The 271,490-nt window shown below is 35.0% G+C and overlaps 36 protein-coding genes and 2 pseudogenes across 67 annotated transcripts; 16 read left to right on the top strand and 22 right to left on the bottom strand.

Moving 5' to 3' along the window:
- The first annotated feature begins 6,394 nt into the window (after positions 1 to 6,394).
- Positions 6,395 to 10,098, top strand: LOC111010175 (putative xyloglucan glycosyltransferase 5). Of its 2 annotated transcripts, none has more exons than XM_022283517.2 (5): positions 6,395 to 7,445; positions 7,830 to 8,144; positions 8,241 to 8,531; positions 8,727 to 8,840; positions 8,937 to 10,098. In XM_022283517.2, the coding sequence occupies exons 1-5, from the start codon at positions 6,717 to 6,719 to the stop codon at positions 9,579 to 9,581; spliced, it is 2,094 nt and encodes a 697-aa protein (XP_022139209.1). In that variant the 5' UTR covers positions 6,395 to 6,716; the 3' UTR covers positions 9,582 to 10,098. The 2 variants fall into 2 exon arrangements, with proteins under 2 accessions (XP_022139209.1, XP_022139217.1); XM_022283525.2 differs by having other exon boundaries at positions 6,398 to 7,445; positions 7,836 to 8,144.
- A 770-nt stretch (positions 10,099 to 10,868) lies between these two features.
- Positions 10,869 to 15,242, bottom strand: CNGC14 (cyclic nucleotide-gated channel 14). The gene is made up of 7 exons (XM_022286285.2): positions 14,592 to 15,242; positions 13,928 to 14,501; positions 13,202 to 13,414; positions 12,800 to 13,101; positions 12,603 to 12,714; positions 12,048 to 12,284; positions 10,869 to 11,782 (listed from the first exon to the last, which is right to left on the bottom strand). Exons 1-7 carry the CDS (start codon positions 14,618 to 14,620, stop codon positions 11,051 to 11,053), a joined length of 2,199 nt encoding a protein of 732 aa, XP_022141977.1. The 5' UTR covers positions 14,621 to 15,242; the 3' UTR covers positions 10,869 to 11,050.
- Positions 15,243 to 17,713: 2,471 nt separating this feature from the next.
- Positions 17,714 to 22,272, bottom strand: RSZ22A (RNA recognition motif and CCHC-type zinc finger domains containing protein). 2 transcript variants are annotated; one of them, XR_002600777.2, is made up of 7 exons: positions 22,114 to 22,272; positions 21,679 to 21,782; positions 20,708 to 20,796; positions 19,833 to 20,070; positions 19,559 to 19,672; positions 18,564 to 19,190; positions 17,714 to 18,126 (listed from the first exon to the last, which is right to left on the bottom strand). XR_002600777.2 is itself a non-coding variant. In XM_022277438.2 (6 exons), the coding sequence occupies exons 2-6, from the start codon at positions 21,765 to 21,767 to the stop codon at positions 19,154 to 19,156; spliced, it is 567 nt and encodes a 188-aa protein (XP_022133130.1). In that variant the 5' UTR covers positions 21,768 to 21,782; positions 22,114 to 22,272; the 3' UTR covers positions 17,714 to 19,153. The 2 variants fall into 2 exon arrangements, 1 of the variants encoding a protein (XP_022133130.1); XM_022277438.2 differs by having other exon boundaries at positions 17,714 to 19,190.
- A 3,431-nt stretch (positions 22,273 to 25,703) lies between these two features.
- On the top strand, positions 25,704 to 27,435 carry LOC148208029 (FAD-dependent oxidoreductase family protein). Its single transcript, XM_088119376.1, has one exon. The coding sequence runs from the start codon at positions 26,007 to 26,009 to the stop codon at positions 27,240 to 27,242; it is 1,236 nt and encodes a 411-aa protein (XP_087975502.1). The 5' UTR covers positions 25,704 to 26,006; the 3' UTR covers positions 27,243 to 27,435.
- Positions 27,436 to 27,993: 558 nt separating this feature from the next.
- On the bottom strand, positions 27,994 to 39,752 carry LOC111005948 (nucleoporin). 2 transcript variants are annotated; one of them, XM_088119506.1, is made up of 10 exons: positions 39,567 to 39,752; positions 39,068 to 39,200; positions 37,959 to 38,541; positions 31,874 to 37,827; positions 30,578 to 31,457; positions 29,837 to 30,483; positions 29,332 to 29,479; positions 29,151 to 29,232; positions 28,951 to 29,065; positions 27,994 to 28,486 (listed from the first exon to the last, which is right to left on the bottom strand). In XM_088119506.1, the coding sequence occupies exons 2-9, from the start codon at positions 39,116 to 39,118 to the stop codon at positions 28,963 to 28,965; spliced, it is 8,448 nt and encodes a 2,815-aa protein (XP_087975632.1). In that variant the 5' UTR covers positions 39,119 to 39,200; positions 39,567 to 39,752; the 3' UTR covers positions 27,994 to 28,486; positions 28,951 to 28,962. The 2 variants fall into 2 exon arrangements, with proteins under 2 accessions (XP_087975632.1, XP_087975633.1); XM_088119507.1 differs by lacking the exons at positions 39,068 to 39,200; positions 39,567 to 39,752 and having other exon boundaries at positions 37,963 to 38,104.
- A 9,694-nt stretch (positions 39,753 to 49,446) lies between these two features.
- On the top strand, positions 49,447 to 51,445 carry WRKY17 (WRKY DNA-binding protein 17). Its single transcript, XM_022286091.2, has 3 exons — positions 49,447 to 50,323; positions 50,789 to 50,914; positions 51,012 to 51,445. Exons 1-3 carry the CDS (start codon positions 49,572 to 49,574, stop codon positions 51,184 to 51,186), a joined length of 1,053 nt encoding a protein of 350 aa, XP_022141783.1. The 5' UTR covers positions 49,447 to 49,571; the 3' UTR covers positions 51,187 to 51,445.
- A 6,880-nt stretch (positions 51,446 to 58,325) lies between these two features.
- Positions 58,326 to 59,599, top strand: LOC111008707 (uncharacterized). Its single transcript, XM_022281514.2, has 2 exons — positions 58,326 to 58,867; positions 59,052 to 59,599. Exons 1-2 carry the CDS (start codon positions 58,545 to 58,547, stop codon positions 59,440 to 59,442), a joined length of 714 nt encoding a protein of 237 aa, XP_022137206.1. The 5' UTR covers positions 58,326 to 58,544; the 3' UTR covers positions 59,443 to 59,599.
- Positions 59,600 to 60,729: 1,130 nt separating this feature from the next.
- On the top strand, positions 60,730 to 67,859 carry LOC111010707 (pentatricopeptide (PPR) repeat-containing protein / CBS domain-containing protein). Of its 2 annotated transcripts, none has more exons than XM_088120273.1 (12): positions 60,730 to 61,025; positions 61,379 to 61,561; positions 61,755 to 61,887; positions 63,191 to 63,288; positions 63,442 to 63,603; positions 63,714 to 63,782; positions 64,535 to 64,670; positions 64,756 to 64,991; positions 65,390 to 65,467; positions 66,131 to 66,199; positions 66,549 to 66,725; positions 67,569 to 67,859. In XM_088120273.1, exons 1-12 carry the CDS (start codon positions 60,834 to 60,836, stop codon positions 67,818 to 67,820), a joined length of 1,785 nt encoding a protein of 594 aa, XP_087976399.1. In that variant the 5' UTR covers positions 60,730 to 60,833; the 3' UTR covers positions 67,821 to 67,859. The 2 variants fall into 2 exon arrangements, with proteins under 2 accessions (XP_087976399.1, XP_022139945.1); XM_022284253.2 differs by having other exon boundaries at positions 60,731 to 61,025; positions 64,759 to 64,991.
- Positions 67,860 to 69,740: 1,881 nt separating this feature from the next.
- LOC111008445 (uncharacterized) lies at positions 69,741 to 74,381 on the top strand. Of its 2 annotated transcripts, XM_022281162.2 has the most exons (7): positions 69,745 to 70,172; positions 71,018 to 71,107; positions 71,598 to 72,787; positions 72,885 to 72,935; positions 73,016 to 73,114; positions 73,341 to 73,505; positions 74,041 to 74,381. In XM_022281162.2, exons 3-7 carry the CDS (start codon positions 71,630 to 71,632, stop codon positions 74,182 to 74,184), a joined length of 1,617 nt encoding a protein of 538 aa, XP_022136854.1. In that variant the 5' UTR covers positions 69,745 to 70,172; positions 71,018 to 71,107; positions 71,598 to 71,629; the 3' UTR covers positions 74,185 to 74,381. The 2 variants fall into 2 exon arrangements, with proteins under 2 accessions (XP_087975822.1, XP_022136854.1); XM_088119696.1 differs by lacking the exon at positions 74,041 to 74,381 and having other exon boundaries at positions 69,741 to 70,172; positions 73,304 to 73,443.
- Positions 74,382 to 76,078: 1,697 nt separating this feature from the next.
- LOC111012883 (transcriptional regulator of RNA polII, SAGA, subunit) lies at positions 76,079 to 78,659 on the bottom strand. Its single transcript, XM_022287186.2, has 2 exons — positions 78,292 to 78,659; positions 76,079 to 78,005 (listed from the first exon to the last, which is right to left on the bottom strand). The coding sequence occupies exon 2, from the start codon at positions 77,823 to 77,825 to the stop codon at positions 76,569 to 76,571; it is 1,257 nt and encodes a 418-aa protein (XP_022142878.1). The 5' UTR covers positions 77,826 to 78,005; positions 78,292 to 78,659; the 3' UTR covers positions 76,079 to 76,568.
- Positions 78,660 to 84,832: 6,173 nt separating this feature from the next.
- On the top strand, positions 84,833 to 86,325 carry LOC111019293 (peroxidase 16). 2 transcript variants are annotated; one of them, XM_088119697.1, is made up of 4 exons: positions 84,833 to 85,072; positions 85,164 to 85,361; positions 85,435 to 85,627; positions 85,717 to 86,325. In XM_088119697.1, exons 1-4 carry the CDS (start codon positions 84,866 to 84,868, stop codon positions 86,121 to 86,123), a joined length of 1,005 nt encoding a protein of 334 aa, XP_087975823.1. In that variant the 5' UTR covers positions 84,833 to 84,865; the 3' UTR covers positions 86,124 to 86,325. The 2 variants fall into 2 exon arrangements, with proteins under 2 accessions (XP_087975823.1, XP_022151366.1); XM_022295674.2 differs by having other exon boundaries at positions 84,835 to 85,072; positions 85,462 to 85,627.
- Positions 86,326 to 86,952: 627 nt separating this feature from the next.
- Positions 86,953 to 92,622, bottom strand: LOC111005851 (plasma membrane ATPase 4). The gene is made up of 16 exons (XM_022277542.2): positions 92,482 to 92,622; positions 91,682 to 91,801; positions 91,313 to 91,549; positions 90,439 to 91,200; positions 90,214 to 90,336; positions 90,009 to 90,113; positions 89,776 to 89,920; positions 89,535 to 89,699; positions 89,126 to 89,364; positions 89,007 to 89,039; positions 88,832 to 88,913; positions 88,583 to 88,743; positions 88,299 to 88,472; positions 87,662 to 87,844; positions 87,391 to 87,572; positions 86,953 to 87,294 (listed from the first exon to the last, which is right to left on the bottom strand). Exons 1-16 carry the CDS (start codon positions 92,536 to 92,538, stop codon positions 87,198 to 87,200), a joined length of 2,865 nt encoding a protein of 954 aa, XP_022133234.1. The 5' UTR covers positions 92,539 to 92,622; the 3' UTR covers positions 86,953 to 87,197.
- A 2,452-nt stretch (positions 92,623 to 95,074) lies between these two features.
- Positions 95,075 to 101,991, bottom strand: LOC111010755 (flocculation protein). Of its 2 annotated transcripts, none has more exons than XM_022284292.2 (11): positions 101,648 to 101,991; positions 99,622 to 99,689; positions 99,020 to 99,126; positions 98,416 to 98,534; positions 98,112 to 98,254; positions 97,321 to 97,503; positions 96,675 to 96,945; positions 96,474 to 96,553; positions 96,084 to 96,117; positions 95,791 to 95,875; positions 95,075 to 95,709 (listed from the first exon to the last, which is right to left on the bottom strand). In XM_022284292.2, the coding sequence occupies exons 1-11, from the start codon at positions 101,901 to 101,903 to the stop codon at positions 95,370 to 95,372; spliced, it is 1,686 nt and encodes a 561-aa protein (XP_022139984.1). In that variant the 5' UTR covers positions 101,904 to 101,991; the 3' UTR covers positions 95,075 to 95,369. The 2 variants fall into 2 exon arrangements, with proteins under 2 accessions (XP_022139984.1, XP_022139992.1); XM_022284300.2 differs by having other exon boundaries at positions 98,416 to 98,531; positions 101,648 to 101,990.
- A 1,375-nt stretch (positions 101,992 to 103,366) lies between these two features.
- On the bottom strand, positions 103,367 to 106,089 carry LOC111008185 (rust resistance kinase Lr10). Of its 2 annotated transcripts, XM_022280811.2 has the most exons (4): positions 105,728 to 106,089; positions 105,067 to 105,389; positions 104,902 to 104,957; positions 103,367 to 104,750 (listed from the first exon to the last, which is right to left on the bottom strand). In XM_022280811.2, exons 2-4 carry the CDS (start codon positions 105,318 to 105,320, stop codon positions 103,489 to 103,491), a joined length of 1,572 nt encoding a protein of 523 aa, XP_022136503.1. In that variant the 5' UTR covers positions 105,321 to 105,389; positions 105,728 to 106,089; the 3' UTR covers positions 103,367 to 103,488. The 2 variants fall into 2 exon arrangements, with proteins under 2 accessions (XP_022136503.1, XP_022136485.1); XM_022280793.2 differs by having other exon boundaries at positions 105,067 to 106,089.
- A 1,214-nt stretch (positions 106,090 to 107,303) lies between these two features.
- On the bottom strand, positions 107,304 to 110,024 carry LOC111008202 (rust resistance kinase Lr10). 3 transcript variants are annotated; one of them, XM_022280834.2, is made up of 3 exons: positions 109,689 to 110,024; positions 109,459 to 109,526; positions 107,304 to 108,905 (listed from the first exon to the last, which is right to left on the bottom strand). In XM_022280834.2, the coding sequence occupies exon 3, from the start codon at positions 108,753 to 108,755 to the stop codon at positions 107,616 to 107,618; it is 1,140 nt and encodes a 379-aa protein (XP_022136526.2). In that variant the 5' UTR covers positions 108,756 to 108,905; positions 109,459 to 109,526; positions 109,689 to 110,024; the 3' UTR covers positions 107,304 to 107,615. The 3 variants fall into 3 exon arrangements, with proteins under 3 accessions (XP_022136526.2, XP_022136517.2, XP_087975664.1); XM_022280825.2 differs by having other exon boundaries at positions 107,304 to 108,898; XM_088119538.1 differs by lacking the exon at positions 109,689 to 110,024 and adding an exon at positions 109,039 to 109,159 and having other exon boundaries at positions 107,304 to 108,898; positions 109,459 to 109,478.
- A 1,607-nt stretch (positions 110,025 to 111,631) lies between these two features.
- Positions 111,632 to 114,407, bottom strand: LOC111011025 (rust resistance kinase Lr10-like; annotated as a pseudogene). The gene is made up of 3 exons (XR_015788836.1): positions 114,054 to 114,407; positions 113,829 to 113,896; positions 111,632 to 113,262 (listed from the first exon to the last, which is right to left on the bottom strand). The product of XR_015788836.1 is annotated as a rust resistance kinase Lr10-like (transcript).
- Positions 114,408 to 116,104: 1,697 nt separating this feature from the next.
- Positions 116,105 to 119,885, bottom strand: LOC111007065 (rust resistance kinase Lr10). The gene is given in 6 exon segments (XM_022279242.2): positions 116,105 to 116,582; positions 116,672 to 116,765; positions 116,767 to 118,006; positions 118,110 to 118,174; positions 119,472 to 119,622; positions 119,738 to 119,885. Coding segments are annotated over 5 exon segments (1,590 nt in total). The 5' UTR covers positions 119,817 to 119,885; the 3' UTR covers positions 116,105 to 116,582; positions 116,672 to 116,710.
- A 2,908-nt stretch (positions 119,886 to 122,793) lies between these two features.
- Positions 122,794 to 124,090, bottom strand: LOC111007961 (PR5-like receptor kinase; annotated as a pseudogene).
- A 968-nt stretch (positions 124,091 to 125,058) lies between these two features.
- LOC111011294 (Zinc finger protein 622) lies at positions 125,059 to 128,347 on the top strand. Its single transcript, XM_022285004.2, has 5 exons — positions 125,059 to 125,367; positions 126,297 to 126,875; positions 126,958 to 127,127; positions 127,232 to 127,450; positions 127,959 to 128,347. The coding sequence occupies exons 1-5, from the start codon at positions 125,263 to 125,265 to the stop codon at positions 128,116 to 128,118; spliced, it is 1,233 nt and encodes a 410-aa protein (XP_022140696.1). The 5' UTR covers positions 125,059 to 125,262; the 3' UTR covers positions 128,119 to 128,347.
- Positions 128,348 to 129,671: 1,324 nt separating this feature from the next.
- LOC111004793 (Translation elongation factor EF1A/initiation factor IF2gamma family protein) lies at positions 129,672 to 136,126 on the bottom strand. Of its 9 annotated transcripts, none has more exons than XM_022275985.2 (13): positions 136,018 to 136,126; positions 135,694 to 135,906; positions 135,478 to 135,581; positions 134,839 to 134,997; positions 134,314 to 134,538; positions 133,913 to 133,990; positions 132,199 to 132,710; positions 131,983 to 132,093; positions 131,427 to 131,914; positions 130,876 to 131,044; positions 130,348 to 130,587; positions 130,141 to 130,275; positions 129,672 to 130,047 (listed from the first exon to the last, which is right to left on the bottom strand). In XM_022275985.2, the coding sequence occupies exons 3-13, from the start codon at positions 135,575 to 135,577 to the stop codon at positions 129,916 to 129,918; spliced, it is 2,349 nt and encodes a 782-aa protein (XP_022131677.1). In that variant the 5' UTR covers positions 135,578 to 135,581; positions 135,694 to 135,906; positions 136,018 to 136,126; the 3' UTR covers positions 129,672 to 129,915. The 9 variants fall into 9 exon arrangements, with proteins under 9 accessions (XP_022131677.1, XP_022131681.1, XP_022131690.1 ...); XM_022275989.2 differs by having other exon boundaries at positions 132,199 to 132,668; XM_022275998.2 differs by having other exon boundaries at positions 134,404 to 134,538.
- Positions 136,127 to 137,352: 1,226 nt separating this feature from the next.
- Positions 137,353 to 142,130, top strand: RPA2 (replicon protein A2). The gene is made up of 10 exons (XM_022289447.2): positions 137,353 to 137,528; positions 137,923 to 138,033; positions 138,867 to 138,964; positions 139,055 to 139,096; positions 139,183 to 139,260; positions 140,489 to 140,567; positions 140,691 to 140,792; positions 140,885 to 140,964; positions 141,754 to 141,822; positions 141,929 to 142,130. Exons 1-10 carry the CDS (start codon positions 137,454 to 137,456, stop codon positions 142,005 to 142,007), a joined length of 813 nt encoding a protein of 270 aa, XP_022145139.1. The 5' UTR covers positions 137,353 to 137,453; the 3' UTR covers positions 142,008 to 142,130.
- Positions 142,131 to 143,677: 1,547 nt separating this feature from the next.
- Positions 143,678 to 144,347, bottom strand: LOC111010367 (flowering-promoting factor 1-like protein 1). Its single transcript, XM_022283744.2, has one exon. The coding sequence runs from the start codon at positions 144,211 to 144,213 to the stop codon at positions 143,863 to 143,865; it is 351 nt and encodes a 116-aa protein (XP_022139436.1). The 5' UTR covers positions 144,214 to 144,347; the 3' UTR covers positions 143,678 to 143,862.
- A 7,165-nt stretch (positions 144,348 to 151,512) lies between these two features.
- On the bottom strand, positions 151,513 to 152,820 carry LOC111009322 (fasciclin-like arabinogalactan protein 14). The gene has a single exon (XM_022282373.2). The coding sequence runs from the start codon at positions 152,568 to 152,570 to the stop codon at positions 151,746 to 151,748; it is 825 nt and encodes a 274-aa protein (XP_022138065.1). The 5' UTR covers positions 152,571 to 152,820; the 3' UTR covers positions 151,513 to 151,745.
- Positions 152,821 to 155,901: 3,081 nt separating this feature from the next.
- LOC111020414 (uncharacterized) lies at positions 155,902 to 157,884 on the bottom strand. Of its 2 annotated transcripts, none has more exons than XM_022297124.2 (3): positions 157,729 to 157,884; positions 157,305 to 157,470; positions 155,902 to 156,286 (listed from the first exon to the last, which is right to left on the bottom strand). In XM_022297124.2, exons 1-3 carry the CDS (start codon positions 157,780 to 157,782, stop codon positions 156,024 to 156,026), a joined length of 483 nt encoding a protein of 160 aa, XP_022152816.1. In that variant the 5' UTR covers positions 157,783 to 157,884; the 3' UTR covers positions 155,902 to 156,023. The 2 variants fall into 2 exon arrangements, with proteins under 2 accessions (XP_022152816.1, XP_087975535.1); XM_088119409.1 differs by lacking the exon at positions 157,729 to 157,884 and adding an exon at positions 157,639 to 157,710.
- A 694-nt stretch (positions 157,885 to 158,578) lies between these two features.
- Positions 158,579 to 161,714, top strand: LOC111026123 (methyltransferase). Of its 6 annotated transcripts, none has more exons than XM_088119351.1 (8): positions 158,579 to 158,702; positions 158,791 to 158,824; positions 159,120 to 159,262; positions 159,382 to 159,448; positions 159,925 to 160,002; positions 160,439 to 160,584; positions 160,929 to 160,993; positions 161,371 to 161,714. In XM_088119351.1, exons 1-7 carry the CDS (start codon positions 158,650 to 158,652, stop codon positions 160,966 to 160,968), a joined length of 561 nt encoding a protein of 186 aa, XP_087975477.1. In that variant the 5' UTR covers positions 158,579 to 158,649; the 3' UTR covers positions 160,969 to 160,993; positions 161,371 to 161,714. The 6 variants fall into 6 exon arrangements, 5 of the variants coding, with proteins under 5 accessions (XP_087975477.1, XP_022131336.1, XP_087975478.1 ...); XM_022275644.2 differs by having other exon boundaries at positions 158,596 to 158,710; positions 158,793 to 158,824; positions 159,391 to 159,448; XM_022304165.2 differs by having other exon boundaries at positions 158,598 to 158,710; positions 158,793 to 158,824.
- A 1,097-nt stretch (positions 161,715 to 162,811) lies between these two features.
- On the top strand, positions 162,812 to 167,548 carry CRY3 (cryptochrome 3). Its single transcript, XM_022287080.2, has 13 exons — positions 162,812 to 163,266; positions 163,658 to 163,797; positions 163,878 to 164,102; positions 164,208 to 164,333; positions 164,422 to 164,496; positions 164,625 to 164,741; positions 164,813 to 164,859; positions 165,120 to 165,196; positions 165,301 to 165,376; positions 165,517 to 165,586; positions 165,782 to 165,905; positions 166,443 to 166,492; positions 167,084 to 167,548. The coding sequence occupies exons 1-13, from the start codon at positions 162,831 to 162,833 to the stop codon at positions 167,294 to 167,296; spliced, it is 1,776 nt and encodes a 591-aa protein (XP_022142772.1). The 5' UTR covers positions 162,812 to 162,830; the 3' UTR covers positions 167,297 to 167,548.
- A 2,068-nt stretch (positions 167,549 to 169,616) lies between these two features.
- LOC111007554 (integral membrane metal-binding family protein (DUF2296)) lies at positions 169,617 to 175,029 on the top strand. Of its 2 annotated transcripts, XM_022279973.2 has the most exons (7): positions 169,617 to 169,918; positions 170,178 to 170,442; positions 170,976 to 171,120; positions 172,485 to 172,594; positions 173,783 to 174,209; positions 174,416 to 174,690; positions 174,827 to 175,029. In XM_022279973.2, exons 2-7 carry the CDS (start codon positions 170,191 to 170,193, stop codon positions 174,845 to 174,847), a joined length of 1,230 nt encoding a protein of 409 aa, XP_022135665.1. In that variant the 5' UTR covers positions 169,617 to 169,918; positions 170,178 to 170,190; the 3' UTR covers positions 174,848 to 175,029. The 2 variants fall into 2 exon arrangements, with proteins under 2 accessions (XP_022135665.1, XP_022135651.1); XM_022279959.2 differs by having other exon boundaries at positions 169,618 to 169,918; positions 174,416 to 175,029.
- A 2,025-nt stretch (positions 175,030 to 177,054) lies between these two features.
- LOC111023181 (guanine nucleotide-binding protein subunit gamma 2) lies at positions 177,055 to 178,034 on the bottom strand. The gene is made up of 4 exons (XM_022300584.2): positions 177,825 to 178,034; positions 177,675 to 177,727; positions 177,482 to 177,526; positions 177,055 to 177,387 (listed from the first exon to the last, which is right to left on the bottom strand). The coding sequence occupies exons 1-4, from the start codon at positions 178,032 to 178,034 to the stop codon at positions 177,306 to 177,308; spliced, it is 390 nt and encodes a 129-aa protein (XP_022156276.1). The 3' UTR covers positions 177,055 to 177,305.
- A 338-nt stretch (positions 178,035 to 178,372) lies between these two features.
- Positions 178,373 to 183,673, top strand: LOC111023099 (mraW methylase family protein). Its single transcript, XM_022300482.2, has 6 exons — positions 178,373 to 178,509; positions 180,264 to 180,862; positions 181,362 to 181,598; positions 182,288 to 182,356; positions 182,550 to 182,742; positions 183,216 to 183,673. The coding sequence occupies exons 2-6, from the start codon at positions 180,443 to 180,445 to the stop codon at positions 183,611 to 183,613; spliced, it is 1,317 nt and encodes a 438-aa protein (XP_022156174.1). The 5' UTR covers positions 178,373 to 178,509; positions 180,264 to 180,442; the 3' UTR covers positions 183,614 to 183,673.
- Positions 183,674 to 183,821: 148 nt separating this feature from the next.
- Positions 183,822 to 191,134, bottom strand: SKB1 (SHK1 binding protein 1). The gene is made up of 23 exons (XM_022300382.2): positions 190,847 to 191,134; positions 189,530 to 189,647; positions 189,302 to 189,411; positions 188,915 to 189,004; positions 188,752 to 188,817; positions 188,399 to 188,478; positions 188,234 to 188,309; positions 188,061 to 188,147; positions 187,765 to 187,849; positions 187,515 to 187,606; positions 187,345 to 187,380; positions 187,179 to 187,247; positions 186,222 to 186,290; positions 186,045 to 186,098; positions 185,896 to 185,970; positions 185,541 to 185,633; positions 185,344 to 185,447; positions 185,137 to 185,185; positions 184,963 to 185,049; positions 184,511 to 184,616; positions 184,307 to 184,394; positions 184,140 to 184,230; positions 183,822 to 184,073 (listed from the first exon to the last, which is right to left on the bottom strand). Exons 1-23 carry the CDS (start codon positions 190,982 to 190,984, stop codon positions 183,990 to 183,992), a joined length of 1,947 nt encoding a protein of 648 aa, XP_022156074.2. The 5' UTR covers positions 190,985 to 191,134; the 3' UTR covers positions 183,822 to 183,989.
- A 788-nt stretch (positions 191,135 to 191,922) lies between these two features.
- On the bottom strand, positions 191,923 to 194,255 carry LOC111013166 (uncharacterized). Its single transcript, XM_022287565.2, has 4 exons — positions 194,097 to 194,255; positions 193,379 to 193,500; positions 192,589 to 192,803; positions 191,923 to 192,435 (listed from the first exon to the last, which is right to left on the bottom strand). The coding sequence occupies exons 2-4, from the start codon at positions 193,466 to 193,468 to the stop codon at positions 192,171 to 192,173; spliced, it is 570 nt and encodes a 189-aa protein (XP_022143257.1). The 5' UTR covers positions 193,469 to 193,500; positions 194,097 to 194,255; the 3' UTR covers positions 191,923 to 192,170.
- A 2,562-nt stretch (positions 194,256 to 196,817) lies between these two features.
- Positions 196,818 to 199,239, bottom strand: LOC111013177 (uncharacterized). 2 transcript variants are annotated; one of them, XM_022287576.2, is made up of 4 exons: positions 199,088 to 199,239; positions 198,235 to 198,384; positions 197,404 to 197,618; positions 196,818 to 197,290 (listed from the first exon to the last, which is right to left on the bottom strand). In XM_022287576.2, the coding sequence occupies exons 2-4, from the start codon at positions 198,322 to 198,324 to the stop codon at positions 197,026 to 197,028; spliced, it is 570 nt and encodes a 189-aa protein (XP_022143268.1). In that variant the 5' UTR covers positions 198,325 to 198,384; positions 199,088 to 199,239; the 3' UTR covers positions 196,818 to 197,025. The 2 variants fall into 2 exon arrangements, with proteins under 2 accessions (XP_022143268.1, XP_087975677.1); XM_088119551.1 differs by having other exon boundaries at positions 198,235 to 198,352; positions 199,088 to 199,225.
- A 3,225-nt stretch (positions 199,240 to 202,464) lies between these two features.
- Positions 202,465 to 205,512, bottom strand: LOC111013196 (uncharacterized). The gene is made up of 4 exons (XM_022287599.2): positions 205,355 to 205,512; positions 204,402 to 204,519; positions 203,597 to 203,811; positions 202,465 to 202,920 (listed from the first exon to the last, which is right to left on the bottom strand). The coding sequence occupies exons 2-4, from the start codon at positions 204,489 to 204,491 to the stop codon at positions 202,656 to 202,658; spliced, it is 570 nt and encodes a 189-aa protein (XP_022143291.1). The 5' UTR covers positions 204,492 to 204,519; positions 205,355 to 205,512; the 3' UTR covers positions 202,465 to 202,655.
- Positions 205,513 to 208,395: 2,883 nt separating this feature from the next.
- LOC111013185 (O-Glycosyl hydrolases family 17 protein) lies at positions 208,396 to 211,151 on the top strand. The gene is made up of 2 exons (XM_022287587.2): positions 208,396 to 209,567; positions 209,803 to 211,151. Exons 1-2 carry the CDS (start codon positions 209,218 to 209,220, stop codon positions 210,920 to 210,922), a joined length of 1,470 nt encoding a protein of 489 aa, XP_022143279.1. The 5' UTR covers positions 208,396 to 209,217; the 3' UTR covers positions 210,923 to 211,151.
- Positions 211,152 to 212,210: 1,059 nt separating this feature from the next.
- DCAF1 (DDB1-CUL4 associated factor 1) lies at positions 212,211 to 223,352 on the top strand. 2 transcript variants are annotated; one of them, XM_022285929.2, is made up of 14 exons: positions 212,211 to 212,732; positions 214,274 to 214,352; positions 214,543 to 214,659; positions 214,752 to 214,930; positions 215,023 to 215,869; positions 215,973 to 216,070; positions 216,191 to 216,617; positions 216,724 to 217,326; positions 217,404 to 217,586; positions 217,711 to 218,244; positions 220,028 to 220,138; positions 220,446 to 220,567; positions 220,682 to 222,278; positions 222,507 to 223,352. In XM_022285929.2, exons 1-14 carry the CDS (start codon positions 212,461 to 212,463, stop codon positions 223,206 to 223,208), a joined length of 5,871 nt encoding a protein of 1,956 aa, XP_022141621.1. In that variant the 5' UTR covers positions 212,211 to 212,460; the 3' UTR covers positions 223,209 to 223,352. The 2 variants fall into 2 exon arrangements, with proteins under 2 accessions (XP_022141621.1, XP_022141613.1); XM_022285921.2 differs by having other exon boundaries at positions 217,711 to 218,250.
- An 882-nt stretch (positions 223,353 to 224,234) lies between these two features.
- On the bottom strand, positions 224,235 to 228,210 carry LOC111009525 (Class II aminoacyl-tRNA and biotin synthetases superfamily protein). Its single transcript, XM_022282621.2, has 9 exons — positions 227,437 to 228,210; positions 227,135 to 227,248; positions 226,355 to 226,645; positions 225,953 to 226,063; positions 225,719 to 225,772; positions 225,419 to 225,498; positions 225,221 to 225,336; positions 224,690 to 224,804; positions 224,235 to 224,547 (listed from the first exon to the last, which is right to left on the bottom strand). The coding sequence occupies exons 1-9, from the start codon at positions 228,049 to 228,051 to the stop codon at positions 224,421 to 224,423; spliced, it is 1,623 nt and encodes a 540-aa protein (XP_022138313.1). The 5' UTR covers positions 228,052 to 228,210; the 3' UTR covers positions 224,235 to 224,420.
- Positions 228,211 to 231,578: 3,368 nt separating this feature from the next.
- Positions 231,579 to 237,601, bottom strand: LOC111012575 (DDT domain-containing protein DDR4). Of its 2 annotated transcripts, none has more exons than XM_088119350.1 (12): positions 237,489 to 237,601; positions 237,143 to 237,368; positions 236,889 to 236,999; positions 236,100 to 236,186; positions 235,963 to 236,000; positions 235,793 to 235,874; positions 235,491 to 235,597; positions 235,232 to 235,391; positions 235,051 to 235,143; positions 234,799 to 234,922; positions 234,267 to 234,309; positions 231,579 to 232,319 (listed from the first exon to the last, which is right to left on the bottom strand). In XM_088119350.1, the coding sequence occupies exons 2-12, from the start codon at positions 237,326 to 237,328 to the stop codon at positions 231,848 to 231,850; spliced, it is 1,503 nt and encodes a 500-aa protein (XP_087975476.1). In that variant the 5' UTR covers positions 237,329 to 237,368; positions 237,489 to 237,601; the 3' UTR covers positions 231,579 to 231,847. The 2 variants fall into 2 exon arrangements, with proteins under 2 accessions (XP_087975476.1, XP_022142452.1); XM_022286760.2 differs by having other exon boundaries at positions 237,143 to 237,371; positions 237,489 to 237,589.
- A 1,680-nt stretch (positions 237,602 to 239,281) lies between these two features.
- Positions 239,282 to 271,179, top strand: LOC111005628 (zinc finger FYVE domain protein). Of its 3 annotated transcripts, none has more exons than XM_022277211.2 (36): positions 239,287 to 240,473; positions 240,664 to 240,808; positions 240,945 to 241,223; positions 241,335 to 241,502; positions 241,603 to 241,818; positions 242,033 to 242,127; positions 243,236 to 243,407; positions 243,793 to 244,217; positions 245,707 to 245,830; positions 246,775 to 246,870; positions 247,093 to 247,164; positions 247,907 to 248,044; positions 250,301 to 250,451; positions 250,549 to 250,916; positions 251,512 to 251,972; positions 252,131 to 252,475; positions 253,475 to 253,699; positions 254,751 to 254,841; positions 254,959 to 255,036; positions 255,176 to 255,466; positions 255,577 to 255,774; positions 255,940 to 256,428; positions 262,482 to 262,643; positions 262,819 to 263,148; positions 263,228 to 263,310; positions 263,456 to 263,560; positions 264,513 to 264,741; positions 264,986 to 265,351; positions 266,206 to 266,307; positions 266,698 to 266,841; positions 267,336 to 267,424; positions 268,640 to 268,722; positions 268,822 to 268,937; positions 269,064 to 269,149; positions 270,201 to 270,300; positions 270,643 to 271,179. In XM_022277211.2, the coding sequence occupies exons 1-36, from the start codon at positions 239,524 to 239,526 to the stop codon at positions 270,706 to 270,708; spliced, it is 7,638 nt and encodes a 2,545-aa protein (XP_022132903.2). In that variant the 5' UTR covers positions 239,287 to 239,523; the 3' UTR covers positions 270,709 to 271,179. The 3 variants fall into 3 exon arrangements, with proteins under 3 accessions (XP_087975816.1, XP_022132903.2, XP_087975815.1); XM_088119689.1 differs by having other exon boundaries at positions 252,128 to 252,475; XM_088119690.1 differs by lacking the exons at positions 267,336 to 267,424; positions 268,640 to 268,722; positions 268,822 to 268,937; ... (1 more) ...; positions 270,201 to 270,300; positions 270,643 to 271,179 and adding an exon at positions 267,066 to 267,328 and having other exon boundaries at positions 239,282 to 240,473; positions 252,128 to 252,475.
- Positions 271,180 to 271,490: the final 311 nt, after the last annotated feature.

Below are 271,490 nucleotides of genomic sequence, written 5' to 3'. Positions count from 1 at the left end.
TATATGTTGGCGTGACACTTCGTCCTATAGTTCATTAACACATGACAATCACAAAATTGCTTCCAACACAATGCAGGTCTTAAGTCATCAGCTCAACTTAATCGAAACTCACCTCAATTCGTGCACTAACGTGTCAACTCATTCGGAAACCTACATTTAATAGATGACAATTTATATATTTTGAAGGCTTCAAACCAAATTTTTTTATCTTTAATATAAGAGTCTATATCTAGTCACCTTCTTCCATGTGTTTTTTTTTTCCTTCTTAAAGAAACTTGTCATGTGTCCTCAGCACATGAACAAACTTGTCTATCAGCTTCAAATATTATGATTTTTCTTTTTCAAATACATTCCCTTTTTCAATCTCTCGTCTCTTTTTGATAATTGATTGGACGGGAGCGGCCTATAATAACAAATAATGATTTTAAATAAAGAAAAAATGGACTTTATAAATTTTGACAATTTGGAATTATATTCTAAAGAAGTTTTTGATTCTCACTTCTTAAATGAAGGATACCTTCCTTGAAATTCAAGAATTTATCTTCAAATTAATTGGGATTTACCAACTTTTTTTAATAATATTTTAAAGTAAGATTAAGTATTTTGAGTTAAAAAAAAAGATTAAGCATTGTGAGTTCCAAACAAAAGGTTATTTTTCCTTTTCTATAGTTTCAATATCGATGCATCCGCAACTTGTTTCGATAGGGGAAGTCGAGAATTAAGGATGATTCTATGAAAAATATTTAAGTGCTTAACAATTATGAGTCAACGTCTATCTTTTACTTACCATCATTATTATTCTTTTTTTGTGAGTGATCAACACAAAAATATGTATTGAGTAATAAACATCTTAAATATTGTTCCAAATCTATGTTTTATTCTGTCAATAACTTGCCAGAGATCTATATATATATATGTAGTTCGAGTTAGAGAAAATATAAAAGAAACCGTCCATTTAGTGATTTTGACAAATCTAGGCATGTTTTATACAAAACTATAACAACATCTCAAAAAACTTATTATATATAATATCTCGATATAACCGTGATAAAAAATGAGATAAAAATTAAAACAAGTGAACCAAAATTAGTAATTTAACCATACATAAATTAATTAAAACTACTAAAACCAAAATGGAATATAAACCATATACATATAATATAGGTAAATAACATAACTATTCCAAACAATTTTACGTTATTACTCTCAATCTCACAGATTTCATCTAAATTATATGTTGGTACACAACATCGAACCAAACGCACCTATACACTAACAATACAGCTAAAAATCAACGATAACTATACAAAAAAATAATAACTATTATTATTATAATAACAATAAACTACAATAAACATTAGAAATACAATGGGGAGACATAGATCCATAAAAAGCCTCTCATTGAGTATGTCCAGCTAAGAGTTGGGTGATAGTGTACCATCCAACATTATGTGCATGTCTTTCATCACATGTTCTCAAAAGTACACTGATCTCATATCTCACATACTACACTTTCTAGACAAAATTGCTCAAACCCAGCCCATTCACAGATAATATTTAACTTCATTAATTATTAATTAATGTCGTTTCATTTAATTTCGTGGAATTCTAACATAAGCTTAGTTCAGTGGTCAAGGCACCTAACTCCTTCCTTCGAGGTTGGAGGTTTGATTCTCCATCCCCGCAATTGCTGCTCTAGAAATACCGTTTCATGTAATACTCAAAAGAATAAGCTTTTTTTTACCCACCATAGCTTTGCTTAGATGTCGTAAGGTTGAATCAAGAATGTTCTTTTAAAATGTGGAATTTATAAGCTGTTAGGTCTATTTTTGTGTTGCTTTGTCTTATTATTTGTAGGGTACTACTTGTATATATAACAATCTAGCTTATGAGAATAACAAATGTAGCACACATTAAAAAAATTGCAGGTATGACACAATTTTGATATACCCACATAGAGGAGTAGTAGATGAATGAATAGACATCGTATCTGAATGAAAGAGATCTTGAGATCATGCATCATAGTTATGAAAGACTCGTTGATAGTAATTACCTATACCAACTAGATAGATATTTCTTTTGGTAGCTCAATCATATTGTTGATGCAAGATCGAGCCGAGGTACGGAAGGTGGTCTAGGGGTCAGCTGACTGCACTTAGACGATTTTCCAAGGTACCTGCAAAGAGGTATCCACCCCAACGCCCAAGTCAGTATTCTAGCCGAGCTCGACAGGTAAGCATCAGACATAATTTTTTCATACTTGGGCTCGTGGATGAATGGTGTATTTATAGCAGTAGCTGGAGTAGATGTACATCCCATCGGTAAATTTCACTGCTCGGACAGGGGCCCATCGAGCGACTGTCGATCCTTAACGGCGACCGGTCTGTCTCCTGTTCTGGAGGATGAGGCTTGGTGGTATCCTTATTCGTCAAAGTTGTTGAGGCTGATCTGCCAGGTCGGCCCTTCTAGTCTTGCTACATCCAAGTCGACTTTGCGCGATTAACCCCCAACACATATGATCGACTTCAAGGTTAAGCATGCTTGGTTAAGCTAATTTTAGATTGGCTTCAACTCTTCCTAGAATCTTACAGAAATGTTTGGGCCACCAGATGCTTGATCCGGATTCCGAATCCTAGACTTAAAAGGTAAGTATTTGAACTTCGAAAACCTTTTTAACTTGATATCTTCCCTTACCAATTTTGTAATTTTATATTCTAAGAAAAATAATATTAATGATAATTACTTTATTTTCAATCATATTTTAGAGTATTTAAAATTTTCATTTAAAGCTAACTTCAACATAGAATTAAAGTATATATCCTATCAAAATATCATAGGTTTGAATCACATCCCCACCTATTGTAATAAAAAAAATCATTTTAAATACCTTATTTTTATATTTTTATTAAAGGAAAAAAAAAGAAAGAAAGGGACCACCCTAAACAATAAATAAGTAAATAATAACGGTCCAACTGATAACAAGATGACCTTCAGGTCCAATGAATCATCTCAATTCTTAATTTCTAATAGACGGAGAAAAAATATTTAAAAAGAAAAACAATTGGATTAAATTAATTAAATCTTGTTGCGAATTACAAGACAGTGCTATAAAATAAAGAAAACAGTGGAAGGGGAGAGAGACTTAATTGATGCTCAATTGGTAAAGTTTGTTTAAAACTTCCAAATATGCCTGCCAGCTAAGCACATCCACATAATTAACTTTATCAACAATTAATTTCTAATTGTAAACCTCAATTAAAACAAAATTGTTATTTGCTTCTAAAAAGAGAAAAAAGAGATTTCTGCTCATCGTGACTCAATGGATTAAGACATCTATGTCTTATTAAAAGTTCATGAATTTGAATCTCCTAATAAGAAATAAAAGATGATAGATTCTTTTATAAGAAATAAAAGATGATAGATTTGGATGAAGTGTATTATATTATATGATTATAGGCTAAATATATAGCTAGTACCTCATATTTATTATTTATGGCAATTTTCAATATTATCCATTTTCAATATTATTATTTTAATTTCAGTTGTATTTTAATGTGTAATCTAATGTAAAAAAATATTACACTATGATATCATGAAATTAAAGATGGGATGATTGGTAATGTTAGTAGTTGTCTTTCTCTACTTAATCCGATTGTCTCTCACTATTTGTTTCGTGGCTTTCTTTTTCATTTAATCCCTCTATTTATAAAAAGTTATTTTATTCAAACAAAGACAGATAAAAATATGAGAATTTTAAGTCACGTATGAGTTTTTTAACTCAATAATTATAAAGATGATGAATCAAGTCAATTGATATTCGAGATGATAATGGGTTGAGCTGCCAAAATAATTCTAAACGAAAAATAAAAATGTAACCAAATCATTCCTAATTCTTCAAAAAAATAATAACAACAATAAAAATTTCATTTTTTTCACAGCACTAAAAGGACTAAAATACCCTTAAATAACTATGGTTGCTTCCGCCCCGGGAGTGAAACGCCGTTCCTGCCGACTGGGACTTAAAAGTCAAATTTAGTTTTGTACTTTTTCTTGACAAAGTTTTCTTACTATATTTAGCGTTTATAATTTACTAATTGAAATAATATTCCGTTAATTCCGTACGGTAAACAAAAACCAAAGGCTGAAAAGGGAAGAACGAGGGGGAGTCTTATCATTTTTATTTAGTGAAAATTGATAGCATTAATTTATTTCAATTTTGTCTGTTTAAATCTCTGTTTGAATAAGATTCAAATCCACAATGAGAGATATATGATGAGTTGGATTATGCTCAGTTGATAAATTTATTGTATTTTTTTCTATAAATTTTTAAAATATTTTTTTTGATAATAATAAATTCTCAAAATATTTATCTAAAATCTTTTGAAAAATGATAGGTTTGGTTCTAAATTTTTAAAACTATGTTTAATAGACTTTTTATTTTTTTTCCTATAAAATTTCAAAATATTTATCTTAAATCTTTTTGACAAATTATACATCTCATCGTAAAACTTTCAAAAGTATATTGAATAGACCTCTTAACTTTAAATAAGTTTCTAGACCATCTCTTTGAATTTAAAAAGTATCTAACGTGTCACTATATGATTATTTGGAATTTCAATTTTTTATTTAATAATGACTTATGAGACACTTTTTAAAGTTTAATATCTTATATCGATGTGTTTGGAAGGGCAAACTCTCCCACCCATACCGATATCTCCCAAGTTAGATCTACTTTGCAGGATCGATTGACTCTCACCTCTAGACGGCTGGTATAAAATCAACATTGATGCAACTTTGAACCACAACTTACTTGTCTGGTTGAGAGCAGTCATTAAAGATTGCAACAGACAAGTTTAGAGACTAATTAGATATTTTGAAAGTTGACTAACTTATCAAATGTAACCTTTGAAATTTATGAGTCAAACTTATCATTAAACCTCGTTTTATATTAAAAAATAATAAAATTGTACTTTAATGAAAAAATATTAGTTTAATTATTATTATTATTCTACCCATATATCTTTTTTTAATAAAACAACACGTTGGGTGAGAATTCGAATTTTACGACCTTGTAGTTGAATATAGTATCTTAGTTTGAACTACTTTCAGGTTGGCATATTATTCGATACTTTTAGTATTTTTTTTTATTTGATCTATAATCTTGAACTTTGAATTCCAAATAAGATAATAGGTTTCAAATCTGCAAATTGAAATAGGTTTATAGAAGTCTCACATATGATCATAGAAGGTAGATATAAAGTTTGATGAATTTCATCTCACGTGTGTAAGTAAATAATTTGAAGAAATAAATTAAATATTTTTTAGCAGTCTGACGTGGGTAAACAAATTAAATGATGCGCGGTGGGAGAGAGAGAGAGAAATCCAAATCGCCGCCATGATCCATCTCGACCGAGACACCCCTTTTTGACAGTTGGGTTCTTCACATTCCGTAAAATCCGAAAATTAGAGGAAAAAAAAATACTTCGCTCAACGTTAAATAATTGACAATTTTTATTAATTTTTATAAAATGTATTTTTTATTTCTCTCGCTTCATTATCAAATATTTAATAGGGTGAGTAAATCGAACTCACAGTCTTTTAATTATCAATTATTGTTGAACTATACTAACAAAATTGCTGGTTATTATTAAAGATCTAAGTATTTCTTGGAATTTAATTTTTTAATATTGATGGGCTCCAATACTCCACGTCATTTTATGTAGCATACAATAAATAAACGACGGTATAGGAAATTACACTAATATCCATTACAAAAGAAACAAGCTTGCGTAGAAAATTTGTACATTTAAAATGTAGACAAATTTTACTCGTCAAGGAAAAATTATAGTACTACTTGAGTAGTATAATATTAGTGGATTCTACGTCATTTTTAATATGACGATGTGACGTAGCAGTAAATGAAATGAGTATCCTACTAAAGTATTAAAATTTTCTCCCCATTATTATCCTATCTATGGCTACTATCCTCCCTATTTCAACTGGGCGAGTAAGTCGGGTCGGATTGGGTTGGGTTTTATATATACATGACACATCCTATTCTTCTGGTCAATTTTCATTCTCTTCTCCCCACTGTCGCATATTAATAATAAATTTATTGACATATTTTATGTAATTAGTTCTGTATCTTTGTTATCTTATCATAGTATATACATACTATACATTATATTATAAAAAGATAAAATGAATTTATAATTTCCATTTTGAAATCTGAAAATGCTAAAAACATCAAGGAAAAAAAAAGTTATTTTTTTACAATTTCTGCTATTTGAACCACAAAATTCACAAACGATTGAAAAAAAAGAAAAAGAAATCTACTGAATCATACGGTTTAATTTCTAGAGCTGTTTTGTGTTTGTGTTTGTGTTTGTATTACGTGACGAACAGAATACCCCACATGAAGCTTCAGATACCTTTCCTCATAATGTGGTTTTTTTGGCCATGTTGTATTCTATGAACCTCTCACTCTTCCCTTCTTATTCTTCTTCTTTTATGCGGCATTGATTCTCTGTTAATGGAATAGCCATCGATTGAAGTTTTTCTGAGGGTTCTTCTTCGCGGGGGATTCGATTTTGGAATGGGGGTTTCTTCTCCAAGGATCCTGGCCATGGAGCTTCGTCGTCGGCTGTAATTTTTTGTTTTATTTATTTTTGTTTAATCTTGGAGATTCAGTTTTGTTTGTGCTGCGTGATTAGAAAATGGCGCCTAGATTGGGGTTTTTGAGCTGGTGGGGGAAAGAGAAAGACCCCCAAAAGGGAACTCCGGTGGTGGTGACGATGGAGAAGCCCAACTTCTCCGTCGTGGAGATCGACGGCGCCGACGCCGCATTCCGGCCGGTGGAGAAAAGTAGAGGCAGGAATGCGAAACAAGTCACGTGGGTTCTTCTTCTCAGGGCCAATCGAGCTGTCGGTTGCATAACTTGGGTCGCTACAGTTCTCTGGGCATTGCTGGGGACAATCAAGAAGAGGCTGATCTACAGGCAAGGAGTCGCCATTGAAAGCGGGAAGTTGGGAGCAGGGAAGTTACTGTTTGGAGTTATTAGAGCTTTCTTAGTAACTTCCATGGTGATTCTTGCCTTTGAAATGCTTGCTTATTTCAAAGGGTGGCATTATTTTCAGAATTCCAATCTGCACATTCCTCAGGCTTCTGAGTTACAAGGATTTCTCCATTATCTCTATGTTACATGGTTAACTTGTAGAGCAGATTATGTTGCTCCACTTATTCAAACACTTTCTAAATTCTGCATTGTTCTGTTCCTTATCCAATCCTTGGATCGGATGATCCTTTGTTTTGGATGCCTATGGATAAAGTTCAGGAGGATTGAACCCAAGATTGAAGGGAATCCCTTCAAGTCTGATGATGTGGAGGGAGCCCGGGACAAGTATCCTATGGTTCTTATTCAAATTCCAATGTGCAACGAGCGAGAGGTATGCTGTTTTTCGATCTAACGAAAGGGTACTTCATAGTTGTTTAAGCTTTGGTTGATAACGATTTCGTTTTTAGTCTTTTGTTTTTAGAAACCATGCTTTCTTCTTCACAACTTCTTTAATATGTTTTTGACCTTTCTTTAAAATAGATTTAAATTATTACAAACTACTTTTTTAATTTTCAGAATCTAAGCCAGAAACATGTAGGTAGAAGTACCGTTGATAAGATTAATTTTGAAAAATAATTATAATACATGGTGTTATTTTGTTGAAGTCGGTTTTATAAGTTATATCTATATGTTTGAGTAACCATAATAACGAGCAGTTGTAGTTTCAAATAATATGATTTGATTCCAAATGCAACTGGTTTTCAACCATTTCAAGATGCAGGTTTATGAGCAGTCTATCTCTGCAGTCTGTCAGATTGATTGGCCAAAGGACCATTTATTGATTCAAGTTCTTGATGATTCTGATGATGAGAGCATCCAACAGTTAATTAAGGCAGAGGTTGCTGAATGGAGTCAAAAGGGTGTCAACATAATCTATCGCCATCGATTAATAAGAACCGGATACAAAGCCGGGAATCTCAAGTCTGCAATGAGTTGTGATTATGTTAGAGACTATGAGTTTGTTGCGATTTTTGATGCCGACTTTCAACCAAATCCAGATTTTCTTAAACTGACAGTCCCCCATTTCAAGGTGGAGACAACCGAAAACAGGATGCTTTTTTTTTTCCTTCTCTGTTCTGTCTTTGAAATGTTTGTTGATTTTCCTGCCCCTTCCGTCTTCTTGCAGGACAACCCGGAGCTAGGTTTGGTTCAAGCTAGATGGTCTTTTGTGAACAAGGACGAAAACTTGTTAACGCGTCTCCAAAACATTAACTTGTGTTTCCACTTTGAGGTGGAACAGCAGGTTAACAGCGTGTTCCTTAATTTCTTCGGCTTCAATGGCACTGCTGGTGTTTGGAGAATTAAAGCCCTCGAGGAGTCCGGAGGGTGGCTTGAAAGAACGACCGTAGAGGATATGGACATAGCTGTGAGAGCCCATCTTAATGGCTGGAAATTTACATTTCTTAACGACGTTAAGGTAATCGAATAGGTTGCTTCATTAGCTTGAAGAAACCATGATGTCAGCTTGATTTGTCTAAGTATCTATCCATCTTGTTAGATAACAAATTGAAGAATAACTTCAATGATCAAAAGCCAATCCGAATTAATATCGTTGAACATGCTTGTTTCCATTTAATCTAAACTTTCAAAACGTTTTGAATGTAAAACTCAGGTCCTTTGTGAAATTCCTGAGTCCTACGAAGCTTACAGGAAGCAGCAACATCGTTGGCATTCTGGTCCTATGCAACTATTCAGGTTGTGTCTTCCAGCAATCATAAGTTCTAAGGTATCATCTTATGTCCGGCTTCTGTTATTTTAACTATTAGTCGCCTCCTCGTTGCATCACACTGAAGAAAACAGCTCGAATCTTTCTGCAATGCAGGTATCAGTATGGAAAAAGGCAAATTTGATACTGTTGTTTTTTCTATTAAGGAAGCTCATCCTTCCCTTTTATTCCTTCACTTTGTTCTGCATAATTCTTCCCCTAACCATGTTTGTCCCAGAAGCCGAGCTTCCTATATGGGTCATCTGTTATGTGCCCGTTTTCATGTCGTTACTCAACATTCTTCCATCCCCAAAATCTGTTCCTTTTATCGTTCCCTACCTTTTATTTGAGAACACTATGTCCGTCACCAAATTCAACGCCATGGTATCTGGCTTATTCCAGTTGGGTAGCTCTTATGAATGGATTGTAACTAAAAAGGCTGGCAGGTCCTCCGAATCGGACTTACTGGCTGCTGCTGAAATGGACTCTAAGATAATGAATCAAGCACAGATCTATAGAGGCGCTTCCGAGAGTGAGCTCTCAGAGCTGAGCCACTTAAAGGAACCTAGAGGAGTAGCTGCATCACCTGTCAAAAAAGTTAACAAGATATATCGGAAAGAGTTGGCACTTGCGTTTCTTTTACTTTTAGCTTCAATTAGGAGTCTCTTGGCTGCACAAGGAGTTCATTTCTACTTCTTGATGTTCCAAGGTGTAACCTTCCTCCTTGTAGGTCTTGATCTAATTGGAGAGCAAATGAGCTGACTACACACAAAAATGAGAATCTATGATCAAGGTGGATAAACAACATTTTCTTGTGCTGTAGCAGCAAAGTTGTGTTTGTGCATTATATAGTCTGTCCCCCCAAGGGGAAACCCGACCGCGAGTTCAATAAAAAGATCGATATCAAAGTCTTCAAAAGAACACCTGCTTTTGGTGATCACCCCTCATCATACTCACCACCTTCATTCTTCCCTCATATACTCATAAAGCATATGTGATTTGTAATCATTCATAAGCTTCCTCAGCTGTTTAGTGTTTGTTATGCAAATAAGTTATTTATTATCCCACAGCCTCCATAATTCTTTCTTGGGTGTAGTTTTGGCTCTTCCAAGACTCTGTGGTCGTGCACAGGCAACCAAATCAAATGATCGGTTCGAATCAAGCCTGCCACCATCCGCCTTCATTGTAGCTTTCTGGTTTTCGTGACATGTAAGACGACTCAACTTCTCTGTAAATGTACTGTTTTATCCAATCTAATATATATCCTATTTTCTTCTTACTTCAATGATGTCCTTTTTTAATCTTCTGCAATTTACTTGTACTGTAATTCAAAGTGTAAAGGTAGTGTCGGCAGGCAAAGTTGATTAGAAGAAGGATGAATGTTTTGGGTGGCTAAGATTGTTGGTTCAGATGCCTTTTCAAACCTCATTAGAGGGCTACAGAAATTTTTTTGGTGGGGCCAGGATCTGGTGTGGGCATATGCTGATTTTTTTTTTTTATTTTATAAATAATTTTGTTTTTGATTGGGTTGATGTGGATAGTGCTTGGTACTGCTATTGCCACTGGTTGGTGGCATGATTAATGACAAATTTGCCCATTATTTTCTTGACTTGTCATGTATGGCCCTTTTTATTTAAAGATTTGTCTTAGCCTTCCTCACCTATATCTATGGATTTCTATGATTAGACATACTTAGTCATGACCCACGTCTCTTGCACGTTTTCAAGTTGGCAAGTTGGACACAAACTGAATTTTCAACCTGAAAAGGTTTCTCTCTCTCTAAGAGATGTGAGAAGCAAACCGTAATCTGGGGAAACTCTCTTATGGCGTATTCGAGAGTAGAGTGTCGTTTCAATATCGTAATAGCATTTTCAGCTACTTAAAAGAACACTTCTCGATTCTTTTTCACTTGTGGCACGAGGCCTTCTATGACGTAATGAATCAGTATTAGCAGAATATATTTCCTCTATCTGGTTTAGGTTTGATCGAGTGCAAAATACCCCTAACAAGTAATATTTTGTCTGTATTGTGCATGTTATGAATTCAGAATCAAATCAATCAAGACCTCTGGTAATTTACTTTTGAGTTCCAATATCAGAGATTCAGAATACAAAGAGTTAGTAATGAATGAATGAAAGGTAATAATAATGTACAAGTCAATTTCTTATTATGGTACAGTTGGAGCGTTTAGTTTCTAAGATGGATCTTGTCTTGAACTGGTTTATGACAAGTTAATCATCTGGTTCTTCTGAAAAGTCTGGCTCATCGGGCTTTCGCAGCTTCGATAATTCGACATCCTTCAGTTTTTGTGCTCCTCTGCGTGTGTTTGCAGCAAACCTTGAAGCCAATATTGTGACGCCAAGGTTTTGTTTTGCTTGAGAGTATTTGGAACGTGGAATGTTATGTTCTTCCTCTTCTTGTTCGGCTTCTTCGGCCGCTGGCTTCTTGGGAGTCAACGAGAAAGACTCCTGCATGCTGAGTGACTTTGCTATGACCCTCCTTTTGAAGCGACGCCATGCTGCCTGAATGAAGCAAGCAGCCCACGTTCTCCAGTGATACGAATAAAACCGAAAAGTATGTTGAAGCTTCTTGCTATGGAGACGTCGAAACTGGTTAGCGACAAATTTGAGATCCTCTGCCCGCAGGGCAAAGGCTTCAACTTCCGTGATTGCTCTAACTGTTCTAGTAGAAGATGGCAAGCTGATTGATGACTTTGGAAGCAGTGCCCAAGCAAGAAGCTCTTCCCCACAAAAATCCCCGGGTCTTAAGGTTATCGAATTGAAGAAACCCGACCGTCCTCCATCTGTTGTGGAGCTCTCAAGCATCCCTCGGATGATAAAAAGCATCTCAGTAACGGGATCTCCTTCACGAACAATGTAAGTACCTTGTGTACATAAAGACGATGCCAACCGCTCGCAGATCGCGTCAAGTAGCTGATCATCCATTTGTGCGAAAAATGGAACCTGGCATTTGGGAAATCAAGAAAGTTTGATTACAGAACTTTCAGACTTGTTGATGAGAAGGTTACCACAAGAAGAGTATCTTCAATGTTTTTGTACTGAAATATTAGTCAGAACAAGCTGGATGAGCCTAATTTCCAAGTGAAGTCACTTTATATGCCAGCTTTATTTAGGAAAAAGAGAGCAGTTAAAAGCAATTTTATTCTATAAACATATCTTCACAACAATTTTCAGTAGAGATACAAATAACAATAAGAACATCACTTACTCGTCGAACGAGATCGAGGCAGAGGTGACGCTGGATATCTCGACGAAGATCTGTTGGAAGGCCTTGTAAGATCGACTCTTCGTCAACTCCTCGTGTTGCAAGCCACTTATATTGAACAAATCTCCTCACACGTTCTTGCAAATCTTGAGGGAGCTGTCGGTGTTTCATCCATTCCTCGGTATCACGGCGCTTGACCCTGCACTCCTCCAATCTCACAGTGATGGATTGCAAATAGGTCTGCGCTATAACACAAGTTACATGTGTAGAAGCATGACAAAGATCACCATAAATTGATATCTTCACTTTTCAAATAATTGCCTTCCCAAATGATGGGAATTAGTCTAGCGAACGGCCATGAACTTAAGCATTGAACGTAAGATGAGTTTCGGTCTATCATTCAAAATTTGACAGTCCATTGTTGTTGTGATTGTGTTTACCATCAACTATGAGCAAAATACAGAAGCAAAGGAAAAAGAATTCAAGTATGCAAGAAGAATTTTCTACGTTGAACACAGTGATCGAAAAACGACGAGTGCAAAACACTTTCGAACGTACCTGCATATTTCCGATCAAATGCGCAAACAAGACCAAACCCATTATAGCAATGAGGATAGCAAATAAAGTTTCTCCAATGAAGGTGGTTGTGTCCAAACCCTGACCATATGAACTGGAAAATTCATAAATGAAACATGTTAAACTTGAGAGAGAGTATTCTGAGAAGCAAAGACAACGCGAGTTCTCAACAAATATACCTCAAGTTCTGCAAGCCCCACCATAGACAATAGAAATACTTCTGAAGGAACTTGGAGGATATGACATTTTTCGAGATCGCATCTGCAAATATCCCGTAATTGAAAACGTTTTCTTCATCTGGAGAACATTGGCTAAATACAGTAGTATTTAGTTCCCATATCCTGCGATCTACATAATCTAGAGTACCACAATCCAGATAGTCAAGAAGACATTTCACAGGACTTAATTCCCTCCTGCAGGTCAACTTCCAGCACATGGCATGGCGCTCCACCGACAGTAAGTACCACGCTGCTCCTAAGATCTATGTGAACAAAAAAAACTTTAAACAGGTTGCCTTCGAAGTATATTTGGAACGTAAAAAACGAGCAACAAGACGAAGGGAACTCGAATGTTGTACATACATGACTAGCTAGCATATACAATACAAGGTTATATGCAGCCCCTGCCCAAGCAGTCTTGGTGACAACACCAGTAGTTTTGATAATGTGGGAGCTTAATGGGAAAATGAGGTAGAATCTTGGAATATACTGAAGCAAGACTATCAACACAAGAGTATTGTTTGTATGGTCCGCATGAGAGCTTCTAATTGCTGGCATGATAAACCATATCATAATCTGTCAAGAAAGAAAGAAAGAAAATTCAACAAAAGGGTACCATCATCTTTGACCTCAGTTAAGATATATTTTGTTTTTCTCGATTTGATCCTTATTGTTTAAAAAGCTTCAATTCACCTTTTAACATCTTTCAATTATACTTTTTCCATTTATAAATGTTAAAATAGGAGAGACTAAATTGAAAGTTTTTAAATAACGGGGATTAATGTATAGAAAATATAGAAAAATATAGCATCAGATGAACCAGCTGCAGTACAGCTCACACACAAATCTGGGCCTACATGAAAGGAACTGCAAATCTCAAACTCAAAGCCAATCATATTGGGACAGACCGAAACAGAAGGCAAGAAAATTGATTGGTAACAGTCTCAAACAGGTGATTGTCCAAGAAATAAAGGAACCATTTACATAATTGACGGAAAATAGGTACACAGCTTTAAAGCAAAGTTTAAAACATGAAGAGTTTAGAAGAACAGGTGACAAACAAATGTGTGAATGTGTGTTGTTGAGTACCTGGGGAAGAGGCAGAGAAGCAATGAGATCTATAAAGAAATCCGACTTTAAGTAGCGTTTTGCAATCATCTTTGGATCAGTGACGAGTTCACCTTTTCCAAAAACTCTTGAAATTGGTGATACATAAGCCATCCGGAATTTCAAAACCATGTGAAACAGATAGAACACATCGGCAAAAGTGCGAAAAACAGTCACAACAATTCCCAAGTTGAAATCAGTTGTCATACAAGATGATCTGTGATGGTGAATCACTGATGGAAGGTAGAAGAACAGTGGATCAACGAAAAGAGCTGTCAGGCAAGAGAAGAGGAAAACCCTGTTCCATCTCAGTATGGTTTCACTTTCTGGGTTAAGAATCCTCTTAAAAAATGGCCCACTGCTTTCCACGAAAATCTTGGACCTCCCTAAATCTGGATTGCCGTAGTTAATTTTAGTTTTATCCCCAACCCCAGCGTCTAATTTCGCTAACGGCGCAGTCCCAACTTTGAACACTGGCAATGGAAGATGAATGCGCCTCTTCGGATCGTTTTTCTCCCATGGGAGCTCTAGATTCTGGTTCTCATCGGAGTAAAACCTAAAGAATCGAAAACCCATCAAACAAAATCGCGCACACAGCGTTGGAAAGGAAGAACGAGAGAAGAATCTTAAAAGAAGATTAGATTACCGCACGAATTTCCCTTTCTTCAACTCCATGATTGTTCGTTCGTTCTCTCAAATGCATTCAGCCATAGAAGTTAAACCGAACAAGGAGCGAATCACATCAGTAAACAAAGAAATGGGTAGTGGATTTTGGTAGTTATGGCTGTGGAAAATCTTCAAGAAGAAGCAAAGCGAGCAAAAAATGTCACCGCGCAGCGGCTTACCGAATAACGAAAAGATTCACGCAAAAACTTTTGTGAGAAAACAGAGAGGATCCCGCAATCGAGGGGCTCAAATGGAGGCGAGAATCGAGATAATTGAGGATTTGTCTTATGCGGTTGACTTCCCACTAACAGCTGGAAGAAGAAGAAGAAGAAGAAGAACACAGCTCAGATTTGGAATCATATAAAATATTCAGTCTCTCAACTTGAGAGTTAAAGAGCGCATTGGAAAACGTGATGAGCATATAGGAGGGTGGAAATGAAGAGTGTAATCAGAAATCAGAAGAGGAATTTTGATTGGGATGATTTGAAATTGGCAGCAACAATTTTGTTTATCGGATGATTTCTCTTCAAATGCCAACTGCCAAGACGAGTTGCGGGAAGAAGCCATGGATGGGACCCAGTTGGTGCAGTTGCAGGCGGGAAGAAAGGGGTTTTTTTTTCATTAAAATATTATTTTGGTCCATTTATTTTATTTTAATTATGATACCTTTAAAATATTTATTTTTAGGTTTCTGTCATTTGATGAAAATATTACAGTTACTTTAATTCATTTTAATCGTGGTACTTTTAAAATGTTCATTTTGGTGAATATGTGGTTCTTTTTTTGGGAAAAAATTTAACATAAAATTTTACACAGGATAGAAATACTTTAATATAAACTTGTTGTTATATTTCAAGTAATATATTGAATATAGTGTAGTTGTTGAAATTGTGATATAAAAATGAGATTAAAAATAAATTTATGGGACCAAAATGTTCACTTTTAAAAATTATAGAGATCAAAACAAACATTTTGAGACTAGAGGTAGGTACATAAATGAACCAAAACTAAAAATACAAAGACTAATAATTTTAGAAAGTGATATTTTTAATAAATGTTGAAACTTTCACTTTTATATTTAATAGGTTTTAAAAACTTTAGTTTTGTATCTAATAAATCATCATGAATTTAATATCTTTTAAAATTTACAGACTCTTTGGACACAAAGTTTAACGGCAACATTTCATTTTTAAGTTTAATAGGTTTATGAATTAAAAAAAAAAAGAAAAAAGAAAAAAAAGTAAACCCAATTAGATGAAAGATTGAAAACCTAAAAGGCTATTAAACATCTTTTAAAATTCAAACACTTGCCAAAGTTAAAAAACTGGACTTATAATTTAGCGATTTGTTGATTTTAGGGTTGTTTAAATTTCATTTGGATGCGGATTTTGAATTTTGCCCTATTTTAGTCTCCAATTTCAAAACCAATCTTGACCAGTTTAATCTCAATTGCATGCTAAGAAAATTCAAAAGAAGTTTCAAAACCCATAAGAAATATTATTGAAATCATTCTTTCACTCTTTTCACAAGTGGAAATGGATTAGTGATCGACCAAAAAACATCCAAGAAGTGGATTCTTCTCAACACCTTGCATTGAAAATTGTTTTAAATTATTCGAAATAAAAATTAATGTCACAACTTTGGCACATGACCGAAGTAGAACTTAACCAATTAATTACCATATAGATCGATTACGAGTTTAAACTATGTATAATTTCATTTTTTTTGTTGTTCAAATTCTCACGTCCCAATTTCTTATACTAAAAAAATGGAGAGTTCATCTTTAAACCGAAGTATTTTTCAATTCTACTTAAAGAAATGGCATACAAATAAACATTGATGACTTTTATTTAACGTAAAATTTATGTTTATATGTGAAATAGAAGTCTAAACCTTTCGTCTCAGACAAATTCCAACTGTCAAGTCATTTAATTACAAGAAGACTGGTATTCATAAACTGACAACCGACCAAATCCATACCATGATTTACAATGAACTGAAACAGGGCCCACTCGTAATTGTCACATTTAATTTAGGCCTAATATATGCTTATCCCTTGGTATTTTATAAACTGAATCTCTATTATTTAAAAATTTTCAATTTAATTTTAATATTTTTAAATTAATCCCTCATCATTAGTAAATGGTATAATTGACAATGATAGATTTATATAACAAACATAACACTTGGTGAATTTGCAGAATTTAAAGGAGAAAAAAAATCATCCAAAATCCTAAGAAATTGGTAAAAATTTTGAACTTTCATCTCTTGAACCTCTTTTTGTCTTCAAAATTTCTACCAATATACTACATACTTGCATTCTTACGTGGTGAGAGATTAGGTAGATAATGTTAAAACATAAGAAAATTTTAATTAAAACCTTATAAAAATTAGAGACTAAATATTTGAAACTAAAACATGTCTTTAAATCTCACGACTCTCTTTTTTCCCAATTATTTTCTTTGCTTTTCCAAAATTGAGTGATTATTTGAGTATATTCCGTCTACACTACATTACATACAACCACTCTAAAATTATCTATTTACTCGTTAAACATGCATGGATGGGACCCTGTTGTAGATTCTCGTAGGCGGAAACAATCATATGAGAAACCTCTAACTTATAAATGTTTCACCAAAAAAAAAAAAACTACATTTTTAATTTTTACAAATAATTTTTGTGAACATAATTTCCAAACTGCCCTCAAATCTTCCCAAAAACATCATCATTATGAGAAAAAACAAAAAGCAAGCGTTCTACTTCTACACATCACAATCTTCAAGTCATCTTTCTATCCAAGTAGTTTGCCGCAACAAAACACGTTCACTATTAATCATTCCACATGAAATCCACCAAGAGAAATAATTAAATTACCAACTCCATTAAGACTAAGACAGACAATAACTAGAACAACGTATTAAGCCAAAATCAATATCATAAGATGCACTCCTCACTTTCTCCCACTCGCTCTTATTTCCCTTCGAGTCCAAATATAATTTAAATTATAAATTTGGTCCCAAGTTGTAATCATTGCCAAACTTGGTCTCCCTTTGAAAATGCAATAAATGGAGTGCCTCAAAGGCTATCTCGTCGGAAGGAAAATTCAGTAAAGCCAACGTCCTCATAATTACCAATTCCAGCTATGGCTATCCAAATATTCTAACAAATCTATAAAAAGCAAATTACAATCTTCATTACATAGACCGTGAAAACAATTATATATAGCAGAAAGACTTGGCAGCCGCATGCTCTAGAAAATGGGAGGAGATTAGGCGGGCTCGACTTCAGATGCCGACCCCACAGAGGACTTATGTTCTCAACGAACTACCCAAGCAGATGGAAAGGACCGACCCAGATAATCTCTGCTAAGGATGCAGGACTTCTAAAGAATCGCGGGGAATGGGTAGTCGATATGTAATTCACATTCACCACCGCAAGAAAAAAGCACTTTCGAGACCGAAGAGAACTCCCACTAGCACTCAGTTTGAAGGAGTGGCGCATCTCGACACAATTCACTTAACAAGATATCGCCCAACCAAAGTAGTGCACAGCATGCATGGCAATCGACCCAACATACAAGTTATTCGTAACAAGGTAAAATAAAATTAAAACGTATAAACAAAAATTGATACAATATTTCAAAAGAAATAACCATTCATAAAATACTGACTCTCCTATGCCTAATCACCTCCACTTAAGTAGATGCAAAAATCCTAAACCACACGATCATATGCAAACTCCCTGATTCAGATGGATGATTAGTAACCAGAACTGACGATGGAGAAACAAATCAAATGGTAATAAATGGGATGGAAAAACAACGTCCTAGTATGAGAAAAAAATGCCAAGAGAAGAATGCTATGCAGCAAAATATGTTTTTTTTAAGAATGCATAAAAATGTTATTTTCTGCAAGAAACCGAACCCAAACTTCTGTAGAACAGTTTCATGTACCTGCCAGAAGCATTTGATGCCGTTCCTCAATCCTCAAGTTAATTAAAAAGGAATGGCCATAAACATTATGAGAGCGTGCAACACAACCGCAGAGATTCAATCAAATAGTAGCATCTACAGTTGTAGCCGGCTGGGACCTACAACCTTCCAAATTGAAGATCCCAGAGCTGGGCAGAGTAGAACGAAATCCCAGGATAGGGCAGAAGCAGAAAAGCAGTGAAGCAGAAGCAGAAGCAGACGACTAGAAGCAGAAAAGCAGTGAAGCAGAACGAGACGACACCTCAACAAGGAAAAAAAACATACACCTTTAGCAGTGCCCTTCAAGACATTTGCTTAATAACATTATCAAAATAAATATGAACTGATGATACTTAAGTATATAGATCCTACAACTATATTGAAGGGATAAATAAAAAACAATTCAAATTGAAGATAGAAAGGACTTATCCAAACTCAAAAGTAGAGGCTGAGGGCGTCGCCCGATTTTAAAAAGGTCCGTTATGAAGTCCAACCACTAAAAACACATAGAATCGGAGTAATCCTCTAAACATCCTGTGTTTAACTAAGCCAGGTTGAGAAGCCCGTTGTCCTCAGCTCCTGCTCCGACGTCGGTCCTTTACACCATTTCTGCACAAAAGTGAAACAGTGAACACAACCAAATATAATTATAATTAGTTGATACTTGGAAGTGAAATAATCTCTGGACAAGAATGCACAAACTAACAACAATCAGTGAATATGGAGGTCTTCCATTGGGGCAACCAAAGAAAAAAAAAACCCACAACACAGTAAAACAAACAAATTCCATATATCTAGCAAGGACTGGCACCAAAATGTGTACATCCAAGATATTAAAAGAATGGAAGGAAAGCAATAAATAGAACAAAAATGCCCAAGTAACAGCTCTTTCTATAGCTGTAGCAAGCAGACTAGGAAGCCACAGTCATGGACGAGAAATTAAATCTACCAAAGCAGGGTATATCAAAGAGCCTCACCCATTGGCATAAGGCAGCTCCTCTCTTCCACGGTATGGAGGAGATCTGCTATAGCTACGCCCACGAGGTGACAAGCTGCGGCGTCTTGGGGATCTTCCACGGGGACTATAACTCCTATAAAGAGACTAATGATGTCAAAACCCCAGAGCATATATAATACCAAAGGGGATCAAGAAATCCAAATGCAGACAACTGGGAGTAAAAACAAATGTGACAAATTATAAACCAAATATATACTAAATATAAATGCAACATTCAATCTCAATGTTCTGACCTGCGACCATAACTTGGACTCCGACGGTATCGAGGACTGCGGCTACGTCTTCTTCCTGCACCACCACCGCCGCCGCCGCCGCCGCCACGTAAACGACATTCACGAGCAAAATGCCCAGGCTCACCACACTCGTAGCATTTCAAATCAGAACCACCAGAACGACCACGACCCCCTCCGCCACGGCCACCGCCCCCACCTCTAGAATTGTGAGAAAGCTCAACTCTCCAGCCATTCTTTCCTGATTCAGAATTTACTATTCTTATTATGTACGAACTGCTATAAACCATAAATGCTAAAACATGACAATAGTTGAGTGACAATGCATGTAAAGAATAGTTTGATTGACATGAACTGTCAGTCAACAAGTGAATATAGTAAGGCATTGCTAAACAAGTTCAAACACAAATATCAAAAAGGCAAAGAACAAACCATCAACACATGACAGGATGAAAACTTGATTATATTCAATAGGCTGAAGGAAAAATGATCAGGAAAGCCATAGGAGATTCAACTCAGTGTAAATAGCAAGTAAAAGGGGTGCCTAATAAAATATTAAAGATGAAAAAATTGTTGCATATAAAATTGCATTGCATCAATGAATAAACCAATAATAGAGGACAAGATGGTTTGTGTGAAGGTGAAAAGGTATTATGGGCTTAAACTTAGTTTAATTATTCAAGATGCACATAAAGAATCAGATACTAAGAAGCTCTACACAAAAGCATTATTAAATATCATTGTTAAGGCCAAGAGATATGTATGAAAAAATGCACCAACGACTAAAAGTTAAAACAATGAAAACTGCATCCAAATACAGAACCTTTCACCAATAAAAAACAAAAGCAATATAAAAAGCAAAAAAAGCCCACACATACCATCTAATTCATGGATTGCATCCCTTGCATCTCTGGGGTCATCAAAATCTATGAAGGCATAACCTGGGGGCCTTCGTGCAACCCATACACTGAAACACAACATTCAAAAATTGAAAAACCAAATGATTAAAATAAACAAAATATGTATGAGTCAGTCTAACACCCAGACGGTAGGCTTTCCTTTTCCCTATGAACTGCTCAGTCCTCAAAGATCATCAGATTGCACGTCTGGGAGTGTCAGCAAACCATATAACATTTGGTTGCATAAAATGGTGGGAAAATCAAATATCCCTATAGATGACCAGAGTGCCATGCGGTTAAGAATCCATGAGACCGTGACCACTCAGTCACAATAATGAGACCGTGACCACTCAGTCAAAATTCAAATACAGGAGTATTAATTCCTAATCTTAAGTGTTTTGCAACCAAAAAGCAGATATAATGAAGGAAATCATGTCCAAGAGTAACCTGGAATAAAAAATGGAAGTCAAAGTTTTAACTCTAGGTGACTAACCAATCCATGAATATTAGTAGCTTGCATTGTAGGACCATGGTGTCAACACAAATCTCTCAAGAGTTATCAATGAGAATTCTTGTGATCTAATTTCATCTAAATGCATGGCCAAGGCAAAAAAGTTGGTAGTAAACAGATAAATCAGTAAATTTGACGATTAAAAGTTGGAAATTCTTGAAATCATAATGTTAATGGTGCGCCAAGCCTAGCAGTGTGGCTGGTAAGAATTTATATCAAGAATGAAGTGTTTGAATTTGTACATATTGCTATGAACCTGGGGTACATTTCAACAATTTAACCGGCTAATAAGTAGTATATCCCCTGGCAGACGGGATTAAACATAAATTGAATGAGTTTGCAATCCACTTCAGAACCCAACAGAGACAGAGTGCGCGAAGCAATTTTTTTTTTTTTTTAAAAAGGTAGCTCATGAGGCATGAAGTTAAATATACCGCACCTTCGAATAACTCCAAAAACACGAAATTCATCTTCAAGCTCGCGCTCAGAAACCCTTGGATCCAAGTTCCCAACATACACGCGAGACATCTTTTTTCGATAAACCTGTCAATCCCATAAAGAATCAGCCAAGTTACCGAAAAATAAGCGCACGAACAGGAACGTCGTGTCGCCCATTCATGAACAAAAATACAATACAATACAACAATTCGCATATTATACTCCTAAAAATCCTATAACTAAAAACATACAAATCGAACAGAAGTTCTACGAAATGTTCATCCTCGGACTAAATTACAGAAAATCGAGCATTGGCCTTAGGGTTAACAATCCAACATGCGGAATATGACCGGAGGCTTGATAAATAATCTTTCAAGGTGAGAATTCAGGAAGAAAGCATGAAAATCCAAAAGAAAACGAATTCGAGAAGACATACGAACAGATCGGAGCCGACGATGCAGGCACCGTAAAAACCCTAGCAGCCCGACGGGTTTCTCTCTCCAAGCTTCAGATATTTTGGTTTTCGCGTACTACGGATTGAATTATATATCCGGCAAATTTAGGTCGGACTCCTTGCAAATATTGAAATTAATAGATTACCCCAAAATTTCGACGTATTCTAATATTTAACCTCCCGTTCGTGGGCTTTTTTTTCTTTTATCTTTTTCTAAGCAAAAATCAATTTTTACTTGGAATTTTTTTTTTCATTCAATAGTATTTTTATCCGGAACTTGTCCCTTCGGGGTCGGGGACATCCGACAAAATACTTGCAACTTAAAAACGTGTATCGAATTTTATTAATTAATTTATATAATTATGTCATATCTACTTGAAAAGTTATATACAATTTTAGTTTCTAGTAAGTTTTCATTCAAACAAAATTTCATTTAAAGTTTTTGTTAAAATAATATTCTTTATGTGCCTTTGAGTTCTTTTTTCTTTTTTGAATGACTTTTATTACTGCTTTACTCTCATCTCTGTCTAAACTGCACTAATTTTTTAATAAAATATATTAGTTGAATAAGAAATTTAATTCATTATAATTTTATTAATAAAAAAATAAATGAATTTAATTCAAATTGCAAGTAACAAATTATTAATTCACTTATTGATACAAAAATTTGAAACGTAAACCGTAAGAGTTAAAGCTAAAATTGAAAAATGAATAAATTAGTTAAAATATACGTATCACAGTGTGAGACTCAGTTCTCAACCACAAAAAGTGGAGTCCCACCTTTTCAAAGGTACACTGTCTTTAAGCAACCTAACTAAGTTCGGCTTGATAAAGGTTCGAACTAAGTACTGACTTTAATTTTAGAGTGAACATAGTCGAACACCACATCAATACGATGTTCTGTTTGCAAGTTTGTCAACTCGTCCTGTCAATTCCAGTTTCAAACTACCGCATACTTGTTTCATAGCTTTCAACTGAGCGGCAGACCCGACACGACTGACAAATAAGTCTACGTTAATAGCTGGTTTAATTTCGCGATAAAAGAGCTCTGCCTCCTAAACATTTGGCGATCTCAGATGTGTGAATATAGACGATGGCTCATTATTTTAGCATCTTGTCCATGATTCTACATCAACAATTATTTTTAGAGCATTTATTATTTTATAGTTAAACAAAAAAAAGGCATTTATTTTGCAACGGACCTTAGAGATTCATTTATATAAACGAAACTCCAAGAAAACGAGCATTGGGCTGGGCTAATAGAACGAACACGGGCTTTGAACAGGCCCAAAGACCAATGAGTCGGGCGAGTAAATCATAATGGGCTGGGTCACAAGGCCCAATGTCTACAGATCTCCTCTCTGCTGTGGTTGGGCCAGACTCTAAGTTTGTTTCTATCAGCCCAAAACGTACTTTTTTTTTTTTGATAAAAAGCGTTGGCCAAATTGATTATATATTAATATAAATAAAATCATTTTTAATTATGTTAATTAGTAAAATTTGGACAATAATAGCTTTTGAGATTGGTTCCCAAAAAATTTGGCGCCCGTGCTAACAAACTTTTTGAATATTTCATTTTCAATCTGAATTTACCGAACACTTATTTATTTTCTATTGCATTTAATTTTTATAGAAGCACAGTTGAGATAAATTATTTTAACAATTGCAACAACTAAGTATTTGTCGGTACAATACAAACATTTATCTCGATGTATTTTTCTTTTTTTCTAGTGTAGCATGTGGGGATGGAGGATCGAACTCACAATCTCATGGTTGAAGGTATATGTCAATTACCTTGAGCTATATTTACTTTGGCACGTATTTCTATTCTTTGCATGATAGATTCAGTTCGAAGTTTTTTTATTTTTTATAATACAGCATGTGGAAGTAGGAATTCAAACTCCCAACTTCATTTTGGAAATAAATGTCAACTAGTGCTGAGTTGTGGGAGTGGGAATTCAAACTCTCGACTTCATAATAGGATATAAATGTCAATTAACGTTGAGGTAGACTCAGTCTAACCGATCCGAAGTTAAAGACACAAGCAAAAGAGAGAAAAAATAGTTTTGAATAAAATAAAGTGGTGCATGCATGGAACAATATATAAATTTTTGTAATTTAGCATATGACTTTCTTTTTATAAAGATTTTTGTCATTTATCTATTGCGTTATGCCAAAACAAATCAGTATTTACTTTGAACACGTGTACAATGTCGTCATCAATAAAGACATGAAATTTCAATTCTATGTAAACAGATGTAATATAGATTTCTTAAAGTTTAAAGATTGAAGGTTAAATAAACAACCATCAAAATACAGTGGCTAAATATGTTTAAATATAATTAGAACTGTAATTTTACTCTTATTTTTTAATAGTTTTAAGCAATTTACAATTTTTGTAGAAAATTATATCGTTTGATTACATTTAAAAGAAAATTAAAATAAAATGCGTGGTGCTCTAGGCCTCGAGATAAATTGATTTATGACATCTTATTTAATACAACATGATAAGGGTCATCAAAACGAACATAACTTAGCGGTAATTGACATATACCTTCAATTTTGAGGTTGTAAGTTCGGTCTGCCACCCCATAAGTATATAGTACACCATGTAATTTTTTTTAATTTCATACCAATTCTATCCAATATTTTTTAACAGTTTCACAAAAATTACTTATGGCTAATAGTTTTAGGTTCAATATTTTTTTATAATAACAAAAAATTATGATTTGTAGATATGGAAAATTTTCATTGAAATAACTAAATATAATTTTCGAAAGCCTAAATAATTTAAAGCTCTCTCTAAAAATAAAGAACATGCATATATTTCTTCCATTATTTACAAAGAAAAATGTAAATAACATTCACAAGTCACTGACCGAACCTGCATTCCAAATGCTCATTTTATAAATTATTGAAATATTTTTTTATTAATTTTTTATCCATTCATTTCAAAAAGCAACCGAGATCAATTCAATCACGACAAACAAAATCATTCTAACCATAATCATAGTGGAGTTGGTGTAACAAGAACCAACCAAGAGAGTGAACCAACCATTATAAATTATCTACAAAAAGACACATAATATAGTTTAAATTAAGGGTGCACAACCAAATTGAGAAAACCGACTAAACCAACAAATCGTACTGAACCGATTCAAAAAATCGATTTTGACGGATTTTACGTCCGGTTCGATTCTTCAAAATTTAGAGAGTTGAAAACCAAACTCCAAAATCGAACCGAACCGTATACAATATATAAAATATATATATTAAATAATAAATAAATGTATAATGACTTACCTGTAGCGCCTGACATGATGGGTGATAGCCCAGATTGGGAGCATGACAGGCTTTTGCTTTTATTAAAATATATTTTTTTTCGTAATACGAAATAATCAATACTTTAAAATTTTATTTTTCTATTTATTTCATTATTTTCCCTTTTACTTTTCAAATGACTAGAGTTTCCCTTTACTTCTCTGCTTCTTCTTTTAACATTAACATTTCGAATCTTCTTCTCTTCTTCTACCAAGTCTAATTCTTCTCTTCTCCTGCATCTTCTTTCTTTCTTAGTTCTGGACCGAATGGCACCATCGATTTCGGTTCGGTTCGATTTATAAAGTATTTCTTTTTTATTTCTTTACATTAAAAATTCGTTTGGGTTTCGGTTCGGCCGTGAACACTAATTTGTGAAAGAAGAAAAAAGGGAATTGAGAAAGGGCATTATCGTCATTTTATCCTAAACTCTGACAACTTCCAAGAAGCCTCTGGGTTTCAATTTTAAACTCCCTTCTGTTGGTATTGAGTATTGACCATAAACACATCGTTGCTCACGCGCCGGTTCCCCTCATCGTAAACTCCGACGGAGAGAAATGGAAGATTCCGTTAGTCAATTCGACGTCATCGTCGTCGGCGGCGGCGTAATGGGCAGTTCAACGGCGTACCATCTCGCGAAAAGAGGAAACAGAGTTGTGATTCTGGAGCAGTTCGATTTCCTCCACCACCGAGGGTCTTCCCACGGCGAGTCACGCACCATACGCGCCACCTACCCGGAGGACTACTACCACCGTCTGGTCATGGACTCCTACGACCTCTGGCGGGCCGCCGAGTTGGAAATCGGCTACCGGGTCTATTTTCCGGCGGAGCAGCTCGATTTCGGCCCATCGGACGACAAAAGTCTCGCTGCCGTCATCGACACCAGCCAGAAACTTTCGATTCCCCATCGGGTCCTCGACCACCGGCAACTAGCGGAGAAATACTCCGGCAGGGTGGCGATTCCGGCGGATTGGGTGGCGGTGTGGAGCAAGCACGGCGGCGTAATCAAGCCCACCAAGGCGGTGGCTATGTTCCAAACTTTGGCGTACAAAAACGGAGCCGTTTTGAAGGACAATTCAGAGGTGGTGGCAATAAAGAGGGATGAGGGTAGTGGAGGAATTGTTGTTTCCACAGCCAATGGGGAGAGATTTAGGGGAAAGAAATGTGTGGTGACGGTTGGAGCTTGGGCTGCAAAGTTAGTTAAATTAGTTGGTGGGATTGAATTGCCAATTCAGCCATTGGAGACTACTGTTTGCTACTGGCGGATCAAGGAGGGGGCCGAGGCCGAGTACGCCATCGGAGGGGATTTCCCGACGTTCGCCAGCTACGGCGACCCGTACATTTACGGGACGCCGTCGCTGGAGTTCCCAGGGCTGATGAAGGTAGCGGTGCACGGCGGGCATCCATGCGATCCCGACAAGCGGCCGTGGAGGGGCGGGGAGCGGCTACCGGTGGTAGCATTGAAGGAGTGGATTGAGGGGAGATTTGGGGGGGCAGTGGATTCAAGCAAGCCTGTGGCAACGCAGCTGTGTATGTACTCAATGACACCAGATGAGGACTTTGTGATTGATTTTTTGGGAGGGGAATTTGGCAAGGATGTGGTGATCGGCGGCGGGTTCTCGGGGCACGGGTTCAAAATGTCACCGGCGATCGGGAGAGTGCTGGCAGATCTTGCGGTGGACGGGACGGCGGAAAGGGTGGAGCTGAAGTATTTCAGGATAGCAAGGTTTGAGGAGAATCCAAAAGGGAATTTCAAGAGCTTTTTAGACCAAGTAAAAGCATCACCACTATAGCTCCTCTGATTCGTTTATGGGTTTCATGCTTATTCTCTCGTCTCTTCCATCGGTAATATGTTCATTTAGTTTTTGAATTTTGGTAATTATGTTTAATAATTTCAATTGCTTTGTTTAGTTTATGCTTCCTACTCATCTAAATTATGGTGTATGCTTCCTACTCATCTAAATTATGGTGTTCTTGCTGATTCAATATGCTTCATACTCATCTAAATTATGGTGTTCTTGCTAATTCAAGAATAGCTCAACAAATAATAAAAAAAAAATTGTATTTCTATTTTTATTTGCTCGGTAAGAATAAGATGTGTGGTTGAAGAGATAATTGATTAAAGCACCTATACTCTCTTTAGGTTCACAACAAAATATAAAGAAAATTATACGAAATGACATAAAATAAATATTTATCTATAAAAATAAATTTTTTTTTGTTAAAGGTCAAAGAAGTGATTTTTAGTATTTTTATAAAATTTTGAACTCAATACTATATGGAAAAATACATATTTTTTTTGTGCTTTTTTTTATTCATGTGACATGTATTAGATAACTGTTAATAGATTTGACTCAACATAACACACCGGCTTTGAAGCTAACATATCAAATCTCTTTCATGCCAAATCACTTGACATTTACGACTTTGTTACACAAAATCATTACTCAAAGCTCATGAATTTAACCGCAATTTTTAAAAATATTAAGAATTAAATAGATAACCACCCGACCAATGAGATATATATAAAATTAAAATAAAATGGGGAGCAGAAGATCTAAATTTTATATTCACAACCTGACGTACAAACTAAATTTGAGTACATGCAGATGCGATGATATATCTCAAAGTTGGAAACAAATAACAAGATGCAAAGTTTTCTATTCTAAAAGCTGGAGAGCCCTTTTACGGCTTTGTAGCAAAAATTTGTAACAAAAATTGCTGTGTCTCGTACAATCTGAGAGTAAGGTTGGTTTCTGAGTAAACAAAATGATGATCTATACTTTGAAATGGACAAAGATTTCTGTGATCCTTATTTGATGCGGCCAAGCAATCTGCGATTTGCAAGGAAAAAATTGGGGAAATCGCAATCGCTCGGTCGGGGATGAACGAAAGAAAAAATAAATCATCTGATCAGCTCACTCTAATGGTAGAAAAATAAAACATGTACAAACGAATGAGGAACCTAATGTCTATCCATATGATGGGGAACCAGTTATACCAACTCTTTCTTCTTTTCTTCCGGCGAATTATGGACCTGGAAAAATGAGAGGCAAGGGAAATTACAGATATTGCACGAATATGTTGCACGTGCACGGTGTTCGTGTAACAAAGTAGGATTGACATGCCTTGTAATGCTTATGGAGGATTAGAAGTGTTCTTTTTTTTTTTTTAAAGTTGGGCTAGATTTTGAAAATGTTTACAAAAACTATACAACAAAACAAAAGAACACACGAGTAAATTAATGTTTCCAAACTTAATTTTTAAAAAGAGAAAACAGAAATCGAAATAGTTATGCACCTTAAATATTCTCTTTTAAAAAATCATCCTCCAACTCGCCTATAGTGGACATGATATTAACCTAAAGTTAACAACGACCAATCAAGCAACATATGGACATAAAAAAGGAAAGGATATATATATATATAATAACCGATATATTTTCTCTAAAAAAAAACCCGATATATTAGCGAACAGCTGAAGAAAAGATGAATGACTAACCAATTTCACTGCTCAAACTACAAATGTGGCAACAAGTGCATGTAATATGGCCCAATAGATAATAATCCCCAGTCGTAAAGCAGGTTGTCGCATCAGCGCCCGATCACAAGAAACCCTAGAAAAATTATAAACAAAATCGTGCTTCAGACTTGTTCAGATCTAAATATTTAAGTGACTAAAAAGAATATGCATATGCATACCAAAGGCCATCAATCATGTCCGTCATACGTCTTGAAAATTTTGGAACAATTCTCGAAGAAGCTAACGACTTGAAACCATGCACTATAATGGAGAATCAAAGGAACGATAGTTTAGGCAATTAGATCACAAGTTCAAATTGAAAAGGAAGGAGATAATAATCACGCTAGTTTAGAATTTTACCTTTATCGTCATCTTCGTCCTCTAACCTATTACTACTGCTAGCAGGATCCATATCTATGGCAATCGCAACTTGATCGGTAGTATTGCCTTTGCGCAAGCTACGGACTTGAGGTGTAACAGAGGTACTGCTTGCTGCCCATTTGTTAATCTGCCAAAAGAGTACATAAGATACAACTTTTCACAATGTGCTTCAACAGAAAAAACAATGACAATAGTAACGTATGGAGTGAGTTAATTACTTCTGTTATTTCATAACGAATGAGGAAATGATAATTGAACAAAAAGCAACTTTAACATCACCATCCACATGCAAACTAAGCAAACATGAACATTTCATTTCATAGTTTAGTTAAGGGGAAAATGCGAATGGATGAACATGCAAGAGGCTATTTCACAAAAATCATGAAACATCAGAAATGGCAAGAAATTATGATCGAAAGTACAATCTATTATTATCAAAAGTATTTTATACTCAAAATACGAGAAGAACTACCAAAAACCTCACCAATGGTTCAGATTCAAAGATTTCAGGGGCGACACTGCTCGCTCTATTATTATCTCCAACATCTTCAAGCAAGTTTAATTGCAATTCCTTGCGTTTCAGTTCTTCTACTTTATTCTTTTCAGCCAGCAACATTTCATCCTTCCTCTGAGACTCTGCTTGGAGATCCTCAATTCCTTTTAAGATAGATGTAATCTTTTTCTTGAGTACTTCCTTGCATTCACGAACTTCATTTTCCTTGTCATCATGACCACTATGAGACAACCCCACCCGAGCTTCCATTGTGTCAAACCATGTTATGACCTCGTTGATATCCTCTGAGTTTCTGTTGCTTGTCTGGGTTGCAACAAGAGCATCATTGGTACATCTAGTTACCTCTTGTCTCAAAAACGATATTTCAGCATCCCGATCTTGCAACTGTGCTTGAAGTTTTTCAACCTCAGTTAAGAGACTTTCGGACAGATGATGAAGCTCGTCAAATTTCGTCACTGTTATTGAGAGTTTTTTCATGAGCTTCCCGCGAGAAGCTTCGATGCTCTCAAGTTCCTGATTCTTTTGCTTCAAGTCTCTTTCCAGATCCTCAATCTTTTTGGTCAAACCTTCCATCTGCAGCTCCTCCTCATCAAGCGCATGCATTAGGGCCTCAATTTCTGCAAACAATAAACATTAACCAAAGCCAGCCTAAGTATTTATAATCTCTGTGAACATTAGATATATGAAGGATTTAAGGACAATTTAACATACCCTGGTCTTTTGCTGCAAGCGAACCTGTGAGTAACCTGACCCTCTCCCTTAACTCATCCGAAATAGACAAACCATCTTGCATCTCCCTTAATCTCTGCTCCAGGACCTTCCTCTCGCTATCCATCTGTTCCGTTACTTTCTCCAACTCATATACCTGATCCTTTGAGGCTTGAAGATCAATTGAATATCTACTCGCAGTTGCTTCTGCTTCCTTAATTTGACCAACAAGCTCCATGCAAATCCTTTCCTTCTGGATGTCCTTTTCCTGAAGCTCTTTCTGCAAATTTGCTACTGAAACCTTCATTTCCTTTAGACTACCATCTAACATTTCAGCTTTAAAACCTATAAATTCCCTCACTGCCAACAACAACCTGTCAGCAATTTTCCGGACAGATTCCTCAGACAATAAATGAGTTTTTCCAGCGTGTGAAAGTTGATCAGGTGTAGTGGAGATAATTTCCATTCCCAAATTTCCACTGGTCAAATCATGTCCCATTAGTTCCCCTTTTCTTTCGTCAACTTCCTTAATAACAGATGTGCATGCTTCAAAAAGCATAGCAATGTTTCTACATAAGATATCACCTTCCATTTCTCTGTCTTTTGCAACTGATTCACTCTGTTGCACATCCCACTTTAATGCTTGAACCAATTCTTTCTGTGAATTAACTTCTCTATAAAGTACCCCCAGTATCTTAGATAGAGAGTCGGATTGTTTGTGGAATGACACAGAATGCCCATCTATCATTTCTTTCAGAGCACCAATTTCCTTCATCGATTCTTCTAGTTGGTGCACAAGACTATGTATTTCAGTTGCAACATTTTCATCCACATGAGCATTAGTGTAAAAGTTCGACCAGGAATCAAGAGAAAAAAATTTCCCCTAAAAGAAAAGCAACCCTCATTAATAAACCAAAATTGACGTTTTAAAAGTATTGAGACCATATTAGAATTTAAATCTTAATCATTATTATTACCATTCCAACTAAATTTATTTACTTATTTATTGTAAAAATTCCCATTAATTATTAGTTTTTATTTAACTAATATGTTTAATTAAGAAGTTGATACATTCTGGAAGAAAGAGACCAGAGACGATGGTTAGATGTTATGGAGCAAATTCAGAGAGTTTTCCTAATCTATGGGCTAAGGAGTTGAGAAAACTGGATTTAACAAACCCAAGTTTGGTTTATAGAACTATCAACCCAAATACCACACCTCAAAAACAGGAGCCAAGGTAAATGAGATAATAAAACAACTATTAAGGGGAGAAAAAGTAAATTTACAGAGGAACCGTACCTTGTCCTTCAGATCCCTAGATTTGAAGGCACCAGACACAATGGAATGAGAAAGATTGACATCAGCAGGACCATTAGGCTCAGTACATGACTGAATAGCAGCTTCCAGATTATAAAAAGCATCCAAATCCTTGGAGAAGGCATCAGCAAGTAAGCAATTGATCTCACGCATGGCCTCCTTTAATCGATCAAGGCCAGATTTTAATCCCATGAACTGAGAATATTGGATCTTTTTTTCCTTGGAGTGCAGAGTAGATAACTTTTCAAGTTCAGATAGAGCTTCAAGCTTGGAAGTCTCTGCTAAGTCCCTTTCCTTGGTCAATTCTGCAATCTCGTCGGAAGCTTTTGCTAGCTCTTCTTGGAAAGTGTCATTTCTTTCCTGAACTTCATTCAGTTCTGCAAGAAGTAACTCTGCTGCTCTTCTAGATTTCACCGACTCTTGTTCAGAAAAATACATAGCTTCACGCAGGTCAGAGCATAGTTTTCCAACTTGTTTCAGCTTCTCAATAGGGTCATTTTCGCTAACATCGACATTATCTTCAATGTGAACTAAAGTGTTGATAATTGAGCTCAATTTATGTTCTTTTTCCTGAAAATTCCTCTCTATTTCAGCCAACCGGTTCTTCAGAGACAGATTCTCTGATTCCAAGGCCTCTGCACGTCCTGAATAAACAGAGAAATCCTTAAAATTCTGCTCATAACTAGCAAGAGTATTTTCCTGAGACTTCATCTCAGATCTCAGATGTTTCAACTCAGTGGTCATCTCTTCAACAGCTTGTTTCAGACTATCTCGCTGTTGAATCAAAGACTTCCCCTTCCGAACAGCAACATTTAGCTTCTCTCTTATAGATGCTGACTTCTGCTCCTCCAGATTAAGCAGTTCCTGCAACTCATCCTTCTTTTTATCTGAACTTTCAACCTTTACAACTAGTGATTCATGCATCTCCATATATTGATCCCTCTCCTCTGTCACAACCATCAGTTGATGCCAGGCATCCTCCAGCTTCTCTCTTATAGACGCTGACTTCTGCTCCTCCAGATTAAGCAGTTCCTGCAACTCATCTTTCTTCTTATCTGAAATTTCAACCTTGACAATTAGTGATTCATGCATCTCCATAAATTGATCCCTCTCCTCTGTCACAACCATCAATTGATGCAGGGCATCCTCCAGCTTCTCTCTCATAGACGCTGACTTCTGCTCCTCCAGATTAAGCAGTTCCTGCAACTCATCCTTCTTTTTATCTGAACTTTCAACCTTGACAACTAATGATTCATGCATCTCCATATATTGATCCCTCTCCTCAGTCACAACCATTAATTGATGCAGGGCATCCTCCAGCTTCTCTCTCATAGACGCTGACTTCTGCTCCTCCAGATTAAGCAGTTCCTGCAACTCATCCTTCTTTTTATCTGAACTTCCAACCTTGACAACTAGTGATTCATGCATTTCCATATATTGATCCCTCTCCTCAGTCACAACCATTAATTGATTCAGGGCATCCTCCAGCTCTTTCTTGAGAATATTTATATCATTTTGCCAAGCATCATGCATATTTTTGCTTCTGGCAAGCATTTCTTCTTCAGTATCATGTCCATTGGTAGCCTTCCCAAGCACAGCTTTCCCTGATGAAGATGCTGTATAATTTTGAATTAGCTTCGTCACCATCAAGTCAAGAAATTCAATACTGCTACCAGAAACCAAATCATTCACATCCTCGTCTTGCAATGCATTACTTACCAAAGCCTCCAATTTCACTATTTTATGCTCTGTAGAAATTAAGTTCTCCTGCATATTGCTTAATTCATTTTGTAATACTATGATCCCAACTTCGTTCTCAAAATTTCCAAATGCTAGATTCTCATTATGGTGATAGATTATTTCCAACTTTTCAGAAAGTTTCTCTCTCTCCAGCACGAGTGAGTGGAGCTCTGCCTCAAGGTCAGAAATTTTCTTCTGTGAATCATCCAGATCTGCAGTTAACAGTCCACAATAGTTCTCTAAGTAATTGACCCTCTGATGGAGAGAATCCCTATCATGAAAAGCCTCTGAAAGGGATTTGTGTAACCATTCCATTTTATCTTCTGGCTCCATGGACCGCAACTGTGAAGGAATGTCAATCTTCTCTAGAAGCTCTTCCCATCGTTGCACTATGTTATTCCTTTCCATTAATGACTGTTCAAGCATTTCATTTTGTTCAGCTAACCCATAAAACCTTGTTTGCAGCTCCTCATATTTTCTTCTCAAATCATCCCCAACATTTGCATCCATCTGCACTTCATCTTTCCAGGCATCCATAATGACAAAATTAGCATCAGAGCCTGAACCTCCTGCGACAGAACTCCTCTGATCCCAATCGGTATGAGGTAAATTCTCACCAGTACTAGACTTGGCTAACCAATCAACCTTCTCAATGATGTCTCTTGAATGAAAATTCTCTGGCAAATCTAGTTCATCCAGAATCTCCTCTATCCTCTGAAGAACTGAATCTTTAAGAAGGAATGATTCTCTTAGTGCAGTAGCAGAATTTCGAATGTACGACAGCTCAGATTCCAGTGCTTCAACACGCTCACCTGCTTCTGAATAGGCTGTAAGTTTTGTTTCAGTCTCGTGCAGTCTAGTGTCTTTCATCTGTAACTCCTGCAAGCACCTCTCAAGTTCACTAGAAGTTTGTGCTAGTGACTGCTTGAGATTATCCCGTTGCACAATCAAACCTTTTCCCTTGGCAACAGCTATGCTTAGCTTCTCTCTGATTGCAGACACTCGCTGCTCTGATTGTTCTAGTTCATTAGCTTTATCCTTTAATACAGATCGTGAAGCTACTAAGGCTTCCTGTACCTGGCTCAAGCTTTCTTTCAGAATAACAATTTCACATTCATGATCAAGAATCAAGGTACTTAAGTCGTGCACACTTTCCTGCAATTCGGTCAATTTCATCATTAGGGATCCAGACTTTTCTCTAGATAAGCCTAATTGCAACTCAGTCTCCTTATATTTCTGTAAAAGCAGTGATACCATAGATTCCAAATATAAAGCAGGCATTTCAACATCCATCTCAGCATCATCCAGTAATAACACACTTTGAACATCTGTAATCAATTTTTTGATGCCAGGAGAATCAAGGCATCTCTTGCTAAAATCAACAAATCCTACATTCATGTGTTCCAAGTCTAAACGAAGTTTATTGTTTACAGACTCAAGTTGCAGTCTCTCAGTAATACAATCCTCCAGCAGCTTGATAAAGGCCTCAAAGCTGCTGTAATCTAAGGGATCGCCCAGCCCCTTGATTTGCATGTTCATGTCACTTCCACCAACAGATCCACAAGAAGCAATATAAAGTTTCTGCAACTCACTATATATCCTATGCAACATATCAACAGAGAATTCAGTCCTTCTGAACAAATTATCATATTTTTCATTTACTTCTTCATATAACATCCTAAAAGCTTCACGGTCGGCACCTGTAGCCTGAAGTCTCTCTCTCAGATCATCAATCATTTTTACAGCATCTATGACAGACGCAATAATGCAACTAGGCAGTTGGTCATTTGTGCAAAATTTGAGGGCTGCAGTATCAGATTTCCCCAATGATTCATCAAGCTTAGCAATTGACTCAGCAAGCTCCAATAAGAAAGACTGCAAGTCCTTCTCAAGTATCGTTGCCCTTGCAATTTCTCCCTCTCGCAACTTGTCTAACTGATTACATGTCGAAGAAACCATCTCATTTGAGCTTTGATGAAGATCACATAATTGACTCTGCAACTCAGTAAGTTTTAAATCATATCCACGTAATCTTTCAGCAAGCTCACAATTGGAAATTTTGTGGTACAAGCCTTGTTGCTTTAAGGACTCATTAAGATTCTCAAGTTCATAGATCTTCCCACCAGCATCATCCACGTGATGTTTTAAGTATTCAAATAAAACCCCAAGATCAATGTTGGCTATCACCAAATCATTACTATGGTTCTCCAGAGCTTCAAATTGATCCGTGAGTTTGTTCAATGTTGATATAGCAACTTTTTTATGATCACGCTCTCCCTTGAGCAAGACACTGGCATTTTCACTATCCACGACCACTTGATGAAGCAGTAATCCCAAATTGTCCACAAGCTCACTTGATAACTTATATGGATCTTCAGGTAACTGAATTTCAGACTCCACCTCATGTTCTTCATTTACCTTTGTCTCAAAGGCTTCAATCAGTTTTGAAACAGCAGGGGCAGCCACTTTACTACCTGACCTGCTAAAGGAGGCAGAATTGGACTGCAATCCTTTGATTTCCTTCTCGAGTTTCTGTAATACGAGATATGCTTCCTCTAAGTGTCGACCCAAGGTAATAAACTCAAAAGAATCGTCAAAAAGTTCCTGTTTCTTAATCTGGTAAGCATCATTTTCTTGGGACTTATTTACACGATGCCAGCCAGAATCTGCAGTTTCAGTCTGATTCCCATCTTCTATAGATCTCATTTGTTTAGGTAATATTTCACCACAAAGTTCTTCTGTTTTAGATTTCTGTATATCAAGACTGTTGCTAAGAAATATGTTTTCCTCAGTGAGTTTCTCCAGCCGCACTAATGCATCTCTAAGGTCATCCTCAAACCTTACACGTTCCCCATATTCAGCTGACAGTCTCTCATCAAGAACAAGCAGCTCAGATGCCATTTTCTCATTCTCATGAAACAAAAGGGTCTTATCTTCTTCAAGCTTTGTCCTATCCTCTGTTACCAGTGCAAGGTTCTTGATTAAGTTGGTAATTTCTTCTTGTTGAGTAGCTATCAAGTTTCTACAATTTTCAAGTTCAACTGACAATGTCCCATTCACCTGAAACAATTGCTCTCTTTCTTCTTCAAGCTTTGTCTTTCCCTCTGCTACTGAAGACAAACTCCCAATTAACTTGGAATTTTCATCCTCCAAAGCCACCTTCAAGCTCTTAAAGCTACTTAATTCTGATGATATCTTTTCATTCTCATTGATATACAACTCCTTTTCCTCGGCTAGTTTCATTTTATTTTCATTTTCAGAGGTGATGACACCATTTAATCTTTCATTCTCCTCTTCTAACGCTGTTACCAAATGCTTGCAGTCATCCAACTCCTTTGACAACCTGAACATATCTGCATGAAACTTTTCCAAGTTTTTCTCGGACTCAGTAGCTCGAGAAGAAAGATTTTCTATCTCAGCCTCTGCAGTTAGCAACTGATTTTTTAGCTCCTCCCTTGCACTTGAAACATCCCGAAGTTCAGATCTGCACTGTGAAAGTTCATCCACGAGGCTTTGATTCCTCTCAAGAATTTCATTAAGTGAGGTATTGACTAGAGACATATCATTGGTTAATTTACGATGCTGGTTATCAAGCTCCATTTGTAGTACATTTTGTTCAGAAATTTGCAAGTTAGAGATATCTTTTGAGAAACTTGTTACTATTAACTCTTCTTTCACCCTCTCCAGTAAATCAAGAAATTCACTCTCTTGTCCAAACGAATAAAAGGTCCCCGACTGTACTGCCAAATCCGTGGTCATATGCGCATTAGGGAAGATAGCATCAGCATCTCCCCCTTCAGAAATTTTCGCACTTGTTTGTGAAGGCCTTTCATGGCCCTCAGACTGTACTGCAAAATTATCTTCCGGCATGTATTGCACTTGATACATACTTGGATGCATCATATCTTCTGCATGAACTTGTCTTTCTTCTTTCCAATCATCTCTACTACTACTAGAACTACTCTGCATACCTAAATTTTCTCCCGGATTAGAAATTGAAAAGTCATTTGACACAGTTGCAAAACCAGATACAGATGCCACATCTACTGTAATAATCTCTTCCTCATCACAGTGTGTGTCTTTAAAAGTAGTCTCTGCTGCTGACTCGTACATGCCACCAGTCTGTAGTTGCTTGTCTTCTGCAAGCTGTGTTTCACAGACTTGATCAGATTGCATTGAAGCATCCTCCGTCATGCCTATCAATCAAGAAATAAGAATATATTCAACTTATAAAGAACTTTCACTTGGTTCCATCACCACAAAGTTTATCAGACAAATCATAACTAAAATACATTAGCAAATAAGTACCAAAGAATAAGAGGACAACCTACATCTTCCCTTGCTTGCAACAAAGACGCAGACCGTGCAGGCGATATTTCTTCTTCCCTACATCCACTCCACACTTCGACCATTCTTCCCTGCTCGTCCACAGAAGCAGAAGAAATTTGGGAAGAGGATTCAGTGGAAGACAAATTACAAAGGTGATTATTATTCACTTCAGCATCGATCAAAATGGAAGGTCCAGAGGACATAACTCCAGCAGCCTCAGCATTTTGGATCAGCCGATCACAGTCCTCCCTATACCCTACTTCCTCCACCGGAATCTCAGCCTCGTCAATTGCTGATGTTTCAGCTAAATCCATCTCTTGCTTAAGATAGACTGTTGAATGATCGATCTCAGCTGCCGAAGAATGTTCGGAAGGTGATGCTGAAGAGTCTACATTATCTGCATCACAATCAAAACTAGATGCAAGTACCCCATCAGTAGAATAACTCCCAGATGTGGGTTTAGCAGCAACATTTACAATCTCTGTATCTGCGTCCTGCTGTTCCAATTTACTTTTATTTTTAGACGAATTTCCTTGGCTGCCAGTGCCTTTATTATCCTTCTTCTTACGAAATTGCTGGAGCTGATAAATAGATGAAGTAAAGGAAGAGGAGAAAGATAATATTCAGTCTGTGCAGCCAAATGGTCTAAAATTCCACTGTTTAATATTAAAAAAATTTTGACATCCAATAATCTCCCAATCGATGGTCTTCACCAGTAAAATAGAAACTACTACCCAACCTTACAACAATTGATAAACATGGAACACAAATGAATCTCCCAGCTGAGAGACACAAGGAGGTACAAACCCAAGAAAGGAAAACTAAACATAATAAAAGAAATTGAGACTAGTCTTCGAAACATCGACAAACTCCATAGAATCAACTTTACCCTCTCAGCAAGAGAACCATAGAAAGAAAAGGCAACAAAATTATGTATTCCCACCTCAATATATATTAAACATTCAGATGAGGTTCAAGATTTTCTATGAAATTAGTAGTACGAATTTTTCAGGTTCATGAAATTATCGAACAACAAGAGTGAGATGTTTCTATATTTTCCAATAAACTTTTAATTTATTGTTTAAAAAGAAAGGATCACGAATTTACCTTCTTCCTGCCTGCGGCGAGCAGATCGGAACGGCTCTTGTTCTTGTCCATCCGATCCACTCCGTTTTTTGCACCCACACTTACTCAAATGATAATCACCAGTGGACGGTTCATCTTTTCCCAGGCGCAAATGCTACACGGAAATAATATTTCGCATCACAAACTCACAGTTCGTAAACGCCGCATTCGTGTTTGGACAACAATAAAACAAAGCAAAAAAAGGGAAAAAGAGGAGAAAACAAAACGAACTAGTCTTGGATGCTAAGTCTCACTTCAATTCAAACACAAAAAACAAACATGCTCCTAAGCTAAGCCTAATAATCAAACAACAGGTATTAAAAAACTATTCCAATAGTCTCGTATTCCGCTTTGCATGATGTTGTGCATTATTCCGACAAACGAAGCGGCATATGAGAGAGCAGAAGCTCCAATTCCATACAATTGAAGAGAAAAGTGCGACAATATTCAAAGAAAGTAAGGGGATGAAGGAGGAACAGACCTTGATTCGAGTTCGTGGACGATGAATTCGAAGTTGAAGTTGGGTTTGGTTTGAAGGAATCGTCGGCTCCGTCGCCTCACTCCTGTTGGTAATGCTTCCCTTTTTGCTTTCCAGATCTCACGCAAGCTTCGCTTTCGCTGGTGAAACGTAGAGACGAGACGATGGACCAAGAAATTTTAATGAGAAATGAAAATTAAATTTTAACAAAAGAAAATGGACACATATTTTCAGTTTGTTTCGCCCGTTTGGTATGTATGCGAACCGAGCTGCAATTGTTATTCGTTATGAACCGGACCCGGCCGTCTGTGCGAACCGGGTTTGTTTTTTCTAATGACAAACACGTGTCCATTTTGACAATTTTTTTTCCCCTCTCTTGTACAAATATTGACTTTAATCAGTATGAAACAATCAACATCTCAATTGATTTAAAGACATATTTCAAACTGTGTTATACATTAAAAAAATTGTTTGATTGATTCGGTTTTCATATTATTTTAAGCTTACATGATATTTTTTTGTTTGTTTTTCTTTTGTACAATTGTTACTAGTACTGATTTTTCTCAATATTTTTTAAAACTGATTTTGAGTCTATCTTATTTATTGCATAGGCTTTAAATATTATTTTATTTTTTATTCGTCAAAATTTTTTTTAGTTGAACAATGTATGGGTGAGAATTCGAATCTCCAACATTTTTATACATGATAGCTCATATATCCAACCCTATTTTCGTAGCCTATGGCTCAAAATAGTCTAAGTAAATATTTTATACCTTTTGGTTGTACTGCAGAGTTATGTTCGCTTTGGTCTTAAATACAACATTATTTTATCATATTAAACAGAATGACGCCCGTGGCACATCCACCATTTTTACTATATTTGTTATAATGATCTAACATGGTTACTTGAGAAGATATGCAGCTATTACATTTTTTTTTTGTGTATGAAAATAGCATTTTATTATTATTATAATTGGACTTGTCAGGCCCATAATCTGTTTGACAACAAAGTGGGCCGAGCCCGCAATGACGAAATCATTATTGTCCCAACCCGCTATAAATAACCGGCCCACTTAAGGACCTTGGGTTATTGTTAGATCGGCCTTTTCCGGTGTGATGGGCCCAATTGGGCCGTTTGAAATTTAGTTCAGCCCGAAATCATGGGGTCGGTTTCAGTGGCCGCCCACTCTAACGTTCGACCCGGCCGAAATAACCCCACTTGCACGTGTCATTTAAAATATCAAATTTATCATCTTCTTAAGTACATATATTTTTTCAACATTATCCTCCTAATTTATTTTTGTTTCAAATTGACTCTATCAATGTGATTATTAAAGGGAAAATATTATAACAACTTATTTTTTTAGATATAAGATAATTTGAGCAATTAAACAAGTCAGCATATATTTCATATTAAAATATGTAAATTTAAAATTCTTATCGATCTTTTAAAATATAAACTAGATATAATAGTTCAAAATGATACATAATTCAATATTAAAATGTTAAAATCCAAAAAAAAAAGCTGTATTTGCGATTTTGGAATTTTTGTTTGTGTTATAATGAATCATATCTCAAATAATTCTATTAAGTATATTTCGATGATTGATACATTTATTACTTATTTAATGGATCATAAATTTAAATGGTCATAAAAAAGAAAGGGATTTTCATAAATAGTAAAACTTAAATTGTGAAAATTCAAAAAGTTAGAAATACTGATATATAAAAAAAGAAAAACATGCACGCCCAATAAGTTAAAACATCCTCTTATGTGGCAGTGGAATAAGATGTTAGTGAGAGCTTGGGTGCAACTCCTTGCTGCTCAAAAGCTCGCTTGGACTCCAACCTAACTAAAGACAAGTCGAGGCACATCATAACCACTCATAGCCGTCCATTATCCATAATCCCATATTTCATGTTGAAAATCTCACAACCGCGAAAAATGACTAATGATTGTGATCAACTTATCTACGCCTATAAATACATAGAGTATACTCAAAAGTACACATTCGTGATTACTCGTCTTGAGACCAAATATCTCATATCCATTAGAATTCGTCATATAACTTAATTTAAAAACTAGCATTTTAAAAAAAATACAATATCAACTAAATATATTAATTCTACCACTCATTCCATTTATAATTTTAACATAAAAAAAAAAGTCAAGCTCAACTCATCCAAACAATGAATAATAAATATAACTTTGTTGTTTATTTTTAATAAATACTATCATATGAACAAATGTTATTTGGGCCAGCATAGGTAAGGCACCCTTAGCAATTTATACTAGAGGTCAAGGATCGAATCGCAATAAAAAAAAATAAAAAGCAAAAAATAAAAACCAGCTCTCATATTTATGATGTAATATTGGTAAAAATGAAGAGAATAAAAAATGGTTTTTTGATTGGTCTTTTTATGCAAATTGGACGGCTGGCAGGAGAGTTTCGTTTTGACTTTGGAGAATCTACGGTCACGAGTGCAAGCAATAAAATACAGTTTTTTTTAAACCGTAACGTATATTTGAAATTTCACGGCAGCGCTTATCTATTTATTTAAAAGAACAAAAATAAATTAAATTCAAATCAGGAGAGAATCAAATCCACTTCCGTATCAAAGTTGGTCACCTCCCTCAACCAAAATTCAAAATATATAATAATAATAATGATAAATCAATAAATAAATAAGTTTTTTTCTATAAAATTCGTCATCATTGGATATTATTATAAAGTCAACTCGACAGCCCCATAATTTATTGTCCATTTTACTGCGCAAATTCCAACGTATTTCACATTATCCATAATTTCGTTTTAATTTTATTTTGGTGTGTGGTTATTATTTTTAATGCTTCTTTTTATTTTCACACTTTTATGGGACTCATATGGGGGTATTTCTGACTTTTTATTTTCTCCTCTTAAATTAATATCGTCTCTAAATTTTTCGTCAAGGCTGGAACAATATTATTTCTGAATGTGAATTTATGAAATTAAATGGAATTATTATTAGACAAAATTTTTAAATTCATAAACGAGATGTTTTTGTACCTAAGAAAAAAAATACTAATAAATAAAAATAAAATAAATGAGATGTCATGTATTTAAAAGGCATCCCTGCACTTCTAATTTTTGTCTATTTTAATTTTCGTACTTTTAAAATGATCGTTTTCAGTCTCTGTATTTTTAAAAAATGACTATTTTAATCTCTATCGGTAAAATATTAACATAAAATTTATATGCAGTGAAAATCGTTTAATACAAATTTATGACTATATTTGACCTAATTTAGTGAATGAATTGTTAGGTTAAAATTTTAATCTAAATAAACAAAACAAAAATAAAAATAAAAATAAAGCGACCAAAATAAACCTTTTGAAATATAAATACCAAAATGAAGAAAAGATAGAAGATGGAAATTAACGTTTTAAAAGTGCATGTACATGACATTAATTTTATTTATCATTTAGACACTTGATATTGTATAAAACAAACGAGTTTATACTACATATTTGTTTTGATTTATTTCGAGTTTTGAATTTAGTTTCATGAGTTTTCATTTTTTTTAAATAAGATTTTAAATTCGAGGTTAGGGAAGAGGCTACAGTTGGAGTTGGATAATACGGGTCTGTTTAGTAACGTTACCGTTTCAAAATTTTATTAATAAACTCAAGCATTTTGCAATTCAATATGTTTTTTGTTTCTATTTTTTAAAAACATTCTCAAAATATATAGAAATTTTTTAAATAATTAAAACAAACTTGTTTCCGTTTTCAATTTGTTATAATACATTAATATAGATATTATTTGATAATCATTGAATTTATGGTTGTTGAACTATACAATTCTATTTTTCTTTATTCAAAAGGAATAAACATAAATAAAAAACGAGAACGTTGTTATCAAATGAGCCCCATTTTCTATTTCAATCTAAAGGACTAAAAATTTTAAGCATAATCTAACCATAAGATCACACATTTAAACTGGTAGTAAATAATATCATACACTTACAAATTCAACAAAATAAAAATGAAAATACTTGACTTATTATATGCTAATATTAAGATTTTAAATATTTGTTAATGGCTTTTTCTAGAACCCACGCTCGCTTGGCGATTTCTTACGAGTCAAACTCGGACGCGTTTCAGTTTTGACCAGGTCTTCACCTTCTCTTGTTCACTTCTCTCTCTCTCCCTACAAAATTTGACGTTGGATTTGGATTGCAATTTAAGGGAAAAAAAAAGAAAAATTTGAAGTTAATATAACTTTTCCTATAAACACTAAACAGTTTTAAAAAAATCTATTTTTAGTATATAAACAAAAATTATGTATGAGTATCTCGTTTTTTTTTTTCAAAGCGAACATAATTGAATGATAATTGACATATATCTCAAATGAAGAGATTGTGAGTTCAATTTTGACCCGCATTGTACTAAAATAATAATAAATAATTTTGTTTCTTATTTCTTGTAATTTCATCTCTTTTAGAAAATAAAAATAGAAGTGTCTTAAAGGAGTTTTTTGTTTTTTGTTATTTATTTTTTATTGATCAAAATAGATACCATTTATTTCCTATTCTCTAAAATTATATACATAACTATAAAAAAACAATTTTTTAATTAAATATTTAAAATTTGTGTATGTATATATATTTATTATGCATCTAGTGAATAATGATAAAACAATATTTTTATTTACGTTTTGAAAAAAATTTGAAACAAGAACAATAAAAAAAAAGAAAAAAAATGTTGTTTTCAAACTTTCTACATAATTTTAGGCAATTACTTAACAAAAAACTAGAACAGGTATCAAATACTTGTGCTTCTAAAAATATAGAAATAAGAAACGAGAAACAATAAGAAAAACCTCATAATATGTGACACTCGACTAGAGATGAGAGATGCATAAATGAACCAATATCACATCCGAATGAAAGAGATCCTAAGACCATGGAAGTATGGTTAAAAAAAATGCTTAAAAGAATTGATAGTTACTACCTATACCAACAATGTGCACCTTCCTTTTCGGTGGCTCAATCATAAGAACTTCAAAATTAAGCGTGTTTAGCTTGGAGCAATCTTCAGTTGAGTGAGGATAAAGCATGCTGGAAAGACTCCTGTTGGTCTGTAGGGAAAGTGTACGCTCTTCTAAGTGGTTCAGAGTTTGACGGTGGCATAGCTAGGTCGCAGAGGAATGCCCGAGCAAAGAAATACCGAATCCAGATTCTGAATCTTGGATATGGAGAGTTAGATAATATATGTTTAATATAGAAATCGAATGAACCGAATTCGAACAAGGTTACTATACATGTTATAAAATACTAAACCGGCACCTGAAAAGGAATGAAAGAGATGTTTTTTAGTGAAAAAACCACGGGTTGACAATGACAGCAAAGTTTAGTTTCTCCCTTCTAAAAATAAAAATTATTTATTTAAAACTGATAAACTTCTTTAGAAAATGAGAACTATCCTTTTAATTTTTAAATGTTAATGGTAGGTTACGCATAGTCCTGAAAAATATATTATTAAAAATCGCTGCGCAATTAAGAAAAAAAACACACACACGTATAAGAAAAGTATTTTTGAAAACATCGGGTAGGTAAAACGAGTTAGAAAACAAATTCTAAATTTTATAATCTTTTTTCTAAGCTGACGAAATTACCCTTCATTAATAGTCGTCACGTTGAAAACAAGGAAAACAAAATATAAATATAATTAAAAATCTGGAAGCCAAAAAAAAAAAAGTCGTTGTAGCTGAGTCAACCTTATGAAAATGTTGAAAATTTTAATTACGGAAAATAGGGAGTAGTGGGCATGTCTTTGCTCTTTAATGCGATTAACAGCAAATTAGTGGATTTATGATTTTGGTTGGTCCTTTTTTTTAGGCCTTTAATTTGACTTAACCAATACAATAGCCTTTTCTTTTTTAAGTTTAAGGGTAAATTAGTAGAATACTATTTTGACATAAATTATAGATTTTTAAAATAATTCTAAATTATCCTTAAAATCAGATTCATTGTCCCTTTTTTTTTTTTTTTAACAAAATATGATATGTCTTTTATGTGTTACGTGGGATACTTTTCACTTGTAAATTATTTTTTGTGAAATGAAATAAATAGTTAAAATTAAAATATCTCTAGTAAAGCAACACCGAAAACTCCTCCAAGTCAAGTACGCTTGAGTTTGGAGTTTCTACAATATAGTTACCGAAAGTGAATGTGCACATTGTTAGTATAGATAATAACTATCAATTATTTTAAGCATTCATCTTAACCATGCTTCCATAGTTTCAGAATTCATCTCATTCAGATGTGGTATCGTTCATTAATGTACCAATACTCTCTACTCAAGCGTAACAAGTACGTACTCCTTCTACATAATAAATGATGTTCATGTATCCATACTATATTTTAAATGTAATTCAGTCGTCAAAACAGCACGTAGTAGGAAAAATTTTCCATACTCCTACGGTACAGAAAATTTTCCCTTTTTTCTCCTCCCATTCGCCCTCAACCTCATCTACTCCTCCTCCCTCCTTCTGAAGCTCCCCTTCCCATTAAGATTTCTTAATGTAGTACCCACCAAATACACAACTTTTTCAATCAAAATCTACTCCATTGGCTTCCAAAACCGATATATCTCTATGAAACAATTTGGGTCGAGTTCCCTCTCTTTTGCCTATCCAACTAAGTCAATAGCTTTTTCAATCAACGAGAAAGATGACACTGGAGAAAAAGATGATAGATAAAGATTTGAAGGAAGTTGGCAAAAAATGACACTTACAAGGTCGTTTATTTTTCGAGAATCTAAATAGTCGGCATGTTCAGAAGTCTGGAATATTAATATCTAAAATTATAGATGAACGAAATTTTTAGATAGTAATGTCTGTTTTACATAAATATTTATAAGAATGTTTGCGAAAACTTTAATAGTTGAGTTTGTTTTACCTGACTTGTACATGTAGAATACATTAAAATTAAGTATCATTCAAACAATACTCTTATCAATCATCATCCTATTATTTATGTGTTATCATATATATTAATTTGAGTTCATATAAAATTTTTGCTTTTATTAATTTAATGTGATATTTTTATGTAAATTTAGTTTATGTTAGGTGACTATTGGAAGAGTAAAATAAATTAAATATTGCACACTAAATTTCAACTGAAAATAAATTAAGATCTAAATGTAGAATATAAATTGTTGATGGAAAATTTTGAGCAAGTGACATGTCGAGCACTGAAAAAACAAATAGGCATGGGATCATAGACGATTGGAAATGTACATTGCGGACTCGTACAGTGCACACCACTGTCGTTAAAACTGTACGGGAGGCACGTTGCAGGCCACATATCGTAGCCTGTAGGGGAGACAGACTAACAGGCGACATTGCCACTATCAGACATCAGGAATGTCCGTCCTGATTTGTCAGAACATCGTACAGTAAGACGCGACCCTCGGCCTCAAACTATCAACCAAGAAGGCCTATGAAAGGGAAGAACTCCATAACTAGCCATAAGTGAAAAAGCTGTCAATACTCCCATAAAATTTTTGCCCTATCTTTTACTCTAATCATTAACTTGATCGTCGGAGTCTTTTAGGCGAGACACTGCACCGGTGTCGAGTTTTCTAGTTGTAGTCTCATTTGCACCTTGACGCCTTGTTCGGAGAGGCACGTGTACCTCTTCAAAACTCGCCATCAACATAAATATAATCGTATTTAGCCATTTATGACCAATAAATCAGTGAATACATTTAAATTCAAAATAAAATAAAATCAATGAAAAGCTTATTCGTCTGAAAAATTATAAAGTTTAGGTCTTATTTTCATATATGTGCCTGTATAGTTAATTATCTATGTTGTCAAATATTTTTTTGGTTCCAATCATCTTACTGTTATATTTTAATGTAATTTTCTAAAACTCTCGTTATCTGTCTACAAAACACTCTTGTATGTTACGTTGGGTTGTTTATACATTTTAAAATATTATATTTAAGCCCCAACAATTATTGCATAAAAAAATTACTACTCGTTTTCTTATTCATCATTTAATGCAATTTTAATTGTTATTTTTTTAAGTATAATTTTTAAAGTAGACTAGTTGAATCATGGAGTTACATGAAAAAATAATGTGAACACAAGATAAATATGCAATTTATATTTAAAAATCTAGCTACCACAAGTAAAAGACAATCATATAAATTCAAAATCGTTATTATTACTATATTTTTTCTATTGTTAAGAACATTTGATGGTGGTAATTTGAACATTTGATCTTTTCGTAATAATCTATTTTCTTATGCTACTTAAAAGTTCGTTTTATATAGTTAACATATGATATATACCTTAAACGATAAAGTTATTTGACAAATTTAAAACAATCCAACTACTAAAATTCATAACACAAATTAAATAGTTTTATAATAATAAAAAAAAATAGAAAACAGCATCCATTCCCATTACCTTTAAAAGTCACGAGCTTGACAATTAAACGCATAAGATAATGGTGATTTAAAAAGTAAAATATTAACACCAATTGACTTGATTAAAATTGTAATATTATCTTTTAAATATTCAATCAACCATTCCAATACCTTTTTTTAATGATAATAATTTATTTTATTTCGAGTTATGAAGCAACTTGACAATATTTAATAAATATTCTCATGATTACTCCTAATCCCTCAATTAGGTCAAAAGGATTCGAGAAAGTTATCGCTTACTTTATTAAAGTTGCGTTGCACCACACAATAATTAATAATTAAAAAAAGAACCGAAATATTTTCTTTAATTGACACCAGCTAATTTCCATACTCTTTTAATGCTTCCAACACGTGGCAGAAAACAAAATGCTCAGCCAATTATTAAATGCGAGAAATGGAAAAAGTCGTGGTCAACTCTTTAGGTGAATTCCCACCGTCCGATCGTCACGGGGGAATCCGATGGTTCAGGATGAATCTATCGATCTTTTGTTTCTTTTGAGAAGTGTTCAAATATCTTTTTAGTTAAACTTTAAAGATTATTCTATTATAATTAATCAAATTTTAAGATGTCAACTATAATTACATGGCCGACTCCAATATAATTCGATGGGTTCAAACATATATTATTGAATATAAAGTCAGGTGTTGGAATTCTCATATTCACAAGTTACTAAGCTCAAATAAAACAGCAATCATACAAAAATTATAATCCATGAAATTTAGTGGAAGTTAGCACGATTTTTACAAGTATGTAAATGATTTATGTCCGAATCATTTTTAGAATTCAAATAATCATTTTTTGAAATTTAGAGACAAAATCATGTTTAAATTGTAGGAATCAAAATTCAATAATAAAAAATGGAAGGACAAAAATAGATTTAATTCAAAAATATCATATAATAAAGTTTGGTCAACATTTGGAGGATAAATTACGAGAATAATAGAGTAGCTCCACGTGATCCCCACTTTTGGTCAGCTTTCTTTATCAAAACACAGAGTGGTTCGTCGTTTTGCGCGAATTTCTATATCGGGAATTTTCTCGCAATTTCACGATATGTTCGTGATATATCGTGTGCGAAATAGACGCATTCTAGAAGATGAAATTAAAAAAATAACAATAAACAAATAATACATAGTCAAAATGCCCCGTTTTACCATCCTTCACACAGTGAGCATAGTTTGGTAATGGCAACGTACGTCGTCGTTTCCATAAAGCGGGGAAAAGGAATTGGTCACTTCTGAGTTCTGAAATTTTCATTTACAGTGTGCCCCACTCTGTACGTCTTTGAACAAATCTCAGCCGTAGATCACGAATCCCACTTTGACTCCCAACCAGCTTACCCGGTCACCCGGTCACCCGGTCACCTCGATCGCCATTAAATCATCCCCAACCTCCATCATTCGTCTTACTTTCTCCGAATACTAATCTTCCTCTTCTCTCAATCTTCCTTCTTCAATGATCTTCTTCTTGTAGTCCAGATTTTTCTTCTCTGTTTCTCTGTGATTTTTTTCTTCAATTGTCATCCATGGCGGTCGATTTGATGAGTTTTCCAAAGATGGATGACCAGATGGCCATACAGGAAGCGGCATCGCAAGGATTGAAGAGTATGGAGCATCTGATTCGTCTTCTTTCTCACAAGCAATCTTCAAATCACGTCGATTGCTCTGACCTAACGGACGCCACCGTTTCGAAGTTCAAGAAGGTGATCTCCCTCCTCAATCGGACCGGCCACGCCCGCTTCCGGCGAGGTCCGGTTTCTTCTACCTCTTCTTCATCCTCCGGTTCATCTGCTCATCTATCTGTACCTCAAAATCACGCGATGAATCTCACTCCCACTCCGTTTACTTCTCCGACAACTGTGCCTCCTGCGCCGTTCGCAGCTCCGGCGACCATCGCTCAGCCGCAGGCGAAAGTTGCTGCGGCGGCGAACTTCATCCAGCCCCAGCATCAGAGTATGACTCTCGATTTCACGAGGCCGAATATTTTGAACTCTAATCCTAAGGGAACGGAGTTGGAATTTTCCAAGGAGACATTCAGTGTCTCGTCGAGCTCTTCGTTTATGTCCTCTGCCATCACCGGAGACGGCAGCGTGTCCAACGGAAAGTTAGGAACGTCGATCTTCCTGGCACCGGCGCCGACTGCCTCCGGAGGAAAGCCTCCTCTATCGGCGGCTCCGTACAAGAAGAGGTGTCACGAACACGATCACTCTGAAGACATGTCCGGAAAATTCTCCGGCTCTTCCTCTGCCTCCGGCAAGTGCCATTGCTCCAAGAGAAGGTATCGAATCTATACAACTTCATCTTCTTCGCGCCTAATCTAATTGAATATCAAACAAAAATGAAAAAACAATATAAGATTTCTGTGAATATATTCGTAAGAACAGTAACCCTAACGAAGAACAGAGTTCAGAGAGAATAAAGGGGCGAGAGCGAGTTGACTCGTCCGAGTCGGAGGAGGGAACAGTTAGCGAGTTAGTGGGCGCAGCACGCGTGACACTGACACGATTAGGTGGTGTTGTAATTTAGAAAAATATCGATATTCGGAAAATATATTTTTCAACTTGGCAATAAAGCAGTTTTGTCTCCTTTTTTCTGCCTTAATTGTTGACCATTGACTTTAATCGCATGATCGGCCCCACCCCACTTTAAATTCGCCAACGACCGGTAGATTTGAAAAAAATAAATTACATTTCCAAATTCCAACAAATATTGACCGCCGTCGTTTTATTTTATTATAACGCAGGAAAAATCGGATGAAGAAGACGATCCGAGTCCCGGCGATTAGTTCAAAAATCGCCGATATTCCACCGGACGAGTATTCGTGGAGGAAGTACGGTCAGAAGCCGATCAAGGGATCTCCATACCCACGGTAAGCAACTACAGCAACCCCGCCGCCGTGAACGGCGTCGATTAATCGTAAGTTCCCCATTTGACTTAACGATTTTTTGCGTGATTTTTAATTTCAGGGGATATTACAAGTGTAGCACGATGAGGGGATGTCCGGCGAGGAAACACGTGGAGAGAGATCCGAACGATCCGGCGATGCTGATCGTAACGTACGAAGGGGAGCACCGCCACACGCCGAGCGCGTTGCCGGAGAATATGGCCGCCGGAGTAGCTTTAGTTTTTGAGTCAACTTGAAGCTAGAAAATAAATTTAAGGAAAGGGGAAAAAAAGAAAAAGAAAAAGTGGGGCCAGCGAGGAAAGAGGGAAAAAGAAAAGGGATATTTGAATTTTGACTTCGTGTTATCTTCAAGATGCTTGTACATTAGAAGAAAAAAAAAAGAAATTCAAAAATTTCAGAAAAAAGAATCAAATGGCAGAAAGAATCCTCAAATCTGCCGAGCGCGTGTTTATCGGAGTCGAATATATTTAATTGAATTAATTACTGTTGGTCCTATCTTTTACGGATGGTGAAACGTTAAAGTTTGTCCTTTAACAACTGAATATAGCAAATATTCACTAATATTTTGAATTAAAAGTTAAAACGAACATACCCTAATTTACTTGTATTTTTTCTACATTTTATCTCTTTTCAAATTTTAACCCCATCGAAATTCTGTCACATTATCATATTATTACTGATGGGTCAATTTCCTACTTGAAATATTAGTAGATGTTGTTCAAAGATATTTTTTAAACCCCGTAAAATCAGAGGTAGTAGTAAGAAGAGTGTGGAGAGTTATTTTTAAACAAAATGCAAAGTCGAGGATTATATATATTGTAATTTAATCGTTAGTTTTCAACCTTTTGGCTTTTTGGTAGCGTTTGGGAATATCACTAAAAGGAGGGGTGGAAATGCAAATAAGAAAAGGTCGGGGGTTGCTTCGTGAGATATGAAAAGTCAAAAGATGGGGAAGTGGTCGTCAGTGACCGGTGAGAGGGTGTCAATCAATCACTTCACAAATTGGTATGGTGGGCCCATCGTTGGGAAGGTTGTATTTATTTTGAAAATTAATTATAAATAAATAATATAAATAATATATTCTTTTTTTCGGAAACTTAAAAAGTCCTGCCTGCTCGAGTAATAATACTATATCTCACTTATTCCGAAATTTGACTTTTTTCATTTAAAGATGCAAGTTCTGGCATTTAATTGATTTTTTAAAACCGAAAAAAAAATTGTTCCATATTTTTTAAAAGAAAAAAATAAATATCAAATCGACTTTATGAATTATGGGTATGTTTGGTTGTTTTTTTTTTCTTTGGGACATACAAGACATTTTTTAAAAGTGTATTTGGAATTTTAGACAGAATTATTTATACTAAAAAAATGACACAATTATAAGAGTTTAAGAACCAAAATTTATAATTAAAAAAAAACAAAAGACAAATAAAGGCACCGGGAGGGGCAAAATGTTTTGACTTAATTGGACCATGGGCCATCTCTTACGCCGAACTATTTGAATAAAACGCACAACCCAAATCCCCAAATCGAATCTTATGCTTTAAATAAAGAAGGAAAAAAAAATTCAATTTCCTACAGCTTTATTTATATATTTATTTAAATTTAAAGATTTGCACATATTCAACCTAGTCTCAAAATTATTATTTTTTATAATTAAAATAAGCATGCAACTTTCAAATTATAACGAAAAATCAACAATATTTATTATAAATTTGTCATATACGACACCAACGATGGAATAAAGAAATTGGAATTGAATAAGACGTGTCTTTTAAACCATTGGAGTGAGATCTTTTACGCTCTATCGTTTTTATGGTCTATTCATAGAATAGTAATTTATCATAGTGGTTAGTAAAAAAATTGTCATGTGATAGATTATCATAAACTTAGTCAATGCTCTAATATTAAGTCAACCCGTACAATTATCCATACTTTACACCTCAAACTTAGGTACAACTTCTCCAAATAGATATCAGTTTTTTATCGAATAAGTCATGTCACGAGATGAATGAATAGAAAACAAATTATTCCTCTTTTTTGCCAATATTTTTGCATTCATTTAATTATGGGAAGAAATTAAATTAAACAAATTTCATCCTTTTGATTTTATGGACTGAGTTATCCTTAATGTATATTAAACTATTAATTAAACGTAAATATAAATATATTAAAATACTTGTTTAAAAAAATAATAAATTAAAATATTGTTTTTATACTATCAAATAATCATGTGGAACTATTATATTACTATAAAAATAATTATTAAAATATAAAATGTATAATTATTTAATCATCCCATATATCGACATAAAATATGCCAACTTTTTTTCTTTTTAGAAATAGATCGTTCTAAGACTACACAACAATAAAACTAAAAAAACAGTTTAAAGAAGAATGCGAAAAGAAATCAGCCATCCAAACTTATTTCCATTGAATTTTTGTTTTAGAAAAATGGGATTTATAAGCTCTCACATTTTTTTTCTGCAAAAGTAAAAATAAAAAAATATTTAGATGGTGCTTAATCCAAAACAGTCCCCCTAGATGTTGGTAATTATAAAACTATTAAAGACTAATGATAATTAATTGGGCTACGGGTGGACCAAGTAATTCAATGATCAGCCCAACTTAATATTTTTATTTTCATCTTGATTATTTAGTTTTAACATGACATGACATTTCATTCGTTAAATTTCGAAAGATGTAGCCATAAATTTGTATTAGATTATTATTTCCATTGGTTATATACTTGTGTTAACATTTTACAAATAGAGATCAAAACAGTCACTTTTATTGTGAGACCAAAACATACGTTTTGAAATTATAATGACTAAAAAATTGAATACAAATTAAAAGTACACGGATCAAAATATAAACGTTTTGAAATTACGGTAATCAAAATAGTATTTAAATGTTTAAACTATGTGGGACTACCTACAAAATGTTATCCTATTATATGATATTGTGATTATCCTATTATATGATATTGTGATCAACCAGTTATCTCATTAAATTAGTAATGGTTTTAAAGTGGGTTGGACCACTCTTATTATTAGTTACTTAAAAAAGTTATTTACCTAATGGAAGCTTATCCATTTGATTTTATATGACAATATTATTACTTTCATACCCCTTCCTCCTTTACCTGTCTTACTACCATCAAGTTATCTATTTTATTTTTATACTCCTTATCCTCGAGAATAAGAGTAGATCTACTAATTCTAGAACGAGCGATGCCGACCACAAATCTTAACTAGTTACAGAGTTCATAGTCAAACTTCTTTATGAACTTTTAAATTTAATTGTAGTATAATGAGATTCAGAACTAACATAGATCTGTCGTATTGGTAAAGTTCGTTCATCGAAATGTAGGGTATTGAAGGGATTACTTTGAGGGCCTCTATTTCTCATATCTTGAGAGAAAATGATTATTAATGCAAGGGAGTGCTTCTCATCCGACCCCGATTATTTTACATTTTGTTTAGAGTGATGTGTATGCTCGTATTACTATTTGGATAGGGTCTGCTTGAGATTTATTTTCACAAATGAGTTGTTATGTTTTGTTTTGTTTTGCTTACGAGATATATATGGTATTTCTTTTATTATTTGTCTAATTTAATCGTGTTGTTGACTATCTTGTTCGTTTCACTATATTAACAGGTCCATTTATTTTATAAGTATCTTGATCTCCAACAGTGAGATTCATCCTTGTCTTGGCAATATAATTTTTACTTTAAAAAATCATATTAAAAAAAATATCACAACAAAATTTACGTAAAAAACTCTTACAAGAAAAAAGTAATAGATGAGAACTCAAATATTGACAACTATATTTCAAAAAGTAAACAATATTCATAAAAGAAAACTAAAACATCTGGAGATCAGAATGAGTAATCATATTTGCTATTGGTGAACTTTTATCCTAAAATATTTCTGAAAACTACTTCGTATAAATCTATATTTACTTTTTCTTCAGAAAATAATTATGTATATTTTGAATGGGTGCAAATAAAATCATTACGGATTGATAATTAAAATTCTTGTAAAGCCTATATTCCTAAACAAGGGACAAAAGTATATATTTTTTCTCCAATTTAATCAAATAAAAACTTTCTAATATATAAATAATTAAAGACTGAATTACATTTCAGGACGTTTATGTATATTTGAGTAATTTTCTCTCATTATTGAGTTAAATAATAAAATATCATGTTTTGTGTGTGGGTATAGAAATAGAAAAGTTATAAATTAAACGAGTATACTTGTCAATAATAATAATTGCGAAACTACTCACCAGCTTTTGTTGTTGACATCTCTCCTTATACAAGTTTTCCAAAGTTGTGGCTCTAAATTATCGAATGTGGAATCTCTTAGGCGTAGGAATAGTAGTAGGGACGATGTGGGGTAAGGATTTTGAACTTCCTTTTGGTCGAAGATATATGCATTAATTTGGTGAAATATGTTTAGATTAAGTCTAGACATATCTTTTAAACCATACAATTATTTGAGGAATAAATGTGGCTTTAAGAGGGGAAATTAATATAATATAAACATTTAAAAGGGCTTAAATTAGAGACAACATAAATAAGATGGGTTGGACAAATCGAAAACAAGCAACACTCTAGTTTAAATCAAATGGCAATTTTTTTCTATTTTTTAAGTTATTAATTATGTTTTTAAATAATGTTATAGTCGAGGATAAGTGGAAAATTCGATGATTTATTTTGTTTTTATTTAGCTTTTGATTTATTCATCTTCCAAATTTGACTTTTCCACCCCTCTTTTCCCAATATTAATTTAGTTTATAGTGGGAATTTTTTATATGTATTCTACCTTGCTTTGTGTGTGTGTGTTTTTTTTACTAACCGTATTTTTTTAAAATGTATTTTAAAATCTGTTATTAAAATAATAGTTGAATATTAAAATGTAAAAAGGTAATTTTTCGAATATATATACCTTGGCTAAATTTAGAGTAATGATTTTAAAAGCTACAAATTAAATAAGTAAGTGTTCCCAAATAAAATTAACTTTTAAAAGAATATATGAAACTAAAGATAAAATTATCAATTAACAAATCTCGTAAAAAAAAAAGAATAATAATAAAAAAAAGACTTATGGAAAATATCAACCATAGAAAAAAATATGAAACTAACTAAACCTGTTCGATTTCACAAATCCCAAGACCAAATATAAATATATACACTAAAAAATAAAAAATATATATTGGACAATTTTATTTTTTGGGATTTTGTTAGGAATGGAATCTTTAGCCTCAATGCCCCCTCCAAACATGCGTACAAGTTTTAATTCGGAACGGACGAAACGGACATGCAAAATTACATCTGATTAACTTAGCAAAAACTCTGCTCAACACTGATTTGAAAACACGAATGTCATCTGTGTAAAATCTATGTACAGAGCGCATTGAAAATGACAACAATATTTTCCAAAGCCCCTCTGAATTGCTCACGAACATACACAATTTATATATAGTTTGACTTAAGCTTCGAATGAACATTAGTTAACACTTAGTGTATGTCATCATCTTAATTTGAGTGGACGTACACCTCCAACCATCTCTCTGTCCTTAGTCATACATCAACCAATTAATTCTAGACTCTTTTGATGGATTTTGGTCCAAATTTTCACGTGGTTCATCTCATTAATCAAACTCTTAAAGAAAAATCTCAAAATAGATCGATTGAACTTCGTCTAATAATAAAAAAAAAGTCAAGTCAAAACTTGCTACACCCCACCTACATCACTAAACACTTGTTCGTCTTCTCCATTATGATCTCAACTTCCCAAAGAATAATTATATACAAAAATAATAATAATAATAAACAACAAACAAACAAAATTATCCTCTAGATATTCTTCAAAGATTCTTAAACACCTAACACTTTTAATTAAAAAATAAACGGGATGAGAAAATTAATAGCAAAGTTTGAAACATATATGGGCACGTGCTGGGTATATGCCAATAAATATGCCTTTAATCCACCACCTTGCCTATATCTTGGCCTCGGGATAGCCTACGTGACAAAGGATAAGGTAATTTACATGCTGCATATTAAAAAATATACCCCTTATCCATTTTTTCAATACATATTTAATTAGTGATACAGCTCAAGCACATTATTAATATTACATTAATACAACAAATGTGGAAAATTTCAACCTTTGACATCAAGGAAATGTACTTATGTTACATTTTGATCAACTTTTTTAGTGTCTATGACAACGAGAGTAAGGTATATTATTACTCAAGTAACTAATTTTAGAGCAAATGAGATGTTGTGTACGTTATCACGTTATTTTGTTTTTTCTCTTCTTGATTTGAGACGCATGTCAATTATCGTTAAGCTGTGCTACTTCATATCAATAATATTGTTATTTAAATGTTGACATAATGTGCCAATTGAACTAATCCTAGATGGGCCTAAATGAAGTGATAAGTAAGTGGATATGGACCAAAAAGTTTGATTTTGTATATACTCAGACTCCTCATTACATGACTTGTTCTTTGCCTACTTGCCCTTATTTTATCATCATGACCTACCCCTTATATTTATGCCAATTCATAATGGGTTAATTATCACATTTAATTACTAAAAAAATTGTCACATTTAATAAGATTAACATTAGAAATAGATTCTTGATATGAGTATAAATTAACTGATTAATAATCAAAGTGAGCATAATCCAGTGGTAATTAACATATATCTCCAATCAGGAGGTTGTGAGTTCGATTTCCACCCCAACATATTGTACTTGAAAAAAAAACTCAACTAATGAATGTAGTATTTACGTATTTGTGAATAAGATATGTTCTCGAACCAAAAGAAAAAAGAAATATATTGAAATGAAAATCAATGACTCAAAACTTTTAAGTTTAAAAGCCACATAGACCATTAAATTTATAATTCAACAAAGAAGATAAAACAAAACAGTTCCATTCAAATATAATTTCCCAGAAACAGAATGGATAAGAGGAAAAAAGGACAGATAGCCAAAAATGTTATAAATAGATTTTTTTTTCTTTTATTTTTTGCTTTCAATGGCATTGCCATGTAACGGTGAACGTGTCAAAGGCGTTAATCCCTAATATCCCGCAAGCGGACTCCACTATCCCGTCTCCCAAACACTCCTCTTAATTTTTTTCATGTATTTTCTTTTTTTAAGGTTGCATTAATTTGTTATGTTTGTGGGTGCAAAATGTCTGCTTGTTCCTATCCATTTCTGTAGCTCTTATTTATTTATTTATTATTTTTTAAAATTTATATTTCGTTTTCTGTATTTTTCATTTCCGATTTACTCCCAAAAGAAAAAAACAAATTCCAAACCAAATTCTTCTCCAAAACTCTTAAAATATCCCTTTCCCTGTAAAGTTCACAGACCCCCTTATCTCCTAACCTCTTTCTCTCTCTCTCTCTCTCTACCAGAAAAGTCAGTACCAATCAGCCAACCGCCGCCGGTTGATGACAACGAACCCTAATCCCTGGACGTCGCCGGCGAGGAGAACCAGAGCGGAGGAAGGTGGGAAGCCCGGCCCGTCTCCACTGGGACGGAATCGATCTCCATCCGGTGACTGATGGAGGTTTTGTTCAGTGCTCCCACGTTTAGTATCGAAGTTCCGCCGTCCACGGCGTTCGTCGGCGTCTCTATCGCACCGGAAAACCCCGCCGTCGCAGCTTCCTGCCTCCCACAAACTCAGAGTCGGGTCGTGCCGGGGTTGAGCGGGTCGGGATCCGGATCTGGTAGCTCACTAGGGGAAGTTTCGTCGGAGAGCTCGTCGTCGATTGGAGTTCCCGACGACGATTCCGAGGACGACGGCGGCGGCGAGGAGGTGCAGAGCAAACCGAAGGAAGGAGGATTATGCGGATTGGATTCTCTTGAAGACGCTCTCCCGATCAAGTGAGTCTCTCTCTCTCTCTCTCTCTCTCTCTCTCTCTTAAAATTTCTCAATCATAAACTAGAAACTGCCTAAATTGAAGCCGAGCACGGCGATTGAACCTGAAATTTTCCGATGAAACATGCAATTTCCTGCGCGATTAGAAATTTCCTAGTCCGTAATGTGTGGGGGGAAACGAAATTGCAGAAGGGGATTATCGAGCCATTTCTCGGGGAAATCGAAGTCGTTTGCGAATCTATCAGAGGTGATTCAAGTGAAGGATCTGGAGAAGCCGGAGAATCCTTTCAACAAGAGGAGGAGGATTTTAATGGCGTCGAAATGGTCAAGAAAAGGCTCCTTCTACAACTGGCCGAACCCTAAATCGATGCCTCTGCTGGCCCTCAACGAAGACGAAGAACAAGGAGAAGAAGAAGAACAAGAAGAAGCCGATTGTTCCGATTCAGAGGACGGAGATGAAGAAGACGAAGAAAACGAACGGAGAAGACGAACCCTAGCCTCGAAGTTCCATGATCGGAAGCTCGTTAATGGCATCAAATCCAAGAGTTGTTTTGATCTGCAAGAATATCAACACCGATGACTCGTAATAAAATTTATTGATCTGAGCAGAAAAAAAAAAGGAAAAGAGGAAAAAAACTCTTTTTATCTTTATTTTTATTTTTAAGTTTCATGTGTCAGTCAGTGTAGATAAAATAAATAATATAGATTTTATATAATTATAAATTGCAATATGTTTATATTGTGTGTGAATGAATTATGGTTGGTTGAGGGAGATGGCGAGTGATGGTGAAAACTGAAAAGGATATAATCTAATCTTCATCCTTTTCTTTCATTGTTATTTTTGTTTTGATTTTGATTTTTTTTCTTTGTTTTGCAAAATTTGGCCAGTATATATGCTTGAGGGATCGTTGTCGAGTAAATTGTGAAAAATAAATTTACAAATATTTTTTTTTGTTAAATTATTAAATTGGTCCCAATAATTCATTTTTTTGAGTTCAAGCAGGGGTAAGGATTTGGACGCGTAGATGTAATATAATGGCATAAGGTTGATGGCACAACTCAAATAAGGTAGATGTAGTATAATGGCATAAGGTTGATAAGCACAACTCAAATAAGCAAGTCCGAACGTCTCAATAAAAAATGTGGCGAGTTTGAATTATTATGTGTACAAATCTACACAAGTTCTTGTGCTATATTATATAACACTTTAATCAGTTATGTTTCGTCATTGTTATCTTAGAGTTTCTATTATTAACTTAGGTGATTTATTGGTCTAAATGATCGAGGTAGATCAAAAATATTTTGAAGGGACGAGTTCAAAAATTAAATAAATATGATTGGAATAAGAAATATATAGAAGTTTAGGGACTAAAATGTGAAATTAAGCTAATAGATATGTGGCCGGGACTAAAATGTGAAATTCAGCTAATAGATATGTTATCTTTGGCCACGTGTACTAAAAAAACAAAAAAAATTATAGTATAATTATAATTAAGTAGCTAAAATATCTCCTTCATTTCTTAAAAGGATTATAGGTTTAAATAACCATATTTGCGATGTAATTATTAAAAAAAAAAGAGCAATTCCCATTGTATTAACATTTCTATCCATTTTACTTATTATAAAATTGTAAAATTAATTAAATTGACCACCGCACATAGAATGACTGAACATTATTTATATAGTATAGTACAACTCCAAATTTAAAAAGTTTAAAATATTCGGTATATATTAATTTAGTCGAATATATATATATATATATATTCATTTTTCTAATTGGGCTGGGCCTCGTATTACCCACAGAATTACCGTAAACTGGACTGGGCCCAAGAGCGCAATAAGACGATACCGTACATTTACCGCCAATTTTACATCCTGCCGTCATCCACTCCTTGCTCTCGCTCTGCTCCCATGGCTGATGGTTAGCTTCTCTGCGTCTCTCATCGGCACTCGTCACCACTGCCGGAGAAGATGTTACGGATCGCCTCATTTCCCTCTCGACCATTGGCATTAAGTTCATCCGACTCCCTGAATGTATTTTCTTGTCCAATTCATTCTCGTACGGCTTCCCGCCGGCGTCGGAAAGTATCTCCTCGGAATCCTAATCTCAAGCGGCTGACCTCTCGTGTCGTGCGACTCACTCGCCGGAAGCAGCTTCACCAGGTTTTACTCGTTGCTGTTCATTACCTACCTCAATTTCCACTCATATCGAGTCTACGTTTTTAGAAAAGATTGACTCCGATTTTGTTTTTTTGTTCTGTTGCTTGCCGTTGCATACGATGTCTTATTGTGTTTATTCCATCTGGTTCGAATCCGTAGATTTTCATTTTCTCTTCATTTGAAGTATTGATGGCTTATGCGTTTTTTTGAACAATAAAATTATAATCTCACGTAAAGGATTTACGTAGAACAATGAGTTCGACGTTAGAAATTAACTGATGGTTTCTATGGAGTTTGTTCTCTTCAATTGAATCAGTTTTCGTGTTTAAGTTTCGTTTTATCCTTTACTTTCTCAGGTATTTGAGGAAATTGAAATTGCCAAGAGACGTTATGGAAAGTTGAATACAATTGTTATGAATGCGGTCCTGGAAGCTTGCGTGCACTGCGGTGACATTGATTTAGCTCTGAGGACTTTTTATGAAATGTCAAAGCCAGATAATTGTGGCGTAGACAATGTCAGTTATGGCACACTATTAAAGGTATACTTTATTGTATTTATACTATTACGAGTTTTAGATTACGTGAAGCATTGTTAAGTTATGTTGGGAATTCATTTTTTTGTGTGAGTAGGGGCAGGGGGATTATAGGGAGGAAATTCGTAATTGTGACAGTTATGCGGGAGAGTTGTGATTAGTTCTCGTTTAAGTTTTTTCTTGATCTTTTCTCTGCTAGGGTTTGGGTGAAGGTCGAAAAGTCGATGAAGCATTTCAATTGCTTGAATCTGTGGAAGAAGGTACCGCTATTGGAAGTCCAACATTGTCAGCACCCCTTATTTATGGTCTTCTAAATGCTTTAATTGAAGCAGGTCAGTTTCTACAAGAAGTCGTTTGTTAAGCACCCTTCTGTTCTATTACTGTAATTTATCTAAGCTGCAAGGATCAGAAAAATGCCTTCAGTTCTTCAAATCCAAATGTTTGATATATGTGTAGTTAGTACTAAAAGCTTATGTCAGCCACATTTTAATTGAAATATGGAATGATTGAAAACAGCACTCGACCAACCTTGCGGCTTAATGGCTGTCAGATAGGATCATTTTTCTAATCTTTCCATACACATCTAAAGGCTTAATGGGAGGAACTCTAGATTTTCTTTTAAGCTTCAAGTCTTTATTAAGTCCAGAACCGACCTATTAGTAATTAAATAAGTATTTAATATCATACATTGTATAACTTTTTACTTCATTTATCTATAATTTTTATGCACGAAAATTTTTGCTTTATTTATGTGTTGACTCATAACAATTTTATGTAGTACATTTCGGTGTCATTTTTTTTAAATTGAAAAACAAAGAAATAAGATCTTAAGATTTCAATATGACTCAATTTGATATTGCAACTTTTAAACAGTACTTTTTAGCACAACTAATAATTCAAGATATCAGTAAAATCACATGGATCCTCATAGTATTAGAACTAGCATGCATGATATTGTAATTTGTAATACCAGTATATTTTGTGATAAAATTTTAACATTTTTAGTAGGATAGATTGGAATAAGAAAATGTTGTAATATTGTTCATGTTACTTCTTAAGTTATTTAACCAATTTGAACTTTAGTAATTAGGTTACACATTTAAGTTTAGATATATGGCATTCTCTACAGATAGAGAGTATAATATTAATTTCTTGATTCATTAAATATTTTAAATTCTTATAAATTTATGTTTCAAAATTTGAGCTGACAGCATATATGGGCATGAATTCAATGACTCGCATTATCATATTTATAATTTATTTTTAATTAAAAAAACAAGTATTGATTATATTCAGATGTGAGATTATTTTGTTTTATGTAGCTCATTGATTTATTATACGATTAGACTCCAAGTTCCTCTTCAGTCTCATGCTTATCGATGTGTGAACAATGTTAGTGTACATTTCTCTTCTTTTTTTATTACTGTTTACTAAATGATATCAAAAAAGCTCGATTATTTTTATAACAGATTCTTTGATAGTTGGTAGTTGGATTTAAATGTTATGGAAGCAGTATTCGAATTCGGATGAAGAATTTTTTCATACAAAGTTTTTTTCAGCTCAATTATTTATCATATACCAGTTTGTTGTTTTAAATGATCCATTTATGCTATCATGTTGATTTTTGTAGTGCAGGAGACATGCGCCGTGCCAATGGTCTAATTGCACGATATGGGTTCATACTTCGTGAAGGAGGCAATCTCTCTACTTCAGTTTACAACTTATTGATGAAGGTGTGCTGAAACTGGTGTCTCTGCAAGATAATTAATAATGAGATATAAATTTTCTGGTCATACTGCATCAAACGTTTTACCTGGTGCTACACCTGGAGAAGCCAGTATCACGTGATTACATTGCTTATTGATTTATCTCTCTATGATTTTCAGGGGTACATAAGCTCAGGTGTTCCTCAGGCTGCTATAGCTATGTATAGTGAGATGCTAAATCTCGGGTTACAACCTGATAGGCTCACTTACAATACGTTAATCTCTGCATGTGTGAAGATTAACAAATTGGACGCAGCAATGCATTTCTTTGAGGAAATGAAGGTCACAAACATTTATTGAAAGGCCAGTTTAGAGCCTATAAATATTTTATTAATTGGTTGAGGAATCAACCAGTGTATATATTTTGTTTCTCAGAACTTCATTGCTTTCAGGAACGAGCTGACAAATATGACCAGGAAGATATTTTTCCTGATGCTGTGACGTACACTACATTACTTAAGGTCAGTAAACTTTTCACCACTCTTGTTGATCATGTGAGCGGAAATTTTGTAACAAGCTGAATTTGCTTTGAAATTTTGGGTAGTGTGGGTCATTTAATAGCCAATTTTGTAGTTTATTTGGCCCTCTTTTTAGTAGATATTGGTATTAAAGAGATTATGGGTGTATATTTTGATGTTTCCAGTTAAAGTGATTATTTGCTTGATGGAGTTGGAAGCCTTTTAATGAATAATTGTGAAGATCTGGAATCCCTTTGACGAAGAGAAATTTTGGGATTTTTTATGGTCTTTGTACAGGACACTATTGTCTCAAACATGTTACTGCACAATCTTGGTCTCTTGCTTATCCTTTTGAGATTTTTTCTCTCAATCATCAAAGATAGCATAAAGTAGACTGTAATTATTTGAAAATAGAATTTTGATACTGTTTCTATCCTTCGAGAGTGATGCATAGACCTTCATTGCTTTATCAGATGACACTGTATCTGGATATCTTCTTTTGCTACTATAATGGATGCGCGGAATCAATGTCCATGAAAAATCTGCATCCAAATCAGTTATTTTCTCATAAGCCTTGGGGAGGAGTTTTACATTTTTTCCCCTGTACCGGTCTGACCCATGATAATTCTTGCATTTTAAAAATTTCCTCGGGGTTCTAGCTCTGGGTAGCTAGCGTTACAAGCATGTGTATCTTGATTCACTTTTCAGACAACTTAAGACCCTTCTATTTATTAATCATTATCATATTTTTCTAGGGGTTTGGGATTTTGAGAGATGCCCGTGTAGTTCACATGATTGTGCTGGAAATGAAATCTTGTCATGATTTTTTTATTGATCGAACAGCATACACCGCAATGATTGATTCTTTGGTTAATTGTGGCTCAATAAACGGTATGTAATGATTGGAAGTAACTCTTAAGAAATTTTGAGATTGATTGATTTTGATTGTACCTAGTAGGTAATATGTCAATGATAGCAGGTGCTCTTTCATTATTTGGGGAATTATTGAAGCTTTCTGGATGGAATTCAGACTTTCGGCCAAAGCCACATCTTTATCTCTCTCTTATGAGGGTTCTTTCTAGTAGAGGCGATTATCGGATGGTCAAATGTTTGCATAGACGCATGTGGCTGGACTCTTCCGGAACTATTTTTCCTGGATTTCAAGAAGAAGCAGACCATCTTCTCATGGAGGCAGCTTTAAACGACAATCAGGTACTTTTTCCATTTAAGTCTAAGATTTAACAATGTTTCTGGAAAACATATGGCTTACCGTTCCTTTCCTCCTTTTAATGTTAAAGGTTTGCAGTCTTTATATGTTAGACCCAACAAGTACACCCTGAGTTGAGAGAGATGGTTGGAGTTGATTGTCATATTATTATATAAGTTAATGAGTTAACAAAATATCAGTTTGTCTAATTTACTCTAGCTTGTGCCACGATGAGGGTCTGACTTCTGAGTGGCAAAAGATTAAGTATTTTGTAGTCTTATGTACTTGGAAAGATTTTAAGTAGTAAGTTGTCAAAAGCCACCTGGAAGCAAAAATCTTATTTTCATGGACTTGTCCGGGTTGGTTTGTGTGCAGTACATTTGATAAAATCTTTGCAATGCAGATTGACGTGGCAATAGAGAAACTGTCAACAATTATTAAGATATGGAAGGGAATCTCATGGACAAGTCGAGGAGGCAGTGTATGTATATCTATCCTACTTTCCTTAATTGTTTAAGGGAAAGGTTTCGCAACTTTTCAGCCTCTACTTCCATTTTAAATGGATGGAGAGATTCTCAGTTCAGTTTTTATTGCACTTTCATGATTTTTAAGATTTCTTTTTATGTTCAAAAAATATATTAAAAACTTTATGCTGGTTCTGTTTTGTCATGTTTCGTTGGTTATACGGATGAACAGGCCTTAAGAGTATTCTGACAGACTTATAGGGGTCTGGCTCAGGATATTTAATCGGTCTTACTATTAAACAAAAGCAAAATAATTCCTAATGACTTTTTTGTTTGCTGAGTTCTTCAAAATCATATTCCATTTTAGACCATTTTGACTCTCATAGGGATATTAGCTTCTTGGCAGACATGACTCTGGATGATTATCTGCTGTCCTAGAATTCAGAAGAATTATAATACTACATTATAATCCTAAGAATGTTCAAAACGTCCGACCATGAGAATTTTGCTTCCAAACAGTTCAAGACTTGAAACACTTTGACCCTTTTCTTGCTTTCTACGCAACTAAACTTATAAGTTCTGGTGTCTATCATGAAACTGGTTCATTTTCCTACAACTTGTTGAACATGTCGTTACCCAATCAAGGACATTTCTGACTTTCTATGTTTCTGCCAATGCAGGTTGCTCTTCGCATAGAAGCATTGCTAGGATTCACCAAATCATTCTTCAGTCCTTGCATATTTCCTCGGGTTTAAATTCTCTCTGCTTACAATTGACCAGATTATTTTATGTCTTAAAGATGTCAAAGAAATTGGTTAATGTGTCTGTGCCTAACATAGGCGTCTGCATACTTAACTCTGGACATCATAAATACTTGAGCGGAAGCGTTCAGCTGTTTACTTTTAAGTTTTGGAGGGTGTAAGTACAGTGATAGCGACGGGATGGTTTTTGTTATGAAATTTCTAGCTTTATAGGAAAGGGTAACCATGTTTTAGAAATTTCAAGTCTAGGTATCTGCTGTAATCATCATAGGTTTAAGTTAATTATTTGATCATATAAACGTATTTTCTTAAGTTCAATTTTACACATTCTTTTCAGGTAAATCCTAGTGCACCTATTGAGAGTGTTATGATGCCATTTAAAGCAGTTGAGCCTTTAAATGGCAGCATGCAGTTGAAGGAAGTGGTGATGCATTTCTTTGACAAATCAGTTGTGCCCATCGTAGACGAATGGGGCAGATGCACTGGATTATTGCACCGTGAAGACTGTACTGAGGTGAGTTAGAAGCTTTCTTTCCAATTGCTACTAGTGACATCATAGTTCAAAATGTAGATAAGATTTTCTATATATCCACAGATTTTATTTTACTATGAACTTAATCTTGCAGACGAAATTATGTAAATTGAATGGTAGAAATATTCTCGATTGTTTGAAATAAAATCTTAAAACACTGGTAAGTAATCCGACCAGTGCTTAATTGAATAAGATGGGCTGCTTAAGGAATAATAATAACTATTATTTTGGTAAAAAGACCATTAGGAAATATGAAATTATGAAATGGGAGGAAAGAGAAGGAAGTAGGACTACAAGATTTGAAAGATGGGTAGAATTTACCCCAATAAAGAGCTAGCTACAAAACAACAATGATCTCTATAAGAATTAAAACATAGTCGTTCAGGAATTACTGGAGGGCCAGCCACGTTTAAGAGACGTCAGATCGAATGTGTAAGAGAGTTGTCGTCGAGCCTTTAGTCCAGACATTTCTCCACTCCTCCTTGGTACTTCCGTACAAAACCAGTGTAGTTTAGTTTTGAAAATCTGAATCCTTTACCTAAATCCTTCAATGATAAAGAAATCCAAGCTTTGTTAGACATGGCTGCTTTCTAGTTTTGTTTTTGCTTATTTATCTATTTATCTTATTATTATTATTTTTTATAATATAGTTGCTGTAACCATGTGCTATTTATAAATTTTTTGTCATACTTGATACCATATATTACATCATACGAATTCCTGGCAGTCTATGAAGTACCCACAAGTAAATATGGTACAGGACTGTCATTTAGCTGAATGATTGTGAATGTTCAGAAAAAGTGTAAATATTTGTTTATGGCGCAGTTGGATGCTCCCCTTTGGAAGATTATGAGAAGCCCTCCTCCTAGTGTAACTACTACAACATCCATTGGACACGTCGCGAATCTAATTCTACAAAAGAGGTACAAAATGGTTATTGTTGTAAGACATAGCAAGTTTAGTACATATGATGGCTCGAGTTTGAGGGCTGTCGGCGTTTTTACTGCTGAGAAATTGTATGGGTTTGTTTCTCCCCTTCCCTTGCCACCCCAGCCAAACAACCCACGTAACAGGTGAAAATAACACTCAATTGAATGTCATAAGAGATTTCTAACATCTCACTAGTTCTATCTTTGATTTTATATCATAGCAAATAATGTCTTTATGCATATCTCTAGATTTAGTAATGTAGCTTTGTGCATCGTGCTTATTTCTGGAACTTTAAAATTTTTTGGTTATGTTTCTAATTAGTTTCTACAATCAATACTATTTCGTTTCTTCGACTTTTGAGTATCCGCAGTAAATCCCATACCACAGGATGGACACCGAAATGTGGCTCATTTGAAAGGAAAAGATCGAGAAGTTGAGAGGTAAAACCCCATTGATATGTCCCTTTTTCCAAACCCGAATCTCCATCGTCTTTGGTACGAGATATTCAACTCCATCTCAATTAAATATTTTCCAAAGTGTCATATTTCAGGTGCTTCTCATCATCCATGGCCACTGGATTTGCCAATGCTGGCTTTAGATCTCAATCAAAAGCACCGTTTTATCAAAATCTCGTTTCTCTTATTGTCAGTCTCTTGGAAAAATTGAGGCATTTGAGTTCCTTTTATTCCATCAAAGATTTTTGCAAGTGTCGTGTTTTTGGAGCTTCTCGTCGTAATAGCCTCAGGTTTCATATAAATTATAAACTCCAACTTGGTTTTATCTCTTGAAAAATCTGAAAATGAAACAAGTCTTTCACCTTCTAGTTATTTGGTTTCAAGAACTAATCCCCATATTGGGAATAGTTGTATTGTAGGAGTGATGGCTTTTCTTTTTCCCTTCATTTGGTTATAAGTGCTTTTTTTTTTCTCACTTTCTTTTGGTTAAAAGTGCTTTCTTTTAGTCTTTCGTTTAGGTCCACTTGCAGGCCATATTGTTCACACTTGAGAGAGAATTTTGGTCGTCCACACTCAACACTTTTTCCATTCAACTTTAAACCGTATCATATTTTTCGAGCAAATAACTCGATGAAGATCAAAGCAATTCTTTTAGCAAGATTATGAAAGACCCATGAAAAAGAAATCACAAATTTAAATCTTTAATATGAAATATGTAAAAGTTTTATAAATCATTTAAATTTCATAAAATAGGAAAGAAGATTAGGTGAGATATTAATGAGATAACTACCAAATTTGAAAGTAGCTTAAATATCAATGGACAGAGTTAAGCTTGGTGTTGATAGCCATTATTATTATGCATCACTTTTCAAGAATAGTGGCAAAAGATTAGTGTATTGAGAAGTTTATTGAAAATCTTTCCTCTCCTAATCCTTTCCCTCTCCAAATATTAGGTGATAAATCATGCCTAAGTGGACCATTACACAAAAAGAAAAAAAAAAAGATTTTGAAACTTATTTGAACGATAATATAAATGCTTTGAAATGATAATAAAGTATGGTTATTTATCTGTAAAAGTAGCTATATTTGACCAAAGTTTACATGTTATACTTTTTTAATATTGATTTGATTTCCATTTATTTTATAAATGACTTATCGAATAAGAATAATCCTTTTGAAAAATGATGCTTCCATTATAATTATAGAACTAAACTATGTTGTTGGTTAGAACTTATGTTTTTTTCTTATTGTGAAATTTTTAGTCCACTGTCCACTTAAAGTCACTTCGCTCCAATTTTTATTTCATTATTATCATTAACCAGAGTTAATGATTTTAACTTTACCAAAAAAAATAATAATAAAAAGAGTTAATTATTTTAAGAAAGAAAACTAAAGTGGAAAGACAAAATCGGGCCCACAAGGAAAGCGATAGCGGGCCCAGTACTGCGATAGCCATAGTTTCTTACCAAACTAGACCACTCACTAAATGGGCCGCTGAGGGCCCATTAGTGAGGGCGGCATAATTACGCTTATGCCCGCGGAGCGGAGCTGACAAAAATATTTTCATTTCGTACACTATCTTTAAAATCTTTCAATAATTCATCTGGCACTGACACCATAGTGAAATCGGGTAATGAAACGATGGGTTGAAACTTGAAAGTGATCCTCAGCCGTCGATCATCAACCATACAGAACACCCCGATCCAACGGCCGATATCGCAGAAGCCGCCATTTCCTTCTTCTTGCTGCTGCAGGACGCCACCATTCTTTGAGTCTTCAGTTCAGCTTCTAAGAAAAGAATCTCTCAGTATATTTATACGCACAAAATCTCTTCATCTTTTCCGTCTTGGATCTTCCCTCCCTTTCGATCTTTCTATGGCCGCCATTGTTGCTCGGAGGAGATATTGAAGAAAGTGTCTTCAAATAGTTCATCATTCGTTCTTTTGTCTATAATTTTCCAGAGGAAGGTGAAGATGCGGTGGACTTGAAGCTCGGTGTTGCCGTTCTTCTGTTCTTCTTTCGGTTTCTTCTAGTGTTCAAGCAGGTTGGGGTGTCTAAAGCTTTCCGACTTTTTTGAAGTTCTTTGGTGTCTTTACGAATGGACTCTGCTTTCTCTTCATTCTCTTTTAGAAGCCATCTATGAAAGATCCGAATGATTTTTGGCAATTTCTTTTTGTTCGATTTGTTCAGTTTCTAACTTTTCCATCGTAGCTCTTCCGGTTTAGTTGCTTGAGAATTTGAGATACATTGTAACCGGATTGCTATTCAGGGCTTTAGCTCTGGAACAGGAACATTGTGTAGACGTAATCGAGCAACAGTGAGGTCTTGGAAAATGCATTGAGATCCACCTTCTATGAAGATGGATTATAGCATATGTCCTTTGGATTCTTTTGTTCTATCCTATTAATGGTCTTTTTTCAGAAAGGTTACGCGAGGACCAGAGATTTGGTTTCCTTTTTGAATTATTAATTGGAAGCAATTCCATAATTTTGGGTCTTAGGCATTGAAGTTTACGTCCCTTTCAATCTGTTGTCCTGAATGATTTTGGGGTTTCTTCCCATTTTTTTGGGTAGTATTTTGATTGCTTATTTTCTTTGAGTTAGTATTATCCAATATTCATGTTATATTGTTATATTCAATGTTCTAGTGTTAATTAACTAATTATTCTTTCTTACTCAATAATTCCAAAAGCCAGCAGTTCAAGATTGTGACAGAAGTACAGTAGGAGTGTAGGACCAGTTAAAATGTTGATTTCCTGAAGTTCAATTAACCACGATCATATATGTATTTAGCTTGCTTTTGGACCTTACTACTTTATTTAGTGCATCTTGTTTATGTTTGTTTGACATCAAAAGAATTCAATTCACAATCATGAAAACATTGTTCTAGGTTGAGTCGACATCGTTGAACAAAAAGGGGAAGAAGGAAGACAAAGAAGAGCCTCTTCAAAATTACGTGACAAAGCGATACTCACCTCAGGTAATCACTACTTTCTTACCCTCAGGTCAAAGTGTAAGAACATGATTGGATGGAAGGGTTCTAATATATATACGTATAATCATGGGTGAAGTTCTGATTAAGTGCAAGAGGAAAAGCCCCTCTTGCAGTTAAGGCTATGAGTCGGCAAATTTCTAAGTTTTGCCATCAGCTGTTTGGTTCAGTGCTGAAGATATTTTTGTAATTTTCATCTGTCTCCACAAAATTTTTTGGATGTGAATTTGTGGTTTCATCAGTCATCCTCTTTTACCTCCACGTTTGGGTATCCTTACTGCAGTCTATTTTTATTAGTCCCTGTATTATGTTATCCCTATATTTTTTTTTCCCTGTTTTTCCTGTTTTTCCTGTTCTGTTCTTTTTTTTCTTTTTCTTCTTTTATTCTTTAGTTTCTAATTGGCATACCGATTGACCATTGGTCTACTAGAAGTTTTTCCACTTAGAGTAACTCCTCACATGTTCCTTAATCGTGCAGATTGAAGGTTTGTAGGCTGCAAATAGTTTTTGATGGATGAGTATTCCAGTAGAAGAGTTCACGTGGGAATTGTTAGTAGAAAGGGACCTGGTGTAGTTTTGAGGGATAACATGAAGAACAGGGATCATAGTAATCATGGCAGCCGACTTGGCTGTACTGGCAGGATATGCTCCAGTAGTGGTGCAGAAGTTGGCTGTTCAAGTAAAGCCAGCTCAAAAAGACCATTCCGCAGCTCAAGTGGCAAAGAAATTGTTGGAAGTTCCTCAAGGAGTTCTTCAATCAGAAATTTCAGGAAATCCTTTCCAGATCCATTTGGAAAGCTTTCGTCTAAGCTTGAAACAGATTCATCTGAAGATGGTAGCATTCAGGATGAGTTGGAAGAACTGGAATTCATCTCACCTCCTGGAATGTTCCACACAGTGCTTCATGTAAAATCTGAAAGTTCGGTGCCTGCTGATGCCATATTGATGGAAAGGGGAAGCAGCAGTACGGATTCCAACACTAAATCTAGGAGAAACTCAATTCAAAGATATGGAGTGGACAATCAAGATACTTCTACATCAATGCGATCTAGAAGTCTTTGCCAGGCATTAAATGGTGGTACCAGTAGATACGTTTCGAGAAACCTCGAATGTAATTCAGTATCTGAGATAATTCCACCAGATAGTTCTTCGAAAGAGCAAAACCTTGTGAGAAGGAAGAATGTAACAAAGAAGATGATTTATGATGGTGAGAATAGTTCCAGTTCTAGAGGAAAGAAGGTGAGTGGCACTTCCTGTGGACAGAATTGTGGTTACCGTCGTGGCATCTCTATTTCTGATCAAAGACAAGGTCGAAACATGTTTCACAGACAAAATGTTCTTTCCTCACTTGGAACTCGAAGTTTGGCAAGTGCATGTGATGGGGCGAGCCATTCTTATCAAGGAATTAGTGGTGATCGGTCGTTGCAGGATTCACTGATGACTTCATGGATGCCTCAATCCAACATCTCTGGTTCCTCGCATACTTCTAGCTCACTTCAAAGTCGTTCAGAATCACACTCCAGGCACCACATGACTTACCCTGAACATGAGGATTATAGTCAAAGTCTACTTGACATTGGACAAACCACTGCTGCAGAAGGTGGTATTTCGAGCACTTCGACAAATCTGAACAGTTTTCGATGCCGCAACCTTGATGGCATTGCAGAGGTATCTGTCTTCTTAAAACCCTGCGTCTTATTTTCATGGTCCTGGCCCCCTGGGAAAGAGATCTTCAGTTGTCACTTAATTATTATACAATTTTCAGGTACTATTGGCGTTGGAGAGAATTGAACAGGAGGAGGAGTTAACTTACGAGGTGTGTATTCCTTTTCCTTTTCGGTTTCTTATTTCATTAAAAAACGAGCTGCTGACAGGTATCTTCATTTTGTCTTGCAGCAAGCTATTCTTCTCGAGACAAGTTTGTTCCTTAGTAGCCTAAACATCCATGATCAGCATAGAGACATGAGGCTGGACATTGATAACATGACGTATGAGGTTGGTACTTACCTTTTGAAAGTAAAAGTCAGTTGGAAGGCTTCTGCAAATCTTATGCAATTTCTTGTCATAGTTATCAGTTTCTTGGTGGACTGTTCGATTTATTTAATGCTTACAGCTACAGTTATCATTTTATTCCATGAAATGGTTTTGCTGAATACAATTTTGGGAGTGGCATTTCCTCTGCAGTAATTTCACTCCTATTCTTTCTTCCGCTTTTTAACAGGAACTTCTAGATTTAGAAGAGAGAATGGGGACAGTGAGCACAGCACTGTCTGAAGAAGCATTGACAGAATGCCTTAACAGAAGCATCTTCCAGTCCAAACCTCAAGGAGGAGAGCTCACGAGTTCTGTCGAGGATTTGAGCGATGTCAAATGTTGTATTTGTCAGGTTCCCTTCCTGACCCTTTCTTCACAACTATTAATGCTGTAGATTTTAACACCGGGATGACAGATTTTGTGTCTAGATTGAAAGAGCGCAAACATGAAAGTGAGGTAAAAACTGATCAAGTGAATTGCACATAGGTCAGGTGGCACATACATAATTCAGTCCAAGAAAGGTCTAAGAAATTCACATTATAGCTTTGTTGCCTATTAACTTTGATCATGGCTGGAACAAGAAGCAGCTTGTTTACGTGGTCGTTGACTTTTACTTTTTTTTTTGGGAATTGATTTTTACTGACTTCTCGATGAATGTATTACGTCTTAATCTATTCACTTCGCTGACCTCAACTTAACTCAACTAGTCAAGACATTATTTACCTTTCTAATGGACGGTGGTTCAAATCTTCACCTCTTTGTTTGTTAACTCAAAAATCTACTAGACTTTGATGTTATCTCTGATTGAAATTGGACTACGTTTTTTGGTTTGGCAATAATAATTTAAATCTTTGTGTCAAAAAGAAAACTTTTTTCATTTTTTGCAGGAAGAATATGTGAGTGGAGATGAAGTTGGGAGACTGCATTGTGAGCACAAATATCATGTAAAATGCATACAACAGTGGCTGAGGTTGAAGAACTGGTGTCCTATTTGCAAAACATCAGCACATCAGCTTCACCCTTTCAAATGATATAGAACCAAATAAATCAAAGTTAAAAGCAGATTAGGAATCTCTTTATCTGCAACTTCTTTATGTTTGTTTGTACAAAATTCATCTGTTTCACCTCAATTTGATCTACAGACTCCATCACTTGATCTGTCTCAACTCTCAATTGAACTGTGAATGGAAATTTATGTGTTTGGAAATCAAAGCTGGTCTTTTTTTTCTGTTTGTTTTCGGACAGGATTTTGATTGGTCTCTGATTCGTTATACTTGCATTATTCTTATAAATCAGTTCAACTAATTCGATTTCATACATGGATTTCTAGTCTCCAATGGGTTTGTTATAATATTATAGATCGATATATTAGTTTACCTTTGGATTTGAATGACTGTATCATATGAAATCATTTATAGATCATTCCCTATTGATAGCCTAACTTGATATCTAAATTGTACAATTACTTATCCATTTTGGATCATTTTCATTGAATGAATTTCGTAAAAGGGACAAAAAGAAATTTGGGTTTATTACAAAGGCTCCATCCAGCATCCAATTCAGCCCATTAGGCTCATTTTGGATAATGAACAAAGCAAGAACATATCACAACCATTGTTTAACATATGACTTACAGAAATAGAACAGACAATCTAGAGCAGTAATTTTGAAGAAAAGTTCTATGTCTAGTACAATTAAAACATTATATTTGGTTACAGTAATTTCTTACTCCTTCGGGCAACTGTGAGTGAAAATTGAACCAAAATTTTGCTGCAGAAGCCAACAAAATCATTCTGAGGACCAAAAGCAAACACTACATAAAAATGGGAATTCAGAAAGCAAATTTTCAAAGATTTCTGCTTACCTTTAAGATAAGCATGCCACTGTAGTGTAGGGGTGTGTACTGCAAGGAACAAAAAAACTTCAGTTTGATCATCTTCAAGCCCACGGAATCCAAGTTTTCAACATATTATCACAAATCTTGGATCATTCAGGCAGGGTTATAGAAATTTGATGTAACAAGATATAAATTAAATGAGAGGATAGAACAAGACTGTCTTTAAAAATAATGTACATTCCAAAGTAAAATCATCTATTTTGTAATAAATTTGAACTATCCCTTGTTAAGAATTTTGCCCAAAACCAACTTTACCATATGCATCTGCAATAAAACCCCAATATGGAGGCCAAAATAGAGCTTGTTTCATGATATGTAAAGAAGATTCTGTGTTATCCTTCATATGCATTACAGACTCAGAAACAGAAACTTATTGCATTCAGCATAAGAAATAGTTACTTCATAATATGACTTTATACATGTTCAGCCAGAAATGAAGAAAAGATTTTACTAACAAGCAAACAACATCATAAGAAAATTCTGGGCAACTTCTCAGAAGAAAACTGAAAAGATTATATGACGATGGAAAGGCGCTCATGATAAGACAGCAGACATCACAAGACCAGGTCAAGCTTTTCCTGACACTGCTCGATAGTATTGTAAATGCAAATATGTTCTGTAAGCCAAATCATCTTCTATACATTCCAGCACATATAAGTTCAAATTAGCTGAGTGGAATTGGAAAAATGCTATTTCACAAAAGAGCAGATACCGGTCTTGTCTACTTCAAAGTTCTATCATGGCGTTACCTTTTAACGAGAATTTGCTGCTTCCATATGGCCATGGCAGTTGTAGAGCATTTATCTATTCTTGTAGTAAGCTGGATATCTGGTTGCAGAGACCTATGGTCATGAGACTTGAACTTCTGAGACACCTACAATTCACATTTATCTAGAGGAGCAGCTGCCATTATTCACATCATGAAGGTGGGGTCTAGAATAACTAATTTAAGTTAGAAGACAAGAGCAACATGATTAGATATTGAATTATTATATAGATGAACATGAGAACAAAACTACAAAGCGCCATTGAAATGGATGTTAATTTGTTATTGATATTGAAATTCCAATAAATTCTCAGATTCTAAAGATACATACAGAGCACCCGAAGTTCTCACCCAGGTGATTCACCTTTCACCAAACTAAATAACAGTATCCCTGCAAAACTTTTTTGATTCTCTCAAAAATAAGTTACATGAAAAGGCTAAGTTACATGGTAGTGGCAAATGGGGGCCAACATGAATGCTAAAAATGCAACAGAACAACCTTTTATGGGCATTCTGGCTGAAAGCTTTCCTTGCTTAACTGAATTAATTTAACTTCTTCAGTGGAACAGGCAATAGTGTTACAGTATTCTAGCTTGGAAACTTGGAGCCTGAACCCATTGGGAGCAATCAAGTGTACCCCAGAAAGAAGGGCAGAATGGGGAGATACCCCCCAGGTAAACTTTATAGCCCTTTGGATCAGAACAGACTAGCCAAAAAGGATGGCTGCAGGACTAAGAAACCTTTCCAATTGCTTATTCCTCAAAGGTACGCATACAAATTTTCTCCAACAGCAAAGGCCAATCTTCCCCAAGCTGCTTCGGATTGAGCTCCATAGCAACTTTGAAATCAAGCAATGACACTGAGCAGTCTAAACTCTTTTCCTGCAAAACTTCGGGTCGTCCATTGCTGCTATTCTGTACACGTAGGTGGTTACTAGGCCACATACCATTTATTACCTTCCCTTGATTCTGTTGCTTCTGTATTGGGTGGCCCGTATGCTCAAGTGTAGACCTTGATCTCACTAACTCAAGGCAAGACTTTATCAATTGCTTCAGGTACAAATCCAGAGTACTATTCAGGATGTTAGAACATTCCATGGAGACGCCTTCAAGCCCTTGTGCAGTTGCAATTTGCTCCATGCGCTTTCTCACTGTCTCTGTATCAGACAGTCCAATACTGTCATAACAACTTGAAAAATCACCACTATTGCCAATTGGTAAGGCTCTGCGTGCCCCACCTACACTAGCCGAACAAAATGGAATGCCAAGAGGTGGAAGCAGAGGACCTCTCAGGAAGCTTAAGGGATCCGACTGTTCCACCTCTTCTCCATCTTCAAGAATAGCTGCTTCTGTTGGATGTATCCTTGGTTTTTCTGATGGCCGCTGAACTGCTCCCTCTATGTCATTCTCAGGTAGCTCGGCTACTGCTTGGAGATGCTGTACTGGTCTCTGATAGTCACACAAGGTTACGTTACCATTCTCTGTAATAACTTTGCTGCCACTATCTTCGGTACCAGTTGATGGATATGAAAGACATGTGACCTTTCCGTTTGGTCCAAGTGGACTTGGCCTATCCCTAAACTTTCGATCACGCAAGAGAGACCTACCCTTCCGTGGGGATGCTGGCAGAACTCCATTTGACCAAATTGGTACAGTCTGATTCTGATTTGGAAAAGCAGATCCAGTTTGTTCAGGACCATCTTCCCTGCAAGGAGAATTGTTTGAAGCTTGTAGCACAGATTGGGCATGTCCTGACACATTTATTGGTGGTGGGGTCTTGGCTACACATGCATTCTTCAAAATTGACCTTATTAATTGATTGTGGAGCTGAATATTTTCCCTTCCAAGCACACGGACGCACAACTTATCAAATTCAACCTTGCCCAGCTTCTGACCCAAGAATCTATTCAAGTAGAAGAAGTAGCGCTTTGACTTGTCATTTCCAAGTTTTTTAACTATCTGAGCTTTCAAGTCGCCTAAATCAATTCTGGAGCTGTGCTGAGGTTGCATTTCTCCAGAGGCCGGTTCATACACTGTAAACTGTAGCTCCAAACCCCAGTTACTCGAATTGAAGCTGAATTGTGGTAGTGTACCAATTCAAAATCCCCCAGAATTTATACTTCCACGTCATTCAGGACAAATCATTTGAGAATAAATAGTAGGAGCACCAACCAAGGGTTTTATAGAAGCCTGAAATCATAATTCCAGCAACGACTGAGTAACATTTAATTTCGAACGATTCCGTATGAACAGACCCAAGAAGCATTAGAATGCAAACTCAGATCTATACTCCCAAAACCAAAACCCTAGAGATCAAACCAGCTAAACTGACTAAACCCCTCAAAGAAACAACAGAAAAATCGAGCTCATACCCTCCAATCGATCATCGCGCAAAATCAAAGCCCTAACTTGGAATTTCAGAAAAAGGGGAAAAAAACAAAAAAAAAACAAAAAACCCGGTGCCAAAAACACCTACCTTGAACGGCGAATTGCAGCAGAGCAGCAATAAGAGAAAACCCTCGTCTGTTAGGCGGAATTAGCGAGCTGTGAAGTTCAAAGTAGGGAATTGGAAGTAGAATGATGGAGATCAGTGAGGTGGAGGAAGAGAAAGCGAAGTTGGGGGAAGAATGAAGAAGAAAACGATGGCGCAATGAAGCAGAAACACGAAGCTTAGAAGAATCCAAACATTGAAGGGGTTTAGAGATTGTTTGAAGCTCTGACCTCAACGAAAAAAAGTTGGGAAGAAATTGAAATTTGCAGCCAAAAACCAAACTTCAGTCACTGCCTCTGGGTGGGGTCCCAATCTTCGCCTTCTTGCCTCTCTCGGTCTTTTCTTTTCCTTTCTTTTTTTTCCTTTTTTCTATTTTCCCAATTTTTGAAACTCTCCCTCTATTTTGCTTAAATTACATGTGAAAAATACCACTTCGAAAGTTTCGATATTGTCCTTTGACCTTTCGTAGATATTTAAAAAATATTCTCTTTAAACAAATATTTGTTAATATTTTAAAACGACGTGGCATAAAGATGATATGACACAATATGTCGATGTAGATGATGACAGTGTTTGATTTAACAACTTTTAAGTACATGTTTCTTATGATTATGTGTTACCTCGTTTCATTTAAATATTAAAAAATGTTCGCTTTTTTTATACGTTTATGACATGTCAAGAATAGTACTGAAACTCTTCAAGATAATGACGTTTTCAAGGATAATTTTTATAATTTAACCTTATTATTTCATTATTTTGTTGTTAGTTTTGTTTCTCCCTCCTTTTGGGTCTCCGTCCGAACGCCGGGAGGAAATGCTAAATTTTATGAACACAGTTTTTATTTTAAAATATAATATAAAATCATTTGGATAATTAATTATTATGTGTATTTGTAGCATTTAATTATATAAACTATTTCAATTTTAAAATTCCACTATGAAAGTTAAGGAGAAGATAAAATGTCGTCTTTAATTATTTTGTAATTTGAAAAATAAAATTTTAGTTACACGAAATGGGGAATATTAAAATAAAAATATCCACTCGTTATACCAAGACTAATTTGTGTTAGTTTTCTTTTCTTTCTTATTCCTTCATGTTTTATTTTGTTTTATAAATTTGTAGTAAAAAATACAATTTATATTTATCGGTAAACTATTTTGTATACAGCTTCAGTAGTACCGTCTTGATTTATATTTAAAGTCATGTATATAATATATCAAATATGATATTAAATTTAGAAATAAACGGTCTAAAATTTATAATTAATGCAACACAAATATATTTCACTACAATAATGAGAAATATATTTTTTACATTATTATGAAGAGAAAAATATATAAAATATCATTAAATACGATAGGACATGTGATTATTTCAAATACAAGTAATTTTTTAATTTTTTAATATATAGTTTTAAAATTGTCGACCTAAACATATCAAAGTATGTATTTTCAACTATTAAGAAAAAAAATTAGAAATTCGAATATTCATCTCCGCAGGTTAAACGAAAAGAAATTTATTTGATGGATTCATTCCATTGCCTGGGTTATGTTTGTTTTCTTTTAAATGCAATAGGACTGAAAAAAAATATTTTTTTATGAATTTTATTTAGTTTAATTTTTCATAGTTGTTTAGTTGAAAGATTTATGTTTTATTAATTAAGCACCCATCTCAACCATAATAACTACCTTGACTTGTGGGTGTTACAGGGGACAAAAGAAACTGTCCCAATTTGGTAGTTTATTTCTTCTTCATTATTTCACTCTCTTTCATGTTTTGGTGGTCATTTGGATATTCATTTTGCTGGTTTCAATTAGTTTGATTTTGTTTTAATTTTGGTTTTTTTATTTTACTTAAATCAAGTAGTCGATTTCAGTTGGCTCTATTTTCTACTTCTTTTAAGGACAACTCAATGATCAAACAATAGTCTCGTTCAACTGAGATTTGTTGTTGTTGAGTGACAGCAAATGGAAAATACCATTTGATTTGATTCGAAAACCGACATTTGAAATATGAAAATTGAAAACTCTTTTGAAATCACTCCACCTTCCCTAGACAATGAATTTCTTCGAGGTGTATAATACTCTAATTTCAAAACCTAATATAAAAAAAAACGATTTAGAATATTCTCATCTTTGCTTTTTCCATTTAATTAGATTCGATGTTAAGATATTATTAGAATGAAAAATAGAAAAAACTGACAAAGAATAGAAGTAGTAGTACATTTTACGTTTTTTATTTACTAAGGGTCATTGACTAATTATCATGTTATGGTAATTAAAATTTTCTCGTAAAATTAATTAAATTATTTTTTCATAAAAAATTCATTAACTTCTAACTAACATAAAAGTAACTTGATACATATAACATAACAGCTTGTTTTCTTTGGCTTTAATTTTTTTTCTCTTGCAAAGGAAAAAATATATACACTTGCAGCATCAAAATCAATTAAGCTAAATATATATTAATAAGATTAGAAATATTTGCCCAAACGAGTATAGCTCAGCGATAATTGGTATATATTTTCAACTAAGAAGTTGTGAGTTCAATCCCTCATCTCCACATCTTGTATTCAAATTTCATCCATATTAAGATTGAGTTCGATCTTTAATTTGACTTCATTTAAGTTATAATATTAAAGAGAAAAACACGAAATAATTTAGAGAGATAAAATATAAGGATTAAAAAAACAGTTATAATAATTGTTTCACACATTTTTTATAAATTTCAGAAATTTTTTTATTACTTTTTAATTTTAGATAAAAATTTATAAGCTTTTTTAAAGTATATATATAAAAAAGAATAAAATTAATAACTTCTTTGAAACATTTAAAGATGAAAACTAACAAAATTATTATTGTTAAATTGCATGGAATAAACATGATTTAATGAAGTATACTTCCAAAGTGAAGTTGAAAATAACGAGCGAGGCCCAAATTGGAAGGGTTATGTTGAACATTCAAATTAGAAAACCGGAACGATCGGCCCAATTAGATAATATGGGCCTCAAATTATCAAACCAAAGTGAGGGCTGAAAATTGAGCCCACTTTGGCATACAAACGAGACCCAAAGAGAAGCCCATTTAAGTTGATTTTATTTCATTTTCGGCATCGAAATGGGCCATTAGTAAGAATAGCAGAAATTGCAAAAATAGCCATATTTTGCAGTAATTACAAAAATAGCCCTACAAGGTCATCCCTTTCAATGAAATACCCAAATTAACCTTTGACGAACCTGCCGAGTCAAACATCAGTGTCTTTGTTTAAAAGTTGTAGATTGAAAAAAGAAAAATGTGTCACACCCACAAACTAAATACAAATCAAACTTAAGAATTCAATTTTCAGTCAAAGTTGTTCTTAAAAAAAAATTTGACTTTGAATTTATATTCACGTACAGAAAAGTATTAATTTTTTATGGATATTTTTATATGTTTATAAATTTGATATTGACATATGAAGTGAATCAATATTTTCATATAAAAAAATCAATGAGTATTAGAAAATAATAAAATATCATCAAAATCTCATAAATTTTCGAATGATATTTGATAACAAGAATTTTAAACTTCCTTAAAAATAATAAAATACTTATTTATTAATTTAAATATATATTTTTAAAATATTTATGGATATTGATATTGATATTTTTATCGAAACATTTTCAAAACTTCGCTACAAATGCCCAATGTCCCCATTTCACTTTTTTTTCCCTCTTTTTTCTCTCTTTTTTAGAGATATTGTCGGCTGGATGAATGGTCAAAATTGGCTTATCTGAGACGGAAAACTGATTTACCTTTTTTTCTTTTTTCTTTTTTTCACTCAACAAAAAAAGAACAAACTGGTTTACTAAATGGCCCATTTGGGACAACCTTTTTTCTTATTTCCAATTATATAAAAGAATTATTTATTAGTTAACCCATTATGCCAACTAGGCAACTGCAACTATGTTATCCAAGAGACATATCACGCTAGCATTTTCGTAATATTATTTTTTTATACAACAAATTAGAATTACGGAACTAAAATCTCAGGGATGGGTAATTAATTATTGGACTATGCTTATGTTAGTTTCGTTGATATTGTTAATCAAACAAATTATTGTTAATCTTATTATCGGTGAAGTGGACAAGACACTTATTACTATCCTAAAATTCATAATTCGAACTCACACTCATTCAACAAATAAAGAACAATAGACATTATTAAAATACCAATCTAAATTTTTGATCGTAATTCAAACTTTCTAAAATTCAGAAACATTACTTTCATCGTGTGTTTCTTTGTTTTGTTATCTAATTTTTTTTTAACGTTTTCAAAATCTATATCTATATATATATATATATATATAAATTAACGTTTTCAAAATCCAAGTCAAATTTTGGAAACTAAAACTATATATATAGTTTTTCATTTCTTTTTGAATTTGGCAAAGAATTCAATTGTATTTATAGAGAATGCAAAAAACATGCCAAAGCCAATGCGAGAAATCATGTATAATTAAAAAAAACGAATAGTTATTAAACGGCTCTAAATAAACAACATAAAACTTAAAGATAATATATGTCAATTACCGCTGAGCTATACTCACTTTGGCGGCTTAATTTATCATTTAACCTAAAACAAAATATGAAATAGAAAAATGAAAGACAAAATGGTACCATACATTAACTTATTTGGAAGGAAAACACGTACACCAACATGAATGTGTGGTAGAAATTAGAACTTTGAACATTCGACCATAGAAATTTTATTCACCTGAGCTATACTCACTACTCCAGTCATACTCAAGCTGGACAGATTGATAACCTAATATAACCATTTTAATAATATTTAAAAAGTAAAAGTGACATACATAAGACCTACCTTTAGAATAGAAAAATGTCACAAAGCTCAGTGGGATATTATTTAATAAAGAGTGAAATATAGTTGAGATTATGAATAATTTTAATTGTGATAAGATTAATTAATAAATGGAGTAGTTTGGCACAATGTAGATTGATTCCTTTTCTTTTTGTCCTATATTCCAAAAGAGTGAGTTTTGAAAATGCCCCACCAATAATCCCTTTTCCTTTACTTGAATTAATTAGGAACTATTTTCCTTTGGAGCTGTCCCAATGGCCAATAGTGATTACTGATTAGGTACAAATTAAAAAAAAAAATTGGAAAAAAAAAGAGAAAAAAAAGTGCTTTAAAGTTTAAACTCACATGCAATGCACAAACAAGATCTACCAATGAAAAAACCACAGCTGATTTTAATGTTGTCGGCGTCATTTTGATCCAACTATTCATTTTTCTTCTCATCTTGGAGTTGTTTTTTTTTAATTTAATTTGTTAATTTTTAAATTTTTTATTTTTTTGACTTCTAGACCAAGGCTCGAATCTGGATCTTGGGTGTCAACATTCAACCCTCTTGTCACCGCGTCAACAACCGAGGGTGCGTTATTTTTTAATTTTATTGTAGAGATGGGGAGAGATTCCTCTTTTTACTCATTTTAGAGGTTTTTTTTTGTTTTCAATTTTATTAAAAAAATTTACAAGCCTTACAATGGGGAGGGGGGAGGGAGTGATGTATTCTTTTTTTTTTTTTTTTACTCATTTTGGAGTTTTCTTTTTTCAATTTGATTAAAAAAAATGGTTGGAGAGATTGGGAATTTTTTTTTTCCAATAATAAAAAAATTACAAGCTGGTTTGAGAGAGACTATAAATAGTACATTTTGAAAAGTATGAGGATCATGTAGGACTTATCATGTTAGGTTAAATAGAGCAATTGAGAAAAGTCAAGTTACATTATATTCATACATCATTGATTTATTATGTTAGACCAAAATTGTACATTTAAAAAAGTCGAGACTAAATAAACATAGAGATAAAAACTCGAGAGAAAAATAAAACACACCGACTTGACAGACACAAAAGTAAAACCTCAAAAACATATAAATAATTTGCAAAATTCAAGGATTCATAGAAAAATTTAAGACATCAATCCAATTTTCAGATTGTATGATCAAAACGTAAAAATTCTAAAAGCACATCTAAGTTTTCAATGCATTCAAATGACAACTAGAATAATATTTTAAAATTGAGATTCATTTTCCAAATCTGCTACCAAATGTATATTTGAAAATACGGAAAAAATTATTTATTGACAGCTCAAAAACATTTTTTTTTTATAACCCGAATCGATGTCGTGCGGTTTCGTTAGTTTGATCCATACAATCGAGGGTGTCAACAACCACCCAACACTGTAACTCGATGTTACGAGACTCATCCTCAAATAAAGAGGGAAGCCCCAACTACGAGTCCCGTGGAGTCAAATTAGGGAAGGATATCCCCATCCGGCCACAAGCCCACTACGCCATCACCTGCCCATGGTGACAGCTCAAAAAACGAGGGGGTAAAAGACTTTTTCACAAGGAAGAAAAAAAAAAGAAAAGAAAAGTCCTCGATGGACAGATGGGAAGAGAAGAAGCTGATGGGGGGACCTCCGTTTGGCTCCTCCCCCAAATTATATAACCTCCAACAATCATTACATTTTCCAAACAGTGATCTCACCAAAAAAATGAACTCCCAAAATTCCCCTTTTCTTCTTCTTCTTCTTCTTCTTCTCTCAAGTTCTTCTTTTGCTAAGCTTCACTTCAACTTTTACCAAAACTCATGTCCCAATGTTGAGTCCATAGTTAGAGGGGCTGTGAAGCAGAAATTTGAGCAGACTTTTGTGACTGCCCCTGCCACTTTAAGGCTCTTCTTCCATGATTGTTTTGTTAGAGTAATGCTTCTTATTCCCAATTTTCTTTTTCTTTTGTGTTGTTTTGATGAATTTTTGGCAGTTTTTTACTGTTTTTGCTCTGTTTAAACAGGGGTGTGATGCTTCTGTGTTGCTGCATTCTAATAACCACACTTCCGAGAAGGATAATGCCGATAATCTATCGCTCGCCGGGGATGGGTTCGACACCGTGATCAAAGCTAAGGCTGCTGTTGATGGCGTGCCGGGGTGTAAGAACAAGGTGTCATGTGCTGATATCTTGGCTTTGGCTACTAGAGATGTTGTAGTTTTGGTGAGTAAAAAGTGTGGATTGTTTTTGTTTTTGTCTGTCTTTGTCTTTTTTTCCACTTTTGAGTTGAGATTAGAGGGAAGGAATTGTTGGTCTTTCGCAGACGGGAGGGCCGAATTACGCGGTGGAGTTGGGGAGGCGAGACGGGCGGATCTCGACACGGAAGAGCGTTCGACACCATCTTCCCCAACCCGATTTTAAATTGGATCAACTAAATGCCATGTTTAAGAAACACGGTCTTACTCAAACAGACATGATTGCTCTCTCAGGTACAAGAAATAGGAAGCGAGAAGCAAGAAACAAGAAATGGAAAAGGAAAAAAAGTTGACCAATTGTGTTGTGTTGTGTTGTTTGACAGGAGCACATACAATTGGATTCTCACACTGCAAACACTTCACCAACAGACTATACAACTTCCACAGCAAAAACAGGATCGATCCGACGTTCAATTCTGGATACGTGAACGAACTGAAGAAGGAATGCCCGAGAAACGTAGATGAGAGAATCGCGGTGGATATGGACTCGACATCGTCGTTCACATTCGACAACGTGTACTTCAAGAACCTGCAGATGGGGAAAGGGCTGTTCACCTCAGACCAAGTGTTGTTCAGTGATCCAAGGTCAAGAAAAACTGTGAACCAATTTGCTTCCAACAACTCAGCTTTTGAGGAGGCGTTTGTGATTGCCATGACAAAGCTTGGGAGAGTAGGGGTAAAAACTAGAAACCAAGGAGAGATCAGAAATGACTGTTCTTCAATCAACTAAATCATCCTTCTTTCTTTAACCATCCACTAATAAATGGTAAGAAAAATTCATTTCAAAGAAAGCTCGATATGTATTCAGATAGTTTGTTCCATTTTCGCCGTGTCAAATATGGTTTGATACCTTTTGTTGTTGCAGGAAAGAACAAGTGTAGTTGAAAAACATCATTTATTCAGATCGAGATATGTCTGTCTTCTCTTTCTTACTTTCTCTCTTTTCCTGTTTCGTCACCCCAACCGACGAAGAGGACTATTATTTAGATTCCAGGAATTCTTTTAACAATTATTTTTCTTATTAATTTTTTATATTTAAAAGAAGAGGTATCACTTCCAACAGAGAAGCATAATTGGCACAGAAGCAGCCCAATCAAAGAGGAATGTCTTAATTATGCCTTACAACTCATGAGAATGGGTAAAAGTGTCAAAAAAGAGAATGAAGAGTAGATGGAAAGAAGATCCAATTTTTCAAACACATATATAATAATAACTGAATTCATCAAAGTGGGCAAACAAAAGAGTTTTATTCTCCCCATTCTCCCTTACTTTTAAATTATTCTAATCTCGACTTAGATTTCATTAGTAGAACGTGGAGGGAAAAGAAAAGATCGTAAGATCTTATTTTTTTTTCACTAAAATGAATAGACGTCAAATTTTTAGTAGTGGTAGGTAGAAGATTCGGACTTAAAACTAGCGGCAAATCACATGGAGAAGTAATATAAAAAAATGAAGAGAGAATTGGCAGGAACAGCAAATGGACAAAACAGGAGGCAGTGGCCTAAATTATTAGTGCTCAGCCACTGAATAAAGAGACAGCCAAAAAAGAAAACCAGCTATTCAGTTGAAAGTTGCTGACAGAATTATTATTTGTTAAAAGAATGTGTAGTACTCAGTTAATGATATATACAAAGAGAGAGAGAAAAAAACAGCAATTAATTAAAAGGGAAAAAAATTCCTCTACATTGGCAGAAGATAAAACAATGGCTACAATTATTCGCTAAGGAAGAAACATTAAATCTAAGGAGGGAAAAATGTTGATGAGCTTCTCTTCAAAAAATGTGAGAAAACTCCGAGCTGCTCGTTAGACGGTATAATGTTGGTGAATCGTGTCGATGTCCAATCCCTTCAACTTCACCACCGACTCGACCCGACCCTTAAGAGTATGCAACTCGCGGAGCCTGAAAAAGTACAAAGATTACAAAAAGTTCACTATACTATGCACAAGTACTTCACTTAAAAGCACTTTTGGGAAGAGGAATAAAATTTGGTAGTACCTTGCAATTTCAGCCCGACGTCGGGCTTGCTCGGCGATCTCCGAAAGCTCACCGTAGTTACCCCTATCAGAAGTAAGGTTGTTGGGTTGGGGTGGTTGAAGACCATGGATGGTCCTTTGGGTGGTAGCCCACTGAGCTTCTCTCTCTTCTTTGCCATAATCTTTCTTTGTTGTGAAAGCAGTCTATGATGAGAGAGAGAGAGAGAGAAATGAATGGGAAATGAGAATGTGTTTCATGATTATTACAATGGAAAAAGAAAGTAAAAAAGTACCTTATTTTGCAAAAGATTATTCCAGGCCCTTCCACTGTGAACATAGCGAATGGCAAATTTGAGAAGATCAAGAGGGATATATGTTACCAAACTATAGAGCCAGATCACACCAGCCCATCCCCAGCCGGCTCCTTTTATCCTTGCAAATTCCCAATTTGCATACACTGCTATTAATGTTGCTACCTGTAATATACAAACAATTTCTTGCTTATCAAAGTAGATTTGAGGAGTTATCATCTCAGAAAGTATACCACAAACAATTGAATTATTGAAATCGTCGATATGGATATGGTGACATGTCATTTTCTAAAAATATAGGACACTGAACGTGACAACGACAATGACATGTTTATTAAAATATACAAATTTTTGTACTATTTATGTCGCTTTATTGCGCTGACACATGCTTTGTATCAGATCATATTCCTTTTGTAAACTAGTGTGTGACATATTATACATCTATTGAGCTAACAAGAATCTGATACATGTCCGATAAGTGTCAGAGTACCATATCCAACACGAACACGTGACTCAAACTGAAGTGTTTGTGCTTCTCATGTTAACCATCTGTGTGAAGTAAATGCTGAGGATAAGGTTATAACTTGTTTGATAGTTTGAACAGAAAATGAGTAGTTACCAGCTGGGCAATTATGAAAGCACTCACTAAGAGCAGTCCAGGACGTTCGACAAAGGACCAACTTCGAGACCTTGTGACGAAGATAAGGGCCTGACTCACGATACTAACTTGTAGGTACAATGCTGCCATCATTGCCTCGTCGTTGTTCCTCAGGGATTGTACATGAAACTTGTTCTGCATAAGGAAATTGGAATACAGACATGACTTAGATCAGAATAACAGATGTATGTTGCAAGAACTGCGGTAGACTTCCAATGGATGATCTAGATGTTGTATATTCATACCGAGAAAAAGTCGGTATCTCTCACGATCCAGAAGAATATCACTGTCATCAGTGCCAAGTATCCTCCTAACACAATGCCAGTAGCGAAAATTTCCTTCAACTTCCAGCTGTCCGGCAGAGGAGAAGGCTTAACTCGATCCTTAGAAATGGTCATGATTGTTCCTAGAAAATGGTAGAAAACTTAAATTGCTGGTGCATAAAAATCATAGAAAATACAAGTGCATGATATCAACATTTTTGGTAACCATACCATCGTTTAGAATTGCTATAATTAAAACCATGAATGGAGCGAAATCAAACTTCCAAATCAAAGCAATCAACATAAAACCAAACTGCAAAGGGAAAAAAAAAAGGAGTTATAAGTTTCCAGTTGATATAGATTAATAATAACACTAAATATTTTTTTCTATTTTCATTGTATTTACCACTATACGAATGGTGATGGAAACTGCATAAATCTACACAAAAACAATGAATGGGATAAGTTGAATGTACATAATCAAGTAAATCTAATATGATTGGATAATGTAAATGATAAACTAACGGTATAGTTCTTCATCCTCTGAAAAATAGCCCTGCTAGTCAGTACAGCACTGATAATGACACTTAATCCCGGTTCAGTGAGGACGATGTCGGAAGCGCCCCTAGCTGCATCAGTTGCATCAGCAACAGCAATTCCAATATCAGCTTTCTTTAGTGCAGGGGCATCATTTACACCATCTCCAGTCATTCCACAAATGTGTTTCCTCTCCTGTAACCTTTTTACAATTTCATATTTGTGTTCTGCCATATGCAAAAAACGTTAAGGAAAGCAATGTGTGACACTGGATATATAGGAGAACTTTGCCATCACAAACATATAGATATTTCTTCAATCATTAGAGCAGGATCATTTCTTATTATCTAGCAATGCAAGCTATACTATTTAAGAAAAAGGAAGTTGCAGAACCCACCTGGAAATACACCAGCAAATCCATCAGCCTTTTCAATCAACTCATCCACAGGAAGGGTATCTGCTGATCTATCTCTACCTTGACTAAGTAATGAAGAAGAAGGGTACATATTTGTTCCCATACCAAGTCTCCGCCCAGTTTCCTTGGCAATGGCCAGTTGGTCCCCTATATTTACAGACTCATTCAAATGCTTTGTATATCATAGAAATTATAAATACAGTGATATTTACTTTGCACATACCAGTAATCATCTTGACATTTACTCCAAGGTTCAAAGCCCTTCTGATGGTTTCTGCACTATCATGCCTTGGAGGATCAAACAGAGCTAACAAACCAACAAGTTGCCACGGTTCTCCTGGACTTTCTTTGGTTCTCTCAGGTACTTTCTGTGGATCAGAAGCTAAATAATAAGCTTAAAGAACAAGTTTTGATATTGATAATTCATAATATGAGTGAAGGTTAACATTTGAAAACCTGTCTAGCAACACCCAGGGATCGGAGTCCGCATTCAGCAAACTTATCAATTACTCCATGAACTCGTTTCCTGACGACTTCACTGGAATTGCAAAGGTTTAAAATCTGTTTCAAACAAGGATAAATGATAAAAATACATATCATTATTTTTTGAAAAAAAAAAAAAATTTGTACCAATCAAGAATACAAAGATAGACAACTTTACCTGCTCTGGAGCACCTTTGCTAACTCGGTGCCAGTTATCATTAGAATCAATATAAGTCAGAGCAGTTCTCTTATCTACAGGGTTGAATGGGAAAAAATGAACCTCTCTAATACCAGCTCGTGCCTGCATAATTGTGTCATGCACAATCATGTAAATTCTGATTATAAATCTTTAACTCAATTTGAGATAGAGATGGAAAAAACAGAAATCATCAACTAAAACTACCTCTTTTGGATCTGCTAACATTCCAACAATAGCAGCATCAATGGCATCCTGGTTTTCTGTTCTAGAAGCCCTTCCTGCAAGAAGGAGAACATGTTCTGCGTCGACATCCTCCACAAAGACTTCAATCAAGGTTTTGTCAACAGTGAGCTTATTCAAGGTTAATGTTCCAGTCTTGTCACTGCAGAGGACATCCATGCCTGCCATCTCCTCGATGGCAGTCATGCGCTTGGTAATTGCGCCTTGCTTCGAAAGACGGTGTGAGCCAATGGCCATGGTGACAGACAAAACAGTAGGCATGGCAATAGGAATTCCTCCGATCAAAAGCACCAGCAAATTGTCAATGCCGTCCCTATAGGCACGATGTTGTATTGGGTACATGACTATGATCTCAATAAAAATTCCAATAGCAATGGAGCAAATACAGAAATTCCCAATGGCAGTAAGAACTTTTTGGAAATGCCCAACTTGATTGGTGCTGTCCACCAAATGGGCAGCCTTGCCAAAGAAGGTATGCACACCAGTGGCAATCACTACTGCTTCAATTTCACCCTGTTTACACGTGGATCCTGAAAAAACTTCATCTGAAGGGTTCTTCGTAACAGGGAGGGATTCACCGGTTAAAGCAGATTGATCAATTTTCAAAGGGTCGCCCTCAAGAAGACGAGCATCCGCAGGTATGATGTCTCCTAGTTTGATACTTATTATATCTCCAGGAACCAGAATAGCAGCATCTTGCTCACTCCAACGACCATCTCTGAGAACCTAGTTATACACCACACAAGGACAGAAATAAGAGTGAATTTAGCTAAAAGAACTTTCTGCCGTTGGATGCAAATGATTATCAAACAACGATGGTGTTTAGTATGTTTCAAACCTTAGTTTTGGGAGCAAGACCGGCCATAAGGGCGGCAGCTGCATTGCCTGCGTTGTTTTCTTCAATAAAGCTGATGGTTGAGTTGATGAAAAGTAGGGCAATGACGCCCACGAAATCCTGCCAGTCTGGAGGCCTTCCACCGCCGTTTGCTAAGACAATAGCCATTATAGCCGCTGCTTCCATGACCCAAGATAGGGGATTCCACATAAATCCTAGAAATTTGAGAACTTTGCTCTCCTGCTTTCCGAGAAGTAAAAATAAACCACAATAAATTGATTTGGAACAATAACGTAATTCTTTACTAGTAATTTCACTTGTTCCAAAGTAATTATTAATAATAATAAACTAGTAATTTCACAGAGATGAGACCTTTTTCTCTTCGAGTTTGTTGGGTCCAAAAACTTGAAGCCGACTGGCTCCTTCCTCTGAAGTGAGACCTTCTCTTGAGCATTTTAACTTATCGAACACTTCGTTGATTGGAATACGTTCCTGTAAACAAAAATATGGATCGGTTTATAGTTCATGAAGGCATATACATCGCGAACTTGCATTAGAAGTTGTTCAAGTTTAATCACTTATATATGCATTTGCATACAACGTCCAAAACTAATGAAATCAAGGACAAGGAAGATATTCACACGAAACGCCGCCGTTTTGCAACTCCTTAAAACATCAAATATTAACAGAAGGAAAGGAAGAAGAATAATAAAGAAAACCCTATAATATTCTATTCTACTCAGCCGCTGGAATTACTTTAGCAAACACTAAACCATTAAGTACGTCACAGATTTCAATTCCTCGTCACATTTGACAACCACAAATCCTCGCATTGTTTATTTTTCGATCAAATAAATATAAAAAACTCAAGCAGCCGCCAATGCAATAACAAAATTCCAAAATCTCAACTCTCATCATCGGATATTCAATGAAGTCAAACAATCCAATAAACCAGACAAATAACCAGTTCTCGAAAGAATAAACAACAAACAATAAAGAAAAAAAAACAGAAAAAGCTATTCGCTGAACCTAAAACGCCATGCAAAACACATACAACAGTAAGATCATCAACGTCTCCGGCATATGATACATCAAAAACCTTCGTGATGCGAAATTTTCTCGGGAAACAAACAGAAAACAGGAAGAAAAAGGCGAGAAGAAAGTGGAGGTACCAGATCGACGGACTCGTTTCGAATCTCTTGGAGAGTGATAGCGTTGTTGTTCGCCATTTCAAATCGTGAGTGAGTGATCGGAGAAGTGCAAAAGCGTTGTGTGAATCTGGAACGCTATATATAGGAATCTGAGAAGTAATCCTGAAAGGAAAACAGAATGAGAATCATTTATCCTATTATTCCTTAACTATACTATGAAACCATTTATCGTAGACGGAGCAAAAACCCAACCTAATATGCTACTTCAAATTTGTAATATAATTTTTAAATTTAAAGTAAATTGTTTTTCTTAATTACAGTAATGTAAATGCTAATTATGATACAATAATGTAAATGCTAATTAATGAGTATTTTTAAATTTTCATGAAAATCTTTTAAATTATCTTAATTTATTTACCTTTTTTTTTCCTCTTATTTACAAATGAAATCTTTCAATATCTCTTAAAATTCTGCCATAAATGTATTTTATTAACTAATTTGTATTAGTTTTAACTCTTAAAAAAAAACACTTTAAATTTTTCCCATCTTATAAAATATTGTCAACAATAATGTAAAAAGTATATATTATTAAAATTAACAAATACTTGAAAGAGTCTTTTAAAAATCAAAATTATATTTAAAGTTAAGTATGGCACGAAGAAATATTAAATGAGTTGGCAATATAATCTATTGAAAAGATATATATTTTAATGAAATGAAATTACATTTATTTTCTGCATAAATAAAATGTACATAAAATAGTATATGTTAAATTTTATAATTTTGTCTGTAAAGAATTGCAAGAATAGAAGGCTAAATATATGTGTTTAATGGCTAACGTTGGAAAGTTTTTTTCTTTTTTTTCAATTTAGTCACCATAGTTTAAAAAGTTTAAATTTAATCATTTATAATTCAACCATTTTTAATTTAGTCTTTTGTAATGGATGAATGTTAAAATTGCTGATAAATTTTACATTGTAGATTACTAATTAGTAGATGGGTATAACGTCAAAGGATAAAAAAGATAATCAATAATGAAACTTAAGTTTATCTTAAGTTTTCGCCTCATAACATCTTTCTTCCTCTAAGTTATCGCCAATTTGTCATAAATTTATTATCAACTAATTTTAATATGAAAAATTAATAGTACGTTGAGATGACTTTAAAATTAATAGTACGTTGAGATGACTTTTGAATAATAATATTTTTCCTACAAACAGTTTTAAAAAAATGATTAAGAGTGTGTTTGGATTAACTTCCTGCCTAATTTTGGAGAGTGTTTTTCTTTAATTTATAATGTTTTGTAACAACTAAAATAACTTCTAAATTAATCAACTTCATTTACAATCAATTTTATTTTTTTTACATTATCACTTTGAAGTTGATTATTCAAAAAGTGATGGACTAAAAATCACTTTAGAATCATTTTATGATTATTTAATATTTGTAGAATCGCGGTGCAACCAAACAAACTAGTAATTAAAATCATTCTTAAAAAAAAGTCAACCAAACACACACAATTATTTTAATCAAAGCTATTTGTATTAAAAAAAAAAGAAATAATATATGTATGAAAAAGGATTAAATTAAAAAGTATGCCAAACTCACTTTTTTTAAAATGTATGCATGAAAAATAGTTTAGCTGAATTAGTTAAGACTAGCTGATTTATTGGAGGCCTCTTTCAGCATCACAAATTTTTTTGCTTTTTCGATCGCAAGTATCTTAACAATATTTCCGTTATGAAAGACTAAGCAAAAAAAACTTTTAGATTGTTGAATAACAAACGAAATAATAAAGAAACATAACCATCATAGTATTTTAAAATTAAAAAAAGGAAGGGTGGTTATTGGATCAATTATTGCTCTTGTCTAATAGATCCTCTATTTTCTATTCCTTCGATGAAAGGTAAAAAATAATTTCATTGTGAAGCCGTATGCAAGGATGTTTGTACGATTGCGGTTGAGATATCCATAATTAAATTTACCCAATATCGACGTTATTGAATGATGATTTATTCATTCTTAACAAAAATACCTATTTGACTAAAAAGTTATAAGTCAAATCATTACTCACACACATGATGTGTTGTTGTATTAAAAAAGAATTAAATTAGGTACAGTGAACTTCTAAATTTTACGCACAATCTCTCTCTCGTTCCCAAGTCAAGTAAGCACAAGATGACAAAAGGAAAGGAAAGATGAAAATGAAATAGTCACGGGTAGGGGTGAACATCGATCAATCCGAGACCACAAACCAACCATTCGATTTCGATTGATTGAAAATGAAGAAATTTTTAAGTTTTGTACTACCCGATCAACTGTCCCTCAAACAGTTAGTTAGTCGTCAATTTTTTGGGAAACATAAGAGGACGAGAGACACGATATGAGAGATAGTAGGAGGTCGGAGAGGGCCACGTGATACGAAAGAGGAGATTTTTTTATTTTTATTTTTATTTTTATAATCAACCGATCTGGTCGAAATGAAACTTTCCAGCTACTCCAACCGACCGACCAACGGTTTTTTTTTTGTAATGTTAAAAACCAACCCCAACCCAATATGGGGTCTAAACCGATCGACCGATCAAATTTATTTGTTCACCACTAGTCATGGGGATAGAGAAGCCCAGATAGAGGGGGAGAAATTTTGAATTTTAGCCCACAAATTTTTCACAATTTAAATACACAAAGCTTTGGTGTTGCTTATTCAAAAGCTGATTCTATGATATCTAAGCTCTGTACATCCTCCGTACAACTAATCAAACTACTGATGATACAAACAATACAGCCTTCCTTCAGCTATGCTTCAAAAATATTCATCAAAACAAACTACGTTCTCACCTCCTCATATTCGTTCTCCTTTATCCGCTTTAGTTTCTTCGTTTACCTCGTCGAAGATAAGCCGTTGCGCTTCAGTTTCTTCGTTTACCTCGTCGCAGATAAGCCGTTGCCCCGCTCTTGCCCACTGATGCACTGCTCTGTAAGCTTGGCTTCTCTACGTTATTAACTTTACCACCATCAGTTTTTTCCTTGCTAGCAGTTGCACCATTTTCTTCTGGCAAGATCTTGCCAATATCGTTTCCTTCTGATGGAACTTTATCGGTATATTCAACCACATTTGGAACCTCCATGGATGCTTCACTTAATAGCTCGCATCGCTCCTCCACAGGCGGCCCTTTCGCCTCATGGTCATGACCTGATGAATTATTTTCCTCAACTATTTTGTTGTCTACGACAAGTTCCCCAGAAGAACTGCCATGCAAGAAGAGAAAATCAACCATTATACCGAATTAACTCAATTCAAGCGTCGGGAGAGATGAGACATTGGGATACCTGGGTACCGGAGAAAAACCGTTGGCCAGTCCTGCAACTTCATGTACTGTAGAGCAGTCTCTCTCGTCTAAACTTGAATTAGATACTGCATAGAGAAGGCAAATACAATTTACCAATTAATTGCTAGTGCAGGTGCAGCATACCAAAGTTTTTGCTTCTCTTAATATTTTCATTCTTATAGTTATAGTTTTTTTCTGCCTAGATCTACTTGTTCGTGCTCCAATAAATCCTATGGAACTACTGGTTAATCCGACAACATCAGAAAAATGAGGAACGTTATACCGACTACGTACCTTTCCTCTCAGTTGTAGGATTGGTTTGCAAATCCTGCAAGGGAATAATTGAACCGAATCAAATATCTACAAAGATCAATAAACAATGTACTTATAAGAGGGTTAGCAAAATTTTCATATAGCAAACATGGAGTTAATAATTCTTGACACGGCCGAACATGTGCATACGACAAGCAAGAAATAATTAGCAAAAGCCCAAAAGTATCTAATCTTATTTAGATATGGCAATAACAGAATACAAGCCACCCAGCCAATTCGAGAGGGCTGCTCACTAGATTCTGGAACCTAAAACTAACTATAACTGTCAAGTACATAATTTCCCATTTTGCCCCTCCTAGCATATAGGTTCACAACTGGAGGCCTAACAATGCCCTTTTGGGCGTCTGTTACCTTATCCTGTTGCACAATAATGGTGGTTGTATCGAGCAGGCAGGCTCCATTTTCAGACACGTCTTGTGTGATCTTCGACTCTGAGGAGTGCAAATGAGGTCCAATGTTTAGGGAATTCCAAGTTACAGAAAAAATTAAGAGAACTTTTATTATCTTCTAAAAAAATGAAATTGTAGGATTCACAGTGTCAGTGATGCTTACCTGATAAGTTATGAGTGGCAGTATTGTCTGCAGACCAATACAATGGTTTATCTATTAACTTCGCAGCATGCTGCATTTTATCTTCACTATGAATTTTCGGGTTGTCAGAATGTACAGAACTCAAGTTACTTTTGTAGTCTGAAGTAAGTGAAGACCAATCGAGTTTGGCTGATGGGAGAGTTCTTAGCATTTCCTCAGTTGCTCTTGACCGCACGCGTCGTATCTCCTCCTGGATGTTCCAAGATCCACTGGCAGGAGATTCCCTTTTCATCTGCATTTCAATATCAACAAACAGGTGATGGGTTGTGTTACAGAAATATACATGCTCATGTTCTTAAAAGCATGTATTTTAATTTTTAGACAAACGATAAGGATATGGAAGGGGAAAACCACAACATTCTACCTACGGGCAAATTTGTTGGTCCTCTAGGTATACTACTACCATTTTAAGAAACTTGAAAATATACATCGATTGAACTTTCATATGGCCTCGTGACTTGAAACAGCGACCATCCAATTAACAGCAAAATTTCCTTTTCAGTCGCTATGAAAAGGCAACAGAAGCAAAAACTAAAAAAAAATTGTAACATAGGGGAAAATGTTTTTGTGAAGGGTTGTGAGTGTCGTTCGATGGGTAAAACGGTACCTTAGATGAAGACAGTGGATTTCCAGTAATTGAATATGATGTTTCTTCTTTGAAAAGCTGTAACCCTAATGGTGAAGGAGATTTAAACTCAAAATTATTCGAGGAAGGAGAGGCCCATGGAGGACGTGCCCGCATGTATGATTTGGCTACATCCACAGGTGAACCCATTTCTTCGTCGTTAGCCTGCAGCAGCATATACTTCAATATTCCAAGAAACCAATATAAAAGGATACATACCAACGCTAGATTTAGTATTACCACCACATCAATCTACTATCATCATTGTTGTTCAACATTAGCGAGTGATGAATACTTGAAAGAGGAGAAGTAGTTAGCACTAGCAGTGAATGTATGAGATGAAACCTTTGTAAATAAGTGTAAGTTTGGCTTAAGTTTGATTGAAGAAATAAGCTGGAAGTTTAGTTCAATCAGCCAAAAGCAAATCAGATGTCTATATACAAACCCTTCCCTATACAATGTAATATTTCACTTTGGGGGAAATTATGGGGGGAAAGTGTTGAAAGGGAAAAGGAAGAATAAAGTCGAAGAGAATAATATTGTATGTAAGAAACCAGTTAAAAGAAGCTTGAGTAACAACTAACAAGTAATAATCAAACTTATGTATGGCAATTAGCACATGTTCATGCATGCAAATAAATCGTTTGCTCGGAAAAAGGAGTCCATGACAAGGGAACTTATAAGAATCTTGAACTGTAATGTAAATGAAAATTGCACCCACTACGTGATTATTCATGTGCCATTTAAGAACAGCAAAATAAAGAATCACAAACCACTGTCAACATCGTGGAATTCAAGGTGCATGGCCCATGATCCATGTCCGATGTCGAACTAGATCCCAATCCCAATCGTTTTTCATTCAACCATTTTTTTGCCTCAAGAATTGCTGTGCTGCAGACTGCAGGCCTGTCATTATCTGTACCAATTTGTACACAGCTTAGTCTGGTAATGAAGTTTAAATTCTCGTTCAGAGATAAACATTTTTGTTTTTCTAAATATAAACATGAGTCATTAGTTGCATGAAATTAAAATTGTGGTTTATAGGAAATTGGAAGGTCAACCATTAATTAACAGTACCACTATCAACTGCTCTGTTTGATATTTCAGTCAGCCTTCCTGCAGCCTCAGCATCAATGGTTTGAAATTCTACAACCCTTGATTCAATTATCTGAAATAACTTGTCACGCTCTGCCCTGCTTGAATGTAAGTGAGAACAAATCAGAAGTCACTAGTAACAAATAACTGAAGGTTATCTTTTTAGTGGTAGTTCAAAAGAAAATACCTAGCTCTATTTAGTGTCATTTGTCACTCAAGAACTAAACTATTTAACCATGAGAACATCAACCATTGAACATATAGAAAATTTGGTTTGAACGGGAACAACAACTGATTTCAGCATGTGCAGGAAGTTTAAGACTCTAAAGAAACCGAAAACCATAGCCTTCATCATCAAGATAAAAGCGATAGCAATCTAGTAAAACCAAGATAAGCATTGTTAATCACAGGAAACAAAATGAAGATTCCTTTTTCCTGTTAATTGATAGAGAATTACATGAGAATGTCTGAATCAGGTACATGATACATCAGCACAATGGCTTGATTATAGTGAAAATTTGATATAATCACAACATGAAACAAAGAACAAGTTTCGACATAACTCCTCAAAATATTATTGCCGTACCTAGAGAAGGTCTCCTGCATCAGTAGCTGTTCAATTAAATGTTTGCTATCTTTCTTCTGTGGTGGAAAGTCCTTCCTAAATAAATCAACCGTCTCCGATGTCCCATTCTTCCAAAAAAACAATGTCAATCAGACATGATATTGAAATCTAAAAATCAAATACCATAATTCATAGTATCACTTTGATTTTGTCACATTTTTTTTTATAAGAAATTTTGTCCCGTATATTCTATTCACATAGCTATCACGTTGACTCGAGAATAGATCTTCTGTTCATGTATTTCATTAATTTGTATACCCTCCCCTCGTAGCACTGGCTGAAGATTAATATGAGCTTCAAACCATATAGTATTACGCTGCATCACTTAATCATGAGACCTCTTTCTTTCACCATGAGAAGAATTAAAATAAGGATGATGGTATAAAAACATGATGTTACAACACAATCACATATTAAACTCGATAGAATGTCTGCTAGACTATTGACATATTCTTTACATTACCAACATAACAAATTGCCCGATAGTGAGACAAGCAACCTAATTTCAATTTTATGAGACAAAAACCTAAACGAGTGCATAATTTTACATCTAAATTATTTACCTTCTTCACCCCTTCAGCTCCCTGGAAGAAATGATTTTCATCGTGATCATCAACTTCAACATCATCCTCTGTTAAAATCAGATACAACAGATCTTTAAAAGAGCCATATAAGTAAAACTAAATGCAGAGAACTTGCAGCTCAAATGAATAATGAAACCATACAACTCCTATGTATTGAAACTGAAATCAAATTCAACTTAATTTTGCTTAAAATCTAATGTTAAAAGAATAAATGGATAGATATCAATCTAACTTTCTTCAAATCTCATGAATTCACACCATTTATCAATTCCACTATCCTCAGCCATACTTGCTTCAAACATTAATGATTAAACATAACACCATCAAGTTCCCCATCCAAGAACTATAACTTGTGTTTTCCTTTATATAATGCCTAAGTTTAGTACTCTTTTACTACTGACCTAGCTATTTTTTAGGAGTGGTTTACAGTTTACAACCTCGTGGTGGTGCTATACTTATAGCAAATTCTTTTGTAATTATCCTCTCCCTATGATTCTTCAAGATTGGAAGACTTTCATTTCTAGCTCTTTTGGGAGGGTTATCTCCTCCCCGCCCTTAGGTTGTCTCTTTTTCGTTGCTTAATACAATTTTCAGGGCTCTTATTAAAATAAATTATAAAAAAAGGGGTTCAATACCGTTTCTACTTCTAATCTTCTCAAAACAAACTTGAATTTGGCAGCACATCAAATAAGCATCAAAATTTAACGAAGGGTGGTATTGTCTTTTTGACATTAGAAGACATTAATTTTCAATTATTTTCCCAAGAGAGGCTACATTTCCTTTCATGACTAAGAATCCCCTCACGCCTAAGCATTTTTACTGTAAGAACTTAGTGGTGTTTGCTTCTGCACATCGTAAAGCCATGAGGCACAATCTAATGGGAAAATGGTTCAAGCCAAGCAAGCTAGTAGAGGAAGACTCCATAATAACGTCTTGGACATTCCACTTTGGGCCCCAGAGAAAACCCTAAATGGATGTCCAAGTTTATTTTCTCACCTCTTATGATTGCTGGGCACTAGAGAGTTTCATTACTCTTCAGGAGATTTCTACTTTTGTCATAACTGATTCTTCTTGGGGTGTATTCTTATAAGCTCCCCAAAGGGAGTATAGGTTCTTGATTGTAAACTTTGGTGGAGCAGGAAAAGCGTTATTTTATTAATGATCAAAAAGTGTACAAAAAGGGGAAGCCTAGCCTTTATATATAGGCTTAGCTTATGGGTCAACAGGCTTTAATTACAATAATGGCCAACTAAAGTTAACCCCAGTAACTACCTAATAACCCAACTAATTCTAAAAAACAAAATACTTAAGCTAAAATACAAAGAAAGCCCTAACATTTAAACACCTAACAAACTACTACATCAAACTTTCATTAAAATAATTATAACAAAAATGCAGTCTCCTGTTCTAAAATAGATCATGTTTCAGTTGACATCATGACATGACCTTGAAATACAAGTCAGGGGCTCAGTTGAAGTAGTAGCACGGTTCAAATCTGAAACCATATGGTTGGAAACTTAGAATTGCACTCTTACTAATAGTTTTAGTACGCAAATTCATGACAGAGCAAGCACGCGAGAAAACTAAACCAACTAGGAAAATGAAATATATCGGCTAATTAAGCATCCTAAATAAGGATCAAATTTTCCCATCAGGAAAACACATCATACAACTAAAAACTAGAATTCAATTAACCAACGCCACATCATTACCTCCCAATTTCATCTTCTAGCATCCTTAACCAGACTTACTGAGTATACTTAACAGCAAACACCATTAAGTTCACGAAATGTAGTTCACTTCTTTCAAGTACTTCCTCCCTCTCCCATTCAACTTCAAGGTTCGAAGTTCAAACTACATTCCATCTTTCTAAATCTATTGCCTAAGTTCAGTACTCTTTCCACTTCTCATTTCCTCAAAACAAGCTTACATTTCGCAGCACACCAAACAACCACTCCAATCCATATAATTAACATACACAAAAATTCAGTTCAGTCAAACCAACCTGAATCACCGTCCGAAGAGGAGGAGTCGGAGTCGGAAACGAAGACAGAAGAGAGCAACTTTCCGGCGCCGGAAGCAATGGTTAGAGTAGGCGAGAAAATGAACCTGGATATCCAACTAGGGTTTCCTCCAGCGCCCAAATTCGAAAGTCCAGGACGTTCGTAAGGATTCTTCCTACTCCGAGCTCGCCTAGCTCGAACAATTTTCCCGCCGGATCGTGACCCGGTGATGTCGCGGTACGAAGGAACAGCCGCCATCGAAGTTACCTTACAGAGTTCGCAGTCAAAGAGAAGAAGACCCTCGCTCAGGCGAGACTGTGAGAGGAGTTTGTTTTTCCAGTTACGGAAAAAAGAAAAGTAGCCCTCTCCGGGAAAAATAAATTGAAAATTAACTCCTTGTAATGTGGAAAAGACAATAGTACCCTTCCCGCGATTTTTATTTTGTATCTTGCAGCTGGATTTTTTGAGGGGCTATGTAGTAAATTCGATTTCGGGTTTGATATCTTTGCAAACGTTCAATCGTGTTTCCATTTTGATGCTGTGCGTTGTTCAACGTTTTTACAGTGATTTCCAAAAAGGGTTTGTATTATAAATTTAATATCTATAACTTTTATGGCTGTGTTTTGTCTTTGAATTTTACAAAATTGTAATTACACCCTGGACTTTTGAGATTAATTCTAGTTAATCTCTCCCGTTTAAATAACAAATTACGATTCGCCACGTGGCACTTAATAAATCAGGTGGATAAAGAAAAAGGTATGAGTTTGATAATTTAATAAGGTAAATTAAATACCTTTTGCATCGATTTTTCTTTTTTTTTTAAGGAATTTGCATCGATATTTTATACCTTATTTTATCGCATTGATGATTTACCAACTATACAAAAATTATTACTTGTAACGCGTTTAACCATGTTTAATTATTATTTTGATATCTGTATTTTCAATTTTAGTCCCTATTCTTAAACATATTTATTCTGATCTTTGTAATTTTTAAAAGTGATTATTTTGGTTTCAATTTTTTTAGTACAATATGTGAGGCGAGAGATCGAGCTCACAAGTTTTGACATATTTTGGTCTCAATTTGAAAACTATATTTCCATCATATCTTCAAATAGAAGACAACATCAAATTCATAAAAATGAAGGACATTTTAGAGGGCTTGTATGACATTCAACAGAACCCACTACCTATATAATGGTGGAAACAGATCATGTTTGAGCAATTCTAATGCTAAACGGAGGGGAGAATGAACTCACAGAGGCTAAACAGCTTGCTGAGCTTTAAAATTATCGCGAGTTTCATTCACGTTCAACGACAAGCCAACCAAGTGGCACATGCACTAGCTCAAAGAGCTTCATCAAGGAAAGAAGATGAACGTTCGGAAGGAGAGAGTTTTTCCTTCCTTATTAGAATGTTTGGCTGAGACGGTTTGTGAGATTGTCTCATCGTTAGAAAGGAAAAATATTTAAAGAAATATTTTGAAAGTATGAGTACAAAGTGAACACTAAAACTTAGTAGAATAAAAATTGTAAGTTGAACGCAACCATATCAAAATTTAAAGATTAACTTTATAATCTTAAAACAACATAGTACAAGTTTAAGGAAAGGAGTCTGAGCTTACCATCATCGAGCTTCCACCTACACTCACTTGAGTTATGCTATAAACAAATAAAACTAAAATAATAAACCATTCTTAAAAATAAAATAAAAAACGTTAAATATCTCTTAAATGAGGTAATCATTGGTAAAAAACTTAACCATGGTAAGTTTGAAACCTAGCCGATATTGATTAAGAAGAAAACAAACGTATTTGAATTAAAAATAATAACAATAATAAGTGATTATGTTTTTGAAGTTCTCAAAATTGGGGCGGAATCCTTGTACCAAGTGTGAAGACTTCCTTTACTCATCGAATAGCTTGAAGTCGAACCAGAGTTGGTTTGGTCGGATTCCATGGCGATGGCGACGGCGCTGGATTCCGATGAAATCGGAAACATATACTGAAACGGCTTAGGCGGCGGCATAATCTCAACGCTTCCTTCCAACATCTTCGCCACCGTACTCATCGGCGGCCGATCCTCCGGCGAATCCTGCACGCACCACAGAGCCACCGTACACATTCTCTCCACCGCCTTTTTCCTCTCTCCATCCTCTTCAACATCACAATCGCTGCCCGTCTCCGCTAATTCCCCCTTCTCAAACCGCTCCCACACCTGAATCGGAAACCAATCGATGCTCCCCGACGGACCGACGGTGGCGTTCTTCCTCCTTCCGACGATCTCAAACAGCACCATCCCGAAGCTGTAAACATCGCACTTGAAAGTCACCGGAAAATTGAACATTAAGAGCTCCGGCGCCGAGTAGCCGGGAGTGCCTCGATACTCTGTGAGGGAAACGTGCGTGTTGTCTCTGTTGCAGAGATTCGCAAGTCCGAAATCGCCGACTCTTGGCGAGAAATTCGCGTCCAATAGAATGTTCGCCGGTTTAATATCGTAGTGGATGATTCTTCTCTCGCATTCTTCGTGCAGGTAAGCGATTCCTCTAGCGGTTCCAATCGCAATTTCCTGCAATTTCTCCCACACGATTTCGTAATTTCTTTTGCCGTACAAGAATCTGTCGAGCGATCCGTTCTCCATGTACTCCAAAACCAGCGCGCTCACGAATTCGTCGTAACAGAATCCGTAAAGCCTGACCAGATTTCTATGGCGAGTTCTACCGATTGTTCTCATTTCCGCCATGAATTGCTCTTCGGCTTTTTTTTCGGAGTTTCTCTTCAGAATCTTCACTGCGATCTCTACGCCGTTCGGGAACTGGCCTTTGTAAACATCGCCGAAGCCGCCGGAACCGAGCCGCGTAGAATAGTTGCTTGTGAAGGCGCGGAGTTGCTGAGCGGTAAATCTGACCGGACTTTCGTCGGCGATTTCTAGGAGGAATATCTCCATCACATCCCGATTTTCCGCCGGCGCCGGTGCCGGATCCGGTGGAGGAGTGGACGTGTTTCTCCACTCTTTAACGACGTCCGGCACAACGTTCTTCGCAAATTTGTAAGAGAATATTCCAATCGCCACGAGAATGAGGAAGCCAACCACCGAGCAAACCACAGCTGCAAGGCAATAATTATTTTCGAAATTGTAAGGAGAATTTCAAGGCTGAAACCCTAAGAATTCAATAAAACTTGTACTCAATCTCCACTGTATGTCAGTTTCAGGACTTCATAAATGGCGGCAAGACAACGAGATCACAGGCGTACTTACAGAGAGCGATTATGACGGACGTTGGATTGCCGCCCTGCGCCGATGGAGTGGAGACTCTGAGAGAAATTCAAAAACAAATTCAACGATTGGCTGAAACATTCTTAATTTAGGTTCAACAAATTTAGATCGAGAAAATGGAAGTGATCAGAGATCGAGATGACTTACTGGCACAAGACGATTATTATTCCGATCAACCACGCCGCCGCCACTGAAGCCATGGAGAGAGACAGAGAGCATTGTGTGGAGAAGAAATAAAAAGAGAACACGGCTTCGATCTCAATTCTCCATGGGAGACGCGTGTCTGGAAGTGATTTGATGGAAGAGGAAGAAGAATTTGGCAGGCGTAGAAAATTCGAATATGGACCTTTTTCCGTTGAATATCCTAGAAGTTGCCGCCACAACTGCAACATTTGAATCATTTTTCCATCGCTTCGATCTCCATGGATTGTAGCTTTCGGAGCAAGTGAGATTGGGAAGTTTCGCTGCCGCTGAATATTAGAAACCATGACCTTAAGCGCTCTCATTTCACGTTATTATCTTTTTGCATGAGTTTATGGAAAGATCAAACTTCTACTTAATATTGAACTTTGTTCAACAATTAACCATTTTTTTCTCGACAAATTTAGGATTTTATGTCAGGAGGCACAAATACATATAAACATAGAAAAATATCAGGTATCCTTCAATTTGCACCTTATAATTGAATAATGTTTTAATTTTCATCTTGACCTTTAAAAAATTCACATGTGTCAAATGAATTAGGCATTATAATTGTTCTAAATTTGTAAGTCTTGACAAGATTCGATTACATGACATGAGGTAAGACCTGAGGGTAGGGGCACGAGGAGAAAGCCAATGTAGCACACACTATTTTCTTGCTGAGATATTACAAATCCAGAGATGGTATGTGTTCCAGTTCCTTGGCGAATCTGTCCTGTTCAAGAGTGTATCTCTCGAACCAATGAAATCAACAAATTTCACAAAAGGTTATTAATTCATTAAAATTAGTAGCGAATATGATCTTAAACCTCTTTTTGTTTGAGTTAATTAAAGATCAAACTTTGGATAGTTACCTTTAAGTGTGTTCAAAAAACCCGACAATCTGACGAACCCAACCCAGTTGGATTGAAATATTATCAACCCGACCGGTTCGGGTCGGTTCTCGGATTGGAAAAAGAAAATTATTGTTCAACCCAAACCGAACCGATTTTTGTTAATATATATATATATATATATATCTTTTTTTTAGGTCTGTGCACCGCCTCCTCAACAATCTCTCTCTCTTCCAACAATCGTCTCTTCTCCCTTTCTCAACCCTCATCCCTCCCTTTTCTTTTCCCCTTCCCTCTCTCTTTCTGGTTTCTCCCCCGTCCCCTCCCTCCCTCTTTCTCTCTCTCCGTCTTCAAAAATGGATTTATCAGTGAGACTTCTTTGAATGCGTGACAACTACTCTACTTCAACTCTTTCTCCCATCCACATTTTAACTTTAGATAAATCGCTGCCGGCGTCTGCATTGCATTTCAGATTGCAAGGTCTCCTCCTCAGATCTACCTCATCATCGTCGTCTTTATCCAAGATTTGCATCATTTGCGATATCTCTATTTTAGATCTACTTCACTGTTGGTGGTGTGAGATTCAGATATTTTCTCTGATTTCTCTCTTGTTCACACACTGTAACCTGAGCACTCAATCCGAACCGAACCGAAGTAATAAGGGTTGGGTTGAGTGATTCATTTGGTTTAGTCGGGTAAGCGCACCAGGTTCAAAAAACATCCCCAAACCGATCAAATCCAACCAGTCAAACCTTGAGTCCACCTCTTTGTTTCAGGAGAAAATAGAATAGTTAAATTTATTTTAATTAAATGTTTAAAACAATCTCCTCAGATATGACATTTTATTCTAATAAGCTACAAATGCAATTTTAAAAAAATTAGAGTAAAATACCTTGAAGTTCGAGATTAGTAGCTATTTGGTATTTCCAAATGAACAATTTTAGTCTCTAAAACTTGAAAGACTAAAATCGAAAAATAGAAAAATAGTTCTAAATGGGACCTCGATTGACACTAACCTCATTCCATCTCATTTAGCGACAAAGGTTGTTTTATATCTAGAACAAGGGAGAGGTTCCTCTCCCGTTATTCCCTCTTCGTGGTCGATGAAGGTTGCTGGAAGTTAGCAGTGGCAGCGCCGTTGATAGTCGACGAGGATTGAGATGGCGTCCGACGATGGTGGGTTTCATCGAAGGGAGGAAGATGAAGGTGAAAGGATGAGAGATGATTTGAGAAGAAAACAAGAGAGAGAAGTCTTATCATCAAATTAAATTATTTAATTAATATATTTTGCAGAATAATAAAGTCAGAAATTCAACCCCAAATCATCCTACCGGCCAAATTCTCTTAGAATTAGTCAATTAACAATCAAATAATATTGATATCGTGACGGTTTATAAGTATTTTTCAAACTTTAGGGATTACAAGTATCTCTAGACGGAATATACATTTTTCCTCCCGAAAAGTGGTGTTTTTTTTAAGCAAAACACAAGTGCTTTTGGAAAACAACATCATTACAGTCACCAAGAGAAGAAAAAAAGAAAAAACACAGACATAATAAAGTGCAAACACAAAGGATATTTTTCAATGTAACGACAACAATACCTTTAGAAAGATCTCTCTTTTCTTCTTTGGGGATATCATACAAGTCATCTGGGAATCAAATCAAGAGGTAGCCATTTGAATTTCATATTTTCTCATGACTGTAGTAGTCTTCTTGTACCATTGAGAATTGCTTTCTCTGCTTGCGGAAGAATCGGAACCAGTACTACTGTTGGTTTCTCCTGAACTTGTTGTACTCGTACCGAGCTTCCTTGGGAACGAATTCAAATACTGAAATGGCTTTGGTGGTGGCATTATCTCCACTCCTCCCTCCAACATCTTCACCACCGCACTCATCGGCGGTCGCCCATCGGGGGAGTCCTGGACGCACCAGAGAGCGACCTCGCACGCTTTGCTTGCCTTCTCCCTATCTTCCTCACCAATGCCACAAGCAACAATCAACTCAGCTAACTTACCATTTTCATATGCATCCCACACATGCTGTGGAAACCAATCAGGATTCCCAGAAATGGTCGTGCCAGCATTGCTCTTTCTTCCAATGATCTCAAACAACACCATGCCGAAGCTATACACGTCGCACTTGTGTGTTATCGGATAGTTGGTCATCAGAAACTCTGGTGCCATGTATCCAGGAGTGCCTCTATAGCCACTGAATGATATGTGGGTGATGTCCCGGTTGCAGAGCTTGGCAAGCCCAAAATCACCAACTTTGGGAAAGAAGTTGTTGTCTAGAAGAATGTTTGCAGGCTTTATGTCATAGTGAATGATTCTCTGATGGCATTCCTCGTGCAGGTAAGCGAGACCTCTAGCAGTCCCGATCGCTATATCGTGCAACTTTCCCCATTCAATTTCTTGCCTTTTGCCGAACAAGTACTTATCCAGTGATCCATTATCCATGTACTCAAAGACAAGTGCACTCATGAAATGGTCATAGCAAAATCCATAAAGCCTGACCAAATTTATATGATAAGTTCTGCAAATGGATCCTATCTCAGCCATGAATTGCTCTTCAGCCCTTTTGTCTGAGCTTTTCTTCAAAACCTTCACTGCAATGTTCACCCCATTTGGGAACTTTCCTTTGTAAACTTCGCCAAAACCTCCAGAACCAAGCCGTGTTGAGTAGTTGCTTGTGAAGGTATAGAGTTGCTGGGCAGTGAATCTGACTGGTTTTTCTTCGGCAATCTCCTGAAAAAATTTCTCCATTGTTGGTGCATCAACTTCCCAAGGAACTGCGGGAGCCATGTTAGGAAAAGGGACAGGTGGAGGAGGAGTATTTATGTTTCTCAACTCTCTTACAACGCCTGGTGTAGCTGCCTTGGCAAACTTATAAGCAGATATGCCAATCCCCGCAAGAACCAACAAGGAGATCACCGAGCCCACCACATCTGCAAACTAATAATCGGTTCAGCTGGTGAATCATATTGGATGCAAGCTAAACATATGTTAAAAGTGGCGGACAGTTTGGAAAAATTGGCATGGATCATACTTGGAATCGAATTGAGGTTGATCGAAATCAAGTATTTACCGATCGAAATTGAGTAGCATGATACTCCAGTTGATAAGAAATCTAAGCTTTAAGCGAATTCGTGGAGTGAGAAAACAAATTTTGGCTCATCATAGTAGAGTACTAAATTTTGTTCCTAATTCTGTATTGGACATTTTAGGTTAGTTCTCGAGCATATTCTAAAGTGTACAGTATGAACAAGCCTTTCAACCAAAAAAAAATCCCCCACCAATATACACACTGATTATGCATGTTGTTTTAAACCAGAATACGAATCTCAAATTAAATTGTTTCTTTCTGTTTGCTAACAAAATAAATACATAAGTATATAGAGACAGTACTATTTCTTTGATTTTCAGAACAAAAAAAACCTCTCGCCTTCCAAAGACAGAGCAGTAGCACCATGTAATTTCAACAAGATAAAAGATACTGTATGCTTACAGAGAGCAACTAAGGTATTGGCTGGATTTCCACCGCCGCCGAAGTCCGGCGCATCTGGAGGGGAGAATCTGAGAGAAACAGAAATTAATAACATAGAACCGAATTCGAGAACCGAAAAACTCAAATTACCAAAATAAAAATGTTAATAATATAGAACCGAAGTCGATAACCGAGATGTATTAGCCGCAATCCGGTGTAATAGAATCGCAGAAAGAGGCGCAGATACTTACTGGCACAACAGAGCTATTCCGATCATTCCTCCACGCCTTGTAATGCGCTTGAAACTTGCTAGGGCTTCGAGAGAGAGGATTTGACAGGCGAAGAGTGAAAATGGAGAAGATGATGGATTGAAGAACGAATCGATGAGTTCATGAGGAGTTTTCTTCTTAAACGATTGGGGAAGAATTGGAAGTAACCTTGAACATTCCAAGCTTGACTTCTTCGATTCATAAATCTCGAATTTGACATTTTCCAATTGTTGCGAGAGAGCGAGACGTGAGGGGGAAGGAACAGGGGAAGAAGGCGATGGCTTCTAAGCGTTCACAAGAACCGGCTGGCATAAAGAATAATATCGAGTTGAAATTTCATCTCTTATATGATATTTCATCCTTCAAAATATTTATGTTAAATTATTTCTCAAAAAAAAAAAATATATATCTATTTATGTTAAATTATATGTTTGGTCATTTAAACATCAGTCACACACGTGGACATTATATTTTCATACATCTATGAATTCGACATCGACATGGCAGTAAATCGATATGTCCATCGTATTTAAAAAAAAAATTAACAAAATATGAAAAATATCAACAAAATGTTACTAATGTATACATAATATTCAGATTGTACTAAAAAATTTATACATAATATTAATATTAATATTAATTATTTTTTACATATTTAGAAATAAAAAATGTTTATTTTACAACTTTTTTCTAATTTCTCTATTTTTTACAAAAATATCTATTGATATCGATATTTTTATGAAATTGAGACCTTGATATTTCTACTGACATCGACATTTAAAATCTTGTCTACGGTTAACTAAATTTTGCCAATATCAAAACGTGTATGAATTGTTTTATTTTTTATTTTATTTTGAGGACAACCACGTAGGAATGGAGGATCAAACTCACAACCTCTTGAAGATTATATCAATTAGCGCTCAGCTATACTTGCTTTGATTTTAACTAAAAAAAAGTTAATATTAGGATTTGGTACTTTAATATTTACGCTTACAATCTTACCATATATTCCTTAAATAATACAAACAACATGGTCGTTCAGGGCATTAGCAGTAGTGACTGCAACAATGACAAACTTCACTGAAGAAAAAGATAAATGGAGAGAGGAATGAAATGAATGAAAAAGAGAGATAAATCAAGTCGTCGTAAAGAAAGATTAAACTAATATATTTTACAAAATCGGCAAATACAATCATGAGCTAAAATACCATGTTGCTTTTTGATTGGTCAATTTATAGAAAAAAAAAACAGTTTTCTAATTCTAATATGCATTTCATTTGTATTTAACTTTTACGGTATGGAATTTACCTCTTCTAATTTTCGAGTTCATTTGCCACATAATTTATAAAGAAATTGACTAGTTAGCAAGTCATGTTTTATCATTCAATAGCTCAATCAATATTTTGTAAGGTCATTTACTTCATATACTATTTTAAACTATTTTTCAAATATTTTCTTATTAAAAATACATATTTTATAACTTACAAATAAACACCTACTCAAATTTGAGAGATTTAAAGTATATTTTACTTCTAAAAGGAATTTAGAAATTATTTTAAAAAAAAAGGTCAACGATAACACATTAAAAAATGAATTGTATTTTTGTCCATGGTTTTACGTAAAGGTCAATGGTCAACACAATAATAGGAGCGTAACATAGTAAAATGAAATATAAATTTGTAAAAGTCCATGAAGTACATGCAACCATTGGCAGCGTTGACGTGGCATGGGATTGCATGAAGTAAGGGGGAAAATCCAGTACTATAGTACCTCATTTTGCATGCTACATCAATTCCAGCTGTAGAAGATGAGATGAATTTTTTTGCCAAAACATCGGACATTTATTACCAATAAAAAGGTTGTGAATTCGATCCCCACCACCACATATTATAACTAAAAAAATATTTATAAATAGTGCGGACTCGTTAAATAAATATAATATATTATTTAATAATATGTCAATATGTGAATAGAATGAATAGCTCAAGTGGTTAAGGTACCTATCTCTGACCAAAAAGTCATGAGTTCAAGCCCCCACCCCACATTATGGATAACTTTCAAAACCTTAGTATTTGCATTTTTTAGGATCAGCCGCTTCTCATTACACATTACTCGACGATCCACGCAAGGTGCAGGAACTACAATTCGCCGATCTTCGGCCTGCTTTCTGAAAACAACTTCATTACAGTAATCAACAGAAGAAGAAAGAAAAAAGACCTAACAAACTGGAAACACAGAGGATATTTTTCAGTGTAACGACAACGATACCTTTAGAAAGATCTCTCTTTTCTTCTTTGGGGATATCATACAAGTCATCTGAGAATCAAATCAAGAGGTAGCCATTTGAATTTCATATTTTCTCATGACTGTAGTAGTTTTCTTATACCATTGAGAATTGCTTTCTCTGCTTGTCGAAGAATCCGAACCTGTACAACGGCTGCTTTCTCCCGAACTTGTACTCGTACTGATCTTCCTTGAAAACGGATTCAAATACTGAAATGGCTTTGGTGGTGTCATTATCTCCACTCCTCCCTCCAACATCTTCACCACCGCACTCATTGGTGGTCGCCCATCGGGGGAGTCTTGGACACACCAGAGAGCGACCTCGCATGCATTGCTCGCCTTCTCCCTATCTTCCTCTCCAATGCCACAAGCAACAATCAACTCAGCCAACTTACCATTTTCATATGCATCCCAAACATTCTGTGGAAACCAATCAGGATTCCCAGAAACAGTCGTGACAGCATTGCTCCTTCTTCCAATGATCTCAAACAACACCATGCCGAAGCTATACACGTCGCATTTGTGCGTTATCGGATAGTTAATCAGAAACTCTGGTGCCATGTATCCAGGAGTGCCTCTATAGCCACTGAATGATATGTGGGTGATGTCCCGGTTGCAGAGCTTGGCAAGCCCAAAATCACCAACTTTGGGAAAGAAGTTGTTGTCTAGAAGAATGTTTGCAGGCTTTATGTCATAGTGAATGATTCTCTGATGGCATTCCTCGTGCAGGTAAGCGAGACCTCTAGCGGTCCCGATCGCTATATCGTGCAACTTTCTCCATTCAATTTCTTGCCTTTTGCCAAACAAGTACTTATCCAGTGACCCATTATCCATGTACTCAAAGACAAGTGCACTCTTCAAATGGTCATACAAAATCCGTATAGCCTGACCAAATTTATATGATAAGTTCTGCAAATGGATCCTATCTCGGCCATGAATTGCTCTTCAGCCCTTTTGTCTGAGATTTTCTTCAAAACCTTCACTGCAATGTTCACCCCATTTGGAAACTTCCCTTTGTAAACTTCGCCAAAACCTCCAGAACCAAGCCGTGTTGAGTAGTTGCTTGTGAAGTTGTAGAGTTGCTGAGCAGTGAATCTGACTGGTTTTTCTTCGGCAATCTCCTGAAAGAATTTCTCCATCGTCGGTGCATCAACTTTCCAAGGAACTGCGGGATCCATGTTAGTGACAGGTGGGGGAGGTTTAGCTGCCATGGCAAAATCATAAACACATTTGCCAATCCCCGCAAGAACCAACAATGAGACCACCACCGAAACTGCAAATTAATAATCGGTTCAGCTGGTGAATCATATTGGATGAAAGCTAATATATGTTAAAATTGGCAGACAGTTTGGAAAAATTGGCATGGATCATACTTGGAATGGAATTGAGGTTGATCATAATTAAGTATTTAGTGGCTCAGAATGATTACTCAGTTGATAAGAAATCGAAGCTTCAAGTGAATTCATGGAGTGAGAAAATAAATGTTGGCTCATCATAGTAGAGTACTAAACTTTGCTCCTAATTCTGTATTGGACGTTTTAGGTTCTAGAGATGTACAAACCTTTTCAACCAAAAAAAATAAAAAATTCCCCTACCCATTTACACACCGATGCATGTATGTTGTTTTAAACCAGAACACGAATCTCAAATTAAATTGTTTCTTTCTGTTTGCTAACAAAATAAATACATCAATATAGAGAGAGAGTGCTGTTTCTTTGATTTTCAGAACATAAGAAACCTCTCGGCTTCAAAAGACAGAGCAGTAGCACCATGTAATTCAAGGGTAATTTGTTGTACTAACATTAGCTTCAACAAGAATAAAAGATACTGTCTGCTTACAGATAACAAGTATGAGATAGGCTGGATTTCCATCGTCGCCGGAATCCGGTGCCCCTTGAGGCGATAATCTGAGATAAACAGAAATTAACAACATAGAACCGAATTCGGGAACTGAGATGCATCATTTGCAGAACTGACATTATTAAAAAAAAAAATGCTAATAACCGAGATGTATTAGTCGCAATCCGGTGTAATAGAATCGCAGAAAGAGGCGCAGATACTTACTGGCACAACAGAGCTATTCCGATCATTCCTCCACGCCTTGTAATGCGCTTGAAACTTGCTAGGGCTTTGAGATAGAGAGGATTTGACAGGCGAAGAGTGAAAATGGAGAAGATGATGGATTGAAGAACGAATCGATGAGTTCATGAGGAGTGTTCTTCTTAAACGACTGGGGAAGAATCGGAAGTAACCTTGAACTTTCCAAGCTCGACTTCTTCGATTCACAAATCTCGAATTTGACATTTCTGTGATAGGGAGAGAGACGTGAAGGGGGAAGAAACAGGGGAGGAAAGCAATGGCTTCTACGTTCACAAGAACTGGCTGGCATAAGGAATAACATCGAGTTGAAATCTTATCTAATTTGATATTCCATCCTTTAAAATATTTTATGTTAAAATAAAAAGCTAGGCCCCTTTTTTTTGTTGGCCAGTGGCTCTTTTTTAACGTTTTGAGTTGAAGTACTTCATATCTATTATAAATGATTGTAAATTTTATTTTTTTTCAAATATGAAATCCTTTTAACCATCCTTAAATAATACATATAATATGCTCGTCCAAGGCAATAACCGATAACGACTTAGTGGAGGTGATAGCCTGATAGGTGGAAAGGGTCGTGGCAGTTGCAACAGTGACGAACTTTGACAAAAACAAGAGAGATGGATAGAGGAAGAAAATAAAGGAATAATAGAGATAAGTCAAGTCATCCTACATAAATATTATTAAATTAATATATTTGACAAATACAAACATAAACTAAACTATCACATTCTTTTTGATTAGTAAATTAATTAGAAAAACGAGCCTATTGTTGTTATTATTGTTGTTATTATTATTATTATTTTGATTAAAGAGGAAAAATTAGCCTGTAAACTATTTAGATCAATCTTCTAAATCTTATGAACAAACGCGTATTTTGTTTTTATTCAATTTTCACTATATACCTCTTCTAATTTTCTAGTTCATGTGCTACACACTTTACAAAGAATTTGACAAGTTAGTAAGCCACGTTTTATTATTTAATAGCTCAATCAATCAACATTATGTAAGATCAATTTACTTCATCGACCATTTAAAACTATTTTTCAAATTTTAAAGACCAAAAATATCTTGATTATGTAAGATCAATTTACTTCTTCGATCATTTAAAACTATTTTTAAAATTTTAAAGATCCAAAATATCTTTTTTAAAACTTATCCGCTCAAATTTTGAAAGACTAAAAGTATATTTTATTTCAAAAAGGAATTTAGAAACTTTATTTTTCCAGAAAAGTTAACAGTAACACATTAAAAAGTTAATGTGTTTTTGTCCGAGGTTGAGAGTCAAGGTAATGACTCACTGGTCAACACAATAATTGAGGAGGGCAAAATAGTAAAATGGAATATAAATTTATAAAAGTCCATGAAGTACATGCAACTATTGGAGAGTTAACGTGTCATGGCATGAATCTGTAAGAGGTAGGGTCGTTTTATTTTTTTTATTTTGAAAATAAGTTTCAAAAGTAGCATTTAGAAAAAAAAAAAAAAAAACTTTTATTTTACCATTTGAAAAATATGAATTTTTATTAATGTGGGCCCCGAATGAATTTAAAATAATTATAAAGATTAGTTGGGTAGTCCCGCTCAGAAAACCTTGAACTTTGACTTTTGCTATTATAATAACATGCAAAGATAGTATTGGCAATCTCAATGATCAATACCGGTAAGTTAAACTCATATTGGTCTGGGACCATGTTATTTAGAAAACAAGGATCGTCCAAGAACATAAGGACTCATTTGGTAACGTTCCTGTTTATTGTTCTCGTTTCTTCATTTTTAATGAAGAAAAATGAATTACATGACTCCAACATCCATTAATCCAAGTATGATAAAACAATTTTTTTAGTTATATTTTGAAACAAAGTAGAAACGAGAACAAGAAAGAAAAAACTTGTTTTGATTGTTTCTAAAAATTTTTATAAAATGTTCCAAAATAAAGAGAAACAATAAACAAAGTTAACGGCAGAATGCTTAGATTTCTTAAACAAATTGGAAACAAGAAACAAGAAATGGGAACATTAGCAAAGTAGACCATACATTTTATAATTTCTCTTACATATACATCCAACGTCATAAAATCATAAAATTATCGACTATTGTCCGATAATGGCCCACAAATGAGATATGTCATTCCTCGAATATATCCCAGCTCCAAACACTCCCAACATGGCAGAGTTTAAGAACACCTAATCATCTCATCTACTTATCCCGTCTTAAATAAGACATAAATCACATCCATCCCTTATTAAGATTTATTTAAGTTCGACTTTCGCATCTATCTCATAAAATGTCCCATGATAAGACATTTCATCGAGTTTTCCAACAACCATACTTCACCTATAATCTTTGAAGTAATTATAAACACCAAATTTCTCTAAAAGTTCATCGTAAAAAGTTAAAAATAGACCATCTATTGAATAGCTAAGAGCATAATGTAAGTTCTCATAGACGAGTACCTGTTTTTCGAGTTGTAGGTTACACTGTCCTCTTCTCTGTCTGCAATAGAATATGCTAAAACAATGTCACTATAGCAAAGAGAATCAATTTCCTTCTACTGATAATGCAAAAGAAACAAAATGGATTACCTTTTCCCATGGATAAAAAGGAGAGCGAATACGAAGATTTCAAACTTCTAACTCACTTCCGAGTCGAGAACTAGCTATATGCAATTCATACTTCTAGATTGGAAGTAGCCTTCTTGTACCAATAAGAACCGCTTTCTTCGTTGCACGTCGAATAATCTGAACTGGTTCTAGCTTGTTGCAGATTCAACTTACTGTTCCCTCTTGTAGTTAGAAGATTCAAGTAGAGAAATGGCTTTGGTGGCGGCATTATCTCTACTCCTCCCTCTAGCATCTTCACCACTGCACTCATCGGCGGCCGCTCGTCGGGGGAATCTTGAACGCACCACAGAGCCACCTTGCACATTCTGCTCGCCCTCTCTTTATCTTTCTCTTCAATTCCACAACTTCGAGTCATTTCTTCCAATTTTAACTTTCTGTATTCCTCCCACACGTGTTGTGGAAACCAATCAGGGTTCCCAGAAGGAGTAACACCAGCATTCCTTTTTCTTCCAATGATCTCAAACAATACCATTCCGAAGCTGTAAACATCACACTTGTGCGTAATTGGAAAATTACTTAATAAGAACTCTGGGGCGGAGTATCCGGGGGTGCCTCGATAGCCAGTGAGAGACATATGGGTGCTATCCCTGTTGCAAAGCTTGGCAAGTCCAAAATCACCAACTTTGGGAGAGAAATTTGCATCCAGTAGAATGTTAGCAGGCTTTATGTCATAATGAATGATTCTCTGTTGGCATTCCTCATGTAAGTAAGCAAGGCCTTTAGCAGTCCCAATGGCTACATCATGTAACTTTCCCCATTCAATTTCTTGTTTTTTGCCAAACAAGTACTTATCCAGAGATCCATTTTCCATGTACTCAAATACCAGTGCACCCATATATTGATCATAACAAAAACCATAAAGCCTAACCAAGTTTATATGGTAAGTTCTGCCAATTGTTCCTACCTCAGCCATAAATTGCTCCTCCGCCTGCCTGTCCGAGTCCCTCTTCAAAATCTTCACAGCAATCTTCATCCCATTTGGGAACTGTCCTTTGTAGACCATGCCGAATCCTCCAGACCCAAGTGGTGCTGAATAATTGCTTGTGAAACTATATAGTTGTTGAGCAGTGAACCTTACTGGCCTTTCTTCTGCTATTTCTCGGAGGAACTTTTCCATTGTTGGTGCATCAATTTCCCAAATCTGAACTGTATTTTGGGCAGGTGAATGTGCCACATTTGGTGCAGGTGAAGTAACTACACTTTGCAACTCTCTTACAATACCTTGCCTAACTCTCCTAGCAAAGCAGCAAGAGATTGCACCAATGACAGAAAAAATCACCAAGCTTAAAACTACATCTGCAAGCCAATGTTTTTGTAAGGTTGTGAGATAAATAAAAGTCTACTTTGTGTCAGGTACGATTTTTCATATTTCTCACAAAAACAATGATAAGATACTCACAGATAACAGTTGAATTAGTATTGCTCCCGCTACTGTTATCTGGTAGAGAAAGGCCTGATGACATTCTGAGGGAGGCAAGTTGATATTTTAAGAAAGAGTAAATGACACAATAACTTTTGACAACAAAATTAACCACAAAACAGAATTGTATAACAAATTATGGACATGTACAATTCATTTGGTTCATGTCTGTTTCAAATTGCTATTGAGACTGATATTCTATCTCTTCCAAACGCAAGATCGACAATCAGAAATAATAAATACAGAGGAAAAGTGTATGGTACCTGCAAGTTTTGAATACAGCTAATTGAAATGCAAAACATCAATCTATGATTTTTATCTATCTCGACAGATATTGATATTTTTTCTCTATTTATCTGTTGTAAAATCGTTAGAGTTTCTATGTATTCTCCTGCAACATATTGCAATAACCACTTCAGTCTCTGTAATCCACTTAAAGCCACTATCCCAATTTCTGCCACAGCTCAAGAGAGAAAAGGAAAGAATTTTGTTACTTTCAAAGAAAAAGAACTACAACAGTGTTGATATGAACCGGGAATTGGAAGGGAAAATTATGATAACAAGGAGCCATATTTTATTACTATTCAAAAAGAAATGGAAATTAAATTTTATACTTTCAGGAGGGTTAGATCTCCCTCACTAATTCTGCTGAAATCTGACGGTCCTCTTCAACATATTCTTCTGATGGGAACTGGAAATTGAAGGAGAAAAATAAAATAAAGATGTTACTCCTACAAGAAAAACAACTACAATCTTCCAAGCTATTTGAGAGGCCTTGTGCTCTTCCAGAACTACTCTCCAAAATTTGCCTAAATTTCCTAACTCCCGTCCTCGCTCATCTTACAACCACCCGACTCCGCTAACCAACTCACTAATTATTACTAATACAGTCCTTTTGAGTACAACAAATGGGGTGGGGGAATTCGATCTCACCATCTCTTGGTCGGAGACGAGTGTTAATTACCACTGAGTTAAGCTCATGTTGGCTTATTACTAATACCGTCCTAATAAAAATTCTAACACCTCCCCCCTACTGTCCTCCTAGCTACTCAACAACTTCATTAACTCACTCTCCCCGCCTACTTAAAGATCAGTATTGGTATTCCACTCGCAACTTGAATGGTCGATCCATGGAACACAATATAGCAAGCAACAACTAAATTGATCGAAACGTATGAAGAACAGAACCATTACAGTAAAAGCAAACTAATCCAGTCATATTGCTCAAATATGTTCGTTTCATCGCTGTTTCCGATAGATACAGAGATAGAGAGCGAGAGAGAGTTACACTTACTTGGTAGGAAAATCAGATGATTGTTAAATCTGGTTCATGTACAGTACCTTTTCTCCTTTGACCTTTCGCCTCTCCATTTCCTGCTATTCAAGAAATCTTTTCTCAAATGCATAAATAGAATAGGGATGAAATTCCGAAGAAGATCCATTCCACGGCTCTTTCTTATCCCGTCACTGTTGCTACTTGCAAAGTCAATTCCTGCATAAATCGACATTTTCCATAGATCATAATTACATCTCACTTAATCCAAGACAACGACAGATAAAATTGAAGGATCGATACTGATAATAAAAGCTTCAATTTCAAAGCTGACCCGATCGAGTCAATCTACGCTGTTTGTGGCATAGAACTATTCTCCCTTTCCCCGAGCTTCTCCCGCTGGCAAATTTCATCTTCGTGGGGCCGCTGATGAGACTGAGAGTACCCGCCGTGGCTTTTCTTGACACCAACCTTTGAAGGCAGAACTTGCAAATCTATACTCAAAACTAAAAAATATTTTTGAACACTGTGCCGTTTACTAAATTTACAAATTATGTCATTAATATATTATTACAAATATTAAATTAGTTATTAATTATCAATACTATAAATGCATGGAATATAAAAGGTTAGAATGCAAAAAGTTTTCCAACAACATAAAATTAATTTTTTCTTTAATTAAAATTCATACTAGAATTTCAAAAGTTGTAGAATTTGAAAAGTTTTATCCTCTTTCTTAGTTCCTTGAAACATCTCTCAAAGATGATTCAATCTTGAAAACATCTCGAGATATTTGTGACATATTCATCCAATTGCAAGAGAGGCATATGTTAAATCTACATATCTCGAATACTAGGTTTGTAACATTACCCTTCCACAATTTTACAAAGTTGAATAATAGTATCTGTTAAGCAATCTTCAAGAATGAACATATTTACTCTAAAAAATGAGTGTATAGTAAGTACTTGGATTTTTTTTGTTACTATTGTTATTTTTCTAATTAGTGTGTTTTTTATTTGGAATGTTTCTTTTTTTAGCAATTTTATTTAGTTTAGGATTTGGACTTTTTTTTGTTACTAATGTTTTTTATTGTTTAGTGTATTTTTTTTATTTGAAATGTTTTTTTTAGCAATTTTATTTAGAATATTTGTTTAAAATATAGATAATTACAAGCTCATGTTCTTATTGTTGAAAAAAAAACAATCATATAAGTTAGTATATAAAAAATAATTAATTAATAAATTAATTATAAACAATAATTTGTATAGAATCGTAAAAGGTGGAATATAAAACTTTTGGTCATCTTATTTTTTAATAATATAATTTGAAGAATTTTTTTTTAATAATTTTAATTATAATATAAAATTAAATCAATAAATTAATTTAGTTTTAGTTAAAAAATTCAACATATACAACAAAATGTCAGCCCTAAACAAATATTTAATAAACAAACAAAATATTAAAAAAATAAAATAAAGGATCCATACTAGGTTGAAATAATTAAAAATAAAAATATTAAAATACCTATTTACTTTTTTATTAATATATAATTTTTTCCTTTACTTTTAATTTATTTATTTACAAAATATATCATTAACAATTAAATATAAATAGTATATTTTAAAAATAATTATAAATAGTACATTTTATTATTAGTAATTAACTGTCAATAATAATAAATATATATAAAAATTAATCTTAATTATTTTTTAAAATAATTATACTTAAAATATTTTACGTGAAATTATATAAAATTTAAGTTACCTTATAATTAAAAAAAATTTATACGTGCATTGCACGTGGCAATACACTAGTAACTTTAAAAGCCTCGTTGGGTACTATTGTCGATTCTCGTTCTTTATTTTATTAAAAAATTTAGGTTAAAAATTATTTTTTTCTTTTAACTCGTCTGGTAACGATTTAGTCCTGTTTTTAAATCAGTAATAAGTTAATCTTTGAACTCTAGGAGTAACAATTTAATCTTTTTTTATATACACAATTTAATTATATTTAAAGTTTGTAACAATCTAATTTCTAGCATGATTTTTTTTTTAAGTTTCTTATATATTAGATCGATAAATCGATAAAATATCGAATGTGTTTATAAATTACAGACAATAAATTGTTATACGACAAAAATTGACATTAAATTTTGATAACATTTTTCACGATATAGACTAAATTATTATAAATTTTAAACTATAAGAATTAAATTATTATATACAAAAGTTCAAAAACAAAATTGTTACAAATTTAAAAGTACATGAACTAAATCGTTATATACTAAATCGTTATATACTAAAGTTCACTAAATTCTTACTAACAATAATAAGTATGGGACAATTTATATCCGTTGATTCTCATTAATAAACAATTTTTAAATTGTATAGAAGTTTTGAAAATAGCAAAAACATTTTTTTTTTCATTTCTATTTTGTTTCAATATAAAAAAATATGTTTTTATCATACTTGGTGTTAGAAGTCATGCAATTTTACTTTTTTTTATTAAAAAATAAGAAATAGAAACAAAAACGATAACATTACCAATGAGGCCATAAATTATTAATTAAATTAAAATAACATCTCTTCTAAACAAAATTGCGTATTGTAAAATAAAAACTATTTTATTTTACTAAAAGACAAAATATGTATTGTAAAATTTTAACTATATCATGATTTATATTAAAAATAAATAGAGGTGCAGTTTGAATAGAAAAAAATTAGTAATATTAATAGCTTGATAAATATTAACCAAAAACTGGTTGAAATTTGATGTTTTCCGAATTAATGGAGGTTGGTGGGTTATTTTGGGAACCGATTTACTTCTATTTTGACTCTGCTACTTTTTTTATATATATATATAAATATTTTATCTATATTATGTGAAATTAAATTTTGGTGTCTTGATCTTTTATTTTCGTGTCTAATAGTCTATGGTTTTTTTTTAAATGGGTGCAAGCTTACACCACAATACTTGAGAATTTATTCTGAACAATAGTGCACACTATATAATAGTAATAATAAATTCTTAGACATAGAAAAATAGGAAGAAAAAACTGCTTTTTGTAATTTTTAAAATTTAGCCTATTTTTTAAAAAAGTTTCTCAAATTTACCGTTTCTATGGACCAGAAGAAAAAATAAAAGGAAAAGAAAGGTTACTAAATGGATCTAAAAACACCTATCTTTGACCAAGAGATATTGAATTCAAATTCTCACCTCATATATTGTCTTAAGTTGATAATTTCAACTGACGAATGTCGTACTATAAATAATAATAATAAGAATAACTAGTTTTTTTTAACTTTCACATAAGAATTACACTAATCCCTAATATAGATGGTCATCGTGAAATTTGAACTCATTCTTCATAATTAACTCTGGTCCCTTTGGACCAATGAACATCTTACGATGGTTTACCTTGGCATATTATTTAACAACACGAAAAGATCATTTCCATTTGTTAAAACGTAATAGAGATACCTTATGGATTAAAAAGGAGAGTGAACGGGAAGATTTTAAGACACAATCTTCCAACTCCTAAACTCACTTTCTAAATCAAGAACTAGCTATTTGTATTTCGTATTTCCTCATGACTGGAGTAGCCTTCTTGTACCAGTAAGAACTGTTTTCTTCATTCAACGTCGTCGGATAATCTGAACTAGTACTAGTTTGTTGTCGATTCTGCGCACGGTTCTCCCTCGAAGTTGGATCCAGGAAGCGAAATGGCTTTGGTGGTGGCATTATTTCTACTCCTCCCTCTAGCATCTTCACCACTGCACTCATCGGTGGTCGCTCGTCGGGCGAATCTTGAACGCACCACAAAGCCACCTTGCACATTTTGCTCGCTCTCTCTTCATCCTTCTCCTTGATGCCATACTTTCGAGTCATTTCTTCTAATTCACCCTTTTAATATCTCTCCCACACATGCTGTGGAAACCAATCCGGGTTCCCAGAATTAGTAACACCAGCAGTCCTTTTTCTTCCAACAATCTCAAACAGTACCATTTCGAAGCTGTAAACATGGCACTTGTGTGTTATTGGATAGTTGTTCAATAGAAACTCCGGTGCGGAGTATCCGGGAGTGCCTCGATAGCCCGTGAGAGATACATGGGTGCTATCCCTGTTGCAAAGCTTGGCAAGTCCAAAATCACCAACTTTGGGAGAGAAATTTGCATCCAACAAAATGTTAGCAGGCTTCATGTCATAATGAATGATTCTCTGTTGACATTCCTCATGTAAGTAAGCAAGGCCTTTAGCAGTCCCAATGGCTACATCATGTAACTTTCCCCATTCAATTTCTTGTTTTTTGCCAAACAAATACTTATCCAGAGATCCATTTTCCATGTACTCAAATACCAGTGCACCCAATGGCTACTTCCAGAGTCAATTCCAGGATGAATTTAAAATTCGGCCTTCTCACTGACATTTCCACACCAGATTCAATCCAAGACATCGACAGATAATATTAACGATCAACAAAAAAGAAAATACCTAATAATGAATCTACTGATAATTGAAACCTCGAATTCGAAGTTGCCCGACCTCGAGAGTACAAGAATAATCGGTCTCCTCCTACTGTGTGTATCATCGGATTCCTCCCTCTCCCACGACCATGAGCAGATGGTAATTTCTCCTCCATGGGCCGCTGAGAGGACCCGCCATTGATGGCTATCTTCGACCAGGCCATGCAGAAATTGCAATTCGATAAATTCCACGCGGTTTCTAAATAAATAGCCACCCCTAATTCAACGTTACATTTGTTTTCGTTAAAAGGTCAATTTTGACCCCCTCGTCTATACCCATCCTATAAAAAGGGAGAATCTTAAAAATAAAAAATAAAAAATAAAAAAAATAAGCATACCATTTTTTATTCTTAATAACTTTGATTATGAAAAATTATATTTATTTATTTCTAACAATATTCTAAATTAATGGAATTCTAAAAATTTTGGAAGTTTTTGGACTTATATATCTCATCTAATTTTCAACTTATATATCTCATCTACATATATATATATACCAGTTTCTCATTACTCAATGTTGCAACAATTTAGTTCTCTCCCTTAATCTGTCTAACACATAATCGACTTATAGGAGTTGCAAGATAATATTGTTCAAGTAGAGGTCATTGAATCATATAATGCAATTTGATCTCAAACATCAATCAACACAACCAACACGAGCATTCCCGACAAGAATAACTGCAACTCGACACACTTGTCGGATGCTTAAACCTATAAATAGGGATCTCACTTCATAGTGAGACATCTCATTCTGTGTCGATCTTAATATCAAGGCTGACTTGAACATCAGAGTGTTTGCTCCCTTGTACAAGTCCGTCATCGATAAGAGATCTCTCTACTCACTCTAATTTGCTCTAGCTCACTCAAGCGATTCACCTCGACTTGGTCGGCCAAGACCGTTTACTTTTCTAATAAAAATATTAAATTAAAAGCTCATAATTTTTTATTTTTTTTAGTTAACTAAAAGTCGTCAATTTCGTAGCAGAATTGGATGGAGTAACTGGGCCGAGCTTGTAGCAGCAGATTGCATTTTTCTGAAAGAGAAACCACGGCCCAATGGTATAAGGCCCAAATTACGGCCCATAATTGGTGACGTTAGAGCATGCGTCCGTCTAGAGCCGAAGTTTGGAATGGAAAAGAAAGTTGTTTTATTAAATATCTCCGCCGATTCATTCACCGACTACGAGCCGTCAACGACGAGTTCTCTCTTCAAACCGCTTATCTTCCATTTTTTCCTCTCTATATTGGTTGATTGTTCATTGTTTCTCAGAATCGATTGAAGTTAGAATCTGAAAACTGCGGAGAAGAATCAGCGGCAGGCTTCAAGAAGAGGAAAATGCCGGGCCTAACCTGTAACGCCTGCAACAAAGAATTCAATGACGCAGAGGAGCAAAAGCTCCACTACAAGTCCGAATGGCACCGCTACAATCTCAAGCGCAAGGTTCTCTCTCTCTGAAACTCTTTATTTATGCTGATAGTTGAAATCAATCTGGTGGGTTTATTGAAATTGGAGGTCTCTTTCTAATGGGGCAGTGGGAACGTTTTTGATATTTTTATTTTCCTTTCTATTTTGGTGTTGGTTTTATCGTGACCTGATTATTTCGATTCCCTCGTTATTATTTCTGTATGTGTTTGTTAGAAGCGAATAATTTCCACGTTGTGTTTTCGGGTACCTCGCGTTTTTCTTTATGAAGTTAGCTCAAATGATTGTTCTAAAGAATTGTTCGTATTTTGAGATAGATAGTTTGAATTTTAGCGGCATTAGCTGCTGTTGTCTGCTCAAACAGTTTTAGGGAATTGGCCTTGAATGAGTCGATTTTTTTTTTTTAAGGAACTTGTTAAAATTCTGGAATATGGTTTGCATACCGGGGGGGTTCTGTTCCTTTTCTGTTTACCATTGTACATGCTTGTAAATTTGTAGCGCTATCATGCTTCCGGTGTCTCCAAAAAAAAAATTTCTCTCTTCTTTATTTCTTCTACTTTTTGTTTCTGTAATTTAGTTGAAGATATCAGAGGATTTTTTTGTCGAGTTTTGTTGTGCGGAGAAAGCCTGTTATGTATTTTGCAGATGATTTTTCTTACTAAATATAGATCTAGTTGCTTGAGGATTTATTGTCTTCGTGACTTATTAGTCATCATGTGGTTGCTAAGCAGTTCTTTTGAAGAGCTTATTAGATTTTCGATCCTGCTGAAGACACCTAAGATGCCATAGGCATTTTCAAGAGACAATAATTTTATTGACAAAATCCCCACATTAACCTGGCTGTACTTTTTGATTGTTTTGGAAGTGTCTCTGTGAATGAGGTATCATTTTGTTTTGAAAACCCACCCTTTCTTAGCAATTATCTAATTATATTGTGAATGAATCAGGTAGCTAATGTTCCTGGGGTTACAGAGGCCTTATTTTTAGCTAGACAATCTGCTGCTGCTGCACAAGAGATTGACAAATCAAGAGAGACCTCAATGTTATACTCTTGTGGTCTTTGTGGCAAAGCCTATAGGAGTGCCAAGACTCATGCCCAACATCTTAAATCTAGGAGTCACATCGTCCGAGCTTTGCAAGGAGAACACGACCAAGAAGTTGAAAAGCCAATAATTAAGCCCCTTCCTCAGCGAATTTCGAATAAGCCTCCTCATCAAAGTGAGGAGGAAAAGAGTGAGGACGAGTGGGAAGAAGTTGACCCTGATGAAGACTTGGTTATTGATGCTACAAAGTCCCTAACTGATTTATCTGTTAATGACTCAAATAATGATGTGGATGGTAGTGAGGATGATGGTTATGAGGCCATTGAGGTGGATTTGGATCCATCATGCTGCTTCATGTGTGATCTAGAGCATGATACCATTGATAGCTGCATGGTTCACATGCATAAACAACATGGATTCTTTATTCCCGACGTTGAATATTTGAAGGATCCGAAAGGCTTCCTTACATACCTCGGCCTGAAGGTGCCAAAATAAATACCCCCTTTTTTTTCTGTTTGCTCTGTAAAATCAGAAATTGATTTTCTTCTCTTTCATGCTTGTCCAGGTGATGAAGGATTTCAGGTGTCTGTACTGCAATGATAGGTGTCTTCCTTTTAGCAGCTTGGAAGCTGTTAGGAAGCATATGGAAGCTAAAAGCCATTGCAAAGTGCATTATGGCGATGGAGATGATAATGAGGAAGTAGAGTTGGAGGAATTCTATGATTACAGCAGCAGGTGCTTATTCTTATATTTCTTGAATTTACAAGTTCTGATAGCTTTAGCTAGACATGGTTCCTCAGTTGAGTTGGTTTTTGTTTTCTCTGGTTTTGGTGGTACAGTTATGCGGATGGAAGTGGCAATCAGCTGGTACCATCAGGTGCTGCGGCCAATTCTGTTGAACTTGGCAGTGGTGGAGCTGAGCTCATCTTAGTTCAAAAAAATAGTGATGGGCAATCGACCAAGACACTTGGTTCGAGGCAGTTTCTGCGTTATTATCGTCAAAAACCACGACCATCTCCTGCAAATGATGTGGCCATAACTGCAGTATTGGCAGCAAGGTATATTCTGATCTTTCACCGATGTGAACCTTCAACTGATATAAATCACAGGAACTCATGATTTATTGTTTTCACCGAGAAAAAATGGGAGAATACAATGGGCCTACCAAGAGAAATCAATGAAAACGAGGCCTGGAGATTATTTCAAAAATCGGGGCGTGGGTTCAACATCTTAAGCTTGGGATTTTAGTGGAGAGTTTAGGAAGCATAGGTTTAGAAAAAATGTGTTTGGAATGCAGGTTTGGGAAGATTGGATTTAAAAAAAAAACTTACTGTGTGTGGTGCCCAACCCACGCCCCAAACGATCCCTTAGAGACTCAGTCATTGGAACGTAGCTATTGCCCTGTCTCGAACGGAAGGTGAAACAAGACTTCCTCCGTTATCGAGCGACACTATTTCTTACAAATCAAGCCAAGTCTTTAAAGAAAAACCAATGCAGTATTTTTATCGATCGAGGAAGTTGATGGGTGAACGTGATCATGATGAGAGATTACATTTCGAATTGCAGGTACAAGAGCATGGGATTGGCAACTGTCCAGTCAAGAGAGAGGACGATTAGGATGAAAGTGATGAAAGAAATCAATCGAACCGGGGTGGAAGCCATGCGTACGAAGATCGGATTGAAGAACAACGTGATCCGAAACCTGCCCAAGAATGTTCCATTCTAGTGGGGTATTTTTCTAGCCTTACATCACATCATAATTATTAATTCAAATGCTTATGATAGAAGAACAATCGGCTCTAATAGGGTGCGATTGTATTGTTTTGTAATCTGGGATATTTTCTGCTTGTTTTCTTTTAACACTACATAGATTTGTTTGTCTTTTTTATGGTTGATTTGCCATTTTCCAGATTAAATAAGTTTTCCATTCTAATATGAAGTTCTATATTTTTCCATTTTGGAAATTGTTTTATAATACTCTTCAGTTCTCATAGATAAACCAGTTTTATTTTTAGTTTTCCTTTGCCTTTTTCTTTTAAAAAAATTCAAAATAGTGATTCGAACTTCATTAACCTCTTTCTATAATAATTGCCGTATTTTGGAAAATGAACGCTAAAGAAAATGGACAAGAGAAGGAAAAAAGTTAAGCTAAGTCAATAATATAATTGTGATCGATTTGCATTTTTAGCTAGTTGAAAAAATAAATTAATAATAAATTTGATTCTGACTGGTATGTTTGGTTCCATTTATTTCTGGCCTTAACTTCATGTTTATGGTTAACAATTAGTTTTCAAAATTTTGATTTAGTAATAATATATTAAATTGGTTTAAAAAATGCTTTTGATTTTTGTACTTTCATTGAAGAACAAATTGATAACAAAGTATAGATATCTCAACTAAATTGATAACAATATATGGTTGTTGCATGACTTAATGAGATTTTTTATAGTAGAAATTAAATTATTATAAATAGTTAAAATTTTGAGATTAAATTGTTACCCAGTCTAGATGATTAAAATAATTGTTTAATGACTAAATCATTAATTTAGCAACTAAACGTGTTTTTTAACTTATATTGAAATACAACCGTTAAAAGATCTTATTAAATTCAAGGTAGCTGCATTTGGAAAGTTTAAAATTAATATATTCAATCGTGTAGTGAGTGAAAAATTGTATGAGCAAATTGTAAAGGCATATAAATCAGTTGAGTTTTTAACAAATGTTAGGAAAAAAAAAACATTAAAATCCGAAATAAAACAAAGATATTAGAATTTCCTTTCTGTACTTTCTAAAATATTATGTTAAATTTCAAAATGATTTTGGCATGATCAACTAAAATTGCTTCTTTTCATAATAATTTTAGCATGGTGGAAGCAAGAAAAAACTCATTTTGAAAATTGCTTGATTCGATTTGGTTTAATCTATAAGTTTAACATGATACAAAAATAGTAACCAACCGAAGTAAACATGTTGGAAAGAAAAGTTAGAATGGCCATGACCCTATTGCATTTCAGCCCTCGGGCCTCCCATAGTCTTTCTTTCATCCAACTCTCACACGAGATAACAAGACAGCCAAACTCGCATCCAACCGAAAGTTTCGATTGCACTACAGTTTCACAAGATTAAATCTTTTTGGTTTATCATGCAATGTAGTCGTCGAGGCCAAGGGCTGAAATGCAATCCAATGTAAATGTTACCTCGCAAATTCTTTTATTGTGTTTGGTTACATTAAACGTTTTTATTGAAAATTTGCTTCACTAAAAGCGCTACGTCTAGAGGTCATCCAAAACTCGCAGTTTTATGGACTACAACTAACATGTAAAATTGATATACAAACACCCATAGTTTCCCTTACAAATTACATGTACTTCGTCAGAACTCTAATTTCTCCATACTCATATGTGACCCATTTTCTGCATTGTAGCTACTCAGCTACAAATAATACTAAAAGAAGAAGCCATAAATTTATCCAAAATTATGCCAAAAAGTTTACCTCAAATACAAGATATGTTGTGTAGATCCATTACTCAGGATCTCCAATTAGTTGGGTCACAATGCCGACCGCTATGGTTCTGCCCAACGCTCTCAGAAACACCCTCCCGAGAGCCCGACTAGTCGAGAATGCTTCCACACAAACTGGACTTGGCAAAACAACCTGAGAGCAAAGAGAAAGAAGAGGTGGTGATGCTGCAAGTGGCCTGCAAAGTGCAAATTATGATTGAAACAGAGAGTTGTAGCTTTGGTTCACCTCAATCACTGCACTTTGTTTAGCACTGAGGCAACGCGGCGCCTTCTTTGCGACCTTTCCCGTCTTTGAATCAATCAACGACACTATCCTTGCAACTCTAGCAGCCTCCTTCGCGTGGTGTACATGAACTTCCAACTGGTCATTTTAAGAACCCGGATCAATACTCAATAATGAAAAGGAATCAATAGAGGCATGCAGAATATGTACCTGAGATCCTATCAATATCGGCGTAGCAAATTCCAAGGTGAGAATTTTCAATTCCAAATGTTTTGCAACAGCAACAGGAAAATCAGGATGGCATAGAACTCCCCCAGCCATCACGCTACTTGCTTCGACTCCTTGTAGAGTAACGGTCACATTGTCTCCTGCTCTAGCAATCTTGCACGCCTGAGAATTGCGTTCTAAAGTGCGCACAGTGCCTTTATCTCCAGATGGCATGACTAGAACCTAGTTGGCAAGTTAAAAAAGTTCACATTGTTCCTAAGTTTCAAAACATCATATTTTAACCTTAAATGTCGGAAAAATGTTTCATGGAATAACTATCATGTTAATGACACAAATGAAAATACATCGAGGTAAGTTCTATGATGATGTGACTTCATGTATGTAGCCGACTTTAAATGACCCTGTAAGTAACAAATGCAAAAATTAAATATTCAATTGGGTATGCTCATCTGCGAAACATAAATCTACACTCGATAAAGTCAGCTGAGTCAGCTTACAGGCAGCACGTACCTTGGATCCAGACTGGAGAGCTCCAGCTTCCAGTTTACCACAGGCAGACACTTGTCCTAGAGAAAGTGATTTAATAACGTCGCATACCGGCATAAGCAGTGGCTTTGAGAAATCTCTGGTGGGTGGTTGAAGGGAATCAATTGCCTCCAACAGATTAGGTCCACGATACCTGCATACAGATTACCGTTTGTGAGATCAATAGCATAAGACTTTCTGGGAAAGTAGGGGTGCTCCTTTCTTAGCTACTTTCTCAACATTATCAAATTTATTTTCTGTAGTATTTCTTTTCTTCTGAAACCACAAGGATGCTCCTTTTTGTATGAGCCCACTACAAAAATTGCTACAGGAGAAGAATAACCTTCCACCTGAGCGCAGACCAAAGGCAGTAAGAAAATGCTCCCCAATTTGTTTACACCAAAAGGAAATGGAAGAGACATCCTTAAGAAAAGACACAGAGCAGAAGACTAGACTCCATTACTCAATCAAACTTGTCATTAACTATGGAAGCTTTGCTTTAATTGGTTGAAGAAAGGAATGCATGCAACGCTCACCAGGACAAAAATTGAGCATCAGAAGGGGCAGTCACCAGATTTTGATTTGCCATGGCACTCAATGGAATCCAAGTCAATGATGAATCTTTATAACCACAAGAACGAAAAAATGTTCCAAGTTGCAACTTAATAAAGTCATAGCGATCTTTGGAATACTTCACCACATCCAGTTTGTTAACTGCAACAATAATCTGATCAACACCAAAGCTTCTGATCAATTGCACGTGTTCTCTTGTTTGCCCCTTTGAACTGTCCAAACCGGCTTCAAATGCACCAACAGAGGCATCTATAACAAGAATCGCAGCATCGGCTTGTGTTGCCCCAGATATCAAGTTTGGAACAAAATCTTTATGGCCTGGAGAATCAAGCACAACAACATGATACCTTTTGGAATCAAAATAAGCAACACCAACAGTCATAGTTATTCCTCTCTCCCTTTCCTCTGCACTCTCATCCAGTGCCCAGGCATAAGCAAAGGAACCCTTGCCCTGAGGAAAAATACCAATCATCAGTTAACAAGTCCTAGATGAATGAAAAAAACAATAAAAATTTTTACCTGGGACTTTGCTTCTTTTTCATATTTGTGCATTTCTTTTTGGGATACACGTCCCAATAGGTGCAAAAGTCTTCCAGAAAGAGTTGACTTTCCAGAATCAACATGACCGACCTACAAAATGTTGAATAAAAATTTATATGCCATGATACAGATTGATGTAAGGAGTAAAAAAAAGACGCCTCGAAATAACTCATAAGCCGTTATTGGTGGACTTACTATAGCAAGATTCAGCTGAGTCAAATTATCGGCAGCTTGATCAGGCAGCATCCATTTATCATGTTTATACTGCACATTTGACGTTTTTCCTAGCCCATTAATATAATTTGCATAGGCAGATTTGACATTTAGAACCATGTTGTTCAAACCACTGGCAAGATTTTGGGGCTTTTCCCGCTCCACAGAAGAGTTACTGCTCTCATCCGTGCGGCCAAATTTGCCTGCAGACTTTGATGTGGAAGTGCTTGATGACCTGTTATCATGTGATTGTAAGTTCATAGTTGCACTAATTGATGTACTACGCTCTTCAACGACCGCTGTACTTTTTCCAATTGAGGAGCCCGAGCTGTTTGAACTTTTGGTACTTGATTTACTATCTCCTAGACTGTCTAATTTGCCCTTTGGCAATATAGCAGATGATGCACTTTTTGAAGTCAATGTTGCATTATTTGCACCTTCCTTAGTTATGCCTGAAGAAAATACTGAAGAGTTGAACTCTGTATGGCTGACCGCTTGAAAATGGAGAATCAATAAAAAGACGGACTTTAATCAGATGGCAATATTAGGAACAAAAATACATATTAATTAATTTAGACTCAGAAAGACCAAATAACCAACAATTACAATGAAATTGAAAAGTAGGTAGGGGAAATACATCCTTCTAAATGAAATTGAGTTCAAGCTGAAAGTCAAGACCACGCACTAGACGAAAAGTTTGAAGCCTGATTTTAGCATTAATTGATCAAGGTAATCCTAATATCAAATTAATAACCAAAGATGTCAAAATGTTGTGGTACAATAGATATCTGGTTATCAATATATTGCGACAATCAAGTAATGGAGATGACAAAATGTCAACATATGTTTATGAGCTTTTATTTTCCAAAAATTATACTTTAGGTCCATCATCTTCAAAATAAGTTACATGATAGTTAATCCAGACCTATCATTAAGTCTAGAAACTTGGATATGAATGACCCCAACTTTAACTTGAAAACAAAATAATCCAAAAAGATTTTAGCACAGAACCAAATTGAAAAGCGAGAGAGAGTAATTGATCCTCTAATAGAACTATATAAGAATTGCTTAGGAGACTGCATACTTGAGATAATAAAGGATAGAGGGCATTATATCTGACATAAGATAATGACAAAAAAAAAAACAAAAAAAACAAGCTAGTAACATCATGGCTTCAAACTATCTGATCTTGTCATTCAAGAAGACTACAGGAAAAAGACCTTACAACTAGCCTCACAATAAAGCACCAGATGTTTTGAACATAGTATTTGAATTTATTATATACTACGATGACAACCAACCTTCTACGAATACGAAGGAAATGCGGAACAAATATGCAATAATATAACAACCTTTTGAAATATAGGCAGGTAACCCCCACCCCCAAAAGTATGGGCAGGGGTCCTAAACTAACAAACACTTCTTTGAAAAATGTTTTTAGTTGACACTAAAGATGCTTAAAGCAATTAACTTGAACCTTGAAACCAATAGATGCTAGCGACCCTTCATTTTCTTCAGTCTATACCAACCAAATGCTTCAGCATCAAAAAGAACAGCACAGATGCACAAACATCAAATCGTCTAAATGTACGTCCATAGATTTGTTGCTTTCTCGAGGTTCGGTAGCAAATTTTTTATTTTGCTTCTCAACTGATACTAAATAAACAACGAAATCTGCAGCCACCAAAACATGTACCTTTTAAACCAACTTTGGAGGAACGCATTCCATTAGAAACCACATCATCTGGGGATGGAATATCAAACTTGAAAGGGACTGTATCATTCCACATGAGTGAGGTTAGAAATCTAATGGAATCATTAACTGAAGATGTTGTCTAACAAAGAAAAGATATCTCTGAGTAATTACTTGAAGATATCTTTTAGTGATTACTTGTAGGTCAAAAAATATGTTGCATTCATTCATTGGATGTCTTCAGGAAAGCAAAAGGTATCTTTTTAGATTTCATTATTGTTTAAAATAAGATACTTTAAGCAACTTCAGTCTAGCTTTAGGTATTGAGGAAGCAGACCACAAGAGGACTTGCTCTAATTCTGTGGATCCACGTCTTACTGAGAATCAATGAGCAAAGTGCAAACCTATATTAGTACGGAACTGACTACGGGTACTAAAAGCCTTATGGAATTCATGCAAATGGCCCCGGATATTCCCAATCTTGTGGATGTTACCTTCCCTTTCCTCCACAAATTCCTCATTCTGCTCTTGAAATTTTACAGCACTTTTAGGTATCTGTTTCGGCATTGATGATGCAAATAGAGACTTGGCCATTATAGATACTCCGGAGTCTTTGCAAATGTTCTCAACTGCATGAAAGAGATCTAATCTATGAAAGGGGAACCAACTATCAAGGGAAGTTTAAACAAAAAAAGACACTAAGCCTCGTTTGGAGCTTCCTCGAAGCATAATTAAGTCAAGTGCCGATTCTGTTACCTAATGCAACTAAAATACTAAATCAACCATAAACCTTCTGAAAAATGGAATATTGAATATAAAGAAAAGAGAGCAGATGAAAATAAAATGCCACATGCAAAATAGTCGCATAAAACGCCATAACAAGGGCAGTGAAGTCTGTTTATACTTTATACAGCACTTGATTTAAGTACCTGTTCTATCATCGCGAGTATTGCTGTTGTTGACCAAAGGGATGCGCAGAACCCCACATATATCACATGCAGAAAAACTGTCTTCATTGTCGTAAGTACAAATTGGACATCGCCAAAGCTTATGCCCCTTAGTTTCTTCCTTAGTCTCATGTGTTTTGCCTGTTACGGTAAATAAAAGCCAAACCGTTTGGTATGACAGAGACAGCAACAAAGTATCACCATAACATCGCGAATTACAGCAACAAAGTATCACCATAACATCGCGAACTGACTGACTGCTCATAATAGGACCAAGAATAGTCTACTCCAAACTTATTGATGAGTATGTTGATTTAATTAAGGTCAATTTTCCCATTTCATTATATCAATGAAATCGTTTCCTTTCAAAAAAAATATTGATTAAGGTCAATTTTATGGGAAAGTATAAGAACCAATATTAGGGTAAGAGTTAAACTACAGTTCATAGCAAAATTAGTGCCCGCCAATCATCTGTCGAATCGTCATTTAATTACTTACGTGATCGTAATGCTCCACGACTCATTGAGTCTAGTTTATTACTTAAATTTGCTAAATTCAAGGTAAAGTTCCCGGAGTTATGAAGACGCCGAAATTAAAAGTTGTTAGAGAGATGTTTCTTGCCTTTTTCTTCTACTTCAAAATCGTTGTCGTAATAATCATAATCCTCATAGTCGTCGTAATCTTCGTCGTAATCAAGACCGTGGCTCACCTTACGAGGCATTGTTCTACCAATAAAGGAAGAGATATACAGGTCAGAATCTCGGAGAAAATGGAAAATATATGTTCTTCTATTGATCCCATTCCAGAAATTCCAACATATCATGAAAACTGAGCTACCTTTATCATGCGATACGTTCTAAATTGACAATTTAACTACTTCATCGTGTAAAAATCTTCTCCAGCGGGCGAATTAGATAATTATCACCACCTTCGCAACTTCAAGCAAGCAACCGAACATATGAAAAACCCAGAAGTACATGCACTGATTATGAACTGCACATATATTCCTCCATTATTCGCCTGGACGAAGCCGCGCCGCGTAACCGTCAACTGAAATCAGCAGAAACCAGAATCAGAAAAAAAGGAATCGCGTGTTTCTCTCCCCGTCATTCTCGGGAAACAATCAGAAAAAAAGGTAACGCCCCATGGGTTAGGGTTTACCGGGGACGACAAGCAATCAGAGAATCTTCATGAACCGGTACGGTATGAGCTCGAGCTTCAAATTCGTAGTTCAGAGGCTCCTCTTCTTCTGCTTTCTTCCCCAGATACCGGATCCGAAATGAGGCAATAGTATTTATAGGTAAAGGTATGCCCCGGGAGTCCGCTTAGTTAGCGGGTCGAGGCCCGTGTGGGAGATGTTGATGGGCCTACCTCGGTTCGGGCCGTAGGCCCAACCCATTTTAAATCCCGAATCGCCTGTTCAAGTCAATTAGGTCAAAGTAAACTTTTGTAATTATGTTTTTTTAAATAAATTCTATTTGGAATTACGTTTATACAAATTAAATATATTTTTAAGAATTACGATAGATTATCAGCTGTATTTTTCCTTTGTTTTCAAAGTTGAGTGGAAATTTCCACCCTTGTCCTGAAAAATGATTACGTTCTTATTTATCTTACTTATTGTAAAACAAAAAATTTAAACAATAAAATACTAAAAACATTATTATTTAAGAAAATTCATAATCTCACTTTGACTTACTGTTGAGCTATGCTCACTTTGACTTCGTAATTCCATTAGTAAGGATGTCTCTCGTTCAACTTTGATTATTTTATATATTATTCTAGAGTGTACGTTTGTGCTACTATTGCATAACTTTTGTTCTAGATCTTAGCCATTAATTGAGTAAATAATGAGTCTTATTTATTTATTGGTTACAATGTATGTTGTGTTTTTTATGTTTTCATGTTTTAGTTATATTGTTGTCTTTTTGTTTGAATTCCTACAATATTTTTTTTACATCTATATGTTGTTTTTTTCGTGCCTTTAACTCAAAATGTGATTTTTTTTCCTTGCAATATACCTAATGGTAGAAAAAAAAAAACACGCACAGATAACATTAAACTCATTCTACAAGGAAAAAAATAGAGGCAGATCATAAAACATATTTTAAACTTGTATCCCATGATTATTATTTCACATACAAAATTCAACTTTGCATGATTATAATTTTTACTAATTTTTTGAATGCTCATGTTTAGTTTTACGCCTTTATGTAAAAAAAAAAAAAAAAGTGAACAAATTACACTGAAGGGGTTAAAATCGAAATAGATAAATATTACAGGACACTAACATAAATAGATAGAATAAAAGGACAAATTTTGCATTATTATAATTATCACTTCCATGCGGCCCATGGAGATGGGCCCAGCCCATTTTATCTGCATGGACAGTAATGGCCCAGAGATTGGGCTTCGTGGGCTTAGTAACTCCTCGACCGACCTGGCCGCTCACGAGATCGGGCGGGAAACATGAGCATCAATGGCGGGAAACAGAAAGCTTATACTTCACAAATCGTAACTTCGTATTTTCATCGCAATTCGTTCAGCGTCTCCGTTGTTGATTGTTGATCGAGTTCTTCCTCACAGGATTCTCGAGAATGTTCTCCAGCAGCCAGTTTGATTCCGGCAGTGGATTTACGTCCTCCCAGGTCCCCGACTCCACTTCGGCGAAGGTTAGTCGCCGATTTAACTTCTTAATTTCTGTTTGGTTGAATGAGAATTTCGGAAATAAATGTTAGATGTTAGAACAGCCTCAAAAGGAATCGATACTCTTCAAGCTGATGGATGCATAGAATCCGGCGAAATTGAAAGGGCGAGTCTAACTCGGTTTTCATTTTTAGACGAAGAAATTATCGAAGTATAAGTAGGCGTGTTCATAACGGGGATCAAATCCAGTTCCGTCATCCTCGGTTGTAGACGAAATTCCGTTTATCGAATTTGTACACTGGATAAAGCATGAGAGGAAACTGTGAATAAGATGGCGATTGGTGATTGCTTGATTTAATAATTTCTTAACAATCCGGACAGATTGCATTTTGTATTACCCTCTTGAACTCTTCCGTGCAGAGTCGAGAATCGCCGGGTTTAGTTCCAGTAACTGTAAAACAGATAAGCGAAGCTTTCCATTCCGGCGAAGAGAAAGCCAACTTTGTAATCAATGGCGTTGACATTACAAATGTATATTTCCTTGCCCTCTCTTTCAGTTTTAAAACTATTGTCGCTATGCACGTTAATAAATGTAGCAGACAGTTCACACGACAAGAAAATGCAGTATGTTAATTTTATCTGACAATGTAGTAACGCTTCCTTGTTCTTTTGTGCTATTCACATTAGTCATTGATTGTCTTCCTGTCTCCAACGATTGGTGATAAACGAAGGAACGTCTCTTTGTTGTGATTTGTTGTTGATTTTGGCTCTCTTTCCAACCATGGAGAGGCTTTATCTTTCCTCTAGACTAAAACTACTAGGAAATACGATTTACCTGCCTGCTCCCAAATTCTGGGGTTTGTTTAATCGTTTTTGGGGTCCTCTAGCTTTTAATCCAATGTAGCATGTACACTATGTTAGCTGAGTGTTGAATATTTCGATGCAAAGGGATGTTGTACATTTTACTTTTTACATCATATATGTTATTAATCTGAAGCATTTTAATTGTAAAATATTCAAATGTATTTTTCAAACGTACATGTTAATGTACAAGTAACATGTAAATTTTCATTTCTTCTTCTTCTTCTTAAAATTAAAAAAAAAACTTGCAAATGAACATATTCCTTGTGATTCGATCATGCGTTTGTATATGTGTGTGAATTTCTCGTTGTCTATAGTTTTTATGTTTCTACAGATTCTCCGACTTTTTCCTCTGATTTGCCTTACATATAGACTATGAAGTAAATTCTCTGTATCTCCCAAATTCGTCTGATTTTTACGTTTTTAGCTTGAGGATGTCTCCTGTATACTTTTAAACTCTCTTTATTTTAAATACTTATATAATAATTATTGGGGAAAAAAAGGTTACAATCGTTGGGAAGGTCTCTGAAAAAGCTGAAAGGAATACTGACATCACATTCGTTGTAGATGATGGAACAGGAAGAATTGGCTGCAAAAGATGGTATACTCTTCCTAAACCCTTCAACTAGATCTTCAATATCGTCGAGTATCTGCTCCATTTACTAAGCAACGTGTGTTGAAATTTATTCAGGGTAAACGATACATTTGATACTAAGCAAATGGATGACATACAGTAAGTTCTCGTGCTATTTAACTCTCTTATGATGACAAGTACTTTAGTGGTCTTTATGACACTCGCTTTGATTTTCTATGACATAGAGACGGAATGTACATACGGGTGAATGGGCATTTGAAAATATTTCAAGGCAACATGCAAATATTCGCATTTTCCGTAAGGTATGATATTTTATTTCTGTTCAATCTATTTTCGTTGTTTGGATACTCTTTTGAAGTTAAATGTTTGACATACAAGGCTGTCATCCTGCGGCGATTCTATTGCATGTTGAAAGTTTGAAACTCGAGGATTTTGGGGAAAATGCTAAGCACCTTTAGGGGAAAATGCTATATATGGTCTAATCCATAGTTATAATGAGCAGAAAATATAATGTACGGATTGCTATGTAGGATGGCCGGTCTTTCATTCTAATTCATTTGTCTTTCTGTTTGATTGTTATGGAGAGAAAGAACTTGTTATTGGTGCGAAGGAACTTAGAGCCTAAAACTGAAATTGGTAGTGCCGGCGCCAGTAGGCAAGTTTTATTCACATTTTACAAACAACTGAAGGTGGCATTTTATCCGTTTCTAATAATAGTGCTTGCAAATTTCAAAGTCCACATGTCTGAGTAACAGAGCTTATTTTCCAAGTGATTATATAAAAAATAGTTACCTTCAGTTCTAAGGTTGTTAGAACATTTTTGGGGATGTGCAAGTAGAAGAGGACTGTTAGGTGCTCTGAGAGTTAATTTTGGAATTCTCAAACCTTCATTTTATGGATTTAAGATTTCTTTAAAATGGCATTAGCATCTCACGTTGCCTTCTTTCATGAGATGTGACATTTGTTAGATGTGAGACATAGGTAGTGGCATCTATGTCTTCAAGTCAATTTTTATTAATACTCGGACTTTAACTAAAGTATTAGTGGCTAATTAATCGAATAAGTTCCGGGAGTATATAACCTTCATAATATTTAAATGATACCAATTGGGTATGGAATTTTGCAAATTTTCACTGGTGTTTATGTTAAGAGATGTTCTTTTCTTCCTTCAGATTTACAGTAATTGATTTCTTGTGATTGGGAAAGGATAGTACAAAGAAAGACATGCCTAATTTTGGACTTCGGCAATTATTAGAAATGCAAGTTGTTGCAATCTTTGGACTCATTGCAATTATCTTGTATGTGCCACGTAGTTTCTTCTTGTGATTGCCTAAAGGTTTTGCTTGAATCTACTATTCTATGAATTTGATTCTTTTCTCCAAGCTTGGTCCCTAGACAGTTATTGCATGCAGGTAGTGATCAACATCAAGTAATTATTGGGATAGCGGGAACCATCTAATTCCAATTTTTCGTTGCTGTGGTATATTTGACTGACTAACGGGATCATGAACTTGGGTTATGTTTTTCCAGGCCTGTCACAAATTGTGATGAAATTACCTTCCACTTTATTGAATGCATACATGACTACTTGCGGAATTCCAAGTTGCAGGTACTGATTGCTGGAGCTGATGTTGATGGTCGTGATTCTGACTTGTATTTTTATTTAATCAGTGAAATTAGTAATTCGTCAATATCATAATTGTCAACTCATTTGTGCTTAAACTGCTTGAAGCTCAATGGAGTTGCATCAACACAATCCCAATCCTCGGATTCAACTGTGAACGCCCTGGTGCAGAGTGGCTCGAGTGGATACCAGACAGCATCTTCAGAACTAGTAAGAGTCTTAAACCATGATTATAATTATGCTTCTATAACATATTCTTGATGATTATATAATTGGAATTCATATCTAATTTCTTTCTGCAGTCATCTGGGCAACACACTGTAGATGTTAAAAAGAATCCTGATGATTTGGTCCTTGATTATCTGCAGCTGCCCTCCAGCGTGTAAGTTGTCCCAGACCATATTTTATTTTCCCGTTTTGGATTGTTTTATTTGTTGGCTGGTTACTGTGCATTATCGTATATGAGATTGACTTGAGCTGCCTTTGGTCCGGAAACAGGGTGGTTTTAGGTGTAAATAATTGAATTCAGTGTTCTGATGTGAGTCTATTGTGGTACTTTTAAAACTGTCGTGAATAGAAAACAAGACGTGAGGTCGGTGGTTGACTTTTAGTCACAGGTCACTTCTTATTGGCCTTAGTATAATGACAAGGGGACAAGGGGACAAGTTAAAAAGGTACGGCTTTAGGGTTTTGGGTTCAATTTCATTCACATATTAAATCGTAGATTAAGTAGTTATCTTGATTCGATGTATATATTAACTTGTCCAAATACTTGCGTATTTGAAAAAAGAATATATTACCTTGGGATGGTTCTCCCTACTCTCCACCTGTAGTTGTTTTTGCCCTTTTGCACTCTTTTGATAGGGATGCATTCTCTATGTTTCTTATTAAAAAAAAAATATATATATATATATACACACACGTACGTATATGTATGTATGTGTATATATATATTCTTGACTTTGTTTTAGTTCCATATTATGGGGGTGACGATTCGAACTTCTAACATTTTGGTTGAGATATATGGTTTAATCAATTGAGTTTTAGCTAGGTTGGTCTTTCACTTTTGGTAGGTGTGTTATATTGGAAAAATAGACCGATTTGACTGAGCTGTTAGTTTGGACCATGAAATTTATTATATTTTATATTTTGAAACTGTTATTTTTTTCAGAGCAAAAGAAAAGGGGATACACAGAGATGAACTTTCCCAACAACTGAAAATTCCTTTGGAGAAAATACTGTACGCTCCCTCTCTAGTCTCTCTCCCCACTGCCCTTTCGCGGCTTCCTATGTGGTTAATATGGTAATTTAACTTGTACCATTTTGGGCTAAATTTTGTTTTTCAGGGACTCCATTAGGTCTCTTGAAGATGAAGGTTTGATATATTCCACCATTGATGAGTTTCATTTCAAGTCTGCTGCATAGAATTGACAATTCTATAGGCTTTCTTTTCTTTATTTAATTTTACCATGCTCCATATGCTTTGAAATAGATCCATTTACTGCCTGACTTTCAACCTCAAAAAGTTCAACGTATATGTATTTTTAAGCTTGATTGTCTAATCTCCTAAATTTTATTACCTATTTCTGTGGGTGAAGTAGAAAGCGATAATTAATTCTTTTCCTGGTCGGTTTTGTCAAAAGGAGAAAATAAATAAATACTTTTACCGTTGAACTATGCCTATGTCTTGATTAATCGAAATTTGAATTGTTATCCCTTCATCAAAGTATAAATTTTGAGACTTCAAATTTTTTACACAAACTTTGAAAATACCATATGTTTAAATGCATTTGAAATTTAAAAAAATACACCTTGAAGAGAGTTACGTTATGAATGCATTTTGGCTTTTGGGTTGAAGGACTTTTTCTGTTTTCGTTAGTTGTGTAATCAAAAGTTAAATTTTAGGACAAATAGATTCTCATATTTAATAAGTCAGTTTATTTATTTTTGAAAAACAATATATATTTTTTAAAAAAATTTTATCGCGAATTGTATATATATATATATATTTTTTTGGAGTCCAAAGTAAAATTTTGAGCCAAAAGATGTCGTAGTGTTGATTCTGAATTTGGAAAATTGAAAGTTGGACTGGAAAAGGACCACCTCCTTTTACATCAAGTTGTTCTTTCCTTTTCTTTTTGGCCTTTAAATATAATTAAATAAATAAATGAATTGATATCCTTCACGTGCTCCCTGGCTTCCTCCCTCCAAAAGTTATGGCCCACGTCCGCGTGGCAGCTCTCACTTGGCCCCTCACGTGAAACCCCATGCCCCCCTTCTCTCCCCCGGGACCTCACAGCTCAGCATCATCCCTCCCCCTTCCTTTTCCACATCGTATCCTACAAAAAGTTGGTTTGTACAGGGCCGATCATGACTTATCTTGTATTTAATTATACTATCATTAAATATTTGATAATTAAGAGAGATAAATAAAATATTATTAGATTTGAAATATTGTTATGTGTAAGCAGGGATATACCGGATAAATTAGTGATTATAAAATATATTAGAAGGAAACTTCATATGTCTAAATTTCATATTCTAGATAGACAGTTACATGTTTCTAAAACTTCTTTATTATTTTTGGTCCAGTGTCATTAAGCAAATTTATGGTGTAGTAAATTTTACTAGTTGCACTAAAATTAACAATAACTTCACCAAAAATGATATTTTTTTAAATTAATATTTTAATAAATAACGTAACATATCCTTTTTTTTTTCTTAAGATAAATATATTCATTACCGTGTTGCATTTTGGATAAAATTTAAATTTTATACAAAGTTGATTTTTTATAAAAACGGCAAAATAATAAAAGAAGTCAATTTAATTATTGCCGATACATCATTGGACGACAGTTCTACTTCTATGATTCATAACCATTTTGGAAACAAAAGCAACTAAAATGTGGAATATTTTCTAATTTTGAAAAGAAAAAGAAATAAAAAGAAATAAATAAACAGAAATATCCCTGTCCGTGAAAAAATCGCTGCAAACGCATGCGCGGTACACGTAATGAAACCGAAAACTCCATTTGTCAAACCAATAAATCACATCCAAACAAAGAACTCAAAGTCAGATAAAATTTTCCAAATCATAATGCACAAAAAATCACATAAAATTTAATATAATAACAATAATTCCTATGAACAGAAATTCCCGACTGACTCCGCTTATTCTACTACGTACGTACAGATTGATTACATTACGACTGATTGGACTACACACACACAGAGAAAATCGAATTAAATATACGAAGAAAAGAGGAGGAGAAGAAGAAAATTAGGATTCTCGAACGTGGAAGACGTTAGGGTTTTTGATGACGAGATCGTACATGTAAATGGAGTTGAATTTGGAGAAGTCCATAGGAAGAGAAATGAGATCAATGGAGGATCGCTTGTGGAATTGGAAGAAATCGGGATCGCCTTCGTAGTATCGCTCCCAGCCCAAGCCTTCGAGAATCTTCTGGAGGAAGCCATAGGAGGAAACCGGCTGGCCGGAGGGAAGGTGAACGAGGACCTTCTTATTCCGGCCGCCGCCGCCGCCGCCGTGGTTGGCTTCGGAGGAGAACTCGGCGGCGTTGTCGACGAGGCACATCACTCCGTTCGATCGGAAAACCCAAACGCCTGACATTTTGATGAATTCTGATACCGAATAATCGGTGTTATCGATCGATCGAGCGCTATGAAATGAAATGAAATCCGTAAAGGGGAGTTTTTAGCGAAATTTGATTTTGGAATTGGATTTGATGATTTTGGGTTTTGGAGGGATTTGAGGGCTTTATATATAGGGCCGGCCTGGGGAGGGGATTGTGGGGCCCACTCTTGGCCCCACCCCAACCCCTTCCTTTGGATTGTAAGGTATATTTAGATGCCTGCCCAACTCCTTCAATTCCCCAATTGCATTTCTTAATTATGCGATTTTATTTTATTTTTATGTTTTTTTTTTCCAACTTATTTTTGTGTACGATTTTTTTTTTATTTCTCAACATCGATGTCGTGTCGTGTGATTTAAACTATAAATACCATGTGACTTCATTATACGAACCAATGATCAGCACAAAGTTTGAATTGTCGTGGTCGATAAAATACTACAACAATTCAATGTCTAGGACTCTTGTCACTATTGGCGGTTAAAATAATTTTGAATGTCTGATCAAGTAATATTAAATTGTAGTGGTAATGATTATTTTTCAAAAAATAATATTTTAATATTTCAAAAGATCTGGTTTTGACGAGGTTATGTTTTAGTGTTATTGGCCTTGGTTTTAAAAATTTAGATTTTCAGACTACGGAAATTTGATACCTCCGTTTTATTTGTTTATTTCTAATGTAGTTAAAAAAAAAGGATTTTAGACCTTATTTTTTTTATAAGTAGGTTTCGTGGAATTATACTTTTGATTTCTAATTTTTAAAATTTACCTAAATTAGTAAATATGCATAATTTCTAAGAACAACTATATTACTAAATGAAGCCTCAGTTTCCAAAATTTTCATCTAATATCTAGGAATTTATTACGTTAATTAGTTAAATATCATATCTTATAAATCTTCAAAAGTTATAGAGTAGATAGAAAGTAAATTCAAGCCAACAACTCAACCGTAATTGACATTTATTTATTCTCTTGAAATCGGAGGTTCAAACTTTCCAATTTATTATATATAAAAGAAATAGATTTCACAATATTAAAAAAATAAGGAAAAAAATATTTTAGTAGAATATTTGATGAGGTAAGATTTAAATTGAATAATATATATATATATATATATATATACAGGATTAGAGAGAGAGAGGAGAGAGAGAAGGAATTTGGTCCCCAATTTAGGTCACGAGCTGTCCACGTGAAGGGAGTGGGAGTGATGGGAAGTGGGTTAGTCTAAGGTTGCAAAGATTGTTGGTGGGTTATGTGACTGAAAATGACTTTCAAATCATCATTGGATTTCTCTATTTTCAAATCTTCTAAAACTTTTTTTTCCCTTCTTTTTTTTTTTGTATAATTTTGTTCCCATTTTTTATATTCCATGCCTTTTTCTCCTTTCTTTATTATCCACTATTCATATCCATTTCTCCCCAACCCATCATTAAAAAAATAAAAAAATTATTCAATTACTTTTCTCGCCGTATTTAACTTATGGGTTTTGTGTGATTTTTTTAAATAATTTAGACCATAGATATTAAATAGGAAGAAAACGACATTGTAGAGACGTACTGTGATTGAGTAGTACTTCTCGTTCGTTACATTACCATTAAATAAAAGAAGATAAATTGATAGACTATAACATTAACCGATCTTTTTAAGATGAGTTTGACATGATTTGTTTAAACGAGAAAAATACTGTTAGTTAATTAAGAGCGCTCTAAATTTATAATAGTCTTAAATGTTCGTTTCTATTAAATTACCTTTGCATAAAATTATAATAATCTTGATTTTCAAATGATGAATTAGATAAATTAAAATATATACTATTTAGCTCAATGTTGCCTCCCTTAGACAAAAATTAAGAATTAGAAAAATCTAGAATTTTTCCATAATTTTTGTAAATAAAAAGTTATAATATAAACTTTTTGTCTTTCTTATAAACATTTGTGGCTTAAAAAAAAGTCAAGGGCTCAAATAAAAATAAAAATAAAAAAGTGAATTTGAAGGGGGAACAATGATAAACAAAAGAAAAACACTTTTGTTTGGATGTCTCATTGTTGAAGAAATGGATATTTGTCTCTTTCATCCTTCACGATAAATTCTAATTTCAATCGACTAAACTTTCTTTCTGGATGGAATATAATCAAGGTATTAAATATTCGACATTTTCATATATTCCTAAATTTGACATCGATATTTTTATCATATAGAAAAAATTTGAAAAATATCAATAAAATATCACTAATATAAACATAATACTAAAATTAATAAATTTTAACTTATTTTAAAAGGGTGAAATATTTATTGGTTAATTTAAATGTTTATTTTCTATTTTTTAGTTTTATAATTTTTCTAAAAATACTTACTGACATCAACATTTTACCGACATTTATTTCAACATTTCTATAGAATTGAGACTTTGACATTAACACTAACCTTGATATTTATATCCTCGAACATACATAACACAATTATTATTATTTTTTTATCACTACAATAATCGACCGTCTTCTATTCATTTATAACGATATAAATGGTATTTTTAAATAGTTATTCTTTAAGAATGGGGATATTTTAAAATTAGATTCAAACTATTTTGGTTGGTAGTAAAACAATCTAATTTTAATTATTGTGAAATAAAAACATTAAAATTGGGGAACAAGATTCAAACAAAAGAAAACTACATTGGTTGGATGTCTCGTTGTCTAAAATGTGTACGTGTGCCCATCATCCAACATCATGTAAATTCTCATTTCAATCAATTAGACTTCTTACAATAAATTATAATTTAAATAAGATTATTTTTTTAATTCCTCGAACTTTTTGGACCAATAAATTAACCATGATAGTTTATTTAAATAAGATATATTTTTCCAAATTTTCATATTTAATCTGTATTGTTTGAACGTGTTACTTTCATCAAAAAGCAAGTATTTCTTACATGACAACTTTTTTTAATATGATAAATGTGATACTGTCGAGATTATTGTTTATACATATTTGTTTTTTTTCCTCTGAGTATATTTATACATATTTGTTATGACGTAATCTACTATTAGAACCGCTAATTGAAACACACCTTAATGGATAAGAGATCTATTTACCATCTCAAAATTCGATCCACCATCCATGCAATTGTTGAACCAGAAAGAGAAAAAATTACTATTAACATAATTTTAAGAAATTAGCCAATATTTGAAAACTAAAGAAATAGCTTTGAAATATTTATTTTAAATTTTAGAAACTTGAAAAGTTGGGAATATTTAAAAAGTGTTTTTGTAATTTTAAGATTATAATATTAAAAAAGTTTTTGGTAGAATATAATAATGCATGTTTAAGCATGTATGTTAAAAATGTTGGGAGTCCAAAATTTTGTCAAGTGGAAAAGGGGCAGACAAGAAAGGGCCTTCACTAATCATTTGTCTTATAATTGCTTTTCAATGCCACCAAAACTTCCAACCATTACTACATCTCCATTGTCTTTTCATTCCTACACATAATTGAGCCCTAAATGTACTTCTTGTTTTCTAATATCATCATTTTCAAGTTTGTCCCGATTTACGCGTTATTTTACGACGTCGAACTTTCCATAACCACTCTTCTTTGCTCTTGAAACTTTTGAATGTTATGGTTAAAAATTCAAACAAGACGACTAAAATAGATGTTTCTGCGTTTCTACAGTGTTTAGAGATTGACTTTGATGTAATATGATGAATTTATATGGTATTTTTGGATATACGCAATTATCTTGTGTATGTTAACTTTTTTTTTCACTGTAGTTTTTCGATAGCAAGTAAGGGGCAAAAGAAATATCTTATTCTTTCCTTATCAAAATTTTTTGATCTATTGTGGACCTCTCAATAGAATTCGAACCCAGATGAAATTCTCATCATTTGATCTCGATTTTTTTCCGTTGAAATTTTATTCTAATCTATTTTCGCTCTCATGCTTTTAGATATTCTATTTTGATTTTAAACTTGGTATATAAATAATGTGCAAGCACTGGTAGCTACCTCCTCTCCTTTCACTTCTGCACCTCCCACTTTTTTTTATCTTATATCTTCGTGTGGAGGTTGTAAGATATGCAAACAAAGTCCTATAAATTAGTTAGAGAAGAGAGTGATTCATGCTATATAGATGAGGACAATTATCTACGTTATTGTATAAGACTTTTTGGATGAAATCAAAAGTAAAGTTGTGAGGATTATGTTCAAAACAGACAATATTCATGTCATTATGAAAATATTTAGGAGTAGTCTGTATCCTTAACGGGTGGTTATTATACATATATATTGTAATATAAAAAATGTGATGAAATTGAATTTTTTTTTTTTTCTTTTTTAGGTTTTAGAGAAGAAGATTTGAAGATAGGAAATGGGATGTTAACCCACATGGCACCACATGGGCCTATGGTCCCTGCAGCATGCATGCACACATTTGATTAATATTTGGGTATAAGATGAAGAACCTATAATATTTGCCCCCACTCTATATGTATCTTCCTTTTGTCAATTTCAATCCTTTTTTTTTATTATTATATTCTTTTTAAACGTAGCTCTTCATTTTTTCCCTTTTAATTTTGTGTTGATATTCAAAAAAAAAATACCCCATTCTCCCCTCTCTAAATTCCCACTCTCAAGTCTTCGTCTTCTTACGAGTGTGAACGGTTGCTAGTCGCTGCTTTAAATGGGAATGGAGGAAACGAGAGCACATTCGTTCCTTTCTTCTATCTTAATTATTTTAATGTTTCTTTATAGGTATCGCCTCCAAGTTCTTATTTTCGGATAACTTAAAATCAAAACTTTTTATGAATTGGCTATGTTTACAGTACTTTCCCTAGCTAACATATAGACTCAACGTTTCTTTTTTTGCCTTATACGACTTAACACGTAGACTATTAATATAAATGATAGAAAATAATTAACATTGTGTGCAAATTTGAATATCCACAATAACCCTGTAGTTTATGATGATATTAAATTACCGAGCCAAAATAGGTGTTAAGGCAATTGATTAAATATTCTGGATCGAGAGTAGACCGAAAAGTTATGGATAGATATCAATAATAATATAATAAAATGTTTGAAGAGAATAAAACTTTAGGAGAATGAGGGAGAAGCATAGTATCTCTTTAGAGTGATGGGGTGTATTTAGAAATGGAAGAAATGAGTATATTTTTGAGTGTGTGACTTTAGACATCAAAAATTCCAAGCCCACGAGGGGGTTTGGTCTTCTTGTTTCTACTTTGTTCCTCTTTTTGTATGCCATGGAATCCCTATGAAATTGACTCTTCCCACTATTTATCTATCAATAAATAAATAAATATGTTTAAATATTATTTTAGGAAAATTTAAAATTACTTTAAATTGATTTTTAAGATATCACTGAAATGATGGATTTTGAAAAATCAATTATACCTAAATCTCTTTTTTTTTCAAAATTATTCATCGTACCATCACTTCGAACATACGCTTAGTAAATGAAGTGTCATGTTCTTAAAATCGTGATCAAAAGAAATATGGTAAAAATGAAAATAAAGAGACTAAAATTGTCAAAGTAAATATATTAAGATGAACAAAATTGAAAGTACAGATACTAAAATGTACGTTCAGTGGTCAAAATGAACCAAAGTCGAAACTGAAACTAGAAAAACCAAATTATATATATGTGTGTGAAAACAATTTAATCCCACGTGGAGCCAAATTCCCTTTGCTTTTTGTTTCATTATTATTATTCTTCTTAACTTTTTGTTGAAATAAATATTTTGTTATCGTTTTTTTTTTGTTAACATTATCCAATCTTGAATTTATTTTAATAATTTTTCTTGTGACATTATCCACTACGGGTTTCTCGCTAAATTTTTTCCGCATCGCTTTCAATTTGTGTTCAACTTGAAAGCGATGCGAGTGTGAGGCTATTGAACTCATGTATTTCATAATAATTAGTTTAATTGAGAGTGATATTATTAATACTGTCTTTTGAATTTATTTTTTTTCAGGTCTGAATTTCAACATTTAATCTTTACAATATATATGTATAATGTTTTAATTAATTTAGTTTATATTCGAGTTAGCATCTTAAGATTAATTTTAAACTATTCATTTACGTGTTGTGCTCGTTTGAAGGGCATCTAAACGTAATGAAAAGGCAAAAGCGAGCATAGCTCAGTTAATTGACAAACATCTCCAACCAAGAGATTGTGAGTTCGATCTTCTACCCCAACATGATGTATTGATAAAAAAACGAATTAAAAGGATTAAATACATTATAAAATATTTGTTTGAGTTTTTTTAATAAAAGTCAACGTTAAAATTAGATGGATAAATTAATATTTTTACTATGCATTAATTTTCTTTCAATATCGACACGATTTGTGTAATTTAAAAAAAAAAGGTTAGATAACTATTTTGTTTCAACTTAGGTTATAAATGAAGTATTGTAATTTAACCCAAAGATAAAGACCAAATTGAAGTTTTAAAATGAGAAAATTTTATTAATTTTTTTTAATTCCACATTTTAAATATAAATGAGTGATGGGGTGCTGGTATGGGGCTTGGGCTTGGGCCTGTGCAGGCGGGAAAGTTTGCGTTGTGGGCCGCAGGGAGCCCATATAGCCTAACACCTGTCCCTTCAATTTTATAATATTACTGAAATTGTAAAAGGAATAAAAGTAAAAAAAAAATTAAATCTATATTTTTAATAGACAAATGTGAGAATAAGGATAGAGCCTCGGATTCTATCTTTGGATAAATTTTAATTAAGTAGTTTAATTATAATAAATCAATAGTTTAATTACAATAAATCAATGTTGATTAAATTAATTAATTTCTTAACTTAAAAATACCACTTAAATCTCAATATGTCAGGTTACTTAGATTAATAATTTCTAATTTGATACAACTATTTTTTTTTAATTTAACAAAGACAATCATTTATAAATTTAGCAACAAGAGAGTGAATTAAAGCCATAATTTGGGAAACTAATACAGTTACTTAAAAGATTTTTTTAAAAATATTATCACAAATTTATTTAAATTTCTACAAAATCTCCAATTTTAGAGAATAAATTATATATCTCTACTGCTACTCATGTCAGCGGCGTTTTTAAGGGTTATAATTCAGATAAGGTGGGGAAAGTTTTAAAATCTAAATACATTTAAACTTTCAATAATTAACTTTAAAAAGTATTGTGGGTCAAATTTTAAAACTTTAAATTTTTTATATTATTTTTTTAATTTTAAAAGTAGGAAATGGTCTTTTAGAAGAAAAGAAAAGAAGGAAGAGAAAGAAGGTAGGAATGGCCCCAACTTGACCAATGAATTATATATTAAGGAAAAAAAAAACAGAAAGAGGTTAATTATTTGATTTTTTTTCTTTTTTTAATAGTTCATTGGAAAGGTAGTGATTTTTTTCATTTTTTTTTCTTTTCCTTTTTTCCGCCAATTCTCGTGCAATTGAGCGCGTACATAAATTTGATAATTCCAAATCTTCAAATTCAAATTGTGGCCGCCATGGTTTGGAGAGCTCAGAGAGCCATCATCGACGAGATCACGGCCATTACCACCGCACCTCCGGCGAAGATAATGCGTGAAGCGTCGGAAGAATCGCTAGGTCCTGGTGAAGCCGCATCGGCGTCGCCGCCGCTATCAGCGCCCTTCGGTGGAGAGCTCGCCGGAGCGTCGGCTTTGGCCTTCGGCTTATCGGCGGCCGGAGCATCTGCCTTTGACGGACTGTCGGCGGAAGGAGTCGGTGCCTTCTTAGGCGATCCGGCCGGAGACGATGCCGAAGGTGGCGGTGATGGTGGAGTGGAGTTGGTTGCCGTTGATTCGATGCCAGGAACCTGAATCGGAGAACTGATCTGAAGCACGGAGATGTTGTACGGCTGAGACGCGACGGATTTCACCAATTTCGAATCGAACGTTCCTCCATCGGCGGCGGATCCGAACGCGACCTCGCCTTCGTTAATCAGCTTGACTTTGAGGAAACCTTGCTGTTTCGTGGCGGCGCCGGTGGCCTGAAACATAGTGGTGAGAACGGTTGTGTTATCGCTCGACAATTGGCTGAGCTTCTTCTCATCGTAGTAATCGAGAATGACGTGAACGCTCAAGATCCGCTTCACGAGATCCATCGGCTTTCCGTTGAGACCAGAAACTGCGCCATTGTCGACGGCGAGGACGGTGATGGTTGCGCGGCTGTTAATTTCGTCGGCGAGTTTTGTTTGCGTCAGGAAATCGTTGAAATTGGTGAAATCGGGGAACTGGCTGAGGAGTTTTGTGACATTGAAAGCAGAAGCCGCGGAGAAGAGGAGAAAATTTACAAGAAAGGCAGCGGAAATGGCTCTGGAATCCATTGTTTTTTTCTCAATAATTGATTCAACTTTGATTTCTCATTCAATGCGCTCCAATCCAAATCCGAAACCGAACTTGATGATCTACGACGGAGACGAGGGCTTTAAATAGCAGCCAAAAGGTAAGAGGATTGATTTTTGTTTGTTTGGCTGGGAGTAAAATTCTGCCTGAAATTTTCTTTTCCCGGAAAATGTCAGTTCTAATTTTCTAAATTGGATAGTTTGGACATGGCGATGAAGATCGCGAAATCGTGTGGAATTCCGTAAATGTGGAACACTGATGCCTCTAAATTTCTGTTACTCTATCGTTAAATTTAGAAAATTAATTGACAATCCATTTTGAGCATTATTTTTAAAAATACTTTGCGGATGGCAATATTTTAATAAATATTTATATTTTAAATAATATTGAAAAATAAATGTTTTTCAATTTAATTTCTTATATTTAATTTTTTTAAAATTTATGCACTAAAATGAGTTGATGACAGACTTGTATAATACAATACTTAATGAATTAGAATAAATTTAGAGAAGAAAAATGCCATCTAGAAAAAGAAAATTTTCTAAGTTGTCTTCCAGACTTTTTTAGAAAATTTCCTTCCTTACGGTTCTTTTCTCCCTCCTCTAAAATTTTGTTAATTCACTAAATATTATGTCATGTAAGTTGATGGTTAGTAAATTTTAACATTAACTAATGGTGAATGACTAGAAATGTTAAAATATATTTTTTAAAAAATGTTAAATCATGAAAGGGACTCAATTGGAATTTTTAAACCAAAAGAGGCTAACGTTGGAGGTAATTTATTGCCTGCCATGTGTCAATATCTAGGTGACTTTGTATGATGAAATGATTCGACGGAAAACCTACGAAACGATGCATTTCTAGCCACCTTGGCCACGCCACGTTGAGCTGACTTAAATTCACCCATTGACTGACCTTCGAAGAGCACCCACAGGTGCGAACGCAACGAAAACATTCTTTGACAAGACATTGTATTTTCTGGAGTGTCAGACCATTAAGGCGTTGTTGGAAGCTCTGTCGAATTTCATCTCTATAAATAGAGAGTCTCGCTTCTCATGCAAGATATGCGAAACTATTATCAGATTGAGTAATAGATCGAATTGGAACTAACTTGCTCATCGGAGAGTTAACGTTGTCTTGCAGGTATCTTGAATGTCAGCGTCCCTCTTTCGAGCTTCACGGATTCCAAGTTTGATCATTTTCAAGATTGAATGCTTAAGATTAAAATATATATTTAGAAGAAAAAATAAAAGGAAAAAACCAACCCGAATGCACCTAAAACATTTATTACCTTACTCGAGTTTAAACCACATTTGTTGAAAAAAAGGGTTATGATATGTAGTTTTAAGTTATATAGAATTTTTATCTCATTTAGTTATATGGTTTGATAAAGTTTACAGGATTCTAATTTAGTCATTCAAATTCTAATAAGTTAGTCCAAGAAGTTTTTAACAGAAAAGTTGACAGGATTCTAATTTAGTCATTCAAGTTTTTAATAAGTTAGTCATTCAATTTCTTTCAAACATGTATTTTCTTAAATGCTAAAAACTTAGTAGTAAGTTTTATATATATATATATATTTTTTTTTTCTTTTTTCTATTTGATTGTTAAAATTATTGGGGACAAATGTAGGTAATTGTTTTAGACTCAAACCAATATAAATCTTTAATTAAGTCAAGTTTTTTAGATCGAAATTTAACGATTTTGGAAAATTCTACAACATTGACCGACCAACTGCCAGCTGGCTGAAACCAATGCAAGATTAAAATTCTTAGGAAAATATCATATAAAAAAAAACATTGTAAGACAAAGAGTAAGAGAGAAAAACCTCATGAGACAAAGTGAAGCTTCAACCTTCAACATCGTCTTCTTCTCAAAAGGAAATAATTTGAAACAAAAAGAAAATTAAGGAAAAAGGAAGAGAGAAATGGATATGAAGGGGAGGTGGGAGAATTGTTGAGAAAAGGAGATAGGAGAGAGAATAGAAAAAGAGAGAGGGGAAAAAAACCGACGGAAAAGAGAGAAAGAGGGAAGGAGAGAAGAAATTAGAGGAGAGGTGAGAGTGGAAGGAAGGAAAATTTTTAAAAATAATTAAAATTTAAAAACTATTACACCACCCGAAAAAAGCAGCGGTCAAGGCAATTCGTAGTGCTAGAGAAATTGGCAGCAAAAATCTTTTATATATTTCTAAATTTATCATCTTTTTTTTTCAAATTTTTAAATATTAACAAATATTTTCAATTATATCTAGTATATCAGATATTTAGTATATCGGTAATATATCTGACATGTATATCACATGCATATATCAGTAGTCATATATATTACAGATATATATTATTTAGGTAAGGTCGTTATTTTAAAATTGGACTTCCGTTCTTTTTGTAAAATGAAAAATGTTATATTTGAAAAGACTAAACGTGGTTGTTATTTTGCTAATTTTACTAGATATTTTTTCCATATTTGCAACTTTCTCTTGTATATATATGGGTTGAAAATTACTTCTCTGGCCATCTGATTGAACTAGTCATCAAACTGGTTTATCAATATCAGTTCAGTCAATCGATTTTCAGATATTTTTTCATCCCTATCATGGATGAGCTCTAAGTCCATTTTTCATTTATCTATGTATACGATGTACGGTATACTCATGCTATGATAATAAAAATGATCATATTATTTTTTTTATCAATTTAAAAACTAGTTTTAGAACTTAATTTTGAAGGATTAAAATATAATTTTAAGAGTTGACGGAACATAAATGAAATCTCCTATTTCTGTTGAAGTTGAAAATTCAAATTCTCATACTCCATATTTATTATACTAAAAAAAGTACTTTAGGCAACAAATCAATAACACAGAGTAACTTTATAGATTAAATTCATTTTCAGTCTCATAATTAGTTCACCAAATTAAACTTGATTATTAAGTTACCTTTTCTTCATGATGTATAAACCTTTTTTTTTTCGGTATAAATAAACATTATTTACATAAAACAAAATCTCATATATAATTAACTTAATAACATGTTGATATTTTAATACTAAAGTATAATTCAATAAAGGGTTAAATTGTAGTGCATGATGGAAAGCTCTCAAATTAGATAACAACCCATCAACTAAGAAAGAAGTTTTTCATTGCAAACTAAATAAATCTAGAGTTTTTGAGAACCAAATGCTCCAAAAAGTTAAAGAAAAGGAAAGCGTGTGATCCAATGAAATAAAGCAAAAGCAAAGAGGAAGTTTGTACAATAACTCCCCATCCATCTGAGAAGTCATCTTATGAATTGGGAACTCAAATAAGACCCAAAAATAAGCTAAAAAGGCAGGGCACTTGCCAATCATTTCCACTGAAGAAAATTTTAGTTTCCATAAAATCCCAAGCAATGGTAAATTTTGCTGAGTGATAACAAGAAAAGAATACAGTAAATTGAGTTAGCCAGGTCCAACTTTAGGAATATCATGGTGCTCACTCAGATTGCCCAGATATTGATTGAACTCGTGAATCCGACCCCGGTGAGATTTGCTGGCCATCTCGGCCATTCTTCGAAGATCAATCTTCTCCCATTGCTGAAGATATCGCCTCTCGGCAGGTGTCAACGAATCGTCGTATGTAGCATACTGCCCTTTGCTTCCATTGGTATCGGTATTGTTCATGCTCTCTTTAGAACAATCAACCAATGAAGTGCGGTTCCTTCCTAACAATCTCCAAAAGGAAACGATGCCAATAAGCTAAAAAGCATTTTGATTACATGATTGTTTGAGTAAAAGAAGACGGATCAAAGTACTTGAATGCTATAACCATCTAACCAAATGGGATGGAAGAAAAAAGTTAATTGAATTGGATTCTCAAGAATCGCTCAATAAAATGTGAGTAAATTGTCATTTTGCTATCTTCAAACAACAATTACAGGTAAACGCTCCATTTTTCATCAATTCTATAAGAGTTAAATCCTCTTGAACTATTAGAATATCCAAACTCATCTCTCTACTTTGAATAGAGGATATAACAATTTATATGAGATTTATCAATCTAAATGGAGACAATATCATTCTTTGATTTAAGGAATCATCCCATCTCAATTGAGAACAAAAATATTTTTAAGTAAGAAATCAAGATCTGATTCCGTATTTTTCTGTAGATATGAACATACGTCCCAAATCGACTAGGAGGGAAATCAACTAGAAGAGAAGAATAAAAGATAACATCCAAAATGTTTTAGTACCTACTCCCTATTCCCTAAGTCCACACTAGGATTTTACCTTTATAAATATATCTTTAATGTTGGAATATCTTTCTCTGAAGCATTTATGAGAGTTTGGCAGTTTGTTTTGGATAAAGTGACTAATGAATGTTTTGAGTTTGTAAAGTTTAAGGTTATTAAAGAACTTGAAGCCATTTGTCCAAAAGCCCAATGAATTATTTTATTTTCTAAAGACAGAACAATTAACTAATAAAAGCCTGAAAAAAAAGTCAGCTAAGGGAAAATAACATCTAAAACCTGACCATTTGAACATATTTTTACTGGTATAAGAACAAAAGGTATTTCTGAACTCATATCCTAAAAGATCTCACAACAATTTCTTCAGACAAATTCCAGCTTCGCAAAATTTAGAATACAAGATTTTATCAATTCTTTGCAAGTAGAGAGATTAAGCAGCACTAAATTGAATACAAACACAATCGAACAAGAAATTCAAAAGACATCAACTAACCTGCTGAGGAATCGTCTTCTCTCACAGGTTGAGAAAAATTGCCAAATTGCTTCTTCGGCTTCTTTTTCTTTCCGATCCCGCCTCCTTTAACGCCCAAGGCCTTCCCCTTCAGCCTTAACTTCCCCACCACCACATTCTCGTACTCCGACATCGTTCCGATTACGATCTATCATCAGAGAGTCAGAGACAATTAAAAGACGAAACTGAGAGATCAATTTAAACTATCAAAACACAATCTGAGTTGCTCTGTATGGGCAACATTTTGAAAAGACAGAATCGGAGTTGATAACTGTTCCAGCGATGAGAAAAATCGATCAAAAAACAGGAAAAATACAATTCGGTGTTGATCTAGAGTACGAGAACTGCCAAAAATAAGACAAATCGGCGAAAAAGAAACAGTACGAGAGTTTGGATCGTCATTTACCTTGAGAACTGGTTCGAGCGAAGGCTCTGGAAACTCGTCGAAATCTGCAAACATAAATCTTCCGGTTCATACGAAAGCGGCCTAATTTGTAAGAACCTTCAGAACTTTCTGGACGCCAATCGAATGACCAATCACCACCTGTCAATACGACGCCGTATAGATTAAATGTCACCAAAAAAATTTTCTGACAAAATATACAGAATGGTCCTTGTCTAATAGTAAATTAAGAATTTGGTTGGTTTTTTTGGAAAAAATAATTTCCTCGTTGTATTCAGAAAAAGAAAAATAATAACAATTTAGTAGAAAAAAAGAGAGAGAGAAAGAATTTCGTCCTCAGTTTTATCCCTTAATGTATTAGAATTCGTTTCAAAAAGATTTGTTAAAATGTTTTCATAAAAAATTATTAAATCATCCATTTAATAGGATAAACCTATGTTTAAATCTTATCTTAACACGTAAAATTTAACGAGTAATATGAACTTAAATTAGTGATAATTGACATTTGTTTCATACTAGTTGCTATTAAGTTTGAAAATAGAAAAAATTTAAAATAAAATATTGTTTTTAAAAGAAAACGACGAGTGGATGATAATAAATAAACAAATTCTATATATATATATATTTTAATAAAGATAAACAAACTCTATTGATAATTGATGAAGAAAAATTTTAAGACAAAATAAAGTCTAAAAAATAAGATAGAAAATAACTGTCTCACCAACTTTCCAATCAAAATATTAGCTTGTATTTTCGATTGTATTGTAGTATAATAAAAAAAAATTTGGTATTTTTTAATTATTGTTTTTTCTAATTTATCCAACTTTTGCTTCCTTACGAACCCGTGAAAACCGACACGTCGTCGTCTCACGTATTTCAGCCTGAAGCGTCGGATCTTCTGAAATTCTTATCGAGTTGTTATAAATGGTTTCTGCGCTCTGTGCTAGCCTTTCCGCTTCTGCTTCTCCTTCTCCTTCTCCTTCAGGTACCGTCTTCTTCTTCTCTATGAGCACTTGACCTAGGTTTGGCTGGCGATATGTAATGTTTCTCCGTTTTCGAATTCCCAGGTGGGCGTTGCAAGTACACTGCACAATCTGTGGTACTTATCTCATTCCTTTTCTTGAAATAGTTTCGTTAATTTCAATTTTTGTATCTTCGTTGTTTGCTTCTTGTAATTTTTTTGTCTTATTTGTTAGTTTGTTTGTTTTTTTCCTTTTTCGGACTCGGTAATTGGATTTGGTGGTTCATAGAGTTTTGCAATGCCAATTTGTTAATCTCTGTTGTTTGGCGGAGCTCCTATTCTGAGAGATTACTTAGGATGATCGAGTTTTAGTGTGATTGTGACTCTGGATGGCTGAATTTTAACTGATAATGGCTATATGGACAATGGACAGAGAGCGGTGCCAATACGGGTTTTGACTGTGGGGAAGAAGAGGTCTCGTGGCGTGCAACTCGTCGTTGATGAGTATATTGAAAAGCTTAAGCATTACTGTAACGTGGAAGATGTTCAACTGCGGTCAAATCCTAGGAATGCGCGGTATGCGACTGTACTGTTCGTGTTAATTAGTAAATTTTCTTATTACCTTCTTATCTCTGATGAATGATGCTAGTCTTATCAAAACTTCTTCGTTCTATGTATTGATGTTTGAATTTTAGGGATCCCAGGGCTCAGGTTGACGATGAAGATATGGCTGTAGTGAATCTTCTCAAGTCTGACGATTGGGTTTGTCTCTCAACATTCATTTTTGTCGGATCACTATATATTTTGTTGCTCTGGCTGTGCTCGTTTGTTATAAACTAGTTTATAACTCTCTATCTCAATTACATCATTTGTCAGCCAAAAATGTGAAACAAAATTGATTTCTTGAACTTTTTACTTTAATATAGATAAGTCACATGGCCCCCAAGTGACAGCTCGGTTGACAAGGGCTTGAAGTCTCTACTGGCTTAGAGGTCTTAAGTTCGAATCTTACAGGGAGCTTAATACCAAAAATCTTTCGAGTCCGGGTCCTGGAGCAGGGGGATATATATATGTATATGTATGTATGTAGATGGGTCACAGTAGTGCTTCTTTTCCAACAGAAAAACATAGGTTGCAATGTGCTTCTCTTTCTAACCCTCAGATAAAAACTGATCTGTTGAATGGTTTATAGTAGCGGCGCTTACAGCTTAGTCTCCATTCTGCATATGCACCTGCAGGTCGTTATGTTGGATGAGAATGGGAAAGAGATGAGCTCTGAGCGGATGGCTGAGTTGGTGGCAGATGCAGGCAATACAGTGTGTACTATGTTCAACTCAAATCAAATTGGCTGCTTCATTATCATCAGTTCATCACTACTGGACAGTATTCATGATAGTTAATTTTTCAAAGTTATTAGCTAAGGAGTTTGGACTGGAAATATAAAGCTATGCTTATGGTACCTCCCAGTTTAGTTAGCCCACATGTTCATCTTCCATTTCAGTTTAGATTTCACCACGTGATAGTCTCTTGCTTTCTAATTTTATGTAATGGACATGCACAGATGTTTGTCTACTATATATGGTTTTTTTAAGGGTTTTTTTAAAGCTTAATTATGCTTTCTGATTAACACCATGCTATAATGGTTTCAGAAAACAATTTTTAGGAGAGTCAGGGGGTGTGCCAAGATTGGACATGGCATTTTGTAGATGAATCTTGATTAGGTACTGTCTCTTGATTTCTTCTTTTCTTCAGGGTGCTTCAAGATTATCATTTTGCATTGGGGGACCTTATGGCCATGGGCAACAACTGCGACAACGAGCTAACTTAACAATCAAGCTGTCCTCCATGGTCTTAAATCATCAAATTGCATTACTTGTACTTATGGAACAACTTTACAGGTTACTTTTTTTTACCCTTCAAATCATTATTGCCTTTAGAGTTTCATTTCAATTGTCTTGTTACATAAAAGGCTTCCGATGCATAGTTATCTCAAAATGATATGCTGGGTTGATTATCTATGTGCATTAGAGGCGATAGATAATCCATTGATTAAACTTATATGTTGATGATAATGAATTCAAGAGGTTCGACCTACGTTATGTTGATGATAATTCATTGGTTATAGTCTCTCTGTATCTTCACCTAGATTATATTTTATTCAGACCTCAAAGCTCATCATACATTTTGTAGTTTATTGCATCGGTGATATAATGCTTATTCTCAATACATGTATTATTTTTAGGTCATGGACTATTCTGAAAGGTCAGAAGTACCATCATTAGAAGTAGCTCATATACCAGCCCAGCGGTATTTTGCTAATCCTTTTTACGATTTCTGTACGAGTTTTGGATAATGAGAGTCTTTTTTGCGAATTTTGTTACAGTGTCTAAATCATTTCGAAAATTCTAAAAATAACTTAAAAGCATGAGTGCTTTTAGAGGGTTACTTCTTCCAAATGTATTTGGAGTGAGTACTAACATTCATAGATAGAGGGGTTTCTTGTTCAAAAAAGAAACATTCATAAATTCAGAATTGTGTTAAAATGATCTGTATGAAAGAAAATTGTGTTACTTCGTATTGCTCTCCTGATTTTCGCTTTCGGCAATGAACTTTCAAAAACTCTGCAATAACGTTGCTCCTGATCTAATTTTAGTTTTCTATTACTCTTGTTGATTTTAATGCAGAGAGTGGTAGTTGTACGCCATTTTTGCTCTTGGATACACGATGAATGGACATGGAAATGGAGAGTAACTATTTCTGCAACACTATACTTGGTTTCTTCTCTTTTTTTAACATGTGAGGGTCGAACTCAAACTTACGATCTTCTGGTCGAATATAGGTATCTTAACTTGTTAAGTTATACTCAGGTTGGCTTCCCAACCTTTTTCTTCTCGAGGGCGGGATGTTTAATAGTAGGTTTATTATTCTGCTGTAATTAAAATTTTGAGTCTTTAAGGTGTGTACTTTAGGAAAATTATTAGATATTGGTTTGTTTTGCTTGCGAATGATTTGGTTGTTTGAGCTTTTATGATATGTTGTTTACTATATGTATATTTTTTTTTTGGAATAGTGAAGAAATTAAATATATTACAATTATTAGAATACCTTTATCGTTTACAAATCCGTTAAATGGTATAGTACTACTATCATTTTAATTAAAACAATAATAAATTTTTATTTATTTTTATTTCTATTTTGTTGATAGTGATATTTTATATTTTAACAATTTATTTAATGTTAATCATAATATATAATTAAAAATAAAATTACATCAATTAGAAATATTAATATTATTTTTTATTGAGCGACAATTATTAATTTAAAATATTATTGAATTTTGTTGTTATAATATTTAATAACAATATTTTGATTGATATTAATTTGTAATATTTTATAATAAAATCGTAGCAACTAAAAAAAGTTAGTATGATTTTATTTATTAGAAGAAAATAGTAGTATAAATAAACAAAGAAATAGTAAAACTATAAAATAGTTAAAAAAAGGTCATGTGTTTCATTAATCAGTGAGAGAAGAAATATTAAAAGGTGTAAAACAATTATTGAGAATGTGTAAGGTCTATGAAATAAACCATGAGAGTTAAATTGATAAAAATTTCTTTTTTTTTAATGAGAGAAATGAGAATTTACATCTTTTTAACTTTTTGTCCATTCTTACATTTTAATAAAAACAAAAAAAAAAGAGAATTTTTCAAAGGCTTAAAGATCAGAGTTACAGATTATTGAAAAATTCACTACTAAAAGAATAATTTTCTGTTTAAAATTTGATTCTGTACTTCCATCAAAATAAATAAATAAATAAATAATTTTCCCCATTTTTCATTACACAAATTTAATTTGTCCACCGTTAAAACTAAAATATGCAAAACCTCCAAAACGATATTCTCACCAACTAATAAAACGGTCGTTTTGAAAATTACGCGCGTTCCGTTGAGCGGAAAAGCTACAAGTTTGGAAGCAACAAGTCGTCGCGTCGTCCAAATTCCAAAACGTAGCAAAGCAAGTCCTTCTATAGGTTGTTATAGCGCCACGTCACAACCCCTCGTCTAGTCCACGTGTCAGTATCTCAGCTGCTTAAATCATTCGAAAAGAAAAGCAGAAACAAAAAGAAAAGAAAAGGCGTAGTCATGAACATTCTCCGGATCTCATTCTCGTCTCTTCCATTGTTGAAAACACTACCCCATCCTCCGACTCCGAAACCGGCCATTATCGCCGCGAAATCTCCTCGCCATCAAGTTTTCCGTCGCTTCCTGATCATGAATTCGAGCTCGAAGCTTGATTCTAGACCCTCCTCCTCCTTGGCATGCCAGGTTCCGGGGCTAGAATCGGAAGAGATGGACCGGATTGCCGAACAAATGTTCCGGCGGTATTCGTCTCCTTCGTCGTCGGGTATCAAGAGAGGGAAGGGAGTCGCCATTGTTTGGTTCAGAAATGACCTCCGTCTGCTAGACAATGAGGCTCTGTATAAGGCGTGGATTTCGTCCGAGGCTGTCTTGCCGGTTTATTGTGTCGATCCTCGACTTTTTGGTTCTACCTGCTACTTCGGGTTTCCTAAACCTGGAGGTTTGTTTCTCAATTCATTATTTAACCCAGTGGCAGATGATCGCGTATTGTGTTATGAATTTATGCGTCGACTGTCTTGTAGAGTTCTGAATCAGGGAGTTTTAATTATCTTTGTTGTTGTAATTGATCATGAGGCAGTTCTGTACCGTTTTTTATTTCCTTGTAATTAGTCATTACTATTACGTGAGCGTGGTGCGCACACTAGTAGAGATGGCTTTAGTAGAAGTTAATTGCTATGCAGTCATAGGATTATGAATTATGCTGGAAACTTCAAAGTTTTGAGCTATTAATCGAATCGCTGATTAAGATTTAGATTTCAGGGTTTCAGAACTTATGCTGTCTTAGGGAGAAAGTGTTTCGACAGTTTCATATTTTCCTTCCTTTCTGGCAGCCTTGAGAGCACAATTTCTTGTTGAATGCTTGTCTGACTTGAAAAGGAACTTAATGAACCGAGGCCTTAACTTACTTATTGAACACGGGAAGCCCGAAGAAATTCTCCCTTCTCTTGCAAAAGCTCTTGGTGCCCACACAGTTGAGTAACTTCAATAGTATCCTTGTATGTTTGAAGGATTGTTCAAATATGGTTAGATTCAATCTATTAATTTTGTCAGGTATATGCTCAAATGGAAACTTGTAGTGAGGAACTGTACGTTGAAAGAATGGTGAGCAAAGGTCTCAAAACTGTGGTGTTGTCACCATCCTCACAGAAGTCCGCCAAACCAAGTTCTGCCGGTAGCCCTAGTTTCCAACTTGTTTGGGGCACCACTATGTACCACATAGATGACCTGCCATTCGACACCAACAGTTTGCCTGATGTCTATACACAATTTCGTAAAGTACCATATATTTTATTTGAATTTTTAGGTTCATTACATTCTCTTGCATTTTTTAATGTGTTTCTCATAACGCTGTTGGTCTTTTGATGGACCACCCAATTGCAGTCTGTTGAAGCCAAATGTGCAATCCGAGATTGCATTAGACTTCCAACTCTTCTTGGGCCTCCAGCAAGCATCGACGATTGGGGATGTGTTCCTTCATTAGATAAGCTGGGGCTTCAATCTCCAAGTGTATGTTTGTGTTTTTAGAATTGTGCTACAAGAAGATCTGCAATAAAATATATTCTCTGTGAGTTGACAAATTATTTGTTTTCTTCAGGTTGTCAAGGGCATGAAGTTTATTGGCGGTGAGAGCGCAGCTCTCTCCAGAATTTATGAGTACTTTTGGAAGAAGGTGAAATTGATGAATTTAGCCATTTACATCTCATTTGATCCAGACCCCAGGTTATGGTTCTAGAAAACTTCAACTACATTGTCAATATTATGCTTTATGTGTTATTTTTTATTTTTCCTGGTATTTAGGATTTACTACGGATTTATAAGGATACGAGGAATGGGATGTTAGGACCTGATTATTCTACAAAATTCTCTCCATGGCTTGCTTCTGGAAGCATTTCACCTCGTCTCATACATGAAGAGGTTGGTCATTTTTTGTTTTCCTTTAATGACAATGTGCGTTGCATATTTCAAGGTTCGAATTATTCTCTTAGGTAAGGAGATATGAGAGGGAGAGGGAAGCAAATCAATCTACTTACTGGTATTCACTATATCTTTCTGTTCATAATACAGTGCCATTACTCATTATGCATGTACCATACTAATTATCTCATGATGACAACGGAATAGCCTTCTAGTTCAAATTGTTTACTGTTATAAATTAGACTGACATAAATCACATCACATCTTTCCTTATCCTTTAAACTTTGATGCACTTAAGCTATTAGAAAGGAATTTTTTACTCCGTTGCTTTTTCTTGTAATTTTTTGCCACTTTGTTAATTTACATTTACCATTTCAGGATTTTGTTTGAATTGATATGGAGGGATTACTTCAGGTTTCTTTCAGTCAAATATGGCAATTCTCTTTTTCATCTAGGTAAGGGTTGTTATAAAATGTTCAGATATTTTTTCTGGTATTCCTGCATTTTACGACTATCTTTCCTAGTGCATATTCCCTCTTATGCCAGTTTCTTTTAATAGGTGGCCCAAGAAAAGTGGAGATGAAATGGAATCAAGACAAAAGTTTGTTTGAATCTTGGAGAGATGGACGTACAGGGTATTTTGTTTGCTCTGTGATTGTGTTATTGATTTGATATTATGTTCCTTTGCAGTCCAAGAGTGCGTGTGCATATTTTTTTCACATGTTATGAGATTTTTGCTTCATATATGATGTAGTAAATCATTCTGGGTCTCCAGGTACCCTCTTATAGATGCAAATATGAAAGAATTATCAACAACTGGGTTCATGTCAAATCGGGGACGGCAGGTATTTTACGAAGTCTATGATTTGTAAAGATTTAGTTATGCACAATGAGTGTGCAGCGTGCAATCAAATTGGAACTTAATCACATATACTTGGAATGCCATATAACTGAAGTTCGTCGCTTCTGAATATATCAAGTCTCGATTTTCACCTAAAGAGATTATAAGGAATGAATCATTCATTTGGTTCTTTCTACAGATCGTATGTTCCTTCCTTGTTCGAGATATGGGTATTGACTGGCGAATGGGAGCTGAATGGTTTGAGACATGCCTTCTCGATTATGACCCTTGCTCCAATTATGGAAATTGGACTTATGGAGCTGGTAATTCAATTTCCTCCCAAAATATAAAGCTGTGTGCTTTATTGCCCACACCCTGTATGTACTGATTTGCAATAAAAAAAATGTTCAGAATTCTTCTTTGACGATCTCTCATGTATTTTTGTTCTCCCATGTTATATTTTACCTGAAAAATGTCACTCATTACACATCCTCTGAAGCTCCAAGAAAGGTTTCCCATTAGATCATAATTTTTCTGAAGATATGTGTGTCATAATTTTATAGAGTTACCTTGTTGCCGATGACATGCAGGAAGAATTTTCTTTATCTTAGTCCCTTCTATGCCAGTTACCTCATCATCAAGGACTGCATTTATATGCCAATCTTAAATTTGTACCATATTTCAAATTGCTCTGAATGTTTATTGAATTTTATCGTTGATATATTGAATGCTCCATGTATACCATGTATGTAATAATTCAACGTTTTTGCAATCCCTAATAATGCTTGTTTTTATTTCTGAGAAATTTGGCAGTTGCTATGAACCATTAATTTTTATAACTGCGTCCTGTCTTGTTTTAGGAGTTGGGAATGACCCGAGAGAAGATCGCTACTTCAGTATCCCCAAGCAAGTAAGTGCATATCTTTTTCTGTATAAATTTTGTACACTGAAACTTTGACCAATGACTGTAGTTCGAGGTGCTAAACATTGACAAATCTATTAACTTCTAAGTACACATCGGTATGCCATTATCACCGTTATCGGTTCGCATCTGAGTCGAGATTTAGGATGATAGTAGATGAAATGGAATCAAAGCAGAAGTCCATGGGTTCGGCATACATTTGCCCTGAAAAGTGATGCAATCTAGTTACAAGATTGAAACACAAATAACATTTATTTTTTTAACACGAGGAGGTAGGGATTCAAACCTAACCATTTGGTTGATGATATAACCATATTCAGGTTGCAAACACAAAAAACTTACATTACTATTATTTCTCTCTTTTTTTCTTTAACCTAAATGGAATAAATGGTATTTGACCTATCCATGAGTTGTATCAATTATTTTGGATTATTTTCTTTTTCTTTTTTTTGAGAAAAGAATTATGTAGGTTGAGTCTTATAGAATCCAACCTATTATCTATTATGGTATACAATTCCTCTTTCTGTCAATTGCAAGTTCTTTATTTTATCTCATATATAATGGCTGTTAATTTTACAGGCACAGACATACGATCCCGAGGGCGAATACGTGGCGTATTGGTTGCCCGAACTACGAAAGTTACCCAAAGACAAGAGGCACTTCCCTGGGAAAATGTTGTACATAGAACAAGTTGTAGCTCTAAAGTTTGGGAATGCTGGAAGGCCCCAAAGCCAGGATTCTGCAAGAAGAAAAAACTTTGGTGGGAGACCAGCAAAGGACTTTAGAAGATGACACTTTTTGTTTAACTTGGTGTCCTTTGGCTTCTCCCAACTTGTCAACTAAAATTATTATATAGGAAAATCAGACGGCTCTGATAGTTGGAAATGTCAAAGCCTACGATCCAATCATAATTAATTAATTATAGATTTAAAAATACTTTTGAATACTTACGTTTTTATTTTATTGGACTAACGATTTAGTTTTCGAACATTAGTTTGTAATCATTTAGCCTTTATACTTTAAGAATGGGAACAATTTAGTTCATATCCTTTAGTATGTTACAATTTAATCCTTATAATAAGATTCAATATAATTTTTTATATGGGTAGATTGATTAACTTTTGTTATTAGAATATCAAGACTAAATCATTATATAATAAAAATCATTACTTAAATTTGATGAGATTTTTCCGGGATTAGATTGTCATCAATTTCAAAATATAGTACTAAATTGTTTTTTATTAACAATAGTGGTTAAATTGTTAAATATTGAAGTTTATGGACTAAATTGTTATTAATTTATAAATATGTAGACTAAATCATTGCAATTTAGAGACTAAATTGTAAATTCACAAAATAATAAAAATAATTTTTAATATATAAAAACTAAATAAATACTATGGTGTTTTTTTTAATAAATAGTAAAAATATTTGTAATATAGCAACTCTCTCTCTTTTTTTTTTGTTAGGAATATATAGCAACCATTTTGCAAATATGGCCATATTTTTAAAATCATATTTTCGTTTTATTCGTGATTCCAATTTTGCTCTCGTTAATATAAGTTATATATACCTAATATACCGAATACAAAGTATATTATTGATATGATTGATGTAATTGATATGAAGTATATTAATCACACGATACATACTAACTTGTTACAAACTTTAAGCTACGATAATTAAATTGTTACATACTATAATTTAGAAACTAAATTATTATCAATTTAAAAGTACAATGACTAAATCGTTACAAACTCAAATTCAGGACTCGATCGTTATTTTAGTGAAGTGTGTTTTTTAACTGCAAATTTTCTATTTTTCTATTTCGATTCGACCTCATGATTTTTGCTATTTTTATAGATCATAAAATTAGTACTAACGAGCATAGTTCAGCGGGAGTTCGAAGTCACTGTATATATATCAGAAAATGAGTGGTTATATATATATTTATAATTAATTACTAATTTTTTATATGTGCAAGCCGCCCTTGAAACTGCGAAAGGCAGTAAGAGAGGCTGGCGCGCGTGGGACGTGGGGGCCATAATACAAACAGCGCACGTGGGAACTGAGAGGAGTGGCCTCCATTTTCAGGGATGTTGCGCATTTACATTCGCCAATTAAGTATTAACTTCATTCCCCTATAATGATAACAATAATTTTTTTTTCAAAATAATAATATAATAATGATGATGATTTGCCATTCACTTTAATTTTCAATATTTCCTAAAAAAAGACCTTTACTTTTCAACAACATTAATAATAAGTTTTTTCAAAACAATCATAATAATATGTTTCAATGATAACTATAAGGTTAAATTACCAAATTAGGAAAATTGATTTATATAGTTCTAAAAACTAATCACCATAAACTATCATAGGAAGTTCATAAATAGTTTATAAGATATTGATTCAAACTTCAGTTTAGAATAAGGTCATGTTTACTTATTAGGAATTGGAGTTAGAATGAAAATTAATCGGAATGAGAATATTATTTATTTGATGTTGTTTACATTTTTTTTTATATCCTTGAGTATCCGGACCAACCTACGTGCATTTTGACTAATCTCGCTAGGCAACTTTTTGTATTGATGTTGTTTACCTTAAATCAGAATCAAAATTCATATAATTTTGTTTACCAAAATTGTATGAAATCGAAATCAGAATTAGATATATAATAATTACTAATATACCATTTTCTTATTTTTAGCTCGTTACAGATACATCATTGACAGAAGAAAAGAATAAAAATATAAAACAATTAATTGAAAAAATTATGGATATCCTTAATAAAGGGTAAAGATAGTAAAATTGACTGCAATAAATATGTGGAGCCCATGAAATAATGAATAAGAATGAGAATGAGATTGATAAGACTATGAAATGAATCACACTGTCTCTCTTAAAAAAATGTGATTAGTAAATTTGGGGTGGTTTTCAATTGGATTAAATTCTTACAATTGGATATATACCATAAAAATTCTTACAATGGAATGTTGAAAAAATTGTTTCTCATTCTAAACTTTAGAGCGTAGTCGGGTCCGTCTCTAAATTATAATACTCCCAACCCAATGCTTACAAAATTAAAAACAATAGTTAATAATAATAATAGAGAGAAAAAGAACGAAATACGAAACTTAGGGGAAGAAAGACTGAAGATGAATAAGCAAAAGGAGACCCCTCAATTTTGAAGCCACTTTTTTTTTCCCTTTCTCATCGACACGCTCACTACGCGAAGGAAGAGATTACAGTTCATCTTTCTGGTTCAATTTCTTGCAGCTTTACGTATCCACCACGGTCTCTGTTTTCCATTTCGTATTTATTATTGTTTTTCTCTCTCTCTGTGATCCGGAGGGGAGGAAGATTTGTTCAGTATTCCGTTGAAGCTATCTAATCCGGATCCACAATTTCCAGGTATTTTCTAGATCTGATACTTTCTCCTTCTTACTTTGCGTTTCTGACTGTTCGCCGGAGGTTTTTGCATCGCTGTTTACTCTATTTGCGAAGGTGATGCTCGTTCATCAATCGTTTCTCTGGTGTTCAGCTTTGTTTCGTGATTTTAGCACTTGATTACTTGAATCACTGCCGAATTTCTACCTGTTTGATTTTGATCGTTTATCGATTTAAATCATCGCGTGTTTGTGTTTATGGTTATGCTGTTTGGTGTTTGCAGGGATATCTGCGATATGGCCGAGGAAAAAGCCGCTGGTGAAGGTGAAAAGAAGGATACTGCTGCCGATGTTGCCGGGAAGAAGAAATCCCGGGGGTTTTTATCGCGGCTTTGGAGTGGTATCTTCGGAGTACGTGGTGACGATTTCGAGAAGAGGCTTCAACACATTTCTAAGGAAGAAGCCGCTGTAATTGCTAGGTTGAAGCGTAGATCCCTAACCTGGCGGCGAATGGCCAGAAATCTTATTGTATCTTCTGTCATTTTTGAGGTAATCCTATTTGTCTATTTTATTTGTGGTAATTCTATGTTTTGGAGCATGGTTTACAGTTCGTATTGAGTACGTTTTGTTGCTCTCTATACCAATTGCAGTAGTTTATGATAATGATACTGAATTTCATTCTACGTAAGACTACTTTTTCTTTCCAACTCTGTTCATCTTTTCGTGCTGAATGTACTTCTGTAGGAATTAATTTGTGTGCCTTTGTTGCTCTTCTGCGCTGCTTTGGCTGACAGAATATGTATATTTCATAATTTTCTTTTTGCCAAAGTACAAGTTGAGAGGAGAGGAATCGAACTCTTTAAGGGTGATATATATAAACTGAACTATATTTTCCAAGTTAAGTTCTCATCAAATTTAACACCCATGACACCCTCCTTCCCCAGAGGGTGGGTGGTGGATGGGAGTGAGCAGAAGGAATAGAAATTTATGGAACGACATACTAGGAGATTTTTCACGTGGAGTAATTGTTAGATATTCCTTATCCTGAGGATTTTTTCAATGATTTTTCTTCTAATTTTCAGGTTGTTGCAGTTTGTTATGCTATCATAACTACAAGAGCTGTAGATTTGAACTGGAAGATGAGAGCTTTTAGAGTTTTACCCATGTTTCTTTTGCCTGCATTAACAGCTCTGGCTTATACGACATTTCTCAGCTTCACAAGAATGTGTAAGTATCTGCTTGGTTATCTGTGATTATTTTTATTTACATCATACTCACCCCATAGAGTTTTTTCTTTCTTATTTTTTTCCTCGACATATTTTGTGGTTCTGTTTGTTTATGCTTTGTCCCTTGCTCTTCACTGTTTTGTCTTCATCGATTTTCTTATGCGTTAATTAGTGATTGTATGTAATGCTTAACCATAAGACTTGTCCAAAAGTCTCCATGAGTGTCTTCATTGGTTTTCTTTATTTTGTGGTTCTTACGTGTTAATCATTGATTTTCTTGCATGTTAATTAGTGATTGTATGAAAACATGAGTGTTATTAGAAGTCCTGCTTTTTTCATCCCAAATTTCCAAAGGACATTTTCCATTGGCTCTTGGCTTGTTTTGGAAGGTATGACCACCCCGTAAGACTTGTCCAAAAAATAGTTTACCGATGAAGGGTGAGTGCAGTGCATGTTGAATCTGCTGTGGATGGCTGTTCTGAACATTTTGCTACAAACTCACAGTAAAGTTAGAGAAGGTCTAGATTTCTATCCTGTTTTTAACACATAATGCACCAATTGTGAGATAGCAGCATCAAATGTAACTTGTCGTTCAGTTTTCCCAGGGTGAAAGTCCATACAAAGACCTTTGCTTTCATAGGAGTCTTTCCTTTCCCTATACACTTTGCCATAAATATTTTGAGAATGGACATAAAAACATTGGAATGCTACAGAGAATCCGTGAAATCATAATTAGCTTACCTCTCTCTTAAGGCTCACTGTTTTTCCATTTACTTAGTCTCCTTTGACACAACACAATGTGTAGATTGTATAATGGGTTTCTTTAAATAGTTTGTGTGTTTGCTGTTTTTAATTCGTCATTTTTCTTAGTTTATGGTGATATCTCGTGCAAGTCTTGCCTTCGCCTGCTGTTAAGATTGTGCTTGTGCGAAGAATTAGCTGGTGTTCTTCTGATGACTGCAGTACTTAACATTAATATATTTTCTGTCACCTTGTATGGGATCTTTGCTAATTGTATCAGTCATCCGCCTCCAACAATGAACATTTGGAATGAACATTCTCAAGTCCCATCTAGATTTAGTAGTGTTACTTCTTTCTATTGCTATTGATATTTCGTTAGTTCCATGTTCGTTGCATATTTGTGGAGTCATGATACGAAATTTGACACTTTGATACAGTGGCTCATGTTTTTTGACTGAAATCCAATTAGAGATTTTATAACTTTTTCTGTCTTGGATTTTATAATCTAGCTAATGATCTTAGTTGATAATTTGTTGAAGGCTTTATGTTAAATGTCTGGTGGCATATTGGAATTTAGGATTACATTTCATATTACTGAATCTTTAACTTTTTGGCAACTTATAGGTGATCGCAAGGACCAGAAAACCCTTGAAAGGCTGCGAGCTGAGCGGCAAGCTAAAATTGATGAACTCAAGGAGAAAACAAATTATTACATTACACAGCAGCTCATCCAGGTAATGCTGATCATCCAATATGTTTTTCCAGTCTTGTTTCTTGAGTTGGCATGGGATTTCTCTAATCTATGATTCTCCTTGCACATCATAAGAGCCAATCTGTCTACATAAGCCTTATCAGTTTAATCTTATTGGTGCCATTCGGTGCAGTCATTTAAAGGTCAATTTCCTGTCTTTAAAATAATTAAGTATTTAGGAAGTTGTCAATTCTTTATATTGGATGTTGATGTTAGCCAATTTAGCCTATCACTAATAGACGAAATGGAGGCAGCCTAATATTGAAGTAAAAATTAAAATGGCTGATATTCTCTCTAAAATCTGTAACCTCTTTGTTATAACTATGCATAGTAAATGGAGGGTTAAAATATTGTTTAGGTCCATGTACTTTTAGCTTTTAGCTTTGGTTTATTTTAGTCATGTATTGTCAAAATGTTCATTTTGGCCTTTCTACTTTTAAAAAGTGATCATCCCTTTCGTACCTCAATGGAATTGTTTCTTTGACAAAAAAAAAAGTGATAATCTTAATCCCTATTTGTAAAATTTTAACATAAATTCTACACATAACGAAAATCCTTTAGTATAAAGTAATGGTAACATTTTAAGAAATATATTAAGTGTAGTGTCGTGTTAAAATTGTGATAGAAAAACTAAGATTAAAAATAAAATTAAGGAACCAAAATGGTCACTTTTTAATAGGACAAGGACCAAAACGAACCTTCCAGAGTACAAAGACTAAAGTGAATCAAAGTTGAAAGTAGAGGACCAAAACGAACCTTTTAAAAGTACAGGGACCAAAATGAACCAAAGCTGAAAATATAGGCACCAAAACAATATTTTAACTTGAAATGTCCTTTTAAAATATGCTTAAGCTTCTGATAAAAAAAAAATGCACAAGCTCCAGAAATCTTCTCTTCTGTTTTGATGATAGAAAACACCATATTTTTTTGAAAGCCAGTCTTTTGGGGCATGACACCACTGTCTATTCTGAGAAATGAAGCTGATGATTGCCCGTTTCTTTATTTTTTTGATTTTACATTTGTCTCCCTATAGCTTTACTGCAGAGGGGGTCATGTCTCCAACTGGATTGACCAATATTGCTCAAGTTGTGCAGCCTTTTTTCTTCACAGCCTCATTATCTTGGCTTTTCTGATGAGGATCCATGTAATTTCTGTTCCCATTCTTTGACAGAGATACGACCCTGACCCTGCTGCAAAGGCGGCTGCTGCAACTGTATTGGCTTCCAAGTTGGGAGCAGATTCAGGCATGAAGGTTCATTTGGGCGATGAACCCAATGTTAATGTCCCATCAGGGAAGAGCAACGATGTTGAATATGTGCAACCTGGTGTTGGACTTCGGAATAGAAAACAAGGTCAGAATCGTTCCAGCAGTGCAGGCAAAGCTTCATTGCATCATCCCGAAGAAGAGACACATCTGCCTACAGTATCTGAAAGTCCCCATGCTCCTGAGAACAATCAGTTGGTTGTCGATCATTACAATCCCCAAGGACCAGCTGTTAATGATGGAGGATGGTTGGCTCGAATCGCTGCACTGCTCGTCGGAGAGGATCCAACACAGTCTTATGCGCTCATCTGTGGCAACTGCCATATGCACAATGGTTAGTGGTCCTGTTTTATCCTTTAAAAGACGTTCGTTCTTCAAGTACATAAGCAGATTATGTTTGAGGACACATTCTTATTCTTGTACACCTAAATTGTGAAAATACATGCACTTCCCTTTCAAACGTTCATCACTCAACAAAATCAACAAGATCAACAAGGATAAATATAGTTTCATCTCTTTTTTTCTTTTTATCCTTTTTAGGGCTTGTGAAGAAAGAAGATTTCCCTTTCATTACCTACTACTGCCCACATTGTCATGCCTTGAATCGGTCGAATCAATCAGAGGAACCAGCTTCTAGCCACGGCACTCCTGGTCCTGATTCTGCAAGAGCTGGAGACAGTAGTGATCCATCAAATACTGCTGGATCTGTTATTGACAGTGTACTCACCAGCAACGTCCTTGCGGAAGCAATTTCCGAGGTTCAGGACACGGTCAAAGCAACGGAAGCTGAAAACTTAGTTAGTGAAGGAGAAAAGGTATGCACAGCTGTAACTACGTAACTATAATACCACGGGACTAGAGTTTGATCATCACTTGGGCTTGTTTTACTTACCCCTTGTTCATATCATGGGCGTTATTGAGCAACATATTGTTTTCATGGTTTGCTTCCAGCTTCCTGGCTTGGTCTTGTAAGCTGGCACTGTTAAAGGTGAGTACTTTTCATTCTCTTTTTAATTTTCCTGCCCTCTTTTTTCTCCCCCTTAGAGCTGATGATGTATACATAAACATAGGTTACATGGATTTTGTTGTAAACATGTAAAACTGTTGAATTTTTGGACTTTTAATGGAAGTGTCTAAAAGATCTTCTTTTGTTAGCTTTGTAACATTTCGCTTGTTTTTCTAAATGTTTGGGAGTTCTGTTGTTTGCATTCACATATGGATAATACTTTCTTGCTGATTGGGTAGTACAAAATTCTTGTTATATCGGTCAAAAACACATAGGGAGAAAGAGAGAAAAACGCGCTCTCTAGCTATACATTTATAGTAGGAAAGAATTATTCTTTTCATGTCATGTCCACAGTTGATGTACCTCCCACGCCCAAGTCCCGTAGCTTTGTATCTGATATCCTGATCATGATTTTCCTACCTCTAGAGGAAAAAAAAACCTTCTTCGGCTGATTGTGGGCGTAAGTTTTGATTTTATGTAGGTTTTTCTATATTTATGACTTCGGTTCATCTTCACCTCTACTATACTTCCAATGTTGGTTTATTTTAATTCATAAAAAGATGATCACTTTTATCTATTTATTTTGATTAAAATTTTAGCATGGGAATAATTTGTACTAAAAGATTATTTAAACGTTTTATTAATTTATTTATGGTATTGGAGTGAGAAACTTGGGATTGGTTGAGATTGGAGATGCGGTGTGTTTGAATTTTGCATAAAATGTGAATGTAGAATGAAGAAGGTAATATCTGATTAGTGAAATTAAATTCGTTGAAAATTATTATTTAAAATCGAGTTATTGAAACAACTTTTTTTCATTAGTATTCAAGTCTACAAGAATTGTTTATATTCATTATGTTATGATTTTCAGAAAATCAATGTGTGCAAGGTGTAACTTTATGAACTTTTTCTTTATTTTGAAATTACTTCTTTTTAAATTAATTTCATCTTTACTATTTTTTAAAATCTCTATTTGATGGTATGAAAATAGTTTAACAGGTCATTTAGTATTGGAATCGATTAAGTAATGGATGATTTTTGAAGTTAGTAAATTTTGTTTTTGCTATATATATTGTTCTCACTCAATCCAATTAAAATTTTAAATTGACTCTAAATCGCCTTCTAAAGACTTGCAATTGTTCTTTTGTTCGTTTGATTTTCTATTTTAAAAACATCCCTCTTGGCTCTTCTAATTTTTTTAAAGTGATCCTTTTAATCTCTATTTATAAAGTGAAACATAAACCTAAGTTTTTTAATACAAAATTATGGTAAAATTTGGATCGAAATAGATGACATAGAATCGGAAAATGAAAAGGCCACAGATGGAGAGATCAAAATGGTTACTTTTTTAAAGTACAAAAGTCAAAACCGACTTCTCAAATTGAAACATAAACAAAAATTAAAAGTATAAAAACTAAAATAGTATTTTAACTTTTTTTTTACTTAGTGTAGTGTTTTTTATTCATACAATCAACTTCTTCCAACTTGTGCATTTACTATCATTGACATACTAATAAAAGTGAAATTCCAAACCGAATTATTTCTATAGAATTGTTTACGTTTTATATAATTAATAAATAAAATTTATTCGTACGTTTAGCAAGTATAAATATACTATATTTAAAATAAATAAAAAAAACTAGAAATTTGTAAAGTCAGGAGCCATGTGTTTTTTCCATAAGAAATAATCTCGCATTTTGTGCTTGTCTACCTATGGACTTCTTATAAAACAACGATAAGACATTCAACGGTCTTATCTTTCAACCACTTTCTCTCAATTCTCACCACAGAGAAAATACTTACAGAAACTTCTCTACGTGTTCGTTTATTAGTAATATGTAAGAACGAGGATTCGAACTCATAATATTTAAATCAAATCATTTATAGATACCTAAATCTATTGAGCTGTCTATGATCGGATTAACTCGTTCATGTTCTTTTTAACAAATATGAAATTGTAAAAGTTATCAATTTCACCGGTAAACTTTAAATTCTGAAATTTGTCAATATTAATAAAGAAAAATGCTTGACGTACAAAATCTATTTCTACGTTTGACCACTATTATTATTGTTTTCTAAAATATTTATATTTTTATATTTTCCACTTCTAATTATCAAATATTCAATGGTCTAAGCACAACATAGATCCTCATAGTAACGGCCTACGGAATAATTGAAACAAAACAAAAGTGAAATTCCAAACAGAAAATAATATGTGACAAACAATGATGAAAAATTTCTTAAAATATAAGTAAGAATCGTAATGAGAATTACTGAACCCAAAAACTTTTACATGACGAAACGTTGCCGTTTCGGTTCCCCCGAGTCTTCTCCTTTCTTCTGCACATTCTGGCGGCAACCGATCTCAAACACCTGAAAATCAATGGCGATCGCGGGAATGGATCTCTCTCTCTCTTTTCGGAATCAGATCCACCGTCTGTGGTTGCGGCTGCCGTGCGCTCCTCGGAACCACTGATCCCAATTGGCGTCCGTCGGGCCTCTTGTTCTGTAATTTGCATCATTTTTTAGTTGATTAGGCCGAGAAATGATCATTGATATTGATGATTGATGATAAGAAATGTTAATGGCGACAATCTTACTCTGGAAGCAGCGGATCAGGAAACGACTCGACGCTCGAGACGAGTCTGTACGTAAACAGGTGAAGAAATTAATTTAAGCCCTAGAGTAATGGGGGCGATGATTTTGTTTGAAATTGAGGATGAATCATGACTGCGTAAATAAATTGGAAGTGTTGGAAAAACGAAAACCTAATGAATTGATTAATCTGCTTACTCTTGACAGACGGTGGAGGCTTCGCCTATGCTCTCGAGCTTCTGCAACTCATCCTGCATCACGATTTATCATCGTCTTCAATTTCTGAGGAAAATAATTGGTGCAAACATGAACTGCGTTACTAGATATTAGATGAGGAACGCCAATCACCTCGATGATACTGATTTCATTCTGGAGTCTGGTTATGGCCGCTGTGATTCTGTGTCTTCCAAACAAATTATTGTTGTTGTTGTTGCATCGAACTGCAGATTTAGGTTTGGTTTCAGAATTGGCCTCTTGTTCTCTCTTCGCCGCTTCTTCTCCTCCACCTCCCGGCGGCGACGGCGACGGAAACGGCTGCGATTGAGGTTGGTCGTCCATTTGCCACTACAGTAAATCAAATTCTTCTAGTACTCTCTAAGCCTATATAGTCCGTATTACGCGAAAGAAATCTCAAGAATCACCGTGGAAAAACCATGCTAAATTCCAAAAGCAAAGAGAGAATTAGGAATCTTAAATAAACAAAGGGAATTGGAGAGAGATGGGACGGATTTTGAGGGAAAAAAAGTGTAGATCACATTCACAGCACAACATTGACACATGGGAAAAAGGGGAAGAAAGAGATTACTGGACCGACCAGAGATGGAAACAAATGATGGAAGCAAGGTGTGTGTGTCTATGATTGTGTTCTTCGTTTCTCTTTTTTGTAATGTTAATTGGAATAATTGAAGAAGGAAGAGACGAGATTATGATGAAAAAGAATAAAGTGGGCAGTCAAAGTTTCAAACTCTGCGGAAAAGGGGAAGCAAAAAAGGCCCAAAACAGCAATTTCTGGACTGCAGACTACAGTTGTAAGGTATGCCCTTTTCCTCTCTCTCTCTCTCTCTCTCTCTCTCTGGCTCTGTGTTTTCTCTGCGTGGGAGAGAGATTTTAATAATGTTTTGGGGGAGATGAAGAGCAAGTGGGGGGGAGATTGGGGATAAGGGAGATGAGATTTTTAAATGGAATTTTGGATTTGTTAAGGTCAAACCAAACCCATCAAAGCCGCCATCACTCTCTCTCTCTCTCTCTCTCTCTCTCTTCCATTTTCTTCAACTCCATAATTGCTCAATTAATATCTAAAGATAGAAACTACCTCCATCTCTCCATCCCCAATCAACAAGACTTTTCCTCATTGTTCTTCATTATTGCTCTACTTCTAATCTAATGATTTGTTGATTAGTTGTCATTGAATCTCTTTTACCCTTTCATCTTTTTCTTGATTTGGGTTAGATCAAAAGTTTGATCTGTGTCTAGTAAATCTCTTTAATTTTTAATTTTGTGTCGAATATGTTTTGACTCTTTTTTTCCTAAATTAATGGTTTTTTTAGTATAACTACATTTGGGGTAGAGATTCGAAACTCATTATCTAAGTAAGGATACATTATATTCTGATTATGTTCAAGTTGACAAAGTTAATTGGTCTATTCAATATAAAATTGAAAATTTTGTGTCCAACGATACTTTAAACTTACAATTTTCTGTCTATTAGACATAAAATTGGATGTTGAGAATTTATTAGATGTTATTTTTAAAGTTAAAAGACATACAAATTTAAAAGTAAACTTATAGTTTGTATTTATAAACAAAAATAGAATTGCATGATTCCAACATCTATAAATTCAATAATTATAAAACAGTGTTTAATTTATGTTTTGGAACGGGAACAAAAAACAAGAAATTTGTATTTGTTGTTTACAAAATTTCTATACAATTTTTAAAATGTTTCTAAAAATGACAAATAATAAACATAAATAGTTTTCAAATGTTTCGTGTAAAAAAAATGTTGTCAAATGTTTAGAATCTTAATAAAATTGATAACGAGAAACAATTACCAATTACCAAACGGGCTTTTAATTAGCTAAAGGTTTATAAAGAGAAATATATTTATTAAGTATACATTATATTGATTAATTAATTATTATCAATAAAATAAAGTTATGCTCGTGGCATAGGTGAATAAAATGAAGAATATGATATGATATGATATATTTAAGGAAGTTTCAGAAGGTATTGTGAATGGGAAAATGAAGTCAACAAAATTCAACTTGCTATTTGCCATTAATTATAAACCTACAATGAATGTCTAATATAAAACTTAACTAGTTGACTTTAATTAATCATTTGCAATTCAATCAATTTATCTTCAAAAAATATGATTGATAAAATAAATTTATCTTTTTTTTTACAGAGATAAAATCAATTTATATTACAGCGTATAAATAAATGTTCTAAACATATCTTCATTTCCATACAAACATAGTTCTATTTTACAGTAAAATAGTCGATAACATTACTTTTTTTATTTGCTAACATTGAAAAAATTATCAAAATTAAAATATAATCTCTCCCTAATTGGCATCGAGTTTATTTGTTCAAATTCCTCGTTCCACTTGTACTCGAAGGAATCATCAACCTTTTCTAGTAAAATACCAAAATATCCCCAGCGCTTCCCACAATATACCATAGTTACCCTTATCCCCACGCGTTTGAAACTCATTCTCAAATAAAGGAGAAATTAGTAATATTCTTTTATTTAATTATTATTGTTTTTCTTTTTTGGGCGGGAAGGTAAAAGAGGATAAGCCGGTCCAATCGGGAAATTAGGGCTCGGGAACGGAAGTGTCACAACACAACTTCCCTCCATTTTCAGAGTTTATGGAAGACGAACACTCTCCATTTGACGAACTGCAAGATTTCCGCATTTTGCACCTCCACAAATTTCGTTTTCTGATCGGAACGGCACTGAAATGGCTTTGAAATCAATGGCGAAGCTCCCGTTGTTTTCTCCTCCTCCGTCACAATCTCTCCGTTTTCGGTCTTTGATCTCCGCCGGTACTTCTGCGCCGCCGAGATTTCTACGGTGCTGTTCTTCCATATCTACCGCAACTGATGTTAGGAACAAGGCGAATAAGGAGAAGCAGAAGAAATCCAGAAATCTTAAGGCGAGTACTGCTTCGTCTTCGTCTTTGAAATTAGCTTTGGTGAAGGAGAAAAGGAGGACTCGTTCCACTAAGGAGTTTGATGAAAACGCCATCCAGTTCGGGGATACGGCAGCTCACATTCCGGTGATGCTTGCGGAGGTATTGGACGTGTTCTCTGCTTCTTCCGGAAGGCGGCTACATTCCTTTGTAGATTGCACCGTCGGTGCCGCTGGACACTCCTCTGCTGTAAGTTACTCTCTTAACTTGTTTTCGTTCTTCTGTTCATCATTAGTGATTGACTCCTCGTCTTTCTTGTTAACAATTGTTATTCAAGTGCGTTTTTCTGATTGTATTTCTCTAAATAGGTATGTGCATGCTCACCAAGTTTTCTGAACTATAATATAATTCATGTGTATTGGCCTGCCGGTTTATACGCTCGTCCAACATTTCTATTTAAATTTTCAATTAATAAGCAGTACAATATGTGTTCATCTGCATTATTACATTTTGTTTTTGTGTTCTATGTGGAGCTAAATTTAGCTATTTAAGCGACCGATCTTATCCATGTACTTATTTCTCTACTATTTGGAAATGCCTGCGCCATTTGACGATTGACGTAGTGTTCAGTGTTCATGATTGCCCCTTTATGGACTGTGGCTATATGCGTTCTCTTAGCATTTTCTGTTTGAGTTGAGTTCTCCTTTTCATGATGTCCAATTCTGATTTCATGTCCTGGAAAAAACAGATAATTCAAGCGCATCCAGAGTTGAAATTTTACATGGGAATGGATGTCGATCCAATTGCAGTTGATAAGGCTGAAGATCGGATAAGTGCTCTCTTTAGTGAGGATTCTGATCTGAAAGCATATACAGTTCTGAAGAACTTTAAATTTACGAAATCGCTACTGACTGAGGCAGATGAGAAACCTTTAGATCCTGGAGTTGATGGGATTTTGATGGATTTGGGAATGTCATCCATGCAGGTACGTTCCGGAAAATGCAATGCTATGTAAAATATTGAGCTCAGCTTGTGATGAGAATTAGGTATAGTTCTTATCAAATGGTGAATAGAGTAAACTTGTCAGCTAATATATAAGGCAAAAACAGAATTCACTACATAACGACACAGTATAAAGGTAGTGAAGAAAAAAAATAAGATTTTACAAATAGTAGACTTGTAATATTCTTGACAATTATCAAAGGCAAAGGGAAACAACTTTAGAATTCAAAGTGACTGTCTTTCATTTTTACTGTTATTTTTCTTTACACAGAATGATCACAACTTTTGAGGAGGGTAGGTCTACCTGAACACTTAAGGCCGTTTAGTAACATTTTCGTTTCCAAATTTTAAACCTAAACATTTTGCAACTAATTATGTTTATTATTTCCATTTTCAATTTGTTACAAAACATAAACATAAATATTGTTTGATCATTCTTAAATTCATTGGTGTTGTGATCATACAATTCTATTTTTTTTAATTAAAAAATGAAGAAACAGAATCAAGAAACGAGGACGTTACTAAATGACCCTTAATTGCCTTATACTTGATTTATGTTAGTTTATCTCAAACTTCTTTCTCACCTCATCAGTAGCAAGTGAGTTGGTTACAGCTTGAAATTTGGATTTTGTTTTTTGTTTTTTTTTTTTTGCGTTTTCCCTGTCTGTGTAGGTGGACGATCCTGGAAGGGGCTTTAGTGTCCTTTGTGATGGACCTCTTGATATGCGAATGGATCCTCAGGTACAAACTTTTATAGTAGTTAAACTAATTCATGCATTCTGTAAATTTGAGTTGGAGTGATGCTCTAAAATGTAGTCATATAAATGTAAGTATTTTTGATGTGTTAGGTTAGGTATAGTGCAGAAATTGATGGATGAATTAAAAATGTGGTTTTGGTTTGGGGATTTGACTGATGGAAACAGGTTAATGGCAGGCAAGTGTGAGAGCGGAGGACATATTGAACAGTTGGCCAGAAATAGAAGTGGGGCGTATCTTGCGGGTTTATGGAGAGGAGAGCAATTGGTATTCACTCCAGAATAAAATAATGAAAGCTCGATCACAGGGTGGATTGCATTCCACCACTCAATTAGTGGATCTCATACGCAAATCTACTCCTCCCTTCAAAGGTAATCCACTGTTTCCTTTTTTAGTTTTTTTTTTCGCCCTCTGAAGTCCGAACCATGTGGATCTATGCTTATTATGTTCCCTCTTCCATGCCATATCATCATGATTGTCTCTCTCCCTGAATTTAGACACTTTCTTTTCAACACCTCTTTCTGTAAGTTCCTAAGTGTTTTTTTTAAATAGTTTTTAATAAAAATTATCCCTAAAATTCTCAATTAAATTATTTTATATATAAAAAATTATTGTAATTTGTTTATAGTATCATTAACTTCTAGGTAAAATATACACTTTTGGTCTCTAAAGTGCGAGAATTGATATTTTGGAGCTAGTGTCTATGTGGTTCTTAAAATTTTAAAATAGACATTTTTGGTCCTTGGAATTTGAGAAATAGTTATAAATTTATTTAACCCTTAGTTGACTAATATTAAAATACTTTGCTGTTTTTTTTTTGTCATGTAAAATTTCATGAAAACAGGAGGAAGGCAAGGTTGGATAAAGACAGCAACCAGGGTATTCCAAGCTCTGAGAATTGCTGTTAATGACGAATTGAAGGTATTAGAAGACTCCCTATATAGTTGTTTCGACTGTCTCGCCCCGGGAGGTCGACTTGCAGTCATCTCCTTCCACAGTCTGGAGGATAGGGTTGTGAAACAAACATTTCTCAACATCATTAATAACCCGGAAATGGAAAAAGATGAAGATATAAGAGAAGATATCGTTGAGAATGAAGAAGAAGAATGGATTAAGCAAACTGTAAAAGGTTCAGTGGGAACAATCCTAACTAAAAGACCGATAACTCCATCTGAAGAGGAAGAGAGGTTGAATCGACGTAGCAGGAGCGCTAAGCTAAGGGTTATTCAAAAGAATAATTAACGAGTGAGCATTTCTCTCTATATCTTTATATGAAATCATTTGCATTGCATTTTATTACTATTCTGATTGCTTTTATAATAGCCTTTCTACCTCCATAAATTCGGAAGCTCCTTAGCAATGCCTAAAAGACCCCATGCTTTTTTGGTTGGACCAACTATTTTTGACAAGTCTTTATTCATTGTTCAAGTAAGAAGGGAAACTACAGAGATTATTTACAAAATGTCATTTTCTCATTGAATGGGAAACTTTTAAAACAGCAGAGAAGAGAGTAGAAAATGGAGGTGCATTGCATGCACCAGCAACCGTGTCAAATATTAATTCTACATAACAATACTTGAGATATAGAGAGACTAAAATACTACAATTTCCGCCGTTCTTATAGGCCGACCCAATATGAACGGCCGTTACCGTTATGAAGCGGAGACTGTGACGGAGATGACACACACCACTCGTACCAAACCTGCACGTGCACCCACACATTTAATTTATTATATGATTAAACAAATAGGAAAAAAAAAAGAATCACCTTATTAGGACTACAACATCGCCAGAAATGTACTTCTAGAGAGCCAGGTGGCACGCATATCGGACTCCTTAATGGGAAAAATATAGCGAACCTGAATAACAACAAATATTAAGTAATTAGAAGATATTATGGAATGAACAACAGTTCAAAAACAAGTGAGATCATACCAACTGAACATGTTTGGTGTGGCTGTTGATGGTTCAATGCCCAGATGTACGTCGTCGTATAATATTGCATCAAAATAACCACCAAAACCTTTACAAATTTAATTCTATAACTCTCAGCCAAAATATTCCCAAAAAAAAACCACAAACAAACTCAAGATACAAATAAGAGGTCTTCAAATTACGTTGGAGTTGTTTTCACATTACCGTGTACTAAGGCTGCACCGGTGTCATTGGGTATCTCAAATACGAGCTTCTTATATCGCCGATTGCTTCCTTCAGATGCTGCGTTCGGATGTGCAAAGCTAAATACCTACATATGCAGTTAATAGCAGCAAGTGAGCCATACTAGGACACATATATAATCAATCTGGGTATCATTCAAGATTTCAGTATAAATGACATACTTGATATCATCATTTAAGTCAGTCCCGTATGATGACGATTTCATTTCTAGTTTTATGTTTTAAAAAGTCTACTCACAACTTCTTTGACATGTTTTCAGATTTCTTAAAAACACATTTGCATTCTTAAAAACTACCATTTTTTTAGATTTCAAATTTTGGCTTAAGAATTTGAAAACATTTTTAGAAAATAGATAGCAAAATAAAGGCACACAAGCTTAATTCAGAGGCTTAGTAAAAGCAATTGACACTTACAGGCTGAGGGGCAGAGAGTCTTGCTACATTGTGCAGTTTGACAACATAAGCAGTTTCAAAGTGGACCACATCTTTATGTGACTTAACCTGGCGACATTAGCGAACTAAATTAATATACCGAACGGAGCTATGTGGAATTAATTATGGCATGTGGAGAAAACACCACACACGTACATCATTGTATAGCTTGGAGGCTGTAATTGGTTGGAGGAAACTCGTGTACCTGAAAGTAACACCCAATTATTTCTAAAATAACATTTCAAAAAGATACAACAAATAGATGTCCATGCAACAATTGAACTAAAGTTTTAAGCACTAGTACATGGCCATCTTGTTTGCACCATTATGAAAAAGTTACTAAAAAGAAACTAGATCACTTACGAAGAGGGTATTGAAATGCCATCTTGTTTTAAAAATCTCTGGGCTCCATCAAGGCACTCAGGAGAAAGTTCATTGTCGCCAAAAGAACCCAGCAGCTCACTAACCTAAAAATACAGTAGATGTAGAAGTGAAGAAAAAAATAATAGTAGTAGTGGCACATGGGAACAAACCAATGACCATAACAGATACTTACGTACCAAAATGTCAGCCTTCTCTGGAGCATCCCAGTGACGCATGTCACAAGAAATTATGGTAACAATTTTTTCCCAACCCTCCATCTTAACCAAACTCTGGAAATAAACACAATGTCATTTAAAGAGCTTTGGTGCATCAAATATCAAGGACATCGTGCAAATATTTAATTAACTGAACATTCTTGAGCGAAGATTTCGATAAATAGACATTTCATTCACCCGGAAAGGAAGAAAGAGGGGGGAAATTTTGCACAACACTTCATAAGAGCAAGCATTTATGTGAAACACCAAACACATGGTGCAAACAAGAGTGACAACTGAAATAAAGAACATAGCAAATAAGTAATATAGAGCTCACGTGAAGAGTGACAACTGCATTCGGATTTTTCTCCACAGCATAAACTTTCAGTTTGCGGCCAGTTTCTTCTGCTGCCTATAAATTAACCAGTGTTTAAAATAGGAGAAGAAATTAAAGGTAATCCAGTTCACTTGAGTGAGGAAAGGAACCTGCAAAGCTGCCCTAACAAGAGGTCCGCGGCCTGCACCTACGACCATCAATACCTTTCCACGGAAAAAGAAGAAAAATAAAGTTTCCATTACGTTCAAGCTCAACTCATTCTAAAGAAAATAAACCCAAAATGAAATGGAATGGTATGAGAAACAGAAAAGTTGGAAGCTACTTACTGTTGTTACTGAAGTTGCCTTCTCATCTGCCACCCTATCTTTCAAAGCTTTAACAATTGCACGTTGGTACTACCAAAATTAAAGCAAATGTTTAAGACAGAATACAATAATAATAATAATAATAATAACAGCAACAACACTACATAATTGCTATCTGTAACCCTAGCCATTGACACACATCTCATTCTCAGAGACACTAGAAGAAGGGAAAATCACATATAATGACCCTGATAAGTATATAGTAAATTATAACTCAAAAGCAGCACCAATTAGCTAAATTATGAAAAATATCAACTAAATATTAGCTAAATTGGAGAATCATCATATCAAAGTAACTTTGAGCATTCTGTGGTTATGGATATGTACAAACAAATTATAAATAATAGGGCTCAAATCAATAACTTTAGAATAAAATGCATTTAAAAATGGAGAATTGGACTACATAGCAGAGATTTAATATATTCTAAAAAATGTCACAACTTTTTGTTTTTTTTTTCCAAATATTAGAATACATGTAACTTCCGAGTGTGTTTTAATTTATATTTGAGACTAAGTTTGTTTTGGATTATACTGTTTTTTCAAACTTTCTGCTATATTTAAAAATACATATTTATTGCTATTAATGTATACGTTTTTTTTTAAATCTCAGTAAGCCTGTGAAGTGAAAGCAAATTGATTGTCCAAATTCAATTATCATTTAATTTCCCAAATGAAAAAGAAGAATTGGATAAAAGGATTACACCATGTCATTACAAGATTGCGATGCTCTAACGAAGCAAAACAAGAAAACAAGAAGTAGCATAAACAAGCTTTCATTAATTTATTATGCACTGTATGAACTTCCAAACGTTATATAGGGGGAAAGAGCTGCTTGACGTTCATAGAGCATTCCTACAAACAATCAGATAAATTACTAACCAGTGAGAAAAGAGAGGAAGGAAGTTTCTTTGCCCATACCTGAATGTATTTGACTGCATCCTTCTCGAAAGTTTCATAAGTTTGAGACTCTAGGTTATCCATAAGAGGCTGCAATAACATTAAACATCACCAAAAACTAGAACATGTCAGGAGTGTGCACGAGTAATGATTCAGTATAGGTTATGAAAAATCTAACAAAACTTACTTGCAAAGGAGCCTGTAAGAAGTCCCTGTATCCGAGCTGAAATGAGAAAATGAGAATAAGCTGAATTACTATATCCTTTTGCTTGGGGTTATACAATTTACAAAATACTGACAGTGTTTGTTTGTGTAAGAGAGAAACAGGGAGACTGAGGAAAGGTAAATAGAATCTACCTCAACTCGTTCTTGCTCAGGTAGTGGGTCCATTCTCTGGTAAAGAAAACCAATATAATCTAAATAGCACCTTAAGGGATGAGGCTGTACACCTAAACATTAGAAAACACTAAATTATCAGACAATAAAGACCATGATTAATAGCCCTAATAAAGCAGAAACATAAAACATAAAAACCACATTCATCTTTTGCTAGGTGAAAGATAAATTTTAGAAACCAGAAGCTTGTACAAAACGAAATTAGGCATACCATCAGAAGGATTTTTGTTAAGACCAGTAGGCGAATTTGTACATCCCCTTGAAACGTTGTGCAATGTCTTCCCAGATAAAACTACCTGAAGGAGGCAGATGAATCAAGGTTGGTTAACAGACCATGCAGCCAATAATAGATAGTGCCAAAATTAATTATCTCCAATAATGCACCGGTTGCAAACCAGTGAAAAAAATGCTACATTGGTAACTAACTAAAATCATGGAAAGTTCTTGAAAGACGGAAGGAAATGAAATGAAATCAGGTAGTATAGCGACACAGGAGTTTGAACATACCTGAATGGAATGATTGAAAAATCCAGTAATCAACTTTTGGTGCCGTTTTGACAGGCATGGATAACCCCGTGAATTTGTCAAGAAAGACTGAGAAAATAATCCAAGTATCTTTGTCAGAATCCAGGCAAACAAAGTATCTGTTCAATCTTAAGAAAATAATCAAATATAATTACATCGGTGTTAATTATGGCTGCTCTAACAGGCTCCCCAAACCATCGTCCAAGTGAATTTGGTGAAGGCAACGTACTCCTAATATACAGAAAATACCAATTTCAACACTATATGATAAACAGTAGCTCAAGTATGTAAAATAGACAACCATAAATTTGAAAACGCACAAAATGTCAAGTGCAATTGATAACTGACTGTGGTGCTCGCAAAGCAGACGAAATGAATTCCACAAATCCCAAGAATCAGCCTACAGGATAGAGATTAAATTAGCAATAACTATGCGAACATCATAAACATTTATGCATGGAAAACTAAAAAAAAATTGAAATTTCCACCCGAGAAAGTCAAGAATTGTTGTACACTGATATTTTATAATGGAAATAATTGCATGCCGATTTGCTCAATACTACTTTGCATCCCCAGACAGAGAACCAAAACTTGTATGGAGTTACAGCCACTTCCCTTAAAGAGCACATCAAGAGAAAGATCCAACATAATTAAAAAAAAAAACTTTACTCACCAAATGATCAGATTTCACATCTGTAGAATCATCATCAACCTTCACCAGAGGTATCCTTAGCCACAACTACAGAAAGTTATCAATTAGAACAGTTTACAAACCTTGGTAAAAGCGTACAGAAAAAGAAAAGTATTGATCATTTATTAATAAATAAGAGCGGCACCTGAATATTATTAAGGCCCTGCAAAATCTGATGAACACACCTAGCATAATTAGCATATGATGTTCCCTTAGGTACTGGAAGAAGGCATGCCTGCAGTAAATCAGCTCTTAACTGTTTAGATGGATGTTCAATTATTTTAATGCACCTCCTGCATTGAGAAATTAGACAGCTAACAAAACATTAAATGCTTTCAAAGTCAAGAGAGTTAAAAATCAAGTATAGCAAATTAAATTAATCAAAGAAAGCAAGAGACGATGAAGACACTGCTAGGCATGTAATTTGACAGATTAAACAGAAGTATGATGGCACGTATTGTATATAAATCATTTTGGTGCAAACTTTTTTGAAAGAGCAGAAGTTGGACTGCCAAACTGGAATAATATACACCTGCAGAGAGAGATGAGAAGCCCATGCTATCTCTTGCTTTAGGGTTGTCTCAGAATCACTTCGCAGAATTTCATCTTCAGAATCTAAGTCAATCCAAGAACTAATTTTTCCTGGGACATCAGAAAATAAAATAAAACATTACAAAGTATGCCTATGATATGCTACAATAAGGTTAACAAACCAGATTGTAATCATGCAATCGAATAATCATTTTTCATAAGAGAATACCAACAACATGGCTGCTCCACTGTGCTGGGCTTAAAACCAAATCGGATCCAGCAAATGGAAGAACGCCGGAACCGCCATTCTCTTTTTGCAGTAAGCTTGGTCGATAGGATGGATCCATCTGAAGCAATATATAATCACATACTAGTTTTTGGAAGTTATGGAATCAAAATATCCCCGAAAAGATCCAGATCTACAAGGTATAAAATCTGTAAAAGCAACCAATCATCCGAAAAATTTGTATAAAAACACTCATCAAATGTATTTAACAGCTCAAGTGTGAAAATTACATGGTCTATATTCACTGCAAGAACCATTAATATATATTGTTTTAGGTGAGCTTACTGACCATTCACACAAAAAAGACAGCTAGGAGCTGGTATGTGACTGGCTAATTGGCCACCATCAGTACTATTCTAATACAAGGTGAATCAATACAAACTACTCATCAAAATGTATTTAACAGCCCAAGTGCGAAATTACATGGACTATATTCACTGCACAGACCATTAATAGATATTGTTTTAGGTGAGCTTACTGACCATTCACACAAAAAAGACAGCTATGAGCTGGTATGTGAGTGGCTAATTGGCCACCATAAGTACTAGTGTAAAATGTGTAACACAAGGAAGGAGAATCAATACAAACTACACGGTTGGATCGTTTTCTAATAGCATTATAATCCAAACATCTATAACCTAAGTTGTGGCATGCATATAAGCAGGCTGAATTATAATAAATTTTAGTGCTCTGAAAACTTGAACCGGGTACGTAGTTCCAATAAAGATTCAGTAAATAACATGAGAAATCAAGGAAATGTAATCAAATACAAAACAACTCGTGATCCTTCTTATATTATTAAACCAGATTACTAATGTAGGTATAGCCATAAACTTCAACATGGTTGGGGAAAATGTACTTGACAGCCATGGAGTGAAACTACGTGATCTACCTCCACTGCAATGGCTATCAAACAACATTGCTTTAGGTGAGCTTACTGACCATTCACACAGAATATACAGCTATTTAGCTGGTGTGTGACTGGCTAATTGGCCACCGTAATAACAAGAAAGAAGATAAAACGGCGAAAGATGAATATCTAACAATGGCGCTCCGTTCTCTTACAAGCGAACGCTCTTCTTGGCCACAAATTCGACACATTCACAGACGCAAAAGAAGATGACACTCATCGGAAGACGTTTCTCAGCCAGTTCACTTCCGAATAATACGTTCTAGCAATACTAGCAAATGAGATGATCATTTTCACCGGTAGAATTCGAAAAAGAAACGAAATGAGAGCGAAATGCAAAAAATGCTAACCAGCGGAGCGACGACGTAATCAAAGCCACCAGATGATAGATTCGTGACCAAGAGCTGAGGCATATCGTCATCAAATTCCGTCTCCACGCCACAATACCGAGACTCGCTCTTGTCGCCAGCCCTATCTCCAAGCGGCATTTTGGAAGAACAGCGCCTTCCTTCTTCGACTGCTGCTTCTCTTCGGACAATGAATGGAGATTGAAGCCGAGACCGAGAGAGAGAAACAGAGAGGAGAGAGAGAGGGGTTTTGATAGGGTTTTTGATGGAAGTTGACAGGTTCGAAACTTCGGGACGTATAAATAAGCGTGGACTTGGAGGGATTAGTAATAAAAAGAAAACTAGGGTTTTGAGCACAGGCCCAACGAAGCACCAAACGACATGTCGACTACTGAAGGAGAACTCCAATATTATCTTAATGGCCATGGGCAGCCTTTCATCGACATATCGAGTGAGATTGATGAGTGAGCTTCTCTTTTCTTTCTTTCTTTTTTTTCTTTTTTCTCTTTTTTCTTTTCTTTTCCTTAATTTCACGCGTGGTTTTAAATATCCGTTGACATTTTTATTCGACAAAATACGATAAAATATGAAAAATATGAACAAAATGTCACTAATATATACATAATATTAATATTAATTATTTTTAATTTATTTAAAAATAGAAAAATATTTATTTTATTCATTTAAATATTTTTTACGATTTTTTAATTTTTCTAACAGAAATATCCATCGATATCGATTATCAATATTTTCATCGATATTTTCATAAAATTGAGACTTCGATATTTCTATGGTTCCACAGCAAGTGAGGATTCTTTAGGTCAGTACTATTTTGACCCATTAAATCTTGTTTTTTTAATAACCATATAATATTTATATATAAAAAAAAAAAAGGATCATGCATGGTCAATATTGTTAGTAAAGAAACAAAATGGTGAAAGATTATTTTTTAAACCTACACTTTAAAAATATATTATATAAATATTTGAACCGCTTAATTTGATAATCTTAATTTTAATACTCTAACTCATGTAATTAAATACAAGTATGCAATTGCCAACATTCACGCCAGGTATCAATTAGTAAAAGGACTGGATTGATTAATTTATTTGTCCTATTCTAGAGAGAGGAAGAGACGTTCATACTTTAAAAAAAACGACACCGCAGGGACTGTGTAGCCAATAGTAAAATTATAAGAAAGAATGCCATATTCACAAGTAAATCCTCACTCAATAACAACTAAACTAAACTATAGAGAAACCAAATTATCACTAATCCTAAATTATCAATTATCACTAAACCTAAACGAAAAGCCTTTCTTCTTCCTTCATGCACTGCTCTTAAGAGCTTCACTGTTGGTTCCTGTTTCCTCAATTTCTTCAAAGTAGTCCTCTCGAGCATTCCCAGCCAGCATTAAAGCAACCAACCAGAGGAGGGATGAATCCAGGGATAGAAAAGCACCGCCACCCAGAAGACCGGTCTTAGCGGTCGGGCACTCTGTCTCGAGATTGTGATGAACATTGCGCATCAAGTGAAGTTGCTCTGTGACCGTGGGCCATACGAGCAAAGTTATAGCTAATCCAGTCGTGAACCTGCAAATAGAGGAAGAGGGTGGTGCATTAGATTGTGCCACAATGTCTTGTAGAAACCATAATGCAGAATTCTCATAAAACAATTATATTAGACCATAATGCAAATACTACAAAGTTAAAAAGCTTTAATTAACAACCAGGGAAAAAACTTACACAGCAATATTGAAGAAAACAGAGAAACTGCTGCTCCTAAACATGGCACCTCGAGGAACAGATTTTCCTTGATAAGGATAGAATAAGGAAAAGTATCCAGCAATCGATGAGGCAAGAAGAAACAAAACCGAAAGATATCCCAACGCCACAGTTGGGTCGCCTGGATATTTACAGATAACAAGGCCCTTGCCTTGGATGGGAGTTCCAGCTGCAGGCTGTTCAAATCCAAGTAAAGACAACAAAAGAAGATAGATATTAGATAGTGACAGTTAGTTAAAAGTAAAAGAGAGGGAATATTTATTGAGATTTCGAATTTAAAAGTGAAATATCGTAAAGAAGAAAAGAATGATAGCTCTGGTGTTTGGCACATCATATGCCTCAAATAATAATGTAAAAATCGTCTCAGTCATGCCTAATTCTTGTTATGAAATAAACAAGGAAACTAACAAATTATACAGGATAACAAGGACAAAATCTTCATAATTTCACACATTAAAGCAGTGGCAATCAAATTCACACCAACATATAGATTTCAGATAACTGCTCTCACATATAGATTTGCCCAAATATATCCATGAAATTATAATTTTAAGGTACAATTGTTTTAGTTGATTTCAGTTAGTCTACAATCAATCCAAGGTCCAAGGAAGATGGGAGAGAATATTATTCAACAATAATTCAATGAATACTCATTCTTCCAGTTGACAATTCCAAATGAAAAAATATACACGGTAAGAATCAAACAATTGCTCAGATTATAGGATTGCTCATGAAAATTGGAGATGCTTACCTTCTTGTTTTCAGCTACGACTCCAAATATAAAGGATATCACACCAAAAGTTGCGACAATGAGAGCCATTGACTTGACAGAAACGGCCATTGTTCTTCAGAGAAATGTTACCAGCGAGTGACCTATAGAGAATGAAACGGGTTTTCAGAAATCAATCAAAAATGATGACTGAAAAACAAAATATATATACCACTATAAATCAGAAAGTGTAAAAAACATCAAACGTCCCAAACTTAGCATTGTTATGCAAATCCCTAGAGAAACCAATTTGAGAAACATCTTTTGTCACTAATAAGAAGGCTTCCACAGATTTACTTAACAAACTAATACGAAAGAAGAAGAAAAAGAGACCAAATACATAATTGAAGCAAGAAGGGAACCGCAATCGCAAAAATATTATCGAAACATGTTGACAAAAAAAAATCGAATAATCCAACCAAAAACTTCTCCGTTCATCCTCTGATCGGCACGCGAAACAAACAGCGCGGCAGTAAAAATTAAGCTCCAGCCAAGCGACCATGATCATGCGCACAAACACAACACAATTTTGAAAAACCCTAAAACAGAAGTTCTCCATCGATTTTACAGTAAAACATAGCTCGTTTACAAAACTGCGATCTCCAGTGATCGGAAAAATTGCGGCCATGGCGACAGACAGTGAAATTTTCGCCAGAAACAAAGATTAGATTCGAGGGACGAGAAAGAAAATGCAGCAAACCTCAGATTGTAGATGGAAGAAAGAGTCCGATTATTGCTTTGTAGTTTTCCACTCCGGATTTCTGGAGACGACTGAAGGGATGAGTCAAGATTCGGATATTTATAGTGATGTGGAATCTATCTCGGAGGAGGATGCGGAATAAGAAATCCAGAAGGAAAAGGAATCTTTGAAAATGAAATTAAAATTAAAATATGAAAATTTAAACAAAAAAAAAAGTCTGAGCTACGCAAGCTGACCTTGCTTTATTAGGATTTAACTTCTAACTGTATTCATGGCCACGACAGAAATATTTTTAAAAAATCCGAAATTAAAAAAAAAATTTAAAAATACTTTTGACACGTATATTTCTGTTAAATAACGATTTAAATCTTTAACTTCTAAAAGTAACTATTTATTTGTTCCATTCTCAAATGGGTTATAATTTAATTATTACGTTAATTTTAAGTTGGAATTTAACATAAATATGACGTGGATCTCAATTAGAATCTATTTGTAAACCTTAAAAGCTACAAAATTATGATCCGTTTTGAAACTTGGATTAGGGCTTTAAAAAAAATTGAATGAAATAACGTGTCAATCTCATCTCCATATGGAATTTTTCAGAGTAATTTGGTTGTACTTGAAGTGCATAATTTTCAAGCTTTCAAAGTCTCAACTGCCTCAATAGAAAATCCAGTTATCGCCCAAAGGTATACTAAGCAAAAGCAAAGCTTTATAAATCTCGAAAGTCAATGTCTTATGGAAGACAGCTAGTGGCAAGTGTTTGAGTCTTGGAATACCACCTATCGAATCTGGTTACAACATTACTCAGCTCAAACAACAAGTCTGTCGATAATATAGATTCACGAGCGCAAGATACACAACATCGATTACGAAAAATAAAAATAAAAAATAAAAAATTTCAAAAGCCACCCACACCAAATGTGTGTTTCTAACCAAGAAAATTGTGAAACTCACTAAAGAAAAGTTATTCATATTTTAATTCAATGGTGAGACGATACTTTACTAATAAATAATATATTTGTAAAAAAAGAAATTAATATCAGTCACATGAACGGGGTGGAGATTTGTTGAGAGATGAATGAGATGATTATTTTCCGAATAATATAGAAATGATTAAAATTAAAAAGATAAAATGGGGAGATAAATGATATTGGGAATTCTTTCATCTTCACTTTTGTGCATGCCCAGCTAAAATATGGGCAATTTGGACCACCGTTTTAAGACCCAATTCTAAAATGAGTCGTATTTTTCATATATGTTTTTTTATGGTTAATTATAAATTTAATTTAGAATATAAAATTATATATTTATCATAAAATTTGCTTACAATATTAAAATACAATCTAATAACATATATAAATTTAATTTAGAAAACTCATAATCAATGAACCCGTATATATAATTCATTGCATATAGCTTTCCGATATGTAAATTTTCGCTCCAAATTTGAAATGGTACGCCAACGGATGTCAACAGCATCGACAGAGCGAGCATCATCGAACGACAGCAACACAAAGGCAAGGTTGCAAGGTAAGGTTGTGACGGAGGACAAGGAAGAAGAGAGAGGAGAACGATAGTCTAATCAACACAAAATAATATAAAATTAATATATTTGACACTTAATTTAAAACTACAACTTAATTATGGTTCAATAAGTATGTTAACTGCCACGTAAACATTCTATTAGTTAAAATACTATTTAGAACCATTTTCGGGACAAAAAAATGTTAATTTTAAAATTTCAGGAGCCAAATAAAATACCTATTTCAAATTTAGAAAACTAAATATGTATTTTTCTATTAAAAAACAAAAAATCATACATCGTAAAAAGTAATACATATATTTTTTTAGTACAACATGTAGGGGTGAGAATTCAAACTCTCAATCTCATAGTTGGATACATATACTTTAACCCATTGAATCATGTTCTAGTTAGTACATTGTCAGTAATATTAAAATGTCCTATATATATATATATATTATTTTTTTTTTTGGACTCAGGCAACTTTTCTATCACCATGGAGACGAAATGGTGACTTTCAATTTTTTTTCACAAGTGCAACAGCAAAAATATTTTATTTTATTTTTTTTGTACACTTTGAATCATTAAATATGATAACAAGTGTCTTTTTATCTATTAGACTATACTCAATTTAGCAATACATAACTAAAAATATATAAATATTCTCAATTTTTATACTCCAAACCATGTAATTAAATATTTAACATGTTAATAACTTTATGCAATTAATAAAGTTTTAATTCACATATTTTTTTATTTTTTTAGTACAACATGTCAATATGGAGATGGGGGGGTTGAACTTACAAATTGGAGATATATGTCAATTATTGTTGAGCTATGCTAGCTTCGATCACATATTTTTCATTTTTAAAACTACAAAAATCTAACAACAATTTATATTTTATTTTTAAATCCAAGCGAACATCTTTTAATCAAGTATATATATATGCCTTATCATTCTAAATTAAATCATTATATAATTGAAATATTTGCAACTTTAATTTGACAGTAGGCATAATGTAACACAACCATGTGGTAAAAAACTTCAGAGTTCATTTGGCGTCGTCCATGAAATATCAATAAAATATCGATTGATATTTCACAGCAAGCATCAACTAAATTATTTTGGAACATTTAAAAAAATCTAAGATGAAGGTACACACTAACCTATTCTATTTTAAAGAGAGGGAGAGATGTTTATACTTCAAAAAGATAGATTATCCTATAAAATAGAAATTTGGTCTATGTTACAATTGATGTTCGCAAGGACTGTCCAGTCCAATAATAAAATTATGAGGAAGAATACCATATTCACAAGTAAATCCTCACTCAATAACAACTAAACTCAATAGTAAACAGAAACCAAATTATTATTCTCATTGAATGTAAACCAAGAGCCTTCCTTCATGCGCTGCTCTTAAGAGCTTCACTGTTGGTTCCTTTTTCCTCTATTTCTTCGAAGTAGTCCTCTCGAGCATTCCCCGCCAGCATCAAGGCAACCAACCAGAGCAGGGACGAATCCAGGGATAGAAAAGCACCACCACCCAGAAGACCGGTCTTAGCGGTTGGGCACTCTGTCTCGAGATTGTGATGAACGTTGCGCGTCAAGTGAAGTTGCTCTGTGACCGTGGGCCACACGAGTAAAGTTATAGCCAATCCAGTCGTGAACCTGCAAATAGAGGGAGAGGGTGCATCAGAATGTGCCACAATGACTTGTTGAAACCATAATGCAGAATTTTCATGAAACCAAGGAAAGGGAAGTGATTTGCAAAGGAAACTTACACAGCAATGTTGAAGAAAACAGAGAAACTGCTGCTCCTAAACATGGCACCTCGAGGAACAGATTTTCCTTGGTAAGGATAGAACAAGGAAAAGTATCCTGCAATCGATGAAGCAAGAAGAAACACAACCGAAAGATATCCCAACGCCACAGTTGGATCGCTCGGATATTTACAGATAACAAGGCCCTTGCCTGGGATGGGAGTTCCAGCTGCAGGCTGTCCAAATCCGAGTAAAAACAACAAATGAAGACGGCGACCGTTAATTAAAAGAGAGGCAATGTTTATTGATACAACAAGGGCAAAATCTCCATAATTTCACACATTAAAATATAATCTCACTGAAAGCAATAGAGAAGAAAAAGAAGATTATTCTGGTGTGCGTATCATCATATGCCTCACAAAAACAATTTAAAAACTAATCCGAGTCATGCTAATTCTTGTTATGAAATAAGGAAGGAAACTAACAAATTATTCAGATAACAAGGGTAAAATCATCACAATTTCATACATTTAACTACTGGCTATCAAATTCACAACCAACATATATACATTTCAGATAAGTGCTCTCACAGACAGACCAGAGACCACATGCTGAATTAAACCCGAATATATCTATGAATTTTTAATTTTAAGGTGTAAAATGTTTTAGTAGTCAGTCTACAATCAATCCATGGTCCAAGGAAGAAGGAAGAATATATGGGATAAAGACGAAAAATATTATTCAACAATAATTCAATCAATAGTTAATACTCATTCTTGCAGTTGACAATTCCAAATGAACAAATATCTAGTAAGAATCAAACAATTGCTCACGAAAATTGCAGATGCTTACCTTCTTGTTTTCAGCTACGACTCCAAATATAAAGGATATCACACCAAAAGTTGCGACAATGAGAGCCATAGACTTGACAGAAACAGCCATTGTTCCTCAGATAAATGTTACCAAGTGCCTATAGAGTTTTCAAAAATCAGAAGTGATGACCTGAAAAATAAATTATACCACAAGGCATTGGCCAATGTTAGGAGAGGAGGCAGAACTGTTAGGATAAGTCATGATTTCAGAAGGAAGAACAAAAAGAAATTGAACAGGTTTCTCTTCCTTTTTTCCCTTTTTCTACAGAATATAGTTCGTCTAAATTCATAATGTAGAAGTCAAATACACAAAATAACAGTATGCTAAATGAAAAATACAGCCTCCTGATTGCTCAGATATCCATATATGGATTAAATTTATCAAACCCATTAACTTAAGCTTTTAGGTTAACCTTTAATAATGATGTCTTCTAACACATTCTACACTCCACAGAAAGGCAGTGAGACAGTAATAACAATTTTAAAGGAAAATACACCACATGGAAAGCAATATCAGCCTACGACAAATTACATAAAAATTCTTACGCTTTAATTAAATGAGCAAATAGTGTAAAAAACATCAAACGTTCCAAACTTAGGGTTGTTACACAAATCCCTAGAGAAACCAATTTGAGAAACATCTTCGGTCACTAACAAGAGGGATTCCACAGATCGTGCGCTCAAACACAACATAATTTTCAAAAACATAAAACAAAACTGCTCAATCATACAATTACCATCTCCAGTGATCGGAAATTTTGAGCCATAAACAGTGAGATTTTCGCCAGAAACAAAGATTAGATTCAAAAGACGAGAAAGAAAATGCAGCAAACCTTAGATTGTAGAGGGAAGAAAGAATTCTGATTATTGCTTTTTCGTTTTCCCACTCCGGATTTCTGGAGACGACTGAACGAATGAGTCGGATATTTATAGTATTAGTGATGTGGAATCTATCCTCGTATTGGGAGGCGTGATGTATGTAAATTTTGTAATTAAGCGGTTTATTTTAATTGTAAAAATTATGCGGAATTAGAAATCCACACGGAGAATGTCAATGATTTTTATTTATTATTATTATTATTTGAGTCTAAGGAGAAGGATTCTTTTAGGAAAATAAAATAAAATAAAAAATGTGAAAATAAAAAAAATAATAATAAATCTGAGTTGGCGCAAACAATAATAATAATAACAAATTTGAAGAAATTTAACAAAAGTGATTCGTCGAAATAGATTTTGATCCGATGATTAATTGTGATGTTGGACGATTATTTACTAACGAAATAATAGAAAAATTAGTCTATTATAATATAACATGAGTTTAGAATTAAACAATAGACCATTTTTTATTGTTTTCAAATATAGAATAAATTTGAATATTATTAATGTGCTTTATATTACATCTGAGTTTAAGTTTGATTTTTTTCTTGGACGGAAATTTTAAGTTTGATTTGTTATTATTATTATTATTATTTTTATATATATATTTTGTAAAATTTCAAATTTTATGTTTAAATTATATATATGTATGTATATATATATATCTTTTTTTTTAAGAGACTTCAAAAGAATAATAGCCTAGAGGTAGACTAATGAGATGGCCCTCCCCAAAAAACTAATACAACACTGCTTGCTAATCCTACATAAGAATCGTTAGGTTATAATCATTGTTGATGGTAAATATGAGCAAGACACGTCTTGCCTTGCAGGGAGACAGCAAGGCACGGGACCATGATCAGTTACACAACATACACTGCAGGAGCAGGCGAGTGCATCTCCACCTCTTCTATACGAAGAGCACGTTAAGCGCTACGACCTAGCACATGCAGGCGACATGTTTCAAGCCTACAAGTGGAGGTGTCACCCATGGATTGTCGGAGGCGCATATTCCACCGTTAGGCCCCATACAGCTTGGTGCATTGCTGTCACCCCAACCGTCATCTTCCCTGGTCGGTCATCCGCACCTATAAAAAGCAAGAGCTCTCACCTTTGCTATGTAAGTGGAAAACATGTCACTTAAACCCTAAAGGTGTCTCTTATTATTTTTTACTATGATTAGGCGGGACACCGCACTAGCGTCGAGTTATCTAGTTATAGGCTCATTTGCTCCTTAACGAAGGCATTCGTCCAAGGGACACGTGAACCTCTCCGAAATTCACCGTCAACAATTACAAAAGAATTTATCGTGTTGCAACACCATAAAGAAAAAGTGATTTGAATATTAGTCCAAAAATAATCAAAAGGGAGAGTCGAGTTATTGAACAATCGATGATTTCCCTCTCCGTACATCTCTAACCACACAACTCCAAAGGATCATTGCCCTTTTTAGATGCAACCCTCTCATCCTCTTTATAGGCAGCACGCTGAGGGGAGAGGGACCACCCAATGGGTCTTCTCCTTGAGTCTTTTCATATGTGCTGAGGCTTTTATAGGCAAGATTCCCAAAAAAAAAAAAAAAGTTAGACTTTCTTTGGTAGACAAACTTCTGTATCAAATTTATGAGAAGAGAGGTGATTTTAGGGATTGTTTATGAAATTTATGCTATAGACTTATAGAGACATCTAATCTAAATTTGCTATTAATGGGTAATTATATTGTTGCAGATATGTATTCGTTTAAAATTAACCAAGTGGAATTGTATTTTTTTAGTACACCAATATGATTTTTTTAAGGAAAAAGTATAATTTTTCGTAATTTTTAACTATATATTATTTTGGTTCATAAATTAAAAAGAAACACACTTTTCCCCTTTATTTGGGAAATACGTTAAAAAGGTTAAAATACGATTGTCCATGTATTTTCGGTCTATTTTAGTCCATCTATTTTGAAAATATTCATTTTTGTCTCTATATTTTTAACTATATTTTAGTCCATATACTTTGAAAATGTTAAATTTGGATTATGTATTTTTTAAAAGTAATCATTTTAGTACCTATTTTCAAAATTTTAACACATGTTTTACAAATAACGAAAACTCTTTAGTTTAAAATAATATTTACATTTTAAGAAATATGGTGATTGTAATACCGTATTCCAATAAATTATTTTACCGACGGTGTTGTCAATAAATTCCTTTTTAAATTTCCCCAAACGCATTATTAAAAAGCTCCAGAAAAAAAAAGGTAAAGATTAAGAAGTCATATTAATAAAACTAACCACGGTAAATTCAATTGTTATCAATTATCAAATAATTCTGGCTGGAAATAAGAATTAAATTATATTTTTAGTACATATATGAGAGTGAAGATTCGAACTCAAGACATTTTAATCGGATATAGATGTCTAGATCAGTCGATGCTTAAGTTGACAATAAGTATTAAATATTACTGTCACCAATAGCTGAGTTATGTTCGCTTTGATCAGAGGTCAACTTGATTTTTGTCCAATTTTTTAAAACATAAATTTCCTATGAATTTATTGGTGTGATTTTTATGTGAAATTACGTAATTTATCATTTTTCAAATCGTCTATTATTCTATTTAGTCTCCTTTCTCATATTGTAATTATTCTTCTTCTCTCTCTCCCTTCACTTTGGTAACCCCTTTATTTGTATTATTTTTCTTTTCTCAATGTCATCGATTTGACAACATTGTCCTTCTTGCTCAGCAAACCCGAACGAGGCCAACACTCTCTCTTTTGCAACGTGAGAGATTGAACCTCTAAAAAAAGAGCGAGGTGAACTAATAGTTGAACATGAACTATGTTCATTTTGACTAGTTGTATTAATGACCCGAACAAAAGTATTTTTAAAATAATAATAAACTGCAACACCTTTGACACGTGTAAGAAAGACGATTGATTTTGATTAATTGGTTAGAGGATAATAGCAAGTAACTAATGAAGTCGTTTGGTTTGATTGTGTATTTAATATATAATGATTTCTTTTTGTATTAATCATTAAAGGGGTTAGAGATTTTTTTTTTATTTTCAGTGCATTTGTAAAGTGTAAACACAAACAAAACAAAAACAAATTGAGAGCAATAGGCATTAAAATTACATGGAACAAGTTCCACTTGTTCGAGACATCTTCTGTTGTGCAAGAATTTCTCATATTATACATTCTTCCATCTACACTGACCTAAAGTATTATGCCTAAATTTTCATATCACTGGTCAACTAAATTAAATTGAAATATTTATAAATATCTAAAAACGAAAGTACACGAATCAAAATCTAAAAGTACGAGGACTAGAATGATACTCTATTTAGCCTGTTTTAGAGGGAGGGAGAAACCTTTATACTTTATATATATAGATATCCTATAAAATAGAAATTTGGTTATATAACAATTGATGCTTGAGACGATACCACAAAGACTATCCAGTCCAATTCCATATCTACAAGTAAATCCAATAGTAAAGAGAAACCAAATTTTTATTGTCACTAAACGTAAATAAAGAGCCTTCATGCGCTGCTCTTAAGAGCTTCACCGTTGCTTCCCTTTTCCTCGATTTCTTCGAAGTAGTCCTCTCGAGCATTCCCAGCCAGCATCAAGGCAACCAACCAGAAGAGGGACGAATCCAGGGACAAGAAAGCACCACCACCTAGAAGACCGGTCTTAGCGGTCGGGCACTCCGTCTCGAGATTGTGATGAACGTTGCGCATCAAGTGAAGTTGCTCTGTGACCGTGGGCCATACGAGCAATGTTATAGCTAAACCAGTTGTGAACCTGCACATAGAGGGGGAGGGTGCATCAGAATGTGCTACAATACCTTGTAGAAACCAGTAAAAATTCACATTCTAGCAAATCTACCTAAACGTACAGTCTACACCAATCGAAAATCCTTGTTACTCTAGAATGATTCGATAATGTTTCCGTTTAACATTTTTTTTTTTTTTAACATTCGTGAGTGTCTGGGCCACCTTACGTGCACCTCGACTAATCTCACGGGGTAGCCGCTTGACCCTACAAACACTTGGTGCCGAAAAACACATAGGAATTAATTCCTACGGTTGGTGGGCTATCATGGAGTTTGAGCCAATTCCCTTTTACTTTCCCCCAACCCCATTTAACATTTTTAAACAAATCATAGAAACAAAAAGAATTTATGGTTTCTTGTTTATCTTACGAGGATGGAAAGTAAAATGAGAAGTGAAGAGGTTAAAAATGAATAGGTGGTGCATTATTACTACCCCTCCACAAGAAACTATTCTAACAAAGGTAAGGATTGGTCATTTGTGATACGTAAATTACACAAATCAAACTGTAGGAGTATTTTCTCAAGGAAAGGCAGAACTTTCAAGAAACTATTCAATTGGACCATAATGCAAACACTAACACTACAGAGTTGAAATGCTTTAGTTAACAACCAGACTAAGGGAAGTGCTTTGCAAAGAAAACTTACACAGCAACGTTGAAGAAAATAGAGAAACTGCTGCTCCTAAATATGGCACCTCGAGGAACAGATTTTCCTTGGTAAGGATAGAACAAGGAAAAGTATCCTGCAATCGACGAAGCAAGAAGAAACAGAACCGAAAGATATCCCAACGCCACAGTTGGATCGCCCGGATATTTACAGATAACAAGGCCCTTGCCAGGGATGGGAGTTCCAGCTGCAGGCTGTCCAAATCCAAGTAAAGAAAACAAAAGAAGATAGCGATCGTTAATGAAAAAAGAGAGAATGTTTATTGAGATGCTAGAATGTATTAACTTTAAAATTATAATCTTACAGAAGTAAAGAAGAAATAGAAGATAGCTCTGTTGTACGCATCATATGCCTCAAAAAACAATTTAGAAACGCATCTCAATCATGCTATGTTATGAAATAAGCAAGGAAACTAACAAAATATTCAGATAACAAGGGCAAAATCATCATAATTTCACACATTAAACCACTGGCTATCAAATTCACAACCAACATATAAATTTCAGATAACTGCTCTCACAACTACTACATGCTAAATTAAACCCAAATATAACCATTAAATTTTAATTTTAAGGTACAATGTTTTAGTAGTTGGTCTACAGTGCATGGTCCAAGGAAGATGTGAGAGAATATCTGGGATAAAGTTGAAAAACATTATTCAACAGTAATTCAATCAATACTCGTTCTTCTTGCTGTTGACATTTACAATGGAACAAATGTCTACAGTAAGAATTGAACAATTGCTCAGACTATAGGATTGCTCATGAAAATTGCAGATGCTTACCTTCTTGTTTTCAGCTACGACTCCAAATATAAAGGATATCACACCAAAAGTTGCGACAATGAGAGACATGGACTTGACAGAAACAGCCATTGCTCTTTAGATAAATGTTACCAGCGACCTACACAAAATGAAACAAGTTCTCAGAAGTCAGAAGTGATGACTGAAAAATAAAATACACCACTAGGCATTGGCCAATGTTAGGAATGGAGGCAGAACTAATAGAATAAGTCATGGTTGCAGAAGGAAGAACAAAAAAGAAATTGAACAGGTTTCTTTTCATTTTTTCCTTTTTTACAGAATACAGTGTTATGCTAAATGAAAAATACAGCCTCCTCATTGTGTTCTAACTAACACATTTTACACTCCACAGCAAGGAAGTGAGACAATAATAACAAGGTCAAAGGAAAATACACCACATGGAAAACAATATCTGCCCACGACAAATTACATAAAAAATTCTTTCGCTTTAACTAAGCGAGCAAACAGTGTAAGAAAAAACATCAAACGTTCCAAACTTAGCGTTGTTATACAAATCCCTAGAGAAACCAAATTGAGAAACATCTTTTGTCCCTAATAAGAAGTGTTCCACAGAATTATTCAACGGACTAATAGAAGGGAAAAAAAAAAGCCAATACATCGTTGAAGCAAGAAGAATAATATCGAAACATCTTGACAAAAAAAAAAAAATCGGAAAATCCAACGAAAAACTTATCCATTTATCCTCTGATTGGCACGCGAAACAGACAGTGGCAGTAAAAATTAAGCTCCAGTCGAGCGATCATGATCGTGCGCACAAACACAACATAATTTTAAGAAACCTAAAACAAAACTACTCAATCGCAAAATTGCCATCTCCAGTGATCGGAAAATTTGCGTCCATTAGCGACAGACAGTGCGATTTTCGCCAAAAACAAAGACTAGATTCAAGGGACGAGAAAGAAAATGTAGCAAACCTTAGATTGTAGAGAGGAGAAAGAGTTCCGATTATTGCTCTTCTCGTTTTCCCACTCCGGATTTTTAGAGAAGACTGAAGGGATGAGTCAACATTCGGATATTTATAGTGCTGTGGAATCTAGAAATCCAGAAGGAAAAGGATTCTTTAAGAAAAAAAGTAAAATTTAAAATGTGAAAATAAATAATAATAATAATAATAATAATAATAATAAATCTGAGTTGGCGCAAGCTGGCCTTGCTTTAATAGGATTTGGTTTCTAACTTTCTAACCGTATTAAAAAACCAAACAAAACAAAAATAATAACAAATTTGAAGAAACGCACTTGGACACATTGTAAGAAAGTGATTCGTGGTAATAGATTTTGATCCAATGATTAATTTATGATTGCGTTGAACCATTATTTACTAATAAAATAATTTTAAAAAATAAGGACAATTACAACAAAAATATTTAATAAAATCAATAAAATATCAACGACATTTAGTTTTTTCAAATATAATTTTTTTTTATAAAAAATAGAGATCAAATTTTAAAATGACATCTTGAACTGAATGTAATACATCTGTAATATATATGATTACTGATATGAATATATGATACACTATGTATGTGATATACAGTTGATATGAGTGTGTACGATATGTATTCGATATACTACTTATATGAGTGTCTAATATACTAATGGTACAAGTGAAAATTATATTTGAAAATTAAAAAGAAAAAATATGACATAATTTAAATTACATAAACGAGTTTTGTTACCCACTATAATTTTTTAAAATTATACTATATTTATGTAGTTTTTTTTTAAGAAACTCTTTTAAATAGCGCTATATATATGTAGTTTAAATAATGAGAATGTTTTTTTTTCTTTTCAAATATGGCATAAATTTAAGTGTCTCTAGTATATTTCATGGTACACTAAGTTTAAGTTTAAGTTTGATTTTTATTTTACAATCAAAAGAAAAAAAATTGATTTTTATCTTCTTCAAGTTGTCAGAGTTTAGGTTTGTATTGGACTGTACTATTTTTTTATTAAACTTCTTTTTATAAAGTTTCATATTTGAGAATACACGGTAATTTTACGATATTTACGTAAATATTTCTAAATAATATATTTTTCCCTTCCAACATGTTTTACTAAAAAAAGCCGGGCAATATAGTTTTTTTATTTTATTTGTTGAGATCAATCACAATTACTATTTGAATTTATGACGGTACCCAAAGAAAAATAATATTATATATATTTTTTCCCCTTTATCTGAGAAATACGTTTAAATAATTAATTTACCAACAGTGCTGTGAATAAATGGTTTTTAAATATGTGTCTATATTTTAAACCGTTCCATGTATGTTTTAAAAAAAAAATATTTTTAATTTACTCTTTTAATGAGGTTGTAACAAGCTAAAGCGAGTATAACTTAATGGTAATTGGTATATACCTCAAACAATAAGGTTGCGAGTTCAAATCTCCTCCTCAACATGTCGTACCATGAAAAATAAAAACACGGTCACCTTTGATCATATCAAATTGCATTTAATGAAACAATTTGGAGACATTTTTTTTAAATACGAAAAAAGTAAACCTCGAAGCATACCTTCAGTATTTCGTACAGTGATTGTAATAGATGATTTTTTATAATATATTATTTGGATTTGAGACCACATAGAAATATATTGTGTGATTGAAACTTACTTTTTGATAAATGTGTGATATCCAAATTTATGAGATTCCATCTCAATTGGTAATGAGAATAGTAGTTTATGTGTATTATAAACACTTGTTAGGTCTATTTTATTTTCAATGTGGGATTTATCTTAAATTATGACCGTATCTACAAACTTATTCATTTATTTAGAGTTTAAATTTATAAATTATGAAGAAAAAATGGGTTCTTTATTTATACAATTATGTGTATTAACACAAAATAATAATAATAATACTTTCCTAAAAATAAAATCATTTTCAATGTTTGGTTTTTTAAAAAAAAACATATCGAAATCAGAAATCTCATTTTGGTCCAAACATTTTTTGTTCCAAATACATCAAATTTGGTATGATTTAAAATCAAAACTTACCTAATTTTAAATTTACCGTCGCTCTACCTTACACCTATATAATATTGAGAGCAATTTCTACCATTGATTTTTTTTATTCTGCTCCCATTCTACATACACCATCTTTATTGTTATTCCAATTTTTTATAACAGTAATTTAGGTAAAAAAAATTTCGTTTTTCAAACAGAACCGATTTTGCAAAGAGATTGCATTTAAAATCTCTTTTTAGTCTTTGATTTATTTCTGAAAGTAATTTTGCAACTATCTTTTGTTTTGCGTGTGTGTTTTTTATTTTTTACATTTTTATTAGTTGAAGTCTTGTTTTGCAGTTCTTGGTTTTCTTTCCGTTGTTTTGTTTTAGTATGAGATTTGTTTACTTTCATTCTGAATTTCTATATTTTCTATTGCGAAATGTTGTTTTCTCTATTTGAAAAAAAAAAAAAAAATTTGGGGGCTGCAACATGGTAAGAAGGATAAGAAAAAATAAATTGATCGAGTATGGAGAAAAGTTGGTTTAGGATTTAGAATATGTTGGAGAGTTATGGTAGGATTAGTGATTTTCTAAATCTATAATACTCAAAAATCAATTTAAAGGAATTTCATGATTATAGGAAAATAAGTGATTTTGATAATGGGGTAAATTCACTCTCAAACGCATCGCTTAAGTTATTTTTAGTTATGTTAAAGTTGTTTTAGTTTATATTTGAAATAATTGGATTATTCAAGTTTTGTTTATTAATATATTTGAGTGAATATCTTTTTTAAAAATTCATTTGCAAGTTTTAATTTATTAATTGTTTTGATACAAATTAAATTGAAACTATACCTACATATGGGGACAGATTTGTAATTTAACATAAATAAGGTTCAAAATATTAACTAATGCTCCGTTGGAGAGTATTTTTAAAGGTAAAATAGTATAAAAAGTATTTTAAAAATAGAGTTAGGATTAGGATTAGGATTAGGATTATATTTTATAATTTAGAAAGAAAGGGAAATGAACCATAGCTCAGCGAAAACGATCAAATCATCTAGCAGTACTGCGCACGAACTAGACCAAACAATGTTCACATGTCGCCGGCGGACCAATCGGCGGAAGACGAACGGCAACCACCGCACCGCCGCCGGAAAGTGCCTCAATCATCAAAAGTCATATATGTCTCACAGGCTTCAACATTCTTCGATTCTCCGATTCCTCTTATTATTTTCACTCTCCAGCTCGAGCTCGATCAGAGCTCCGATTCGATTCAACGACGTGCAGAAATCGGGGAAAAAATACCGAAAAATCGACGAACTACACTTGAAATCACTTAAATGTGGCAACGCACTTCTAACTCAATGCTATCTTCTGTCTCTGTTCGTTTCGCAGTAAGTTCTTCTTCTCCATTTTTATATTTTTTTTCAGGTATCGGAAGTTGCTTCGTCTTGGAATGTGTACGGAGTTCGAGAATCCGAAGTTTATACCGCTACGTAGGTTCGGTATTTGGTATTTGAGTTTTGGTTTGCTGCTATAAAGTTGATTCCGATATAATTTTCTTCTGTTGCTGTTCTACTTTCGCTTACTTTTTCTTTATTTGACGTCTGTCGATTTTTTCTTTCTCAACTTTTGCCTGTTGGTGTTTCCTTGCACGATAAGAAATCCGCCATTCCCAAAGCTTTCCACTCTCCTGCCCTATGCCCTACCATTTCTGCATCTAAGTTGCTTGTGAAAACGACCGAACTCACTCTCCAATTCCATCTGTTTGATCGGTCTTTTTACCCTTCCATGATTCTTTCTGTAAGTAATTGACAAGGATTTCGCGATGGAATCGTGGAAATCTGTGGCCGTCCGGGGATTTTTTCTTGTCCTGTTGCTCTCTTCTGCGGCGGTGAGTTCAGTTTTCGGAATCGGAGTGAACTGGGGAACGCAATCTACCCACCCGTTGCCGCCGGCGACGGTGGTGAAGATGCTGAAGGATAACGGAATTCAGAAGGTTAAGCTTTTTGACGCCGATCCTGTAGTTCTAAACGCTCTTGGCAAGTCTGGGATTGAAGTGATGGTGGGAATTCCAAACGACCTGCTTTATAGCTTGGCTAACAGCATCCAAGCAGCTGAAAATTGGGTTGCCAAGAACCTGTCATCTTATATTTCTGCTGGAAGTGTGGATATAAGGTAAAAAAACACAAAAAATTAGCAATCTCTTTCTGATCTATCTTTAGATTTGACCTGATCTGATGCGATTCAACAACTCGCTGATGTGTTTGATATTGTTTTTCGCTTCAAATCTTCCTTTGTTTCGAAGTTTCCGTGTGCAATTGGCTTGAATTTTGTTCATCAAAATGTTTTTTTGGTGTGAATTGTCTTGTTCAGATGTAAAAATTCGACTTGATTCTTCATATTTTACAAGGTATGTTGCAGTTGGGAATGAACCATTCTTGAAAACGTTCAATGGAAGCTTTCTAGGAACAACTTTTCCTGCTCTTCAAAATGTCCAAGCCGCCATTGTTAAGGCTGGATTAAGCAATAGGGTAAAAGTAACTGTGCCTATGAATGCTGATGTTTATCAGAGTCTCACAACTGTGCCTTCAGGTGGCGATTTTCGTTCCGATATCCACGACCTCATGCTCTCCATTGTCAAGTTCTTGAGCGACAGTGCATCCCCTTTTACTGTCAATATCTACCCGTTTATAAGCCTCTATGAAGATCCCAACTTCCCTATTGACTTTGCCTTCTTTGATGGCTTCTCGCCTTCTTTGAACGACAATGGACGAGTCTACGACAACGTTTTTATCGCAAACTACGACACCCTTGTATCTTCTTTACAGAAAAATGGATTCTCCAACATGTCCATAATTGTTGGAGAGATTGGATGGCCAACTGATGGAGACCGGAATGCAGACTTGCAGTATGCCAAGAGGTTCAACCAAGGCTTCTTATCGCGGTTCATCTCGGGACAGGGAACGCCGATGAGGCCCGGCCCTATTGATGCATACTTGTTTAGTCTTATCGACGAAGATGCCAAGAGCATTCTGCCGGGCAATTTCGAGCGGCATTGGGGTCTGTTTTACTATGATGGTCGGCCTAAATACATGCTTCAAATGGCAAATGGGTCAAATGGTTTGGTAGCTGCCTCAAATGTGAAGTACCTTTCAAAACAATGGTGTGTCATGGCACCATCAGCCAGCATCGACGATCCACAAATCGCCCCGAGCGTGAGCTACGCTTGTGAAAACGGCGATTGCACAAGCCTCGGCTTCGGTACTTCGTGTGCAGCTTTGGACACTCGGCAAAACATCTCGTACGCATTCAACAGCTACTACCAGATAAAGAATCAGCTGCAAAGTGCCTGCAAATTTCCTCACCTTTCTGTTATCACAACTCAAGATCCATCAGTTGGAAGTTGCAGGTTCACAGTTATGACTCAGCCTTCTGAAGTTGCTGTGAATGAAAGATCATCAGAGGCTTTGAGGAGGCAATCTGCTGGATTGTTGCTGTTTCTCTGTTTGTTCATTGTGGCAGTTCTGTGATCAAAACTACACAGGTTCCTCCATTCTCTTTAATTTATAGACGTTTCTAGTATACGGAGTGGAGTGAACTCTGAGTCTCAGCAGCCCAAATTTGTCATTTTTTTTATTTTATTTTGAGTTGTAATTTTGCATTTGGTAATTATAGTCCAGCAATTTGATAAAACTCCAAAATATGGCTTTAAAAACATATTAGTTTGTTAAATTGTTAATTAACATTTTTGTTGAAACAGATTTCGAGTTTGTATTGTTAGTTTTTTAAAAATGTATTACTGTGTAATTTAAATATTACCATTCATTAAAATGTGGTATTTACTAATAGTTACAGTTACTATAAATTATAATTTCTTTAATTATTATTTTTTAAAATTGGTATGAGAAGATTCTAGTTCATAAACCTAACCTGAGCATTTCTATTATGAATGGTTATTTTTTATTCTTTTTATAAATTTTGAGTGATAAATTAATTGGATTTTGTTATCCAATATGGGTGGTTCTTTGGTCCAAATAGGTTAGGATAATTAAAAGGGAATGAATTCAAACCCTAATGACCACTTATCCGTCTTTTCGCTGTAAGGTATAATTGGATTTTGTTGGTTGCCAATCATTGGTAAAAGTATTCCACTGTCATCGTCGAAGTCATCTTTTAGTAATTGTTTTTCTGTTACTAATGAACACGGATTTTAACTCCTTGCCAATTTCATATTATATATAAATTTTTACCTATACAAGAGATTTTTATGAGTGAAATACTGCGAGATGATCCATGGCCCATGATATCTGTTATTTGCTTTTCCCATTCTTGAAAATTAAGTACTTCTTATCATTATTATTTTTCTAAAATATTTATCCGTAGACAAAATATATTTTGAGAATTCAAACTTTTAAATTAATAGATGGGTTAACTGTTACATGATAAGTAAAAAATGACTCAATACATAAAAGAATATAAATAGCAAGCTTAAAAAATAAAGGACAAAATAAAAAAAAGGAAATCAAGGATAAAATTAAAAGTCTAAATATAATTCAGAAACAAAACAATATATTTAGTAAAAAAAGAAAGCTCTACGGTCAGCATTTAATTAAATATCTTATTTGTTCTAGTTTCTCCTTTCAAAACTTGGGCTAACGGGCCCAGTTCAAACATTATTGGGCCGAATTCTAAGGCCCAATGTATAGACAGGCTTAGAAGTGGGAAAGGGTTTCTCTAAGGGAACGGGTCAGTAATTTCCGGAACATTCCGAATCCATCTTCTGCTCTCACACTAATTTTTTTTGTCGCCATCATAACACCAAAAAGCCACAGCAAGTTCCTTTCTTTTGCTTTTCTTTTGTCATTCCTCTCTTCCTCCACTGCGGCTCCAAACAAACGCAGCTACTGTGTGTGTATCTTTCAAAATTCCGCAGACAACAATCCCGCGGCTGAATGTGCACAACAAGATACACGAAGTAAATTGAATTGTACAAACAATAAAGCCCTACATCGATTTTTGATTTTGTTTTTCTCTATATTTGATTCTGTTACGGATCGTAATCTTGAATATGGAACCAACCACCATGGACGAGCAATCGAACGAAGCGCAAGGTCAGGGCGAAGAGCCGCCAGTTCCTTCTCCGCCGCCGGCGACTGCAGAAATTCAATCGCAATCGCAAGAAGGGAGAGGGGAGGACGACGAAGAGGAAGCTAAGAATGAAGACGACGAGTTGATTGCCAGGGCTCATAAGTTGATGGAGAAGATCACCGCGTCGCCTGATAACCCTAACCCTACCGTTCTTCATGCCCTTGCGTCGCTTCTCGAGACTCAAGAGTCCCGGTAAGTGCTTCACGTTATTAAGCCAGTTTTTGAAGCCGAATTTGCAATGTTGTGATGTAAGTATATAAGCATGGCTGATTTAGTTCGAAATTGGCGCTGAAGTGCTCTATAGTATGGTGCGCAGTGGTAAGGTCTTCGTGAGGAAACGGTTGACGTTTTTTCGTTTTCTCTTGTTCGTTTGATTTTCATTTTTTGTTTTGCTTTTGTGTACGTATTGTTGATTTTTTTTTTCTTGCTGGGGATATGGGCCTCTGAACCATATTTGCACATAATACAGCTTTAGTCGATTATAGCTCAAGTTTCTAAATAACGTTATAAATAAAAAAGAGTTACGTCAACCCTAGCCTTAACAGACATTACTGCGTCAGTATTGGCGATGAACTTCAGTTGACTACCTGTGGCCATGGAAGACTTTTTTTTTAAAAAAAATTTGGGGGGGGGGGGTGTTGGAATAGTGGTAAAAATCAATGAAGTGATCAGGAGATTTAAACATCATGAAGTGGGCCACATCACCTACTTGGAAAGTTAAAAGTATTACTAAGATTTCTCAACTACTGGAGTCCAGTGTCTGCTACCATTCCTGGTTTCTTATCGGATAAGTTGGACGATTTTTGGGTATCAGAACCAGTGAAAAGTTTGATATTGACACAGTGTTGTGGTATAGATGGTCTGTGGACTTGTTAAATTTATTTATACTACATGCATGTATCTAATGTTCTTCTTCAGTTAACAGTGTTTACTATTTTCCAGGAAAATAAGGGCCACCTAATTCAGTTTTTATGCCTTTCATATTTCGCTCTTGTCATTCATGCTATATGTGATTGAAGTCCAAAATTTTAAAAAGGATTCTTAACCATGTCAGTTAGGCTATGGAACAAGGAAAACAAGCATGAATTTGATCCAGTATGACCACATTTATCTGTGTCAATAAACTAAAATTTCATTTTATTATAACATTCAAGTGAGAGTTTTGTTTTTAATCTCATTTATTCTCATCTATTAGGGCCAGTGTGAAAAAGTTTCCATGATACACGATACTTTTGATGAAAGTATTTTTTTTGGGCTTCTAGATGAATCACTCTCTCTAAGAATGCTTTGTAATTCTTCTCCTTTTGATATCCAAGTAAATTGAGTGCTCTTTTGATAACTCCGTTGGCTAAAGGGGAGATTCCCTTCCCCTTTACCTCTCTTAGATGTTTTGTAATTCTTTTCCTTTGGCTGAAATTAATCTCAACCTAATAGTTTAAGACCAGTTCTAATTTAACATTTGCCCAAGAAATAATGTGGAGGCCTTGAATAGAGCTTGCAGTCGCTTTGATGAATCTTTGAGCGACATTTGTTCTGTTCTAAGCTTTTATTAGCTGGCTTAATTTCTGGAAATATTTTCCTCAGTATAATGCATGGATAATAGTCCCATTTATTTCTTTCAGCAGCCATTATTTTGTATACTTCATTGTCTTATTTTATATTTCTATTTCCTTTGCCGTTGCATGTTACCATGTCTGTTCTAAACCTATTTTATTACACACACAATAATGCAGATACATGGCAGAGAATGGTCATTCTTCCAGTAATGGTCGTGGATCTCATAGTATTGGAAGGCTAGGGAACGTAGTCCGGGTAACCTAAATTTGAGTTGTCAGTCTTTTCTTTTATTTAGTTATTGTTAAGTTAGGTTTTATGGGTGGGATGATTCCATTCTATACTTGTATAAGGTTTTCATTATGGGGAATATAAAAAATATGGGTTTGTGTTGTTATTCCTAATTCCATACATTAATTATTCTGACATTTTTTTCCCACTTTGTCAGGAGAACGATGAGTTTTTTGAATTGATTTCCTCAAAGTTTCTTTCAGACACCAGATACTCATCCTCTATACAGGCTGCTGCTGCAAGACTTCTTTTAAGCTGTTCGCTAACTTGGACGGTAAATTTTCTCTCTCTCTCACACACACACACACACAATCTTATTTGTGTAGCTATTTGTGTGAGTTTAACGAATGTGATAATATGTTGCAGTATCCTCATGTTTTTGAGGAAGATGTTCTGGAAAATATCAAAAAGTGGGTGATGGAGGAAGCTGGAAAATTTTCTGCTGAAGATCGCAACTGGAAACATGAATTAGGAGGAAAAGAGGTGTCAGATTCTGAAATGTTAAGGACATATTCTACCGGACTTCTTGCTGTATGCTTGGCTGGGTATGACATTGCTGTAACTTTGCTTGCCATACTCTTTCATGGAGTTGTTAATTTTGTGTGATATATAATGTTTGTTTTTCTAATTTTCTCAGTGGAAGTCAATTGGTAGAAGATGTTTTCACCGCTAGATTATCTGCAAAACTTATGCGCTTTCTCCGTTGTCGTGTTCTTGGAGATGTGAGTCAAAAAGATAGTAGTCATTTAATAGAAGCCAAAAATGCATCTGGTGCTAGTGGCATTAAAGTTAGGGATGAAAGTCGAGTGAGGGTACGGCAAGTTTTGGAAACATCTCATTTAGATGATTCAAGAACTGCTGACGAGAGATCTTTAGATGAACAAGTTTTTGATAGGGACCGTGAGAGAGGCTTAGGTAGGCTGGCACCAGGAGAAGAATGTTGGGATTGTGAAGAAGCACCTGATGAGTTGGCTACTAGGGCTGATGCCTATGAGATGGATGTAGAAGGTGAAGACAGATGGCACAATTTAGATTTTCGTGATGGGAGGACAAAATATGGTGAGATTGATGACAATGCTAGAGAGGACTCTACAAGACGCAAAGTGAGCCGTAGTAGATCCAGAGGGAAAGGAAGAGTTAATGAAGGTGCTCTTGAGATTGATCATGCCCTCACTTCACCAATATCTGGTAATAGAGGGCGGAGCGCTAGAGAAAGGAGTTCATTTAAAAATCTGGATGTTAAAAAAGTACCTGGTGCTAGTGGGGCTGCTGGAAGGATCAGTTGTGATATTTCTTCTATGGAAAGAGATGATAATGATGATTGCTACCAAGAATGCAAAGTTGGATCCAAAGACATTTCTGAGCTAGTAAAGAAAGCTGTTTGTGCTGCAGAAGTTGAAGCAAGAGCAGTCGGTGCACCTTTAGAGGCAATAAAGGCAGCAGGTGATGCTGCTGCTGAGGTTGTCAAGAGTGCAGCTTTGGAGGTATATGCTCTCGCTCTCTCTCTCTCACGCTCACATACACACAGGAAATTGAATTATTTTTCTGTCCTTTACTTCTGAGGCATATGCTTCTTTACCTATTTAGGAATTTAAAACTTCTAATGATGAAGAGGCTGCAGTTTTGGCTGCTTCCAAAGCTGCAACTACTGTGATTGATGCTGCCAATTCTGTTGAGGTTTCCAGGTTTGTGACTTTTTATTATGTTCATGATATACTAAAGTGGATGCATGCACTTTTTCATTTCACATATTTTAGAAACCTTCTCCATTTTGTGCCTAAAAATGTGAGGATGGATTGGTACAGGAGCCAGAATAATTCAAATACTGTTAGTTCAGCAGATACAGGTATCACAGTAAAAGAAATGAATGAGCAGACTGAAGATTTTTTCATCCCAGATTTTGACTCTCTCACACAATTGAGAGAAAAATACTGTATTCAATGCCTTGAGATTCTTGGGGAATATGTTGAAGTACTCGGGCCTGTATTGCGTGAAAAAGGTATAGATGTATGTCTTACACTTCTGCAAAGGAGTTCCAAGCATGGTGAAGCATCAAATGCTGAAATGCTATTGGCGGATGTGATGAAGTTAATCTGTGCTTTGGCTGCTCATCGTAAGTTTGCAGCACTTTTTGTTGACCGGGGTGGCATGCAGAAACTCCTTGCAGTTCCCAGAGTTGCTCAAACATTTTTTGGGCTCTCTTCTTGCTTATTCACAATTGGTTCTCTGCAGGTACCTACTGATGCTTAACGTTATCCTTAGCTTCAGTTTATGTAGTAATCTTTCATTTTTGTAGACCCATTACTTTATCTCACTTGCACGGACTCCCCCCCCCCAGGGAATAATGGAACGAGTCTGTGCCCTTCCTTCAGATGTTGTGTATCAGGTGGTTGAGCTAGCCATCCAGCTTCTTGGGTGCCCTCAAGATCAGGCAAGAAAGAATGCAGCCTTATGTTTTGCTGCTGCATTTGTGTTCAGAGCGGTTCTCGATGCTTTTGATGCTCAAGATGGCCTACAAAAATTATTGGGGCTGCTGAATGATGCTGCTTCTGTGAGGTCTGGCGTAAACTCTGGGGCTGTAGGCCTATCTAGTTCAGGATCTTTGCGGAATGATCGGTCACCTGCTGAAGTACTTACATCATCTGGAAAGCAGATAGCTTATCATACCTGTGTTGCTTTACGTCAGTATTTCAGAGCTCATCTGCTTTTGCTTGTGGAATCTATTCGTCCAAATAAAAGTAGTAGAAGTGCTGCTCGAAACACTTCTAGTGTGAGGGCAGCATACAAACCACTTGATATTAGCAATGAGGCTATGGATACTGTACTTCTTCTTTTACAGAAGGACCGGAAGCTTGGTGCTGCATTTGTAAGAACTCGTTGGCCTGCTGCTGAAAAGTTCTTAAACTGTAATGGGCATATTACCATGTTGGAGTTGTGTCAGGTACTACTATCTAACATTCTGCAGTTCTCTGTATCCACTTTTTCTGACCTTATCAATTCTTAATTTTGATTTTATAGGCCCCTCCTGTTGATCGTTACTTGCACGATTTGCTTCAATATGCATTGGGGGTTCTTCATATAGTAACTTTAGTGCCTAACAGCCGTAAAATGATTGTGAATGCAACATTAAGCAACAATCGTGTTGGTATAGCTGTTATTTTGGATGCAGCAAGTATCGCTAGTAATTTTGTCGACCCAGAGGTAATTGACCAATTTTCTATTATTTTTATCATATTGCAAATGCTGGAAACCAGACTTTAGAGTAGGTAAAGTGTTTGACTGGGTCATCTAATGGCTTTAGCTTGATACTTAAAAACCTTTTCAGATCATTCAGCCGGCATTGAATGTGCTGATCAATCTTGTTTGTCCTCCACCATCAATCAGCAATAAACCACCAGTAGTCATGCAAGGACAGCAAGCTATATCTTCCCAAACCTCTAGTACTCCTGTTGTGGAGAATAGAGATAGAAATGTTTTCATGTCTGGTCAGGGAGATCAGAGAGAGCGAAATGGGGAATCGAGCGTTATAGATCGAGGCAATACTTCGGTAACTGGTCAGGCTACTAATAATAATTCTCAAAATCCCATTGCAACAACATCAGGATTGGTAGGGGACCGTCGAATATCTTTAGGAGCAGGAGCAGGCTGTGCTGGTCTTGCTGCACAATTGGAACAAGGCTATCGTCAGGCCAGGGAGGCAGTCCGTGCCAACAATGGTATAAAGGTTCTTTTGCATCTTCTCCATTCAAGGATCTATCTGCCTCCTGCCGCTCTCGATTGTCTTCGAGCTCTTGCTTGCCGGGTCCTGCTTGGTTTAGCCAGAGATGATGCTATAGCAAACATATTGACGAGGCTTCAGGTAAAGGTATATTTTGTGTATGAGGAGCCTTCTGTTAATAATATGTGCGTCTCTATTTATATTTTTTTATGTGTATCCAAGAAAATAGTAATTTATTGTGGATAAATTGGTCTTTTTTAACTTTAGATGTTTGATGTTGCAGTATACGTTTATAACCTTAAACAGAGAAGGTGGCTTGCATAGTAGTATCCAAGCTAAAAGTTTACCCATCTGATCGGACACTGAAAAAATTTAGTTCTAAGCGTTCAATTAGGAATTAGGTCTAACATCTCGATTCCCGAGAATATTCCTTGATCATGACAAGGCTACAAGACTCTCGTGTTCTTGTTTGAAAAAGGAATTGAGTTTCTACTCCAACTGAATTTGAAAAAGGAATTGAGTTTTATGTTTACCATCTGTCTTGTTGGCTCAGTGTTTGATGGAGTATTGCTTAAGTTCACTCCCACTTGAGATATGAAGGAAGCTACCGGGTTTGAAGGTGTTGAGTTTGCATCCCCCTCTTTTTATTTTTTTGGAACAAGAAACGTGAAAAGAATAAAATTGTTCTGGGATTCAAACTCTCATAGGGAGTGAGAGAAAAAGACAACACAACCAACCAAACATGGCAAAACAAGCTCTTCAAACCTAACAAAAAACCAACCAAACCTTAGACATCAAATTAAAAGATGCCAACCACGGACTCATGAACAAAAAACCAGCGGGAAAAAAAACCAAGAAAAAGCCACAGCCTGCAAAGCTTCGTGAAAATAACAGCCTCCAAACACCACCAAAGCAAAAGTTGAGCAACGTGAGAATCCACAAAGAGACCTCCTTGAAAACTAATGTGAACCCCTTAGGCTTGATTTCATAGAGAGTGATTCCTCACCTTTCTTCAAAATCATTTAGAAGATCTTCCTTATCCGATTCAATAGAGGGAGGACAAAGTATTTCACTATCCTTGGACAACCCAAGCTCAGTGTCTTCCAAACTGGATTGCACATTATTGAAAAAAAGTCATAAATAACTCTTGAAAAGACTCTTCATCAACTCTCAAGCTTGGATATCATCATGAATGTCAGAAGCATTACTACTAACACTAGCATTGTACCAAAGGTTTTTTAATGTAGTTTTCATTTGAAGAGTGAATTGTACCAAGGGGACCCTCTCTCTCTCTCTCTCTCTCTCTCTCTCTCTCTCTCTCTCTCTCTCTCTCTCTTTAGAAGCCTTCTACTTGAGCTTAATTCAATCGTGTTAGGATACATTTTATATTTCTATTAGGGGGCGAAATGAGGAGTTGGGGGTTAAGACCATGATATTGAACTAGGATGGGTTCGTGATGGTGTTTTAATATAATTTCATAGGAACTAGCATCTATAAGTAGTTGGGCATATCTGAAGATGTAGCGACTTCCCAAAAAACAAAGGTTAATGGATCAATTATTTGTTACTGCTGCAACTTACTTTTTATATTAAAAGAATTATTGCCACAACCTATTTTTCACTTCTTTATTTTCTTTTCCTTTTTCAATCTGGATAGTTTTATGAATAAATCATATTGTTATGGCTTCTATTTTCTGTTACTTCAATACATTCATATACTGCAACCTAATTTTTGTTAATCTCTCTCTTTATACATGGAGATAGTTTAAATAATCCTACAATGCTATTTTTTGAAAATCTTATACTTTTTTGAACTCTGTTTTCTTTAACAAGATACTTCTCATCAAAGAAATGAGAAGATACAACAAATGTTCAAGAAGAGATATACTCATTTGAATTCTGTTATATCACAAACTGGTCTTCAGGTAGGAAAAAAATTATCAGAACTAATTCGAGATTCAGGGAGCCAGATATTGGGAACTGAGCAAGGTAGGTGGCAAGCAGAGCTATCCCAGGTTGCTATTGAGCTGATTTCGGTAAGCATCTTTATTTGTATGCTGTACGAGTATGCCAGCTTGTATTTCCACTTCTCTCTTCATTTCATTGAGAGAGAACTCTCCGTACCTATTTCTATGGTGCTTAACTACGTTTATATGCATGCTGTTTGCCTATGCTTTATGGAACTAAATGATAAAAAAAAACCTAGCATTTGAATGAAGATCGGACATGCATATAATATTTATATAACTTTATATAGAAAATGTATTAAATACAAGCAATTACAAGTTATTGTTGTTTTAATATCCAAGCAAGGAACTGATTATGTCATTCATTAATGTTCAGATTGTAACAAACTCTGGGCGGGCAAGTAGTGCTTTAGCAGCTAGTGATGCTGCTACCACCACATTGAGACGGATAGAAAGAGCAGCCATAGCTGCTGCTACACCTATTACTTACCATTCCAGGTAGTTGCCGACTTATTTTCGAAGTTGAATTTTGTGCTGTGGTTAAGGAACACCCTTATGATTATCTTGGCATTTCATCTGTTGGCTTCTTATATTGAGTGTGTAATGTCTCAGGGAACTTCTTCTCTTAATGCACGAGCATCTTCTGGCATTGGGATTGACCAAAACTGCCTATGCACTGCTCAAAGAGGCTGAATTGACGCCTTTGCCTCCTTTAGCAGCTCCATCATCTCTTGCATACCAAGCCTCCAAGCTGGAGACACCCTCAGCACAATTGCAGTGGCCATTCGGTCGCTCCCCATGTGGATTTCTTACTGATAAAACGAAACTGTCGGCACGAGAAGAAGATACAAGTTTGAAATGCGATTTCAAGTCATGTACAAGGAAGAAGTCATCGGTCTTCTCCCCTCACTTTGGTACACATTCAAGGCATCTGCCTAAATCACTGGAATCTTCCTCATCAGGTAGAAAAGTTCCTAGTACTTCAAAACAATCTGCTGCACCTCTATCATCCAACGAAACAACCGCAATCATTGATGCTGAGTCTCAATGTAAAACACCAATTATAGTGCCAAAGAAGCGGAAGTTGTCCGAGTTGAAGGATACTGGCACCATATTGTCCTCAAAGCGACATCACTCTAATGAGCCAGGACTTCATTCTCCAATTTGTCCTACTCCCGTCCCCTCGCGCAAAAGTAGTCTACTGACAGATGTTGGGTTTTCTACGCCAAGCACTTCTAACATGAGAGATCAGCATGGGCGACCCACGCCGGGTTTTTGGACGGATTGTTTGGATGACAACCAACAAGGTAGTTCCCATGTTGGTTTGGTTACACCATCATCACATCCTGGGAATATAAATGACCCTCAACCCAGCAATAGCGAGAGGCTAACTCTAGACTCCCTTGTTGTTCAGTATCTAAAACACCAGCATCGCCAATGTCCAACGCCAATAACTACTCTCCCACCATTGTCTCTTTTGCACCCTCATGTTTGTCCTGAACCGAAACGAAGCCTTGATGCCCCATGGAATGTAACATCTCGGCTTGGTTCACGTGAATTTAGAAGCATTTATGGCGGTGTACATGGAAATCGTAGGGACCGCCAGTTTGTCTACAGCAGGTTTAGGCCTTGGCGAACTTGTCGGGACGATGCAAGTGCTCTTTTGACCTGTCTTACTTTCCTAGGGGACTCGAGAATTGCCGTCGGCAGCCACTCTGGAGAGGTCAAGATCTTTGATTCCAACAGCAGCAGTATATTAGAGAGTTGCACCAGCCACCAGTCTCCTTTGACTCTCATGGAGTCGTATATTTCCGGCGACACTCAGCTTGTGCTTTCTTCTAGCTCTTTAGACGTTAGGTTATGGGATGCATCGTCCATTTCTGGCGGGCCCATGCATTCATTTGAAGGATGCAAGGCTGCAAGATTTAGCAATGCTGGGAACATTTTTGCTGCGATGGCATCCGAGACTGCACGACGGGAAATACTGTTATATGACATCCAAACCTGCCAGCTAGAATTGAAACTATCTGACACCAATGTCAGTTCCACAGGTCGAGGGCACGCATATTCACTTGTACACTTCAGCCCTTCTGACACCATGTTGCTCTGGAACGGAATCTTATGGGATCGACGGGGTCCAGGACCCGTCCACCGCTTTGATCAGTTTACTGATTATGGGGGTGGCGGTTTTCATCCAGCTGGCAATGAGGTAAGCTGAACCATCTTCCGATTATGGGTGGCGGTTTTAGTTCTCATCTGAAAAAACAAAATAGCAACCTATTGTGGAAAAAAATGTTCTCTGTAGATGAGAATTTTTCCTTTTAGTTCACATTTTCTTTAGATTCATAATCGTTGGTTCTTACATTGAGCTCTAGGATCCTAGATTTTTTTCATTTTTTTCTTGATACTTTTTGCAACTAATTCTGTATGCTTGCAGGTAATTATTAACTCTGAGGTTTGGGATCTCCGAAAGTTTAGACTTCTGCGAAGCGTACCTTCGCTCGACCAAACAGCGATAACGTTCAATGCGAGCGGCGATGTAATTTATGCGATCTTGAGGAGAAACCTTGAAGATGTAATGTCAGCTGTTCATACCCGTCGTGTCAAACATCCGCTCTTCGCTGCATTTCGAACCATTGATGCAGTTAACTATTCGGACATTGCTACTATCCCTCTAGATCGTTGTGTCCTAGATTTCACAACGGAGAAAACTGATTCCTTTGTTGGTTTGATCACAATGGATGATCAACACGAGATGTTTTCTTCAGCAAGGGTCTATGAAATTGGGCGACGGAGGCCCACCGATGATGATTCTGATCCTGATGATGCTGAGAGCGAGGACGATGAAGATGAAGACGAAGACGAAGACGGCTTGGATCCAATTTTGGGTCCTGATATGGATGGGGATGGTGAGAGTGATTCGGATGATATGAGTAATGACGACGACGACAGCGTGAGCGATCTTGATGACGATGACGATGGAGATTTTGTGATGGATGATGTCGATTTTGATGGCGGTCCGGGAATTTTGGAGATTGTGACAGAGGGGGATGATGAAGAAGATGATAGTCAACTGCTGGAATCTTTCAGCAGTGGGGACGACGATGAGGATTTTGTGAATAGCGGGTATGGCTTTTAAATATTACAGTACAATCAAAACAATCAGGTCAATCTTGATGTATTTATTTAATTTTTAGTCAGATTTTTTTTAGTCAAAATATCTTTATTTCAACAATTTAGTTAGATAAAAGGAAAAGAAAAAAGAGAAATTCTCCATTTTCAATCTCGACGTGTCTGGTTTTCACCTTTGATTTTGCCTTTTGATAACCGTCCAGATTATCGTTCCAACTTGAGTATAGTTCAATTGAGGGTCGAAATGTCAATCTTATCGTAGTACAACTGGTTGAAATATATATTTTTGACCAAACGTTGTGTTCGAATTTCTATTTCTACATGTTATACTTAAAAAAAAAGCATTATTTCTACTCGAGATAGTTCAACTACAACTTAGACAAATAATACATCCTTAGACGATAATATGAAGATTAATTTCAATTCATCATGTAATTAATTACTAAATAGAAAAGGTATTTATTATTTTCTTTGAAGCTGAACGGTTCAATTTTTCATTCATATTTATTGTGTTTAAAAATAATTACAAATTATTTAGGTGAATTGTGAGACTGATTGAATGTATAATATTCCAAATTTAAAAACAATTAAATACTATTTAGGTGAAGTTTTTCGCAGGGGCCTACCAGGTGAGAATTTCTGGCGAGGTTGGGGACCCCGACACCGCACCATTCCTAGTCTCCCCCCGAAATAAATTTTTGGTCCATCAATTTTATAATAGTTGTCTATCTAAAGTTAAAAAAAAAAGACTTCTGATCTTGAAAGTTTTTAAAATAGTTTTAAATTAAATTACTAATAATATTTTGCTGATGCTATTAAAATATATAAATTTAATAATATTTTTACTTATGATGAGATTTTCTATTTTCTTCCCTCATCTCCTTCCTCCTCTCCTCCTCTTCTCTGCCGATGGATCTCCACAACATGCACAATTTACCTATTGCTAATCTCCACCCCAATCTCCCCACAATTAAAGAGAAATTTTGTGGGCGAGAATGACGTGGAGGCGGAGATGGGGACGACGAAGTCATACTTCAGTACCAAACAAGTTTTGAACCTTAAAAAAAAGTTGTCAAATTTTCTAACTTCAAATAACAATGACAAACTATAAGGAAAATCTGTACCAACTTGGAATTACAACAATATAAATAAGGCATCAGTAGGATCAGAATTTTATTTTTCAAAAACTGACATTGCAAGTAACTGGCGACAACTCTCTCTAAGGAGCAATCCTCTGTGGGTCGCGAGGGAACAATGATGTCTTGCGAATGTTATTCAAACCACAGAAAAGCATCACCACGCGCTCCAAACCAACTCCAAAACCACCGTGAGGAGGAGCACCATATCTGTAACAACAGCATTCGTGTACAGGTGAAGAACTCATAATCAAATCTTTGCTTATTCAGTTTGATTTCAATTTCGAGCAAGGGGGAAATCGATAGCAGACATTTCAGAGAAGTCGTGATAAGAGCCAAGAGGGAAGTGTACCTGAATGAATCGATGTACGTTTCTATGGTCTTTACCTCGATCCCACATGCTTGAGCTCGCTCTGCCAAAAATTCGGGTACGTGAACACGCTGAGCACCGGAAATGATTTCTTCCCCTGCGTGGACAACAAGACAAAGCTTCAAGGGACTTACCATGGAGCGCATATTCTTGTTTTATAAAATGAATGGGTACTCCTAAAATTCTTAGTGCATAATTTATTTTTTCTAACGAAAAAGACAACTTCCTTTGAGAACAAATGAAACAATATAAGAGGACAAACAAAAGAACGGCAATACAAAAAAAGGAAAGTCCTAGTCAAAAGGAGCCCAGAAGTATCCAAGACAAAAGAAAGAAGAAAAGCACATTATAAAAATGGCTCCAATTCAAAAGAATGAGAGATAAACGTTAATTACCAAAAGTCCAAGGTGACAGAAGCCCAAAGGAGACACTGAATTTAGGTACTCGAAAAATTCTAGTCTTATCAAAAGCAGAGGCAAAACAATTATACAGATGGAACAATGAAGTGTATACCTCGAATAAATACGTCAAACGAGTTACTATAAGTTGGGTTATCATGGCAAGGCATTGTATAGAATGGTCTAACCGCCAAAGGATAGCGGTGAAGAATGTAGAACTCCGTGCCATATCTATAATTGGGAAATTTTAATCAGTGAAATTGACGTATAAAATAATTTAAAAATTAAAACTATATAAGCAGGGACTAGTTACTTCTCTAAGACGAGCTGCCCCAATTTCCTCTCAGCCTCTGTATTAAGATCCCCAAGAGGATCGATTTGAACGCCAGCATCCTGTACAGATAATCATTCATGAACAAGAAGAAAGTGTCACATTTGGGATTTCAGGATCAAGACTCTATAGGTACTACATTAGTTTGACAGCAAACCTATGGTTTCAAGCATTCAAAATTAACCAATTTGTAACTACGTGTAAATCACATTATAATATCTTATCTGGCACTATACTAAAAAGTATTTAGAGGAAAACAAAAAAATAATTTCAATTCCTCACCTTCAGCATCTGAACTCCTTCCTCAAATGTAAGCCTTAGAGTATTTCGCAAGTACTGCATATTCGTGAATTCGAATCAAAGATGGAAATGAGAAAAAAATCATTCAACTATCTAAAGTCGATCACATATCCACATTTTATATATCTACGGGCATGAATCCGTAAGTATGAGAATACCCAACACTTCAGAGCTATGTAGATTTCTAGAAGGTCGACAATCAATAAAGAAGTTCACCTTCAAAGGTTCAAAGGGATACTGTCTATCTACTGCTTCAAGCTCCTTCTTACAATTTTGATTCAAACTGTCAAACATTGAGACAAATAAACGGTCCACAATATCCATGACCTACACAAAAAAAGTAAAAAAACAGATCAAGATTAAATTAAGATGCCTAGGACATAACAAACAAAAAGTCAAGTTAGGGTGTGTTCGAGAGTGATTTTGGCATGTCAAAATCACTTCCCTTCCTATTGATCACGTTTGACAAAATAAAAATTGATTTTAGGAAAGCTTAAAATCACTTAAAAATCAGATTTTTAAGGTATCATTTAGATGGTGATTTTGAAAAATCAATTATACTTAAATCTCTTTTTTTAAAATCACTAATTCTACCCAAACACACCCTTAGAGCATTACCTCAGAATAATGAGTCTTAAGTTCCATTTCAACATCAAGTCCTGTGAATTCACATAGATGCCTGTGCGTGAATGAATCCTCTGCTCTGAAAACAGGACCAATCTCAAATACACGCCCAAAATCACCACATATTGCCATTTGCTTATGTAGCTGAGGTGACTGAGCCAGGCAGGCGGGTTGGCCTTTGTAATCCAACTTAAAAACAGAAGCACCACCTTCACTGGAGCCCCCAATCAACTTTGGTGTATGGATTTCAACAAAGCCTTCGGACAGCAGAAATTGTCTAAATATCTGCATGGTGAGAATTTATTCAATAACCATGTTTCTTTAAACTTAAGCAGTGAAACTAACAGGGAAAGTGGTTTATGTTGCAGACCCCTCGTTCATAATAATACTAAGAAAGACTCAAGCACTAGCTAAATTTAAACATGACTCGGTAATTCCGTTGATAAATCTACAAATGTGAACAAGACAATCACAGAAAGATGATGGATACCGAGTGAGAAAACTATGTTGATAATACTAAATGTGGGCTGGACGCCATCAAAGGCTCCAATTGAATAGACGAAACTTCAAAAAGTCCACCAGTCAACAATTTATATTTTCTAAAGATAGCCAATGAATTATGCAACACAAACCAAGCTGGCTAACAGTAGTTGCATTGCGCTAACGTTATCAATTTTGAATAAGCCCGTATGCTTCAATTTTGTACGTTATAACACAAATGAAAGATCAACTATTAGAAGAACCAGAAAACAGAAAATGAGAAGGAAAACTCACGGTTCCAACTTGACATTGAATGCGGAAAATTCCTTGATTAGCTGGTGTTCGTATATCAAGGACTCTATAGTTTAACCGCGTATCCTGATTAACACGTACTAGTTGCTCACCAGCCTGCGGGCAACAAATGAGTCTGACGTTAAATAGGAGGTCAACAAATCATTTCTTAAAAATATATTAGAACTTCTACTACACGACTCTAAATTAATTACGAAGATAAACAGATATTAGACGATCGAGTTGAATGGATAATCCATCCACGAAGAAGATTACATCAAAAGAAGGCGATTACAAAAGTATACCTGCAATGCTTTCTCAATTTCAACTTCACTTCGAGCAGCATCTTCAATATTTATAGGCAGACTCGGCATTGCCTTACTGATGCAATATACTTTCCTCACTTGAATCTCCACCTGCTGCGTAGCACCTTTAATGGCAACATTGGGCACGGACACGACTCCTTCAACATCGACAATGGACTCGCGGCTCAAGCCAACCACATACTTCACCATCTGGCGACTAACAACCTCAGGCTGCTCCGACACCACGCATTGAACAGTGAATCCCTTTTCTCTCATCACCAAAAACGCCATCTTCTTAGCAACTGCACGGATCGTCTGAATCCGTCCACGCAGAAGCACATACTTATCTTTAAGCACCTCCGTCAAAGAGCCAACCTGAGTCCAGTTCTCGATATTCTTAGCCTCCTTGGATTGGAGGTCGGAGAGCGGAACGTCGCCATAGTTAGCGGAGAGTGGATCCTCCTCGACGTTGAGAGACGAAATGGCAGCTTCGGCCGCTGCTTCCTGGCGACGGCGCAGCTTTTCCTGCTTGGCAGCCTCCTTCTTGGCAGCCTTCTTGCTGACGGCTCCGGCGGACGGCGGCTCCTCGATCGGAGTTTCGGATGGAGCAGACATGGGTGCAGAGAGAGGATTAGATTAGGGTATAGTAGAAGAAGTTGAGAGATCGGAGGGAGGAATTTCAATGGCAATAAACCTCGTTTCGGTCAGCTATGGCTGCCGCGAACTTTCGCCGGGTAACAATTAAGATGGGCTCGACTCATACAATGGGCTTGTTTTTTCATTTTTGTTTCACCGAAAAAAAAGGAGATTAAATATTCTTTTGCTACAAAATATTTAAGGGAGAATAGTAATTCACTATTCTTGACAATAGGACCCGGCGACTTCTTGGTTCATCATGCTATTGCTTTAGGTTTACATACAACTACATTGATCTTAGTAAAAGGTGTTTTAGATGCACGTGGTTCCAAATTAATGTCGGATAAAAAGGATTTTGGTTATAGTTTTCCTTGCGACGGTTCGGGACGAGTTGGTACTTGTGATATTTCGGCTTGGGACGCCTTTTATTTGGCAGTTTTCTGGATGTTAAATACCATTGGATGGGTTACTTTTTATTGGCATTGGAAGCACATCACATTATGGCAGGATGAGTACATGGACTATTTAAAGATCCTAATTACATAAAAGGATGGAAAGTATAGAATTTACACGTTTGTCGTGTATCAACCAGGAGGGTACCCATCATATAAATTACTTATATAGCCTCTTGTATTTACAAATTAATTTTAAATTCATTTTAATATGCAAAATTGATTAATTGGAAAGTTATAATTTAGATCTCATAATTTTAGGTTAATGATACTTTCCAAAACAAATTAAAACATCAAAACATTAAAATCATAACCTCTCAAAATATCTCCAAATCCCGTCCAAAAATCTCCCAAATTCGAAATCAAGAACTTTTTTCGCTTCATCCATGAGACGTTTAAAACTTCAATTTTGGAGGACTCTTTCTACATTACTATAGGATATATGCGTTTATATCTTATATACAACTATAAAATATATACACATATACAATATATACCTATATATACGAATATAATCAGGAATACTGAGAGTATGAGATATTTAGAACTTCAATTTTCTATACACATAAACAAAATATATCCCCATACATATCAATCTTAACGGAAGTCTAATAATTACAAATGGTATGGAGGACCCTACAGAACTATAAGATATATGCATACACATATAAGATATATTCACATATACAATATATACCCATATATACGAATATAATCAGGAATACTAAGACTGTGAGACGTTTAAAATTTCCATTTTTGTACACATATATAAAATATATCCCCATATATACCAATGTTAACGGAAGACTAATAAGTATCAATGGTAAAAACAGAAGGGGACAGGAGGCGAGGAACGCGCTGAACGGCGTCGGAAACGTTCAAGGAAGTCGACGGAAAGTTTATTCGACGAAGGAAATTGAAGGAATAAATACCTTGTTGACGGAAGCACACTGCACGACGCCGGAAACGTGGAACGAGGTCGACAGAAAGTCTATTCGACGACGGAAATAAGAAGGAAAAAATCGCTCGTTGATGGAAGCTCTGAAGAAGTATACAGACGATAAGCACTTCAATGTTGTCGACGTTGATGAAGGTATGTACGAAAAAAGGGAAGACGCCGGAAAAAAAAATCAAGGTTGGAGAATGAAGCAGATGCAGCAAACAATTTGATTAATTCAAAAAATGATTTCACAAATTTGAGAATTCTTAATTGGTGAGAGAATAAAATCTTTTTTGAATGATATATTTGAGGAATTTAGGTTGAATAATTGAACGGGGCCACAATAATTAAATGAATATAATAACAAATTAAGGATTCAAATATTTTAAATTTCAAAATTATAATAAAATAAAAAGCAATAAGGATAGAAACGGTATTAGAATAAAATATTATATAAAAAATCTAAAAGTGTAAATTTAGAAAACTAAAGACATTTATGAAATTAAGAATTAAAAATAGATATTATCTCAAGTATTTATTTCTCTCTGGATACTGTCACATTTTATTCACTTTTATTTCATTTTGATTTTTATATTTAAAAAATAATTCTTTTTGTTCCTTTTAAATTTTAACATCACGCTTTATTCGCTTGAGTTCTTAAAATACAACCATAAATTTACATTAAAAGTTTTTCATTTTGGATTAAAAATTTTCAATAAGAGCAAAATGATTACCATTTTTTTTTTAAGTATTGAACCAAAATAGACGTTTTAAAATTATAAAGACCAAATAAATAAATGTTGAAAGTATATGGATTAAAATACCCATGTCAAGAGAACAAAGATCAAAATGAATCCAAGTAAAAAAATATATATGTGGATTGAAATAGTATTTAGATGGTTAAAATATTGGTCAAATCATAATGTTTAAGATTTGGGCACAGTTTCAATTTAATTCCTATGATCAATATTATTTTTAGTTAAACACGTCACATGCGTTATGCATTTTATTTAGACGACATGTTGGTGTAGTGTATTATGGTTTAATATTGAATTTTTGGCTGAGTAAAAATAATTTAAGGATCATTTGTGAAATTTTAACTAAATTGGAAATTGAATTCTGAAATTAAAAAATCATTCCAATTTGGTATGTTAGATATATTTTTTTAAGACAAAAAAAGGGTTTTTATCAAGGCAAGCACCTTTCACCATTATAACATCAAATAATGGGCAGCCAATAGTCCATAATATCCATAACTAAATTAGAGATTAACCAAAACAAAATAAGAAATCAAATAAAATTTCATCAATAAGACATTTAAAATGTAGCCACATAAATGTCTAAATCCACGTGAAAATGCCTAAATCAAATAGCTTCAAGGGAAAAAAAAATTAACTTAGTAATAATAAAAGATAAAAGGAAAATAATTCTTTTAAAGAATTATCTTGTCCTCCCCCTTCTTAAATATTTGGAAACTTAAAAAAGAAATGAAAAACAGAAAAAAAAAATCAATAATTAAATGTCGATTTTTCAAAGTGGCCTGAATAAAGATAAGTCATTACCTTTGGTAAGCATTTTCTATAATGTCTAAAACCCAATTAGGAAATATTCAAAAAAAAAAAAACCATCCTTTCAAGAAGTAACCTTGTCTATTTACAAAGATAAACAAATCAAAAGAAATATATTGATTTTATCACATATTTACATTTATGATTTAGTTTAGTGAAAAAATAAAATATTAAAATAACAAAAGACAACGCCAAAAAAGTCATTAAAAATCAATCTAAATCATTAAAAGTAAATCTAAATCTAACTCAACTAGTTAAAGGAACTATCTTTGATCATGTATACTGACAAAAAAAAAAAAAAGTCGCTCATAGGAAGATAAGCCAAAACCCATTAGCACACTAGAGTCTGACCTTCTCCCATCCCAAAAGGGAGCTCAGGGCTAAATATAATTTAAGTGAGAGAATCGTGTTGTGGATGACCTTATTGCACGATTTTACTCGCCCATAAGATTTCATGTTGTGAATTTGACCAGCACCAGAGCACAAGTAAGATCACAAAGACAGATCTAAAAGGGAAGGAAAAAGAATTAATCAATCCAGTCCAGGTTGAAAAAACACTAGATTTGATATTCAACTACTAATATTTCAAACATTCACAAAAATTTCTTAGAATCATAAATCAAGTTCCTGCTCTAATCTCCTAACATATTCAACAAGATCATTGGAAACAACAAGTTTCCAAATCACTAATGGAACCAGTGCAATTCAAAATTCCTGCACCAAAAAATTCAAGGAAAATAATATATTCACTGGTTACCATATAATTCATAAGCATTTACCCAATTGTTGACAGTGGCTGGAACAGTGAAGGGTCTTCAATTTTCATCATCTGAATCAGGTACAGCAACTGGATCAAGGGCAGAGTTGAGAACTGGTCTTTGTCTCAACCTGCTTTTGGCACCCACCTTTCTATTTTCATTACCAGAGTGGCTCCTGTTTCTATCCTGCCTCTTACTGCACCCTCCCACAGGCATTTCGACATTGGTCGCTGCCTGCTTTTCGGAATGAAGCGTTCCTCCATTGTTCTCTTCTGCATCAGAATAATCAGAGTTGCATTCATCATCATCGTCATCCTTGTCCTCATAATCCTTGTTATTGGTATCATCAGCGCTGTCAAGAACAAGCGTGTTACTTTCAGTATCATCATCATTATTGCACTCGCGGCTAATTCTGGAGTCATCCTCTGATGAAATCCTCGTGTCAGGATTCTCACTAGTGGAAACAACATCTCTTCTACCGCGCTTTCGATGCATTCCTTGCTCTTTTTCATCAGTGCTTTTCACGTTCCTGAACAACTTATAATAAGGTATGATGTTATTTGAATATAAATATAGTATGAAGAGGGCTATGTTGGAGATAGAATTTAAAGATAAAATATGTATTCTAACTTCTAAAACAGAGTGGAAAAGGTTAACAATGAAAACAAAAAATAACTATTCATTTGTATGATTTTATTCAGGATATGCCCTTAGATGCCAAAAACCAAACTACAGGATTGAGTTCATACAACCGCACCGCTTCAACCAGCCCAACTGTTCCCACTGTTGAAAGCATATTGATGAACAAAGAAAACAGCTACAACAAACCTCCCGCACGAGAGGCATAAAAGCATAGACACAAATATGAGACATACACAACACGGAAATGGTTACGTGTTATTTTTTTACAATCTAAAATACGAACACTGAAACACACCAAGTGTTTATTAAAATATACATTTTTAAAAATACATATCCTTTTTATACTCGAGGAAACTTAGAAGTCCATAAGCATATCTATTAGCATACTTAAAAAAGCTTGATATATTTTACTCAATCTATTATTTTTTGTCCTATTACTGTTTATGTCTATTTATTATGCGTGCCTAATAAATAATAATAATATCCAAGACATTTATGTTGAGCTAATAAATGTCCAACATATGACCCAAAAATATTGAAGTATCTGAGATGTGTCAGATATGGATATTTTACCCAAACTCAAGTGTCCGTACGTCATAGGGAGAGAGTAAGCAACATCAAGCATCCTCAAATGCAGCAGAATAACTCACCTCCCTCGAGAGAAAATGATATCCAAATATTGAGGCCCCAATTTGTACTTGTGGGCTTGCTAAGAGTCTAAGGCTAAGGATCGTTTGATAAACATTTCATTTTTAGTCTTCTGTTTAAAAAAATAGAAAAATTATGTTTGTTTTGTACCATTTCATTGGTAAATTTTTTACCTCTAGAAAACATATTTAAATTATTAGACAAATTTCAAAAATAAAAATAAGTTTTTGAAAACTTTTTAGTTTTCAAAATTTGACCTAAATTTTGAAAATATTTATAAAAACTATATAACAAAACAAATGAAAGGTAAAAGTAATGGTTCTAAGCTTAATTTTAAGAACAGAAAGCAATAGCGAAATGGCTGCTAAATAATTTGGAAAAGCTAAATAATTTGGAAAGTAGTATCAACTGAGTTATTTGAATATTTTTGAAGAATAGATATCAGCTCTTATTAGATAATGAATGAATACTCTTGCACTACAAAAGCGTGGACTCAAAATGAAAGCAACTTGCTTTCCTAGCCACTAAGTACATATGGCAACTTCCACCACCGAAACAAAGGAATTTGAATATATAATCATCAAGATCTTTTATGCTATATTAAGAATGTTTCATTCTGAGTCATCCAGATGGCTGCCTCTTTCAAATCAAAGGCTCCATAGACATTAGTCTACCCCCCCAAAAAAAAAAGAAGAATGTATCTAGTCAAAATATTGTCCTCAATGTTTGATATTTCATTGAATAACGAATTGTAATTCTGATCAGAAGTATACAATCAACAACTGCTTCCTATAACATCAAGTACGTAATCAAACACGACCCAAATATTAGTCATCCGTTTGAACGTGTATTTAGCATTACTAATCTATTTCGTCAAATTATTGAAACTACCCAGCTCAACCAGAAAAGATGAGACATGAAACCTCACAATAATCGTTGTTACAGTATCGCCTAAAAAATAAACAGTGTCTTATTCCTTGTTCAGTCCACTATACTATCTTTTGTTTTTATAGATAAGTACAGTACTATCTAGAAAACTAAAAAGAAATTAGTAATTCGGCTTCTCTGACAATCAGAACATTCTATAGTTATACAAAACAATGTAAAAGGTAGTAAATCTAAACAAACAAACAAACATGAGAGAGAGAGAGAGAGAGAGAGAGAGAGAGAGAGGGAAAATGGTTACCTAGATACCCGTATAGCATCATCAATAGCCCGATTATACTCCTCTGCACAACATTCGACAAATGAACGCTTTATTGGGAGGTGGTAAAGAAAATAAACATTGTGGACATGCACATAGATCGCATTTCTAACATATTTTAAGAATAAATTGTGGCAACATTTTAAGGTCAAAATACTGTAAATTCCCATAAACAAAAAGCCAAATAATCAATTAACGTTGATCGATTATTAAGAAATTTCAGTGGAACTAAATCACTATTTAACTCCAATTTATTCATCTTGACAACATACTGTATGTGTGAGACAATATCACTTTTCCAAGTGCAACTCTAATCACTAAAAATGCAGCGGGAATGGTACCAAAATGGTACACCATTCCATCCATTGTGTGCGTACATGGTACTAGTACTATACAACGGCAACAGAGACAAAAGAATGAAGATAACCATGCATTCGTTACTAGAAACTTCTGAAATTTCAAAAGCAGTTAATTTTATAACCAGTATAATAGTAAGAGGAACTTCATTCTATACCAAATGTATAGTTCACGGGCGCACGAATGCGACAAGTGCGTGTAATTCCAACTATGCAGGATTTCTTTAAGTCGTTCAACAGCATGTCCTCCCTATGCTTACGTTTCAATAACCTTTCTTTCTTCTGTGACATACAACAACAGAAACTTTCAGAACCAAAACAAAACAAAACTATAGGTTTTACAAGCAAATTTACAATGCAAAGCATTAAATCATTAACCAAATTCATAACCATAATGAATCAACAACGACCTTCTGAAGTTTCTCAAGAACGGGAATGGCATCAGATTCAATTTTCCTTCCAACAGCAACTTCACTGGTGATTTTGCTGCATAACAAGTTGTCCTGCCATAAGCAAAAAAATAAGTCATTAAGATTTCTTAGCCCTTTCTAACAATCCTCGAGTCCATAATGAAAATAACAGTCAACTTACTTTAACTTTATGAAATTCCTCGAGATTTGTGGCCATTGTTTCCCATTGAGTGCTGAACATTGGAAGGGAGAAACTTCCTTTGTGTTTACCTTTTATCTTTGTATCAAATTTGATGACTTCCCTGTATAGTCTATAACCAACAGATGGGTTCCCATCATACCTAACATCACAGTAAGAATTACTGATATAATCGGTCATGTCACAGAGTAAATATCAGACTTCAGAAATTCAATGAAGACAGATAACTTTAACAAATTACCAATAGGAAATTCCATTTCCATCTCCTCCAAATCTATCTTTCTGGAAACAAGACATTTGAGTTTTATCTTTCAAGCATTCGCTAATATATGATACTGTATCATCTTGCTGCAAACGAAAGAAATCCATCATTCAAATTCATGAAGAACCCATAGTGCTATCTTTCCACAAGATTTAGATAAAGAAAGACAAAAGTAAAAAGGACCAAGTAAATCAAATACAGTGGTCTGAAGCATAGTGGTAACAAGAGTAATGAATGGTCCAGAAGTATGAAAGGAAAATGAAAAAGATGCAAAACCATACATCAGCTCGAATTTCACAAAGAACTTTTAGAATCAGCAAACGTTTAGTTGGATCGAGTTTCTTGTATTTTGATATCTCCTCCCTGCATAAAAAAATGGAACAAATATAGAATTAATAAAATTTCAAAATTACATACATCATAGAAAGCAAGTAATAAACACTATACCTACCCTTTAAAAGCCTTTATTGGAATCTCCCCTTCAGCAACCTGCAATAAATACACTTAAGAGCAGTTCTTATGCTCCTGACTGAGGTAAAACGAAAAATGAAGACCAGATCAAGCACAACCATATGAACGGTGACTTACCCAAGGCCACCACATGGCAAGCTTCTTACAAAGTACAGTCACCCATGCATCAGAACCATTTAACATTTTACTTACAGGTGGTATGCCCTGATAACATGATCAGCCATTAGTGATAATAAAGGGCTCTTTAATCCCACAACCCTTGTCTAAAGCAGTAATCACCACAATAAATTGTTGAACTGAACGTTGAATGACTACAAGAATACAAACTAATGCTGTTTCCATTAATGTCGTTTTTTAGAAGAAACAAAACTTCCAATAAAAACAGAAATACGAAATGTGACCAACAAAAGAAGGACTAGGATAAGAGGCAAAATGGCAACAAAAAACTCCACCCCACAGTGGAAGACATCAATTGTTGACAAGTAGTAATAGAGGAATAACTCGGATAAAAGAGGAAAAAGAAACTGCATGCATCGTGTGGATCATGATGATATTCAGTGACGCCATCACGTGAGTGATCAGAATTTCTAACATTTAAGGTGCAGTACCAGCATCGCGTTGAAACACGCATAGCAACAAAAGCAAAACATGCAGCTCAAAGCACGGTGTCCATGAACATAAATTATGATATATAAATATATCCTCGACCTAGGCAAACAAACACGAGGAATTTTTGTCTCTGAATTTCCTGTACAAGATTTAACGATGAAGATGCGAGCATAATGTTCCTATGACCAACAAAGTACGTGGATGATGCATTGAACAGATATAATAGTTTGAGTCAAATGCGAGTAATAAAAATCGATGATCAGTGCATTTAAACAGATAGGGAAAAAAACCTTTAACCTTCAAAAGTAGAATGTGGAGTTCCGCTAATGAACTTTCAGGCTTTACTAAACCCCTTTCAATCTCTTCCGCCGATATCCTCAAGCTTTTCCCAATTAACGGCTCGAAGACCTCCATAGCCATAGCAAAACACAAATAAATCAACAACATATTAACATCACCATTACACTATCTAACGCACTTCCGTCCTCTCTACACGAGAGAAAATTTTCCAATGCACTGTGCAGACGGCGTAAACAAGAAAACAAGCTTACGTTCAAGAAGTTGAGAACCGACGCCAGCTCCCAGTGACCCCGTAACTTCGAAACCTCCGCTTCGAGATTTACGTCTAGATCATCCGCCATTACTGAATCGTCGACACTTTCTTCTTTCGCCGACCTTTTTACCCCTCCGACAGCCTCCATTGCCGCCGGCAACCGGCGCGAAAGCCCATCAGCCATGACACCGACCAAACTTCTTACGAAACTATGCAGATTTGTTCTGCTGGACGTGAAAGAACTTGGTAAGTTTTACTGATCCAACAAACAACAAATAGAAAATCGATGCCGCCATAAAATTTCAGAAATAATTTTGGGGAACCTTTCCCGCCAAAAAAATTACCCTTGGGGACTGTTTGATTCTCGGGAAAGTGACGCCGAAGGAATGAATGACAGCGTAGTTGACGGCGGAACAGAAAATTTCACCCAGATCCTCTCATAATTTTTTGCCCTTGTCCCAATTTCTTACCAGGCTATTTCCATTATGTTAAATTACAAAATTTAGTATTTTAATTTAACAAACGTTAATGATATTTAATTATTTCTGACATTAAATATCCGACGACACATTGATGAGAGGGTAAATCAATATAAAAAATATCAACAAAACGTGATTAAGATATACCTAATATTAATGTTGATAATTTTAAAACTTATTTAAAAATAGACAAATATTTATTCATTAATTTAAATAATTTTTTATGAACCAATTATGGATGTTTCATTTGTCCAGATGGATTAAGATTAATTGAGAGATAACGAGTTCGATTAAGTGAGATTAGTCAAGCCAGCACCTTCACAGATATAATATATATGTGTGTGTATATATATTAACGATTTTTTAATTTCTATAACTTTTACATAAATATCCATAAACATCGATATTCTATTGATATTTACATTAAATTAATATCTCGATATCTTCACTAACATCAACATTTAAAATTTTTGTCATGTACAATATTGTCTTGCTATTTGCATTTCGGTTAAATTATAAATTTAGTACTCAATTTCAATTATTGGACATTTAACTTTGGTTTAAATTAATATATTACATTGCCAGCTTTATTTAAAAATAGTATAATATTTATTTATCAATTCACTTTTTTTTTATCTATAAGTGGGGTGATAGATTTGAATTCACTACCTCGTGACTTGAAATAAGTGTCAATTATAATTGAGATAAACTGATATTAATTTACTATTAAATTTTAAAATATTAACTTTACTTAATTTATCAAAAAAATACAAATGTAACGTTATAGTCGATAAAATAAGACTTAGTTTTAACTTAGTGCATTTATGCCCTCAAACACAAGTCAGCAATTTTCAAACAAATCCAATTTTTTCCAAATTTAACTTTTACAATTAAAAATTTAGAGGTGTCATTTTTTCACTAATAAACATTTAAAGATTTAACACGTGTTATCAAAAGATGAGGAGTATAATTTGTTAATTTATGAGAACCTGAAAGTTTAACTGTTGCAATTGAAAATTTGTGGGTTGAAGTTGTAGTTTGTACCATTTGTGTTAATATTAATGGAAAAAAAACCAATACACATGTTATTTTCACCACAAACTAGTATGCATAAATAAATAGTTTTTTTTTAATTAGAAAAATAGTAGCTCCTATTTACCCATTGAATAATATCATTTGTCATTCATAATTAATAACACCAACTCGAACACGGGTTAGTTTAGTAGATAAATACTGTTCCTTCCATCACTAATCATATAATCAATAACAAAAAAAGTAAATATATATTTATTAAATATAATAACTATACAAATAAAACAATTTGCATATAGCAAAGAAAAACAATTAAACATTTACCCATAAACTTAACACAGCACATTAATTAAAACCTTAACCCAATATTTATTAAAGAAATAAACCTAATAATTGAACGAATGAAAACCCTACTAAAAATTGATTCCATTTATATTGATAGCTTATGTCTACAGCTACTATCTCAAATCTCAAAAAGAGAAAAAGAAAAGAAAAAAGAAAATTACCGCGGATAAAAAAAAGCGCGCCACCAGAACAGCGAGGCGCCGTGGTAAAATTGTCGATTCGGAACAGCGCCAGCGGAGCCTTGCCTTTTTACCCTTTTAACTGTTCACACAAACAACGATTCTAGCCGATGAACTTTCCCGTCCGCTTCACTTTCCCGAGAAACAAACAGTCCCACAACCAGAGTCGCCATTTTCTTCCTCTCGCAAGTTATATATATGTCGAATCCGTTGCCTTTTCACGACATTCAATATCGTTTACTTTTCTGTTTATAGAATAACTAATCTCTGTATTATGTTTCCCTTTAGTCAAGGGCCCTAGTCTATGTAAGTCGCTTGCATCCATTTTCTCAGTGCACGTTACGATGGAGATGGAGGACAAAGAGACTGAAATTCTGTCACGATTGGCTGCGAATCACCTCTATCTAGCTCAGTCCGAGCCTCTCCGCGCCATTGTTGTTGCTCTCAGAGTTAGGAATCCGGAACTGGCTCTCTCTATACTGCAGACGATCGTCTCTCGATCTGGTCGATTCGACAATGTCACTTGGTCGCCCTCTCGTCCGTCTCCGGCTTTGCTAACGTACTTAGCGACACTTGAATTGCTTCAGTTTGACAACGCTTCGTTGATATGGGGATTCGACCACGAAACGCTGCGCCTACGCGCGGAATTCTTGTTGTTAGTCCAGAATTTGATCGACCGTATAGTGGGAAGCACGCGAAAGGAGCTCGATACGGAGGTCATAAACAAAGAGGGAGAAGAAGAAGTTTCGACCGCAATCGAGCCTATCGAGGAACGGGGTAATTCGTTGGACGTCCAAGAGGGGGAGCCAAATGATGTGCCGGCTGAAGTCCGTGATTGTGTGCAGGTTTTGGTCAAGGTTTTGGAATTGGGAGTCAAGCGGTTGAAGATAGAAGGTGCCGGTGCCGGTGCCGAAGTCGACGATAGACAGAGTGATGACACTAGGCCTCCTCCGAGGGCGGGGTTGGTTGATGAAGAAGAATTGACATGTTTGAGTAGAGTAATTGGAGATCATGCGGTTGCTTTTGATGCCTTGTGTTCGAATATACAGAGACAGGTTGGGAGTAACAACTGTTCTAGCTCGAGTTTGGCAATAACAGAGCGGAGTAACGATGATGAAACAAAGGTGTTGAACGAGGAGGAAGACGTCAAGTGTTTTGCTTCGATTCAGAGGTGCGTTCAGAAAACACACTTGAGCCATTTGAAAGAGTGCCTGAGGAAAGCGGATGTAGATGGTGCAGTTTCTCGCATTCGTTTTCTTCATGTTGAGCATGGGGTGGACGAGGATGAGTACCGGTATGTTGAATTAAGATCGGTTCTTAACTTAATTACTAAAGTAAAAGAGATGCATAGAAACCATATTCGCAGTTGCACTTGATTTTTCGTTGTCCCGTTTTGTTTTAGTTCAACTGTGGGTAATTCTCTTCTTCTTCTTCTTTTGTTGTTCGTCGATATTTATTTGCAATTCCTTTCGACACTTATGTAGCAAGGTTTTCCAAGACCTCCTCAAGATTATTTTGGCGCGAAATGAGGCATGTGAAGACCACTACGATGTTATCCGAGGAAGGCTGCTTTCAGTTTATAAAGAAGCACTTTCATCAAGTTCTAGACACCTCGTAGAAATGATACAAGTAATTTGTGCGCGCACTCACTTGCATATGAGCCCTTTATCTTTCCCTACCATGAAAACTCTAAACGGTACAACATTATTTTTAGCTAGGTACCGCATTAAAGATGACAGGTAGAATTAATGTTCTTTTGTCACAGATTATTCAAGATGAGGTGCTAGCTGAAGAGATTGAGATGCATAAAGGACTTGATAACAATCAAATTCCGCTCCCATTACGACGCTTTCAAAGTTATATAATGGAGTTGAAACCTGAAATTAACTTGGACGAGAAGACAACATCCCTAACAAAAGCAATATCTTCTTGCATGAGAGACTCGTATCATCATGCTCGTGTTACTGGATCACACGTGCTGGAATGTATAATGGATGCTGCTCTGTCTGCTGTGAAGAGGACACAACTTCAAGAAGCTAGCAATGTTCGTGTCTTGGTTTTGCTTCAAATGGATTACAAAAGCACAGAATTGTTTGACTTACTTTCGTTTATTGTCTTTGGATCTCACTTGGTTTAGGAAACTTTTCTTTCTTAGGTTCTCTTATTGTTTCCTCGCCTTCGGCCTTTGGTAGCTTCAATGGGTTGGGATTTATTGTCGGGTCAATTAAAAGAACGAAGGGAGTTGATGCAACTACTTTGGGTTAGCAAGTCACCTGAATTTCTGCTGGAAGCATCATCCGAGGTTAACTGTCGGTTAGAAGATGTAAGCTTTTTCATGAAAATGCTTTGAATAATATGCTCCCTCTGGGTTGTGTGTGATGATAAAAGTTGACAATGAGACAATATATGATGCTTTGTTGCAGATATCTTGTGTGGAACATCTTTGTGACACTTTATGCTACCATCTTGATCTTGCCGCATTTGTTGCATGTGTCAATTCTGGTCAATCATGGAGTTCAAAATTCTCATTATTGCTATCTGGAAAAGAGCAGATGAGTTGCAGTAGGGTAGATACTAATTCGGACCCCTTTGTCGAGAACTTTGTATTAGAAAGACTATCTGTTCAGAGTCCTCTTCGGGTGAGTATTTCTCCCATGGCCTTGAGAAATCATGCCACAAATTTACAATTGTATTTCTCCTTAAAAATACATTTTATTTGTTCTGTTGCCGTAAGTATGGGTATGATCTTGCAACATTAGGCTTTTAGTAATATATATACACTCACACGCACATGCGCACACACATTTTATTTTGGATCATGGTGTTTACATGTTTAAAGAACCTTTTATGCAGGTGTTGTTTGATGTTGTTCCAGGCATCAAATTTGAGGATGCTCTTGAGCTGATTAGAATGCAGCCAATTTCTTCTAGCATTGCAGCACAAAGGAGGTAGGGTACGTGGGTTCCTTTATGTATGTTTGTTGATAACTGTATGTTACTTAGTAAAGCCCATTAAAAATTTTAGGTGTAATTTGATAACTATTTTGTGTTTCGTTTATAGTTTTTAAAAATTATGATGGTTTTTGTATAATTTCATTAGTAATTTTTTCATCCTTCTTGAGAACATATTTGAAGTACAAATTTAAAAAACAAAAAAGTAATTTATAAGCTTAATTTTTAAAAACAGAAAGTAAAAAACGAAAGGATTATCAATTATCTGTGTTTCAATGTTGAGAACATGTCATTTCTTTTTTTGTAGAGGTTGCAGATTTAGTGCCTCTGCTTCATAGTATGAACGAGCTGTTTTTTGGTTTTCTGGCTTTTGCACTCAGCTTTGAGGCAGCTGTTATCAATTTATCTGTCATTTTAAGCATGTATTGGGTTATCAATTATGAAAGTCTGTGGGATCAGTGTTGATTTTGAGGTCCATTAATGTTTCATTTCTTGTATGTTGGCATTTTGAAAGGAGCTGCTGGCTTTCTCTGTTGTACCTAGATACAAGGATAATCCGGTGTTTAATTTGATAACTGGTATCTGCTCTTTTATTTGTTCTAATAAGTTTTTAATTTGTATTTAAAGAGAGTTTTTCTAGTTTAGTTAGAGATGAAGTAACAAATTCTCAATTTGCTAATATAGTGCATGGGATTTCTAAATGTGTACGTGTCCAAGATGTAAACTTAAGTTTTTTAACATATAAATTTATTTTATCACTTAGTGTTATGATCTTAAGTTTTCAAAATTCAGCGACATTCTTGTAATTGGTCATATTTAAGGTATGTGTTTGATGCTAAAGGGTTCTGGATTTGAGAAAATTAAGTTACATTCTTGAAATTTATCATCTTGGAGAATATTTATTTGACACCAGAGGTCTACATTTTTCACCATAGCTTCAATGTCATAGATGTGACTTGTTCTATTATCCTCGGAAGAGGACGTACTTTGCAACAAGACCAAAATATATGATCTATTCGGTTTGGTCAGTTTCATTATTTTTTCCTAATGTTCTTTGCATTCCAAACTGCTTTCTTTTACTTTTTACTTTTTCTTTTTTGGATAGGATCCAAGATATTGAACTTATGCACATGCGTTATGCCATAGAATCAGCTGTTCTTGCACTGGGAGCAATGGAAAAGGGCGTGACTGCTGAAAGAGATTATCATAAAGTTGCATTCTGCCATTTGAATGATCTTTCCAAACATTTGGAGTCTATAGATAACATTACACGAAAGGTTATTTCCTTGTGGTTTGCCTTTTGTAACACTCTCTGGATAATAGCTATTTGTACTGCTGGTTTACCCTTGGTATTGTTCCAAATTTCTAATTTATAAGTACTCAAAGTGTACAGGTAGCAATAATTCAATCAGATGTATACATTTATCTCAGTTGATTCTGTTTAAACCACTTTGTGTTAACTTATGATTGATTCTTTTTAATTTAATGCTCGTGGGTTGTAGTAGCAACAGAAATTAAATAACCTTGCTTCTCGAGAAGTGTTTTTTTTTTGTAATTTCCTTTGGATGCGATTTTCTTTGTAATTTCATACCATCAATGAAATTGTTTCTTATGTAATATACATGTTTTTTAAAACATAACGTTTCATTTTTTTCATTGCAGATACTCATGGTGAGCATCATTATCTCACTTTTGCATATGAATGATCTGCCCCTCAATATGACACATTGCGATTCACCTGGGAGCCCTTCCTCATCACCCTATTCATATTCATCGGAACAATCTGATTTCACGGCATTTGAAGGGAGAAATAAAATGGTTATATCTTTCATAACAGTGCTATTTGATATATTGCGTAGTAGTCTTCCTTCAGATGTAATCCAAGACGATGATCAATCTAATTATGCTGCTGGTATGGGTGGAAGAAAGGCTTTGGAATTGAGAGTTTCCATTGCTACACGTTTCATTGAAGAGTGGGAATGGCGATTGTCAATCTTGCAGCATCTTCTACCCTTATCTGAACGCCCGTGGAGATGGAAAGAAGCATTGAATATTCTGCGTGCAGCTCCCTCCAAACTGCTTAACCTGTAAATTTTGTAGTTCTTATTTCATGAGGGTTGCCCAGGATTTAACATTCTTGTTTATCATATGCTTGTCTTGGTGGCAAATCTTGTTCAGTAACTCTCTTGCACTTGCTAGGTTGTATGCTTATTCATTTTGTTATTATTGTGCTGTCTCCTTTTTCTACTGATTTAATTATCGAGGAGGAGGAAACTGAAAAGTCAGTAGACCCATATTGACTAGTTTGTCTGCTATATTCTTTCAGTAAGGTTAGAATTTATGGTGTCTAATCCTCATTAAGAATACATATGTACTAGCTACTGAGCATGTGAGTTTTGTAACAGTCATTTGTTTGGACTACTGTATAGTTTAAAATTAAATTATGTTGTTTATTTGTAACATATATTTTGTAGGCAGAGTTATGCTTTCTTAGTTGCTTTGGAGTATCAGTGTATTGATATTCTTGAACTTCTTGTAGGCTAGGGGTTGGATTTGGGTAAAGCTTCTCCATCAAAAGTTGGAATAATAGATTGATATCCTTAAAACATCCTTAAAAGATGCTTGGGGCAGGATTTGGGTAAAGCTTCTTCCACAAAACTTGGTGTAATAGACTGGCGTCCTCATTCAATGATGCTAATGGGGGCTACAAGCATTGTCACCCAAGAATTCTGGTTAAAATGTTGGTGGTTGAACCTCTAAATGCACAGCATTTTTGAGGTGCATAATTTAAATTAAAGAGAACTCCTGAAGATTGGGTCTAAGTGTCTCGAACCTTTTAATATATATTATTTTGGAGTAATTGACGCCAAAGAAAGAAAAAATTTGAAGTTGTGTGTGGTTAGTGGTAGGAGGTTTTGAATGTTATGCATTTCAACGTGTCTACTCGGTTGGTTTAAGGATATTCCCCTTTTCTTGCTCTCGCACGGTTGGGGTGCCTAGTAATTATGGATCTCTGACAGACTTTCCTCCAATCCGTTTCACTTATGCAAGAAGGAATGTTCGAGAAAGAACTGAAGAGCAAGGAAGTTAGTTTAATGTGGGCCTTAGGGAGTTAATTAGAAGTTATGTGTTCAGTATTTGGAAATTATTTGTTCAGTAGTACTATTTAAGTCAGGGAGTTGTGATGTTTAGCAGTTATCTTTGTTGTATTTGTGTGGAGAGACCAAATCTCTCGGATATTGGATTGTAATGGACTTTCTTTTTGAATGCCTTTGAAAACTAATCCTGAGTTTCTATCCAATTGCATATCAATCTCCTTCTTTCGGATTCCTGCTTCCTTTTGGGCATTTGTTCTTAACCAAAAGTTAAAAATACCTAATTTTTGGAGCAACGAGATGGGTAATGGTCAGGAATTGATTTTAATTTTTAGCATGAAGAGGAGTATTCTGTTATCTTATCATATGAAGAATGTTATGATTATGAGACTGTTCTTGTCGGATAATTTTCTGTATCATTGTCGAATGGGTTAGCCTACAAGTAACATATTGTATATGTTGACTTCTTGTATTTGCGCAGATGTATGCAGAAAGCAAAATACGATTTAGGAGAGGAGATAGTTCATAGATTTTCATTATCTGCAGAAGATAAAGCCACGCTCGAATTAGCGGAGTGGGTTGATAATGCTTTCAGAAGAGCATCCGTATGAACCACCTAGTCAATGCATTACGTCTGGTTTTAGTGGTTTTGCTTTTCAAACTATGGCATGTACTTTAGCTAGAAAAGAATTAACCGAGTCTATGCATCAATTTGTAAATGTAACTAGATTTGTGTGTTCGTAAGTTCTTCATGTATTTTTCTTTTATTAGGCTAGTGCTAGTCGTGGTGCATGAATGTAGTGTTTATTTTCTGTTTCTAATGGAATATATTTTGATGATGAATCTAACATTTTATGCTACACTTTATTTTCTGGCTTATTTGCAGTATTCCTACTATATTATTTGAATGGTCAATATTATAATATAGCGTGGATTCTCAGAGTTTGAATTCTTTTCTCAGTGTTTGTATGCTCCATTGCTCCTTGTTGAACTTATCTATAGTTAGTTTTGTTTTTCTCTTTTTCTTTCACTCTAGGGGTTTGTATCTTGAACATTTACATTTTTTCTTTCCATGTATTAATGAAAAGTTGTTTCTTGTTCAGAAAAATATACTTTTAAGGAAGAAAATGATACATGGCCTGGTGTATCATGATTTTCTTCTTTTCCAACAATCACCTTTAGCTTTTTAATAGTTATTCGAATAAAGTTAGTTATTCAATAATGTACTTATTGGAGGATTTTCCTTTTAAAATTTTATTTTCTAATATTTGTTTTGCTAAATGAATGAGTCAACGAGAACTTATCATTCATGAGATGTTTGAAGAAGAAATTCTTCAGCTGTTTTTAAATGAATTAAAAGTGTCCAAAGAGAGATTTTACACGCACCTGAATTGAACATATTATTGAACCACTTTATGGAGAGGTCAAAAAGCAATTCCAAACATACCATCTTTTGTTTTGTTGACATTTATGTGCCTTAATTTGGTAGCATCCCAGTTTTGATCATGCTGTCTCAAATAATCTACTACTTTTTTTTTTCTCTCTTCAGATGGAAGATGTGGTGTCCCGTGCCGCTGATGGGATTTCTGCAGTACAAGAGATAGATTTTTCCTCATTATGTTCCCAATTAGGTCATTTGCCTGTAGTATGTGGCCCATCTTTACCCCTATTTTTTATGCCATGTCTTTGAACATTTTATGTTCATTTTCATTGTTTCTTGTTAAAAAAAAAATGATTATCAATGCCAACGGTGAAATAAGGAAAAAAAGTTATTATCAATGTCATCCCAATGTACTATTAAACTCACATGCAAATAATTGGCCTTCTATTTATCTAGCAAGCTTATGATACTTGATTTCCTTGCCAGATTCTTCTTTGCATTGACATTGCCACAACTTCTGTATGGAATAAGAAGATATCCCTGCAGCTTCTTAATCAGGCATTGCTCTTATTCGTTTTAAACTCATCACTTATCTTCTTATTTCTCAGGTGTTAAAAGTTTAAACTAATTTAAATGTTTACCATAAAGCTATTGCATTTTGAAAATTGAATGAAATAGCTTGAAAAATGGGAAAAAATTGCAATAAGTTGCTAATAAGCTTGTTAATGTCACTTTGTATAATTTTTGCGTGGCTAGAATTTGTTATTGTTTCTTTTCGTTGATATTCTGAGTTGAGTTGGAAGTATTATCTCATTTTGTTCAGCTGATTTAATATGGTTAATGAGTAATCACATGTCACTGAAAAGGTGCTTTCGTATTTTGAGTTTGATAGGTAAATAGTGCACTATTGAAGTACTTGATTATCATTTTGTTCCTTGTTCCCTTATGGAACCTCAGTTATGAGATTATCCATCATGTGTAAGTTGGGTGACTCATGTTATGATCCTCCTCCTGGTGGTGGTTTGGGGTGGGGGTCATTACAAAGAATTTTGGGAAGATAGGTTTATGGAAGATAATATTTTTATGCACGAGACATTTACACTAATGGCTTGGTAGGTTTCATCGACAAATCATAGGATCTTTTTCTTTTTGGATGAACCACTTTAGGAAATTTACTTGGCTGTTGTACCTTAAAGTTGGGAGGAGCCTACCAGTTACTTCTCTTGAAGTTTTAAATTTTTCTTCCACTACCCGTTAAATGGATTACTTTTGTTTGGTAATTTGCTTTTATCATTTGTAGGCTCAAATTATGCTATCTGAGATATATCCAGGAGTGTCTCCAAAGTCTGGATCCAATTATTGGGATCAGATCCTCGAAGTGGGAATCATTTCTGTTTCAAGGCGCATTCTCAAGCGTTTGCATGAGTTTCTAGAACAGGTGATTATTAATTTATCATGTCGTTTTTTTTATCAGTCAGGTTTGTTATTATCTGTTACACGATTTTGACTTGGGTGTGACGCCTTTCTTCTCCTTAGTCCACATAAGGTCGGAAAAGCACCTAAAAGACATTTGGGGACAATTTTGTTTAAAGAAGGCAATTGGCTTACTTTTCCTCCCTCTCTCGGTATAGACAAATTTAGAGAGAACCCAATTGGCTTCTATCTTTTGATGCATCATCGTATCATGAAAATAATGATGTTGAACCTGGACATCAATAAAATGTTGCTTGGCTTTCTCTTGTAAGTCTTATTTCCTAAAGTCCTTCCCCTCAGCAAGCAGATTACAAGTTCCCCTAATTAAAGCCATATGGAGGTTAAGATTCCCAAAAAGGTGAAGTTCTTTCTTTGGTCCCTTTGCTATAGGAGTCTAAATACCTCTGATACAATTCAAAGAAAGATCCCAAATTGGTCCCTCTCACCATCCATTTGTAGGATCTGCTATGGGTCTGCCAAATCATTGGATCATCTTTCCTCATCGGCCCGTTTGCAAGGAACTGGTGGTTTCATCTCCTACAGGTTTTTAACATTTCGACTTGTCTCCCAGATAGTATTGATAGTTGGCTTCTTGGAGGGTTATGGGCTTGAGGTTAAAAAAAAAAGGCAAAAGTGCTTTGGAACTGTGTCTTCCGGGCTATTATGTGGTTGATTTGGAAAGAAAGAAACAACAGATTGTTTGAAGATTTCTTTTCTTCTTTTGGTATGAAACAGTATGAAATATACAAAAGGCCACATGGGCCATTACAAAAGAACCTTCCAACTTGTAATAAGATCATGAAGAGAGTAGAAGCATTTACACCAACCAAGAGCTAGTACAATAACTCTATCAAAAAAATTTTCAAGAGGGATTTATCATTGAAGACCCTGTGTTCCTTTCCAACCATAAGCTCCATGGATATGCCTGAATGATATGTACCCAAAGGGTAGCCTTCCAACTTGTTTGAAGATTCTTTTGTTAGAGAGGTTTTTTTTGTGGAACAATGTACAACATATATCTTCTTGGTGGTGTTCTAACCACAAGAAGTTCTTTTGTAATTATAGCCTCCTCATGATTTTGTATGATTGGAAGGCTCTGATTGTTTGTTTTGGGGTGACCTCCACCCCTGCCTCTAGGCTGTCTCCTGCTTCTCTTTTTGAATGGTTTTTTTTTTCCAAGTTTCTTATTAAAAAAAAAGTGTGGTGGGTGCATAGGGATAAGTCTTGGAAGAAGGTTGTAGTTGTCCATTAGAGATATCTTTGAAGTATGCTCGGAGATTGCGTGTCCTAGTAGGTGCAAGGTGCCACTGCGGTGCCTCCCTCACTTGAAGAAGGTATGGATCGCAATTTTTAGTGTTTGAAGAACTATTCCTCTGAAGGAAGAAAGTTGCTTGGATGCCTACATTTTCAAAGAATAAAAAGAAATCCCATTTCTTTGTTTTTTTATATCTCGTGCATTACAAGGCCATATTTTTCATAAATATTTTTTTTTATCTTTATTTTCATATGGTGTGCGTTGCCAAAAGAAAATCCACTTTCTTTGTTTTTAACTGTGAAGCTCCATGAAGCATCGAATAACCATATGGATATAAAGTTTTTCTTTTCTTCTTCAACTGTGAAGCTCCTTGGAGCATCAAATAACCATCGTCTTATGTCCTTAATACAAAGTTCTTGCCTGTTCTTGGAAACCAGTAGAATACTATCTAGGAACGCCTTGTTCGAAACTGATGTACATCCTGAGCCACCCACTGGATATCAGCTTTTATGGGTCCTACCTGACCCAATGGTTTTTCTTGTCCCAATTTTTTTCCTTCGACAACAAAGGAGTTGTATGAAACTTAATAAGGGAGGGTAATGACAATAATATTAAGTTAAGGTCTTGTTTCCATAGAACACACTAGGAAACACACTACCTCTGATAGGAAAGGAAAGGTCTTTGTTTCTATATAATAGACTACCTCTGATAGAGAATCAACCATCACTATCATTGCAACCAGGAATGATTCAACAGGGTAAATTTTCAAGAAGTTCCAAGTCTTTGCTTGGAATGTTACACATTGAAGATTGATATTAAGATATAGTGTAACATAAAAAATTTCCATATTTTGGTTGGATTAATGCACAAATATAAGTCATATGCAATAAATCACTTTGCTTTGGCTCATGTTATCGAAAAATTTCACAAGTGAACTTATCCACTCTCCTCCATGATATCTTCCAGGAAAATTCTCCATGTCTTCAGGCTACGATGTCTGGTGAGGTCATTTCTTTAGCAGAGGACTCACAGCGTCAAGGGCAAAGGGAACGCGCTCTAGGTATGCTACATCAAATGATTGAAGATGCCCACCAAGGAAAGCGGCAATTTCTAAGTGGTATGTTTTCCTTCTTTGATTAAATTGTTAATTTTCTTTTTTTGGCCTGACCTATACCCATTATTTCTTTCACTATCCCTGTTTTATGAAACTTAAGGTAAGCTTCATAACTTGGCAAGAGCTGTTGCTGATGAACTGGAACACCATTTTCTCAAAAGTGGGGAAAACCAGTCTGCAGATCGGAAGGTTCTTTCTAATTTGAACAAGGATGGGGTTCTTGGTCTTGGGCTTAGAGCTGTAAACCAGACACATTTGAGTTCTATAGCTGGAGATACCAGCATGCAAGCAGTTGGTTATGATGTGAAAGAAGCTGGAAAGATGTTGTTTGGTCCGTTAAGTACCAAGCCCTCAACATATCTATCACAATTCATTCTCCATATTGCTGCAGTAGGTGACATTGTGGATGGAACTGATACAACTCATGATTTCAATTATTTCTCACTTGTGTATGAGTGGCCTAAAGATGTACGTATATTTTTTCTCCTTTCCTGTTGCATGCTAATTTATCACAATCTTGTCATCATGATAGTTGTTTGCTATTGAGTGTCATGGTTCTCAGAATGATTGTAGAATCACTGAGGAGACGTAATTGGTTAGTTTATTGTTGAAGACTAGATATGTTGAGCAGAATTTAAGTGGATCAGTTGTTATATATATATATATATATATATATATTTTTTTTTTTTTTGATAAGAAACAAAAGTATATTGAGCTGGGAAAGAACCACCTAAGGGCAGGGGATGAGAAAGCCCCCTCCCAAAAGAACTTAGGGCAGGGGGATCAGATGCTAAATTATTTTCTAGCACTCAGACTATGTAATAGAATTCCTCTTCCATTTGAAACCATTAAGCAAAATAGCTGAAAGTAGAGGTTATCGTTGTTCTTAATTGTCAATTTTGCTAGCACTAAAGCTGTGGCATTGAGGAAAAATACAATGTATACTGGAGGAAGTTTAGGAAAGACATGCTATATCTTTAACGATTCAGAATTTTGCACATTTTTTTTTGATGAATAATATGGGATGTAAATTATTTTCTTCTTCTCATTTTGTGCAATGCAGCTTATTACTCGACTTGTATTTGATCGAGGAAGCACTGATGCAGCTGGTAAAGTTGCTGAAATAATGAATGCAGATTTTGTTCACGAAGTGATTTCAGCATGTGTGCCTCCTGTTTATCCCCCACGATCTGGTAGTGGATGGGCATGCATTCCAGTTGTTCCATCTTGCTCAAAAAGTAGTTCTGAGAATAGACTACTCTCACCTTCACCGAAGGAGGCAAAATTAAGATGTACTAGAAGTTCATTGCCAATGACTGGAGTTCCTCTTTATCCTTTACAGCTGGACATTGTAAAACATTTAGTTAAAATATCTCCAGTAAGGGCTATCTTGGCATGCGTTTTTGGGAGTAGTATATTATACAGTGGTAGCAACCCTTTTTCAAGCTCCTCAAATGACGGCTTACACCAGGCACCCGATGCTGACAGGATGTTTTTTGAGTTTTCTCTTGATCAATCTGAGAGGTTATTATTCTTTATGTCATTTTTTTTACAATTTAGTTTTTAAAATTTCTCTTGATCAATCTGAGAGGTTATGGTTCCTTGTGTCATTTATTTCACAATTTAGTTTTCATTCTTTCCCTTTCATGTTTTATATTTTATATTTTTGAACTATAAAGTAGGTTCCCAACTTTAAACCGGTGGATACAATTGCAAACTAACCTTCATCGAGTTTCGGAGTTTGCTATAACGGCCAAACAGGATACTGATGATGGTGATTTCAAGCCTGAGATGAGGGCTTCCATGAAGAGACTTCTTGAGCATGACAGTGATACTGAGTCTGAGTTTGATGAAATTGTTGGTAGCAGTAAAACTTCAGTACCTTTACCAGGTATAAATGTTCAGGATGGTACTATTCAAGATGGCTGGTGCCATTCCTCAAAATCAGATATTCATGAACTTGATGCAACAACTTTCCTATCTTTTGATTGGGAGAATGAAGAACCCTATCACAAGGCTGTTGAGCGGTATTGTTAATCATTCTTCTTCTTCTTGTTAATAGTCGTGAATTTCCTGGCATGAAGATACCCCTGGATATATCCACCAGTTTTTGTGTTCAACATGGTAATAAATTGATGTCTGTACTATGTTGTATATGGTAGAAGTCTTAGTTCTAAATAGGTAGAGTGTGTATGTCTCAGCAAGGGTTTTCCCCCCTTCATTATCACAGGAGAAAAATGTTTAGGCTTTGCCAGAAAGATTGGAAATTTTGTTTTTAACCTTTTATGTTTTTATTATTAAGAAGCAAAGAAAAATATATGAGGTTGCATACTACCAGAGAAAATAATAACCTAAGTGGCTAGGCTACAACTACTTGAAGCCCAGTGAATATCATTAGAAATGGAGGAATTTTTATCATATATTCTAAAAGTGAATCGGCAATGAAAAAATAAACATATGCCATGATAGGCTTCGCCCTCTCTGCTCTCTCCACAAAACACACAAGATGACAGCTACCCCCTCCCTTCTAACTCCCTTGTAGATGCGTACCCTTCCTCTGAGAAGTAAAACTGATTGTGGGACAGTTTGTCTATCAGTGTTCTTCTTCATGTTTCTATAATAGCACCATTTAAAAGGTATTCTTCCTCATGCTACCATAATAGCACCATCTAAAAGGTGCTCTTCATGTTTCTTTTATGCTCAATTCTTCTGCAGACACATTTTCATTTGATCAAAAGCTAATTGCATATCCCACAAGAAATAAAGGAAAAAAAAAAGATAGAAAATCAATATCTATCATCTATGCTCCTAAAAGGAAAAGAAACATGACATGATGCACATTTGGTTTGCCATTTTGTTTGGAATTTTACTTCTAAGCGTTCAGTGTTCAACTCTACCATGCGTTTTCTTCTGAATTCTGAAATCACGACTTGTTTGGTTGGTAGGATGCCTGTCTGCTTATAGCAGTAATTCTTATAATTGATTTAATAATGAAGTGGCAGTTTATTTTTATTTCCTTAAAACAGATTAATTGATGATGGCCAGTTAATGGATGCTCTTGCTATTTCTGATCGTTTTCTACGAAATGGAGCCTCTGATCGGTTGCTTAAACTACTCATTGAACGTGAGGAAGAGAGAGATTCCATTTTTGGACAATCTCAAGATTATGGAAGCCCTGGTGTCTGGAGTAATAGCTGGCAGTATTGTCTGCGGCTGAAGGATAAACAATTAGCAGCTACACTTGCCCTCAAGTATGTGAAGTTATAGAAACTTAGCTCTAGTATTATCATAAACTCTAGCTGATCTTTAGAATTGCAGAGGTTTTTGGGGTTATTGATTCCGATGGTTTGCCTTATGTTAAAGTTCTGATAAATAATTAAATTCGACGTAAAACATCAGCAAAGTTGATTGGTGATTTAAGTTATGAGAGTAGGAAGTCTTGTGTTCGAACTCCTGTAATGTAATTTACTTCTCATTTAATATTGATGACTTGTTGGGCTCTGTGCAAATTTTCAAGTCCATAAGTGAGGGGGAGTGTTAAGGTATCTTTAAAAGGTTAAATTTACTACCAACCTGAGCATAGTTCAACTCAACTAGTTAAAGTTCCTCGACCAAAAGGTCAGAGGTTCAAATTTCCATCTCACATGTTGAATTCAAAAGATTAATTGTAACATTTTAAGGATGAATAAACCACCACTCAACCAAAAAGCTTAAGCTGATGGGTTGGGTAAGTTTAATTCATTTATGAGTATCTCAACATTCCCCCTCACTCGTGGGCTTGGAAAACTACAACAAGACCCAGGAAGTGAAAATCATAACAAATGGAGAGGAAACAACAACGCAGGGATTCGAACACAAGACCTCTCGCTCTGATACTATCTTAAAGATGAATAAACCGATATTCAATCCAAAAGCTTAAGTTAATTGGATTGGGTAAATTTAATTCATTTATGAGTATCTCAACATAATCTATAAGCTTCAATGGAGATTTAACACCTTACACGCTTATTACATTTGCTCACTAGTTAATACGAGAATTATTTCATATCATCGTTCATGATTCTCCTTGTTATCATTTCCCATTGAGATCCTGGACTTTTGACTGCTTTCTGGTATTTGAAATCTATGAAATGTTTTTGGGTCGCCAGCTCTTTGAAGTTTGACCTGACTTTCAAGTCGTTAATTTAAAGAAATATTCTCATGATATTTTGTGCAGCATGTTATTCAGCCCTCATTTTATACGTGCTCAAAATGACGAGGGGTGGGAAATGATTTATTTTTTATTCTCAATTTCCATTCCAGGTATATGCATAGGTGGGAGCTGGACGCTGCTTTGAACGTTCTTACTATGTGCAGTTGCCACCTACCTCAATCTGATCCACTTAGAAATCAGGTACGGCTTCAAGTTTAGTCTCTCTTGACCTTTGTTGCTTGTTACTTGTGGTTTACTCTCCCTAGTAGCCATAACTGAGTCCTTTCTGCTTTTGGATTAATCAAACGGGACATGTAGGTCATGCAAATCAGACAAGCTTTGCAGAAGTATGGCCATATATTAAGTGCTGACGATCACTTTAGCAGCTGGCAAGAGGTCACAAATATTTGTTTTAAGAAATATACAAATTGTGTGTGAAAAGATTCCAAGTCATTTTCTGCTAGGATTTGGTATCTAGTATTTATCACACTTACCATTATGCTGTTTCTTTTTATGGACTTCTCTTGGATATCAGGTAGAAGCTGAGTGTAAGCAGGATCCTGAGGGCTTGGCTCTTAGATTAGCTGGGAAGGGAGCTGTTTTTGCTGCTTTGGAGGTAGCTGAAAGTGCTGGACTATCTATAGATTTACGTCGAGAGCTACAGGGAAGGCAGCTTGTGAAGCTTCTGACCGCTGATCCCCTCAATGGTGGAGGTCCAGCAGAAGCTTCACGCTTTCTTTCTTCACTACGTGACTCTGATGATGCATGGCCTGTGGCTATGGGTGCAATGCAATTATTACCCAATCTTCGCTCAAAGCAGCTTCTGGTAAGAATTATATCCTCGTCTAACACTTAAAGATTGGTTGGATCTATATATTCTCGTACATTTTCCATTTTATCCCTCGAGTGTAATTTTCCTTTTCGTTTTCTCTGAAGGTTCACTTCTTCCTGAAACGTAGAGAAGGAAATCTGTCTGAAGTTGAGGTATCTCGACTCAACTCTTGGGCCTTAGGTCTTCGTGTGTTGGCTGCCTTGCCGCTGCCATGGCAGCAAAGATGTTCTTCGTTACATGAGCATCCTCATTTGATACTGGAGGTTTTGCTGATGAGGAAGCAACTACAATCTGCTTCATTGGTATTATAATTCTGGCTTTTAGAACTCTCTTTTGATGCTTTGCTAACATCCCTGTTTTTGTATGCATATGGTGGAATGCTGAGTTGATGTTATCTCAATTAGCATTCAAAGATATCCCCTTCTTAGTTTCTCTCAGATAAAATCTGATGATCTATTCATGTGCAGATTCTTAAAGAATTTCCTTCCTTGAGAGACAATACTGTCATCATTACTTATGCTGCTAAAGCTATTGTTGTCAATATGAACTCTCCACCTAGAGAACACCGTGTATCCATCTCAGGAATGAGACCGAAACAGAAAACAAAATCAGGAATGTCTGCAAGGTCATCCTTCACTACGAGCTTAAGTAATTTTCAGAAAGAGGCTCGTAGAGCATTTTCTTGGGCTCCTCGAAATTCTGGAGAGAAGGCTGCTCCAAAGGAGCATTACAGAAAAAGAAAGAGTTCTGGACTTGCACCATCAGAAAGAGTTGCTTGGGAGGCAATGACTGGAATTCAAGAGGATCGGGTATCGTCATATTCCATTGATGGGCAAGAAAAACTTCCTTCTGTTTCAATTTCCGAGGAGTGGATGCTAACAGGTAATGCAGAAAAGGATGAAGCTGTTCGTGGATCTCATAGATACGAAAGTGCCCCTGACTTTACTCTTTTCAAGGTACGACAATGAGCTTGATTTTGAAAATTGGATTCATTATAGAAGATAAAAGTTACTGCTCTATCGTTCTTTTTTTTTTTGAACAGGAAACGAACTTTTCATTGATAAATGAAAAGGAACATAAAATGTTCAAGGATACAAACTCCAAAGGAGTGAGAAAGATAAAACATAAAGTTGAAAGAAAATAAATAAAATTACAAAGGAGAGCTAAAAGCATCCCAATTAGAATCAATCATGCTAGGTGAGTAATTGACAAAAAGATTGGAAAGAGCACACCATTGAGAAGCTTTGAATTTGGCAATGTGAAAACATTCCAACGGATGCCTTTTTAACCCTTCGAAGGTCCTTTGATTGCGCTCGAACCATAATTCATAAATAAGGGCTTTAAGACCGTTGACCCAAAATAATGTAGCTTTAGGATTCATGTGTAGACCAAACAGCAACTGAAAAACCAAGTTCGAGACTGACTTGTCCATAACCCAAGGTAGATTGAAGATACCAAAAAAGGCAGACCAACAGGTTGCTGCAAATGGGCAGAAAAAGAAAGTGTGCAGCTGATTTTCGCTTGAGTTTACACAAAAAACACAAGCAGATGGCTGGAGAAACATATATGGTATCTTTTTCTGCATAATTTCAGCTGTATTGACCTTGCCAAACATAAGAATCCATGTAAGGACATTAACCTTCTTGGGGCTACCAGAATTCCAAAGCTTTGAGCAAAAATCTCGTGGTAATGCAGCAAAGGGAGCCTTAGAGTTACATAAGGAGCTGACAGAAAAAGTCCCATTTTTATTCAGATTCCAAGAAAGTTTGTCTTCATCATCATTTAACAAAACCAAATTCAGATTGCCCAATAATTCAATATATTCAGCAAATTCTCCATCTTTTGGCGACCTTCCAACTTCAATCCTCCAAGAGGAGGTGGTTGAATCCCAAGCTTCATGAATCGAAAGGTAGGGGTTCGAGGAAACCCAAAACATAAGTGGAAACTTGTCCTTTAAAAAAGACTCGCCCAGCCACAAGTGATGCCAAAACAAAGTACGTTTGCCATTTTTTACTGATAATGAAGAGAATTTCTGTACCTTTTTCCACTGTTTTTGAATGTTGTTCCAAGGGCTACGACACCCCAAATTCTTCTTTTCCAGAGTGTTCCAATCAAAACAATCTGTTTCATAAATGCTGGCCACAACCCGGCGCCATAGCGCAGAAGTTTCCAAACTAAACCTCCAACCCCATTTCGCAAGAAGAGCATGGTTCTTATTCAATAACATACCAATGCCCAAGCCACCATTTGCACTAGGGCGAGAAGCTAAATCCCATCGAGCCAAATGCTTTAAAGACCCATTTGAACCATCTCCCCAAAAAATTTTCTGATATACTTTTCAAATTGCTTGCTGATATGTCCAGGCATTTGAAAAAGCGATAAGTAATACAAAGGGATGCTACCCAACACCGCTTGGCACAAAGTCAGTCTACCTCCTCTAGATAATTGATATCGCTTCCATCTATCGAGTTTCTTTAGGATCTTGTCCTTAATAGGGAACCAAAAGGCTTCAAGCTTTGGATTTCCACCTAAAGGAAGCCCCAAGTACATAATGGGCAGATGTTCAATTTTACAATTCCACTTTGCAGCAAACAACGCTACTTTTTGGGTATCAATATTAATTCCACATAATGATGATTTATCCCAATTTATTTTTAGGCCAGACAACCATTCAAATGCCTTAATAGTATCGAAAAGAATCTCCAACATATCATCATCATCCTTACAAAACAACAAAGTATCATCTGCAAACTGTAGATGAGAAACATGAACATGATTTCTGCCGACAATAAAACCTTCAAAAATACCCTTTTCATGTAGGCGATCCAACAAACTACTAAGCACATCACTGATTAAGAGAAAAAGGGAAGGAGAGAGAGGGTTTCCTTGCCTTAAACCTCTAGAAGCTGAGATTTTTCCTCTCGGTCGGCCATTGATGAATACTGAAAATTTTGTCCCTCTGATGCAACCATTAATCCAGCTAATCCATTTCTCTCCAAACCCTTTCTTTTGCAGGACAGCACCAAGAAAATCCCAATCCACTCTATCAAAGGCTTTTTCTAAGTCAAGTTTTAACATCCAACCACTCTTCTTCTTGACTTTATAGAAATTTACAAGTTCGTTTGCAATTAACACCTGATCAAGGATCTGTCTTCCTTCAATAAAAGCACTCTGGTTCATAGAAATTGTGCTAGGGATCACCTTCTTGAGGCGCTCGGTGAGAACTTTGGCTATAATTTTATAAGTGGAGGTTGAAAGACTTATTGGTCTAAAGTCCTTTACCTTTTCCACTGAATCTTTCTTAGGAATAAGGCAAATGAAATTATCTTTAACACAAGCATTCAATTGGCCATTTCGAAAGAACTCAGCAAAAAGTCGCATAAAATCTTCTTTCCAATGCTGCCAAAATTTGATGAAGAATTCAATGGTAAATCCGTCTGGCCCTGGCGCCTTATTTCTTCCCAAATTTTTTAGAGCAGACCAAACCTCAGCTTCCTCAAAATTCCTTTGTAACAAGCTACTGTCTTGACAAGAGATAGGCCTCCAAGAGATGTCTCTTGGAGTAAAATGTGAAATTCCTTCACTACAGTACAAGGCGTCGAAAAAGCTGGAGATTTCCTTCTCAATTTCTACCAAAATACACCATTTCCATCCTTAATCTTAGAAATCCGGGCCTTCCTTTTGCGGGCAGCTAAGAATCTATGAAAAAAATTACTATTTTCATCCCTTGCCTTCAGCCAATGTACCTTACTTTTTTGTATCAAGTTTTGCTCCTCCCTTACATAGAAATTAAGTAAGTCTGTCTTCAAAGAACCTCTTCGTTCGATTTCATCCAAGGAGAGACCAAAATTCTCATCCTTAATATCCAATAAGGATATTTCAGCTACTATTTTACCCTCCGCTTCCTTTCGCTGCTTTTCATTCTGAGCACGCCAAATTTTAAGTGAAGATTTTACGTTACGAAGCTTTGAAGATATTACAAACCCTGCCCAGCCGTAAGATACATCTTCTGAGAGCTTGGATTCAATTATTCGAACACAATTCTTATCTTCTAGCCAGGAATTAAAGAACCTGAAGGGAGAGGGGCCCCAATGAAAATCCCCAGCATCAAGAACAATAGGAAAATGGTCAGACGTTATTCGTTCCACTCTATTTACACTAGAGTTGCTGAAGAGAGTGTCCCAATCTTGCGAAACAAAGAACCTGTCCAGTAATGAATGAGTACTATTGTTGCCCATTTTCGACCAAGTGTACTTGCCATTAGAAAGTGGAATTTCCATCAATTCTAATTCTTCAATTATACTATTAAATCTCTTCATTCCTTTTGTTATTCTACCTCCTGAAGACCTGTCTGATACCCACCTTGTGATGTTAAAATCTCCCCCCATACACCAGTATTTGTCTCTAAAGTCGGATATATTTCGTAATTCTGACCACATATGCTTCCGACTTTTGTAATCAGTTGGACCATAGATGTTAGTTATAACAATTTCCTTTAAATTAAAGAATGAGATGGAGATTGACACTGAATGGTTGCCCTCTAATACTTCCCGAATCTGAATTTTAGTCTCATCCCAGAGGGTAAGAATCCCCCCCGATCGACCTTCTGAACCTTCTGCTTCAATGCTGGCCCACGCTACATCTTTAGAGCTCCATAACGATTTAATTGTCTCTTTGTCAATCTGCTGTAACTTTGTCTCTTGAAGCATTACAACATCTGGATTGAGTTTCAATATCATCTTCTTAACTTTCAGCCTTTTTTTATAAACACGAAGGCCTCGGACATTCCAGGAAAGTATCTTCATCAATCTTTCCTAACAGGTGAGAGAGTAATTCCAACCGAGTCAAAGAAGGAAGGAATCTGAATTTCACCCTCAATATTCGGAGGGTCCCCACAAAAAACTGACTTGTCTTGTGTAGCTGGAGAAAATAGGGGAGGGTCGAAAAGATTAGTCAACTCACCATTCAAGGAAAATTCAGCAAGATCCGTTGCACATTCTGCGTGAATATCCAAAAAAGGTGGAGAATCCTGACTACTGATGCTAATGTTTAGACCTTCCTCATCATCCGAGAATAAATATTCGGTCATATTTAATTCAGATGGCTGCTTTTTGGTTGAATAAATGCAGCCGAATTTTAGGTATGGAAAATTACTAATTTTCTCTTTCTTGTCCAGATCCTGCTCACTTCCCATATTAAAAGAATTCCGCAAACTCCGTTGTATAATACAAGGGTTTGGATCATCTTTAGGGTTTGAATTAGTTGGCGGTAGTTCAGAAAGTTCCTCTTCTTCATTGGTCCCCTTATTTAACATCGAGATAGTCTCCTGATTTGAATAAATAAGATCGAGATCCTTGGTCAATCTAGATTTTGATTTTTTCCTTGAATAGGAAAAGGGCAATGGTGGGATACGATTATGTGATGATTTGTCACAGAGTGCTATCGGCGGGATTACTGAATTTAAAATAAGAGTTTCCTTGGCTCTTTTCTCTAAATCTCCATCTGTTTTGTTTTTAAAAGAGGAATTTAGATCTGCTGAAATCGTAATTTCATTGGCCAACATATCAGTCTTTTCTCTTTCTTCGTTAAAGTTCATTACTCTCTCTTCAATAAAGGTTGCATCCTCGAGGATATCATTCGTCGTAATTGAAGGTCTTTCCAAATTCTCAATATTTTCCAACTGAATGTCAGGATTCTCTATAGGCCGTTTCGAATTCTCTACCTCCTGATTTGGAAAATCCAGCACTGCATCCATAATAATATTATCAATCTCCATAAATATCGCCGAATTTTCGTCTGCACAAATCAAATCCCTTACCTCGGAATTGCAAATAGTCGCCGCCAATCCAACTTCTGTTTCCATAATTGGGTTAGTCTTACTGCTCTATCGTTCAGTTGATGACATATTTGTTTTTCATACTTGTACAACTCGAAGATGATTTTTGTGAGATTTGATTGTATTGGAAGAGTGGTTAAGGTGCACTTTTTACTATATTATACACTTTGGATAGGAAACTGATAGGCCTCTCATCAGTAATGTAAAAGGACAGGGGTAAGGGGATGTGGGACCAATGAATGAATTAGTTAGGAGGGTGGGTCCCACCAAATGTAACTATGTACAGAGATGTAAGCGTGATCAAATTATGGGAAGGGGGCAGTTTATATGGTGGGTTGGTTAATGGAGAGTGTTATGCTAGTTTGATAGAGAGTGGAACTAGGTTTGGATAGATGGGAAGCTCTACAATACTTCCCTTGGCTGTACTTGTTAATAAATAATACCTGAGTTCTTAGAAACAAAAATGTAATTGAATTTCTTTTATATATCTTTTTATGGTTTTAATGCTCCTTGTTGAACTTGTTCTTATTTTATTCTTTTTTTTCTTTCCTTTTCCATTTCACTTCCTCTGAGCTTGTTCATTGAGCACTTTCGTTTCGTAGTATCAATGAAAACTTTTTTCTTGTTAAAAAAAAAAAAGTTCTAATTGGAAATAAATAGATCATGAATAAAGATCTCTATGTTTCCTATAAAAATAATAAAAGGTAATTACAAAAAATTAAGAGGACAATGCATCTCGAGAACAATAATAGACTACGGAAAGGAAATCTGCATTGGATCCAAACGGGCAAAAGGAATGTCCAAATCTATTCTTGGATGAACAATACGTAAAATATTTGATTTGAACCCAAGATGCTTCAGTATCTTTAGTTTCATTTTCAACAATTGTATTACTTATTTCTTGCCAAATGAGCCAACAAACTGCAGAAACCTAATAATATGCTTTGACTGAAAATAAGCCAATTGGTAGACGTTTCTTAAATAGCTATTAGAAAGTTGATATTTACATTCTTCAGTGAATTCATACATGGTTGTGGGGTTATTGGTCTCTTTTCTTGGGTATTTTTAGTGTTACTTGTTTTACTAAGTATGTAGCTTTGGTGTCAGACATTGAAACTTGCCTGCATGCATACGTCTGCAAATCTCACTATATTTTTGCTCTTTTATTTATAGGCGCTGCTTTCTCTCTGTTCTGATGAGTTGACATCTGCCAGAAGTGCCATGGACTTATGTATCAACCAGATGAAGAATGTGTTGAGCTCTCAGCAGTTGCCCGAGAATGCATCAATGGAAGTAATTGGTCAAGCATATCATGCTACAGAGACAATTGTGCAGGTACATGTTTGTTATGTTCTTGCTATCATCTGGTGGTACTGTGGTTTTCTGAACATATTGTTGTTTTTGATTGAAAACACCAAACTAATTCTAATTTTTGGATCTTTTCTTGCATAAATATTACATTATAACTCAATGGGTTGATTGATTAAAAGTAACATTTTTCTGTGTTCAGGGGCTACTCTATGCTAAATCCTTGTTGAGAAAGCTTCTTGGTTTTACTGACTTATCAAGTAATTCTGAGAAAAGTAGGGATATTGATGATATGTCTTCAGATGCTGGCAGCTCTAGTGTGGGTAGTCAGTCAACAGACGAGATTTCTGATGCTCATTCTCAGGCTGACTCCTGGCTAGTTCGTGCTCAGTTACTTCAGAGTCTCTTGGGGTCAGGAATTGCTGCATCTCTTGACGATATTGCTGATGTGGAGTCATCTGCTCGTCTCCGTGATAGGTTGATCCTGGATGAGAGATATAGTATGGCTGTATACACATGCAAAAAGTGCAGGGTAATATAGATTTATTATTGTCACGGCCATCACCTTTTGCAATGATGTGAAATATATATATTTTTTGTTTATCTCTCAGATTGATGTTTTCCCTGTTTGGAACGCGTGGGGCCATGCTTTGATTCGGATGGAGCACTATGTGCAAGCACGTGTGAAATTCAAGTATTTACTTTATCTTTAAAAAGGAGCTACTGTTATGTGAAGGAATCTCAAAAGTTTTTGAGTTATTTAATACGTCTTTGTTTTCATCTGGTTCACAGAAAGTTTTGAAGTAACCTTATTCTTTATTGCCATCAATGCTTCTCAGGCAAGCTTTTCAGTTATACAAGGGTGATCCCATGTCTTTTGTACAAGAGATTACCAATACTATTGAAGGAGGTCCACCTGTAGATGTTGCTACTGTTAGATCTATGTAAGATGATATTTGACCCAAATCTTCTGTTTCTTCTACTTTTTTTTTTTCCTTCCATCGCCCTTTTGCTAGAGTTTCAAGTTCAATGAAATAGAAACTCAAATATGAAAATAACAAGCTAATAATAATATTAAAGAAAAAATGAATGAAAATATATGTTCTCTTAACTAACAAAGATAAATTTTATATAATATTGGATATTAAGTTATTGTAATTATATTCATAAAAAATATAAATAGGATGCTATTCTGCTGCATTAAGGGGTTGTATGGAAAACTGCTTAGAAAACCTTTTTTTTTTTAATTTTGAAAATTGTGGTTAAATGGTTCGTAAAAGTTAATGTTATTAAGTATTTTGAAATCAGTATCAACGAATTTGTAATTATAATTTTGGAAAGAATGCGGAAAATTCTTGTAGCTGAATTTGGTTTCCTTGAATGCAAAAAATGGCAGGCTAGTTGATGAGATATCATTAAGACTGTTGACAAAATATTTATTAAATACAATATAACTTATAAGATTTTAGATGTATTGCTGTTCAATCTGATGAAATTGATATCTTTTGGTAAAACCTTTGTTCGATCAATAAAAAGAAAAACCAATAAGCCTTTCAATTTGTATTTCCATTTTTCCTCTTTTGCCAGTATGTGTATTATATTGGGAGCTACTTCTTGCTGTTCTTTTCAGTTTGGTTGTCAATAGTATTTCATTGCATCTATTTTTACTATCTTCAGTTTCACTTCTTCCCCAGCCTCTCTAGTGCTAGAAGTTATTCGTTTTGTCACGTGAATATACTATTGTAAAAAATGCTATTCTAAATGTTATTTCAATTGAAGCTGTATTGTTTTCATGACTAAGTTGCTTAGATGTAGTAGGCATATATTTAAACTCTTTTCTTGAGCATAAATATCTGAAATGTGTAATCGAAATAAACGATACAAGTTAAATTGCAGGTACGAGCATTTGGCTAAAAGTGCACCAACAATATTAGATGATTCACTCTCGGCAGATTCTTATCTCAATGTTCTACATATGCCATCAACTTTTCCCCGGTCAGAAAGTTCCCGATGGTCTCTAGAGCCTGGAAATGATAATTCACCTTATGGTGTAGATTTTGATGATGGACCTCGTAGTAATTTGGACAGCATTCGGTATATGGAATGTGTGAATTACATGCAAGACGTAAGCCAAATCTTGCATATATGCTTTAAGTCGTCCATAATACTTGGCACTAGGATTGCTGTGACATTACATTCGGACATCTTTTTCCACAATTGCATGCACAATATTTCTGAAAGCTCCAAGTTTCATTCCTTCATTTCTCATTAAATGATTCTTTCTGCACATTTTTGAAAAATAATTTGTACCTTTATTGTGGTAGATCATTTTAAGACGGGTCATTAATTCTTGCTTTCGGTCTTTGCAGTACGCACGCCAACTGTTGCTTGGCTTTATGTTTAAGCATGGACATTACAGAGATGCTTGCATGCTGTTTTTCCCTCCAGATGCTCTTCCTGCGCCTCCTCAACCCTCAAGTGTAGGAACTGTCACCTCAGCATCTTCACCCCAAAGGCCCGATCCCTTAGCAACTGATTATGGGACCATTGATGACCTGTGTGACCTTTGTATTGGTTATGGTGCTATGTCTATTCTTGAGGAGGTGATTTCAGCAAAATTGTCATCTACTAAACTGCATGATGGAGCAGCAAACCAGTATATGGCAATTGCACTTGGTCGTATTCGCAACTTTTGTGAAACACACAAGCATTTTAATTACTTATACATATTTCAGGTACTTTTTTTTTTCTCTTTTGAGGTCTATTTAATTTCGAGGGACTGTCGACGCGGCATTGCCAAGATATTTTAGTTCATTTACTTGGTGCCTCCCTATCTGTTGAATAAAAATGGGTAGTTAATCTGCTTACCTTGCTGAACTGTCTAGAACTTAAGTAAACTAACGGTGAACCAAAAAGAATAATGAAAATACTATCTTGATAAGTTTTGATCGAGTGAAAATGAAATCTTGGCGTAATATCATCTTAACTGTGCTACTGTGGTTCCGTGAACCACCTAAAAAGTTCCCATATCTGTAAAATCTTGACTTCTTTCTGTATTGTCGTGACTGAAAAATGGATATATAAGCTTTTTATGTTGCTACTTTCCATGACGGCATGACCTATGTTCTTTCCAAAAATATCTGGTAGGCTCTTAATTTAATTAAGTCTTTTTCTTCCGGAAGAATTGTAGAGGAATTAAAAGGATAAAATAGCATTAATGAAGGGTGAATGATGAAGAATCTTTTTTTTTTTCCAATAATTTTTTGGTCTCGAATTAGATAGAAAATTGTCCTTTCATTCAATTGTTCCATATTACTTATTAATAATATTAAATTTCTCCGTACCTAATACTATTAGTTCAAGCTTTTAGATATAGATCTTGATTTCAAATCTTTGTATATTATTTACTTCCCATTGTATATAAATGTTCATAACTTGCTGTTTCTTTCCTTCCAACTACGTGGTAGAATGGCCCATAATATCACAATGAAACAAAATACTATTCTCTTATTTCCTTGTAATGTTCCCGGGTTTCCAGTTCAGGCGTAACTTCTTTTAATTGTACTGATTTGTTCCCCCTATGTTACAGGTATTAAGACAGGACCATGTTGCTGCTGGGCTTTGCTGTATCCAGTTGTTTATGAATTCTTGTTCACGAGAGGAAGCAGTCAAGCATTTGGAAAATGCTAAGGCATGAGATTTATAATCACTCCTGTACTCCGCTGCTTCAACTTTATTTTAATGTTGGATTTTTTTCTTTGGTGTGGAGTGGTTTGAACTTCTTGATTGTGTTTGTGTCCTTTTATGTTTAGCAACTTTAGAATCATCGCAAGAACCCAAAATGGAAAAACGAATGTCTTATTTGATTTTATTTTTAAAAATTATAGCATTCGAAGTGTGTAAGCCCCAAGAAAGTTAAAGATCACAGTACATAAAATGGGAAATATTTATGCTAGTTTGGTGGTAGTGAATATATGGTCGCCCGTATGTTGATTTTGATTTAATTCTTCTGAAACTAAAGCATGCTTAAGAATGCAAAACTAATTTTGGTTTTATTATTCAATTTGCATTTTAATTACAGATTCATTTTGATGAGGCTCTATCAGTTCGACATAAAGGTGGAGATTCTACCAAACCTGGGGCCAAGGGCATTAGAGGGAAAAGTGCCTCTGAGAAACTTTCTGAAGAAGGACTTATCAGATTTTCTGCCAGGATTTCAATCCAAGTAATGCCATCCAGAGTGGATATTATTGCTTTTCTTCAATCATATAATGCTAAAACATAATTTAACGACTGACATAATCTACAGTGTCGAAGTGTGGCATTAAGACCAGTGAATTGCTAAAGTCCCAAAGAACATATATACTCTGTTTGGTCAGTGGTTAACAACTAACATAAAATTTTATGCATAGAAAGACTGACTCTGTACTTCTCACTCGATAATTGCAGTTGAGGTGGGAAAGTTCGGAATATTTCACATCAATATACTCTCACCATTGCGTCATGAAAAAAACTTACTGGATTCATTTGGTTGTTATTAAAGGGGAGATTTCTTATCTAGTATAAACGTAGATACATATAGATATTTGTTCATTTCAATGCAAGTGGACTTTTTTTAACTGTACAGCATAGCACGCTTTTAATAAATCATTGGTGGTGGTGGTGTATTTTGTAAAAGAAATTCTTAAAATCTTCTTGTGGATTTTTTTTTATTCTTAGGTGGAAGTTGTGAAGACATTCAATGATTCAGATGGACCACAATGGAAACACTCACTTTTCGGAAATCCAAATGATCCCGAAACATTCAGGTTTTTCTTTTCTTTCTTTCTTTTCTTTTATTTTTTTTTTTATTTTTTGGTAAAGAAACATTCAGGTTTTATTGCCTTCATCAACGATTATTTTATTTTCAACATAGAAAAATGCAGTAAGCTGGTAACCACTTGATTTACTAGTGGAGATAATGTCTTAACTATATCCTGAAGTTATTGAAATTTTAAGATGAATAAGAGTCAAATTTTCAATAAGAGTACCTTATGCGAGTCCCTGTTAATGGATTTTCGATATGGACTAGGAAAAATATGATGTTCTAGACTACTTTTTTCATGATTAGTTATGAACAAGGTCTTGCCGTTTAACTCATGATCGTTTCAAGTACATCTGGAATATGTTATTTCCAAACTGAGAACAGTTCTCTAAAAAAAATTAATAAAGAAAAGTAAAACCTAATTACAGAGAGTGGACCATGATATTTAGAGAGATTAAGATAAAAGTACCCTGCCTAAAAGACTTCTATCTTTTTGATAATTGATTTAATAAACATTTTTAAGGGGTAGATGAGATCCGTTGAGTTATCTTTTACATGTCATAAAACCTTAATGATATTAATGAGGGAGTTAAAAGGTTCTTCATTTGTCTCGATCTTATACATGCAAGTCCTTCCAACATTTAATGCCTTCCAAGTAGGATGCCATCAGTTACCTATAATAGATTTTTTGGCCTATGGCTAAGTTGATGATTGACACACCTGGCGAGCTATAAAGAAGAGATTTGTAACCATGAGCCTGAAGCCCCAATGGTGCATCCATTTTATAGAGACCTCTGAGGACAACTCCTCCATGTTCATCCTTTTTTCCCCTTGAGATCTGTTATGACGACTTGAGCAGTGAAGAGTTGTTGGAGGGGATGATGGGACATCACCATTTTGTAGGATGAGGAGGATGTTTGGGCAGATTGGAACACTGGTTTTCTTTGGGTGTTTAGTTTTAGCAAAATAGGAGATGTGACCTTAATCAGACCACGTCCAAGTTCTCTTCATTTTTCTTTTCCTTTTAATTGTAAAAAGCTTGGGGCGGGGGTTGTTTTCTTTCACGCTGTTTCCAGCACGCTTTTTACTATCTCATTTTACTGGAGTAAAGTCCTGTTTTCCAAGAATTAAAAGGACAGTAAGCTTTTAAATATTTTTGTGGAGGTATATAGCTCCCAAGAAGCTAATGAAGAAATTCAATTGTTACGATGCTTTGCAGGAGAAGATGTAAGATTGCCGAGACCCTTGTGGAAAAAAACTTTGACTTGGCCTTCCAGATTATATATCAATTTGGTCTGCCAGGTAGCAATTACATTGTCTGGGCTGGGAAATTTTTCTTTTCTAAATCAAGAAATTGTTGCTGTAATTGATCCTTACACACTGTCTTCTTGTCACCTCCAGCTGTCGATATATATGCTGGTGTTGCTGCATCCCTTGCTGAGAGAAAGAAAGGCGGTCAATTGACGGAGTTTTTCAGAAATATTAAAGGCACCATTGAGGATGGCGATTGGGACCAGGTAAGGCAACTGTACTTTTGTTCTATTGTATAACTTATAGGAGAATCTGCAAGATGTTGCATCTCTATATTTTTCACTACGTTATATGCATGCATGTTTTCACCATCCTTGTTTTCGGAACAATAGGTCTTGGGAGCTGCGATAAATGTATATGCTAACAAACACAAGGAGCGGCCAGACCGTCTCATAGATATGCTGACAAGCAGTCACAGGTAATAGTTTCGTACTTCAGTCTGTTCCGTGTCCTAACTGTCTAAACCACATTTCGGGTTTATGTTAGTTGGGCTGCACGATTTCACCCCCAAAGGTTCAGATATTACTCGCACTCTGAGATATATGTACATCTAGTCCCACTGAGACATCCTCACCTGATTTTTTTATTTTTTATTTAATTATCATAAAAGACACAGAGGGACCTTTAAATGATGACAAAATGGTTACAACTGAGAGAAACAGGGAACTAGGACATCTCCTTAACCCAGAAACCCTATCCTATTCAAAACAGGGGTTTATAAGAAATACCCCACTCTAAATTAATTTTTAAAAATGGTCAAGAAGTTACAGGGTACTGTGCCCTCTATATGAAGGCAGTAAGTTGTATCTTATCGAAAAGAATGCGTTTAGTGGCCATGTGTAAGTAAGCGATAAACAGGAGTTTCTTAGGATGTAGCTTGAAAAAAGGGTCAGCAGCAAGAAGATTTTGAGAGCAACTATCAGAATCTTAAGAGGTTCTCTCATATGATGGCGTAGAGTTTCTTAGGATGTAGCTTGAAAAAAGGGTCAGCAGGAAGAAGATTCAGAGAGCAACTATCAGAATCTTAAGAGGTTCTCTCATACGAGAGCGGGATTTAGACGTCAGATTATTAAGCTTGTAGAGCGATCACTCAGCTATCTTTTATTACCACACATTGTTGCATTAACTTGCTGCCTGTATAAAGGGCAGAGGAATCATTTTAATAAAATATTCAGTCTATTACTTCGTGAAATCTTCTGCACGCATGTTCTTCATCAATTCTGGTGGAGTTGATGATAATCCGTCGATTTTTGCAAGAAGGATGTTTAGTAATTTGCACTGAAGTAAAAGTGAGGTGAGATGTCCAGGAATTGGGGGATTTGGGGAGAATAATAATTCTCAGAAAGTATATAGTATGATTTTTGCAACAACGATTGATGATATAGACCATAGTAGAAGTATGTATGTTATGTTTCTCATCTAGCATTATTTTGATTCAAATTCTTATAGTACTCATCTTGTACATACAGAAAAGTCTTGGCTTGTGTGGTCTGCGGTCGTCTGAAAAGTGCTTTCCAAATTGCTTCTCGAAGTGGAAGTGTTGCTGATGTCGAGTATGTAGCTCACCAGGTGAGGCATCTTTAGCACATCTATTATAGAATTCTAATTTGAATTGAGTTTGATTACCAAACCTTTGGCAAGACTAGAAATCCGATAGGTATTGAGTCCACGTTATCGGTTAACAGAAGGAAAAAAATGAGCTACAAGCTCATTTACAACTTGCGAGGCCAATATTTTGCTTACCCCTTCATATACTTTAGCGAATCGGTTATTCAAATGAGCATAATATATCAATTGTGAAGAATGCTTAATTGACAGAAAAAAGGAGGCTGAGGTCTGAAGACTCATTAAAGTATCCCAAACTAATTTTTTGTTAAGATACTAATGTCGATCGGTCCATTTCTCTTTCAGGCATTGCACGCAAATGCGCTCCCCGTGCTCGATATGTGTAAGCAATGGTTGGCTCAATACATGTAAATTAGTTCGAACAAACGGATTTCATCTTTCGTTCTTCAACCAATATACAGTCTCCGGTCACTTCACTGCAACCGTTAGTTTGTGGCGTTCTAGTAAGGTGGAGCTTGATTTTACTTGGGATTACGGCTTCAATCGGGGATACCATTTAAATTTTCCGAGACGTAGCAATGATTCCGGGATGGTTGTGTAATCATAATTATTGGAACCTTTTCATTCTGGTAGTCTGATTCATGGTGAGGGCAAGGCTGTTTCAGTTTCACCCATGGAGGACGTATGGAGAGGATATATATAACATCAGAATGATGAACCTGAATCAAAATTAAGATTTTGCAAATATATATAAATAGAAATAATGTAGCATTTTGCAGGTAATGTGATAATATATTGGGAATTGTGTTTTCAGGATGTAAAAAAATAAGATATATATATAATGCTGAATGTGGCTCTCCACTTTGTGAATGTTTTGAAAAATCAATTCCATTTTGTTTGTCACCTTCAAAGATTCTCTCTCATAAGTCATGATATCTATATCTTATTCTTCTTATTATTATTTCATTTTCATAGACATTTATTTCTTATTATTAATTTCGACTCCAACCGACCATCTGATTTGGGGTTGGGTGGAATTAAATTTCTTTCTTTCATTATATATTTTTAATAACTCCAACTCCAAAGTCAGCTTTTGATTGGTTGATGTGTCATCGGGATTGGAAGCCTCAAATAATGTTATAAAATTAAGGATTGAGCATTCTTTTATTCGGAACCCTTGGCAATGTGATTCT

The sequence above is a fragment of the Momordica charantia genome (assembly GCF_013281855.1).
Source record: "Momordica charantia cultivar OHB3-1 chromosome 11 unlocalized genomic scaffold, Mcharantia_2.0 BLBB01000011.1, whole genome shotgun sequence".
NCBI classification, from domain to species: Eukaryota; Viridiplantae; Streptophyta; class Magnoliopsida; order Cucurbitales; family Cucurbitaceae; genus Momordica; species Momordica charantia.
Note: the sequence above shows the minus strand (reverse complement) of the source record. Positions and strands in the feature narration are given on the sequence as shown.

Bases quoted from the DNA above. Each gene is read 5' to 3' on its own strand.
- LOC111010175 (XM_022283517.2), top strand. From the start codon at position 6,717: ATGGCGCCTAGATTGGGGTTTTTGAGCTGGTGGGGGAAAGAGAAAGAC. The intron at 8,145-8,240 runs GTGGAGACAACC...GTCTTCTTGCAG, and splicing joins TGACAGTCCCCCATTTCAAG to GACAACCCGGAGCTAGGTTT. The intron at 8,532-8,726 runs GTAATCGAATAG...TGTAAAACTCAG, and splicing joins CATTTCTTAACGACGTTAAG to GTCCTTTGTGAAATTCCTGA.
- CNGC14 (XM_022286285.2), bottom strand. From the start codon at position 14,620: ATGGAGTTGAAGAAAGGGAAATTCGTGCG. The intron at 13,102-13,201 runs GTATGTACAACA...TTGTTCACATAG, and splicing joins TGTATATGCTAGCTAGTCAT to ATCTTAGGAGCAGCGTGGTA. The intron at 11,783-12,047 runs GTAAGTGATGTT...CCCAAATGCCAG, and splicing joins GCCTCGATCTCGTTCGACGA to GTTCCATTTTTCGCACAAAT.
- RSZ22A (XM_022277438.2), bottom strand. From the start codon at position 21,767: ATGTCTCGCGTGTATGTTGGGAACTTGGATCCAAGGGTTTCTGAGCGC. The intron at 20,071-20,707 runs GTATGTGTGGGC...ATTCTGAATCAG, and splicing joins TGCAATCCATGAATTAGATG to GAAAGAATGGCTGGAGAGTT. The intron at 19,673-19,832 runs GTCAGAACATTG...GTCTCTTTATAG, and splicing joins AGTCCAAGTTATGGTCGCAG to GAGTTATAGTCCCCGTGGAA.
- LOC148208029 (XM_088119376.1), top strand. From the start codon at position 26,007: ATGGAAGATTCCGTTAGTCAATTCGACGTCATCGTCGTCGGCGGCGGC.
- LOC111005948 (XM_088119506.1), bottom strand. From the start codon at position 39,118: ATGGACAAGAACAAGAGCCGTTCCGATCTGCTCGCCGCAGGCAGGAAG. The intron at 31,458-31,873 runs GTACGGTTCCTC...CTTTTCTTTTAG, and splicing joins CTAGGGATCTGAAGGACAAG to GGGAAATTTTTTTCTCTTGA. The intron at 29,066-29,150 runs GTATGCATATGC...TAATTTTTCTAG, and splicing joins GACATGATTGATGGCCTTTG to GGTTTCTTGTGATCGGGCGC.
- WRKY17 (XM_022286091.2), top strand. From the start codon at position 49,572: ATGGCGGTCGATTTGATGAGTTTTCCAAAGATGGATGACCAGATGGCC. The intron at 50,324-50,788 runs GTATCGAATCTA...ATTATAACGCAG, and splicing joins TGCCATTGCTCCAAGAGAAG to GAAAAATCGGATGAAGAAGA. The intron at 50,915-51,011 runs GTAAGCAACTAC...TTTTAATTTCAG, and splicing joins AAGGGATCTCCATACCCACG to GGGATATTACAAGTGTAGCA.
- LOC111008707 (XM_022281514.2), top strand. From the start codon at position 58,545: ATGGAGGTTTTGTTCAGTGCTCCCACGTTTAGTATCGAAGTTCCGCCG. The intron at 58,868-59,051 runs GTGAGTCTCTCT...ACGAAATTGCAG, and splicing joins GAAGACGCTCTCCCGATCAA to AAGGGGATTATCGAGCCATT.
- LOC111010707 (XM_088120273.1), top strand. From the start codon at position 60,834: ATGTTACGGATCGCCTCATTTCCCTCTCGACCATTGGCATTAAGTTCA. The intron at 61,026-61,378 runs GTTTTACTCGTT...TTACTTTCTCAG, and splicing joins GCCGGAAGCAGCTTCACCAG to GTATTTGAGGAAATTGAAAT. The intron at 66,726-67,568 runs GTGAGTTAGAAG...TTTATGGCGCAG, and splicing joins ACCGTGAAGACTGTACTGAG to TTGGATGCTCCCCTTTGGAA.
- LOC111008445 (XM_022281162.2), top strand. From the start codon at position 71,630: ATGGATGAGTATTCCAGTAGAAGAGTTCACGTGGGAATTGTTAGTAGA. The intron at 72,788-72,884 runs GTATCTGTCTTC...TACAATTTTCAG, and splicing joins ACCTTGATGGCATTGCAGAG to GTACTATTGGCGTTGGAGAG. The intron at 73,506-74,040 runs GTTCCCTTCCTG...CATTTTTTGCAG, and splicing joins TCAAATGTTGTATTTGTCAG to GAAGAATATGTGAGTGGAGA.
- LOC111012883 (XM_022287186.2), bottom strand. From the start codon at position 77,825: ATGCAACCTCAGCACAGCTCCAGAATTGATTTAGGCGACTTGAAAGCT.
- LOC111019293 (XM_088119697.1), top strand. From the start codon at position 84,866: ATGAACTCCCAAAATTCCCCTTTTCTTCTTCTTCTTCTTCTTCTTCTC. The intron at 85,362-85,434 runs GTGAGTAAAAAG...AGTTGAGATTAG, and splicing joins CTAGAGATGTTGTAGTTTTG to AGGGAAGGAATTGTTGGTCT. The intron at 85,628-85,716 runs GTACAAGAAATA...GTTGTTTGACAG, and splicing joins AGACATGATTGCTCTCTCAG to GAGCACATACAATTGGATTC.
- LOC111005851 (XM_022277542.2), bottom strand. From the start codon at position 92,538: ATGGCGAACAACAACGCTATCACTCTCCAAGAGATTCGAAACGAGTCC. The intron at 89,040-89,125 runs GTTAGTTTATCA...GTTTTTGTGTAG, and splicing joins AGAGGATGAAGAACTATACC to ATTTATGCAGTTTCCATCAC. The intron at 88,744-88,831 runs GTATGGTTACCA...ACCATTTTCTAG, and splicing joins TATAGCAATTCTAAACGATG to GAACAATCATGACCATTTCT.
- LOC111010755 (XM_022284292.2), bottom strand. From the start codon at position 101,903: ATGGCGGCTGTTCCTTCGTACCGCGACATCACCGGGTCACGATCCGGC. The intron at 98,255-98,415 runs GTACTGTTAATT...AAATTGGTACAG, and splicing joins AAACAGAGCAGTTGATAGTG to ATAATGACAGGCCTGCAGTC. The intron at 96,554-96,674 runs GTAAGCATCACT...TGCACTCCTCAG, and splicing joins TGCCACTCATAACTTATCAG to AGTCGAAGATCACACAAGAC.
- LOC111008185 (XM_022280793.2), bottom strand. From the start codon at position 105,425: ATGAGAGCGCTTAAGGTCATGGTTTCTAATATTCAGCGGCAGCGAAAC. The intron at 104,958-105,066 runs GTAAGTCATCTC...AATTTCTCTCAG, and splicing joins ATAATAATCGTCTTGTGCCA to AGTCTCCACTCCATCGGCGC. The intron at 104,751-104,901 runs GTAAGTACGCCT...ATTGCCTTGCAG, and splicing joins GTCCGTCATAATCGCTCTCT to CTGTGGTTTGCTCGGTGGTT.
- LOC111008202 (XM_022280825.2), bottom strand. From the start codon at position 109,714: ATGATCGGAATAGCTCTGTTGTGCCA. The intron at 109,527-109,688 runs GTAAGTATCTGC...TGTTTCTCTCAG, and splicing joins GGAATAGCTCTGTTGTGCCA to ATTCTCCCCTCCAGATGCGC. The intron at 108,899-109,458 runs GTAAGCATACAG...ATTAGTTTGCAG, and splicing joins CAATACCTTAGTTGCTCTCT to ATGTGGTGGGCTCGGTGATC.
- LOC111011294 (XM_022285004.2), top strand. From the start codon at position 125,263: ATGCCGGGCCTAACCTGTAACGCCTGCAACAAAGAATTCAATGACGCA. The intron at 126,876-126,957 runs GTGCCAAAATAA...ATGCTTGTCCAG, and splicing joins TTACATACCTCGGCCTGAAG to GTGATGAAGGATTTCAGGTG. The intron at 127,451-127,958 runs GTATATTCTGAT...TTCGAATTGCAG, and splicing joins ACTGCAGTATTGGCAGCAAG to GTACAAGAGCATGGGATTGG.
- LOC111004793 (XM_022275985.2), bottom strand. From the start codon at position 135,577: ATGCCTCGTAAGGTGAGCCACGGTCTTGATTACGACGAAGATTACGAC. The intron at 133,991-134,313 runs GTTTGCACTTTG...GGAATGATACAG, and splicing joins TCAGTTCCGTACTAATATAG to TCCCTTTCAAGTTTGATATT. The intron at 130,276-130,347 runs GTACATATTCTG...TAAAATGACCAG, and splicing joins CGATATTGATAGGATCTCAG to TTGGAAGTTCATGTACACCA.
- RPA2 (XM_022289447.2), top strand. From the start codon at position 137,454: ATGTTCTCCAGCAGCCAGTTTGATTCCGGCAGTGGATTTACGTCCTCC. The intron at 137,529-137,922 runs GTTAGTCGCCGA...TCTTCCGTGCAG, and splicing joins CCGACTCCACTTCGGCGAAG to AGTCGAGAATCGCCGGGTTT. The intron at 139,261-140,488 runs GTATGATATTTT...ATGTTTTTCCAG, and splicing joins ATATTCGCATTTTCCGTAAG to GCCTGTCACAAATTGTGATG.
- LOC111010367 (XM_022283744.2), bottom strand. From the start codon at position 144,213: ATGTCAGGCGTTTGGGTTTTCCGATCGAACGGAGTGATGTGCCTCGTC.
- LOC111009322 (XM_022282373.2), bottom strand. From the start codon at position 152,570: ATGGATTCCAGAGCCATTTCCGCTGCCTTTCTTGTAAATTTTCTCCTC.
- LOC111020414 (XM_022297124.2), bottom strand. From the start codon at position 157,782: ATGTTTGCAGATTTCGACGAGTTTCCAGAGCCTTCGCTCGAACCAGTT. The intron at 157,471-157,728 runs GTAAATGACGAT...CTCTGATGATAG, and splicing joins CGCTCGAACCAGTTCTCAAG to ATCGTAATCGGAACGATGTC. The intron at 156,287-157,304 runs GTTAGTTGATGT...GGAGATTGTTAG, and splicing joins AGAAGACGATTCCTCAGCAG to GAAGGAACCGCACTTCATTG.
- LOC111026123 (XM_022304165.2), top strand. From the start codon at position 158,650: ATGGTTTCTGCGCTCTGTGCTAGCCTTTCCGCTTCTGCTTCTCCTTCT. The intron at 159,449-159,924 runs GTTTGTCTCTCA...ATGCACCTGCAG, and splicing joins TTCTCAAGTCTGACGATTGG to GTCGTTATGTTGGATGAGAA. The intron at 160,585-160,928 runs GTTACTTTTTTT...TATTATTTTTAG, and splicing joins CTTATGGAACAACTTTACAG to GTCATGGACTATTCTGAAAG.
- CRY3 (XM_022287080.2), top strand. From the start codon at position 162,831: ATGAACATTCTCCGGATCTCATTCTCGTCTCTTCCATTGTTGAAAACA. The intron at 164,103-164,207 runs GTACCATATATT...ACCCAATTGCAG, and splicing joins TCTATACACAATTTCGTAAA to TCTGTTGAAGCCAAATGTGC. The intron at 165,587-165,781 runs GTATTTTACGAA...TTCTTTCTACAG, and splicing joins TGTCAAATCGGGGACGGCAG to ATCGTATGTTCCTTCCTTGT.
- LOC111007554 (XM_022279959.2), top strand. From the start codon at position 170,191: ATGGCCGAGGAAAAAGCCGCTGGTGAAGGTGAAAAGAAGGATACTGCT. The intron at 170,443-170,975 runs GTAATCCTATTT...TCTAATTTTCAG, and splicing joins TATCTTCTGTCATTTTTGAG to GTTGTTGCAGTTTGTTATGC. The intron at 171,121-172,484 runs GTAAGTATCTGC...GGCAACTTATAG, and splicing joins TCTCAGCTTCACAAGAATGT to GTGATCGCAAGGACCAGAAA.
- LOC111023181 (XM_022300584.2), bottom strand. From the start codon at position 178,034: ATGGACGACCAACCTCAATCGCAGCCGTTTCCGTCGCCGTCGCCGCCG. The intron at 177,728-177,824 runs GTGATTGGCGTT...ATCGTGATGCAG, and splicing joins ATGAAATCAGTATCATCGAG to GATGAGTTGCAGAAGCTCGA. The intron at 177,388-177,481 runs GTAAGATTGTCG...TGCAAATTACAG, and splicing joins CCTGATCCGCTGCTTCCAGA to AACAAGAGGCCCGACGGACG.
- LOC111023099 (XM_022300482.2), top strand. From the start codon at position 180,443: ATGGCTTTGAAATCAATGGCGAAGCTCCCGTTGTTTTCTCCTCCTCCG. The intron at 181,599-182,287 runs GTACGTTCCGGA...CTGTCTGTGTAG, and splicing joins TGGGAATGTCATCCATGCAG to GTGGACGATCCTGGAAGGGG. The intron at 182,357-182,549 runs GTACAAACTTTT...GGTTAATGGCAG, and splicing joins ATATGCGAATGGATCCTCAG to GCAAGTGTGAGAGCGGAGGA.
- SKB1 (XM_022300382.2), bottom strand. From the start codon at position 190,984: ATGCCGCTTGGAGATAGGGCTGGCGACAAGAGCGAGTCTCGGTATTGT. The intron at 184,617-184,962 runs GTAAGTGTCAAT...CTGCATATGTAG, and splicing joins GACTCTCTGCCCCTCAGCCT to GTATTTAGCTTTGCACATCC. The intron at 184,231-184,306 runs GTATGATCTCAC...GTTGTTATTCAG, and splicing joins ACACCAAACATGTTCAGTTG to GTTCGCTATATTTTTCCCAT.
- LOC111013166 (XM_022287565.2), bottom strand. From the start codon at position 193,468: ATGGCCGTTTCTGTCAAGTCAATGGCTCTCATTGTCGCAACTTTTGGT. The intron at 192,804-193,378 runs GTAAGCATCTCC...GGATTTGAACAG, and splicing joins TCGTAGCTGAAAACAAGAAG to CCTGCAGCTGGAACTCCCAT. The intron at 192,436-192,588 runs GTAAGTTTTTTC...CTCTATTTGCAG, and splicing joins GTTTTCTTCAATATTGCTGT to GTTCACGACTGGATTAGCTA.
- LOC111013177 (XM_022287576.2), bottom strand. From the start codon at position 198,324: ATGGCTGTTTCTGTCAAGTCTATGGCTCTCATTGTCGCAACTTTTGGT. The intron at 197,619-198,234 runs GTAAGCATCTGC...GGATTTGGACAG, and splicing joins TCGTAGCTGAAAACAAGAAG to CCTGCAGCTGGAACTCCCAT. The intron at 197,291-197,403 runs GTAAGTTTCCTT...CTCTATTTGCAG, and splicing joins GTTTTCTTCAACATTGCTGT to GTTCACGACTGGATTGGCTA.
- LOC111013196 (XM_022287599.2), bottom strand. From the start codon at position 204,491: ATGGCTGTTTCTGTCAAGTCCATGTCTCTCATTGTCGCAACTTTTGGT. The intron at 203,812-204,401 runs GTAAGCATCTGC...GGATTTGGACAG, and splicing joins TCGTAGCTGAAAACAAGAAG to CCTGCAGCTGGAACTCCCAT. The intron at 202,921-203,596 runs GTAAGTTTTCTT...CTCTATGTGCAG, and splicing joins ATTTTCTTCAACGTTGCTGT to GTTCACAACTGGTTTAGCTA.
- LOC111013185 (XM_022287587.2), top strand. From the start codon at position 209,218: ATGGAATCGTGGAAATCTGTGGCCGTCCGGGGATTTTTTCTTGTCCTG. The intron at 209,568-209,802 runs GTAAAAAAACAC...ATATTTTACAAG, and splicing joins GCTGGAAGTGTGGATATAAG to GTATGTTGCAGTTGGGAATG.
- DCAF1 (XM_022285921.2), top strand. From the start codon at position 212,461: ATGGAACCAACCACCATGGACGAGCAATCGAACGAAGCGCAAGGTCAG. The intron at 216,618-216,723 runs GTACCTACTGAT...CCCCCCCCCCAG, and splicing joins TCACAATTGGTTCTCTGCAG to GGAATAATGGAACGAGTCTG. The intron at 217,587-217,710 runs GTAATTGACCAA...AAACCTTTTCAG, and splicing joins GTAATTTTGTCGACCCAGAG to ATCATTCAGCCGGCATTGAA.
- LOC111009525 (XM_022282621.2), bottom strand. From the start codon at position 228,051: ATGTCTGCTCCATCCGAAACTCCGATCGAGGAGCCGCCGTCCGCCGGA. The intron at 227,249-227,436 runs GTATACTTTTGT...TGTTGCCCGCAG, and splicing joins AAATTGAGAAAGCATTGCAG to GCTGGTGAGCAACTAGTACG. The intron at 226,064-226,354 runs GTAATGCTCTAA...TTTTTTGTGTAG, and splicing joins TTAAGACTCATTATTCTGAG to GTCATGGATATTGTGGACCG.
- LOC111012575 (XM_088119350.1), bottom strand. From the start codon at position 237,328: ATGGCTGATGGGCTTTCGCGCCGGTTGCCGGCGGCAATGGAGGCTGTC. The intron at 237,000-237,142 runs GTAAGCTTGTTT...ATGGCTATGGAG, and splicing joins CGGTTCTCAACTTCTTGAAC to GTCTTCGAGCCGTTAATTGG. The intron at 235,144-235,231 runs GTAAGTTGACTG...TGCTTATGGCAG, and splicing joins AGGAATTTCATAAAGTTAAA to GACAACTTGTTATGCAGCAA.
- LOC111005628 (XM_088119689.1), top strand. From the start codon at position 239,524: ATGGAGATGGAGGACAAAGAGACTGAAATTCTGTCACGATTGGCTGCG. The intron at 240,474-240,663 runs GTATGTTGAATT...ACACTTATGTAG, and splicing joins GTGGACGAGGATGAGTACCG to CAAGGTTTTCCAAGACCTCC. The intron at 255,467-255,576 runs GTAAGAATTATA...TTTTCTCTGAAG, and splicing joins TTCGCTCAAAGCAGCTTCTG to GTTCACTTCTTCCTGAAACG.